Source organism: Takifugu rubripes, chromosome 16 (assembly GCF_901000725.2).
Source record: "Takifugu rubripes chromosome 16, fTakRub1.2, whole genome shotgun sequence".
NCBI lineage: Eukaryota > Metazoa > Chordata > Actinopteri > Tetraodontiformes > Tetraodontidae > Takifugu > Takifugu rubripes.
The window spans coordinates 7,992,262-8,269,925 of NC_042300.1; the positions used below are offsets into that span (position 1 = coordinate 7,992,262).

At 44.9% G+C, this 277,664-nt stretch overlaps 20 protein-coding genes, 5 long non-coding RNA genes and 1 other non-coding gene across 47 annotated transcripts; 16 read left to right on the forward strand and 10 right to left on the reverse strand.

The window, feature by feature from the left end:
* Nucleotides 1-667: 667 nt before the first annotated feature.
* On the forward strand, nucleotides 668-6,859 carry mtmr9 (myotubularin related protein 9). Its single transcript, XM_003971660.3, has 11 exons — nucleotides 668-770; nucleotides 1,111-1,313; nucleotides 1,737-1,845; nucleotides 1,963-2,088; nucleotides 2,173-2,346; nucleotides 2,415-2,632; nucleotides 2,789-2,950; nucleotides 3,042-3,183; nucleotides 3,376-3,596; nucleotides 4,225-4,376; nucleotides 5,658-6,859. The coding sequence occupies exons 2-11, from the start codon at nucleotides 1,132-1,134 to the stop codon at nucleotides 5,819-5,821; spliced, it is 1,650 nt and encodes a 549-aa protein (XP_003971709.2). The 5' UTR covers nucleotides 668-770; nucleotides 1,111-1,131; the 3' UTR covers nucleotides 5,822-6,859.
* Nucleotides 6,860-8,507: 1,648 nt separating this feature from the next.
* tdh (L-threonine dehydrogenase) lies at nucleotides 8,508-12,546 on the forward strand. Of its 2 annotated transcripts, none has more exons than XM_003971661.3 (9): nucleotides 8,508-8,662; nucleotides 9,809-10,003; nucleotides 10,142-10,184; nucleotides 10,305-10,375; nucleotides 10,553-10,702; nucleotides 10,795-10,967; nucleotides 11,045-11,135; nucleotides 11,246-11,515; nucleotides 11,636-12,546. In XM_003971661.3, exons 2-9 carry the CDS (start codon nucleotides 9,817-9,819, stop codon nucleotides 11,773-11,775), a joined length of 1,125 nt encoding a protein of 374 aa, XP_003971710.1. In that variant the 5' UTR covers nucleotides 8,508-8,662; nucleotides 9,809-9,816; the 3' UTR covers nucleotides 11,776-12,546. The 2 variants fall into 2 exon arrangements, with proteins under 2 accessions (XP_003971710.1, XP_011610330.1); XM_011612028.2 differs by lacking the exon at nucleotides 8,508-8,662 and adding an exon at nucleotides 9,113-9,436.
* Nucleotides 12,547-15,540: 2,994 nt separating this feature from the next.
* pinx1 (PIN2 (TERF1) interacting telomerase inhibitor 1) lies at nucleotides 15,541-28,468 on the forward strand. The gene is made up of 7 exons (XM_011612030.2): nucleotides 15,541-15,618; nucleotides 16,076-16,185; nucleotides 16,277-16,369; nucleotides 16,538-16,619; nucleotides 16,971-17,060; nucleotides 20,280-20,362; nucleotides 27,498-28,468. The coding sequence occupies exons 1-7, from the start codon at nucleotides 15,600-15,602 to the stop codon at nucleotides 28,065-28,067; spliced, it is 1,047 nt and encodes a 348-aa protein (XP_011610332.1). The 5' UTR covers nucleotides 15,541-15,599; the 3' UTR covers nucleotides 28,068-28,468.
* Nucleotides 28,469-29,694: 1,226 nt separating this feature from the next.
* sox7 (SRY-box transcription factor 7) lies at nucleotides 29,695-32,738 on the forward strand. The gene is made up of 2 exons (XM_003971662.3): nucleotides 29,695-30,161; nucleotides 30,923-32,738. The coding sequence occupies exons 1-2, from the start codon at nucleotides 29,930-29,932 to the stop codon at nucleotides 31,921-31,923; spliced, it is 1,233 nt and encodes a 410-aa protein (XP_003971711.2). The 5' UTR covers nucleotides 29,695-29,929; the 3' UTR covers nucleotides 31,924-32,738.
* A 2,704-nt stretch (nucleotides 32,739-35,442) lies between these two features.
* Nucleotides 35,443-38,434, reverse strand: LOC115253096 (uncharacterized). The gene is made up of 3 exons (XR_003891401.1): nucleotides 38,336-38,434; nucleotides 37,371-37,789; nucleotides 35,443-36,618 (listed from the first exon to the last, which is right to left on the reverse strand). It is a non-coding gene; the product is annotated as an uncharacterized lncRNA (long non-coding RNA).
* On the forward strand, nucleotides 37,376-37,458 carry trnal-cag (transfer RNA leucine (anticodon CAG)). The gene has a single exon. It is a non-coding gene; the product is annotated as a tRNA-Leu (tRNA).
* Nucleotides 38,435-42,457: 4,023 nt separating the features above from the next.
* Nucleotides 42,458-55,399, forward strand: rp1l1b (rp1 like 1b). Its single transcript, XM_029850010.1, has 4 exons — nucleotides 42,458-42,940; nucleotides 44,219-44,407; nucleotides 44,460-52,587; nucleotides 52,669-55,399. The coding sequence occupies exons 1-4, from the start codon at nucleotides 42,458-42,460 to the stop codon at nucleotides 55,326-55,328; spliced, it is 11,460 nt and encodes a 3,819-aa protein (XP_029705870.1). The 3' UTR covers nucleotides 55,329-55,399.
* Nucleotides 55,400-59,402: 4,003 nt separating this feature from the next.
* blk (BLK proto-oncogene, Src family tyrosine kinase) lies at nucleotides 59,403-64,932 on the forward strand. 5 transcript variants are annotated; one of them, XM_011612031.2, is made up of 13 exons: nucleotides 59,403-59,770; nucleotides 60,424-60,674; nucleotides 60,756-60,780; nucleotides 60,937-61,027; nucleotides 61,098-61,196; nucleotides 61,276-61,379; nucleotides 61,451-61,600; nucleotides 62,004-62,156; nucleotides 62,231-62,410; nucleotides 62,928-63,004; nucleotides 63,438-63,588; nucleotides 63,833-63,964; nucleotides 64,045-64,932. In XM_011612031.2, the coding sequence occupies exons 2-13, from the start codon at nucleotides 60,600-60,602 to the stop codon at nucleotides 64,245-64,247; spliced, it is 1,440 nt and encodes a 479-aa protein (XP_011610333.2). In that variant the 5' UTR covers nucleotides 59,403-59,770; nucleotides 60,424-60,599; the 3' UTR covers nucleotides 64,248-64,932. The 5 variants fall into 5 exon arrangements, with proteins under 5 accessions (XP_011610333.2, XP_011610335.2, XP_029705781.1 ...); XM_011612033.2 differs by having other exon boundaries at nucleotides 60,454-60,674; XM_029849921.1 differs by having other exon boundaries at nucleotides 60,457-60,674.
* Nucleotides 64,933-69,416: 4,484 nt separating this feature from the next.
* Nucleotides 69,417-80,653, forward strand: fndc4a (fibronectin type III domain containing 4a). Of its 2 annotated transcripts, none has more exons than XM_011612034.2 (6): nucleotides 69,417-69,922; nucleotides 73,845-73,960; nucleotides 74,876-75,080; nucleotides 78,322-78,411; nucleotides 79,256-79,392; nucleotides 79,917-80,653. In XM_011612034.2, exons 1-6 carry the CDS (start codon nucleotides 69,847-69,849, stop codon nucleotides 79,956-79,958), a joined length of 666 nt encoding a protein of 221 aa, XP_011610336.1. In that variant the 5' UTR covers nucleotides 69,417-69,846; the 3' UTR covers nucleotides 79,959-80,653. The 2 variants fall into 2 exon arrangements, with proteins under 2 accessions (XP_011610336.1, XP_029705855.1); XM_029849995.1 differs by lacking the exon at nucleotides 69,417-69,922 and adding an exon at nucleotides 70,033-70,976.
* Nucleotides 80,654-82,488: 1,835 nt separating this feature from the next.
* LOC101064786 (low density lipoprotein receptor adapter protein 1) lies at nucleotides 82,489-100,054 on the reverse strand. 3 transcript variants are annotated; one of them, XR_965164.2, is made up of 11 exons: nucleotides 99,625-100,054; nucleotides 90,876-91,018; nucleotides 89,958-90,070; nucleotides 87,283-87,397; nucleotides 86,894-86,966; nucleotides 86,619-86,705; nucleotides 86,049-86,176; nucleotides 85,469-85,503; nucleotides 84,156-84,226; nucleotides 83,788-83,816; nucleotides 82,489-83,496 (listed from the first exon to the last, which is right to left on the reverse strand). XR_965164.2 is itself a non-coding variant. In XM_011612036.2 (11 exons), the coding sequence occupies exons 1-10, from the start codon at nucleotides 99,707-99,709 to the stop codon at nucleotides 83,701-83,703; spliced, it is 831 nt and encodes a 276-aa protein (XP_011610338.1). In that variant the 5' UTR covers nucleotides 99,710-100,054; the 3' UTR covers nucleotides 82,489-83,496; nucleotides 83,682-83,700. The 3 variants fall into 3 exon arrangements, 2 of the variants coding, with proteins under 2 accessions (XP_011610338.1, XP_011610337.1); XM_011612036.2 differs by lacking the exon at nucleotides 84,156-84,226 and adding an exon at nucleotides 83,682-83,723; XM_011612035.2 differs by lacking the exon at nucleotides 84,156-84,226 and having other exon boundaries at nucleotides 99,625-100,053.
* Nucleotides 100,055-100,548: 494 nt separating this feature from the next.
* LOC101065005 (E3 ubiquitin-protein ligase RNF19A) lies at nucleotides 100,549-110,945 on the reverse strand. Of its 2 annotated transcripts, none has more exons than XM_029849831.1 (10): nucleotides 110,702-110,945; nucleotides 107,596-108,172; nucleotides 106,695-107,182; nucleotides 104,647-104,852; nucleotides 104,395-104,542; nucleotides 104,159-104,321; nucleotides 103,961-104,075; nucleotides 102,757-102,888; nucleotides 102,214-102,463; nucleotides 100,549-102,071 (listed from the first exon to the last, which is right to left on the reverse strand). In XM_029849831.1, the coding sequence occupies exons 2-10, from the start codon at nucleotides 107,746-107,748 to the stop codon at nucleotides 101,837-101,839; spliced, it is 1,890 nt and encodes a 629-aa protein (XP_029705691.1). In that variant the 5' UTR covers nucleotides 107,749-108,172; nucleotides 110,702-110,945; the 3' UTR covers nucleotides 100,549-101,836. The 2 variants fall into 2 exon arrangements, with proteins under 2 accessions (XP_029705691.1, XP_011610411.2); XM_011612109.2 differs by having other exon boundaries at nucleotides 102,214-102,484; nucleotides 110,702-110,944.
* Nucleotides 110,946-111,657: 712 nt separating this feature from the next.
* On the forward strand, nucleotides 111,658-118,413 carry znf513a (zinc finger protein 513a). Of its 2 annotated transcripts, none has more exons than XM_011612037.2 (5): nucleotides 111,658-111,893; nucleotides 112,669-112,807; nucleotides 113,619-113,744; nucleotides 114,947-115,711; nucleotides 115,790-118,413. In XM_011612037.2, the coding sequence occupies exons 2-5, from the start codon at nucleotides 112,768-112,770 to the stop codon at nucleotides 116,746-116,748; spliced, it is 1,890 nt and encodes a 629-aa protein (XP_011610339.1). In that variant the 5' UTR covers nucleotides 111,658-111,893; nucleotides 112,669-112,767; the 3' UTR covers nucleotides 116,749-118,413. The 2 variants fall into 2 exon arrangements, with proteins under 2 accessions (XP_011610339.1, XP_011610340.1); XM_011612038.2 differs by having other exon boundaries at nucleotides 114,950-115,711.
* Nucleotides 118,414-118,663: 250 nt separating this feature from the next.
* On the reverse strand, nucleotides 118,664-133,348 carry snx17 (sorting nexin 17). Its single transcript, XM_003971663.3, has 15 exons — nucleotides 132,583-133,348; nucleotides 130,450-130,524; nucleotides 128,686-128,803; nucleotides 127,593-127,657; nucleotides 126,418-126,528; nucleotides 125,619-125,709; nucleotides 124,532-124,619; nucleotides 123,139-123,208; nucleotides 122,921-123,013; nucleotides 122,590-122,793; nucleotides 121,153-121,281; nucleotides 120,997-121,074; nucleotides 120,812-120,886; nucleotides 120,636-120,677; nucleotides 118,664-120,565 (listed from the first exon to the last, which is right to left on the reverse strand). Exons 1-15 carry the CDS (start codon nucleotides 132,640-132,642, stop codon nucleotides 120,446-120,448), a joined length of 1,419 nt encoding a protein of 472 aa, XP_003971712.1. The 5' UTR covers nucleotides 132,643-133,348; the 3' UTR covers nucleotides 118,664-120,445.
* Nucleotides 133,349-133,699: 351 nt separating this feature from the next.
* atraid (all-trans retinoic acid-induced differentiation factor) lies at nucleotides 133,700-137,040 on the forward strand. The gene is made up of 7 exons (XM_011612040.2): nucleotides 133,700-134,100; nucleotides 134,220-134,353; nucleotides 135,692-135,760; nucleotides 135,874-135,945; nucleotides 136,033-136,154; nucleotides 136,230-136,330; nucleotides 136,412-137,040. The coding sequence occupies exons 1-7, from the start codon at nucleotides 133,927-133,929 to the stop codon at nucleotides 136,514-136,516; spliced, it is 777 nt and encodes a 258-aa protein (XP_011610342.1). The 5' UTR covers nucleotides 133,700-133,926; the 3' UTR covers nucleotides 136,517-137,040.
* Nucleotides 137,041-137,315: 275 nt separating this feature from the next.
* eif2b4 (eukaryotic translation initiation factor 2B, subunit 4 delta) lies at nucleotides 137,316-140,733 on the reverse strand. Its single transcript, XM_011612041.2, has 13 exons — nucleotides 140,614-140,733; nucleotides 140,169-140,206; nucleotides 139,909-140,083; nucleotides 139,623-139,832; nucleotides 139,457-139,539; nucleotides 139,039-139,130; nucleotides 138,845-138,959; nucleotides 138,678-138,754; nucleotides 138,483-138,585; nucleotides 138,248-138,375; nucleotides 137,931-138,108; nucleotides 137,669-137,849; nucleotides 137,316-137,590 (listed from the first exon to the last, which is right to left on the reverse strand). The coding sequence occupies exons 1-13, from the start codon at nucleotides 140,633-140,635 to the stop codon at nucleotides 137,391-137,393; spliced, it is 1,602 nt and encodes a 533-aa protein (XP_011610343.1). The 5' UTR covers nucleotides 140,636-140,733; the 3' UTR covers nucleotides 137,316-137,390.
* A 1,012-nt stretch (nucleotides 140,734-141,745) lies between these two features.
* On the reverse strand, nucleotides 141,746-143,589 carry LOC115252966 (uncharacterized). Its single transcript, XR_003891263.1, has 2 exons — nucleotides 143,014-143,589; nucleotides 141,746-142,127 (listed from the first exon to the last, which is right to left on the reverse strand). It is a non-coding gene; the product is annotated as an uncharacterized lncRNA (long non-coding RNA).
* A 754-nt stretch (nucleotides 143,590-144,343) lies between these two features.
* Nucleotides 144,344-148,934, reverse strand: LOC105417557 (uncharacterized). Of its 2 annotated transcripts, none has more exons than XR_965165.2 (3): nucleotides 148,899-148,934; nucleotides 147,683-147,786; nucleotides 144,344-147,002 (listed from the first exon to the last, which is right to left on the reverse strand). It is a non-coding gene; the product is annotated as an uncharacterized lncRNA (long non-coding RNA). The 2 variants fall into 2 exon arrangements; XR_003891218.1 differs by lacking the exon at nucleotides 148,899-148,934 and adding an exon at nucleotides 148,752-148,874.
* nme6 (NME/NM23 nucleoside diphosphate kinase 6) lies at nucleotides 148,376-150,356 on the forward strand. 2 transcript variants are annotated; one of them, XM_003971698.3, is made up of 6 exons: nucleotides 148,376-148,626; nucleotides 148,852-148,947; nucleotides 149,102-149,204; nucleotides 149,291-149,330; nucleotides 149,439-149,599; nucleotides 149,997-150,356. In XM_003971698.3, exons 1-6 carry the CDS (start codon nucleotides 148,612-148,614, stop codon nucleotides 150,146-150,148), a joined length of 567 nt encoding a protein of 188 aa, XP_003971747.3. In that variant the 5' UTR covers nucleotides 148,376-148,611; the 3' UTR covers nucleotides 150,149-150,356. The 2 variants fall into 2 exon arrangements, with proteins under 2 accessions (XP_003971747.3, XP_011610344.2); XM_011612042.2 differs by having other exon boundaries at nucleotides 148,377-148,626; nucleotides 148,849-148,947.
* A 123-nt stretch (nucleotides 150,357-150,479) lies between these two features.
* Nucleotides 150,480-187,828, reverse strand: baalcb (BAALC binder of MAP3K1 and KLF4 b). The gene is made up of 5 exons (XM_003971699.3): nucleotides 187,726-187,828; nucleotides 158,086-158,281; nucleotides 152,295-152,524; nucleotides 151,419-151,612; nucleotides 150,480-151,080 (listed from the first exon to the last, which is right to left on the reverse strand). Exons 2-5 carry the CDS (start codon nucleotides 158,091-158,093, stop codon nucleotides 150,895-150,897), a joined length of 618 nt encoding a protein of 205 aa, XP_003971748.2. The 5' UTR covers nucleotides 158,094-158,281; nucleotides 187,726-187,828; the 3' UTR covers nucleotides 150,480-150,894.
* On the forward strand, nucleotides 185,551-188,857 carry LOC115252929 (uncharacterized). 2 transcript variants are annotated; one of them, XM_029849351.1, is made up of 3 exons: nucleotides 185,551-185,748; nucleotides 187,748-188,271; nucleotides 188,366-188,857. In XM_029849351.1, the coding sequence occupies exons 2-3, from the start codon at nucleotides 187,754-187,756 to the stop codon at nucleotides 188,502-188,504; spliced, it is 657 nt and encodes a 218-aa protein (XP_029705211.1). In that variant the 5' UTR covers nucleotides 185,551-185,748; nucleotides 187,748-187,753; the 3' UTR covers nucleotides 188,505-188,857. The 2 variants fall into 2 exon arrangements, with proteins under 2 accessions (XP_029705211.1, XP_029705212.1); XM_029849352.1 differs by lacking the exon at nucleotides 185,551-185,748 and having other exon boundaries at nucleotides 187,728-188,271.
* Nucleotides 188,858-190,434: 1,577 nt separating this feature from the next.
* On the forward strand, nucleotides 190,435-196,207 carry chrna2b (cholinergic receptor, nicotinic, alpha 2b (neuronal)). 3 transcript variants are annotated; one of them, XM_011612046.2, is made up of 6 exons: nucleotides 190,435-190,614; nucleotides 193,021-193,172; nucleotides 193,522-193,566; nucleotides 193,651-193,760; nucleotides 194,702-195,854; nucleotides 196,076-196,207. In XM_011612046.2, exons 1-6 carry the CDS (start codon nucleotides 190,548-190,550, stop codon nucleotides 196,199-196,201), a joined length of 1,653 nt encoding a protein of 550 aa, XP_011610348.2. In that variant the 5' UTR covers nucleotides 190,435-190,547; the 3' UTR covers nucleotides 196,202-196,207. The 3 variants fall into 3 exon arrangements, with proteins under 3 accessions (XP_011610348.2, XP_029705209.1, XP_029705210.1); XM_029849350.1 differs by lacking the exon at nucleotides 190,435-190,614 and adding an exon at nucleotides 190,641-191,677; XM_029849349.1 differs by having other exon boundaries at nucleotides 193,522-193,760.
* Nucleotides 196,208-196,770: 563 nt separating this feature from the next.
* Nucleotides 196,771-207,891, reverse strand: ptk2bb (protein tyrosine kinase 2 beta, b). Of its 3 annotated transcripts, none has more exons than XM_011612043.2 (31): nucleotides 207,776-207,891; nucleotides 204,876-205,105; nucleotides 204,620-204,798; nucleotides 204,169-204,256; nucleotides 204,009-204,088; nucleotides 203,791-203,853; nucleotides 203,648-203,702; nucleotides 203,432-203,572; nucleotides 203,290-203,364; nucleotides 202,680-202,781; nucleotides 202,487-202,604; nucleotides 202,380-202,419; nucleotides 202,259-202,293; nucleotides 202,109-202,153; nucleotides 201,924-202,018; nucleotides 201,761-201,842; nucleotides 201,586-201,686; nucleotides 201,385-201,500; nucleotides 200,965-201,065; nucleotides 200,771-200,860; nucleotides 200,338-200,542; nucleotides 200,105-200,213; nucleotides 199,970-200,029; nucleotides 199,737-199,856; nucleotides 199,504-199,656; nucleotides 199,228-199,263; nucleotides 198,994-199,018; nucleotides 198,832-198,866; nucleotides 198,538-198,672; nucleotides 198,378-198,458; nucleotides 196,771-197,958 (listed from the first exon to the last, which is right to left on the reverse strand). In XM_011612043.2, the coding sequence occupies exons 2-31, from the start codon at nucleotides 205,065-205,067 to the stop codon at nucleotides 197,743-197,745; spliced, it is 2,973 nt and encodes a 990-aa protein (XP_011610345.1). In that variant the 5' UTR covers nucleotides 205,068-205,105; nucleotides 207,776-207,891; the 3' UTR covers nucleotides 196,771-197,742. The 3 variants fall into 3 exon arrangements, with proteins under 3 accessions (XP_011610345.1, XP_011610346.1, XP_011610347.1); XM_011612044.2 differs by having other exon boundaries at nucleotides 207,712-207,881; XM_011612045.2 differs by lacking the exon at nucleotides 207,776-207,891 and adding an exon at nucleotides 205,630-207,691.
* A 50,921-nt stretch (nucleotides 207,892-258,812) lies between these two features.
* Nucleotides 258,813-271,576, reverse strand: LOC105417558 (androglobin-like). The gene is made up of 36 exons (XM_011612050.2): nucleotides 271,524-271,576; nucleotides 270,222-270,321; nucleotides 270,007-270,099; nucleotides 269,623-269,694; nucleotides 269,194-269,370; nucleotides 268,882-269,021; nucleotides 268,521-268,607; nucleotides 268,267-268,427; nucleotides 267,734-267,810; nucleotides 267,372-267,546; nucleotides 267,007-267,085; nucleotides 266,830-266,889; nucleotides 266,549-266,684; nucleotides 266,176-266,221; nucleotides 265,511-265,622; nucleotides 265,331-265,394; nucleotides 265,153-265,254; nucleotides 264,818-264,926; nucleotides 264,542-264,683; nucleotides 264,180-264,294; nucleotides 263,921-264,079; nucleotides 263,596-263,734; nucleotides 263,271-263,387; nucleotides 263,023-263,116; nucleotides 262,247-262,378; nucleotides 261,978-262,116; nucleotides 261,698-261,885; nucleotides 261,433-261,599; nucleotides 261,114-261,271; nucleotides 260,794-260,905; nucleotides 260,302-260,435; nucleotides 260,013-260,171; nucleotides 259,838-259,928; nucleotides 259,684-259,753; nucleotides 259,399-259,606; nucleotides 258,813-259,296 (listed from the first exon to the last, which is right to left on the reverse strand). The coding sequence occupies exons 1-36, from the start codon at nucleotides 271,538-271,540 to the stop codon at nucleotides 259,150-259,152; spliced, it is 4,278 nt and encodes a 1,425-aa protein (XP_011610352.2). The 5' UTR covers nucleotides 271,541-271,576; the 3' UTR covers nucleotides 258,813-259,149.
* Nucleotides 261,133-263,712, forward strand: LOC105417559 (uncharacterized). Of its 4 annotated transcripts, none has more exons than XR_003891298.1 (8): nucleotides 261,133-261,273; nucleotides 261,428-261,548; nucleotides 261,758-261,913; nucleotides 262,466-262,559; nucleotides 262,699-262,967; nucleotides 263,056-263,156; nucleotides 263,329-263,413; nucleotides 263,572-263,712. It is a non-coding gene; the product is annotated as an uncharacterized lncRNA (long non-coding RNA). The 4 variants fall into 4 exon arrangements; XR_965166.2 differs by having other exon boundaries at nucleotides 262,842-262,967; XR_003891296.1 differs by having other exon boundaries at nucleotides 262,466-262,967.
* On the forward strand, nucleotides 264,548-267,860 carry LOC105417560 (uncharacterized). Its single transcript, XR_003891299.1, has 3 exons — nucleotides 264,548-264,902; nucleotides 267,396-267,593; nucleotides 267,753-267,860. It is a non-coding gene; the product is annotated as an uncharacterized lncRNA (long non-coding RNA).
* On the forward strand, nucleotides 271,003-275,496 carry zc3h14 (zinc finger CCCH-type containing 14). 2 transcript variants are annotated; one of them, XM_011612052.2, is made up of 17 exons: nucleotides 271,003-271,156; nucleotides 271,431-271,473; nucleotides 271,550-271,664; nucleotides 271,748-271,788; nucleotides 271,928-272,099; nucleotides 272,205-272,523; nucleotides 272,664-272,827; nucleotides 273,006-273,106; nucleotides 273,187-273,339; nucleotides 273,455-273,532; nucleotides 273,880-274,030; nucleotides 274,180-274,385; nucleotides 274,507-274,642; nucleotides 274,727-274,866; nucleotides 274,964-275,046; nucleotides 275,146-275,252; nucleotides 275,328-275,496. In XM_011612052.2, exons 1-17 carry the CDS (start codon nucleotides 271,121-271,123, stop codon nucleotides 275,329-275,331), a joined length of 2,049 nt encoding a protein of 682 aa, XP_011610354.2. In that variant the 5' UTR covers nucleotides 271,003-271,120; the 3' UTR covers nucleotides 275,332-275,496. The 2 variants fall into 2 exon arrangements, with proteins under 2 accessions (XP_011610354.2, XP_011610355.2); XM_011612053.2 differs by having other exon boundaries at nucleotides 272,667-272,827.
* The last annotated feature ends 2,168 nt before the right edge of the window (nucleotides 275,497-277,664 follow it).

Here is a 277,664-nt window from a genome sequence, read left to right on the forward strand (position 1 = left end):
TCAAATTGTTCAACCAACAAAGACAAGGTCCTTAATTTGCATACTTATGTGTTCTAACACTCCTTTTATTAGTTTTCCGTTGTTATATTTATGTTACATTAGTTTTTGGCAGAAAATATATTCCTCATTTAAAAATAAGTAGAGAAGAGTTTTTACCGCTTAAGAACAGTAATTTTCCTTGTAATTTATTTTTGCTTATTGCTGCAACGGGTGTGATGAAATATGAGACACATTACTGCAACTTTGTGATGTGTTTGAAGTTTCCTTTAGTACCGGGGCATAAATGCTTTTTGAAATGCGCTCCTTCCTTCCCTTAATGTACTGTATTCAGGTTATGCCGTCACTTTGGATAAGTCGTTTCCTCTAGAGTCACATGATTGTCGCCTGATTACCTCTCCAGGATGTTGATCATTGTATTAAAATCAATTTACGATCATCTGTGTTTGATAATGAGCTCAGTCGGAGTCATCAAAAATTTAATCTTTATCATAACTGATAAAAAAAAGAATAATAAACAACATAATAATAAACAAGCTAACATTTTAAAACAGAACACATGACAGGCTCATTGCGTGTTAAAATTGGCAAAAAAATGAAGAAAATGCGACAAAAAGACAAAGCAAGCGACATGTGCACTCAAAACAGAAACAATGCAATGGGATCGGTGTCGAACACATGGAACTAATCTTCAAGCGGCAGTTGTTTGTAGTCGGTAGGATTTGAATGAAGGAACAAGTCTCGCCCAGGATTAAACGACATCGTTTAAACAGGTAACTTATACTAAAGATTATACTAATATAAAGGGAAATCCATCCATTTATGTATTGCATCATTGTTTGAAGTAATAATCCTTTGCATGCGTATAGAAGTGTCACGTATGCGATTCAGCGAATTAAGCAAAAAATCTATTTTGGTAGCCGCGTAGCTAACTTACAAAAACCCTTTAGCTATCGGATTCTTGTGGATGTTATTAGTTTGGTGTTGATTTGCATAACAGAAAACAATATTTCTGCTTTTAAATCATGTACTGGTCTGTCGGAGCAGTAATATCCTCGTCTTTTGTGTCGCCCATATGTTTTGTATCTAATCTCTCATTGCTGCTTGTCATAGTTACTTATTTTAGGTCGGATAATGGAGTTTGCGGAGTTGATAAAGACACCCAGAGTGGACGGAGTCGTCCTACATCGACCTTTCATGCCAACGGTGGAAGGAACTCTGTGTCTGACTGGTCATCATCTGATTCTCTCCTCCAGACAAGACAACATAGAGGAACTATGGTTGCTCCACTCAAACATTGATTCTATCGAGAAAAGGTGACAAAACGTTGAACAGTTTTTATCTGCATTAGGTTCATTTACTTTGCTCCTATTGTCACTGAAGGAATTTATATTAATTAGTTCCACTGTGCAGTGGTTTTACCTGTATAACCACTGTATAAGAGACACAAAGCAGAAATGTTTTAATTTACCGGTAATTATTATTTAATCTTTTCTAAACATTTCTTTAAATTATTTCTCTATGATAAGGGGTTTGAAGAGATTATAGTGATTACTGAAAGCATTACCACAGGGAACATTACAACATGACTTCTGAAATGTTGATGTGCAGTTGTCAAAATAGAATAATATTCTCAATTCATGTGAACATCCTCATATTCCTGGGAGCCAGTAGTTTCAACCCCTAGAGTGTTTCTCATCTGTTTTCCCATTCTTTAATGTCTGCCTCTCTTGTTTCAGATTTGTTGGTTCTCTTGGGAGTATCATAGTCAAATGCAAAGACCTGAGAGTGATCCAACTTGACATCCCTGGCATGGAGGAGTGTCTCAACATTGCCAGCTCCATTGAGGTTAATTTTTACTCTTCACATTTCCTACATGGATTTGTTTAACAGCACATTATATGTGCCATTAAGTGGAGTCACATTAAGCCTGATGTTATTAACACTATGCTGTTTATCTGTAAGGCTCTGTCTACACTTGATTCACTCTCCCTGATGTACCCATTCTTTTACCGGCCCATGTTTGAAGTCATAGAGGATGGCTGGAAACTATTTCTTCCAGAGGAGGCCTTTAAAGACCTGGAGTCTATGGTGTGGAGACAACTTATGTTTGAATCTTACTATTCTTCTGCCATGTGTCCCAGATGTTTACCCTTTCAGTATTGTGTTCATCAGACAGATGAGTGGAGACTGAGTGATGTCAATAAGGACTTCAGTGTGTGCCCATCATACCCCTCACTTGTGGCGGTGCCCAAAAATATCGATGATGAAGCGCTGAGGAAAATGGCTACCTTCCGTCAGGGTGGCCGTTTCCCTGTACTGAGTTACTACCACAGGAAGAACGGCATGGTCAGCACAAAAAAATGTAGCTTGGCCTATTATTTCTTCTTTCTTTTAATCAAGGTTTTGGTTTTCAGGTGATGATGCGAGCTGGGCAGCCCCTGACAGGTACCAACGGGAGGCGATGCAAGGAAGATGAGAAACTGATCAATGCCACCCTGCGGCCAGGCAAGCGTGGTTACATCATCGACACGCGCGCCATCAATGTGGCCCAGCAGGCCAAAGCTCGAGGTGGAGGCTTTGAGTCTGAGGCTAACTACCCTCAGTGGAGGAGGATCCATAAAGCAATTGAGAGGTGTGTAACCATTGAGGCTGAACGCTTTGCTTTGCACTTTTGTCCCCAGAGAGTTCAAATCACAATGTGATGCTGTTGTTGTGTTTGCTGTTTCAGCTCCACACATTGTTCCTAAAATCATTTTCAAAAAAATTGGAATCACTGGTCTCTTTCCAGGTCTAATGTCCTCCAGGAGAGTCTGATCAAGCTTGTGGAGGCGTGTAATGACCAGTCGCACAACATGGACCGCTGGTTGAGCAAGCTGGAGGCCTCAAGCTGGCAGAGTCATGTCAAGGAGATCCTGACCACCGCCTGCCTCGCTGCCCAGTGTATCGACAGGTCAGGAAGGAAATGTGCCCATCAGTCCTGTAGACACATGAAATAGTGTAGAAAAGAAGCCGGTGTGAAGAACGGGTTTATGTTGTTTTAGGGAGGGGGCGTCGGTTCTTGTTCATGGCACAGAAGGGACGGACTCGACACTGCAAGTGACCTCCCTGGCACAGATCATCCTGGATCCATCCCGTAGAACCATCAGAGGCTTTCAGAGCCTGGTGGAACGAGAGTGGCTTCAGGTGAGCTAACTGTGATCCAAATGTTTTTCATTTAAAAAATAAAAGCATTTGTATCCTTTTAATCACACATTTAAATCACACATGAAGCTAGATCGCAGCGGCCATCATTGATTTCCATCTAGTGTCCAACAGCGGTTAATGTCACAATGATTTTTTGCATTTTGGCTCATGACCAACCGGTTGCTGTCCCAGGCGGGTCATCCATTCCAGCAGCGCTGCGCCCAGTCAGCCTACTCCAACAGCAAGCCTCGCCAAGAGGCACCGGTTTTCCTTCTCTTCCTGGACTGTGTGTGGCAGATCCTTCGCCAGTTCCCGTGCTCCTTTGAGTTCAATGAGAGCTTCCTGCTGCTGCTCTTCGAGCACACCTACGCTTCTCAGTTTGGGACCTTTTTAGGGAATTACACAGCTGAGAGGTAAAACAGGACATCTGTTCACTCAAGCAGATTAGCTTTATTATCACTTATTTTGTAGTGTATTTTCTTTAATGTAGGATTAATTAAAGATGGTCTCAAGTCCTTTCACACTCTGTAATCCTGATTTTTATAGGATTCTATCCAAAAAGCTGCTTGCAGGAGCACATTTTGATTTGGATTAAAAGAAGCATCTCTAGATTAACATCATTCATAAAGATGGTTGGAGATCGGAGGCCCTTGGGTTCTCATTTCCCTCCTTCTTAATGAAGTCAAAGCTTTTCCAGTGAATTTTCCCAACATTTGTGAGCTCATTAGATGCAGGGACCCTCCTGATCTGTGCTGCATTTTTAAACAGACAGATGTGGAATCACCTCTGATCTGATTCTCTGGAGATCCGCTCATGTGTTGTGTATGTGAAGCTTTAATCTCCCATTCCCAACATGGGTGTTAAAAGTTTTATGCAGCTTTTTCGTTACACTTTTGAGCTTCAGGCTACTAAGAAGCTTTACTTGAGACTAGATTAATTAAGACTCCCCAAAGTCACTTCTAAAGTTTTAAAATATTCTCTGCAACATTTATTTGACCCTGCAGCAGCAGCTCCCGACTGACCCGCTCATATTTCCCACAGAGTCAAAGTGTCTCTGCCTGAGAAGACCGTGTCCCTGTGGTCGTGGGTAAATCGACCCCAAGAACTGCAGCGTCTGACAAACCCGCTTTACGAGGCCAACGGTCTTGTGATCTGGCCCTCTGTGGCCCCTCAGAGTCTACTCTTGTGGGAAGGTAAGTTAGTCCCTGACAAGTCAACAAAGTTTGACTATAGAATCAGCCATTAGTCTGTATAGTGACGTGAATTTTATTTGATTTATTCCACAACGTCACCAGAAGGGGGCGCCTTTAATCTTGGTCGTGTGGTGAGAAACCACACGAAATAAATATACATTCATATGTGCTCCCCGTTTTGGTTTGCATGCAAATATTACATGACAACCTACCACGTATGTCAAAATTGACGACAACAAGCTGGTTATAGGCTTCACAGATAACTTTTTCACATGGACCCTGGGATGTTTCACTGCTTCGGCCTGATTTTTAAACAAAGACTATTTGCCCGGAGTGACCTTCCGTTGGTGTAGGAAGTCATTAAATGAATTTTATGGTTGAGCAATTTTTTGGCTTGTTGCATTGAAAGGCACTTCAAAACTGGTAATTAGCGGTGGAGAAAATCAGTAGTGAAGGATGATGACGTGTGATAGTAATGCCTCTAACTGCTCAGTGTCTGTACGGTGATATACAATATATGTGGGGTATTTCATCACACGAGCGGTCATAGGGTTCACACGAGGCCCCCTTTCCCCTTTCCTAAGGCCAACAGATATGCACCCTTTTTCCATATGAATGAGAACTGCTGAACCACCTGTAATATGACACAGGCATCCTGCAGACCCTTTTAGAATAGCGCTCTCCCCATATCCATACATTTTTTTTAAAGGGAATATACAGAATCGGCAGTTTCTAAATGTACAAGACTAGAATCGGTTTTCAGACATTTATTCTCCAATTAATGTGGGATAAAAAGGTGACTTGTATTCCACATACACTGCTGCCAACTGAAAGGTACTGGTATTTTAATAGTTTTGTTTGTTTTTCCGCGTCTGGTTGTGCTACAGTCAAGGTCATTAAAGGTGAACTCTTATAATTGGATTAGAGGAGTAACGGCACCTCAGTGTTTATAATTCGGGTCTTACAGTGTATCTGTGTGAATTCTGGGTCAATAGTTCTCTGTACACACACACAATCACCGTAAAATGCCACTCTTCTGTTTTTATTCAGCCTCTAGAGTTATTCTTTATGCTCTGACGGTTGATAATGTGTCCCATAAGCTGTGACAGAATGTTCTGATTCATTCTGTTGTTTCTTAAGTCTGTTTTTATGATAAGTAACAACTGTACAGAGAGCCTGAGGAAATTGTTTCATGTGGTTTTACAGCCAGGTTATGGTTAGACATTAATTAAGGCAAAGGCTATTGTAAATGACTGATCTGAATTGATCTTTTCTCTGCAGGAGTGTTTCTTCGCTGGAACCGTTCCTCCCAGTGCCTGGATGAGGCCTACGATGAAATGGTTCACATCATTGAATACAACAAGGAGCTGCAAAACAAAGTCAACAGCCTGCGCAGGCAGCTGGCCCAGCTGGAGACCCAAGATCCTCTGCTGCAGAGCCCGTAGTATCCTGGGAGGGAAAGGATTTGGGTTTTTTTTTAATTATTGTTTTATAATCCGAATGTGAGCAATCATTATTTTGTGTTTGGTTAAAAATTGTACAGGAAAACGAGATAAACGTCATCATGGACGACGAGAAAGGTGCCTGAAAACCCTGAAAACTTTTTTTTTTTTTCTGTTTAGTTCCAGGCCTTATCTCCTCTAAACCAAGTAGGAATTCAGAAACACCTTTTCTTTTTCAAAGCACTACTAAACTTTTCAGGACCTCACTTTTTTTTATCTTATCTAAGCACATATCTTTTTCCAGTCATCTCTCAAAATGAGGGAGTCCCTTTGATTAGTCAATTTCACCTTTGCCATTTTTCCTCGTGCCCATGAGTCTGAAAAATAACCATTAAGTAACAATTGATACATTCCAAACACACACACACACATGCACACACAGTGATCTCCACACTTGTACCCATATGTGCGGCTGTAGCAGCACTGCAGAGTAACTATGGCAACATATAGGGACCTTTGCTGTACAGTGTGATGGTGTAATAAGCGTGGGCAGGGTCAGCCCTGTTTAATATACACCAGACCAAAAATATCCTCCAATAAGTGTGGGATCCATGCATGTCAAGTGCGAGAGAACTGTTCTCAAGTTCTTTCTGGGACCCATTTTGAAGGAAGAAGTCAATCTTCGAACCAGAATAACCACATTGCTGATGCGTCTCTTAGGAATGTCCGATATTGTTGTGCAACCGCAGGCAGTCATCGACCCAACACCCGTAGTTTGGTCTTTAAAGAGCACGTTTGCAGCAGCTTCAACCCGTTTCTTCCTCACACATCAGGTCCGCTTTTGGCGCCGGACTCACATTTGGGGGTTTGACTGGAGCTGCACAGGCAACATCCGAGACATCTAGTTGTACGGTCTGCTGCGTTCTGACAGAAATGAACTCTGTATCTGGAGAAGGGGTGTCAGGAGACACCACTGTGGAAAGGGCAGAGAGTTGAGGAGAGGATGGGTCAGAACATTTAAAGTTCTGCAATCAGCTCGTCTGCAACTTGTCAGAACTAAAGAAAGGAAGCAGAATGGCAGCTCTGTCAGAGAACTACTGAGAGCTTCATGTTGCACTTTATATTCTACAGCCGTGGAGACTCGACCCTAAACCCATTGTTCAGTTTTCACCAAGAGGAGCCGTTTTCTCTGCTGGTCTCCAGTTTAGGCCTCCACTCTGAACTGCTTTATAAAGGGAACCACTTTAAATATGCACTATTTTCTTTTGCCATTACCGTCCATTGTTTGTGATTGCATGGCTGAACCACCAAGCTCAGTAATAGCAACGTGTTGGTGGTGATGCTGATAAAAATGTTTAGGAGATTATTAAAATGCCTCAGTTATCAGCGCTGTAAATAAGAAATGCTTTTGTCTGTTGTTGTACATGCCAGCTTTGTGCGATGCCTTATTAAAAAAAATGTTTATCACTCCAAATGTTTAAAATGTTCTCAAGCCATTAAAGATCGCAGCTGAAAAGATGCCATTTTGCCATTTTTTAAAACAGTTTTAATGATATGACGTGCTCTCATTAGATTAGCTGACAATCAATCCTAATCTCAACAAGTCATTGATTATTGATGATTCTGTTGTGTTTAATGAACAGTCAGATTTGTTGGTGCTGCTAAGAAGCTCTGAGAAGCTCATCCCTCCTCTGGTGGATGAGGACTTCGCTCCCCCAACACCTTGTTCCTGTAGGCTTTTGTCCCTGGACCAGTAAACAGTGACCCCCCCCCCACCCAGAACATGCTGGCATCCCTGCTGGTGTGAGGATCATTTGACCAGGGGAATAAATAGCTGCTTCATGTGATGACAGGGCAGCGTGTCAGCTGATCAACACCCCACCTCCGATTTCACCCAACTGTGCATCCTAAAGGAAACGCTGATAACTAAAGGTGGTGTTTAGTTATGGTCAGATGTGCCAGATTAAAGATTGACTTGTTCCCTTGTGCAGCTGATGCCAGTCCCGGGGGGTGTGTACCTGTGGACCACTCACACTCGGACAAACTTTGGTACCTCCCAACAGAAGACGTCATCAGCACCTTCCCCCTCTAATACAAACAGTTTTCTGACCTTCAGCTTGACGTCACACCTTTCTTTCGAACAACATGCGTACTGTGACGCTCAGAATTTAAGCGCCTTTTACATCACGTTAATTCGATGCTCAGCTCTCGTAATGAACCGGCGTCTTGTTCTTACAGTGAGCCATGTGTCCCGAAGCATCTTCAGAAACAGTAACGAGTACCCAGAGAGAGTTTTCAGTGTCACAGACAGAGGAAAAAACTGGATGACAAAGTGTCCTCCACGAACAATCATCCACAGATGGTTGTGAGGCGTTCAGGGTCACTTTGCGTGACCTCAGTATATGCAAACAGATATAAGACACGTTTTTCTAAGGAAGGATTATAAAAGGCGTAAACATAAACCACGCCTCCTGCGTACGTGTTTTTATTCCCTAAAACCACCGTGAAATTGCGGCCTCCAGAGAGACGCGCAGATTGGATTTGCAGCCACGCCGCTCGGTGGGTGTCGATGACGCGACCGGTGGGTGTATCCTGAGGTAGCAGACCGCTCCTCCAGCGCTCCACCAATCCGAGAGAAAGCCGGCATTTCCCCCCCCCCCCCCCCCCCCCCCCCCCCCCCCCCCCGGTGCCGGGTGGCAGCGCTTTAAGAGGCAGCTGATGCAACACTGAACGGAGATAACGCAGACGTCACGTCCCTTCACCGACCTCAGAAGATACAGAAGCAGAACAGAAGAATCTTGAAGCAACTCCGGCTATTTCATTGTTATCCCCAGCGATCGAACGGTGAGTGGCTTCTCTTCATCCTGTAGAGTCACGCAATAAATCGTTGAATGATCTATTACTTTCATCTCCATTATTTGATATGGTCGACCACGTGTTAGGCCGTTAATCTATTGATAAACACAGCCACATTACGTCGAGATCCTGTCAATGTGAAAGCCAAAGCAGCTAAAATCTCCTATTGGTTGCCGGCGTGTCGGGTTTCCCAGCATCACGGTGGCGCGCTGCGCCCGGGCCGGAACCAATGCCGCGTCCGCATCCCTAATGACCCGTTTTCATTCGCCAGGCTGCTTTGACCCTCCCTGACACCGCCCCTGTCTATGTGGCACATTAAACACAGCTCCACTGCCCCATTGTAGTGTCCCAGGACCTCTAGGGGGGGATGGGGGTGACAACGAGAATGGGGAAGTGCAACAGTTTTATAAAGTAATAAAACTTGATCAATTGAATTGTTACTTTTTACGCGCTAAATGCCTCTTAGTCTAGTCTTAATATGTCAGGTTTGCACAACTCAACATAAACATAAAAACTCATTTGTTTTTAAGTTTTGTGGGTTTTTAAAACTGAGGAATACAAGATGGTTAAACTGCAAGGTCCCCGAATTTTCGAAGTTTCTAAAAATATTTCCAAATCCTCTTCACTAACCTGAACTTGGCAGTGTTTTTGTCTGCTCACGCACGCCCTCTCTCCCTGATTGGCTCTCGCCAAAGGCAGGGCCGTATAAAACTCTTTAGATACTCTATTTCTTCCTCTTTTAGAAGCTCGCTGCAGCCTTCGGTAAGTCCGTTTCCAAATGGGAAAAATGTAAAATGTAGAAACTCTCAAAATATGTTGTTTTGAAAGGCTAATTTTATTATTTCATTTTTTGGAACAATGTTTAATTGGAGTCTTCATTAAATGTGTGGGTTGCGCGTCTCCGGAAAATTTCCGTTGGAGATGTTTATCTCGATGCCCAAAGCTTTAGAATAGGGACTAAAAAGCATTTTCGAGAAACTGTGACATTTCAGAGGAATTTAAAAAGGGCGAAAATATAAGATCTGCGTTTAAAGATGTTTACAACCCCGAAATAAATTGTTTGTTTTTTCTATTTTTCGCGTCGGTTGTAGAATCCCAGCTGGCTAGTTCTTAAGCCTTTTTCCTTATCCCCAGACGCCAACATGCCCGTCATCAGAACCCTCAGCAAGGTGGCCAAGCAGGCCCTGCTCAGCACTCCGGCGTACGGCTGCCAGCCCCTCACTGTGGCTGCGCGCAACATCAGCTTCTCCCCCCGGCAGGTCACATCTGATGCCAGCTTCCACTCGGCGTCCTTCTCTGACACTGACCACCCCAGGGTGCTCATTACAGGTACTTTTTTTTTTTCTTGTCAAACGGGAAATAGTTCTGACCTTTAATCATGTAGGTGTGCCAGTTTGTTTCCAGAACTGGTTTTAGTATAAAACAAAGTGTTAACAGCTAAATTTGTCTTCTGTCCCTGTAATTCAGGCGGCCTTGGACAGCTCGGGGTTGGACTGGCTAAACTCTTGAGGTGAGAGTTTTAATCGGCTTTGTGCGACCAGTCAGAGCGCAGCTTGTTGCTTGGGATGCATGCGTGGAAGCATGTGTGCCACATATAGTGTTGTATAATGTTGGGTTTCCTGTTTCACAGAAAGAGGTTTGGCAAGTACAACGTCATCCTGTCTGACATCCGTAAACCCCCGAGCAATGTTTTCCACAGCGGTAGGTCACGTGTGCTGCTCTGGGAGGGAAAATGTATGGTGTGTTTTTTAAATGGTATATTGGAAATGAAAGATTAAAAGGTGACATTTTCTAGAGGAAAAAAGAAAGTTGAAATCCTTAAATTTTAAGCAACTTTTGCTTCAATCATTATAACAGAGCCCTCTCTCCCTCTGTTAGGACCTTTCATATACGCAGACATCCTAGACTACAAGAACCTGCGAGAGATCGTGGTGAATAACCGCATCACCTGGCTGGTCCACTACAGCGCCCTCCTCAGTGCCATTGGAGAAGCCAACGTGTCTCTGGCGCGCGCGGTTAACATCACCGGTCCGTCCAATAGCCATTTCCTTTTGGGTCGAAAGATGCTGCCCAACCGAGGAAGCAAAAGTTGTAGTGTGGCCTCCTGTCTCTGCCTACAGGGCTTCACAACATCCTGGACATCGCGGCCGAGCACGGTCTGCGTCTGTTCGTCCCCAGCACCATCGGCGCGTTCGGGCCCACCTCTCCCAGGAACCCCACTCCAGATGTGTGCGTGCAGAGACCTCGCACCATCTACGGCGTCTCCAAAGTCCACGCTGAGCTAATGGGCGAGGTTAGATCTAAGGCCGTCTCTGATGTTGTCACCATATTAAAGCTGATTAAATAATCCAACCGGATGGTTCTTCACAGTATTACCACCACCGCTATGGTCTGGACTTTCGCTGTCTCCGCTACCCCGGTATCATCTCCGCTGACTCAAATCCTGGAGGCGGAACCACAGGTGAGAACTAACCAGTGGGGAGAACCGGATCATCTAGTTTTAAATTATTGATCACAAACACAAGGTGCTCTTTGCTCAGAATTGTTTGCATTTTGGTTACCTGCCACCAGACTATGCGGTCCAAATCTTCCACGATGCGTTCAAGTCTGGCAAATTTGAATGCAACTTGAAACCCGACACACGGCTGCCCATGATGTACATTGACGACTGCCTGCGCGCCACGCTGGAGGTGATGGAGGCGCCGGCGGACACTCTGAGCATGAGGACCTACAATATCAACGCCATGAGCTTCACCCCTGAGGAACTGGCCCAGGAGCTCCAGAAACAGATGCCCGAGCTTGAGGTCACCTACGACGTTGACCTGGTGCGACAGGCTATTGGTACGTTGCCATGGATGGAAGCTGTAGTGTCGTCAGCAGCAGTGCCTGTTTAAATAACAAATATTTGCAACAGAATTTGGACAACGCAGATCTGTCGCTGATTAACTTCTTCTTTTGCAGCTGACAGTTGGCCAATGAATTTCGATGACTCCAATGCGAGGAAGGACTGGAGCTGGAAGCACGACTACGACCTGCCAGAGCTGGTCCAGACAATGCTCAACTACTTTAGCACAGACGCCTGCCTGGCTCGCGCTAACTGAGACGGCTGCCGTCTTTGAGTGTTCTTTGTACATAGTGTAAAGAGAGACCAAAGAGAATAGAGAAACATGGCTTGGGTGTAGTCACTGTCTCGCTTCTCCCACCTGGCACAAAGCTGCTGAGTCATCAGATTGCAGAGGTCAGTTGGGGCCAGACAATCCAGCTTGGTTGTAACTCTCCCAGTATTGGTTCATTCCTGTCCTCCGGGGTCGGTCAAGAGCAGTCTGCAGTGGAAGGTGGTGGCGGGTTCAGCAGGGTGGCCAGTGAAATGTTGCGAGGATGGCAAACAGACAGCATGCATGTTGACCTACTGCATTTAAAGTATGCAGCCTTCTTCTGAAGACTAAAGAACAAGTCCCTGCATTTTGCATTTTCTAGGGTTTTTCACTTTTGGGTGATGGTTCTTTTTCCTGTTTGGCTTCGAGGAACTATCAAAATTCACATTTCAGGTTTTGAAAGTCATCAAAACTTCTTCTAGTTGAGCCTCGTAACCTGATACGATGCAGAGAGATGATTTCCCTGCTTATTCCCTGGAACATTATTTATTCTGTCTTGGTTCTTAAGGTCATTGAGGCAAATCAATGTTAAAAGTTAAGTTCTAAATATTTCTGTCCAAGTTTGTTTTTCCATCAACACCCCCGCTTCTTGTTTTTCATCCACACTCTGATTTCATTGTTCTACTTTTTTTCTGGAACAAATAGGGTGCTATATGAATGTACAAGCAAGTTCTTTTAGAATCAACAAACTTGGCAATAAACTTTCTCCTCTCCGATCCTCTGTGTGATGTCATTTCCTCACATTACAGTAAAAAACTAAATTTCAACCCGACTCACGGATTGAAAAGTGAAACAGTTTATTTTGGCTCCTGTTGCAGTTGAAGAATCTGCCAAAAATCTGGGTGCAAGTTGTACTCAAACTATAACATTTGGTCGATAATGATTGGACGGAGATAAGATTTTGCTGAAATTCAATTTTGAAAGGGTCACTTAAGATATGACACCATCCCAGGGTCACAGGATTTTTGTGGATTATATATGCATCAGTTAGAAGAATGATATCTTGAATGATCAAGCCTTGCCTCTAGTTTGCTGGAATCTTCAGCCGTTAGTTTACATTCCTGTTGGTGGGACATGCTGCAGACGTCTGAAAGTGGTCATACCATTATATTTCCCCACTCTTTCTGCTTTTGGCATTTGTAGAAATTCCCTTTTATCAGGGTAAATTAAGAGACAGATACCCACGGTATCCCACCTTTATATTTAGCAGCACCTGCAGGCCCTCTCGCTCAACGGAATCCTCTCCCTAAAAAAGGAAAATATCTTCTCAGCACAGCCGTAAAGTCACTGACTCAGAGCCACTCTATTTTCTTCAGCTGAGGGTCATGAACTGAAACTTTTGATTGATAGAATCATCCTTTTCTCTGCGTCAGTAATAGCAGCTGCGCCAGAGGTCCTTGGCCAGTCTTGTTTTCTACCTGTGCAGGAGCCCAGCGAAGGGTTCCGGCTCTCTGACCTCATCAGCTCTCATCGCCAAGGGCGTTCTCTGTATATTACAATTTTTCTCAATACAAATAAGGAACAAGCTGTTAAACTACCATCGATGTTCTGCAAGTCCTCAAATTTATTTGTAACAAATTACAACATCAATACCAAGTGACAAAAGATAAAAAGGAACCAGACGTGCACATCAGCACCTAACTTCATATTAAGTAGATTTGTAGAATGGCTCTTGACATTTGCATGGGGTTTGTAAAGATGCAGATATAATAACAATCTCTCTCTGGGCGTGACACTTATTAAACGGGGACAAATATTTCTCAGCCATCATGAAGCATGTGGGAACAAGCACGGCGTCATATTTCTGTTGGCTCAATATATAAAATATGGCCGATCTGGAACACCATCAAAGAACCATGTGATAAGGCGGTGACTTTTCTCTCCCTTGTTCTCTCAGAAAAACCTTATGTAATCCATCTGAGTGGGCGGGCACGCACTCCCCCCGACCAATCCCAGGGCTCCACCATCGCCGGGGCCCCTGTGTTTTTGTCAGTCAACGTGGAATATAAGGGTCTGCTCAGCAGAATGTGAAGGGCAAGGAGATGTAAAGAGGGGTGTGGAGGGGGGTCGATGCTGGGCAGTGGGCCAGAATCTCTCCGTGTCACAGCTGTTATTATGTAAGGACACACGTTGTCATGGTAACACAGCCCTAGACCCTGCCACCGCTGTCACGCCAGTCTCAGGGGAAATCCGAGGGTCTTCGGTCACATTTTAGAGATTTTCAATTCTTTTCTTTCTTTTTTTCATTTGTTAAAGCTCTAAATCTTCAAAGGCCCCAGTAACACGAAAGTGCAAAAACCAGTAATGACCCATCGGCAACCATCCTGAACTCCATGACCCATTCAACCTGCACCATCAGTTGTAAATGATGTTCTGACCTTTATATTAGCTAGCTCACACAATAATTGAGTAATCCCTCTCAGGCTGTTTCTTTCCATATTCTGCAAATAATTGGAGAGAAGAGAAACAGTATTTCAGTTTATCTATCTATCTATCTATCTATCTATCTATCTATCTATCTATCTATCTATCTATCTATCTATCTATCTATCTATCTATCTATCTATCTATCTATCTATCTATCTATCTATCTATCTATCTATCTATCTATCTAAAGCAAGACTGTGTTGAGCATGAAGGCACAATTCCTAATTTTTTATAAAACTTTATTGTTATATTTATCATGTGTGGGACACAATAGCATCTCATTTTAGAACAGAGAGATGCTTTAGAAAAGAAGATAATTAATTTTTTTGTCCAATCTAAATAAAACTAAACTATGATTTAGTGCTCGGTTGACCACGTAATTTTGTATTTTGATGTATGATCAACCACTTTAGATTTGCTCTTTTGTAATAATTCACATGGGAAAAAACAGTGTTGCATAAACTTGGGACATGGCTCAGAGGGGGGAACAGTTTCTAATTTAAAAAAAAAAAGTTGATTTGGCTGATCAATGATCCAGCTGTCTTATCCAATAACTCTTCCCAGAACAAGTTGTTTTATCCAATCAAGATCAACCTTATATATAAAGATTTTAAAAGAAAGAAAAGAAGACATTAAGATCTACTGTAGTTTCTATATTTTAGCTCTAAATCATGCTTCGCTGTCTGCTTGTGTGTGTGTGTGTGTGTGTGTGTGGGGGTGTGTGTGTGTGTGTGTGTGTGTGTGTGTTTATACCGAAGCAGGCGTTTGATGATTTCCTTGGGAGGATCACAGATGCTCATCAGGAAATATCTATATTTCAAAATAATTGATTTAGCTGGGGAAAGCTGACGCACACATAATTTATCTTGACCTAGTCACATGTGTTGTTGCGAGAACACTTATGCAACACATTCAGTTTGATGGAAAAACTTGTTTGAGCAGCTGATAAGTTGCCAATGTTTTTGAATGGAACGGAAAAATGTCAGTATTTAATTCTGGCATATTTTACAAGTAGTGTGACGGCTTGGCAACTGAATAATATGTTCTTTCCTTTTACATATAAGACACGGACATATTTATTTTGGATTAAGTGATTTGAGGTTTCTGCAAGCTTAACTTGTATTCCGATGACGCCCCCTATTGACAGACGAAACACGTTGAAGTTATTGTTAAATTATTTATATGAATTACCTACATAGTGAAATATTAATACAAACAATATAAGTGTGCCTTTATTTTGGTTTAATTAAAAGCAGTTTTGCAACCACATTACCTTTTAATTTCGTCAGGCATTTTCTAAGACAGCTACACAGGTTTACCTCAAGCTGTGTGAGGACCCCAGGATGTCCATGCTCGCTGAGCGTATGTACCTTTCTGCCACAATTTTAAAGAATATATACGTTTCTTTTGAAGTACAAGAAGAGTTCTTTATTTGTTTGGGGTTATGACTAACACTCTCACCGACAGTTGATATATTTCTTTTCAAAACATTAATCTTAAGTCTTTTTTAAACGATCGGCAACTTAGCGTTAGCAGTCTGTTAGCACACGTGTACCGACTCCAATCACTTCTCAACTTTGCCCCTTTAACTGTGGTAAACTGTTTTCTGCTTTGAATCCAGCTTTTACGTAGGTTTTCGTGTATTAAAGACAAGGTCTGAGGGATTTGTGGGTTATGTCCGCGTAGATGTAACGTCCCATTTAAAGCCTCTTGACGTTGTCAGTGACATAATATTCAGATCTAGTAATTGAGATGTGTGCATTATAGATGGGTTTCATTTGATAGCAGGTAAATAATGAAAGTGCTGTTCTTTATCCAGCCAGGAGGAAAGTGAAGTGGTCTGTTGACCCAAGGAACAGCACTTGGAGTAACGATGACTCCAAATTTGGTCAAAAGATGCTGGAGCGAATGGGCTGGTCCAAAGGAAAGGTGAGTGCTCAGAACCCTGAAATGTTCGAGGGAATACAGGCCTTTTCTATAAGTGTGTGTCCGTTAAACAAACGTGTGTGTGCGTGTGCAGGGCCTGGGCAGAAGTGAGCAAGGCTCCACCGACCACATCAAGGTAAAGCTGAAAAATGACAGCTATGGTCTGGGAGCCAATGTCAGCTATGAGGTGAGGTCACTGAACACTTCTGTATCTAGAGGTCAAATATTTTAGTTAATCTAATTGAATATCTAATTGAATATCTAATTGATATTATCTTATGGCTCCAAGAAATGTAAAAGAAAATTGTAAAATGGGTTTATTGCCTTTTAATGTTATTGGTTGCTGTTTTCGCAGGACAACTGGATCACCCACCAAGATGATTTTAATGAACTTCTTGCTCAGTTGAACAACCATCATGGGCAAAATAAAAGCAGCGGTTTGTATATTTATTATAACTGTAACAGATTGGTACTGTTCTATACTGTCAGTATCATTGAAATCATTCTGATTTTCTTCTGACGCAAGGTACTTTTATGTGATTCTCAGAGTATTTGTTGATTTTTAAAGTAATATTAATCGAGGTCTGTACCGGTCACCTCATTTATACCGTTGTCAGCAGGGAGACCTGAATGAATTGTTCAGTTCCATGGCCGTTAGAGGGCGCTGCGGTGCAACATTTCTTAGAGATCAGCTGACCTGTCATTATATCTGTAGTTAAGACCTTAAGTCACAATTAACTATTTTTACTATTTTTTTTTAATGTTATTTGCGTATATTTTTGCAACAGAGCCCCTACCAGAGGAGGAAAAAGGCTTCAGCTTGGAAGAGAAATCAAAAATGTCCAGAAAGAGGGTCCATTACACAAAATTCACGAAAGGTGGGTTTTTAGTGTTTGCAACAGACTAGAGGGACAGCAACACACAGATAATGCATTTTTTAAAAATATATCTTCATCAGAATTTATGAAAGTATATCAAATATCTGATCAGATGCCACCTGAGCTTTGCACAGTTCACAGATGCAGATCACGGATGCTGATCACAGCTTGGCCTGAGCTTTGTCAGTTGGCCTGGTCAGCTCTGGAGAGGTTATAAATAACTCCCCCTCCTACTTTCATTACTCCTTTACACGTCAGGAAGTCGAACTTGCAGGTCAAGGCCGGTACGCTGATAGTCAAGAGTGGGAAGTTAGCGATCAGGACTGGCCAGCGTGTGTTACTGCTAAATTATTGTTAATGAAACGGCATCATACAATATGTATTGAAAGCGTCAATGAATATAGTGCCTTTTAAAATGCATAAAGGAGTTTATGCCATCTCTACATATGCTAAAGCAGTTAATAGAGGTGTTTTTGTTCTGTTAATTATGCGTGATCACATCAGCATACATAGGAAAACAGAATGTGTCACTTTTGTCTCACCTGGAAGAGCCTTTTATATTTTACGTCATTCAATAGCAACTTCCTGTTTCCTGTTTGGGGCATCTGGCATGTGCATTTACTGCCCCCACTCCCCAGAAACAACACCTCCCAGGCCCGGTGTGACCCATTAGATGACCCTGTCAGATACCCCTGGTTTTCCCCCCTGCACTTCTTCTCTCTGTTGTTGGGATCTTAATTTGGAAAAAAGAAAAAGGGTGAAAAGGAAATGTCGAAAACAACAAGTGACTGATGAACGAGCTGCTCGTGAGTAAGGAGTTGGTGGTGACCCAAATCTCCAGGATGTTGGTTAACGGCACCTTGTCTGACTCACGCGGTTATTAATCTATTTGCTCAGGTTCATTAACACCTCCAGGTGTGCCTGAGAATATAAAATAAGCTGTTAACAGTTATTTTCTTTATGTGACTCCAGCTACACTATGACAGTGTTTTTATTTGTTCAATTGAAACGGGAAGGGGGGGTTAAAGCGTACAGGTGCACATGTTGACAGATGGGACTTCAACCTTTAGCCAGTTGCACTTTTCCACAGAATTTTCAAATTTAACTGTCTTTGGCAACACGAAACCAAGTAAAGCAAAGAGGCCGTGACTGTTGCTGGTTGAGCAGCCAGAGCTTTATCTGTTTGATGGATTTTAACCTCTAGCAGACTGATGCAGAGACTTAAAAGGGATAGATATGAACACATCTAAATGCTGACTGCCGATTGTCTTGGTTAATCCCTGGTCTGTCAGTTGACGTTTTTTTTGTGTCCAGCTTTGTGTCTAAATTGGCATTGGCAACCTAACTGTTACCTTGCAAACCGTATCAACTGCCACACCTGTTTGCCTACTCCCACCCACTGCTGCTGTTCCAGCGCAACTCCCTGCGAATCCGTTGCCAAGATAAGGCTTGGTAATAGTTTTAGCGTCGCTAAGCTTGTTACAAGGAAGGTTGGACAAGTGAGGTGTCGCCCCACAGGTTCAGGGAGTTCACTGGTCATCTGCAAACACGCAAAAGATCAATATTTAAATTAAATAATTCAAATGAAAGATGGATCTTGGAAGATGTATAAAGTAGTCTTTGGTTCAGAGAAGTTGTTTCTCTCAGTGGTTTATTGTGAAATGATTAATTGCTCTTCTTATTAAATGTTTAGACACATTCTTGTTGCCACTGCAGTATCTGACCCCCCCCCCCCCCCCCCGAAAGTGCTGGGGATTGATGGTCTTTGTTTGTGGGTAAAGGCATCAAAATCTTCCCTGTGTACATCCACAGGCCTGCAGCATAAACCGGTAACACACTTTTAATTGCCGCCTCCATCTATCACCTGTCACCACAGCAACTGTGGTTGATGCAGAACTTAACTGTAGCTATCCATCTACTGCTGTGTGTTCCTAGCTTAAGGGCACTATGTGGCTCATAAACACACACCTACTTCCTGCTTAACACTGGTGATATTTCACTTCATACAACTAGACTCTTAAGTCTCAGCTTTCATTTAGCAGTTTGCTGATTGGTCAAATATACCGGTTTTACTGTGATTTGTTGGTCTGGTTCAAGGAATTATCAGTGCTGACAGTGTTTAGCTGTTTAGTTGGAAACCAGCAATAATTTCCTATGTGTGTTAGCTCCCATGATTCACCCTGCTTGATGGCACCTTTTGAACATGTATGGGAGATGTATGCTTATGCCACCCACCTTTTTGTTTAATGTATTTATTTTTTTAAACAACGCCGCTGTTTGCACTTTCCCCTGAGGGCCTGAGAATTTTCACAGTAACTTCCTCATCCAAACAGGCCAAAGGTCACAATGGGCATAATTTTTATTTTTTAGCCGAGTTCAGGAGGTGACAAACACTATCGCCCCCCGCCACACTGCGATTTATTTAGCTTTGAGAATTCTCTCTGGCCCCTACTACTTACACTAACATGTGCACTTTCAAAGCCAAGAGTAAAGGAGATAGAGGTTTAAAAGCAATAAATAACCAAATGTTATCAGAGCCCCGCTCAAGGAAGAGGATGCAGCTGTACGAACAGGACCCGGGCTTGAGACAGACGGCTGTGTGCTTCAGGAGTCTTTGAGGCCCAACTTGAAAATGGGAAATTAGAGGTGTGGCATGGTAGACCTTACTGCAAGTTTATTTTTCTTTGCTGTTTTATCTCTGGAGCAAGAAGCAAACCATGCAAACATCTCTCTACATTCGAGAGAACACCTTGTACCGTTCAAACCCCAAATAAACCTTATTATTTATTTGTATTTTTATGAAACCAATATTTACCTGGCAGCATCAGTTTGGCTTGGATATCAGTGTTTGGTTGAACTGAATATATAGATTTTTTACACTGGTTTGATTTTGATGCTCCAGAAAAAAGATTTGAAGTGTCGCTCAAAAATTCAGGCCAGTTAGCCGCAGGAAGGAATCAACCCCCTCTGGTCTGCGTTCTCGTTGTCTCGCTTCTGCTGTTTGTGCAGCCCGGTCCATGTACAGTCATGGTTTCTCAGGCATTGACTCAGACTTTATAAGGAAACGTCATTCATTGCTGGAAAAAAGGCTTCATAAGACATAATCTAGCTTTAACAAAGCTTAGCTCGTGTGTGACGCGATAAATCACGACACAGCTGTCGTTTTTTTCTACAATTAGAAAATGATTGTGAAATTCTTCCCTTTCTTCCCTCATTTAGGAAAAGATCTGTCCTCCCGCACTGAAACAGACCTTAACTGTATCTTTGGGCGAAGAACCAAACCTGTGAAAGAGGAAGAACAGGTGAGAAACTATTTGCTTTGATATATTCTGTTTATTTGTGCCGGGTGAACTGGCGCTTATTTCAGGTTTGGGTAATTCATGCTGGTTTTCCTACTGTTTTGACATGGTTTTTTCAGTTGGTACTTGGATTACCTGACACTCGGCTAACTGGTGGACGTTGTGACTGTTGCACTAATTTGCATAAGGCAAATGTGAAAACTTGACAGGCTTAAACGTACCGTCAAGTTAATTATGTGGCAAATGCTATAAAGCTCCACTACGGCAGGTGGATCGGTGAGTTCTGTCTCTAATTATGACCACCATGCTAATATCTCATCAGTCTCTGCAGTGTCATGTGACCTTTGGGGATCCTGAGCAGCCTCTGGCCCCAGATTATCCATGTCACAGTGAGCAGCTTTAACACAGCCAGCGGGCCAACTGATGACAGCACCATCACCTAAATCCAGTTAAAGGATTTGCTTTCGTGCCCTGTACTCTCTTTGGACTTCTTCTCCTCTTCATTTCTGTCTTGGAGCGCTTGGGTCCGCTAGTTAAAACGCCAGCAGGCGTTATTAAAGGCAAACCAAAATTGCGGTGAGTTGAGCAGAAACATGAAATGGTGATGGTTGCAGAAAAGTGAACCCGTAGCTTGTGGCGTTAGCTGGATGCTTCAGATGTCACTTTGCTGTATGTCACTTGTCTATGACTTTAAGGGTCAGGCAGGCTCCATAAGCTCTTGGACTTATTAAAAACAGACCCTGAGTCATTAAATCAACCAGCATAGCATATTTTTTAAATTGACAGGGGATGTTGTACTACTTATTAAAAAAAAAAAAAAAAAAATCAAAACCTTATTCACATCGTTTCTTAAATGATGTCATAAAACTACTTTTGCTGGCCCCACAGTAACAGAAGGACAATAACAAATATTGCTTTTGGAATCTGAGACACAGAAAACCCTCTTGTTGGCTTCCTCATTTTATCTTGAGCGTGTAGCTTGAAGAAATTGGCGCCCTGCAATCCATAAATTGCAGGAGAAAAAAAACCTTTATTCTCTTGCACATATGGAGCCGTAACGTCACAATGGCTGCTGCTCCCCAGCTGATTAACGCTGGAAATGCAAGGAAAAACACCATCATTTTCCTCCTAATCGTCGAGTTATAGGTTGTATTTTCAGCCAGGCGGGACCCCATTGACCATCCTGAACACTGAATACAATTACAATGACTTCCCACGAGGCCAAGCAGCGTCTGAGGCCCCTGTAGCAGTGGAGACCCTACTGGTCTCCTTGCCAGCGACCCCAATGCAACCTGACCTTTGTTTACAGCACAAAATACCACAGAATTCTGCATCCTGACGATGGTCCGGCTCCCCTCGCTCTCACTCCCGCTCGTGAATCTTCCAGCACTTCTCCCACCACCCAGCGCTCTCTCCAGCCTCCCTCTTCCACCAGCACCGCACTGCTGGGGTTTTCCTTCCTCCCACAGCGATGTGCTTCCTGCTGGGCTCTTATCGCTGCTTGCAACACTGTCCGATACTCCCGCGTCCGCACATGCGTGCGCACACACGCACACACACTCGGCTGTCCCACATGCTTCTGGTCTTCAAAGGCAGAGCTGCATGTGATGAAAAGCCCGTATGAGCTCATGAGAAAAATGATTAACGTGTCTGAACCGCATGTGTGGCCTGAGGTTAGTGGGACATGTTTAATTAACTTTGTCTCTAGTGTTATAAAGATTAAATATGTAGTTTGGTATGTTCAACACTACATGAAATGGTATATCTGCAACTCTAATAAACCCTACACCTAATATAATGGGAATAAGAATACAATCTAATGTCCAGGCCATGCTGAGGCTTTTAACTGCGAGTTCAACACACTCACCTGTTAAATACAAACCATTATATTCAATGGAACAAATGTTTGAGCGCCATTTTAGCCGCAGCCACACGCTCTTAAACCGCCCCTGATCAGTGAGGGTTATCGGGTTGTGTAGGAGCACCTGCCCATCTCCACACCCCCCGTGTTATCCATCACCCGTCCCACGCCTGTGTGCTCCCCTCGTCTCCTGCCTCCTCTCCTGCCTTCTCTTGTTCCCCCTCAACACAATTACTCACAGCATGACAAACGACAGGCTCCCTCTGCAGAGATATCAAAAAAGCACCGGCCACTTCTAAATGAAGGCCCTTTGGCAGCCCTGTGCTCCCGCGCTTATCGGCGGGCGAGCAGTGCCCCTGGCCGTCTCGTGTGTCCCCCCTCCCTCCACCAGCGTGCCCTTCTCAAGGGGTTTAGTTAGGGGAGCCACATGGAGGGGCGGCCCAGCTTGATTTATCTCCCTTGCCCCTCCGCCCGGCCACTCAGGCAGGCCGAAAGAGCCGACGAGGCTCCAGCGGGCCCCGACTGGAAACCCCGGCATTAGCTGAAATAAACCATCCTGCCGCCCAGTGAAAAATGTCCTCTGATTGGCTAATTAATCAGTCAAAGGGGAGCGACACGGCTTGCGACTTGAGGGACCCAAGCGGGCGACTGCAGCGGGCCCGCTGATAAATAGACTCCCCGCCGATTCATACATCAACAAAAGTTAGTCATTTTTTAAAGCTGCGAGCTCGGATGAAAGGTGGGAACAAGCCACACTTTTATTCTCCCTTCGCGGTGTGGCTTTTATTTAAAATGACAAAGTTGCATTTAAAAAAAACAAAAAAAAACCCAATGATTTATTCCAAACATGATTGATTATATACTTAATATTTAGCTTAATGTTTTTGGAGCAAGTTAAAAGGTCGGGCAAAAAGGGCAATAATTTTATTATTAGGACATCGAAATCCTCATTCATTTAAACTGCACTCCCTAATCCATCAGGAAGAAAAATGGCCGAGCGTAGTGCGGTACAAGGCTTGTTTTGACGTCTGCACCCTCCAGTCAGATGCTTGGTATGGTGCACCGTGCTCTCCGGTCAGCCTGACCCCCGCGGCCTCTCCCACTCCCACACTTGCTCAGGCACAAAGAACCGAGCATCAAACCTCCTCGGGTGGCACCTGTTGCCACCGATTCCTGCCCACGCGCGCTGCACATGAAGGATCACATGTCAGCAAGGGCTCCCCCGGTAGTTGAAGAATATGGGACACGGGCGGGGCAGGTTGGGGGGCTTGTGTGGGGCAGAAATGTCAGCGGAGTGAGGACGGGGGGGAGGAGGTGTTTGCAGTGGAACCGTGAGGCGAGTTTGAAATAAGTTATTTATTTAAGTTTTTACTTCTTTTTCTGTTATTTTATTGCTCTTTATTTTTCTATTAAAGTTTTTGTTTAATGTTTGGGGTGGGGGGGTGGAGGGGGGCACTTCTGATCGCCCTGGTTGTCTTTAACCAAGCAACAATGGTGTGGCCCGCCGAGCCCTTTGTGGTGGCGAGGAGTTGTTATCCATTCTCAGATAACAGCTAATTGCCCGAAGCAAAGCCTTCCTCTGAGTGTCTGTTGACAGAAGCCCCCTCCCATCAAGACACGGACGTACCACCTCCTCCACCGGACAAGTGGGCCGCTCTCCCCTGGCAATGCCAGTTGTCTAACTGGTGCAGGACACAAAAGGAGGCGCCTATCGCTTAGTTACAGGCCTGAACTAGAACAGGAGAGCGGGATAATTAGCTAACCACCCAAAGATTTCCAGTCCGCCGTGCTGTTTACCACCCCAGCCTGTTGTTTAATCACCCGCTCTTTAATCTAATAAATCACAGCGGGAGAAATAATTAGCGTATCTTTCGTCTGAAGGGCCGTCCCTGTACCAGGGGGGCTTTGTCGGCAAGCTTTTGCGATGTTAAACAAGCACCGGGCGGTCACGCTGCATGCTTAATGTCTTCATTTGTTATGAGAGAGGTTTGTGGGCAGAGCCCAATTTTTCACGAGTTTTTCAGTTTTTGTGTGTAAACTACACTCAAAGTAACAGAAGCGCCCTCTGAAGAGACGTGTGTGGTATTTAAGTTCTTCTTAGAGCACGTGAATGTCTGATGACAGAGATGGATATCAAATCAATTCAGCACTCTTGTGTTGTTTTAAATTGTTGGTGGTCAACAAAGGGTTTCCCTGTTTACCGGGGAAGAAGTCATCAACCTGTTTGTGTCCACCCACATCAGGCTCATGAAGGATGGCTCGCCGGACCTGCGCGCTCATCAGGGAGAGACACCCGGCTTATCGGGGCCTGATCCATAGACCTCGAGTATCGCCAAATTTATTATTGTGGCAGGACAATGAGGGCACGCTCGTGCAATTACGGGCCCAACCGATATTGGTGGGAAATTATCGCGAAAGGAGCGAGAAATGCAAACAAGCAATTTTTTAGAAGAAGATAATTGGGCAGCTGCAGCTTTGTCAAATGCTAGTTAGCATCTGAGCCAGAATTTAGATTATATGCTTTGGATGATTGGGAAAATGTGACCCTCGGTACAAATAACCTCATGGTCGATGCTCTATAATGTTTGCAAGGACAGTTTTATTTATTGACTGGAATTTGACCCACTTTGATGAAATAAGTGGCAGCTAAGTTTTTAAAGAGTTGAGAACGAGAGTAAATGAGCTTGTCTGCGTGTCGGAGGAGGAAGTTTCACCTTTCCCATCGTCCCTCTGCTGGCTCCATCGACGCTGCTCCTGAATGTGTTGGCCTCAACATTTTGGCACTTTGGCACCCGTCTTCCCCTCAGCCTTCCGTGGGCCGCATTAACAGCTTGAGATAGAACTGAAGTGCCTTGAAGGAGGTGGCCTGTTGAATATCTTCCCACCCTCTCCTTTTCTCTGGGACCCTCTATAGGCCCTCCCTGTGTTCTCTGCCCAGCCCGAGCCCCCGCCAGGGGAGAGAGCGGAGCAGGAAGGGCCCGATATCCAGCCAGGCCGCTCCTCTGCCGAAGGAGCCTTATCTCGGTGCTGCACACGGCGCACTGAGCGCATCCTTTTCCTGGGGTTCTGGAAGAGGAGGAGGGGGAGGAGTAGACATGTTGTATATAGGTGTGTTCCCCAACCTTCCCCTCCTCTGCTGTGTTCTGCTAAGCATGGGATGGCTCCTTTTCATGTTTTAGTCATTCTTCATAAATTAGTGTGACTCTACAAATTGACTCTGGCTACACTTTCAGCTTCAAAAGAACAAAAACCTTTTTAAACCTCATTATTTTCTACAGAATTCACTTTTGATCATCCAAAATGAGCAGAACTTTGAATCAAAAATAAAGTGGCTGAAGCTCCCATGTTTGGAGGAAACGACACACCTAGAGTCAGAAACCAGATCTCAAACATTACTGCAGAGTTGTCTCCTAGTAACAAGTTGCCCTCAACAAAAGTCTCCAGGGTTGCCACTAATGCTGACTGGACGAACAGGCTTATATCTGCACCGTTGTGTGTTCAGCACAGCGCTTTCCCTCCTGTAATGGAGATCCCGAGGCAGCGCGGTTGAAGCGACCCGCCGAGCTGCAGCAGAGATTCTTCTCTCTCAGCCGCTCTCCTCCTCTTTCTCCCCTCACTCTCTTCCTCTCCTGAGAGTAATTTCACAGGCACTTCTAAAGTGGCCCACAGCCATCCTCCCAAATCCCAGTAACATGTTGTTTGGTGTTGTCAGCTCTAAGCTCCATCTCCTCTCCAGAGCAGAGAGGATGCCATTGTACCGGAGCGGCCAGTATGGATTTTTGCCGGAAAGTTTTGTTTAATGACACCTCTCCTGAAAGCTTTTATTCCTCTTGTTAGAAGTTCAGGAGACTTTCTGGATGAGCTCTGATGTGGCGGAGAACTGCCTCTCCGTTGAATGGCCGTCATTTGGCTGTGTTTTCAGGAGTTTCTTCTATCTAAAATAATCCAGCATCTGTCAGAGTATCTCCGATACCTTATTAAACAGCAGCATGTCCTTTAGTATTGGACTGAAATTGATATTAGATCTCTGAATGCTACATAATTTATAGCTTAGGTTAGCAAATCTTCTAACCTGCAGAGAAACCTTTTTTTTTTTTTTTTTTTTTTTTTAACAATTTTAATCAATATATTAGGTTTCTGCACAATAGTAGTTTTCCTTAAGGAAGTATTGATTACAAAGAGCTCCTTACTGGTTTAGCATTAATAGCTTCCACTGAAACCCCCAGTGGCTAATTGAAGGGGTTAATGCAGGCAGAGGTTAGCACAGTCACCTCATGGTGAAGGTTTTTGGTTCTATTCCATATTGTTGTCATCGTGAGGAGTTTGCGTGCTCTCTTCAGGAATGTGTGATTCCCAAAAAGTGCACGCTCGCTTAAATGTAAGCTCTAAATTGTCCCCGAGTGTGTTTGAGAAAGGTGTCTGAGCCCCAGATGGAAGTGTCCCACATAGCTTAAAGCCCAACGCTGACCCGGCGCCACGGACTCATCTCCGATCTTTAAGCTCTGAAAAACACCTCTGAGGTGATACTGAGTTGTATTGTTCAGCGTGATTCTCAGGAGGAGCAGCAGTATTCTTCTGGACCAATCATTATGCATTGAGTGGGCCATTAGGAAAATGAAGACAAATGGGTCACGGGATGAGGTGACAAATTGTTCACGCCGTAGAGGTAAAACGTAGATCGCTTTGCGTCCCACACCTGTGACACCGGCCTATTTGATGACGCCGTCGGTGCTGGGGAGCTAATATGTTTCTGTAAATAGAACAGGTGGAAGCCTGACTTAATTTTTAGACATGTGGTCACATTTACAAACTTCCTTACACAAATGTATCCAAAAGAAGCATCATGAAATTGATCTACATTGTGCTGAGTAATACAAAGGGCTTTACATCATCATGTGAAGTGCATTCACTGCAATAAATGCATGTTTTTTTTAAGAAGCTGCTGCGGTTTTGCCTCTAAAATGTAAAAACCTGAGAAAAAGATGAAGCTAAGGAGCCGAGTGAGCCAGGACACAGCTGGATTTGAGGCAGTGTGTGGTTTTATACGTCGTGTTGTAAGATGACAAATGGAAAATATCTATTTTAAGATGATCCTTTAACACCTATTGTTACATCAACATCCTATTTCGGCCTTTTTTCGCTCACCAAAATCTGTGTCTGCGCGGTGATTGACGATCACTTAAGCTTCAGCGTCCACCATTGTGCTGTTTTCTATTTCTGTTTTGATTCTCCAAATCCTGCAATAAATCCTTTGTGTGTGTGTTTTTTTGTGTGTAGGTGAGCAGCAGCAGCAGTGATTCTCAGGACGAGACGTCCGTCACCAACACGGTGACGAGCAGCCTCAGCATGCAGGAGTACTTTGCACAGAGAATGGCTCGGCTAAAAAAGGGACGCGGGCCGGAGAAATCCAGCATGGCGCCCAAGGAAGCCAGTCCCATCTGCAGCCACAATGAGGAGTCAAAGAAGAAGAAGAAGAAGAGTAAGAAGGCTGTTGAGGAGCCGCAGGAGTTGGAGAGCAGCAGCACCCCCACGGTGACGGAAGAAGACACAAACCAGGAGCCGGATCATCCGAGGAAAAAGAAGAAAAAGAGGAAAATGGCCGAAAACGACGAGAGCAGCATCCTCGCCGCTGATTTGAGACACAACTGTGAGGAGTTGCCACCAACGAAGAAGAAGAAGAAGTCTAAGAAACACAATACGGACAGTCAGCAAATAAACAGACAAGCTGAGCAGCAAACTGTTAAATCTGAGGTCACAGAGGAGGTGGAGGATGTGATGAGAGAGGAGGAGGAGGAGATGAAGACGAAGAAGAAGAAATCCAAAAAGAAGAGGAAAAATCCAGAATGACCAGTCCTTTAATCCTCAACCTTTTTTCTGCTATTATGGATGAAATTAAAGCCGTCTTAGAGGATGAGATGCCTCCAGAACCCTCTTCAGTCAGATCAGATCATCTCACATCTGCAGTGACAGGCTGACGTCCTCACAGACTTTATTGAACAACAAAGTTGGATCATTTGCAAACCCCTTTTACAAAATCTTTAACATCTCCAAAGGTTTTTTCTTGTGTCCTCATAATTCTGATGTTCTCCAGCGAAAATGTTTTTAAATGAACAGAGACTTTTTGTCAAAGACTTAACGTGTGACTAGTCTGATCGGATGTACTGGTAAACTTTGACTCCTCTGTCAACTGTACCAACCACTTTGAAGCTGCGACATCTTTGTTTTAAAATAAATCGGTCATAACGCATGTTTCTCTGTTCCAGGGTGATGTTTTTGTGAACACAAATAAGTCAGAAACAGGTTTAGCCTCATCTGTAAAGTTTGAGGTGTCACTTTCCACATGCAAGTGGGATTTTTCAGGTTGTGACACTTTGGTCTGGACCTGACAGGTGAGCTGAGGAGACGCGTGTCTTGTGTGCTGCCGTGAGTCACAGGACGAGGAAAAAATCCCAGCGGCGTCCTCTACGATATGTACGTGCCTGGGAACACCTCGGAGTGACATCGGTCCTCACACGGTCTGCAAATGTTGTCTGAGCCAGTCGAAACAAGTCATCTGTCTTATTGAGTCCATTAAAGTGATGGACACGAACCCCCTCTTGTCTGCTGCAGCCACATGTCAGAGGGTGAACAGCAGGCCGATGCGGCTCCCACCCACACAACAGAAAAGGCAGGGTATCGGTCACCTCGGACCCCCCCACAGCTTCAAAAGTTTACATGTGGTGACATCTGTGCCTCACGGTCGGCCGTCCGCCCTGGAACCTACCTGCACTGGCAGATGTGACGTGTGCAGCCGCCACAGTCTTCAGGTGTCGTTTCCGGGTCCAGTCAGGTGTTTCGGCAACAGCCATGTCTAAAAAAACGATGAAATCCGTAATTACCAGAATTAAAACGTGCAGTTTCTGGTCAGGGTACTCCCTCTTCTATAAATATTACCGTTCCAGATACCATCTGACCTGTTAGCTGTGTGTGCGCGTGTGCGTGTGTGTGTGTTAGCCGCTCCATGGCTGGTGGCCAAGTATATCCTGTCAACAGGAACTCCTGGATTTGATTCTCAGTGGCCTCTGGCCACAGAGAGAATTAATTTGGTTGTGAAATATGTCTTTTAATTGCACCTATTGGCGTGCATGAGGCTTGTTTGACATGCTGTCCGCGTCGTGACGCACACGTGAAGGACGTTTCTCAGAGAACAGGTTAGTTTAGATGAGTTTTTCATGACATTTAACTTGTCACCTACCGAATGATTTCTTCCCGTAAAGATGGACATTTCCACATCCACAGACGATGGCCACAGACCGGATTGTTTGTTTTGTGCGGTTTAAGTAGTTAGTGGTGATGAAATGCTGTTTTCTCTCTCACCGTCCCCCCCTTTTTTTCCACGGGGCTCAATTTGAAATCAAGGAGGAGCCGTGGGTCCTGCGGCACATCTCCTGGAACCTGCTCCTCAAATATAAAGCACTCCCCCCCGCGCACCAGGAAAGACTGAATCATAACCGCCGAGGAGGAGCCGCCGTCACATGTGGTTTTCCCCTAAAACCAGTGCTGACATCTGACAGCAGCAGATTGTATTCGGGTGGTGTGTGAACGCTGCTGGGTTGTTTTAGGCCGAGTTCGAGTTTGTAGTTGTTGCTCAGCCAAAACCAGACTTTATTCCAGCGTCCGGGACAGCGCGAGTGGAGCGTCTTCAAGTTTGGAGCGGAGTGAGCGCGCAGATGGCAGCCCTCATCAGCGCGTACTCGTCGTGGCCAGAGTCCTTCGAGTGTCCTCCGGGAGACGGGAACGTGCCCGACGGACACGGTCCTCATCGGACACCCGTGGACAAGGCGCCAGAGCCGCGGATCCGGCGGCCCATGAACGCCTTCATGGTGTGGGCCAAAGATGAGCGCAAAAGGCTGGCGGTCCAAAATCCAGACCTGCACAATGCGGAGCTCAGCAAAATGCTGGGTAAGTCATCAAAATGATTATTATTATTATTATTATTATTACGGGCCTCGTTGGTCGAGTTAGAAGTTATTTGTTTCCAACTTTAGAAATCTTACATTACGTACGGAAACTTTGAAAGAAACGTAAAAGAAAACACAATTTACATTTATCAATATCTCTTCTAATTTAGATTTATTACAGCCATGATAATGTGAAGTCGCCAAACTCCAAACTTGGTTCATTTAAAAGAAAATCCAGCGTCGGTGCCAAGTTCTGTAGGCAGAAAAGGCCACTATCGCTCCGGGTTTCAAAGCATTTCGTTTATTTCTTAAAATCTTACCTTTTTTATTTTAGGAATAAAATCCCACTCACAAGAAACCAAATTTGTTAACTCGGCAGGTTTTTATTTTGCAGACATGACTTCAGCAAGTCCCTAAAAAGAATTTACAAAAGAAGAAAAACATTGAGGTTGTGATGAGAATTTAAACCCATTTACTCTTTAAAATTGCCACATCCAATATCCATAATAATACTTTGAATAAAAATGTAATAAACCCATTTTCTTAGACTAATATTTTATTTAATATGAGGACTTTGTTATTTATGTAATTTTATAAAAGAGAAAATAGTATTTTTGTGGGATAAAAATCATATTTTAACATTGTACTTCCAAAAGATTTAAACAGGTTGAAGAGTGTAAAATAACTAAAAAGGTTCATTTCTAGAGACAGAATCTTAAGGTAAACTGTGGGAAAAGTGGCCTCACGTCCGTTGCTTTACAGGGAAGTCCTGGAAGGCCCTGACGCCCCCTCAGAAGAGGCCCTATGTGGAGGAAGCGGAACGGCTGCGGGTGAAGCACATGCAGGACTACCCCAACTACAAGTACCGACCCCGCCGGAAGAAGCAGCTGAAACGCATCTGCAAGCGTGTGGACCCCGGATTCCTCCTGGGCGGACTGGCCCCGGACCAGAACGCCCTCCCTGACCAGCGGAGCCTGTGTCACCCCCTAGACAAAGACGAGGGCTGCCTCTCTGGCGTGGGCGGCAGGATTTCCAGCGCCAGCCCCGTCCTCCCCAGCGTGCGAAGCTTCCGAGACCCGGCTGGTTCCAACAGCAGCTTTGACACGTACCCCTACGGCCTGCCCACACCCCCCGAGATGTCCCCCTTAGACGCCATGGATCATGAACACGTACCGCCCTCTTACTACTCAACGTCTGCTAACTCGTCCGTCTCCTGCTCCTCCTCGGCCTCGTGTCCAGACGACATCCACCACCAGAATCACACACACATGGGGAGCCCGCCGCCGCCCTACCACACCGAATACGCCCAGACCCAACTCCACTGCGGGGGTCATATAGGTCACATCCCCCACATGCCCCAATCGAGTGGTGGCGGACTGATCTCTGGGCCGTACTACGGCAGCTCTGCTTTCCCGCAGATCCACCACGGGCTCCACCACGGCCACCTGGGCCAGTTGTCCCCTCCTCCAGAGACACAGGCTCACCTGGAGACCCTGGACCAGCTGAGCCAGGCCGAGCTCCTGGGCGAGGTGGACCGCAATGAGTTCGACCAGTACCTGAACTCCACCGGGACTGGATACCACCCCGAACAGGGTGGTAGCATGTCGGTCACGGGCCACATCCAGGTGACGTCTGCCGCCGCCGCCGCCGCCGCCACGGCGACTTCGGCTGCCGCGTGTCCCAGCAGCACCACAGAAACCAGCCTAATTTCAGTTCTCGCGGACGCAACCGCCGCCTACTACAACAACTACGGCATCTCGTAAGCTTCAGGCCCAGAGACCACGTGGTCTCGGGAAAACTCATTTGTAATTTCACATCTCGTAGCATTGTGAGCAGCTTCCTCGCGCCATGTTTAAAAAACCCGAACTGAACACTGAGCAACATGATTGTCTGAGGCCGCGGAGAGAACAAAGAGCAACCCGGAGGACGGTGATGTGGGGGAGATGGACATCTCAGGGACGCTGACGCAGAACAGTACGCCTCCTCCGGTTGTCTACGCCAGGAGAACAATCGTAAAAAGACTTATCGTCCAATTGTAAATCTCGCCACGGCTGGCGCTGCAGCATGTACAGATATTCTTTGAAGCTAATTTAAGTCCTTTGATGTTTTGCATTTTAAAAAAAACAACACTGTAATGCTATTATCAATGCTTTCCATTTGAATGTTTGTACTTCATGTTCTCACTCTCACCAGTTTGGGAGTCTTACCTCAGTAGCTGTAACTCCATGAGGTTTTAGTTGGACATTTCTTATGCAATTCAACAACAAAAAAAAGAGTATCATGAAGGACGACAGTAAGCCGTTTATATTTCCTCTTACGTACTTAATAATATATGATCATAACCTCTAGGATGAAGAAGAATAATGGTAAATGTATGCTGATTTAGGTTTGTGGACGACAATAATTTAAAAATAAAGGTCACTTTTTATATAAAGGCAGACTTTTTCCCACCCAAAGACTTTTCTTTTTGCAGCAGGTTTTGGGGGACGATTGAACAGAGCAGCATCACTGCTGGTATAGATGCAGATGGCCTGAATATTACAATCAAAGTCCTGAATAAAATCAATTAAAGAATTTAGGAATCGGCCATTTTTCTTTTGCCGGCTCTTCTCCTCCGTCACATCACCCCTCTGCATCCCCTCACTTTCACTTCATCCCGGTTCAGAGGCTTAGTGTAAAACAGGCGCCGCTGTCTCCGCCCGCCTCCATCTTCCCTCTCCTTTGTTTTCCCTCGCTCTTATTCTGGGTGCCATTCTTCGGCGCCCCTTCCACCCCCACCCACCCCCCCCACCCCCGTTCTATCTTGCTGAGGCAGACCTTTTTTCATAATCTGGGCAAAAATAAATAAAAAAATAAATCCCAGGGCCTCGACGGCTCTTTTACCCCCTCCTTGTCCCGCCCCTCCCCCCCAGCCGCCTTCACCCGCTCCTGTTTTCTTGAAATTTTCTTTTTCGATAAAAGGAATTCGGGTTTTTTTTTTTTTCAAATCCTGGAGTCTGGCTGGCCTTCCTGCATTTTTTTTGGGAATGCTTGAGTCGTGCTTCTTGTAAAGAGGATGTGGCGGAGGAGCGGTGTTTCCTGACTGATAAGGGAAAAGCTTCTCTGCGTCAGGATGTTTGGGCCTGGCTGGGCCCTGCATTAAAGAGCCAGAGAGAGGGGAGGGAGCCCGCTGTTCAGAGCGCAGGAGGAAGCAGCGCCGCGCTGATTAGCATCTCACTTACGTGCCGTTTACTCACTTTGTTCAGGGATGCTTTGTCAACCTGGCTTGTTGTACGTTGACCACAGAACCGTCCACGACATCCACGCACCAGCATGTGTCATATTCAAGAGCGACTGCCCAAAAATGACCCTCCTCTGTACCCGTATTCCACCCGGTTTGTGTCCTTGTGACACACCTTGGCGCTGCGGATGTGATTAACCTGACCCGGATGGCAACATTCATCAAGTCCTGCTGTTTCTGCTGCCAGCGTAGTCCCTGTCTCTGCGAGGTTAGATCATTACCCTCCGGATCAGAAACCCTGCGGAGGGGCCGTATTTTGGACGGGCGGTGCCCCAGGTAGTCTTTGGTCAGGGTCGACTCAGGGAGCTGCTGCACACTCCCTGGGTAAAGACACCCTGGAGTGTGTCCACAATCACATCCACGACCTCAGGGAAGGACACCAGCAAGGACAAGGCATCCACACACATCTACCTATACATCAACACTAGATTTCTAATATTCCAATTGTTTCATGTCATAAGTGAGACAGGCGCCCTCTTTTTTATGTTGTGCACTGGCACGAGGCTGCTAATTCATGTCCAAATGTGCAAAAATGGTTGAAATCTTATGATTTCACCGTGGAATCACTTCATATCAATCACTGCTGAATTAGCAGCTAATCACTGTCACATCGCCCACCAATGAAAACCTCTGCGTCAGCAGCAGGTTTGAGAGACAACCCTGCACCCTTCATAGGAACACAGGCAGCATCGGTCTCTTAATTTGACTTAACTCCCATTTCCCCCCCTTTAGAAGATTTACAATATTTTAAATATTCGAGTATGGCCTGAACAAACAAAAGAGCCCCCTCTTGTTATCTCTCTCTGATTGCTGACTGGCTCGGTTCCAGTTTCAGGTCAAGCCGGTGGAATGAGTCGGTCAGGTAGTCTGTTATGTTTCCTATTTCCTCCTCTGTCGTCATGTCACTTCCCTGCGCAAACAAACAACTCGGCGTTCTCCCTCAACCGTCCGCTGTCAAGGTAACAGCGGGAGGCTCGTGCACAGCTGCGTAAAGTATTATCCATCTGCTGAGATGGAGGCTCTAAATGTTCCTCAGGAGGTGACAAGGAGGCCGACAGTCTGGACAGTCCCGCATCAGTGGCGGCGGATGTGCGTCCAATCGGTGCCCTCCAATGGAAGGATGCGGCGTGTTACGGTTCTATACGTTCCTGCATATTTTCAGATGGGTGCATCAAAATTCTTATGCGATTCAGGGAGATTAATCAACTCTATCCTGTTTACACTTGCAAAGGAAAAACAGCGAAACCAATTACAACATCCTCGCGCCGGTCAACGCAGTGAACTTCACACCCAATGAGACGACTGCGTTTGACGGATAAAGACGCACCGAATGTTGTGGGAGTGTGCTTTCAGTTGGAGTGTGTTACAGCAGCATAATAACCTGTTTACAATTTGTACTTGGCCCTAAATATGGCCAAAGGAGGGAAAAGAAGGGAACACACACACACACACACACACACACACACACACACACACACACACACACATACTTGGACACGCAGACGTCTCAGAGCAAGGGATTATGGGTGCAGCTATTCTTCATCTCATTGTGGCTCAACAACAGGCAGAGTGTGGGGTGGCAAGCAGGCGTGTACGTTGCAGGACGAAGAATGGACCAGATCCGTCGAGGGACAGGTGCCATGTGGCAGAGGATGTGCGGGGACACAGATGGGGACCCCTGGAAAAAACTTAGGGGACTGAGCGTGCAGCCAAGGGCCTCCCACCCGTACCTGCGCTGTGAATGCTGCAGCTGAAGAGGATCCGGCACCTGTTCTGAGCAGATATAGACGAGCAGCAGAATCACAGAGGGAGACCAGCACATGGCTGCCAACCCGGGAGGGAGAAGGCTAGCTTTCCATTTAGCCATAAACGCGGTGCCATTACCACATCGGTGCAGGGTTTTACTGCAGAATAAGTGTGGGAAGGAACACGAAATGAGAGCACCCCCCCCCACCCACCCCCCCTCAAAAAAAAAAAATTATATTTCATCGTACAACAAAGATGATACTTAACACAGAGATGCCACAAAAAGTTTCCACGGCCGTCCTATTTCCACGAAGTGCTCTGTGTGTTTCTTTAGCAACGTAGCTAGCACCATAAGGCTGCAGCCTTGTTTTTGAACGCTGCAGAGTCTCCCTCGGGTGGTGTAACTCTTCACCTCAATGTGGAGGAGGATGTTCCTATTGTGCTTCCTAATTGCACCCTGGTTGTTCCATTTCAGAGATAGAACACATCTATCCTTGAATACTTTGTCTAATTTGGCTGTTGTGGAAGGAAAATTAGATAAATAAATTAGATAAATAAAGCCGTCGTTTTGATTCCTAACAGCAGATATGTTTACCTCCAAAGTCTTTGTTATGATCACGACCACTGCCTTTGAAAGATCTGCATGTCTTTAATCTCAGCTGGCCGGGCCCACATACCAGTGCGGCCTGGGCCCCTCCATCCTGCACCAGCGGAGTTTACTCAGCACGCATCCTGAACAGCAGACGCGCTAATGATTCAGATGAGTGATGCTATAAGTTCAGTGGTGTGAGCGAGTCCCTTTTAACAGCTCCCGAGGAGGATAGACAAAGCAAAGTGCGCTCTGCCCGATGACAGCGCGGCCAGAGTCAAATATATCAAATATATACAAGTGTCTTTGCTGAGATATACTGATACAGTACTCATATATCAGTCATTGATGTGCGGCCTCAGTAACACCCAAATATACCTTTAATCAGGATGATGACCATCCTTTTTAATTAAAAAAAAGTAGTGTAATCTAACTCTTCAAGGTATCTTTGGCAAGGTAAAAAAGAAAATGTCAAAATCAGACAAAGCTCAATTCCACAACATCATGATAATTCATCATGTACCAGATAAGCGTAAAACCCACTCAAATGACGCCAGGGTGCTGATTACTCACACAACAGGAACAAAATACCTCATCTACCATCTCTTGTGAAAAAGTACGTCAGCCATGACACATAGCATTTCCGCCACCTTGATGTGGACTGTTTACTTCAGGACTTCTGGGTAAGAGCTTGACCTTGGCAGAGGGCCACTCTGGCATCATTTCCACACTCGCTCCCATTCCTCTGGCCTCACGTTATGGGCGTAATAATCGGGATGTTGTTGATGTCTGTGCTTGAAGGAATCCCTTCCTGCTGGATGCTCGGCCCCATTTCCTTAAAGACTCAACATCAAAAATGAGAAGTATGGAAATGAGTCACGCAGCAGCTCCCCAGAGTTCAGAACCTCAACTAAAGTACCATGTCGACAGGTTCAAAACAGGATATGAGATAGAACAGGTCTGTGTTTGCTTCAGATGGCAGAATACTTAACTGAAAGCAATGATAAGCTATAGAAGCTGTTAGTGTCACGTATCCATCCCTCCTCACAAGCTAGGCTCACACTGGGGCCTCAATTTTAAAACTTCTATATTAGTATACATATTAAATTTACGTTATTTTTTTAAAAAGAGGTAAATACCTCCCAACAACATTTGGTGTTGAATATTAAACATCAAATAACAATTGATAACTCTTCATTTTATTATTAGCTGTACCCACCCCCACCACCAGATGGCGGTTCAATGCCCATCGGCTCCCATAGATACGACACAAATTTACTTGTATCCGATCTTCTCTTGGATTTTCGCGTGTTATATTATTTTCTTTAGGGCCCCCCCCCCCCTGTATGTATATGAGGGCATCCGTTTAATTCTTCAAATGAAGATAAAAAACATTTTTATTTGGCTGTTGGCAAGATCAGTGGGCAGGTAAAATGTAGCATATTAGGACTGGGTCTATTGTAAATCAATTTCATATTAAACATTCGTTCTGGGACAACACTTCTCTTTCATATCTATATATAGAGAACATATATATATAAAGAGAGAGAATGTTTGGAATATAGATATGAGCAAGATATGTAAAACGGTACTACCAGCTGTCAGGATGGCCGAGCGGTCTAAGGCGCTGCGTTCAGGTCGCAGTCTCCTCTGGAGGCGTGGGTTCGAATCCCACTTCTGACATTAATCTTTTCAGCTTTTCATCCTTATTGCTTGTCACACCGGGACCACATTCTTCTTATTGACTGTTGCTTGTAAATATGGGTTATTTTATAGATAATAATTTACATTATATCACATTTATTCTACCTAGAAATTATAAATAATTGGAATTAAAATAGGGCCCTTTTTTTTTTTTTTTACCAGCTACATACCTTTTTATACAAATCAAACCTTTTTTTGTTGGGGGCTGGGCTGTTGCCCTCACCTGCAGGCCAGACCCCAGTGCTGGGCAAACGAAGGGGGACATCCACTCTGCGTCTCCCATCGCCTTGGGTGGCTTCTTTTCTGCTGCCTTTGATGACATAAATACACAGACATTATTTAAATGCATGCCACCAAAATAAACGTATGAGCAGACATTAGACATTTGCATGTGAGTGTGTGAACGTTTGACGCTCAGATCAGCAGCACATGAGTATCACACTCTACTTTATATCATAATTTATACATACTATAATGTTACTGAACCATTACTGCAAATAAAGTAACGAAACTACAGCGTTGTCAGTAAAGTAAGTGTGAAATAGACTTCCAGCCCCCCCTCCCCCATCAAAATGTCGCTCCACTGTAGTAGCAGCAGTGGGGGTGGGGGAGTACAGGCCACAACGTGTAATAAAGGAGTTATTACTCCACACCGCTAATATGTCACAAGCGCACACTTTAGCCGATGACTCTACTGTAGTTTTGCAAAAACCGGTCGAAGTATTAGCAACTAGCGGCTATCGAAAACTCGCGAAACACGAACACATAACACGACAACATGACACAATCGAAAACAACGCTAGTTCTCCCGAATGATATATAATCGGCCATTTCGTATGTGTCGCTAAACACTCACCATGTCAATATTGTTTATTTGCCGCTTTCTATTAAGAGATGAATAAACAGCGGTTGTGCGCAATTTAAGCTAATGAGCAGCTGTTGCACGCGATTTAATGAGCGAAAAAAAACGAAGAGGCGGGATCAACCTGCCGGTTGTCAAAAAATTGAGCGCTGTGATTGGTCAGTGAGGGGAATTTAGATGAAGGAGGAAGAATCCACCAATCATATTGAGGTCTGGAATTCAGAGCTGCGGTGATTGGCTGATCTGGTCTAAAAGCTCCAAAAATCTTGCCGCGTTCAGGTCGCAGTCTCCCCTGGAGGCGTGGGTTCGAATCCCACTTCTGACATTAATCTTTTCAGCTTTTCATCCTTAGTGCTTGTCACACCAGAACCACATTCTTCTTATTGACTGTTTTCAGCTTTAAATTCTTATTTAATTGACTATTGCTTGTAAATATGGGTTATTTTATAGAGCCGACCATCACTATTTTGCACTGTACACTTTGGCTCATTACTGGCTGTGGCCATTATGTATCTACCATATGTTTATATGGGCTCTTAACGGTGACCTCATCATCTGTACTTGGATAGATATTTTTTTGTTGTTTTTGAACCCAGCTCTTGAATTTTTCAAATCTTCAGTCAGTATTTTGATATCGAACATACTAATGAAGGTAATATATTGTATTGTATTGTAAATAAAATAAATAAAATAAAGATTGATATTGATATTAAGAAACATTACAAAATTATTAAGAATAACTCTGCTGCTTTTTTTTCTCACAGTACAGAATGTTATAATACATATAATAAAATGACACCACCTTGTCATTGTAATAATAGGAGAGCGCACTGACGCCATTGACTTTGCATGACAAGCACACTGTATTCAATGTTTAAATCCACACTGTATAGGCCTGGATAACCCGTCAAAAACACACCATTTAGCTAAGGTCTCGTTTGGGATTGTGCACAAAACTTAACATAATAGTAAACGTTGGTTACTGACTACTGAGAGATTTTAAACGACATTATAATGTTTTCATTCATTCCAATTGACAACAGCTTCGTCTCTGTTTCTCTGAGTTAAAAATAAGGGGACAAATTAGATGAAATAGGAAGAGCAGATAAATGAAACCTGTTGAGTCTTGGGGACTCGAGCTGAGTGAGAGTGACAAATAAATATGGAACAGACAAAACCTTGTATATTGTTTCATGTTTTAAATTGATTTAACTTCTCTAATTTATCTTTTGATTCTATTTTAATCCCTAGTGTATCTGTAAAGTACTATGAATGGCCTTGTCTACAAATGGTGCTATACAAATAAACTTGCATTGCCTTAACCAAACAAGCAGCACGAGTTTAAAGGATCAACACTTAAGACCTGTCTCGACATCAGGAGATTGACACATGTGTGAGGATTAATAAAAAAGTGTGAGGATTAATAAAAAAGAATCGCACTTGTGATTTTAAATATCCTTGCATTTAGTTTTCTTTATCAACGCCAGTTTTTCCTGGGTGTGAAGCACTCACAGAGCAAGAACCCTACTCTGACTCACTATTATTATACACACTAATTATCTCTGATCTTTTAATTGGGTATGTTTCTTCTCAGGTCTCCTCCCGACACTTCTTAATTGCATAATAACCACACAGATTATAGAAACACAACCGTCGACACACAGGGGTTTTCCCTTTATAGGAAAAGTGAAAGGGCAAGATAAGGCCGACACTAGAGTGTCTTCTCAGTGATGAATGTTCGCTGTCAAGACTCAGCAGCGGGTCTAGGGCAGAAAAAAATCAGCCTGCGTCAACTCCAACCCAGTATGACCCATCAAGCTCCTTAAGACTGACAGACAGATGGCTGCCTGAGGGCTTGGCTGAATGTTGTGTGGGCTCTGTGGGAATGGGTGTTTCTCTGATGAAGCACTTGTTGACGCTCACAGGGTGGGATCTAAACATGCAGCCTGTGGGTCTAATAATAATGAATAGGAAAAAAAATGGTTTCTTTACATTTCCAATAATTTCAGTTTTGACCTGTGACGGGTGTTTTAGGGGGTAGGAACAAAATAACGTAGGTTGATTCTCTTATTGTTAACTGCCCTGTTGAGAATATATCGCACCGATATTGCAAAAAGACTCCTACTTTATGCAACATGCTCCTTAGAGAAGAAAACAGGCAGAAAGGGAAAAGGCAAAGGTAGGACATTGTGCCTAGTCATAGACTGTCACTGAGCCATCAGGTACATTCTAAAAGTGTGCTTAACTCCGTTTATGCAATGGTGAAGTCCAAGTCATGTGTCCAAAGCCAATCGGAGAGTGATTAGCAAGGCTTTTCCTTCTATCCTTAGCATCCCATGTATCTGATTAGCAGGTAGCTTCTGCAGAGAAGCTTTTGCTTTGGTTTCCCTGCCTGTAATAGCTCTGCTCCTTCCTGGCTGCACACTGCAGAGTCGGAACTTTAGACCGTTATCTTTGGTTCTTTGTGGCTGATGTAAGTATGCAAACCCACACTGCACTATTAGAGTGGATCTGTTTATCTCCTGTACAGATGTAAATATGTTGGACAGCAACTTAAAGATGCATCATAAAGTAACAGAAGAGGGTCAGCCTGCTTACAGGATGTGACTTTTAATTTGCTGGTTTCAATGTTTTTAGGAGCCAATGGCACCTAAGGGATGAGTGTGCTTCTTTTTTTTTTAGAGAACCAGAGACGCATACGTTTCCTGGTCTTGTTGAGTTTTTGCATTTTGACTTCATGCAGCAGAAACAGTCAAATCTTTCATTTAATAGCAGCTTGAACTTTTACAATTTGAGTGTTTTCCCTTCTTTACATCAAAAAATAACTCTGACAACCCTTTCCAGTAGACTTAGGTGGTATTTATATTCTAGGCATTTACCATTTTTTGTGTTATTGTGTAAAAACGAGCTAAATTTCAGACAAGTACTTGCCTCATCCTTTAAAATGGTGAAACGTGATAGCAAAGTGGTAACATGCACTTTTTTTTTAATCCTGATTTGATAGTTACCAGTATGGTACCAGAAAAAGTTCTTGTCTTAGCTAAAATGCCCTTCTATAAATGTCCACTGTACTTACAAGTCCATAAAGCTTTAATACCAAAACACGGACAACAGCCAAACCGATCTTTAAACACGTCAGTCAGACTTGGCCTATTTTCGAGTCACAGAATTTGACTTTTTATATTTTATTTATTATGCCTCCGAGCGCTGTAACACTTAGCAGGACCACATTGTTCTTATTGAAGATGCTGTAGCTTTTTATAGATAATCCGTGCATTATGGGCTGCAGGAAAGGCTGGCTAAGATAGTCTTTTCTGCAGTGATAATCACTGAGGTAATGTCCACTTCTGCTGTGAGCAGAGACATAAGCTTGTTATTTAAAGTCACTTGCTGGATTTATTTGCGGCTTCATCCTCGTTATCCCTGTCTTCATTTACTTTTTCATCACATCAGCAGTGGGTACATGCAACACATGAAAAAAGATCCCTCTTGAAGACTTGACTTTTTTTTTCTTCTTTTCATAATCTGGGTCTGCTCTTTTTCATGCACATCAGACTGTGCAGGAAAAATAGATTTTGTACCAGGTAAATATTAGCAACATGTGCTTGGATTGAAATTTGAATGCGCCTCTGCAGCGACTGACAAAATGAAGCTTAAAAACAGCAGACTTTTGCATCATTTTAAGGTTTTATAAAAGTACAAGACCTGAGTTTCACATCTGAACCTTGACTAGAATCTTTCCAAAGGTCATATGTTGATTACACTGGTGGTGCTCAATGTGTCTGAGAGGTGTTATTTCTGGACTTAAGTCCTTGAGACAACACATGCATGCTGTGATGCCAGGAATACCACGAATCATTCAAAAGGTGCATGTATAAATACACAGATTAGATAAATTACAGGTAGCAAATTTATTTAAGTTTCCTGTTGCTCTCAATGGTTGATGTTGTTCTTTCCAGTGTGGGATGAGCAGGAGCCATGAAGGATTCTGTTGCGACACCTCAGCAGGGAGCAAACATGACAACCGCCTTTAACTGTTATTGGCGCTGACCTGCCGCCGTCACAGCCCCCCCGAGACCATCCCTCACCCAGGGGACTTGGAGCCCACCATCCACTATGTCTTCGCCAAAACGCGGCTTCCAGTGCTTCAACACAGTCAGTGTGGAAGGTTGCAAGCCTTCTCTCCCATTCAAGCCCCACAGGAGCTGCTTTCCCAGGATCCCCCAACACGGCATCCTGGCCCACCATGAACCTTTGGAGGAGTGTTATCACTGCGCTGAGTACAGACGTGCTCAGGTCCTGGAGGCGCTAGACGCACACACTACGTTGTTGTGTCGTTCCCACCTGCCATGCATCCACCATCACCCCCAACAGTACGTTCTCAGGAGACCCGAGGAGCACCCCGCGGTCTACTCGGGCCAAGGTCACCATCGCAGGAACAACAAGAGGGTGGTTTTGGTGAAGAACAGCGACCCCTCCATCAGGAGGGCCATCTTTTTACACCGTGGGAGTGTGCACAGTTTTGGGCTTTTTTTAGAGGAGATTTCAGAGCTGATGCAGTACCACATCAGGAAGGTGTACTCTCTAGAAGGCCAAAAGGTGAGTTCCTGAGATCTTTATACCTTCCTCGGTGTTTAAATGAACGTTTCATGTGGTCGTTAAAAGCTGCTGTGATTCCTGTGTGAGCAGTGAAAGGGAGGCCTCTAGTGACAGACTCTTTACTTTAACACCAGCTGGTTCATCCAGCAGCCTAACAAACAGGAGCGCAGAGGCACCGCACAGCACGTGAAAGAGGAATAAACAAGCAGATTCTCTCACGTGCACATCCAGATTACGTAGACCTCTCTAAACCCCATTAATCTTGGTCAAATCAGAGCTATTTTTGAGGGAAAGAAAGCGGGTCAGCTTTCAAACTTTTTCCTTGATACTGAAGCGTTCGTAGAAATACAGAGGCAATTAATTCCCTTCAGACGGGCTTTGTGTGAGTGCGGCTGAGGCCATTCTTCTGTCTATAAACTTCAGAGCTGTGTTTGAATCAAAGCTGAACCGGTAAAATCAAGAAAAGTCTTTAGTCAACATGTTTTCGGGGAGTTTAATAGATGTCAGCAGCAAATGGAGTGAGTGTGAAGTATAGAAACCCATTCACGGGAGAAATATGAAAATATGCAGCAGGTTTCTCAGGGTTGTACAGAGAAATATTAAAAACAGGTCAGTCCCCAGAGCTTAGCATTTAGGCTAATCACACAAATGATGAGGATGATGGTGACGACAAAAGATTATTGACGATGATGACAATGACAGTGCTGAAGACAATGACTGTGATGGTGATGAAGACAATGACACTGGTGACGATGTTGATGAGGATGTTGACCATGTGATCATGATAAGGACAATGACGACACTAATAACTACTGTGAAGACGATGCAGTAATTACATCTGGTTTTGTTGAGCACCTGAACGTGTGCGATGTATCTGAAATGTTCTGAAGGTTTCTGGCGCAGAATTAGCTAAACGAGCCTTTTATTTAGTAAAAATGATCAGACTCCTGTCTGCTGTGGCCTCAGCCAGCTTGAAATACTGCTGAGCAATGGGACAACAGTGACTCAGCATTGGAGAGAACAGAAGTTTCACAGAGATCATCCCAGATTAGATTATTAGCTTGTGACGTTTTTTTGAGTGGCCCCTTCTTTTGCAGGGAGAATCAGTAGAGGACTGACACAAGAAGAAACCCAAACAGCACATATTCCTCTGTCAGGATCTAAATATTCATTGTTATTGTTCAATAAATACAAAAAAAATCTCATTAATCCTTTGCGTATTGCCTCATGTTGAATCTCATTTATTAAAGGTAAACACACATTTTTTTTCTGTTTCAGATTGACAACATTCAGGCGCTAGTTCAGTGCCCTGGTGTTCTTGTGTGTGTGGGCCGGGAACCTTCCCACCCATCGATTGTGGAAAACTTTCAGAAATCCTTCAAACTTCCAAAGCTGAATGTGCGCTCCCGCTCTGACGTCTGCACCGACGAACAGGAGGGTAGGAGCAACAATCAATGGCCACAGATGTAAACTGTGAATTATGGTTTTAGGAGTAAACAGATGAATTTACTAATGTTTATTTTATTTTCTCTATTTCTCAATGGTAAACCAAGGACCAATAGAGAACAGTGCCATCAGTCCAGACAAATCCGCCAGGCAGTCGGTGTCGTCCGACAAGGCCTTATCTGACGGGGCAGAGTCTCAGAATAACGCGGATTCTGGTCCAAACACCGGAGATGTCAGACAAGATGACATAGAGAAACGAGTTTGTGTGAACAAAGATGGCAGTTTGTCTATGGAAATGAAGGTGCGCTTCCGGCTACAGAATAAAGAAACATTACATTGGTCAACAAAAGTGAGGAAGACAAGAGACAAGAGCAGTGAATACCTCAGGAGACACAATTTTGCACAAGTTAGTGATATAAACTATTCTGAATCTGAAAACATCTCCGTCGGAGACCATGATGAGGATTATATGGACGGGTGCCACCACAGACACAGGGAGGAACCTCAGTGCCCTCACTGCCAGGAATACGACGTCTGGAAGAAAATCCCAGAAACACACGGGGCCAGTCGTTGCTTTCATACCTCCAGCTCAAGCGCATCTTCCCACACCGTGGTCTCCAGGAAGATGCAGATCGAAAGGCAGACCCTGTCCCGATCAAGCGATGAAAACGCAGAGCAAGTGGTGGAGAGTGAGACCTGTGTGGAGACTGTGGAGTACCGCACTGTCCAGAGTGAAAACTGCTCTCCAAAATCCTCCACCGTGGATAACAATCAGGATCAAGCAGCATCCACACCGAGCTCTCTGCCTGAAGTATTGGCAGACTTCAAGGACCAAAGTGATGAAGCTCCACCAAGCGATGAAGGATCACCAACACAATCAGGCTCTCTGAGTCCCACAGAGGCAGCATCTAATGCTTCAAGCAAGTCCAGAAAGTCCAAGAGATCATACTCTTGTAAATGCAAAGCTTCTAATGAGCAAGAAGGTGATGAAAAGGAAAGAATCGAGGCTGAGGACACCAATATACAGAGAGATCAAACAAGTGCCATGTCTGTTAAATCAAATTCCTCTGGCCAATCACAGAATTCGCAAGAAATGCAGAATGAGGAGTGTGGAGATTCAACGGCGAACAGATCCAGAAGTGCCATGTCAGTTCATTCAGATGCCTCCAATGTTGTCGATGTTACAGAAGAAGAAAGTCAAAATGATGAGGAAACACATGGGAGACCTTTAAGTAGCATATCAGTTCACACCTCTGAATCAAAAAGATCAATGAGGTCAGAAAAGACAGCTGGACCAGAGGAGGATGGCAACGATGGGCGAGCACCAAGTTCCATGTCAAAGGTCTCTGTTAATTCAAAGAGATCCAGAGTCTCAAACAGAGAAAAAGGTGAAGCTGAGCCAAGAACAACCAGTGCCATGTCAGCTGCATCAGAAGGCTACCCAGAAGATAAAACAGAAGAACGTGACACAGCTGCAGATGAAAACACTCAAAACCCATCAGAGGAGAGAGGCCCTAGTGCAATGTCAGCCAAGTCAGATGTTTCTGCGAACTTAAAAGCCTCTAAAGTGTCAGTCGAAGAAGATGCGGAGGATGAATCTGAGAGCGTTCAACAGTCCGTGTCATTATATTCAGAAAATACTGAAGAGCCAGAAGGAACGGAAGAGGGTGGAGAAGGTCAAGAGAGAGCAGCGAGCGTGGTGTCAGCCAAATCCAACTCAGCAACACCTGAGTGTCAAAATGAGGAAATTGACAAAGACACCGAAGAACGCATGCCAAGTCCGATGTCTGACAAATCAGCAAAATCCAACACCTCTGATGTCAAGGATCAACACAAAGAGGAGGAAATGGAGGGCACAGCCACAAGATCGGCAAGTGTTTTGTCCTGCACATCCTCAAATGCTGAGGCGATGGAAGGTGCGGAGAGGTGTCCAAGCAGCAGGTCGGTTAAATCCATCCGGTCCAACTCATCTGTGAGGTCCAGAAAATCAGCAGTGTCTAATCGTTCAATGGCGGTGAGTGGAAATAATGAAGATGAAAGAGTGCCGAGTGCAATGTCGGCTGTGTCCATCAAGTCTGATGTGTCTGCTGGATCTAGACGATCTAAAATGTCAGAACGTCAGAGAGAGGAAATATCTGACCTTTCAGAAAATGAGAACACTAAACAGGAGAAGGAGGAGAGACCACAAAGCACAATATCACAGAAATCAGCAAAGTCTGCAAAATCAACCCGGACAAATGTTTCTGCCAAATCCAGCATGTCTAAGACTGCGGATGTTTTAGATGAAGCTGAGAATGTTCCTTCTCAAAGTTGTGCTGATGGATCGGAAGTCCTCATTAATGAACAAGGGGTCGACACTGACATGCCTGACGAACATGTGGAGAGGCCTCCAAGCAATCTGTCAGCCAGATCAGGAAAATCATCCAAGACAAATGTTTCAAATACATCCAATAGGTCAAAGGTTTCTGTGATCATCATAGAAGATGGTGTTGTTAATGATGGAGTTGTTGAGGAGGAGAGGGGAGAAGCAGAGAGAGCACCAAGTGCTTTGTCAGCTAAATCAGCCAAGTCACATACTTCTAGAAAATCTGTCAAGTCAAATGCATCTCAGGCTTTTCCTGCAAGTCCAGAGAGAGCACAGAGTTCCCTGTCAGATAAGACTGCAATGTCGAGTGTTTCTGTCAAATCTGCTGCGTCAAATGGAATCAAGGATCAAGCTGAGGAGGCTACCTCTGATCACCCGGAACATGTGCAGCGATCTCCGAGTATCCTATCAGTCAGATCAGAAAAATCCATGAAGTCAAATATTTCAGAAAAATCCATAAAGTCAAATATTTCAGCAGTTTCAAAGAAATCAAAAGCTTCTGAAGTTCCACCTTCTGATCAACCTGATGATGCAGGTTCAGAAGAGACACACGAAGAGGAGCAGTTGGACAGCAGTTCAGTAAGCTCCATGTCCATTCATTCCACCAAGTCAGCTTTGTCCGTGAAATCGAGCAGATCGAAACGGTCCATCGATGCTCTGCGGGAAAGCACCCCAAGACTAAAGTCACCGGCTTCTACAGCATCAATGACATCAGACGTCTCAGAGGTTCCTCCAGAGGAAGATGCTGAAGTCCGAGCAACGAGTGTGGTGTCTGCAAAGTCGAGTTCTATTCGCTCCAAAGCTTCAAGATCGTCCAAGACTGCACAACAAAACGCTGAGAATCTAGATGAAAACAGAGCAGCGAGCCGTGTATCAGCCTCCTCAGCTCGGTCTCGTGTTTCTGAGAGATCTGTTAAGACAGATGTCTCAGGCACTAACACCAATGATGAGCCGGTTCACGAGAACCTGACAGTAAGAACATCGAGTGCCCTGTCAGGAAAATCAGCAAAGTCACGCGCTTCAGTAAAAACAGAATCCGTTGTTTCAGAAGTTTGTTCTGATAATAAAAGTGGTGTAGAAGATATCCAAGAACGAGCTCAAAGTGCATTGTCAGCCAGTTCCACACGTACAGCCATGTCAGAAAAATCAAGCAAGTCAAAAATCTCAAATGCTCCAGCAGAAGAAGGTGGGTCAGAGGGTCACTCGGCTACTGAGAGACCAGCGAGTGCAAGGACAGACAGATCTTCAAGGCCTGCTTCCTCAATGCTATCTGAAACCTCCAAAGGTACAATTTCCATAGAAATCACAGCTGAAGAGGAAAAAGAAAGTCGTGTGTCTGAGGATTCAGATAAAACTGGTCCTGGTGAAGAAGACGCTGAAGCAGGAACTGGGAGGGGATCACCGAGCAACGTGTCGCTGTCAGCAAAGTCCGGTATCTCTGTGTCTTCAAGGAACACTGAACTTCCTTTACCAGAGAGCAGTGGAAATGTGCAAAGGTCACCCAGCGCCCTTTCAGTTAAATCTGTCAGGTCTGACAGGTCTGCACGTTCAGTGAAGTCAAAAGCTTCAAAACTCTCTGATAACTCAGAGGGTTTTGGAGATGATGTTGTGGAAAGCAACAATGACACCGTAGGGAGAGCAAAGAGCTCGCTGTCAACCAGTTCCAGGAGGACCAACGTGACATCTGCATCTGCAAAATCAAAGAGATCTCAAGAGACTGATCGAACTCAAAGTGTAATGTCAAATAAATCAGATGGGAAATCAAACCATTCTCAAATCACTGAAATTTCTGCTGAGGGAAATGCAGTAGATGATGAAAGTGAAGGGAGAACCCCGAGCACCGTGTCAACCAAAGCACAGTCCAATTTGTCTCTGAGGTCGACAAAATCAAAAGTTTCACAGCTGACAACGGTCACTCAGCCCGAAGAGCTCGATAGGAGTGTTAAATCAGTGAAAACAAATATTTCGGCAAGATCTTTGAATACCGATGTGTCTGTGGCTAACTATGAAGAAACAAGGGATCGCGCAGATATTTCTATCACCAAAAGCTCATGCACTGGTAGTGATGCAGACACTGAAGTGACATCAGAGAAGGCTACAAGTATCACACCAGCCAAGTCAAATGGATCAGTCCGATCTAAGAAATCAACTGTAAACACAGCTGAAAATACCCATGACATGGGGAGAACTCTCAGTCCATCTGCGGCAAAATCCCCTCGTCAAGAAGGGGTTTCTCCAGCCTTGTCCTCAAAATCCAGGTTGTCCGTGCAATCGAAGACATCAAAAGCATCTAAAGGGACAGAAAAGAAAAGTTCTTTATCTGGTAATTCCAAGGTGAAATCACAAAAATCGAACAAAACTGATATTTTGACAGTGGAACACGTGGAAAATCATGAGGAGGATGCAGAACCAAACCAGAACCAAAAGCCGGTGATTTGTCGTGCAGATTCGGGTGAAACAGATTTGTCACAAACCCTGTCGAGTTCAGACTTTGTAAAAGAAAAAGATGAAGTTCGGTCCACTGAAACAAAACAAGGCTCAGACTTGGGGAGGAAATCTGTTGACAAGAAAAGTGACAGAAGCAGCAAACGCAGGACAGAGGACGTAAACGATGAGGACGTCAATCTGGTCCCGTCGAATTTACCAAACGCATCCCCGACTGAGGTGGTGAACGAATGGCTGAAAACGCTACCGGCAGATGGCGACATGTATGACGTGGAGGGACTACACGAAGCCTGCAACAGAGAGAAAAGTGGCCACACAGCTGGAGAAAAAGGGGAAGAAGAAAATGGCGACACAGCAGCTGAAAACATAACGGACACGGGAGAAGAAGCAACAAAGAACGCAAGTGTCGAAGCAGTGAATCCAGTGGATGTCTGTGCTGAAGAAGATGACGCCACAAAAATATTTAACTCCTCCATTCAGGTGATGAAGGTTCTCTTAAACCCCAAACCTGACAGATGTAACAGTTTACCTGAAGTGTCTCCAGTCTATGGACGTAAGCTGAGCAATTCAGCCAGGGGCCTTCTAGATAGCCTTGTGAAGCTGCAGTTAATCGACAACAACCCCAAAAATGCAGATGAAAAGGATGCAAGATATCAGGAACTCATGAACATCCTTCAGTCTCTCTGGCTCTGCGTTCCAACAGAGAAAGAGCACGTGCTGAGGAAGGAGGTGGATGATGAATGCATCCATACATCCTCATCCGGCGTGGATGTCAACAGCGGCTCGACGGGCTCGGGCAAAAGTAGCGACGGTGTTAATACTGATACATCTCAAACCAACGCAGCTCCAAATATGTTGAAAGACACGCAAGAAGGCTGTGAGAGGAAGGAACAATCAGAGGCACGGTGGGCCTGTGAGAAAGAAACTGAGGTAATATGCGAGCAAAAAGAGGAAGATCAAGCCACAAATGAAACGATCAGAAGCAACGACAGTCCAAGAGAGGATCCCGAGTCGCCGCCTTCTCCAAACCAGAGCTCTGGATGCGACAGTGGTGACCAAAAACCTCCAGAGGATGCTGACACAGTGGACAGTCATTATGAAGGACCTCTGCTCTTTCAAAATGCAGATCCAGCCAAAAAGATTTCCCAAGACCCTGACCCTGTCTGGGTCCTAACCTTGCTAACCAAAATAGAAAAGCAATTCATGAAACATTACATCAATGCGATGAAGGAGTTCAAAGTCCGATGGAATTTAGATGATAACGACCAGCTTGATGGAATGATTCATGAACTTCAAGCCGAAGTCCACAAAAGAATCCAAACAAGTATAGACAGGGAACTGAAGAAAATCCAGGCCCGTGCTGGCCTGCCAAGACCTCCACGGGGAACAATTTCACGTTCTTCGACTTCGCAGACTGAGGAGAGAAGACGTAGACTGAAGATGACACTTAAACAGTCGATGGGTTCCTCAGCCATGCAAAGCGAAGACTCAGCAACATGCACTACATACAGTGACCAGCGCAGTGAAAATGAAGATGAGTTCTGCCCTTGTGAAACATGCATCAAGAAAAAACATGCATCCAGGCCGCCACTCCCTGCAGAGACAATGAATAATGCACATATTCTCATGGACTTTGACCTTAAGGCCATTCTGGCGAGGAAGTCCAAAGACCCCGGCAAAATGCACGAAGTCCATGTCACAGCACACCCTGACGCTGATACTAAAAACCTGGCAGCAACGCTTGTGGAAAATGCCATCGTCAATGCTGTTAAAGAAACAGAAGGGAACAAGTGCACAAGCGAATGTGCAGAGGAAGAAGAAACGATGGTGGAAACCATAAAAGCCGTCACAACTGGAAACGCATTGATGAGTGAGGAAGGCGTATCGATGGCAGGTGATGATGAATGTATGGTAGAAGATGTTCAAGCTGCAGAGAGCGATGAGTTAAATGATGCTGTTGCTGAAGAACCTGCAGAAGAGACGGAGCTAGAAAGAGGGAATTCTGTATCAGGTGAGGAGGAGTTGACAGAGAACATGACTGTCTATGCAACAGAGATAATAGAAGAAGAAGCTACAGATGAGAAGTGTGAAGGAACAGAGGTGACTGATAATGAAGAGATTCCCTCCCCTGCAGCAAGTGACTCTGAAGATGTGAGGTCCCAAATCACAGCTAAAGATCAACAGGAGGATTCTGAAGCCAAAGAAGAAGATGAAAGCACGGGAGGAGAACCCAGCCTCACAGGCACAAGTGACCATGAATGTGACAGAGAAAACAATGTGGTGGAGGAAGCCAGTGATGAGAAGATAACTGCTGGCAGCTTAGATGAACCTGCAGAGGAACAAGTAGCTGCTGAAGACGATGAATCAGAGGAGGAAGGAGCAGCTGGAGAGACAGATGTAGCAGCTTTATCAGAGCACGAGTTGGACAACGATGATGCTGAGGAATCACGGGCAGAAGATGATGAGGAGAAGGAGGCAGCTGATATCTGCACATCTGCAGAGGAAAATGAAGAAAAGGCTGATGTGGCAGCCTCAGAAGAACAAGAACCTGACAAAGAGATGTCTATGGAAGAAGAGATGATTGATGAGAAGGAGGATGCAAGTGAAGAATATGAATCTAGAGAAATTACAGCAGAAGATGATGCTGAAGAAGAAGCGACAGCTGTTGTTTTATCGCATGTATCAGGCAAAGATGAGCGTGAAGAAGCAGAAAGGGATGTAGAGGAGGGACCAGCTGCTGCGAGTGAAGATGAGCTGAATGGTGAAGATGCAGCAGAAGAGGCTGACATGGAATCAGCAAGAAAACAAGAACAGGATGATGAAATATCTGCAGAAGAGACAGTTAATGGAGAAGAAGAACTTGAATCTACAGATGCAGATGGTTCTGCAGATGAGAAAGCTACAGTTGATGAATCAAAGGAACCAGCTGAAGAAGCAACAACTGACAATGAGAAGGCTGCCAAAAAAGATTCTTTCACAAGTGAAGAAGAACAGGCTGCTGAAGGTGAAGGTGCAGCAGAGGAGACAGCTGAAGCAGCTTCATCTGAGCAGGAATCAGCTGAAGACGATGGTGAGGAAGCAGAAAGCGATGATGGTGAGGAGGGGACTGCTGCAGGTAGTGATCAGGCTGCTGCTGCAGCAGAAGATGCACCTGATGATGTTTCATTGGCAGCAGAGGAGGAAAAAGAGGTGGAAGTGAAAAATGATACTGATGCGCTGGAGGATGCCTCAACAAATGAAGAACCTCCTGCAGAGAAGACAGAAGAATCTGAAGAAGAAGAAGCATGTGAAGATCTGACAGTTGTCAAAAAAGATGACTGTTCCCACGAAGATGAAGAGACTGCTGAAGATGAAGGTGCAGCTGAGGCAGCTTCATCTGAGCAAGAATCAGGTGAAGATGATGATGGTGAAGGAGAAAGAGTTGATGAAGATGAGGAGACTGCTGATAATAATGAAGAGGCTGATGTTGCAGAAGATGACTCAAAGGAAAAAGTGTCTTTGTCAGCAGAGGAAGAAGAGGTGGAAAAAGAAGATGGTGCTGATGCACTAGAGGATGAAGAACCTCCTGCAGAGACAGAGGAACCTGGAGCTGAAACAGCTCCTGAGGTTGAGACAGTTGTCAAAAAGGGTGATAGTTTCTGTGAAGATGAAGAGACTGCTGGAGATGAGGGTTCAGCAGAGGAGACAGCTGATGCAGCTTCATCTGAGCAGGAATCAGGTGACGGTGATAATGAGGAAGCAGAAAAACTTGAGGGTGAGGAGGAGACTGCTGCTAGTAGTGAAGAGGCTGATGACGCCACTCCAGAAGATGCATCAGATGAAAATGTGTCTTTGGCTGCAGAAGAAGGAGTGGAAGAAAGAGACGATACTTCACTCGAGGATGCTTCTGCAGAGCAGACAGAGGAACCTGTGGAAGAAAAAACACCTGAGGATGAGACAGTGGACAAGAATGCTGATTCTTTCAGTGAAGATGGAGAAGCTGCTGGTGATGATCCAGCAGAGGAGACGGCTGTGGCACCTTTGTCTGAGCAGGAATCAGGTGATGATGATGGTGGTGAAGCAGAAAAAGTGGATGGTGAGGAGGAGACTTCTGCAGGTGATGAAGAGGCTGGTGATGTTGCAGAAGACGAATGCGATGAAGTGTCGGTGGCAGCAGAGGATGAAGAAGAGATGGAAAAGAAAGACAACACTGAATCAACAGAAGATGCCTCCACAGATGAAGATGCTCATACAGAGGAAACAGAGGAACGTGAAGTAGAAACACTTGAAGATGAGACAGATGAAGCTGAAGATGAAGGTGCAGCAGAGGAGACCGCTGTGGCTGTGGAAGATGCCTCATCCACAAATGAAGATGCGCCTGAGGAGGTGTTGGAGAACTCTCCAGAAGAAGGAACTGAAGATGACATGACTGTCACGGCTGAATCAGGGGGAGGTTCTCCAGCAGGACACTCAGAAGATATATCAGAGCATGAAGATGAGAACGCTGATGGTGATCTGACAGACGAGCCCATCGAAAATGAAGCAGCAGCTGAAGATGAGCTTCATGAAAAAAAGGAGGGTGCTACTGAAAGGGAGGAAGAGCTTGAGGAAGATGGTGCTGAAGCCACCACAACTGAAGAAGAAAATAGAAAAGAGGTCACCACTATAGCAGACGAACAATCTGATGAAGACGAAGCAAGAGAAGTACAGATGAGTAAGGATGTGACCAGTGCAGATGAGTCTGGTGCTGATGTAGCAGAAACTGCACATGAGATGGAAGAAGAAGATGAACTTGATTCTGCCACAGAAGAACATGTGGAGGAGGAGATGGTGAATGATCAAGAGATCGCTGCGACCCATGATGATGATGAGGCAAGAAATGAGGAAGAGACTGGGAGTGAGGCTGCAGAAGAAGCAACAACTGAAGATGAGACTGCTGCTGAAAACGAGTCGGATGTGCCTGGAGATGAAGATGAACCTGCTGGAGAAGATTCTGATTTGCCGGCTGTGACAGAAGAAGAATTGGATGTCGCTGAAGGTGGTGAAGCTGAAACCACAGACAAGGCAACCACAGATGAGGATGAGGAGACTGAAGGTTCAGGGGAAGTGGCTGAAGAAGATGAGGCTGCAGCTGACCATGAATCTGACCAAGAAGAATCTGCTGAGGATCCAGATCAGACGGAACCAGCCGAGGAAGCAGAGAGTGAGGCTGAAGATGAGAACGCATCAGAGGATGACCCTGAGCAGGGAGAGGAGAACGAGGAAGAGCGTATTGATGATGAGGAATGTGTTGAGACGGCTGAAGATGAAGCCGGCACAGCCGCTACCTCAAATGATGAAGAAATCACAGAGGGTGGTGATGATGAGCAAACAAAAGCTGATCTAGAAACTGAAGATGAGGATGAAATGGGCAAAGATTTGGAGGAGGCCAAAGACGAAGAGCAAAAAACTGAAGATGAGGGTGACAGAGCTGATGAAGAAGAGCTGGAAAACAGGGGAACAACTGGAGAGCAATCAGATGAGGATGGCATGGAAAGTGCAGAAGAACCTACAGAAACAGGTAAAGATCCCACAGAGGTGGCAACAACCGAAGATGAGGGTGAAGAAGGTGTAGTGGCAGAAGCAACAGAGTCACAACCTGAGAGCTTCGACTGTGAGTCGGAGACAAATCCTGAGGAGAACCTGAAAAACGGGGCTGAAGAAGGTCAAGATGATGAAGAAACTGAGAAGATCGATGAACCAAGTGACACTGTTGTAGAGCTGAAGACAGGTGAGGAGGAGGAAGATGAAGAAGAAAAGACCCAGGAAGTCAACCAGGAAGAGGAGGATGAACAAAGTGAGGAAGACGAGGACACAGCCACCATTACAGGGGAGGACGAAGCCGATGCACCAGAGGAGAACTGGAACAGAGAGTCGGCCGATGCAGAAGATGAAGAGGAGGATTCAGACGGAGGCGACCAAGATGGCTGTGATGAGGACGGCTTTGTCACAAACAAGGCGGAACCTCGAGAGGCACCTAAAACCCCCCAACTCACTTTGGCCCCGCTTGATCTTCTGAAGAAAGCCAGCGCTGAATCTGAGGACGGCGCGTACGCCGACGCCGAAGATTCCGAAGATGAGACGAAGAGCGACAAAGACACGAACAGGCCTTGAGCAGAAGACGCTCAAAAACATTTCGCGCCGTAGAAACAGCATTTTAAGTGAAGTAAACTGTTCTAGGGTATTCCCCCCCCCCACCCCCCCCCCCCCCCCCCCCCCCCCCCCCCCCACATAATTCAAGCACTTTGTCACAGATTCCTGAAATTATTTGCACGTAGATTCAGGAGAGGAATCTTAAAACTTGAATGTATATAAAACAGATTAGAGGAATTGTCTCATATTTGATGCAACAACCTGAAAACGGCTAATTTCTTCATGCAGACGTGCTCATATGTGCGCTGCATTTAAGGATTTGCGGTTCTTAAATTAAAATGTATATTTTTCTAGTTATTATGATGTTTTCTGGAAAGCCAGAAAATGCCGATAATATTCATTTTGAATGTTTAAAGTTATTTTAGAAATGCACTAAAAAAGAACTGCAAGATCCACATAACCACAGATGCTGCTACAGCCTGAAGCTGTTCATATGTCTAGCAAATATCAAGATATCTAAAAAAAAAAGTATGTACCATGTAAGACAGGCACTGTTTTAGTTCTACAACTATATTCTCTCTGTGTACAGAGACTGTTACCAATGGATGTATGTTTATTGTCTCTGAAATAAAGGGTAACACATGACCTTTCCCAGCATTCCTTTGTATGTTCCTCAAGTTTCTGTTTATAATTGGACACTGTCTTTTGCAAAAATGAAGAAATGCGGGTCTGTTTGTCAAGAGGTGACTTACAACACTGCTAAAAATGTTCAATTTTCAAAATGTTTACCGGTTTAATATAGCAGGCCAAAATGATTTGATTATGCTAACACATTGCTAACACACTAACAGTAGCTTTAGCATCTGCAGATAACATAGAAAATGAAAAATATTTTGACAATAACATGTCAAATGATGGTGGAAATGTGCCATTTAAATTATCAATAACAATAAATACCTAGTGTTCTCCAGCAAATGATAAAAAAAGAGGAGCTTTGAAGGTCCATAAACAGCCACCGGTGTAATCACGTCACCTGCAATGGTACGGTGAACGTGAGCGTCTGTTGAGACTGCATCCGTGGTCCTGCTATGAGCCCCATTAGATGGAGCTGATGGATGTGCCTCTCACAGCCCCCATTTGCGGTCTCCTGTGGTCATGTGACACACATAATTGGTGTCACTCTGATTGACTGTGTAAGAGCGGAGTGAGCGGCAGGCCAATTCTTTTTTCCATGTTATATGAACATGCAGAAGTTCTTCTATGAGACCCCCGTGGTGCTCTGGCAAGCTCACATATGAATCAAGTATTTCAGTGGAGAGTTTTGGGCAAATTTTGTGCATAATTGATTCAGCTTAGCTGTATCATAGAATTGACTGTAAGCTAAAGAACTAATTAAATTTGGAAAGTTCTACTTAAATTTCTTGCTTTATTTTTTTTTTTTTTTTGCACAAACACACAGCTTGTCTAAACTCCAAATGAACTATTTTTATATCAATTACAGGAATGGAAATGCATCCATTTCCCCTCAACCGTCACATATTTGGTGGTTCACAGTTGGCCCGTGATGGATGGATGTTGACTTTTCCAGTTTTCAAATAAACGACAGGCGTCACGGGCGACAGCAGGCAGGCAGCGATCATGGCAGAGGATTTCTGTATCTGCTGTCCATCACTGACATTTTTAGAAACACTCGGAGAAGATGGCGTCCAGATGGAAACAATCCTGGCAACGTGCTGGCGTAAGGATTAACACTGCTGGACACAAACTGGAGGGAGCAACTTACTGTTCTGACTCTGAATCCCTGTTGGTTTAACTGGCTACAATAAGTAGAAACTTGCTCCGGCTGAAGCCCATTTAAGTGCTTTTGCTAAGAAAGATCCATTTTTGAAATTAAATTCCACATATTAAGGCAACCATGTGAGTTTGTTGCACGATGAGGAGACCCTTTCTTTTGACTTTCACGTGAAATCCGGTGATCACATTCTTGTATTGCTGCTGATTACTTTTTATTTCCTTTGATTCAGAGTCGAGTTTTGGCTGACTGAGATTCATTAACGTCGTCTGGAAAAAGCAGCGGAGTTTTGGAGGAAGCACCTGCGCGCTGGCATGGAGTAAACTCTGGAAGAGAGAGCGACATCATCCGGAGCACAATCAGAGGGGGCTTTCCCGCAACTGTGTTTACCTCAGTGTGACTTAGTCTGAGGAGCAGCTGCTGCAGATGTGCTCTGCAGACACAACTGTTTGGTAGTTTAAAAAAAAAAAAAATACTATTAATAAAAAAAGCAACACAAAAGAAAAGAGCTACTGTAAATGATGCACATTGGAATATTTAGATGAAGACTTCTACTTTTGTGGGCTGATGCTGAAGGATCGGTTCCTTGTTGACAGTCACTTTCAGGCAACAGAGGTGTGTGACAGAGGACAGAAAGAGTTCCCACACAGACAGGAAGTCAAAGAGGGGCCTCTAGTGATGTAGAGGGGGGCATCAAAAGTCTTTGTCTGTCTGTCTGTCTGTCTGTCTGTCTGTCTGTCTGTCTGTCTGTCTGTCTGTGTGTGTGTGTGACTGTCTGAATGTGTGATTGTGCCACGTGTGTGTTTGGTTTAAATGCTACATTGTGTGGATGTTTTGTAGATAACCTCCATTTTACGTGGCAGATATCCCTTTTGGCCGTGCACTCACTTGCATTTCCAGTCACTTGCGCTTCACGCTCACAATAATAGTGAGAACCGCGAGCGCCCGTTGGCACAGAGGCGGCCGGGGCCGCGTTAGCTGAAGGAGACCCACGCTCGCTGTCTTTCCCACCGTTGTTCGGGTTATCCTGTGGGCCCACTTAGGGCCTTTCTACAGGCAGGATGCAATGTCTGGGGACCCCAGCAGAGCCGTGCACAAGCATCCGCCAAGGCCCTGGGAAGAAAACAAGGGCCAGTGGAAAACCAGAAGAAGGGAGCATAAAAGAGAATCAGCAGTTAGCAACCAGGACACACTCAGTGACACCATGCACCTGCAGCCTGTGTGTGTGTGTGTGTGTGTGTGTGTGTGTGTGTGTGCGTGTGTGTGTGTGTGTGTGTGTGTGCCGTGAACTGAGATTCCTTCTTCAACACAGCGCAGGTGGTCCAAACAAAAACCTGTGAAGTGTTGCCCAGAGACTAATATCCCCACCTTGTATGTTGCACAAAGCGCCCCATAGGAAACAAACAGTTCCGGTGTTGCAAGATTGATTGTGGCCTGCACTTACAGGTTACCACGTACTGTGAGTGATACCTTCCTCCTCTCTTCGCTTCATTATTTAATAACTCTTGATAGAAGTCTAGTAGGTGCACAAAAGGGTCATTATTTCAGACAGATAAGTCAAGGGCACATTGTACTGTGTTTCCATGACTGAAGAAGAAGTGAAAACCCCCTACAGTGAAGTGTGCGGTGAGAATCGGAAAGACCTGGTTAACAGCATGAGAGAATCACAGTATTGTTAATGTATGATAGATTGACCCTGCATGAGCTTGCCATTTTAATCCCAACCAGCTGATCTGCATTCATACCCTTGTATTCTGTCTCACTGATACAGAGGATCACGCGGTGTCCTGAAGTAAAGCGGAATCATTATGTAGGAGGAAATTTCAGGGGTCATCCAGGAGAGTTGAGGTTAAACTTTGCTTTCAATAAATCAGGCTTATGTGCGCCCTCTAGTGCCCAGATGACGGAACAACAACTGGAAAATGTAAATCATTTAAATAATTAAATCTATTGAAGCGAGACATAGTTATAAAGAATAAATAATTGATGCTTTATCTACATTATATTTTAGCCGTTGAATGTATGCAATTGCTTAACTGCTGTGCAGTTTCGGATCAAATCCATGTCTATCACACCCGTCTATCAGATTAAGAAGTCCTGCAATTCCCAGGTGTTTGTTCCCAGCTGGAAGGTTCCAGTGCAGGTTGACCAGCCAATCTTATGGCGGCTGCATGTAATGGTTTCAGTTTAAAGGCGTCACAGTTGCACATAGATGCCTTGAGCAGAGGAACTGAAAATGACGTCATGGAAACCAAACTGCTTTCTGCTACCATTTGTCTAGTCACCAGCAGTGCCATCACACCTTCACTGTTACAGATGCCAGCTACAGCCATCTTCCTATCAATACGCCAATCATGAAGGCAAATGTTTAAACTTCCACCAGAGTTTAACTGTGAGTTACCCCCTGGTTGCAGTTAACTAAACTGTAATGACAGCAGAAAGTGACAAGACAGAATAGGGGAGTTACTGTACAAATTTAAAAATAAATGCACCAGAAACTAAGTGGTCGCCCCAGGGGAGGCTGTGGTCTCCTGTTAGAGCAGACAACAAGATCACGAAAAGCAGAATGAGAGGGCGAGAGTGACACTGACGGGCAGCTTTCAACAAGGAAACTGAAGACATTTTGTGTTTGGAAGTTCTCTAAGCTCACAAGCTGCTGGACAAGTTCAAGGTATTTATGTGCCACGCTCACAACAGAGGTTCCTACCAGGAAAAGGACACTTAAGGATTTTAAATGTAATAATTTGGTATTTATAGGCTGTGTTCCGAGTCAGGGCTAATTACAATTAATTTTTAAAAACATAAAAAAGAGTGCAGAAGATATAACGTTGTAAACTTTAGTGTTGATTTCTTCTAAATGCTCAGGGCATTTAAGGTTAAAACTGTGGAAATGTGTCAAATTTGTTTATTAGTTTAGGAGGTTTGGGGTCACTACAACATTTCAGGAGCTTTAACGACAAACGATCTGATGGATTTTTAACAGATGGTCTGGGTCTGTCTGAAAATGGGCATGTTCACAGAAAGAAAATCAATAAATTTACTTTAAAATTCACTTTCTAATACAACAGAAAGAGGGGAAATTTAAAGTGTGTCTCATTAAGACGTAAGCGGGAGCTTCTGTAACTAAACGGTAATTTCAAATCAAATTCAGATTCACTTTGGCTTAAAAAGTAAACAGCAAACGAGTGCAAATTTCTTCTTGCTGCATGTTTGTAGTTATTAATAGCGGCGCTTCTATTTAGCCTCCGCGTCAAAAGATAATTTCCACTTCCTCTAATGAAAAGGATCAGGGCAACAGAAGTATCAACTGAATCCGTTTTTCAGCATGAACCCTCAGACTCAGACACCTTCCAGCAGGAGCAGAGGAGTGAAGCAGCGTCACTGAAGCTCCTCTCCTTCATCAGGTAGGAGAAGCACAGCTGGGGTGGTGGAGGTGGTCCATGACGGAGCACCGGGGGGGCTCCAGCTGCTGATTTGAGGGAGAATTCCATGTGTGCAGCATGGGCTGCACCTGCAGTGGCCAGAACAAAGTCAAAGATGACAAAAGGAGGCACAAGGGTCAGGGCAACCACACAGTGAGTGCATCACCTCCAGGATGAAGACAAGAGCCGTTTATAAATGTCTGCCGCTATTTAAAGATCTTTCTGTTCTTTTAGGCGAGGAGCGGCGAGGCCGTGAACGGTAATATCTCTGACAACTGCTTGACTGCCTTCAAATCTTGGTCTATTTCCTCTTTTCTGTTGTTGACGAGATAGCAAAGAAATTAGTAAAAAAAATAAATAAATAGGTGGAATCCGCTAACAAAATGCTTCAATAACTGATGTCCTCTGTGATCAGAGCACGTGTTCGTCGCTTTGCACGACTTCAAGTCGACCAACAGCAGCGATCTCCCCTTCAAAGAGGGGGATAAACTTAAAGTTCTCCAGTCGTAAGTGGACTACACAACTCTTTATTTTACCTATAATTTTTTAGTTTTTAATGGATGACGTGACCCACAGGGATGGCCAATGGTGGGTGGCGAAGTCCCTGGCATCAGGCCTGGAGGGCTTCATACCCTGCAACTATGTGGCCAGAGCAGAAACCATGGAGATGGAGAAGTAAGGAACCGTCATAAACGTGCAGGTTCTGTCAGTCTGGGCCAGCGTGGGTCACGATTGCATCCTCGCGCTCTTGCAGGTGGTTTTTCAATGACATGAGCAGAAAGGAGACCGAGCGTCTGCTTTTGGCACCCGGGAATCAAACCGGCTCTTTTCTGGTTCGAGAGAGCGAGACCTCCCCAGGTGAGGGCCCACGTGCACAGCTGATGACCTCTCCAGAGCTGTGCCTTCTACTGTCTTCTTCTGCTCCGCAGGGTCCTACTCGCTGTCAATCAGGGATTACGAACCCCAGCAGGGAGATGTGGTAAAACACTACAAAATCCGCACCATGGACAAAGGTGGATACTACATCTCCCCCTACAACACCTTCCCCACCCTGCAGAAGCTGGTTACGTACTACACAGGTAAGTCAAAATTAACCACCAAATACCCATCTGCTGGGTGGCAGGATCCTTCCTTGGCGCGAATATTTATTTTATTTATTCTTTGACCATGTGCAGCGACTTTGAATAAATAAAAAGTCAAACCCTGGTCATGTGACACGCGTTTCCTGTCAGAGAATTATACTTTCCATTCCCGTGATCAGACCTCGAGATAAGACATCTGTGATCGCAGCCACATTAGAGAGAAAGCAAATGAAGCAAATATCAGAGCTATTATTTGCACTCTCACACGCACACACACACACCCTCACACCCCCCCCCCCCCCACACACACACACACCCACACACCCACACACACACCCACACCCACACACACACCCACACACACACACTCACACACGATTCTGTGTTTTATTGGGTGCAGGTACAGCAGATGGGTTGTGTCAGCAGCTCTATGCCCCCTGTAAGCCCAAAGCCACCCAGCAGCCATGGGCTCACGACGAGTGGGAGATTCCCAGAGAGACCCTGAAGATGGTGAAGAAACTGGGAGCCGGTCAGTTTGGGGAGGTGTGGATGGGTGAGTAAAGTTCCAGGACGTGGCAGCGGATATTTCGCAGGTCGGTGTTGAAGACCAGGCCGTTTCCGTCACAGGTTACTACAAAAGCACCCAGAAAGTGGCCATCAAGACCCTGAAGGAGGGGACGATGGAGCCCGCCGCCTTCCTGCAGGAGGCCAACCTGATGAAGCAGCTGCAGCACGAGCGGCTGGTGCGTCTGCACGCCGTGGTCACCAAGGAGCCCATCCTCATCGTCACCGAGTTCATGGTCAACGGTGAGGGAACAAAGGCGTCACAGCCTCTGCTCCAAGGGCTAAACTCACTTTCGAGTAAAACTCTGTTGTATAGACAGCAGAAAACCAGCTTATTTTTTAATGTGTCAGTTCTGTTCATTAGTTTTTTAAAGTTACAGAATTGCAGAAGTTAGTGTGTTATGAGTTATTACTCAACAAACACATCATTGTAAAAAGTTGCCAAGAGACTCTCGACTATATTTAAATACATATACATATACATTTATATTATAAAATTACAATTCTATCAGAATATTATACTTTCTTGTTTATGTAAGTCTTTAAAATTGTGCTCCCTTAATGTAACCTTGCCTCTAATTTTATACTTTGTTTACTTTATTAGATTTTATGTAGTATGCGTCATTTCTTCCATATTTTGTAAATCCCATTATTCGGGGAAAATTGAAAACTGTAAATAATAAACAGTTTAAGTGTTTCCAGATGAGTGTTCTCTACAGCCCAAAGCCGTTTCTCACTGTAACGCCTGTTCCTCTCACAGGCAGTCTCCTGGACTTTCTGAAAAGTGATGAAGGAAAGAAACTGAAAGTGAATAAACTGATCGACATGGCAGCGCAGGTGAGGCCCTCTGGACTGGGAGAAAACCCGGAGGAATTTTACAGCAGATTTCAGCGTCGTCGGGAGAAAAAGCAGTTTCATGCAGCTCCAGTGTGTTGAGAGAAAGACTGAGGGCGGCCTCCTCACAGACCTTAAAGCCTGTTTGTACACACGACCGTCAGCAGCGGCGTGGTTTCTGTGACACTGCGGCTGCTTTGCCGGGTTTTTCAGCCTCACCCTGCACCAATAATTAACATCCGGACAGGAAGTGGCGCTATTTTCCATCCTCAGAGCCCCCCAAAGAGAAAAAAAAAAGGAAGAAAAAAAGCATGCTGTCTTCCTGAGGCGCTGGCACATCCTGTTGAACCAATATCAGACTCATCAAGAAAAGCCACAGGAAATATGTGTGATCTCCATTCAGAAATCTCAAAAAATTGCCTCTCCTGTGTGACAGATCGCTGAAGGCATGGCCTACATCGAGGTGAAGAACTACATCCACCGAGACTTACGCGCAGCCAACATCCTCGTCAGTGAGACCCTGCACTGCAAGATAGCGGACTTTGGCCTGGCCAGGATAATCGAGTCAGAGTACACGGCTCAAGAAGGTACCCAGCTAGAGGTGCCAGAGGGCACTGAGGTGGTTTAGACTGTGGAACTGGATTAGAAAAGGAAAAGAGGCTGTAAAGGATGAAGCAGTGTGGAAGTGTGAACATGAGGGACTAAATGACTCACGTAAACTGAAAAAATCTACAGAAAGACCCATCTTTAGTATCTTAAACATAGAGTGGGGGAGAGGGGTATTTAGATATTCAGAGGATTCTTTAAGTAAATGACTTCTTTCTAACACAGGTGCTAAGTTTCCCATCAAGTGGACGGCTCCTGAGGCCATTAATTTTGGAACATTTAGCATCAAATCAGATGTCTGGTCCTTTGGAATCCTCCTGACAGAGATAGTCACTTTTGGAAGAACACCATACCCAGGTAGGAGACGTCAGCTTCATTTTAGTGTGTGCATGAAGTGTTGGTGCATTTTTAATTCTTTCTTTTTTTTTTAACACCAGGAATGACAAACCCAGAGGTCATCAGGAGTCTGGACCGGTCATACCGGATGCCATGCCCGGACAGTTGTCCCGTAGAACTTTATGATGTGATGATGATGTGCTGGAAGCAGAAGGCCGAGGAACGGCCCACTTTTGAGTTCCTGCAGACCACCCTCAATGATTTCTTTATCGCCACAGAGGGACAATATGAGATGCAGCCCTGAGGGAGGCGGAAGAGGCGTCCTGAAGAAAATGTTAAGGGATTACGGGTGCAGACTGAATCATATTTAAATGGACAATTTTCAGGTCACGAACTGAGAGAATGTAAAACATTGACATGTCTTTTACTATTTCTGCCAAAGTGTTGATGGAAATGTTCACGTCATCTATATAACACTTTTTAAGAGAGCATTATCACACCGACGCAGCCCAAGCATCCGACTGTCGTGACTTTATTCGCTTCCCCTTTTGATGCCATCCTGGTTCATAAAGTGTAAGGGCCTAACCCTAACCCCTGACCCTTGACCCTAACCCTCCCTGGGGTTGTCACACAATGATGCATCCATCAAAATGACCCCAAACGTAACATTTGTGTCACGAAGGAATCTGCTGAAAGACCCGTGTGACCAAAAAAAGTCACTTGGAGAGGGAACTCGGCGCCAAAATGGCACCAAAAGGGCTGAGACTGAGAATTTTAGTGCTCCACTAAGAGATGGATCATGGAAATACAGGCACGACTTCCACAGGGGCGACTAGTTGCATGGTACAGGCATGAACATGAGATTACACATGGCATCTGCACTTTTCTGTCATTCAGTCAGCACATTTCAGCTTCCTGAAGAGCATTTTTACTTAAAAAAAAAGATTGTTTTTATAAATAAATGTGGACTTTATTTTCAAAACCTCTCACTTCTGGTGGCTTTCACTTTTCTTCACATGGATTTTGGACTTTAAATCTAGCTCTGTGCTGGGAAGCTTGAGCCACGAGACTCAAATGCGCCAAACAGCCGTGGCATGGAGGAAGTCTTTTTGTAATTACCGTCCCTGACTAAACCTTCCCAGGGGGTTCCTGAGAATGTCTTGAAGATAAGAGAGCCAAATGGCCCCCGGCAGCCAGGGGTTAAACACTGCAGCTTCCTGAATGGACAGGAAACAGGAAGTGCGATTCAGTGTTCCTCAAACACAACACCGTTAGAAACCCCCCTCATAAATTACTAAATGGCTGGTATTCTTTCCTTATCTTTTCTTCTTATGAGTCTGCTTTGTAAACAAAACATGAAATATTGGAAATTCACGTTTTGGATTTTACACAAGTTTAGCATTTATTAGTCCTTCGTTTTTCTAAATGAGATATTTCCCCAAATAGAAAATATTATTTATTAATATTTATTCAGAATGTTGAGGATATAATAGTAGTAATTGTAGTTTATTAATTTATGCCAAAACATGGATTTGGAAAAAAAACTTTATATAATTATAGTCTATTGCTATACTTCTTATGACCAGCAGAGAGCAGTGTTGTATAATTTAGCGTTTTTTCTGAATTTTTAAGTAGATATAAATTAATAATAACCTCCTGAATTATGGATTTATATGCCAAAGCCGTGACCGTGTGCGTGTTTACAGTTTGGGCTCTTTAAAGTTAGTTGATTTTTTTCCAGAGAAGGATGGAACGTCTTATTAAATGTATTTTTCCTCTGACTTCTGACATTTTAAAATCACATTTGGCTTTATTTATAGCTCATCTTGTGAATTTTGAGGAAAAACATTTTGTTGCTTTCATGCTTCTTCCGTATCGTCCTAATAATGACGTGAAGTGACGGCTCCCTGCTGAAGCCAGCACATCATTAGCATCTTTTGAGAATTTGCCGCATCAGTTAAAAAGAGTTCCCATCCCTTCATGATGGTTTCAGTGTCTTGCTCATGAACAGCTGCCTCTCCTGGGCTTAAACATCATCACACTAATAGAATCCATCAATCAGGAAAGTGTCTTGTTAAATGGGGAGTTGCAAAATAAATAAGCAAAGAAAAGACTGCAGCTCCTTTATGAGCTCAAACTTGCCATTGACAGCCAGATGCTGTTGCCATTAGAAACAGGAAGCCTGCGACACATCCAACCTTGCACGTAGGAGCCAAGTTTTTATTCTCCATTTTCTCCACATTGATTCAGAATCCACCTTCGCATTGATGAATCAGTCTTCATCAATTCATTTGTGGTTGACTGTAGAAGCCGAGAGCCAGCGTGAACCCCCACAAACGGTTGGTGGAACTCAGTGATGGCAGCAGTAACTATGGGGAAATTGAGTTACATGTGCACCGGGGCAGTAAAGGACTCTCCAGGATCCTGCAGACCTACGCCATGTGGGCTGGAATATGACCATCCGGTGGTCTAACAGACCTTCTGCCGCCACAGATAAAACACTGACAGGCGCAATGGGCAGATTCATGTTCAGAGTCAGTGGTGACCAGCATGCACCTCTCTGTTGAACTAATTCTTTAATAAAACCATGCACAGCGACATCACTGCTGCAGCCAGGGTTTGTTCAGAGCTCCTCCTCCCCATCAGTATGCAGCTCCGTCCCCCTCGCCATATGATCCCTGCTGTCTCTTCTACAGTTTGTCTGCCAAACGTCCGAGTAAATATTCATATATGTCGCACCGACCTTGAGGCCTGACCTCAGGGCTGCACCTCTGAGGCTCTCGCTGCTGGCAGACCTCCCTCCTACCTGAAGTGGGTCTGTTTCATCCTCGCAAGATCCTGGACAAAAGCTTTTCAAATGCAACAATGACAAAGCAAAACAGGGAGGCAGCGCAGCAGCAGGGGCGAATTAAGTTCAGAATCCAGTAGGGGGTTCTGATTGACCCGCCCCCTTTTAAAAAGGTCCTCGGTAATTTTCACTCCTTAATTTATTCATTAAAAGAAGGTCTTTGGGACACTTTGTGTGTGTGTGTGTGTGTGTGTGTGTGTGTGTGTGTGTGTTTTATCTGAAAGAAGACTTTTAGGTGAGTTGCTGAGGTGTAGATTTTCTTTTTTTGCACTGTAATTGATTTTTCAATGGCTTGAAATGTGCTTATTATAATTGCAAAATCATTCAAGGAACTTTTTGCTCTCTAATGTTGTTAAATGTCTCTGATGTGCAAAGGTAATTCTCACCCTGTTTGACAGCTGAGCAGCTAACGGCATTTTCAGATTGTATTGCTCACTTCTTCCCAGATAAGACGAACACACGCATGATTTGGATCTAGCACAAGTTGCCTGGATACGAGGGGTAAATATGGAGCTTTAACTTGCAGTTCCTTTCTGCCCATGTTCTAAAATGTTGGTGGCTGTGGATGTTTGATGAGAAATGGGCAGATTAAGGCAGGTTGTGGACCACTGAGCTCCTGATTAGTCTGGCAAAAAGGGTCTCTAACATGTCCAGTTTTAGAGAACTGGACTGCGAAAAGACAGTGGAGCTCCTGCATGAAGCATCTTCATATTTTGCTGTAAATTGCTTCTGTCTGGCTGCAGAGACGCCACATTAATTTGGAGAAAAGCAGCAAAAAACATTCCAGCTGCGTCTTCATTCAGTTTGACTCAAAGAGAACAGCGCGATGAAGGATGCTGGGTTTAAACTGGTTCAGCAGGGCTGCAGACAGACTCAGAGTCTGCAGTAAACAGCAGAGCAGCAGAGGCCACTGGTGCAGTCCAGCAATTATGCTGAAAACAAACAAGCCGGTCCAAAATTAGAAGCAATCCTCTGAGCATCGGAGCTTCTGAAAAATTAAAAAGCCATAAGCCAGAGTGCTGCTTGCGGTGTGCATCTTGCTTTCCAAAGTGAACCGTTTATTCAGTTAGAACGATTATTTTTTAGCTTAGCTGGTAAAACGGTGAGAGGAAGTTTCTCAAAGGAAGCTAAGTCTATGTGAGTCCAAAACATTAAATAGAATGAAGTCTATTAATCTCCTGTGTGTGTGTGTGTGTGTGTGTGTGTGTGTGTGTGTGTGTGAGAAAGAGAGAGAGAAAGTGGACGTGTGCCCTCATACCCCGCTCACGCGGTGGTTAACAGCTAATGGATGGATTAAGCTGGATCAGGACTCTGCGTTTAAATCTCCAGTATTGTAAAGGCTGAGTATCAAACACAGCTCTTCATTAGGAGAATTGATGATTTCTACGAGCTGAGGCTGAGGCTTAACGGCCTTTGTTGTGAGGAACAGATGTTTAATGAGCAATATCATCGGTGACAGCCAGGATGAGGTTTGCTCGATGACGCTGAAGGTGGTTATTGTGATTGATGTCATTTAATGTCACGTAAACCACGGTGACCTCTCTGGGACTGCGGCGTAGGCCGGCGGGTGTCGGTAGATCAGCTGGAGTTTCTGATTTAGTCCCATTTTCCAGGGTTTCATTCACGGGTGGGATATTTGTAACCGCTCGTCTCCAGATTCATAATTAGAGGGTGTTTGATAAGTGCTCCCCTCCACGTCTGCCGCAGCACGGCCCCCCTGCTGCAAACGCAGGAGGCGGTGCGCTCATCTTATCAACCTGATTCATCTCCTGGATAAACTGGTGTCTTAAGGGAAGGAAGGGGGTTGGGGGGGATGGGTGAAGCAGAGCCGTCCTGCTGCTGCAGCTATGAGCACAGTAAATCAGAAGGCTACAGGCTAAATAAATGCTTCATGGTTGTCATATATATCATTGCCCCCCACCAACAAATTAGAGGTTCGGTTGCTTTATATGTTTCATTTTTAACTGCATTCACTTGTAATCCTTCATATTGATGACTTCTCTACACTAATTGAAGCACTAGTAGCCTTTAAGGGGAATCTATCATATTTAAAGCTATATTCATATATTTTACAATTATTAGATATAAAATGGAGATTAAGTGCAGTTATATAATAAAACACAAGGCAAACAAGTTTTTTTTTAAAGAAACTACAGCTGCTTGATGGTGGTGGTGATAAAGAGGTGATGTGTGTAACATAGCTCACGCTTTAACGCTAATGTTTCGGGAAAAGAAGACAATAATTGTTTGTGTAATTGTCACTTCACAGTTGTGGTTTAAAGATTATAACTGAGGTCATATGATTGAAGGGCCTGTTGGTTGTAACATTGCTTGCAAGAAAAGTTGTCAGGCACAAACTGTGAGTGTTTAATTCCAAAATGACACGCGGTTAGAGCACGATTATGGGTTATCGATGAACCCCAGCCCCTTTATGGAGGCCCGGGGACACACTCATCCATCTTATTCCACTTTATACACTGTAATTAATGCAGCTCTGTCAGGACTGGATGTGCTGGTATCTCTGGTCCGGGTGGGCGGGAACTTGATATGACCTGCCCCCTCCTCTCAAGACACGTGGGTGATGAATCATGGCAAACCGCACGTGCGCCTGATCTGGGAACCTGTAACCTCCTCTCATTGGCTGTCAGGTGGCTGATGGGCGCTGACACCCCGCTGGTGGCAGGACTGCGGTGCGTGCGTGAATAAACGCGCGTCCGGGCTGGAGGCGCTGACCGCGGTGCTGAACGGCGTCACCCCCTTCCGCTCTCCTGTGAACCCGGGGACGATGGGAAGTCGGCAGCTCTCGGCCGCCTGATTCATCCGCGGGGGGACGTGTGGATTCGAACCCGCGATCGACGGGACGCAGAATGTTTGCGAAGCCCACCTCCGTTACGCACCACGAGTGGATATCTGATCACTGACGATCCCGATCGACCATCTGTGCGTTCACCAGAGGCTTTTTCCGCGTTAACATGCACCTCTGGAATTTAGCTGCCTTCCAAGCGTAGCACGTCCGCGTTTCAGCCCGAGAACAGCGACCAGACCCGGGGGAGACATGGCTCGGCTGCTCGTTGTGGTCAACTCCGTGATCCTGTTGCTTTTTGGCAGCGACATGTTCCTAGTGGGAGCGAGTGAGTATCATCCTCTGTGGCAGCACAAGTTGCGGATTCATGTATTTACATTTGCGTGGGAATATAGACCCATTTTAGAATTATTTGTTCTCCAACTTGCATATTTTATGCGTAATACATGACCCAGTAACAGGTGCAGAAACGTGTCATTTACAGAAACTTTTACCTAAAATATCGGATTTAAATTCAAATCGCAGAGTGACAAAGAGTGTCTACAAATCATCTTCCATATTTGCTCATTTTTTACTGTTTCCACTTGAATCGCCCTTTAATCATGGCACTGCTGATCAACAGTGGCATATGAACCCTCTCACTGCTGCCATGAAGCAGGCGGGAGCTCACCTGTGGATAACATCCATGTGGCAAAATAAATGTTGGATAATGTTCTGCCTCTGTTACACAGGTGAATGCCTGATCCCGTTCTCCTCATCCACCTGTCCTCCTTTGTCAGGTTCTCTCTAAACGAGTCCTTCAGGGCTCTTCGAGCAACAGCGTTTCTGATATCATGCAGAGAAGTAGCTGACACAAATATGACAGATGCAATCATGCACTGTGACAATGCAGGAATTTTCCTCACAGAATTTAAGCTGTTGGATGACGCTGATGGGCAGATTACATTTTTTTGCTCTCGACCGACAGAAACGGATAAACATATAGTTCTGTCTAAATGCTAAAAAATGTGCTTTTACTGGTCCAGACAAGGTCTTGGCTGTATAGCCAGTATATCAAATATGCTGGGAGGAATTTGGCACAATGGGAAATGCGAAAACCCCGCAGCCCCGCAGGTCGGTAGGAAATTAAATAATGGCAGAAAATGTCACCCAGAGAAAGGAGGAGGACAAAAAAAGAGCAGAAATCCACAAATTATGTAGCAGAATTTGTGGTGGCCGAGATAAAAGCAAACTGTTGCCACAACAAAGCACGATTCTGCACGAACGCATTCTAGGTCACGCCAATGCAGCTGTGACAGGAAGGTGTCAGACGGAGAATAGCAAAAGGAACGCCATCGCTGTGCACCTGAGTGGAGACCAGGCTCGCAGCAACAGCCACAAAGGTGCGATTACAAAGAGATGCCGATTCTGTTACGTCTCATTTAAATTCAGATATTGTTCTATAGCATTATTGCACTTTTTAGATGATTAAAGAGTGATAAATATCTTTACTTCAGCAATTAATGGGACATTTTCCCTTTTTTTAATCATTGCTTAAATGATATTTGTGACTCTCTGAGGGAAAATCGACCAGCCACAGGGATTTAAGTGTGAGATCAGTGCCAGAATTCCAACGTGGGCGTCCCCATTCACATCCAGCAAATATGAATTTGTTGTATCTGAGAAAAGGTCCTCTCTTTTTGAGACCTCTGTCAGACCGAGGGCCAAGGTTGCCAGCAGAATTCCTCTAAATTCAGAGTTTCCCTCACCAAGACATTCCAGAGGCTTTACTGTGCAGCACCTACAAGGTGACTCCATCCGGCAGGATTCTAAAGATTATAACAGATATCAAATAAATTGATCCTTCCCACCGGCGCTTCCATTGAACAGCAGGTAAATGCAGAGTCAGAGGGTATTTGGATTCACAGATGAAAGGAGACGGGCTTCGTAAAAGGTCGCTAATGGGAGCAATCTACCTGCAGGACCCCCCCCCCGTGCCACACGTTTAGAGCCCTCGGAGGTGAGGGAAGCGTTTTGTGGGCTGAATGGGCACTCCATCAAACCTCATGGCTCTCTTTGGAAGTTATTAGCTGTGTGAAATGTCAAAGAAAGTAATATCCCATGAGGGAGCGGAGCTTTATTAGCGCTAGCGCAGGATCGCATTACAAACAGCCGCTGAAACTGTACGACTCGGAGGCAGTTGAGACTGAAATGTGATCGATGGGGCAGAATCACTACGTCGATGAACAAAGGAAACCGGTCCTGTACTGTATTAAAGATGTTACATTATACCTTCAACGGAGATGCATGATTGGACGTACTGAACGGCCTCCAGCTCTTGTCTAGTCTTGTCAACAGACAGCATCAGCAACCAGTACGGCGCACTGGTGGGCCATAAATCTGGTTACATTATGCGGTTGTGCTTGGCCAGCACATATAGAGGACACAAAACACCACGCCACAGCCGTAATTTCAAACTGGGCTCCAGTCCACGCATCTTGTCAGGTCCGCTGCCGCCGTCCCGCGCAGATGGGAAGTCGCCGGAGCGCTCTGCCTCGCTCCTGCGCGATGATTCATCCCGACATCCCAAGAGGGTCTCGCCATTCGTCTGCACTGACGGGCGGCGCTCGGCTGCCGCGCCCTTTAGGCCTTCGTAACACCTTGCGTAACAGTTTTCTCGGAACGCGTCGGGCCATTAATATTAAAGCATCCGCAGTGGCTCTTTGAGCGGTGAGCTCATCAAACCGAAAGCGGCGTTGGTGAAATGACTTTTGTTTTAACGCAGTGTGAGTTTTTGTAACTATCGGTGCTGAAATCTCCAGTTTCCTGCTGAATGTAAAACCTGCAGTTGTCGCTTGTGGAATGATTGACCAGCCAAGGTCGACGCGCACGTTCACGTGTGCGTATATGATGGTGATGGCTCGTTACCGCCCTCATCGCTAAATGCCCCTTTTATGATACATCAAGGTTAGTGGCTGCTTTTGTTGCCCACTTGTTGCTCCTCCTTCCTCCAAGGGAGAGCGAGCTTCCGGTGATTCTGAAGGTCGCGAGAAGGACATTCATGCGAGTTTCAGGTGCATCAGTCCCAAAACCTAAAGAACGATTTGTTTGAAGAATTGGTCAGCATCCAGATGTGATGAGGGGTCAATTAGAACGGGGGAAAAAAACATTAGCAACGGCAAAGCACAAGGGCGTGCAAATCATTATGGTAAAGATTTGTGCGGCTAATCGAGGACAAGGACGCTTTGCTACATCTTCCCTCTTAACCTGCTGCATCGTTACAGCAGCCACTTCCATAAAATAAGCTGCTTACCAAAAGGATAAAATTAGCCAGCCTGAACCTCTGAACCTCGTTACAGTGCTGACATTAACAGTAAAGCCCACTTCTGAGGACATTCTCTGACTTTCACCCCAAAAGAGGAGAAAGAGAGGGAGACATCGCCGTGGGTTGTCTTGCGGATGAAATGGGCGAAGGTTCGAGCGGTGAGGGGAGCATAAAAGGAGATGTGAGAATAGCAAACTCTCTGAGAGAACTTTTAATGGTGTCATTTTCTTTTCAGTTTACTGCACTTTTATTTTGGTGGGGGTGAAATACTGCCCTCCTCGGGGTTATTCTGCCTGGGCCGCTCATCTTAATGAGAGCTAAAACAGTCAATTATGACTCTGGTGCAGGACAGAGGACAAATCTATCCGCTTTGCTGTAGTTAAAACTGGGTTTTTTTTGCTGATTATCGGTCAGTTGGAGTCAATTTCGACATGAATTTTGTGGCTTTTTTCAACACACAAAGTCCATTAGAGCCACTAAAACCCAGGGAGTCTCCTGTAGGCTGTCATCTGTCCAGTCAGACTGTGAAAACACCATTAGATCCTCAACTTTTGCTCTCCCAGGCCTCTTTGTGAACCGTGTCCCCGAAGAGAAAAAAGTGACATTAGATGTTGTAAAAGTGACGGGGTGAAGAAAGGTTTCTGCGAGGGACTGGACAGGAAATGGACACTATTCCAGTCAGTTTAACACCCACGGTTGTTGAGAGAGAAAGGAAGTCAGCAGGTTTCTTTTTAATGGGAGTTCAGAACCTGACAATGCTAATATGAAGACTTGAAGTGACCTTGACAGTGACCTTGGGGACAAACATAACAAATAAAACCCCATTAAGTACTTTAAAACAAATAATCCTGGATTTTCTGAAGCTTTTTTACACTGTCAGGAATTTAAAGGTTTCTAGAGACTCGTCAGATTTATCGGACATTTCTTCGTTATGTACGTCCTCCAGACCGACCACCGGCTCCAGTCAACGTGTCCGTCACGCACCTGAGGTCCGACTCTGCTACCGTGTCCTGGGAGGTTCCAGAAGGAGACATTATAATTGGCTTCTCCATCTTACAACAGGTGAGAGCTAAATTTCTGATGTAACACCAGGGGGCTGTTAGCAGGTTTACAGCTCCTGGAAGGGAACATTATCTTATTTTTGTTCCGCTGAGCCTTCATCCCTGGTGGAACCGACACGCCGATTCCCACCAGTAGGTGGAATAATTAAGTGCAGCTGGATTCCATTTTTAGCTCTGTCACAGCTCCTGACAGCCTGGAACATTCCGCGATCCAAAGAGTACACGTTCTTTTTCCCGAAGGAATTGGTAAAATATGACTGAGGTGCAACGGAGGAGCGTTTCAGAGGTCAGCGGACATCTGGCTGTACATCACAAATGTACATCTGCTTCTAAAACCAAGATTCTGTTCAAATAGAGACGTGTTTTTATCCTGGAATGTATTCTTAGCGGCACCTCAAAGCTTCACTTAGCATGCAGAGTCTTTTCTTCCAGCAGAAACCTCAAATTAAACTTGGCACCGTCGGTCTGTCAAGAGAAAACAAGGCAGCTGTGGGAAGGTGGCGAGGCATGCGAAGCTGCCAAACTGCATTTTTCTGAAGGAAAACAAAAATCTGAAGGCTTGAAAGAGAAAAAATGAATTGATGCGAACACTGCTTGCTGCTGTGATTGTGTTTATGGTAAACATCATGCAGAGAGTTATGTCTGCTGTTGAGTACGGTAACATGGCTGCTACCTATGTACTCTCTCTCTAACATGTTTGTTGAACAAATTGAATAGACACAGCTAGCGGCAGCTAACAAATAATCTGTTATGGGTGGTCAGACAGCTGTGGTCCCATCTCACCTGTTGAGATTAATTGGGCTGTATGATTTTTAATGGCTCTTTATTCATTATGTGCAGCTGGTGCGAGACGGCACCTGGACCCCGCAGCGGTGATTTGTTTAGCGTTTAGCGTCATTTTCATCACCTTTCTCAGAGACAAGAGGGACACACGCAACGGTTTATCCGGGAAGTCAACACCACCAGCCGCTCCTGCGTTCTCTGGGAACTGGAGGAGGAGACGGACTACATCATCCAGGTTCAGTCCATCGGCCTCTACGGGGAAAGCCAAGCCAGCAAGAAGGTCCATTTCCGGACCCTCAAGAAGTCTGATCGCTTCCCCTCCAACAGCTCCAACCAAGGTAATTTAATAAACCAAGTCACATGACCCCACCAGCGCTGGTTGGGCACTGAGCAGAGTTTGGCAGACAGGAAGTTCCCTACACCTATCAAACCATTTATTTCAGCTCCTTTCTAATTGGTTATATAAGACATTTTGGGGATGCTGCCACCAGCCTTCTCCCAGAGCCGCAGGCAGGAGCAACCCGTTATAGATGCTTTCATGGCAGTTGCACTGCAGATTTTGTTTTTACCGTATGCTTTTAAGCACTCTTACAGTGAAGGCCGGAGGGACCGAAGGTGCAGGTAACCCTGAGTCTGCCCCCACAGCGAGTCCCTGGGAGGGTTCTGTGTGCTGCTCGGGGTTTTAGCTTCTCCCAGACACCCATTTATTATTGACCGATTCCTCGAGCATGGCTGCAGGCAACCTCGTCTGAATTTGTGCAGCTCTATAAAAGTCTGTGTTAGGCCAATCAGGATTCTGAAACACTCCCTGAAACACTTCACATTCGCTGTCTGGGCTGCTAAAAAAAAACTTAGAGGCCCCATGGTAACGCGCCAGCGTTAGGCCCCATGTTGGTGCAAATGTGTCAAAAAAAGAATGAAGAAGTTCGAGTAAAACCTCCTACTTCTGCGAAGGTGCCCACTCCCTGGTGGCGGGTTACAGTACACAGATGTTTGATTTAAATTCCTAAATCAACCCCGAGAGCCGACAGCTGAGCGCAGAGACTCGATCACTCCAGGGACTAAAATAAATAATCTTTGTCCCCCGATATGCTAACATAGGCAGCAGCATTATGCTAATGGTGCAGACGCTTCACATTAATTCATGAAATTTAAAGACGTTAGCAGCCACGTCTGAACAAAGCGCTGAGCAAGTAAAGTTTGAGGGCCGGTGGCTCCTTTTTCAAGGCTCTTGAAAAGATGCAAGATAAATCAGGACTCGATGGACCGTCCAAGTGGGTCAGAGGAACAGTCCCTCGATGGAGGTTTTGGAAGCGTTGGTGGAAGCCTTGCCAGCTTTCCATAAATCCAGTGCCAACGTGGCTGACTGCCCGTGGCCCTAGTTTCAAAGGCCAATTTTCAAAGGCATATCAGATTGATTTGTTTAATCTTGATAAATCTGTTGCCAGGCTTCAATTTTCATGTTTGTACTTTAATCTTCAATACGAAACAGGCTGAAACGCAGCCCATACATGATGGGATATAGTTTAAAGAGGTCATTCCATTAAAGAGGTGCCATCATGAATACAACAGAGTATTAACAAATATGCTAGTAAAGACTGCAATTAGACCATGTGAATTGGGGGTGAGGTTAACCAGGAACATCTGTTTATATTGACAATTAGAACAATCTCAAACAGCTAACGAAAGCTGTGAAAGAACCTCCGCGGCGTTTCCTCCTGAGCCATCTAAAAGCTCCTACATGCGAGATCCTTTGTGCAGGATCGGGCACTCTGCATTGTTCCCTAAAAGCTCCCTCGCTTTAGTTGGCAACAGCACCACATGGCTCTTTCAGAGGTCCTTTGTCACATTCAGGCAGGTCCTATTGAGAACAAATCGATCCTGGGTCCCCAACAGACGTCCCTACGCAGGACAGGCTTCGCTTCACACAGATCGATACTTTTTTTTTTTGGTCTTAATGTGATTTTCTTCAATAATATGATTAGTGCCTATACCGCTGGACGTATACAGACGAGATTCAAACTCCGTCTGTGCCATTTAAAGCGTTTCCTGGCAGGAACCGTGTGGTCAAATTCAAAGCGGCAGCAGAATTTTAATGACTCCTTAAATCCAGTTAGTGAAAGAAAGCTTTTAATGTGCACGCATGTTTCCTGACCTTCCACAAGTAGTTTTAAAATTCTATCAGTGCCCCATTCGTTTCAGAAATGTCTCCGAGTGCAGGTTTATGATGATAAAGTCGGGCATATGACAGGAAAACGCACCCTACAAAATAAAAGTTACCTGTTGCAAAGCAAAGCTGCTTCACATTAGCAGAATGTTTGAGGATGCCTGTCTGGCGCAGGCGGACTAATGAGGTCGGCGTTCCCCGTGGACACAATTACCGTGAAGTACTTCAGAGGCACGTCAACGCGCCACCGCTGACTCAGCAGAGGTGGCGCGGGAGTGCGTTCAACACTCTGTTCTCCTGCGTACGGCCTGACGAGCCATCAGATTTAATTATAGATTGAGTTGTGATGCAAGAGCTCAGAATGTGTTTTCACACAAAGCTCTTTAAAAATGAGTTTATACAAACAATTAACACTGAAGACTCCAAAACTAAATAATATCTGCAGAATGAGAGATTTTGTATGTGTTTCCCCCCATTCTTTCATCAGCACCACCAAAAAAAATTTAGGTTGCTGATTATGTAACCCTGAAGAAAACTTTGATTTCTTTAGTTTTTGCATTTTTTTCCCCCCCGTAATGAAGCGCAAACTGGAGGGGCACTACAGTCCCTAGCAGAGCGTGAAGCAGCATATTCCATAAAATATGGATGATCCAGCTGCAGGTCATCTGTCGTCTCCCTTCGGCTGCTCTGGCGTGAAACCCTCAGAAATCCTCACCTCAGCTGCTGCAGAAGAGGGAAAATTCGGAAGGTTTGAGGCACTGGTGTCAAAGGAAACTGCATCAGAACCGGCCTTGGAAACAAAGAGAAGATTCCCGTTTTAGCTCATAAACACGATGTCAAGGAGTTTAAAGAGACTGTTGGAGAGGTGATGGACGGATGCTGGGACATCTCTGGCTACACTGGTGGAGGTGGAGCATCTGAGATGAACAAAATACTTCCTGACCTGACCTTTCAGGGGATGTGAGGCGTGGTCCTGCGAGTGTCGAGGCGCCGACCCGACTCCTGACCTGACATTTAAGCCAAACCTGCAATATCGGCTCTACAGCTCAAGAGATGAGGTCGCCGAACCCCCAGATTAGACAGACAGAACCGTTTCTTTTTCCAACCGCCATCATGTAAAGAAAGCTGACTGTCTGCAAAGTGAGGACATCCTCCTGACGTGATCCAAAACAGGCAATTGGGCAGAGTGGTGCTCTGGAAGAGTTCCATCCGTGGTCGTGAAACGATGGTTTGGAGAGTGGAAATGGGCCCATAGTCAATCCAATGAGAGGGGATTAATGATTCAGGATTGATACATGGTGGCCCCGTGCCCGACAGATATTATCTTTAGGACAGTTACCTCCATCCCATCTATACCGATACCCAAGGCTTCTGTAGGGATTTTACAACATCTAATGTCCTGTTTTTCCCAGATGACCCCGCGGTGCAGGGCCTGGACAAGTCCCGACATCTACAGACAGGAGAGATGATCATAATCGTGGTGGTCTTGGTCATGTGGGCAGGTAGGTTTAAACTGTGCTGAAACTGGACAATATCCTATTATGAAAGGGATATTTTAAACAGCTGCCTAATAAGCTCAAATATAACTAGACTTGTCCGGTGCATCAACAGTATTTATGGTCTGCCTTGGTGGTGCAGACTAATGGTGCACATGGAAAAGAGGCCTCACACAGTTAAGCCATCAATATATTGACACACCAATCAATAAGCCACTTATAAACAAGCGTCCTGCGGGACAGAGGTGCTCATTACATGGATGTTACAACCTCACGGGTTCTGGATAGACCCACGTGGATGTAAATCCAGAAACCGCGAACAACTCTGAGCACCTGCCTCCCACAGGAAGCGCCTTTGATGAATCGTGGAGAAATGAGATGTTGCATATCTGAAAGGCTGCCAGGAGCGGGGTGGCCCACCCCCGAGCCCGGAGTGAGATGTTAAATAATACTGATGAGACAAGTGACTCGTGGGCTCCGAAGCGTGGGAGTTAAAAAGTGTAGGTGCAAAAATACAGAGCGCGTTACGTACAAAAGAGTGGCACATCAGTCGGGAAAATTCCATTTGCTACTTATTAGCATCCCAGCCGGCATCGCCGCTCCATCTCTTCATGTCTCCTGAATATTTGATAGTTCTTGCGCATCCAAGCTACATCTGGCAGAGCGCGAAATAGAAGAAAGCCAGAGAGAATATGGGAGTTTTTAGCTTTCGGCTAACAGCGGCCCGCCTGCCCGCCCCTGGGAGCATGCTTCCATTATCCAGCAGGCCCTCTCAGACGGGAGGCGCTGATGTGTGAGCGACAGCTGCCGTCTCCACTGAATACCTATCTTCTCACCTCCCTCCCCGCAGCTGTTATCGCCCTCTTCTGCCGCCAGTATGACATCATCAAGGACAACGACTCCAGCAACAATAAGGAGAAGGCCAAGCCGATGTCTGAGCGGAGCACGCCGGAGCACCACAGCGGAGGCGGCCTCCTGAGGAGCAAGGTGAGGCCAGCAGATGAATATCTCGGGTTAGACCTCCATGGCAGCCACTTTCACCCAACACAGGTTAGGACGTTTTTGGCGAATGAAAAGGGAGGTTCAAGGCTGAGCCGCAGACGCGGCTCCTGAAAGTGCGAACGATTCCATCTCCCAGGGAGTGGAGAGATAACCGCTGTCACCGCTCAATGAAGGGACCAAATCGATAGTCGGGGTTGTCTGCGTTCCAGGAGGTCAAGCTCTTGCTGGAACAGAACATGACAGTGTATTGAGTTCAGGTTTTTAAAGGGCCTGGTGGGAGGACCAGCATGGGCTTTCTGTTCTACCTGTTCACATCTTGATGTCAGAAGTTCATGTGGATTTCGGTAATTGCGTCACAAGTCGGTCAATACTTTAAAAAAATAAGTATGCTGCATTCTGTGCGCTTACCACTAGATGGGGCCAAATGTCCCACGTGAAATTTATGCATTAATGGAAACCTTCCTGCAATTGTTAAGATGTTTGTTTTTAAATCCTTTTTTCTGTTGCAGTATCATCCCTCAGTTCCGTCCATCAACATCATCGAGGTCTGAGAAGCCGACCACATTAAAGACTTTTCTCACCGACGAGAACAAAACGTGTCTGTGGGTCATCATCAGTGGAAGGCCGTGTTATTTTAGACACGCGTGCATGCACGTACGCAGTATTCGTAGGAAAACAACAACCTGTAAAGTACATTAGCTGACATGTTGACCCATGTTGCCAGGTGCTTGGTCTGTTACTGCAATACAGGACACAACGTCTCATCTCTGGGAGGATTGAACCCATGACTTTAAATACAAATCCTTTTTTAAAAAAAAAAAAAATATTAGCATGTCACCACCTTCACCTGCTAGAAGCAAGGCAGCTTAAATCACCCGACATTTGTCCCCAGCAGACCGTATATCTTATATACCCGATCCTCTGATCACACCTGCAGAAAGCAAACATGTCCGCACATTTCTAACTTAAATATTTTATAACTGCTGAATTGAAATGACATTTTATGAGCATTTTTCATATTTCACACACCTGCGTCCATTCACCAAGTGCATGCCTGTCATCTGCTTGTAGTCTAGCATTTGATGTGTGTTCTAGGTCAGACCCGCAGAGCTGGCGAACATGGTTGCAGTACTGTGAAAGCGTTTACTTCTATATTAGCTGCTTTTAGAAGAGGAGAGCTAACTTTTTGTCAGTAGAGCCTGTATATTTCTTGAAAGTGTAAAATAAACCTTCTACTGAAAAGTCTCATCCCGAGTTCGATTTACTCTGGTCCCCACTTTAGTCCGTCTTTATTCTTCATTCCGGGAGGTCAGACTTGCATCCATCAGTGGGAAATACTGTAGCAGATCCCACATTCCCTCTCTGCTCCTCCTCCCCTGCCCCCCCCCCCCAACCCCCCCACAGCCAAGCAGCAGACAGGACGATCAGCTGCAGTGATTCACAGAACAAATTCAATAAGTCGTTTCATCTGCTCTTTGAACCACAATGTTCCAAATCAAAAAGAAGGTAATTAGATAGAAGTATCTGCCTTAATACTCAAGCTGATTGCAGGGAATAATAACTATTATTATAGCTCCCTTGTACGTCCCATCACTGAGTTATGGGCTGTTGTTCTAAGCTTTGGCTTGAAGTTCTGCATATTTCTGACCCTGTGTGCATCCATAAATACAGATTTATAAACATTGGCTGCGCGCAGGGGACTGCTTTCATTACTGCAGCCCTGTGTCTCGTAGCTCCATATGCAGCGATATTCTTTACATTATACATTTATATGAGCGATGGAGCAGAAATAGAACAGCTGACATTCAAATGAGGGTCCCAGAGGTGCCTATCCCGCTCCTGCTGCACATGCAATCATCTGACTGTGCTCACAAAGATGCTGTGAATGGCAGCGTGAGACAGGAGGTGGCTACATGTAAATGACTCAGTTCTCACCAGATTAGACCCTCCACGGGCCCAGCACCAAATGATGCAACCATTAGCCACGCCACATTAAACCATCAGGGCACCAACGCCTCATCTGTGGGCAATTAGCCAGTTCAGAATCGCACCAAATTACGCATTGGCTATTAATTAGACAGTTAAGGATGTCTACTGATCCTATGTCTGAGTGGAACAATGTAAAGAGTCTCTTTGTTGGGAGGGCTGAGGTGTACACTTCTAATCCTGCATTACTAAATGTGTCCGAGTGTGAAAACGTTCTCCTCGCATTCTGCTAAAAGAAGAAGTTTTCTTCAGTGCCACGATGTGTAGAAAGTCTTTTATTGAGCACAGGTAGAAAACCATAACAGTCTTCCAAATGACATACAGGTATCAGGTATTTCACACACAAGCGACTGTTATCCTCCCGTCACCGCGCTGGTTGCATAGATAGAAAAGAAGCACCTTCATCCAAAGCAAAGCAAGGATTGTGTAAACAAACTGGTCTGTTTGGGGAAGAGACACTGATCCGACAAGAGACTCTGGGTGGTTCCTGGCCTCCAACCCCTGCAGGCTGATTTGTATTCCACACACTCTGGACTCATATTGGCACCTCATACCTGCCCCCCCTTCCCAAGCTGGAAACATTTCAGAGCAGCATCTAGATCCACACCAGCTTCTCGATCAGCCTGTCGCAGAAGCGGTTTAGAGACCGACTATAAGAATTTTGAAGCCGAAGGAAAAGGAAACAGGGGGAAAGGAGGCAGTAAAGGGTTGTAGGCCCGTCTGTGAGGATGCTGCTGACCTTCAGAGATGCCGACGGAAGCACGCTGGATGGTTATTCATCATGTCCAGACAGCAGGGTAAATACACCGGAGTTGCAGCTTCAGCCTGAAACGTGCAATTAAGCTTTCTGATAGACCTCCCAATTATTCTGCAGCGGGTGTCATGACAACAGAGACCGCCCCTCCCCCCTCACACACACCGTCTCTCTGACTTAACGCCGTTTAAATCCAGACGCAGTTTCAGCTCGGACCAGATCAGACGGAGTCGCACGACGTCCACCGTGAGGATCAAAGGAACAAATGTGTCCGAAATCATCAGAGCAAAGCATCAAAGCTCCAGGGAAACAGACAATAAGAGTGATTTAAAAACGAGCCCTGACTCCATCAGTCCCAGAATATTTAATAATTATTCAGTATGTAATAAAAAGTCCACTGCAGCAAAGCTGGAAAAATACAGCTTTTGTAAATCTTTGCCATAAAATCACAATATACAGAAGACTGTGTCATCAGTTTAATGCAGGCTAAAACAGAGCCTAAAAAATACTAATATTGTGAGACAGTGATGGAATTATTGCATTACCCTGTTTGCTTTTGCATCGTTGTTCTGTTCGTGTGTGGAAAAGATTATATAAGTTGACAAATGAGAAGGTCTTACTTTTATTATTGAGCTTCTTAAGACGTCAGCAGTGTGTATCTGTTCCATGGACAGTTTAACAGCCAAAATAAGCAACATTTCTGTGATTCTGCATGAAAAACTGTTTTTCCTCTCTTCTTTCGAGTCATTTCAACACATTTATGACTCCAAATCAGTCATTTCTTGAAAGAAACTCTTTTTCTGACACAATCTGTGATCTGCACCACTTCGCTGATCTGATAGCAGCTCAAAGTGACAAGATCGGGCGATCATAAATGTCCACATGCACAGAGAGACAGCATCCTCTTGCAAACACTGTTGCCATCTTGTTTAATTAAAGTGGGTAAAAAAGTGTTTTTAAAACACACAGAACTGGTTCTTCTTGTTCTTCAGCACTGGCTTGGATTTCTGAATATAAGTGACAGCTTGTGTGTGTTTTCATGTACATGCTATATAGTGAAGACACTGGCAAAGTGAGGACATTTTTGGTGGGTGGGGCTTGTTGTGATGGTTAGGTGTGTCATGTGTGAGACCTCACAAAGATAGAAGTAAAGGTGTGTGTTTACTGGCTGGCAGGCAGCCGGAGATTCTTCGACGGTCTAATATCAGACTGTTCATTCTGCAAAGGTGTTTTCTGCTCATCATTTAGTTTGTGTGTTACTGGGACACGCTGGTCCGAGTGGAGACGGGCGCTCCTCCAGACTCACAGCTGCATGGCCAGAGACGGTTTGGGAGCGGGACTCGGCCAGTCTGACAGAGACAGACAGAACCAGACTCTTCAAAGTTCTGATTAAGAGGATTTCATGCAGAGAGTTAACACGAGGACATGCAGAGGACATCTGAACGTCACAGTATAGCGGGACTCTTTCATCCAGTTTCTATTAGAAATGAACTGAATCAACGGACAATCTACGTATGGTCAGCTGGACATGCACCTGAATGAGAAAACGTCCCTCAATATGCGTCCCATGATGCACCTGTGGACAGGCGCTTTTCTCAATGAAAGGAGATGAGGTGTGACTGGACGGTGATGTCACTTACCCGTGTCCATCTCTTCTGCTTCCATGTTGCTGCGTACCAGTGGGAAGACAGAAGGACAGAGGACAGGATGAGTGAGTGTCTCCGGAACAAAGGTTAAGACGAGCTTAAGTCCCAGAGCGACTTCCAGCTCTCAGCAGAGTCTATCCAACACAGGACTGACTCACCAGGTTGGGATGGGCTTTAATTAATCAAGCGTCTCGGTATAATACTGACAGTTGCATAACAGTCATTTCAGCTCTAAAGTCAAATAATTTAATTAAACCCGGTTCAACTCCAGCTGACGCGTCCACAGCGACGCGCTGCCATTCAAACTCCGGCATTTCACCGGTTTTGAGCCGAGCAGATACTGAAACACTCATGTCTTGCACCTGCAGCAGCTGGCTCCTTCATCCGTCTCGGTTCTCCCACTTAATGATGTCTCTGTCTGGCCTTTTTATCCCTTCAGAGTTAAGCAGAATCATCAGAAGGCTCTTGTTACTCTGGGTGACGTCAGTATTTGGATTGCAATCAGAAGAATAACCCGTGGGGATCTGGATGAAACAAGTGTCTGACTCTCCTGGGACCATGTTTGTCTTTCACCGCAGCACAAAACACCCTGAGTGGATTTACGGGTTCTATTTTGAACATGTGACGTGTGTTTTCTGCTGCTGTGGCTTTACATTAATGCACCGTCATGGCCGAGCCTGACACACTTCCTGACCCCTTCAAAGGCCATCTCCAACCACGTTTCCTCTAGTTTCAATGCTTCCCCCCCATTTGTGGAGTCAGTATTTCCTCCCTCCTGCCACCTCTCTGATCCTTCCTCCCCTCAGCTCGCCTGGGCAGTTTACACATCAGCAGCCTCTGATTCAAAGCTCTGCCTCTCATACGGCCTCGCCATTAAATCAAAGAGTGTCATGCTCAAGCACCACAAACACATCTATAAGCTGCTGGCAATGAGCTAATGAGCTGCACTGCTCTTTGAAAGAATTATTGAGCTCTGCTAGGTGCACACACATGTATCAATGGCTCATATTGGACACTAAAAAGTCTCAGAGCGCTCTTATTTGGCCACTATTGCTGGGAGTTCATTGGGAATTGAGGGGAGTTCTGAAGATATTTGAGTTCCAGGATGATGTGGATGGTTTTAGAGCCAAAAGTATTTACTTCCTTGTTTCATTACTTCATTTTCAGGAGTCTAACAGCTAAAACATTCCAACAGTGGTGCTGAGAATCTCACATCCAGGACTGAAGATGTACTTTTTAAAGCATAAACGCTCCCTTTTTTTCTCCCCACCTGTCTTTAAACCTTCCCAGTGGAGGACCCGAGGGCCTGACCCAGACTCGAGGTTTCTGATGGAAAAACAACGCAGCTTTTGGGAAAACCACAGTAATCAGAAAGAACAGGGGGCTTGTTTGTTGCTAAGCTGTAACTGAGACAAAAAAAAAAGACAACAGCGCATCCTTGATGTCTCATCTGAGTGTGGAAATGTTCATAGAAATGTGGGTCTGTATGGTAACTGACAGCTGACAATCGCCCCTGGTACATCTGTCAATCTAAACAACCTTTGATCATTGTTTCCTCACCGGAACTGACATTAACAGCACAGTTTTTGGTCTGGAAGGTAACCCAAGGAGCCTCATCTCCTCCCGTAAATTATAAAAATCCCCCGAGTTCAGCAGACAGTCATGAAAAGGTTACCTTGAGAATGCTTCATCCAGTCCATCGTCCACATCCTGTCAGGAAACAAACCATATCAATCAATATGTGCATGATGTACTCCTGGGCCTCTTATCTCAAACCGCTGTCTGTTATTGATTGTGTTTCTCCAGGGAGAGAGAAGTGATGCAGAAATTCAAACACAGCTCACTGCACAATACTCACTAGGTGCTCAGTGTTCTGGTTAGACAATGATTTGATCATTGAAAACTAGATTATTTAAATAATTCATATCGTTTTCTTCATTTCTTGCACAATTATTCCTCTAATAAGCAACGTCAAAGTCAATTTATGATGAATTGGATGGATTCTCATGCGAGAGAAAGACCAGTCTGAGGCGAAATATAGTAGTGACGCAGTGCCCCCTAGTGTTCGGAGGGCGCGACTGCACAACAGCGGCATCTACAGTAATTTAGAATATAAAAGGTTACATCAGAAATGACAAAAAACAAAACAAAAAAAAACTAAAATAAATTATTTACAAAAAAAGAATAGTTATATTATATTATACAGTTATATTAAATAACACCAAACCCTGGCAGAAGCAGAGATTGCGACCTACCCATGAGTCGTGTTTAATTGGACGCCTTCGAGTAGGATTACTGCGCGGGGAGGGCAAGCCCAGCGAAGCAGAGAAGAAGGGCCTCCGGAGCTTTTCCTCCACCCCAGCAGGCTTGAGTGGCTCTGGTTCTAACAGAGAGACCGAGAAATAAACATTGGAATCAAGGGACAGAGACGCAGACGTGGAGGACTCAGGCAAGTGTCCCGGAAGGCAGAAAATCACTATGAAATTGTCTCAGACTCCTGCAGCAAAAGTGAAAACTTTCTAACAGTTTGACATTTGACTCTCTGTCCTAATGCCAGCTTCACTGGAGGGAGAGAATAGTTTAATTGCGAGAAGCTACAGACTCCAGATGATTTAATTTGTTCGCCGACCCTCGGCTCACCCTTTAGAGAGTGCATAACATTTAGACAGAAATTTACAGAAATGTCATGGTATTTGGAAAGTACTTAAATTGCACCATTTTCTGAATTTAATGAGGGCCCGTACAGCGAGATATTCGGGCCTGCGTAACGATGACAGCTAATTTAGTCTCAAAGAGGTCGGTGTTTTATCATCCGGTGACCTCACCTGCTGGGATGCACTGCCTTTCTGTTGCTTCCGTCTGCCTGTCCCTCGCAGCACAAGAGCAACATGACCTGGCCTTCTTGCTCTTGTCTGCAGATACGAGCAAAATAATGACAGAAAAACTGAATGTTAACATTCGCAAGTAAGACCTTCAGGTTCTGACAGGCTGATAGACAAACACAGCATTTATATCCTGAAGAAGAGCGGTACTTTTAGAGGCCCGGTTTTGGCATGTAGATTACCTTCAGTTCTTTCTAGAATAATAACAACAGACTCACCTTCCTGAGCAATCTCCCAAAGATCGAGTGCCACTTTAAATGCCTGTGCAACGGTTAGTGTCACAGCCTGAGCCTGGACATAAATTAGAAGGAAGAAAAATGAGAACACCTTTGTGGCCAAAGCAAAAATATCCTTTTCACATCCAATATATATAAAACACACACTGCATCCTTATTGACTGTTTTACTGGAAGCTAGACTTGATGACAGCCCCCTTTACCTGTTATAACTTCATTTCTCAAAATCTGTTTCAATTGTAATGACAATTTTCGGCCACAAGATGGAGCCATATGCGCATCAACGGCCGAATCCCTTAAAATTAATGGCGTTTTTTTTTTTGTCCAGATGCAAACATTTAGAATTAAGACAAATCAGCGCTGAACACGTACAATCTTCTTCTTTTGGCAGAGGAAAGCGTGACACTCCAGGGTCTCGTTGAACTGGCTCTGAGAGACGTATGCGAAGACCTTATCCTGAGTTTTATCAGCGGTGCAGTATGAAATTCTGAAAAGGAAAATGCAGGAAATTAATTTCCCCCCCCCAAATATCAGCAATTTCAGAAGGAGCCAACCAATGACATGACTGTCTAGTGGCGAACATCATTTTTAATCAGAAGGACTCGGATTCAGAACAAAGCAGAGCATGAAGAGTGCATTAGCTGCAGGCCTGCACTCCTATATAAAACCGTACATCAAAGTAAACTCCAGCATACGCATCAGTTTAGGAAACGATTGAGTTTTTCCCACTTTTGCAGATGTAAATGCAGCAGCAGAATGAGGCCAGTGTTTGTACTGATGGAAGTCCCACAGCTGGCAATGACGGAGCTGAGCAGCAGGGAGGCATAGCATCACAAAAACCACCAACAAAGCTAATACAAGACAAGTTTACAAGTTTAATGGCTCCATACTTGTTTCAGCCGCAACCCAAGTCTGTCGATTACTAAAATCAAACAGACAATGAACAGATGTTGCATAAATCTGTATCACTTCACTTTAATCAGGAGATAACAATGGTTGTGAAGTGCTCCTTTACAAAGTGCACATTCTGTATTTAGGCATCTTCTTCTTCTTCTTCTTTTATGTCTTTTTTTACACCGAAGGAGAAGAAAACAATAAAAAAAAAAAAATATGTGTCCGTCTTGTCGGTAGCAACTGTTGTGATATTTGAAGTTAATATATGTAAAATTATGGGTGTTTAAACACCAAACATCAAATCACCAGGCTGCTGATTTCTGTCTCCGGTTATTTGCTGGCTTGATAAGCTGTAACATGACCCACATTGCAAAGCCCAGGACACCCAGCTCTGCAACCCCCAACTCTAACTTATATTTAGGCCCTAATTGCACAAAAAAAGGGAATCACACTGCACAGATGACCTATTTTCCTAATAAATAAATAAATAAATAAATAAATGAATTCAAATGCTTCAAATGTATCTTGTAATTTGCATTTCTTGCAACTTTCTCCTGAATGAGTGACGCTGACCAACATGGAAACGGATGAAATTTAGCTTCATTAGCAGCGCCGCCCGTGTTTCCGTAAGCCTGAAAAAACAACAACAACAACAACACCACCACAGGATAATTGACGGCATCACAGGCTTCCAAAGCTGAAGCAACAGAGGCTGAACTGTCAGCGGCATCATATCTGTGAGGGGGCTCAAGGGGGGCTGAAGCCTTTGATCAGAGCAGCACCGGTGAGGCAGCCAGAGAATACCAATGCAAATATTTAAATATTCACAGCAGCAACCCTAACGTTGACACATCAAAAGCCTGGCTTCCTCACATGCACGCCAGCTCCACACGTGAACAATCATTCGAACCGGTAAACAACTTTTTGTGTGTCTGTGTCTGTGTGTGTGTGTGTGTGTGTGTGGGGGGGGGGGGGGATACAGCCGAACAAAAATGGTCAAACAATGAGTGGAGGCTCAAAGAATGGCGGCGGCGGCGGCGCGTGCGCTTTTGTGGACGCCGGCTGCGGCTTCGGCTGATTGACATGCTGCTGCTGCTGTCTGAAAGCTCCCGTCAGAACGAGAAGCCGTCAGCCCGTCCTGCCAGACGCACTCAGCCGTCACCATTAATCAAAGCATTTGTTTACTCGGCTTTCTGCATGATTGCACGGTTTGGTTCTAAAAAATAGTCGTTGGAATGAGGAATTCTGCTGTAAAAATGGAACCGGATTCGCTCTGCAGGAGCAGAAATGCGTTGCCGCTGGAAACAGAGGCTGCTTCTGGCTGCGGTTGGGCAGCTGTGAGATGGGGCAAGAACCTCTCTGCTCTGACCCACCACCCGCAAATAATCCGCTTTCCTTATCTGCTTTGATGCACAGACTAAAGATTATTTGAGAAAACTGATTTTCTGCTAAATTTAGTTGCACAAAGACCCAAATAGAAGCATAAAACAGATCTCTGCCACATCTACAGACACGTTTGATCCCTTCTCCACGTTCTGTTGTTTCTGTTCCAGGCCAATGAATGGATCAAGTGCAGCTCTAACAAGACACAATAAAGGAGGCGGAGGAAAGAAAGAGGCAATTGGGAGGTGGGGGTGGGGGTCTTATAAGGAGCACATATAAATCCCCAGTCTGAGCTCCGCAGGTGGTCCTGATCTCCGCTGGATCTTGACTGAAGCGTAAGGCTCGGGCCGGAGGATCGACTCTCAAAGCGGGCCAATTAGTCACGGCCTTCTCTGCCACCAGAGCCTTCATTATGATAATACCAGCAGAAATGGAAATTTCTGTCCAGGCGCTTCCGTAGGAGAAAAGAGAGGAGGGGGGACCGACTCCCCCTGACCTGTGGTAGACGGCCCAGATCAAATGGGGATGCAGAGCCGCGTGGCTCAGACTCGGAAGACTCAGAAGACAGTTTAAGTCCACAAAGGAAGCTGAAGAAATGGACAGAAGCACCACTGACCTACATGCTGGGTATCAGTTTCTTCAGGGATTAAATTAAGCCCCAGCTTTGTTTTTCAGACTAAACAAAGATTATGAACCATCAAAGCTGATTTGATGTCTAAAAATCTGGCCCAGGCCTTCGCACGAACCCCTGGGTTCTGTGTCTTATTTACCTGTATACGGAGACGTCTTCTATGAGGTCGGCGGTCTCCGCGTCTGTGATGATGATGCCTTTCGGCGACACGGTCAGCGTCACTTTGCGGAACTTCTTGGCGCCGGCTCTGGCCTGCGGGCGTCAAACACAAGAGCACATGTGCACATTTGAAAAAAGAAATCAGAGCGGTGCAGACAGAGTGCTCCTGTCACTGTGAGGAAAAAAAATAAATCGGAGGTGATCCGGTCCAGATTGGACACCAAAAATTCAGAAACGTGTCGCAGATGCGGAGAGAAACTCAGCAGCGTGAATAAAACCTCCCAGAAAATATCAGAACCTGACAGGAAGCAACAAGGAGAGAAGCAATAATGCGCCCAGCAGCGCTAATGGAGGTGGCGCGGACAACATGGCCGCAGTGCTGACCAGGCGCTCGGCTGACCATGACTTTGACCTCCACGACATCCAAGTAGCCGCCAAATGGCTCCCCTCTGCTTTCGCACCCAAAGTCAGCGTAAGAATCGTTCAAGGTGGGAATCGGAAAAGAACTGTCATTACGTCGGTGTTTTAGGAGGCGAAGTTCAGGGAAAAGAAGCCGAGGGCGGCACGCATCGGTTTTTGGCTGAAAATAGGACTTTGGAAGGACAAGTGGAGCGATGCCGCGGCGCGCTATCGGTGCCCAAATGCCCTGGAGACGGTGACAACAACCGCAATCTGTTTAAACCCTGATCACTTACGAAGAACTGGCATTATAAACGGAGGGGAACGTGCACTGTGGCAGCTCATCCATGTAGGACGTGCTAACGAGCGGGCGCTCTCGTCCCATGTTACTCATGTCAAGCCATGAGGCGAAAAGTCCCCCATCTGTCGGCCGCAGATATGCCAACTTCAGGCATCTCTCTCATATCACTCCCATTTCGAGGGTGTATGAATCACTCACCATGGCAACGATTCTGCGAATGGCCGCCGACGCCATGTCCTCTCCTTTGGGCTGTCCCACTAGGGTCATACCGAGGTATTTGACATTGAAGACCATCCCCTCCAGCAGGGTCTCCTTGGTGTCCGTCCAGTTCTCTGGAAGCTCTGGTGGGACGAAAACATAAGAATCAGCAAATTGTGACAAAGGAAATTATTTTTAAAAAGTCAGCGCATCTGGCAGCACTGGCGCGCCCCTGCTGGCTGTCAACCGCCACTGCAGCCACGTCTGACGCGTTCGCGTTTCTGGGTTCATAGCCACATTTGTTCCACCTGATCTTTGCTAACTTATCTTTCATCATCATTGTTCAATAAAATCTGAATGCAGCTTTTAGCAGAGTTCTAATCCTGCATACAAAAAGGCACATTTACATCAGCAGACGCGGTGACAACTGGTAGCAACCCTACAGCCATCTGATAGCGGACTGTCAACAATAAAGGGAGCAGCTCAAGAGAAGAGTCCCGCCTGCAGCTACAACATAAAAACTGATACACAGCCGAGTGATTCTGGACTGTTAATGTCCTTATTTCAACACCGAACTGCGTTTCTTCAGTTACAGGATACAAACCCAGGTGATGGGGGTGTGAGTGTTTGCACACGAGGATCCTGCAGCGAGACACACACACACACTCTCTCTCTCTCTATTGGACCATGCCGGTGCCAACTCCTCTAACAGGCTAAGCCATCTGCCGCTCTCAGGCCCCCGTGCAGCTGTGAAGGCGAACAGCAGAGAACGCCGTCCTCGTCCAACAACTCTGAATTATTAACTAATCTTCAATCGCTCTGTGGGGGCAGCGCGAAAACCACAGAGTGTGTTTGGGTCTTCTAAAACGCTACAGGGGGAACAGTCTGTTGCTTTTAAGAGAAGCATCGACCGCCTCATATTAAGTGTGAGGTGGAGGTTGCGGGTTTATGTGCGTTACAGTGAATCTAATGACCCACGGAGGTTTTACAAATAACCTAAATGTCGCACCATTCCGGGACTAATTGGATGCAATGAGCCTCGATCGACCTCTACAATTCAGAGGTGTAGTTTAAATCAATTCACTGTGTTTTTTGTGTTAAGTCAATTAAACTCTGCAGTAAAAACAGGAAGAAACATTGAGGAGGACCAGGCTGATCTGGTCCTACTCAAGTCACTATAACTGTTATCAACAGATTTCAGATCCTGGGACTCTCATGTTTAAATCATTAAAATATGACAGTGCTGCTACAGCCGGAGATGTTGCTCCTTCACCAGGCCACACGCGTACATTATTAACAGCTTGATGTTGATGCTGGGGGGTTTTCCACTATCAAATCCCTATAAAAGATGAGTAGTTAAATAATTAACAAATCCCGCGTGAGTCGGGGATGGACATGATTGACAGGAACAAGCACACTGTCGCTAATTTGGATGATGGCAACAGTGGGGAGAGTGAAACTGGCGTCCATCACTGGTGGTCGTGTGTCAGGATGATCCGATTTAGAAAAGCACAAAACAGGATTAGGGAGCATGAGGGCAACACTTGCACCCCGTCTGGAGAGGCAGCGATCCTGGTCTATTATGGTCTGGTGGGACCAGGATCGCCTGGCAGCGATCACCAGCGAGCTCTTTAACCACGCACAGCTCCACGGTCACGGCACCTACAACATTCCTCATTATAGATGCTGTCACAGACCAAACACCACAGAGTAAGAACATAAACGCCAGTCAGGACACCCTCCCTCATCCTCCCCGTGCACCTCGACACGGTCGCCGTTTAATTCTCTTTTAGTCGTCACAGCACTAAATCTGGGGCATCACCTTGAGAGGGAAAAATATAGGCCGCACATTCAGGGAAGATGGTGGGTTGATACGGGGTGTGTGTGTGTGTGTGTGCGCGTGTGTGTGTGTACAAGACGGGGGAGTTGTAACTGTTTCCTGGCTCTGGTTTGAGGGCGGCAGGGAGACCAAATCAACTCCTATTTCAAGCCATCACTCTTCTCCTCATGTCCTCTGGCTCAGTTTTGACAAATTCAATTAAGCCCCCCCATCTGGGTATTTGTGAGAGGCTGGCTTATTAGCCTGATCCAACATGCAGGAGCATGGGGGGGGGCGGGTGCTGGGCTGGGGATGGGTGGGGGTGGTACCTGCAAATTGCATTACTGAGCACGTTGGCGAGGCATCAAAAGAAAGTATGCAAATGATCTAAAAACAAGCAAGCAACTGAAGAGGCGGGTGGGCTCATGAAACTCCCACCTGTGTCACAGAATATGCGGCAAAAAGGAGGAATTATATTAATATACAGCACAAGATAGTTTTCAAGTTGATAGATTTAATTTCTCAGCATTTTTTCTCCAAAATGGTCTAATAAAACAGCAAAATGGGATCCGAACCTTTAAAAAAGAGGAAGAGATTAATCAGTCAGGATTTGAAGGGCTACAAATGGTCCCCGAATGATTCGGTGCTAGTCTGGGTTTAATTTCCCCCTCTGCAACAAACCCCTCCTTAAGCGCTTTTACTCCAACATCCATATCTGCTCTTCATCTAACAAGGATACGTGTTATCTGCTCCACGCACATCCCAGAACACAGCCGAGACAATGGGGGGCCATTCAAGATGGACCGTTTAATCTCCCCACATGAACAGGGAGACGAGAGGGTATTTAGAGGGGTGTGTGTGTGTGTGTGTGTGTGTGTGTGTGTGTGTGTGTGTGTGTGTGTGTGTGTGTGTGTGTGTGTGTGTGTGTGTGTCCAGCCCCGCCGTTAAAAATCCATAACATAAGCTTTTACAAAAGAAGCTCATCTTCCGTCTAAACCACAAAGCCTCCTCAGGTCCGGCACCTCCCAGAGGAGGTCGGCGGCGCCAGTGCCAGATTTTCACTGGGATTTTCACCGTCGCTGCCCTGAACGTTGTGTTTCACTGACATCATGAAAGGAGATGAAAGGACGTATGGAACATTTAGACTAATATAAAGGGTTTCAACGTGTCTCGGGGTCGTTGTTGCTTTAAAAAAGCTCAACCCGAAGAAATATATTAAAAATGTGGCTACAAGCTCCAGCAGTGCACAGAGCAGAACTGGTTAATAAGAGTGGAGCAGAAATCCCCAGAATACTGGATGTTCTCCTGATTCAAGGTCATTGATTTTGCAGGAGTAACTTGCCAACATCTGCATCCGCTCACATCAGTGCTGTGTTTATTCATTTAAAGGTCGTTAGAGGCTTCTAACAGATTGATTTGGTTTTTGTGGCCATTGTGAAATCCAAGACCGAATATTTTAAAATTTATTTTCAAAATCCCAGAACTACCAGATACCCAATGACAGCTGTCAAATCATCCTTCAGCAGCTCATTTATCACCTTCACCACGGCGGACGCTGGTTGTTTACTCCGTTTACAGTCTCACAGACGATTTGTAAAAGAGAAAACGTCACGCCATGATAACAATATTAACAAGGCAGACAGGAATCCTCTCCTGGAGGGTATTTATTCATGAAGTGCAATCGCTTGGCACCGTGGAAGGATCGTTTTCATTAGCAATTCAAACAGGGCGTGATTTTTTCTTTGCTGATACAGATCTTTTTTTCTCCCCCCTGGCAAATGCGACGTCTTCATCAACTAAAAATAGCTCCCACGACAGAGTTCTATTCATAAAACAATGGCTTCATTTTCAATATTTCAACTTTTTTTTTTTTTTTTTTTTAATTCGAGGCTGAGAAAGATGAATCGTTTGAAATGGTTTGCTTTACAAGAACAAAGACCCTTTTGAGAGCTGAAGGTGTCCCACAGGGCCTGGATCTCACGACCAGGGCTCGCAGGGTCCCCCTATACCAGCTTGGTCCTGATTGAGGTTTCTTCCTGTTAAAAGGCAGTTTTTCCTGCTGTGGTTGCTTTCTCATGGGTCAGACTCAGACTCACACCATCTTGAATGTAACAGATGCTGTGGAAAGAGAGTTGAATTGGTTAGAATCGGGACCAATTCACTTGCAACTGGACGCGACCCGGTGGTGCAAGGACAACAATGAAGGCTGAACTTAGCAATGATGATTAAAAACACAACATGTCCGGTCCCGAGAGGCTAACGTTAGCATTTACCCAACGTTTGGCTCCCTGGGGTCCCGCGTTCCCACTGGTAACTGGGCTGCTATGAATACAACGAACAGTCCACAGTTCACTTGCAGAGCCATGAAAAGGCTCTGCTGGTTTCTGTGGCTCGTTTATCACACTTCAGAGCGATGCTGCACTGGCATACAAGAGTTTTCCATTTTTACCTGCAGTAGAAAAGTTATTTTTAGGTGATACTTTCTGTGCTCAGAGGACGACGATGCTTCTGAAACGGTGAAGAGGGGCAAAAATTGGAGAGAACACTTGAGCTGACGCTTCAACGGAGGAGGAGGTTTGGTTACATACGCACGCGCATATTAGTGCATCTATTTTTGTGAGGACTCTCAGACATGATGCATCACTAAACCGTAACCAAAGACCTCACCCTCAAAGTGCCCTTTGAAGATAAAATGTCTTCAGTTCGCAGCAAATACAAAAGCACCACACACAGAATGTGTGTGTGCATGTGTGTGTGTGTGTGTGTGTGTGTGTGGAGCTGCATGCTGCAGCAGCTCGAACAGGCTAATCTCTCAACACAAGCTCTCTCACCTTACCTGCGTTACATAATTCACTTTACTCCAGGACAGGAATCCTTGCTGGTGCTAAAAATACCGAGCGCATGGCAGCAGAGGTGATGCCGAGTGATACACCTGATGTCTGAGTGTACAAGTCATCGCATCAATTATTGCTAAACTTTACAACATCACGCTGAACAATGCGGGGCGACCGATTTAGCGCACGGCGAGCTAACTCATACAGGATGTATGACGCGCCTGCCTGTGAACTCAAGAGAGGAAAATGGAAATTGAACCTGGGTCTGCGGAGACCCAAGTATTCCTGCACAAGTGTGTTCAGCTAAAGGTCATCGCTGGTAACATTAATGAAATACAGGCCTGGGCGGCTTTAATAAAAGTCAGGGAACACACTCGGACCATACCACACACACACACACACACACACACACACACAGACACACAGACACACACACACACACACACACACACACACACCAGTCCCAAAGGTCTGAGGAATCAATACAGAGTATGAAGAATAGACCGAAGCTCCAGAATCAATATTCGTGGAGTGCAGAAAATAAACTGCAATGGCACAAAAACACACTTTTATTTAAAGCGATGTGGTTCGGGTCGCGGATGCATCACTGAAACGGAGCCGTCACAGCCCTGAACGCAACACAAGCTCCCAGAAGTTTCACTTACAGGATCCTTCTCCAGAAGAGAAAAATGAATTTTTCTTCACTTCCTCCGTCACCTGCTGCTCAACGCGGCTTCAGATTACTCATAAATCACAAGCAAGAATTAAAGAGAAGCTCTCCGACACCCTGGGGATTCCTAGAGGCATTAAAACCAAACTGCCAGTGGGAATAAAAGACCGGAGAGCTCTCTCAGCCCTGACTGAGCCAGGACCAACGACAGAAATAGAATTAGATTTGATTCAATTTAAAAGAGTCCAAACAAGATGACAGCAGTAGATTTTGAACAGACGCTTGGGAGCTTTCTCTGCTTCGTGGGAGAGCGTCACATGGTGCGTTTAGACGCTCACCCCCGCGTTAAGGTGCAGCAGCTGCTGAATGAACCCTTTAGCCCGGCTGCTTTCCTGAAAACGTGATGCGCGAAGACTCATTAGCGACACATCTGATGCGTTGATCAGCCGAGGAGAGCGCAAATGCTGCAGCCTCGAGGTGGGAAACCTGATCATCCAAACCCTTGTTTTTAGTGAAAACTTCACATTCTGTGACCTTTGAGAGGCTTCCTTCGTATATCAGAATCACCGGCTCATATTTCACCACAGTGACGCCCCGGGGCTCCACTGTAATAACGCGCTGATGCCGGGGTACTTCTGCCCTTCCCTGGATCATTATCCTGTATGTTCTAACCATAGCCTCCTCCTCCTCCTCCTTCTCCTTCTCCGCCGTCGGTCCCCGACTCCCGGGTTCTCGTGCGGGAGCGAGCCTCTGACGGATAATTGCTCCTTCGGGGTCAGAGCTAACCTAACGCCACGGCCTCCCGCGTGTCACTCAAGCTGAGCCGAGCTGACGGGTTGTATTCGCTGACAGTTCAGTTTAATGGCTCAGGCTATTCTGCAGCCCGCCCAACCTCGGCATGAACCCGTACAGCCCCCCCCCCCCCCCCCCCCCCCCCCCCGCCAGGTCACATGGGCGCAGGACTCCATCCCAGCAGTCGCTGGTTGAGCGGCAGGAACGCACAATGGACCGATCGGGACGCACAGGAGAAACAGCTTGGGCACGGAAGCCTTGCTCGCCTCAGTGCCCCCCAGCGTCAGCGCTCTAATTTGATGCAGACTGAACTGCGCCCGCGTCCTTGGAACCAAGGTCGCGTCTTCCCAGACGTGGAAAAGGTCCGCGCCTCCTCTCGGTGACGAGATCTGAGGGGACGGCTCGTACTCCCGGCGCACGCCGCGTCCTTGCCTGGGCCGCCGTCGGCTTTGACCTCGACAGATGACGGCGTAGCGGCGGCGGGGACATGCGCCACGTGTCAGGTTTCCGCTGGCGGAAGAAGCGACGGCTGGTGGCACGCGTGTCCAGAAATAGAGTCTTTTTAGCTGGAACAAACCCTGCATCTTTACCGAGTACGTTCGGTCATCACGGGACCATCGGAAGTGTTCGGATCTCGAGGGAGCCGACTCACAGCGGGAGCGTGATGGCGGCGACGGAGACTTTTCAGCTTTCCTCTCAGGCGAAAGTCTCTGACTGCTCAGGCACTAAATAACTCGCAGTGGGTGCACGAGGGCCACTCAAACCTCAAATGTCACCGCATATTAGCGAGCAGCACTCTTCTTTGGTGGCGTTCAGAAGCATTTTAAAACAAGCTTTAAATACAGAGTGGGAATAGCAGCAGGCATGGTGATGTCATCGTTTCTTCCATGCTGCTTTATCTCCATGGGGACTCCGTGCCGCTCTCTTTGGCTTCGTTCATTAGATGGTTTAGCACAATTGACGAGCGATCACGGATGAGTGCAAGTTAAAAGACAGTAAAAGGAGATTCTACAGTTAGAATCTCTGTGTTTTGCTAAGCTGCTGCAGCCTTAGCTGCAGGTGTCTTCTCACTGCGTCAGGTGAGGCAGGTGAGTGACTCTGCTCAGGTATTGTTACCAGTTCTATCCCAGTCAGCCATCTGAAGACACAAGCACCAAATCTGTTATCCGTAAATGCTGGAGCATCTGTCTGAAGAACACAAGCATTCCCAAGAGCCAAGCATTAGCACTCAGCACGGTTACTAGCTCCATGGTGATGATCATACTGAGGATTTTACTAATTTCCCATCTTTTATTCACATGATAATCAGGCAGATCTAATTATTAACATTTTTTCAGCTGCAGGCAGATTTCAGAATCATTATTCATCCCTCATTTTTGCTGCTTAACTAACACCTCGGTTGTGTGGCCATGCCAACAAGCTGCAATGTTGCCTGATTTGCATTCCAACAGCAAGTGCGGACACGTCGCCTCATGCGGGCGTACAGACGCCATCCTTCTTCCAAGCTGCCCGCTGAGAGGCTTGAGGACATGCGCAGGACATGCGCAGCCACAACAGTGGCAGTTGAAACTGTGGCAGTGGAAGCAGTGGCAATCGAAACTGCCACTCTTGTGGCTGTATTTTTTAACCACCTCCTCTTTACATTTTCCTCTCCTGCTGACGCTAATTTGAGCAAACGTCTTTAACATGGAGATTGGATGGCTGGCGCGGCCTGCTTTAATCATGGTATGGAGATCATAAAGAACACGGTGATGTTAACAAGATGGGGAGAAAATCACAACAACTATCAAAGGGTTGTTGCAGCACAGTCTGACACAGAAAAACACTCCAGAAACTCACTGCAAGCCAAACCTTTAAATCCCACATAACCAAAACACTCAATTATGCATGAAGAAGAAGCGAAACACGCGTCTGCGGGTGTAAAATGAATCGCTGGGTTAATGGCAGCTGACAGGGTCAACAGATTATTACACGTTGGCGTCAAGGCGGAAAGAAGTTGACAGAAGAAAGTGCTTCCAGCCTGACGCCCACCTCTCACATGCACACACTGGGTATCTGCATGTTTACCTTTACATAATAAACATAGCCTTGGGTAAAACCTAAAAAAAATGGCAGTAGTTTTCTTTGTACAGTTATTTGTTGTTAAAAACAAAATAAACTAAAAAGCAGGGATCAGGATCCTTAATGAGAGGCTGAATGTCAACACAATTATTTCTGTTAAAACTGCAACTTTACTTCATTACTCATGACATTTCCTACTAATCTGCTGATTAATTATCATTTACGTTTTGAAAACATGTTGCTAAAAGCCGTAGTTTAAGTCGTTTAAAGAAAAAAAGAAAACTAGCCTGATTTAAAAATAAAGGTGGTTAAAGTATGATTAACTCCAGCTAGTTTGGTTAACAGAGAAGCTGGTAAAGCGTGATGATCCCAGACATGCTGGGGGATAAAATGTGCACGTTTTTGCAGCTTCAGCTCGGCTACACAAAAGAAAAGATGTTGGCTCCACCTGGAGCTCCACACATTCGCCTTGTTAGCTCCAAATCCTTAAAACACTGAATCAAAATGAAAGGTTGTTTTTTTGTTTGTTTGTTTGTTTGTTTGTTTCTTAAAGACAGACAGCGTCTCACTCACTTTCGTGTTTGGAAGTCCCCCATGTGTGCCGCGGAACTCCGGGGCTCTTGATGATCGCTCTGCCGGCGGATTTGAGGGCATCCATCCCCGAGGTGTGTCCGCTCTCCGGGCAGGTGGATTCCCCGGATCTCCGGCTCCGCGGGGAGCGTCAACACGGCGAGGCGAGGGCTGGACAGCGGCTGCGCCGGAGTGGGGAGAGCAGAACGCGGGGAGATGCGGATAAGTTGAGCTGCGAGTGCGTGGATGTCAGCGGCTCCACAGAGGGAAGCGGCTGGAACACCTACCGCGCCGCTCCGGACTTAAGGGCGTGTCCGGACAACCTGCAGGGGGGAGCGGAGCTCTGCAGGGAGCTGACGGCGCCACCTTAAACAGGTCTCCGCTCCATGAATGCTGCACCAAGAGGCTGCCGTGGACTGTTTAACTCCGAAAGCGCTGGAATCAAAGACTAACATGTAGTAAATTAACAAAGCTGGCGTTTCTCCTTTTAAGCCTCTAATTGCACATTCATTAATGCGCATTCTGTGGTACTTTAGATGTCATTATAGTATTGCAGCAAGCTGCAACATTGTAAGAATTCACTTTTATGCATTTTTGTGTCTGCTACTGTGTGATTTTTTTTCATCTAAAACGTCTTTTATTTGTTCGTACTGATTTGGCTCCCTCTAACGTCGAATAATAGGTACTACAACATTACTGTTTTAATGGGTTTGTTCACAGTGTGCAGGATCACTGCCATCAGCAACAAATATTATATATATATCTTTTTTTTAAATTTATTTAAAAGAACCTATCAAGAACCATGCAAATGGTTTTTGCATGGTTGTAAACTGAGGTCAAATCTTTTTTTTAAAAAACTGCACGTGCAATTCCATTAACAGGCAACAAGCTTCCATTTGAAGATGACAAAATGAATTGTGACAGATATCAGGCGCTCATCATCAGCGTGTCCTTCATGGTGAAATCTTTATTCTTCTCTCCGCAGCCCAGCACAGGGTATCACCTCATATCTGAGGTCATCTCTCACAGGTATTTCACACTCAGGAAAATAAGCACAGCATGGCCCTCACATAGAACCCTTATAAATGATCTAGAGGGGTTATTTATCTGAGGTGGCATGCTGCTGCTGCTGCTGTTGTAACTTTAGCGCTCTGCGATTTCTTCAGAGGGTCTTTATATTTAATGCTCACAGCAGCGCACACTACAGACACTAATACTTTACTATATTTATGCATGTGTGTGTACCTGCTTTTCTCGCAGCTCCTTATAAATGAGGAACTGGAGAAAATGTCTGCAGTGTTGCTGCTGTGTTTTCGAATGCTGTGCAGAAGTATTTGCATGTAGCTCGTGAAAGACTGAAAGCGGCGCTTGAAATGAAGCAGAAGGGCCATTTGGCCCCTCATTGCTTTGTGGAAGACAGCAGATTTTCAACAGGAACAGTTGTAAATGGTGTTATTTGGAGGCCCTCTGTTGGATTCAATCAATAGCGTGATGTCACAGAGCGTTTAGAACAGTCTGCAGCAGCTCTCAGAGGCTAATGGTAGCCGTAAGATGACAGTGACGCCTGCATTGTCTGGCTGGAGTTAGCAAATTCAGATGGACCCACCTTTGGAAGGTAAAAATATAAATCATAAATTGTTTTTAAAAAAAAACAAAACAATGGTTGCGGTGTGACTCCAAGATGCAACCTCAGAGCTGGAGGCTAAAGATGTGACTTTTCAGATGAAGGAAAATGTAATTGTTTGGTCAAATCCCTATTTTTTGATTCCTGGCTGTTGTCTTGTCCTGAGGAATATTTGATACCTGGACACACAACATAGACATGAGGAAGTGGGGACATGGAAAAAAAACTGAGTAGAAGTGATGGGAGAAGCCTCAGAAGGTGGATTTATCACATCAGGACTGCTTCAGAAAGGAAAACTTGTGTTTGCATTTTTATGTCATCTGGTTGTTATCGGTCTGTTTCTAACCCTTCTTAATCTGTAGTAACAGCCTCATGCAGTTTGGCTCACACCCACCCACACCCACACCCACACACACACACACACACACTTTCCCTCTAAGCCCTCTTCTACCGTAGAGGCTGGAGCTACAAGGCAGCTGGTGGGAGGGCCCCTCTCAGAAGCAGGAAGTGGCCTTGGAAAACAGGTTTCGGGTCTGTTCAGTTTCCATGACACCTGACGATACATGAGTGCAAAGACTGCGTTCAAGGGCTTCAAACATCGTCTACATCAAAGACAGGGTAAACAGTTCCATCTGCCTCTGCTTCCCCTCCCGCTCGCTCCTCTTCCTGTTCTGAGGCACACAGGTGGTCTTGGGACTGGGCCTTGGAGCGTCCCAGGGACTCCACCGACAGGCTCCTGCTCGACAGGATGCTACTTAAACTGGACTGACGGCCACATCTGGGATGGGTCTCGATTTCCACTCGGACCTCGATATTTGTTCCTTCCCTGTGGTGGTGAAAAAAGAAGAACCCCAAATTTGTATACTAACATCCAACATGATCCTAAGCTCCTAAACCAAAACAAAATGTTTTTTTTTTTTTCTCGATGTAGTGAGAAATCCGGCAATAAGAAGCGGAGCAGCATTTACTTGAGCGGCAGCGGCTGCGTGTCCTCGAGCTTGCTGTCAGGCACAACAACAGTCGTGCAGCCTGACTGGTCGTCCAGCTGAGTGAGCTCATGCTCCTTTGACGCTTGGTCGAAGACCTCGTAGCTGTCCTGATCTAGGGGTGTGCTGGAGGCGATCGGGAGGCCCACCTCCTGCACACTGACCCTGACTTCATGCAGGCTGGTGTCGCCGAGGGACGGGTTGTTGTTCTGACCTGTCCAGTGGTCACTGACTACATGAGAGAATAGAAGATCTATAAGAGAAGTTAAAGCTTCATCAGATTGGGCTGCCCTTTGTAGCAAAGATACAAATGCAAAAGAACTTAATATTTGAACGCAGTTATAGTGAAACTTTTCCACTCTAATATTTCAGAATAAATAATGTAACAGCCTGTCATTCGACTTGCTGGCTTTCAGACCTATTAAAATCATAGGGATCCAAAAATGGGCCAAAGCAAGCTCCAACGCCTCCTGGTGGTCAACCGAAGTGTAGCAACAAGAAATCGAGCTCTGTTTTTCTACTCACAGTTGGCTAAATCCTCTAGTTGTATTTTATGCGTTTCAGGGGGTTCTGTTTGCGGTCGACACCAACCATTCCTGCAGAGCGACATGGGGACGACCCCGTACACATATGTCAGCATGAGAGGCACACCTACACCTGCAGGGAGAGAAGAAATAGCGAGCGAGCTTTCAATGATATGCGGCATGATATTGTAAGAGTTTCTGACAGGATTTCTGGTGACACATTATTTTACCCCACGTAAGTTGTGGTTTTAATTTTAAAGAGATTCTGGCATAATATGTACCAATACCCACATTGTACACTGGTGTGAGCCAATCCTGTTCTACAGTAGTCACTGAGCTTCTGAAACAATATTCATCATACCTTCTGATCCATATTAATGCGATTTTAGCCGCTCCAAATACTTATTCATATTCCTGAAACATGTGACGCAACCCAATATAATCATTATTAGAAATTGATTTTTTTTTGTAAAATATTGTTTCAATATTTCATAGTCACGTTGTATCAAAACGACCTGAAATGTATAGTTGCAAAATGGCAGCTAGATTTTAATTTACACTTGAGCTAACTCTACAAATCTTAATGAGCAGAACTGTGTTGTTTGATTATGAAACCAGTCACTGAGGCAGCTGAGCGCCCACCGAACAAAGAGGCATCGTTACCACGGCGGGAATGCTGGCAAACTATTGAAATAGCAACAGGGTGAAATTAGGACGAGAAAAAAAAGAGTGGTCAGGAAAAAAAAACACAGTAAATTTTCATTTTTTTAAAAAAAAAGGATGAAACAACACAAAAAATGTGACTTGTGAATGTCAGAATTAAAATGGGATGTTTTTAGTGAGAGAGAAAGACAGTAAAAGATGAAAGAAAGGGGAATGACAATTAAGGATAAGGACATGCTACAAACAAGGGGGTGCCTTCAGGGGTAGAATGTGTGTGTGGGCGTGTGTGTGCACGAAGTGCGCTGTAACACTGCAGAGGGAGACTGAGAGGCTGCTCAGCCTAAGCCACAAATGCTGCTGCAGGACCTAAGTGTGTTGTAATGACATATTGTCGTGCTTTTCCTGAAATAGAATTTCAAAATAAAATGAATCCTCTACATTCACTGTGCATCTCACCACATGTGCACAGACTCTAAAAATCAAATGAAAATGTACTACGTTATCCTCATTGATACATCATCCGGGTTGTTCTGGCTCCTTACCCACAGTGACAGCGGCTATGACCGGCGACACGAACACTGACATCATCACCCCGCTGGCCACAGTCAAGTAGTGCTTACTTCCTGAGATATTGTTTTTCTTACAGCGACCATGGACCTGCAGGGAGAACAGACACTCCTAGAGACACCCCGCTAAGAGCATCACTGCGTGCAACTTGGACTTTGCTGGCTCTCTGCTACCTTCCGGCCCATGTAGATTGGTATCCCCACAATGATTACCGGGATGGCAAGGCCCGCTATGAGGGAGATGACCACCGGCGCTCCGAGCAACATGCCCACCTGCCACAGAACCTTGCGGGTTTGCGACCATGGCTTCTTGCCCCAGAAGGTACATCCTGAGGGACTGAGACGCACGACAGCCAGTTAGCTTTGCGCTGCAATAGGAAGACCTGCCGCATCATTTTAGCCCGCGATACCTGAGGTAGTGCACGTCGGTGATCTCCTGCATGCACAGCCAGCAGAACTGACAGGCACACACAGTGCAGTTCATGCGGTTGCAGCTGCCGTCGTTGGTCTTCATGATGTAGGCCCCGCAGCGGGGGCACGGTTTGATCTCCTCTGCATCTTCAGCAACAGAGTCGGCGTGTGATCATTGACCACGTGTTTGCTCAGCAGACCAGAAACTAAAAAAACTCTCTTCATTCTGCTACAAAAAGAGAGACACAAACCTCCACCGGGTTCTTCATTGAAGACATACAGCGCGGAGGAGTCGTTGCCGCTCGACGTGTGGCGCGCCCGCTGGCGCCGGGCCTGGTCGCACGTCTGATTGGGGTGCCACAGTTGCCGACAGTGATAGCAGAACTCTGTGTCACAGCCCTCGCGGCCACAGCTCAGCTTGGGACACTCGGCGCAGCCGTAAGCGATCACAGCGTAGCTGGGGAGCAGAGACACGGCAGAACGAAGCCTCTTCATTAATTAGTGGTGCAGCTACTGCTGTTGTTTGAGTGTGTGTGTTTGTGCGTGTGAGTGTGAGTGTGAGTGTGTCAATCACAGTGCAAACAGATACATGGGCAGCCTTCAGTGGGACTGGTTTCTGGAGTTCAACACCAGAGCCACAATAATCCCCTTCTTAGATACTGAGCCGTTACGATAACAAGGAGGAGCCGAGGTGCCTGTGGGCCTCATCACGGGACATTAGCATACATTTCAACATTAAAGGGATCATTTAGATGAAAGATAACAAGTTGAAGTAACTGTGAGGGATTTGAGACCCAGTCATTTTGCTTCAGAACAATAAAGGACTGGAGTCATTGGTTGTTATACGGCAGCGTAGGAAGCCTTTTAAATAATGGAGTCATAAATAATGACTTCACATGAACGCATGGATCCCTAAAGGAATATTAATGCGGCAGAAAATGGAATGGTAATGTAATCTCAATGGAAATATTGTAACAAATATGGAAATATGAGGGCAGTACCAGTGAAGTGGCCGGCACAGACTCCTCATACAGTTTCTGAGTATTAAATAGCCCATTCTTTCTCACTTGAAACACGGATTCAGAGGCACATCTGTAGAAAATTGGAACGAAATGTACACGAGTGAGTAAACACCTGACATAATCTGAAGCTAAGATTAACTAAGACCTACAGGAATGTGTGGAAGTTCTGAACAACCTGGAATGGTTTGAGCCTGTCTAAATGAACCTCGACTCCTCTTTTAGTAATACCCAAGCAGAACATTGCAGGTTTGCAGTAGATAAACCAGAACCCCCCCGTTTCATTGTGCCATAATTGAATTCACAAGAGCATCGGGGAGATTGGCGTATTGATTTTTCTTGTTCCACTCGATCACACCAGCACACAAAGCACTGACAGGCAGTCCTGCGCTGAGCCCTGCATCATACATGCAAATGTTCAGCACACACACACACACACACACACATGCCCTGTGTGCACATCCCACTGCCCACCCGAAGTGGGATTTAAGTCGGAACATTTACGGTGCACTCCGAGGTTGCTCCGGCTTTAACGGTGCAGAGATTCCCTCCATTCAGCCCCAGGTTGGCGCCACAGTTGGCTGTGCAGGATCATTTGAATGCAAATGCAGCAGCCTTAGAGAACATGTCAGTCTCACTGAAGCGCTCGCTGTCTGTCACATCGGCTCTCACTACGTCATTAATGCTGAAAACAGAAAAGCTGCCATATTGAAATGCTAAATTAGGAGCCGTCATTTTTTATGGTAATAACAGTTGCTGCTGTGTAAATAGATGTTATTTCATTGATGGCACCTCACTAATTCATTCTTCTGCTATTCTTGTTGCTAGTTAGCCTGTCTTAAAAACATTGTGAAGGTGTTACAATATCATTTTTATAACAATGTATGTTTTTGCTGCATTATTGAAGCTGTGTTACTACATGCAATTAATGACGTAAATATGATAAGAATATTATCTGAGTTTTACGGCTAAATGGAGAAAATCTGCTGCACCACAGCAAAAGGAAGTGGGCAGAGTTAATGGCAACATATGTCAGGTTTAGTCTAGAAAGTTTTGAGCAAGAGATCAAACATTTAAAAATCCTGGCCTATAAGGTCCTTAAAGGTCAAGTTGCATCATCTCTGCTGACAACAGGATCAGCTAACCTTTAGCCATCCACTTAGCTATGTTTCTATAGGCCAAAGCCTCGCCTCCTCTCCTCTCCTCTCCTCTCCTCTCCTCTCCTCTCCTCTCCTCTCCTCTCCTCTCCTCTCCTCTCCTCTCCTCTCCTCTCCTCTCACCTGCAGTCAGGCGCTGGACACCAACGGGTGTCTGGGTCAGCCGCCAGGAAACGCCGTAGCTGGTACTCCTCAAATCGCTCCAGCAGAGCCCGGTCATCCAGGATGGCGTGGATGTCCAGTGGCGCCAGCGTCTCGGGGCACTGTGGGCACGCAATGCCCACCCTGCTCTCCGATATCTCGATGCGCAGATACTGGCGGAGGCAGTCAGAGCACGTCCGGTGGGAGCAGGAGGTGAGACGGGGGAAGTGGCACCGCGGCTGACTGAGGAGACACAGAGGGCACTCCTCCAGGTGCTCGTCCAGGAGCTGCTCCTGGCTGCAGGAGGTGAGGGACAGGACGCCGGTGGAGCCACTGCTGACGCCACCGGCGCACTCTGCTGCGCCCTCGCTTGCGTGCGCCTCAGCAGGCGCCGGAGCGCCTCCTCCTTCTCCTTTTTCTCCAGCAGAAGCTCTGGATTCTGCAGCCCCTTCGGCTGTGAGGTTCAAGCCCTGTGGATCAATACAGAGAACTTCATTCATATATTTCCAGAAGGAAACCCTAAAAGGAGAGCTAATGTCTGTGCAGGTGACAACCTTCTTCCACTGGTGCCCTTGGTTTCTTAGCAATGTAATTTATAAAGTGCCAGTTAATTAAATAAACAATATAATGGATTTGGGCAATAACAGAGCAGCAGCGAGAGGAAGTGAGGATAATTTAATACCCCCAAAGTTAATAATCTACAGCTTCTCTGCGTCTCAATATGTGAAACACTTTTGTAGGCAACTGCGTCTCTCTAAATAACAACCTGGTTTATTGGACTTGCTAAAGCCAGATTAATTAAAGTGAGTGATGTATAAACGGTACATTTTCAGACATTAACTGAAGCTCAAACAGGGAGACAAAGTTGGGCAGTCACTCTCACCTGCTCTGGGTGTTCGCTCGGCGTGAGCGTGATGGCCACTTCCTCTTTGGGCCGGGCTTCCACGGGCCTCTCGGGCCTCGGCTCCGATTTGGGCTTCCTGCTGAAGAAGTTGAGGAAGCTCAGCGGCCCCGTTTGCTGCTTGGGCCTCTTCATGGTCAAAGACTGGTGTGGGAGCAGCAGCCGAGGATGGCCGGCCAACGACCATGAGCAGGATGCGGCAAGTGTGCGGTCTGTGAGTGTAACAGAGAGCACCTTTGTGTGTGTGTGTGTGTGTGTGTGTGTATGGGGGAAGACCACTGCGAGCTCTCACAGGTCTTGAAGCTGACTGGCTGCTCTGCCGTAGGTGGGAGGAAGAGCAGGAGTGATGGAGAGGTAGACGAGGAGGAGGAGGAGGTAATCCCTGCCCGAGGGAAGCATCGCTAATTTGGAGCCTTCCCGAGGTCTGCTCACGTGATTGGCTTTGTTGCTCTTCGGTCTTCTTCACCTCCTCCTCTTCCTCCTCTGGTGCAGGCCCAAGCTAGTCCTGAGCTAACCAGCTGCCCTTCATCGCTGCAGTTGCCTCCTCTTTGCCACAAACCTGGAATAAGATGGTTATTTTTTTCAGAATAAATGAATAAATTCTTAATAAGATGTTATTTCAGCTGTCAAGGCACTGAAAAGGATTATTCAGTTTCTGTTCTTTTTATTTTTATTCCAATTTTGAATATTAATCCTGTCCTGTTTTATTCCCCCTTTACTGAGGCAGGGAAACCTCCCGCTGAACTGCGATTTATAAAATGCTGACCACGTTAGCATTCTACTTGAAAGAGGTGTGGGACGGAGCACTTCAGTGGGTATTTAAGATCCCTCTAAGACTCAGACGGCGAGAACATTAATGTCACAGGCCTGAGACTCGGCTGGCGGACGGATGAGGGAGAGCTGTATTCAGCCTGATAGAAAAGACAGAGTGGGGGTGTAGAGGGTGGCATGTGGGGGGGGGGTAAGAGGCAGTGACAGACAGCACAGACTACTGTCTCCGTTAGACTGCAGCAAGTTTTCATAATCAGGCCCAGGAGGCAACAAGAGCAGGAGGGGATTCATCCAAATGTCCTTTTCTCACAGAAACTCGTCATAGCTGAGCCCAGGACGGACGGACGGACGGACTGACCGACTGACCAACCGGCAGACACACACACAGACACACACACACACAGACACACACACACACGCACGCACACACACACACACACTTGGCACCATTCTTGTTTATATTTGTTCCCTAAATATGTGTCTAAAAATCTTTCCTTTTTTGCATTATTTTGCAGTTGAGTGTTTGCTGTGTTTCAGCAGCAAAGCCAAACTGCCCCTGTTGTTGCTGCCGTGTTTGATGAGGATTTAGGGGCTCGGACTTGGACTTCTTTCAAATCCATGATGCACTCCAGCTTTGGCCCCTCATTTTAAATCGGGCTAATATGACGCTGCTACTTGTTAGCAGGATTCTGACTTTGAATAGATTATATAAATTACAGAAAGGCAGCATAAAAGAGGTGAAGAAGAGAGAGAGAAAGAAGGAGTCGCGAGGGCTCGAGGGACAACAGAACAACAGTAATAACATGCAGGATGGACACAGATGCTGAGTACATCTTTACTTTACAGCTTAATAGTTTTCTCTCTGAATGCGTGCAAGTGTGTGTGTGTGTGCATGCACGCATGTGTGTAGAATACATTAAAATGCTCCTGAGGCTAAAGATACACTTAAACGTTTGACCTCCCCTCTCCCCACGCTGACTCCTTATTCCAGAGAATGAACAATCGGCTAACACAAGAATTCACGTCCTTTAGGAGGATTATAGAAAATGAAAGCACAGACTCAGACAAAATATGTCCCGCCATGAAAAGGCCTTAATCACTTAACAGTTTATTTCTCCCCTTAGTGGAAAATTGAAGACAAACGTGAGATCTGAAGAGCCAAAGCATGTTTGCAAAGGCTTCAGCGGAGAGATAAACTGCCACAAAACGGAGTAGGGGCAAAAAAAATCAATGGATTCTGACTAGAGAGGAATAACTCATCATCCCTGCAGGAGAGAATGTGACCACTTCCATGTCAAAACCCAGATTTACCACCTGAATTAAATATGAAAAATCAGGAAAAAGGAAGATTTACAGTGCCTCCCCGTAAAATAAAATAGAGCAGCAGAAAAAACTTAAATGCTTAGTCATTTTGTAAAGGAGTCTGAACTACAACACGGCTCTGCTCCAACCCAACAAAATCCAGCCAGGGAATGAAGGAGATGCAGACGTGCAAATACCCCATGTTTGTTTTCACGTTTATTAATAATCTGCTTAGAAAAGTGAAATAAATCTAATGATGTCACTACTGTAACATGTGAGCATTAAAGGATATGGAATCCATATGCTTGGATATGTTTCCTTAACTGTATTATAAATATTTATTGACATGTTTTAATAAGCTGTTGCTCAGCGATCACTGACCAGAGGTCTGTTTAAGCAGTCGACCTGAGAGGAGGGAAACCTGATGATGCTCACTGGAAACGAGCCCACATCAGCAATGCGGGTTTCAGAGGCATGAGAGTGACCTCAGCCTGGCAACACACACATGCGCGCGCACTCACACTCACAGTGGCATCCCTCACTAAAGTCTGTTTCTGCATCATGTGCTGCCCAGCAGCCTCAGGCTGCCAGTGATGGTAACGACCAAACCAGTTTAAATCAAGATATATTTGATTTACTTACATCAGAAGATAGCCTTTATATCAGCTTACAACTAAATATCAAAACTATGATGCGGGGTCTGCAGAACACCCCAAATACTAAAGAACATGCTGAGAAGTATTATTAGCTCAAGATGTGATGCGTAACCTCCTAATTTATTGGAAGAGTTATTCAGTATTTCCACTGAAATCTTTCCCAGAGGTCTGTCAGGGGCATCATGATGCTGTTACAGGGAGTGGCTGTTACAGGGAGAACAGGCTACGTATTCGCATTTGCGTCCACTTTCAGGCATCCCGCACAAACAGGACAGAGGAAAAACATGAGAGATAAAGTCGCGTTGGAACGTCTGCAGATAAAACACCCCATAATTTCTATTACGTAAACGGTCTCTTACCTCCGTGCACGGCGCCTTCTCTGTGCAGCGTAGAATCAACAACTGGCTCCTCCCCTTGAGGACCAAACGGGAGCGCAGAAATCACGCACTGCAACACACACACACATGCACCGCCTCTTCCTCTTTACTGCTGCATGGAAGAGATATCTGTGCGTGTGCGTGTGAGGGTTTTCGTCGCAGGAGAAGATCCACGCTGCTGAGGAGACGCAGCAGCTGGACCGATGGGCGCTCCGGGGGGGAGGCACGCTGCAGTGACAGGAGCCAATAGGATGACGCAGAATCACAGAATCTCCCCCTTGGAAACGCGCAATTCCATAAGGGTTTTTTATCATGTTTCCATTGTCAAATATACACACAGCCCTGGAGCAATTAATGTAATTGGTATTACATTATATCGAAACACCAATCTAGATCTATCAACCATCATTTCTACTGTATGTGTATCAAATGTTGAGCACGTTTGTGGTAACGATATTTAAAGGATAAATAAAATCCCAATTGATGATTTAATTTATATTTCAATTGTGTACATTTGAAAAACATGGTTTTTTTAAAAACAACAAAGTTATTTTTGCACGTTTAATCTATCTTTTAGCTCCGAAAAGAAAGCGGAAATTGATTTCGGAAGCGGAAATACCAACTTGACATAACGGAAGTAAGATGTATACAATGGAATAAAAGTGACAGCCCACCAGTAACAGCACTTCCGGTAGTCATCTCTTAGACTTCAAAATAAACAACTGCGTACGTTCAATGGAGAAGCAAGCGAGGTAAAATTACCAATCGCAGTGATTTATTTATAAATATCATTCTTGAATGAAGAGACAAAATTTTAGTGCTGAATAGTATCAGGAAAGTAAAGCATAAATTTCAAAATATAAAATTGGATCAATAGACGTCATCTTTTCCTGCTTCAACGACTTTGATCGCGTACAGGTTTGTAAGTTGTTTTATTTTGAAGGACATTAGCCGGACGTAACTTTGTTGTTTGCTGTGGATGGATGAAAGGCGAATCTAAAAATCAATTAAGTTATGAAAAATACCATTAATTGCCTTTCTTTGTCGCCGCAGCTCATGAAGAAATGGCGGATCTCCAGACGCTGCACATCTGAGGGAGAATCCTCTGCGTCTGATGGCGTGTTTACAGACAATAACAGCAGCCTCAATCGACAGGAATATTTTGATTTTCTAGGTAAGTTAGCTTGGTAGCTACGCCGCTAAATTAGTTGTACATTGTCGTGTTTAGTTACCGTTTAGGTTTTTTGACGTCTTGAGTATAAGGACTCGTTTTATGTAGGTATCTCTAGCGCCGATCGGCCAAATATTGCTTGAATGCCCCTTTATACAGTAACAACACGTTAGCTAGCCGTATGCTATCCGAGGGGATGGTTCCTTTTAACCTGCTCGCTGATTTACTTGACTGCTCTGTTTTGAAAGCAGTCGCGGTGCAAGGTCATTGCCTTTAGCCTGTCTGCTAAATTAGCTTTTAAATTGTGAAGTAACATTGTTTTCCCGTTTATTTTTCAGTGTGTATGTACCTGGCTGTAGCTGTATGTCGCTAACGATGAAAGACAATGCACAAATTCCGTTTCTGCATTGATGACAGGTTATTTGTAAGGGTGGGGTGTGTAATTGTATTTTAATTGTTGTAGCACCCTCTGGGAAGAGTTGTCCTTCCATCCTACATCAGGGGGTATATTAATGCACACTTTAATATGTTGTGCAGTCACTGGAACGCAAATAACTACCCTGAACATAGATTATGCAAATGATATAAACGCTTTGTTGGTGGATGTGTTTTGTAGTTATAGTCAGAAATATAATCTATTAGGAATATAATTAATCAAATGCCTAAACCTTTCAATAACTTCAACTTTACTTGCACTTGTCAAAATGGTGTTTTGTGTTGCAGGGTTTCGTGAAGGGATTTCTTTTTAATTGTTGAAACTGACTGCATGTGTCTACAGGAATCCTAAAGCGTTTCTCTCAAAACGATAACGATGAGCTGATGGTTGTTGAAGTCTTGAAGAAGACGCTGCAAAAATCAGAGAGGGGTCAACTGGAAGATGCCAAGAAAAAAACAGCAGAATCCACAGCCAGTCAAGTGTACGTACAGACGGATCTGTTCGGTGTTGGAGAGCCGGGTTGTTATTGAGCTTTGCTAGAAATTCAGTCTTCAGTTACTTTTACTTTCTTCAATTGCGTCCGTGTGTGCGTTTGGCCCGGTCCTTTATAGTGTGTGTCCTGATTCTCGACTCACATCTGGACACCAGATGTTGCTGTTTTAGCACCGCAACAATTTCGCCATCAATCATGCTGAACTGCAGAATGTCGTTTTGTTAAATTCCTAGATCCTTTCCCAGTGTTTTTCTGTTCTGCGCACTCATCTAATGAAGCTTACAAAGAGTTGCTTTATTTAATTGCCTCGTCCACATGCCTGGCAGCATTTATCGCTGTTTTTCCTTTGATCAGTAGTTCACCTGCCTAAAGACAAAACCTAAAGCATTTGTAATCAATAGTTTCAGTAGATCATATTATGGACAACACTGGCGTCCTGGCAAATACAGTCATTTATCATTGTCTCTGATCCTTTTTAATGTAAAATATTGTTGTTTTAATATTGTTTCAGTCAAATATATATATATATATGTATATATATCTCTTCTTATGATCATGAGATATTCTTTGAATTGGAGTAGATCTCACATGGCCAGTAGGTGGTGTGTTGATGCCAGAAGGAGGCTGCTCAGCTAAATGCTTTTTAATTGGCCTGGCAGTAGATGGTGTATCATTAGCTTTTGCTGTGTGTCTGCCAGAATCTAGAGTGTTTTTCTTGAACACTCCCAGTTTTCCTGAATATTGATTAAAGATCCCCTCACTATGGCTTTTCTATTTTTGCCCTTTTCTCTGGCGACAGTGGATTCTGAAGATGGTGTAGCAGTCGAAGCTCCTCACACTCTCAACTTAGACACTGAGTTTCTACTGGGACACGACCTCGAGTTTGATCACGACGGCAAAATCCTAAACCTGGACAAGTTCTCTGGTGTGTAATCAAGGTTTTTTTGTTAATGCGCTAATATTTGACTCCTGTTAACAGCCTTTGAGACAGCAGACAACTGAGCAGATAAATATCTGAGCGGTGTCGCATCAGCAGTATTTAGGAGTTTACTTGATCTATTCTTTTATTCTCAAAGGTAAATCCATGTTACATTCATGTTATCTCGGCTCACAGTGACATGGTCCTACATTTTTACCAGGGAATACAGGCATGGCTGTGCTTTCAGCTGGTTTCCCAGTTGTGAACTGTTGCCCCTGTGTGACGAATAGAGAAATGGAGGCAGCAGCTTATATTTCTCTGCAAGTGGAGAAAAATGCTCAGATACCATTATTATATAATGGTCATAAAAATAGGTCCATTACCATCAAGGACACTATTGCAGACAGGCATTTATTTATCATCATCATCATCATCATCATCATCATCATCTACTACCTCTGCTCCCTTTGCCCCACTGCCATTATCATTTCTCCCCCTCATCATCATCATCATCATCATCATCATCATCATCATCATCATCATCATCATCATCTACCATCATTATCATCAACAAAAGCAGCAGCAGCAGCTTTACCATTATAGTCATCATCATCATCATCATCATCATCATCATTAGACTCTGTAATCATCCAGGAGGGGGTTTGGAGGGGCAGTATAAAAGGGCAGTCTGCTCTCTCGCCCCCTTCACATCCTGCCTTGCCGTCAGTGGAAGGAGGAGGTTTTCTGAGTAGCGGTGAAGCTGATGAGTGCTGCAAAGCCTTGATCCTTTTTAGTCTTTGAAAACGCTCGTCTGGGGAAAAGGAGAGCTTAAATATCAGGAGTGCCGTGAGTACGACTGGACCGACGCTTGGTTCTTTTTCTGCCTGTCTTTGTTCTGTGTCCGGGGCTGTAGCAGTAGAGAAGCTTTTGTTTTTACTTCACGGTTAAAACTCATCCAGGTTGACCTCTTAGATATTATGCAGCGGTAGAGCTGCTCAGAACCAGCTGTTGTGGGTCATTTATCAATGTTGACATTAATTTACAACAGTTGTTTGAGGTTCTTGTTAATTATCTGACAATACTGTGGCTCGTTTATGTACCAGTTTGAATCTAGTAGTTCTAGATCGAGAATTTAATTCTGAATTCAATGAGGGAGAATGTACAGCTGTCGGTCTTGGTGGTAAAAGGTTTCTCTCTGTCTTTCTCAGAAGTAGCTGCTGAAATCGGTTTCTCCGTGTATCCTCTGGGTGATGAGGAGAACCCCGTCTACAACCAGATCAGCATGGAAAGCGAAACGTGCAGCTCACACAGCACCACTGACGACGGGAGAGAGGATGAGGGCAGGACGGCCCCGTCTGAACCGGGCTTCCCTTCCTACCTGTCCTGCAGGGGCTGCGGACAGCTCCGAGACGGACCTCTGGGACCTGGCATAGACCTCGTGGGGCCGTACTGTCTCCGGTGCTGCAAAGCCTCGAGGGAATCCAAGTCCACAGACTTCTGTTCATCGTTTGCGGGCATCAGCGGGATCCGCGCGGGCTCCCACTTGCAGCTCGAGGCCATGGCGAATGGAATCGACGACAAATCTCTGACGGCTGAGGACAAACTGGCCAAGCAGCACTCGTGTCACCTGTGCGGCTTCTCCTCGCGCTACGCCAACCACGTGAAGCGTCACATGAAGACGCACAACGGCGAGAAGCCTTATCACTGCCCCCTGTGCACTTACGCCTCAGCCCAGCTGGTGAATCTGCAGCGGCACCTGCGGATTCACACCGGCGAGAAACCGTACAAATGCGACAGCTGCACTTTTGCCTGCAGTTCCCTCGGCAACCTGAAGAGGCACCAGCGCATGCACGTGCAGACTCCTGGGATGGGTCAGGACACAGCAGGACCACCGACATTGGGGCAAATTAGCCAGAAGAGGCAAGTGAGTGGGCAGAGGTCCAACGAGGAAATGTCTGGTGTTTCGCCCAAAGGTGGGATCCATCTTCTGTCCTGTGTGTCTTCTGTTTCTATTGTAGCTTCCAGAATCTAACTCCTGTTCTCCTCTTCAGGGGTGGTTTCAGAAGTTGCACAGGCAACTTCAAACCTGAGTTTGGAGGCCCCGAACAGCGACTACCTATCAGCCTTTGACAGCCTAAAGGGAGCGTCGCCGCCACCCATACCTGCGTCTAACCCCGCCCCCGGGCATCAGCCTGGGCCTCTGCATGAAACCGCAGGTGGAAGCAGCAACAGGGCGACCAGAGGGGCCGCGGCAGATGGCCCCACCCTCCCATCCTCGCTCTTCCCTTTCACCTGTCGGCTGTGCGGCGTTGTCCTCGAGGACGAGGACGGGACGTCCGCGCAGATCTGCGCCAAGTGCACGCTGGAAATGCTGACGAAGGACACGTCGTCGTCCCCCAACAGTCCGGGTGAGCGCAGCGACAAAGTGTACACCTGCGCCGCCTGCCCTTTCCTCACTCATTACCCCAACCACCTGGCGCGTCACATGAAAACCCACAGCGGCGAGAAACCCTACAAGTGCCCACAGTGCGACTACGCCTCGGCGCACTTCGACAACCTGAAGCGGCACCACCGAGTGCACACGGGCGAGAAGCCGTACAAGTGCCATCTGTGCGATTACGCGTGCGGCAACCTGGCCAACCTGAAGCGGCACCAGCGCGTGCACTCGGGCGCCAAGCCTTTCCAGTGCGCGGTGTGCAGCTACAGCTGCAACCAGAGCATGAACCTGAAGCGCCACATGCTGCGGCACACGGGGGAGAAGCCGTACAAGTGTCGGGAGTGCGGCTACACCACGGGCCACTGGGACAATTACAAGAGACATCAGAAGAAACACGGCCTGGCCACCGACGGGTGGGTGAAGGTTCCCATGACCGGCAACGATGAGGAGGACGAGGAGGAAAAGGGGATGGTGGGAGGAGCTCAGACGCACAGGAAAGAGGCGGAGGTGGATATGCAGTACGTGTTCCAGAGCGGGCGCTCAGAAAGTACGCTCAAACTGCTGCAAACCTGAGATTAACACAATATCTAACAGCAAATCTAAGCTACCAGCAACTTGTTCCTGTCGTTCCTTGGAGTCTTTACAATGTTCTTGCGTGTTTTTGTCTTTGAGTGTGTCGTCTGTTATTGAAGGCTGCTAATTGTTCATTTGAGTCCCGCAGAAGGTGTTCTGGACGCTTTGGTCGTTTTTCTCTGAATCTGTCAAACAACGGAACTTCTAAAGTTCTGAAGTCTCCCTCTGCACATTGAACCACAATACATTCACCTTAAGGCCGAAATCACCAAATACCCCTCCGTGTGTTCGCCTCCTGGGGCGGAGCTGTGCTGCGGAGCTGATTTGCAGTTGTTTTGATAAGGGATCCTTATTTTTAGCGTTTCATTTTCATCTCTTGCACCACGAAGAATGTGAATGTTGCTGATTTCTCTCTTCCCGCCATGACTTTAAGACTTCCACTACGCAGCCATAATATTATAACCCCTGAGAGGTGACGGGATGTTGGGTGGTTCTAATGTTATGGCTGAGCTCCACAGTGCAGCTCTTAGACCTCTGACCCTCTACTTCACGTCAGGCTCAGGCTCTGGTAACGGCATGCCTTCAGATGAATTTACTAATGTATGTGCTACTTGTAAATGGCTATTTGAGAGCACCTGGAAGCATTATTTATGTCGTGTCGGAAAAGCTACGATATCTTTTATTGTGTAATGTCTTTTGCCATGTTTCCAGCGCATTCAACACTAAACGACATGCACGAGCAGTGCGTTTCGCTCAGTTTCCTGGTGTAAAATCAAGCACAACTCCACACAGTGGCCGGATAAAAACTGTTGGTCGACGTGGTTCGCGGATTTAAAAACGGCAGGTTTGTGCGAGTTTGGTCGTTTCTGGCGTTGGAAGAATAAACCTGCCGTTTTAGCGGATGACTTCACCCTCTTACGTCCACTGTGAACTTGTCATGTTTTTACTTGATGATGATGCAGTGAGCATGCGAGTGTGATGGTGATTTTATTTTTCTAATGTGGATGTAACACAGCTAGTGTATACTCTAATGTATAGTTGTTGGCTTTTTTTTTTAATGTGATGTAATTTAGCAGCTACGGGGAGAAATCACTGTTTACTGATGACTAAAATATGCAAGCGAGATTATTTTTGTTTTCCAAGGTTGCCAATGAGCTGCGAGTGCCGACTCATGATTTCACACATCCTCAAGTGTCATGTTTGTGTCTTTATGCAGTGTCTCATAAATGCCTTAACTGAGGATTTCTGAAATAAACGCTAAATTTGTTCCGGTCCGTGTTTCAAGACAGATGGGATGGTTTTGTTTTTTGTTTAAAAACCCTCAGTTTTGGCTTGAAAGGAGAAACCTCTTCTGACTCAGCTGATTTTTAAATACTCGCTGGTTGAAAAGCCTAATAGTGCACGTCAGAATTCAGGAACTAACAATGGTGTTATTGTTTGTGTTCCTATTGAGAGTATGTAGGGCATAAAATGACCTCCATAGCTAACGGTGCATTAGCTTCACTTGTAGTTTACTGACATAGTTCCATCTATCAGTTATATGAAAATATAGAAAATCTAAGTTTTTGTATATAGATGAAGACAATTACATGTTAAAACATTAAAATGATCAACTTCGTAGCTCCTCAAGTGGAATTACATATTCTCTACTGTTGACAGAAGTGTTTTATTATTCTATAATAAAATCAAACCTTGTCTCGATGGCACTCTTAGATGTTTATCGTCCAACAAGGTTCAGTCCTGAGTCCACTGTTTACCAAGCACAGTGTGGATGATCCCCGTATTTATCGTCAACTTTTTAGATCTGCAGCTCGTTCTAAATACAGGTAAAAATGAGTTTCCACCTGGGCGTTGGAAGACCTTGAGCAGTTGCTGTACTATAGTAACAAATGAATAATAACATGATTACAAACTCTGGAATCAATGTTGGAGTTTATTGGAACACCGTGACAGATTTTATTCACCTTGCTGCTAAAAAAAAACGGATTTCACAGAATGAATCAGGTCAATACAATCATGATAAAAGACACTTTCCCATTAAAATGACACTTTTGCAATTTGGCACCTACGGTTAAGTTCCATGTGTCTAAAATGAACCATGGGGGGGGGGGGGGGGGGGGGGGGCGGGGGGTGGTATCAGTCCACAACAAGATCAAGCAGAATCACCAGAAACACTGAGAACATTTATGTGTACAGTTCAGGCTACCAGAGAGAGTAAAGCTCTTAAAAACCGCTGGCATCGATTTACATTTAGAGACTTTGAAATCAAAACACACCGACAGTGACGAACAAAAGGGATATGTTTGTTTTAGCACTTTCTCTCTCTGAACTCTGCCAACAGCAGCGGTTTTGATCACGTCTGAACTAAATCCGCTGAGATGATCGGAACGCTGTACCTACAACACAAGGCCTCAGACGAGGAAGAAATCATGTAAACACTCCCCATTTTACCCCATAATTTCCCCTAAACATCATGTAAACAATGATAAATGTTAGTCCATTTAAACTTTGTTCTATACATCTTAGATTACATTTGATCTACATGATTACAGTGATATTGATGATAAAGATATGTAAATGTTCAGAATGTTTGTTTGTTTTTGTATTTTTACACGTAGATAATATAAAAAAGTGACAATGTAATAATTTGTATGTTTATTTTGTGCAAAATGCTTTAGTAAACTATAATTTGGCATTTATGAGAAAAAAATTGGCTTAAACAAAAAAAAAAAAAAAAAAGACTTACGGAGCTCGGCGCCGATAAAAAGAAAACATTTAAGGTCATGCTTCCACTCCAACATTCACCTCCACCTGTAATACTGTGCAAAATGATGGATTCAGCAAGAGCAAGCAGCTCGGACGAATCCACCGCCAGTCAAGTTCTGCAAGATTCTAGGTCACACCGGCTGGCGCCGACCGGCGTCTGGATCAGCAACATCAACCCACCAGGCTGAAAAGGAAACATTAAGGCATCACAATGTCTGCTAAGGCAGCATGATGACTGGGATTAAAAGAGGAAAAAGACGCGCTGGTATCTTGGCTCGACTCGTATGACACGCCGACGACCCCAATAATATAAAAAACTTGAGATTTTGGTATCAATGTGTTTCAAGGTGGTTTTGAGATTTCCCTGGAGCCATCGGAGAACTATATCCATGTCCAGTTTATGCTCTTATCACTAGTGCCAGGTCAGGTAGGAGGGCTCACCTGCAGCCACCGCCCGAAACGCAACTTACACAACAGATTCGCTTACTTTAACTCCAGGAATGCAACTGAATTAGAAAACATCTTAAAGAAACCGCCATGAAACATGCAAGAACAAGAAAAGAATCTGCGCTAGTTGATTTTTAGAAGCTTAATGAAGGTCAGCTACACACTAGCTAATAGAAGATGAGATCACACCCGTGACTTCAGAGGAATGTCTATAAAACCTCATATGAGTGTTCAATTCAACCACAACCTATTGGGGCAAATGGGGCCCAAAACTGTCCACGACTATGTAGCCGCCCTTACTACACATTAAAATGGGCTTTAAAAGAGTACAGAGATTAAATAAGAGCTTAAGGCAGCGATTTCTCCAGGAAGAAGCTACAATCTTGCAGAATCAGAAGCCACTGCGTCGTCCTGTCCCATCGCCTCGGCTCAGCTGAGCTGGTTCGGTTGTTTTTTGTCGCCACGAGTCACAGACAGTCGCCCTTTACAGGTCGTCGTCCCCGATTCCCTCGAAAGCGTAGTTGCCGTGAAAATCGTTCCCACTGATGTCGTTGGCAGAGTTGGAGGCGCTGATCCCCAGGAGAGACATGGAGCTCAGCTTGGTCTGGATGGAACAGACAGATTACTCAATCCTGATTTCCAGGAGCAGCATTTCCAGGAGCACAAAAACATACCGAGAGTTTGACGATTTGTTCACGGTTGGTGTTGGGAGAGTCCTGCAACCACAGACAGTAGTCAAATTAACCCAGATTATACAGTCTGGCTGCAGCATTAAACCACGTAAAAGCTAGAAGGAAAGGGATTGGTCATTTGGAGGTAAACTTTTCAAGGGCGCACTTCCATTTCTCACCAGTAGAGGGGGGGATTTCACAGCTTGCTGACCGTCTGCTCGGTAGATGGAGCCGTTGTGTCGCTTCCTCAGCATCTGTTTAACGATGGAAGAGGAAAACAGGGAGAAATAATTAGCTGTAGGACAAAAGTCAAATATTTAAACCACAACAATTAATGATGTTACAAATAAAAATAATAGGAGACCTTTTTAATGCTGCCGCCTGATTTCTTCACCATTAGCTCATCCACCATTGACTGAAGGCAGATGCTCATCATGATAGCCTGAAATCACATCAGACATCAGTCTAACCTGGAATTCTCAACCTATTTCTCCCCCCCCCCCCGATGTTGCCTTCTTACCTGTTGACTGGTGATGGTGACCCACTGAAGACGGTCTTTGCTCATCAGATACTCGAAAGCCAGCTCCAGTTTGACCTCACATTTGGATGAGCTGCAGGTGTTGGTGGTGCCGTTGGCTAAGGGGACTTGCTGGTGGGGGTCAAAGAGAAAAGCAGAACACTGAGTGTTTAGTCTTGCTGAAGATTTCAGATTCACAAGTGAAATGTATTAAGCAGAGCCTCCCCCCCACCCCCCCACCCTCCGTCGGCTACAGCATTAGCAATGACAGGCAGCCAAATCTGGAGACAAATACCATCGAGGGACTGATCTTTCAGTCCAATCTGAAATGCTTTCAGAGAATACGTGAGGTTCAGTCCAGCCCTCTGGAGATGAGCCCTCATTCCTCTTTAATGGAACCAAGAGTATTTCCTCTGGGCCAGAAACGAGCTGCAGCTCCGACGCCAGGCACACAATGAGGCAACAAAGAAGGCATGCACTCAAAAGCAAAACACACACGTAGTGCGCACTAACTGTTCTTCCTGCTACAACTGGAGATTTGAGATGGGGATGGGGGCTGCTGCACTGCACCAAACGAGAGGTTGGCTTTAGTTTGGTGGAGAGAAAAGAGCTCATTAGAAGGACTGACCTGAGAATTAACCACCCTGCTGGACGCTCTATAATCAAGGCAGCCAAGATGCATTTTAATTTCAGATGTGGTCATGTGACCGTCTCTATGTGCAAATGAACACTGGGAGCATCAGATGCTGCTGTGATGCAGATAATTAGTGTGCCGCTGCAATGCCAGTAGACCTTTAACTGTCAAACAGGTTTTTCCTCATCTAATTAGTTATTTCTGCTTATTCTGGCACATAAGTACGGTAGAGGTTTTCAGGCTCTAGAAATAAAATTAGATTCTTTTTTTCAATTGCGTTATGATGCAGCCACATTAAATGAGTTACTGCTGAAAATGTAATAGTTCAAAAAGGACCCAATTATGTTTTTGTCCCTCAAAGACAGACGTTCTATTGACTGATTAGCATCACGCTGAAAGTGTCAACAGGAGGCTCATGCATAAAACATATGACCCAATCATTCTTGGACCGTTGCTGCCTACAGAATTTTGTGGATGCCTCCTGATTGCCTGCAACAGACATTTTCCAGTCCAGGGAAAGCCCGCCGCTTGATGTGTGAGGCTGCTGGATCGATACAGCTCTGTCTGCTAACTGGATTGATGGCGATGCATGGTGTGGTCAGCACTTTCGGGCAAAACGGCGGTCTAAAGACATTCGTTAGCGCCGTGGTGGGAGAATAACGGTAGACAGGCAGAGCAACGGCGTTTGTTGGGTTAAAAGGCTCTGGGCTAATGCTGCCGCAGCTCTGATAGCATGGGGTGATCCCAGTGTAATTATTTCGGAGCATGCTTGAAGGTGAACTCGCTCATCTGCTTCACACACTTACAGACGACGTGACTCGCCAACACCTCATGCGGGTGACCTTGAAGCTCCCCTCCTTCATCTGCTCGTTGGGCAACTTGACGTGGAAGTTGAGCTCGTTGTTGCCGGCGCTGACGATCACCTGGCAACCCTTCTCAGGGAAGTCGGTGATGCAGGGGTCAAACTTGATGTAGCCGTAGTATTTCAGAGTCTGGCCAAGATGGATGAACTGTGACGAAAGACGAGAACATTTTGTTGAAAGAAAAGGTGCATCAGCCCTTTATCAACTGCCTCAAAGGCTATTATCTGCTCTGCACTGCACAGACAGAACTATCTAAAGAGATGCCCCTGCTGACTTCTTTCTTGGAGCCTTTCTCCTGCAGGGATTTCAGCTGCCTGTGCTGGTCTTTGTTGACGAGTATCCAGCCCCGCTCAATGTCTGACACCGTCTGATGAGGCAGAGAGCAAAGGTTCATCTTCACGCACGTACAAAGACAATCAAGCAGGTTTCTACTTTTCCTCTTACAGGTAGAGATTCATTTGAGTTTTATTCCAAATGTCTGCGAACTCTTACCTGAGCATACAGCAAACTCAGGCCCACTCTGTTGTCCATGACATCGCCGTCGTACGCCGTGTCCCAGTAGCTGTAAAAAAAGCAAACGTAACTCCTATATCCCAGTGTTAAGTACTAGTTTTTGCCCTCTTCCTAAAATCTTAGCTTTATTTTTTTCCTGCACATACAAAAAGATTGAATCTGAAGATGTGTGTGTGTGAGAGAGAGAAGCAGACAGAGAGGTGGGTGTTTTACATTAGTGTCATTTTTTTAATTATTGTTTTTTTTAATTAAAAGGAAAACATCGTTGGAAACACTGAAACCTCCAGCAACTATCACGACCGCTCCAGCTCCAGACACCAAAAAATGTCAGCATTGCTGCCACTTCACTGTCTCATTTCCCGTTTGCTTCAACTTTTATCCAAAAGCAGCTCGTGGATCCATTCTGACCTGATCCTTTCTGCAGATCTCATATACTGGGGGTCTGCCCCCCCCCCACCACCATGTATTCCTTCACTCCACAGTGAAACTAGGTCAGGAGAACTGAGACTTTCCTTCAGGCAGAAATAAAGTAAACATCCTGTGTACCTCAAGTTAGCATGAGGCGGGGTGACGCAAGAGCACACACGGGGAAACAGAAAAATGTGTCGTTACCGAAAGAAGCAGTCACCAACTGAGGCTGAACTTGCATCAGTGTTTTCTCTGAGCAGCCCACCCAGGGTGGCTGGTTTTATATTTTCGGGACCTGCAGCCCTTAATGGCACAGGCTCAGCTCCCTGCACATGGACACTCTGTTCCCCTTCATTAAAGAAGCTACAGTCAAACAGAAGTAACCTCAATGTTGAGAATCCATCAGGAAGTTTATTTTTCACAAGCTGTCAGGTCAACTCCACCTGAAGCCGTCTTGTACAACATTTAATGCAGGAAGTGCACAACTCCCTTTAAAAACCACTAACAGAAACTCCAGCTGAGCTCGACCTTGACTCCTGTCACCTAAAAAACCCTAACTTGGAACACAGCCGTCTTCTCTAAGGTGCCCTTTAGGCTTCATGGTTCGGTGCGTACCTTCCAACCACATCATTAAAACCACCAACATGTGGTGCCAGTGTTCCTAAAATTTAATTCCCACTTGCAACAATGTGGCCCTGTCAAACCGTTGATTTCCTTGGCGCGACTCTATCATAACTATGGTCACTGGACAAAATTGGCAGATGAATGAGTTCACTGTTGCCTGCATAAGGCTAACTGCTACATCAAAATCCAAATAAATAACCCTTGTGTTTCTCCAGGATGTGAAACAAGAAAGCATGAATAGTCAGACTGATAATACAGTTATGATCAGATATGACAAAAAGCATTGTAGGTGGGATGAGGAAAAAAAAAAAAAGCAAATTTGTGAGCAGTTGGTGAGTACCTTTTCCGTAGGACTATGTGAAAGTCAGAGCTCTGCAAGCTGCTGATGGATACATAAGGCAGCTCAAACTCCTGCAGCTTCCGCACGACTGAGAGAGAGAGAGAGAGAGAGAGAGAGAGACATAGAGAAAAAGGGAGAGAGGGGAAGATAGAGGGGGAAGGGGGGAGAGTGAGAGTCACGGTGACAGGGAGAGGGAAGAATGAGAGATGAAAACAGACAGACAGAAACAGAAGAGACAGGGAGAGGGGGAGAAGGAGGGGAGGAAGACAAAGAGAGAGAGAGAAGAGAGAGAGAGAGAGGGGAGAGAGAAGAGTAAGTAACCAGCACAGATCCAAGGACATTCGACTAATGTTGGTGACAACAACAATGGGAGTCCCTCCATCTGGACTGGTCCCAGCCGGCTAAAACTGTGTATGAATGTGTGTGTGTGTGTGTGTGTGTATGTGCGCACAATGAATAGTGAAAGAGAATGGTGTCCTCGAATGTGTGTGTTGTTATTATTCTGCAGCTGGGTCACTGCACCATTTCCCACAGAGAGTGAGAGAAATCTCTGGTGTTTGCTGAGGCCACTGCTGCTTATCAGCCATCAATAAGAGCTTAAAACCCTGGAAATCTGACAGAACACCATCAGCTCACCGCAAAATACTGTATATACAAATGAGTTAATACAAAGAGGACAGAAACATCTTATACAGGGTCTTTTATACTTTTAAATACTTCACAAAATCCCCTGAAGTGAATGTAAGCAACGTACATCCACCTGAGAAACTGAATTATTCTATCCCATATTAATACTCCCACTGATGCTGTTTGATCCCTGTCCCACTGAACCAGACGCTGTCTGGTGGTTGATCCATATTTTAAGAAGCATTTTTCTCTGCAGCACAATGGGCTGATTCACAATACCATGTAGATTTTCTGGGATATGAACGCACCAAAAACAGCCTCTAATAATGGGGTCTGTTTTAAAGCATTTGTCTCAAAAAACTCTGATAAAAGATGATTGTTTTTAACATTTTCTAAAGATGTAATTGACTGCTAGCACTGAAAATGAAATATGAGATGTTTCCACGGTGATGAGACTCACATGTTACGCCTCCGTCCACAGATTCACGGATGAGGAACAGACTGAAGTAGCCGATGAGGTCCTCTGGAAGGTCCAGGTTTGTTGCAACAGCCTGCACAAAAACACATTATCTGATCACAATTGTGATCTCTTTTAGTCCGCCCTTGTATTTTAGTCAAGGATTCCCAAGGTCGAGGAGGCGTGAACCATACACGGATGAAAAAATTTAGCCTAAAACTCCTGCTTTATTGCAATTCCGCAATCAGGAGACACTCATCCGTCGAACAGGATGAACGAGAATGGTGAAGGACCCAAAGCACAAAAACATCACTGCTTCCTTGTGAAAAAGGATTAATATTTGTTTGCCGCTTGTCAGACTAAAGCACACTCTCTCTGAAACACTTAAACACTGATTTACTGCAGAGAAAAAGCCTCTCGACTCTTCTTACATACGAGCATGGCTGCAGTGCCCTTTATTATTTTAGGCTAAATTTGTTGCCGTGCCGTCTGTTGGTTTGTGCTTTGATTAGACTGCAGGAATTTTAACAACCTGCTTTAATCTAAGTTGGAGGGAAACGGGTTTATATAAACAGATTTAACTTCATTTAATACCCAGTGGTGCCCTTTAAAACACGACCGCTCACAGGAGTCCACATCAATAGTGCTGAACTGACATAAAAACAACCTAAAGACGCCTGCCTGAGTCAATCAGGCCTAAATAATAAAACATCCAGCTGTAAACGTGTTTATATCACATCTATAAACCTACAGGTCGTCTGCGATTCTGTAGTTGCAGAAAAACATGTTTGTGCGCTCTTACGTCGAGGACGTCCTCGGTCTGATCTGAGGTCAAGATGTTGACGCTGATCTTCTGACCGTTGGAGAGGCAGATGTCGAGGGCGACGTCTTCTGTGGGAATCTGCTGCGTCTCCTGTGGGAAGGACACGGGGACAACACATAACAATCGTGGCTCTGTGCCCTGTTTTCATTTCTGTGGATCAACAATGAAATTGCAATAAAAACACGCAGAGCAGGGAGGAGGAGGAAGGGTTCTTTTCTCAGGGGCAAAACCTACTTTCACACAGGAGCAGCACTTACTGGGGACCTGAGGCACAGTCGACAGAGAAAGAATTTTCTTTATCTTGTTACCGGTTTTGAGAACTTTGATTTGGTACAAATTCAGGGACATTAAATCATCCTCAAGTCCTGTTTTGACTAGATGGCTATTAAAAATGACTCAGAGATTCAAGCTCATACAAGTCCTCTGCAAAATAACACGTCACTCTTAATCATTCAGCAAAAGCGATCACATTTGAAATTACTGAGAAAAAGAAAAGCAGACGCTCCAACATGAATGTTTTCTTTGATTTCTCTGCTTATGAAAACTAGCAGTCATGATGATGTTTAGCCATTTGCTATTTGTTGCCGTTGTAGATGAATAGAGGAAATATGTCCCATAATAGTATAAAACTATTGGTTTTAGCAGGAAAAACAAGAGAATCATTTGAGTTGCCAGCCTACATGTCCCACATGGTGAACTGTGCACAGACGTATCACATCCTGGTTATTTTTTGCCATCTTGGACATTGTTGAATCATTCTTGTTCTAATAAAGATCAATATAAAGCTGAAGGACCACAGTATTCAGTGAGTGTCTCTTCCTGCTTCTGTTCATTTCAAAAGAAAGAGCTGCAAAATCAAAGCTACAGCTATACAGTATTTCTATGAATAATCTCTGTGGGGATCTCCAAGATCACCCTCAACCTCTACAGGTGAACATGAGAGGACGATGGAAGGCGGTAACCCGTGGGAACACAAAGAGGAACAAACACAAAGACCCTCGCAGTAAGGCTCTGACAGCATCAAATCTGGGGTACGAATCACACGATTCTCGATGTTTCCTCAGCCCTGCGTGTCTTTCAGGATGACACCTGCGTGATGAATACATCCACACCTCCACAAGCTTGTAGGTTCCTTGGATAACTGAATTACTAACCTGCTGTGCCTTCCGCAAAAAGCTGTTGAACATCTCACTGGATCCCAGCAAAGGATCCTGGCGTACTGTAAAAAAAATAAAATAGGTTAAATCCAGCAGTCAAACCAGTATCATGAGTAAAATGTGCCAACAACATGGCTGTTCCAGCTTCTTCCCACTGTTGTAACCGTTCAGGGTGACTGACTTCTGTGTTTCAAGATATCTGTCAAGGCAGATTCATTTAACATAAACCAACCCACATACTTCACGAAGAATTCTCAGTGAGCTGTGAGCTATGACAAAACACCTGAGCTGCAGTTTATCCCCCAGGTCAAGAAAATCAACAGGAAGAAAACCTCCAGTTCTGCCTGTTTTTTAGGTTCTCAGTGACATGAGTGACATGAGTGACATGAACATGAGTGAGTGAGTGAGTGAGTGAGTGAGTGAGTGAGTGAGTGAGTGAGTGAGTGAGTGAGTGAGTGAGTGAGTGAGTGAGTGAGTGAGTGAGTGAGTGAGAGCGCTCGTGTCCTTTCACGAGTCCGCCCCGTCGACAGGCTGTCCAAGACTTCATATTACGCGACAGAACAGTCTGTGATTGCAGAAGTCCGTTTTCCATAACTATGCAGAAAGCCATGATGTAACCGGGTAAACTTGTGGCCAAGAACACCCTGTGTGTTTATGCTCGCCGACTATGAGCAAATACACACTCAAACAACGCTCTCTTGTTCTGCTGTAGCTGCCGGTGCTCCGGAGGATTAAAACAAACCCTCAGCACTGCTGCCAGTAACGCCTAATCGTGTCTTTGTGTGGAGAGTTGAGCATCAACCTCGGTTAAATTCAAATCGATACATTTTAAAGTTGCTTTCATCAAAATGATCAGTTATTTTAAGAAAATGCTATTTTATATGGCCCTACACTGATTGTTGTGGACGGTAACCTTTCCGGAACACCGTGGGAGCCCCGCATTTAAAGACAACATAAACCGTCAGTGAGGAGAACTCAAAACCTGACAAAAGCAACCGCAAGTGTAGCTGGGAATGCGATTCAGACATAACTGAGGTCAAAACGCAAACGGTGTTGACTGAAAAAGGCCGGTTCCACATGAAAAACATACCAGCCTGCATGTATTTCTCCAGCTGTTCCCGTCTCTGTTCCACCTCAGCAGGAGTCAATGTGAAGATCTTCTTCGGAGGGAATGCAGGCACCACGTTGCTGCCATATTCCTTCTTTATCTGTTGATAGGAAACACACGTAAAGGTCAGGCTGCAGCACAGACGGGCCAAACTTGTCATATATCTTATTCTGGCTCTGCTAAATCAAAGATAACAGAAAATAAAAAATAAAAAAATCGACTTTTATCACATTTCCGTAGGTAAAAACAAGTCGTCTCCCTTCTAACAGCTAAAGCCTTTCAGCACAGAGGAGCATTGGCTGAAATTAAAGAGTTGTGGGTTCATTTTTCTGAGAGGTACATTCATGAGATGAATCACAGGTTTATTTCAAGCACAGTTCTAATGGTTAGCCAGTGTACTTTCCACTCTTAACACACACGCTAGCACATCTGGAGCCCTCGACGGTCTAACCGTAACAAGTTTACTTGGTCTTCCAGTTTCTTGACTCATCTTTCCATTTTTTTTTTTGAGGTCAACTAGCTTTGAATCCACTGTACCCAGAAATACATGGAATTGTGGTCACATGATGTCACCGTGGGCCAAACTCATTCCATTTCACCCCGTTGGTTACTGCGTCCTGCTTCACATCATTCAGCCGATACATATCCCCTAATGTGGCTAAACAGCAAGCCTGACTTCCATCTTCATCATGGGGGTGACGCCAATGAGACAGCTTGAAGCTTCAGGGAAAAGCAAAGGCTGATCCAGGAGCAGCTGTGTGGCACATTTACTCCCATGCCCAAATCACATATGGCAGCATGAAGATAGGCTGCTTAAATTACCAGAACTGATGTCACCTCAACACATGCTCGTTTGGTATTTTCAGCCCATGGCAGTCAGATCTGGTGACTCATACGAATGAGTTCTTATAGTTTGTTTTTTTTATTGTTTTCACTGTCAATTTAAACCAACGCTTAAATGAGAAAACACCTTATGAGCTAATAACCGAGAGCAATTTGTGCCTCTGTGATAACTGGAGTGCTTTGGGGTCAATGACTGCAGCATGCTCAGCCCTACGGAGTTTATCTCTTATTGAGGCTTCCGTGTGCTCGACTTGTACACTGTTGCCTGGCAACAGCAACTGTCAGAGAGGAAATCACACACGTGAAGACAGAGGTAGCAAAGTTTAAGCCTTGCTGCTTCTTTAACAATATGTTGATACATGGGACTGGACAGTTTACTGCACATGGAGGTAGATTAGACACTATAACGAAGAAAAGAACCTAACTCTAAAACTGTAGCACTTTCCCAAGTAAAAGCTCCTTTTAATTACACCATTGGAGGAAAATGACATCCGTGTCACTTAATTACAGTCCTGACATCTAGCTAAGCTTCACTGAGGCAGACTGAAAAAGTCCTCAGACTGAGCAACGCGCAGGCAACATTTCATCCTCAGATTAAGTTCTTTTCTCCAGCAGGTGAAGTGAAAGAAAAGCCAAGAACATTCTTTCCGCGTCACCCTCCCCCTCCCAAATCCTCCACAGCGCTGGATATTTACATGCAAATGCTTGAACTATTTGAGGACAAAAAGCTGAGCGCACGAATCCGCCGTGATTGAGAACCTCGGGAGGCTGGCACATCGGCTGCGTTGCGCGTAGATGAAGAAAGGTCGTGCTGGCTGAATGTCCTGGCATTTAAGCAGCTTTGGGCGCCGTGCGTGTGTGTGTGTTTCTGCTCCAGAGCTCCATCAGCGTTTGAAGACTAACCTGTTCATGGAGGCTGAGAAGCTGACTGTATCGTACCCGACAGTGCAGCACGCCGTTGACGTGGATGTTGTAGGCCTGCAACAGAAAGTGGAAATCAACACTGCGGCACTGCCAGTGAGCCAGTATAAACAAAGTAAAGCAACAGCTCCGGTACCAGAACACGGCTTTTATGACTTCTATGTGTCTTTGTATGTGTTATCGGTAAAGACAGAATGTGCTGCATGGGTTCCAATGCAACTTTCCTTTCCGCAGAAGGTGGAATTTTCAATTATTTCCCTGAGCCTTCCTCTCAGAGGAGGCATTACTCCTCATTTCTCTGCAGAAGGCGCAGCAGGCTGGCTGGTGTCAGCCAAACACACACCGACAGATGTCAGTGAGGAGTGATAAAAGTTAAACAGATCATGTGCTTGTTTCATGCCAGCAAAGTGGACTTTCTGGAGAAAAGGGAAGAAAAGGAACTGAAGTGAAAGATGTACATCCTTCCAGTCATTAAACAGGAAGGAAGCATGAGTCTGAAAGACTCGGGTCTGGCAGATAACACCTAAATTACCATCTTCTGTGAGCTAAAGAATTCTTTCCGGCTGATTGGATTGACAGTAGCTCCAAAATCTCTTTTCAAAAACTAAAAAAAGAACACAACAAAAACCGTCAATTTAGCCGGTCAGGACATTCAGCAAAGTGTGATTTCAAATACAGATTGATTTTTTTCCTCGCACGGGATTGCACCACATGAAAAAGAAAACTGCAGCTCTTGTTTTTTTTTTGTTTTGTTTTTTTAAAGATTATGCAAACTCTGCAAATTACATGACCCTCCTAGTTCCAAGGTACATATAGCCAATCACTGAGCATTACGATCAAGCACAGCCACTTCCTGCGGGACAGTAACAGGAAGGTCGCCGTGACAGTCACAGGACTGCCAGCTGAGAGGTGGAAAAGTTTAAAAGTTTCCACTGGAGCAGACAGAGAGACAGAGTTCCGGCAGGTGAAAAAGAGCCAGAGAAGTCAGCATCCTATTGATTTTCAGCAGAGAGCGCATGGCCATCTGTGAGAAGGGGAATTTAACTACAAGACAAAGAGAACTGTGTGTTTCAGGCAGCAGCAATGCGGAGCACAATGACATCTCCACATGATGAAAAAAAACACCGTTTTTTTGGTCATTTTCTAAGCAAACGGTGTCACTTATTTACTCAGAAGTGCCAGAGCAATGTGACGTGAAAAACATGTGAACTGCACAGGACATAAAAGTCTGGGATAAATACAAGACCAAGCATGTTCTCCATAATCCCATCACATTTACAACCATCTAAGTTTATTTGTTGTCCTCTTTGCTTATATTGTGCAATAACTATACAGACATAAGCATAAAGCCACATGGTTCCCTAGCAACCGTCTATGTTCACCATTAGGTCTATTTCACATGTGTTTTCAGACACTTTTTGACCAGCGTTGTTGAATGATTCATCAAGAACCCAGAGGGAAGGAGAAAACAGCTAATTGGTGTTGACAGTGAAATATCGTAAACACAACTGTCTCCCACACTGACTAAAAATGGTGGCTGTGATTTTTTTTTTTTTTTTTTTTTTACAGCCACATGTAGTGACTTTCCCAAATGTGCCATGTCAACACAAAATACCGTATTTTTTTTTTAGACGTAACCACGAAGGGAAATAAGCAAGATGGAGCTGAGATGTACAGTAATGGCAAAGTCTAGTTCTATTTTCTATGCTAAACTAAACAACAAGGTGATACCTTGGTGGCAAATGTGAGAAGGAATTTAGGGGCGAAGTGAAACCTCTAAAACAAAAGGAACTCTGTTGCACCTGAGGTGGGTGCAAGCTCTCTTGGTGGCAATGACAAGGTGGTGCCAAATATAATGTAAATCTGGTTTTCAACCTAAATTCAGCCCATGTGGTGGAAGATAAATCTGTACAACAACTAGCACCTATCTAGCCTGCATCCCCACGAAAAGCAGCATGATAAGGAAGAAAGTGTGAAGTAGAGTTGCTGAGTACCGTGCAAAAAGGTCTCTGGCAGCATTTAGTTGCTGGTACCATCATATCAAACAATAAACTCATAAACCCCTGCAGCACCGAACATTAACCCGACTCACTCAGGTTAGGTCACCGTACTCACCACATAGGTTGATCCGTTTTCCCCCGAGCAAACCTCCGTTTCGGGTATGGAGAAATGCATTTTAGCTGGCCACAGCCCAACAACGTTCACTATGGAGCAGAAGGCACCGGTTCCTCCTTTATTTGGAAAAAAAAAAAAGTCCCCGGTGACAGTCGGGTTGACCAAGACAGGAGGCGGCTCAAGAACGGGTTACCCGCTGGTTGGCACGTCCGAGAGGAGCTGTGGCAGCCTGGAGCGAACTACTGACGACTTTTATACCTAGCTAACAACTCATGTACAATCTAGCGTCCCCGTAAAACTTCTCCCACGTCAGTGTCAAACTTTTCTCACTGCCGTCCCCGCAGCAGCCATGTTGCAAGTGTTAAGTAATTACTCATTCACTATTGGTGTCAAAATGTATTTTATGCCCACTTTAAAAGAAAAACCCTGCAGCTCGCCACCGTTTACTGTTACATTAGCGTCTCAAGCAATCCGGTTAGCCATATTAATGATCGTAACCGCATTAAGTTTGCGGGTTAAAGATGCAGTTTGTCCCTGCAAAAACAGCAGCGCAGAGGTCTTAGCAAACCTTTCGAAATTTCAGCAGAGACAGCTGCATTAATTATTTTGTTTGGGTATTTCCCCTCCTCTCGCTTACGTTTGATTAAGAAGAATACAGACGACGACTGAGGAAGACCTTGATAAAATATGACTTTAAAAAAAAATTGGGAGAAATTCTAAGGTCCAAAACCTGTCTTGTGTTCTGCGCGTCTGATAATCCTAAAAGAAGCATTGCAACAACCCATCTGGACTATACCATATCGTTTTACAGCCGGGGGTGGAGCATTATTCGGGAATGTAATAAAGATAATTTTTACCATCAATTCCGGGACTTTCTTAAAGCATTATAATATATACATAAAATATATAAATGGGAATACTCTCTAAATCATATTATATTACTAAATATGCCTCATAAAATAATCTGACATAAAATACCCACTTTATTTGGTACACCCCAGAGTGACAGTGACTGCGCAGTCAAAATTTATTAGAAACAGAAAGAAAGAAATGCGTCTACAATTTACAATCGAGGTGACAGTTTATGTTTATGTGCACAATCTATTTTTGCTTATGGCATTAGTAACACGGAAACTTTTGAAGGGGAGGTGACGAAAATAATAGCCCTTTCCTATCGTCACGACCTAAAGTTTACTAAAAGCTATAAATGAATCAAAAACCCCATCTTTTAGTCTCATAGAAAACAAGGCAGACAGGTTTGTTCTTATCCTCCTGTGATTTTTAAAAATCTTCTATACGACACACATTATACTGCATAAATGTTCTAAATTGCATGTGTGCGCAATGTCAGCGCAACCACACTTGTCTTGTCGCGCTGGTTTCCGGTCACGTGTCTGCAGCGCAGACGACGGGTTCGGGGAAAAAATGAAAGCTGGGGGCAGCCGGCTGCCAGCTGCAGTGTTTGTTTTTATCTGTAATTTATCTTTTGTCCCAAGGCATCAGTCCACTGACATTCAGGTGAGAGTTAGATTTGTCATTGTCATTTGGCTGATTCGTATCCACACACATTCCCGTTTTGAGGTATGCTGTATTGGAGTGTTGGGATATTGTTTTTTGCAACCATTTCCTAATCACAGATATGTGGACGCTGCAGCGGGACACTTTTAAACAGCACCCGAGTGGGTCAGTTTTGCCTCTCCTCTTTTGGTCGGATTGACGGACGTTGCTGCTTCAAAAATGACAATACAAGCGACCCTCAACGCATCACAGGGTAGGATTTATTTTATTATTATTATTTTTATTTTTACCTTCACCAAGGAGGTTATGACAGCCAGCATTTGTTTGTTAGCAAAACAACGCAACTTTTAAGTAAATTTTCAAGAAGTATTGTTCCAAGAAACTATTACATTTTGGTGATATCCCAGAGTCCGGAGGACCTTTTATCTTTAAAAGCTTTGATCTTTTGGGCCACATTCCAGTGATAGCGTTATAATACACATTTGCAGGGAGAACAGAGGTCACCAATGTTGCGCCAGCATAAAAACAAATTCCCAATTGTATAGAATTCTTAACACAGGTGAAACTTTCACACCCTTTCAAGGACGTAGAACACAGATCAGTTGTAAAACTTATTTTAATAGATTCTCACCATGTCAGTGTGCAGGTTTAACAAACTGCATCAAAATGTGAACTCTAGGTTGTCCAACTATGAGCTGTCACTCATTTTTTGATCTCAGAACTGGGTTTAAGAGTTAGTTCAATCAACATCAAAGTTATTCTGAGTTAAGCTCATGCATGAGAATCTAAATCTGTCTGGAATGAGCTTCTGGACCAATGTGACGTTCCTGTGTCACTGTTGCTATGCGAATGCAGCTCTCTCAACCTACAGAACGCAGCGTTACTGTTGCTAAGATACGCCGGCGACGCTACTCAAAAGGAAAAGCAGAAGGGTTGAAATGATGGGAAAATAAACAGCAATGGCAGGTTAAACCTGAGAGATAATTCCTCCAAAGCCCACTGCACTCCTGCCAAGGACACATCTCCGTTAGCCAGGAGGAGTGATTGAGGTTTCACAGCCCGGGTGAGCAGACAACCACAGTGCAACCAGAGGCTTCAGAGGCGTCAGGGAGGACTTTCACAGTTTGCTGTCTGCCAGGTATCTCCAGAGGCTGATATGGTGTCTGGTAATGATTATACTGATTCTATTACTCTCAAATCTGCCTCACAGATAGGTTCACAGTGGCAGGGAAGTAATCTGTGACCTATGTTTAATCACATGTTTCCCACTCTTAAACTGGGGTTGCCAGTTAAAGATAAAGTTAATTAAATTTAAGGTTTACTCTAACAGCAATGTAGTAAAAAAAATGTAACGGTTTTATTTAGAGCTATAATAAAACATTAATTATACCTTATATACTATTCTCCTTCAACATCAACTGGCTGTGAGATACAGACACCCCAGGCACCACTGCCTTCAGTCTGCAGGCTTCAACATCTCTGGGTTAACTAACATTTCACTAAACCTGCTTTCTGAAATGGCTCCCTGGTCTCTAATGCTGGCGCACACACTGATGTTTAGTGATCTATTATTTTCTGTTTTTCCCCACAGGTTGGATCTGTCCAATTGTTCCCTAACTCACATCAAAGATCTCCCAGGAGCACCATCACTATTCATACTGTATGATACATATTCCTTTTAAAGATTGTCTGGAACAACATGCAGACAGTTGAAAAACAGTTTTTGCTGTTGACCAGTGCATGTAGTGTACGTGAAAGTCTTTGTCTTTGCAGCGACCTCTCCCATAACCCAATGGTCAACATTAGTGATGCAACATTTCAAGGATTTCTTGATTTAAATTATATGTACGTATGTTTTAACAAAATTTTAAAAATGCTAAAAAGCAACTTATCATGCAGGCGTTCACTTACAGACTTTTTGCATGTTTCAAGGATTTTGCCACCAGATGTATCATGTCCAGGAGGCAATGCTTCATGGGAAAAGGTAGATCTGGAAGAGGGGAACCGTGTTTGCAGAGGCCAGATGGATGTGTGCAACCAGACAGGACAACTGTGTAAGTTCCCCACCGAGTTGCTCAAGATGACGCCCGACATGTTGTTGATCTCTATAAAAACCTGATGGTCCACAGCCTTCTCCTGTCCCGAGAACTCTCTGTGTGCTCCCTACGGCCCCGGCTTCTTCGAATGCAGCTGCACCGATGACCACCACGGGTACAAGTGTCTCCGGGAGGTCAGTCCTGCTAACGGCGCTCTCCGAATCCAAGATGGCGCATGAGTAATGATTTTAAACTTGTATGTCCACCCACCGCAGGGCCAGTTCCCCATCTTTCAGGTGTTTGGGCCCCTTGGAGCCTTTACAGCTGCGATCTCTTTCCTGCTGTGGTTCACCCAGAGGCGTCACGTCAAACGAGGCTGAACAGAGAAACGTCCCCGTGTTTGTGTTACACTGCCTTTTTAACTTTTTTTTTTAAATTTATTGCCCAATTTCCAAGCAAGTTGTTACTTTTTTTACTTGCAAACTGACATTTTAAAGACGGGGTCCTTCACTGACTTAGTTGCTTTTTACCTGACGCGCACTGAACGTGTGCTGTACATATTCTTAAAGATATATTTCGATGGGGTTTGTAGCATTTAATGAAATGTTTACTTCAGGAACACATAAAAGCCAAGACTGTCATGCGACTTGTTAAATGCATTATTAGCCGTGCTCCGGGCTTTCACGCACTTTAACGCAACCGCGATGGAAATCTTTAACTGACTTTTGCTGTCCAGGTTTGTGCACGATTAGACACAGATCGACACTTCAACCTCTGGTATCTTCTGGGAAATTCAAAAGCAGAATATGATTACCGCCTCTGGTAACGTGGAAAATGTCTGCCAATCGACGGAAACCTGAGGTTCCGTCCCAAAACGATTTAAATAAAACACAGTTAAACTTTTTTTTGGTGGTTTTGTTTGAGTTATTATATCCAAGTTGTAAATATTGAGTGCTGGAGTGTCCCAATATTTAAAAAATAATATTTATAATATTAATATATATATATATAATATATAATAAATAATATTTAAAAACATGATCAATTCTCCTGTTTAGCACTTGAGATTTCCTCCTTCACAGGATCAAATTTTGTTAGGTAGAAATGTTTGCAGAGAGCATCAACTTAAGATAATTAATCCTGAAATATGTAAAAGACATGGATTCTGGTTAAAAAGTGTTTGCCATTTTCAGATATACATTTATTGCATGCTAAAAGCATGGTATTCTGCATGGTGTCCAAAGTCGCTCCACCTCACTGGTCCACATTTTTCACTCGCAGCACCACAGGCACCGACGTGCACGGGATCATTCCCAGCTCCGTGATGACTATGTCTACTAAATCCGGCGGCGTGACGTCGTACACCAGGTTCAGTAGGCCCAGAGACGGCACTTCCTGCCAGTGCTCGAGCTGCCTCTTCCCTGCTCGAGTCACGATGAGGTCATCGGGGTCATCTGAAAAGGACGGATAAAAATAAATTTCTCACGTCTTTGGCTCAAACTGCCACAAGCCTCTGGTCATCTTCTTCATACCCAGTTCGTTTGACACAAAGGAATCCGTCTGCACCCTCTCGCAGAACTTGTAGGTCTCGCAACACACCAGCACGGGTACGTTAAAGGCTTTTGAAACCAGAGCAATCTGAGATGTCCCCACACGAGACATCACGTAACCATTGGCCAGCAGCGCATGGGCACCCAGGAAAACCTTTGACACCTACGAGGTCCAAGATGGAGGTGAGAAACGTTGAAACATCAAAAGAAAAAAGAACATGGGGCAACATAAACAAGCTTTGACCTCCGGAAGGATGTAAGAGACAGCTGAGATAAGGACATAGGTGCAGCTGATGCCTCTTTGGACAAGACGTCTCAAGGCCTCCCGACCCTCCAGGCGGGGCCTGCTGTCCACCACAATGACACGGAATTTCCTGCCCTTCTCAAAGGCCTCGTGTAGGATGTGGTTGACCAGTGACGAGCTGGGGGAAAAAAGGGTGGTGATTGAAGGATGTTAGTGAGGAAGGCGGAAGGAGAGATGCTATCGGGAAGTGTTTAGTGACAGGAAGTTGCCGATTAGACTGGGGATTTTTCAAACAAGGTCGGCTATAAATATCTTACCATCCGTAGACTAAGATGACATCTCCATCACTGATCTTTTCAATGGAAAACTTGGCAATAGCTTTAGCAGCGAGGATGATCTTCTCATTGATATAGGACTCGATGCATTCCAGCAGGTTGCTTTTTGCCTAAATAAACAAACTCTACTTATTGAATGTACATTATGACTGCTGTGCTGCTGAATGTCAGCGACAAAATAAGATGTAAATTATCAGGAAAACTGAGGGGAAATCACCTCTTCTTCTTTGCAATTGCTGGAAATATGTGAGATCTCTTTCTTAATGTATTTGATGGCATTACCCATGCTGGCTGACAGGGGGCGACATTGATTTAAAAAACTACAACAAAACACAAGGAAGGGGTTATTACTGTAGAACACTTTAATGATTACTCAATGATTGAAATGTTTTGGGTTTGTTTGTTTTTTTACCTGATGTAAGGTTTTAACCTGTTCACCAAATCTCTCGAAAGCTCTTCATTTGGTGGTGTGGTATAATCCCTTATTACCTGTGGGGGGGAAAGTAAACACTGCAACCTCTAATACGGTGCTGCTGACTGATGATAAATGTTCCTGGACAGATTGTCAATGATCCATACCTGTTTGAAGGCATGCAGCAGGGCAACAGAACGAGCGTTGGAGCCTGCTACGATTCCCTGGGAATACTGGAGTCCCAGTCGAACGATAGCAGGATGAATAACTGTGGAAGGAATGCTGCAGCAGCCCAAAAAAGTCAATAAATGAATGCACATTATCTACGCTGAATTATTATTATTCTTTTGGCTTGTTTTACCTGATTTTCTGTGTCAGGGGAGATTTGCGACTGTACTGGTGGAGATGCGAAAAAAGACTGACTTTGTAACCATAATCGGAGCGGAGAGGGATCTGAAATACAGCAGAGGAAAAAGAGATGAAGCACATACAGTTAAGATCCAGACGTTGAGACGCTCACAGGTATACAGACACCATCCTGCACAGCAAGCGGTAGGCACGGGAAACAAAAGTTCAAACATCAATGGCACACATCTAAAAAGGTCAAACCTTTGTAGCAGCATTGTAATCTGGTGTCTGGAAGAAATGTTTGGTATAATCACATTATTATGTGCGATTGAAAGATCAGTTTGAATGTGGGTGATTCATACCTCTGTGTCATGTAAATACAAGCATTTATAAATCTTTTGTTTTTAGAGATGGCACACGTAGTAACCCACCTGCTTCTTTTCATATTTCTTGGCTTGTTTTCTTAAAACCTCTGGGTTGTCAGCCTGGATATGTTCTGGAAGTCTCTTCACCACTAAAAGTGAAAAATGGGATTTTTCTTCCAGCACAAATGATTTTTTTTTTCTTTTTTTGCAGACGTGGGGAATGATGCAGTACCTGGCTGCAGCTCATTTGGCTGCACTTTGGCTTTGGCCGTGGCAACCTGCTGGCCCGCTTCTCCCTTCTTGCCCTGTTTGGACGCCCGCTCAGCCTCTTGCCGAGCTCGTCTCTCTGCTTTCAACTCAGCTTTGCTCTTAGCTGGCTTATCTGCCGGGACAGCACTTTCGGAGGCAGGCACAGGAACTGAAGCAGGCACTGCTGAAGTGGCTGAGACAGGGAGAGACCCTACTAATGCACCAATAACAGCGGTAGTGAAGAACGTGGAATTACTCTCTTTAAATACCTTTCTGAGCTGTGTTTTGTGCAGAAGGCTGGGGAGCTGGAGGAGATGGAGCAACAGACTTTTCTTTCTCACCAGATTGTGATGTCTTGTCCTCCTTCTTGTCTTTGCCTTTCTTCTGTTTCTTCTCTTTCCTTAAGCGCTGCTTCTCCTCTTTTGTCAACTCTTTCCCCTCTTTCTGCACGACAACAGCACAGCGAACACATTACAGTCTGGTCCAAAAAAGGTCCCAGACGAGATCTTGACAAGTTTTGAACACGAACCTTTACTCGTTCGATGCCATCGTTCCCGTGAGAGCCCTCTGCAAAAACCACCAGTGCATTCATATTTAATCACACCGATAACCAAGGTCGGTCTCACATTATGTCTCTGAACATCCCAGACAGCACCAAGGAGTCGACACAAACCTCCCTTTCAGTGACAGCTGATATATCATCAAATTCTCGTCGTTCATAAACTTAAAAAATGATGCAACGTCGTGTTAATGCCTGACGTTAACATTGTGACAGGCGCGATGGTCCCGTTGACATGCTAACATTAGCAGCAGTGCCATATTTCCAAAAGAATTTTGTCAGAACCCAAAAGCACACACAAACGCGAAATCCAAATGATAAAAAAGATGGTTCAATCTTAAGTGGGCATACGAAAACGTATCAAAATATGTGGGGACGGCAACGAATTGCAGCTTTAAAACTCTTCTAAACTCACCTGTCTCCCCGGTGTCGTCCATGTTTACGACGCCGCCTTCTTCTTCCTCTGCTGCTGGACAAACAACAATCCTGGAACAGGTGTGCTGCCCCCTGGAGGACGAATGTTGATCTGCTCTCGTTCACAAGGACACATTTGACAAATTATTCCAAGTTTAACAGCTATTGGAGGGTTTAAAAGCATTTATTTCTGTGTTCTACGCCATACAACGTGCTTTGTTATAGTTTTGTGAGACATATCGTTTTTTCAGTTCAGATTCAGATTCAGATTCAGGTCCTTTATTGTCCCACACGGGGAAATTTACAGTGCAACAACAGCAAGAGCACGCACAGAAAAATAAGATAAAATCGAATAGAATAGAATTTGGAATATACAAAGAGGATATATATTTACAATAATCCAGGTAAATGGATACTCGGCCCCTGTATACCTGTACATAGTACAGAGGGTGAATACAATATACATATCAGAATATATATTATTCAGATTGTGCTAGCGGGCATTATGTTTATTGTGCAGTCTGACAGCAGCCGACAGGAAAGATCTGCGATACCTCTCCTTCACACAGCGAGGGTGGAGCAGCCGCTCACTGAAGGAGCTGCCCAGTGCTGTCAGGGTGTCCTGTAGTGGGTGGGACGTGTTGTTCAACATGGATGACAGCTTAGCCATCATCCTCCCGTTTCCCACCACCTCCACCAAGTCCAGGGGACATCCCAGGACAGAGCTTATTCTTGTGTAAGAAATTGATAATTTATTTTAAGCTTCACTTTTTAAAATAATTGAATTTTGTTCTCTTTTATTAATATGAATTTGCCAGCATGAAATCGGATTGTTAATGTGCCAGGGTTGTGTGGGATTCTTTTATTTTATTTTAAATGTAACACTACAGAAAAGGATTTGGTTCCCTCTGGTAATATTCCTGGATTAATTTATTGCAAATGTATTTTAGTTGCAGATGGTTTTGTCACAATTTGCACATCTGGCAAAAACAAAAGTGTTTATTTTGTAACTTTGAAACGTCATATTCAAAATCAGAATTTCAACACAATTAAAGCATAATTACAGCTGTGTCGACATCTGTTTTGCAACAAAAACGAGTTTTAAATGGTAAAAAACTGACAGTAAGACAAGGTGCATGGTGTCATCAGCCTTTTATTACCATACATGTGTTAAAAAGGAAACAAGACACTGAAGAAAATAAAACCAAAACCTGAAAACCTGTTACTGTCGACAGACCACACATCACAATGCCACTGTGCCTTTGCTTCCATGCCGCTGTGTGCCAATGCAGTAGCTGGTTGAAGGGGACCAAACCTCACAGAAACACCTGACTTGGTTCCGTTTGACCAGCCACAGCAAGGCGTGCTGCTTCAGCTGCAGGAGCCAGAGAGAGCGGGAGGGAGGGAAGGAAGGTTAGCGGGGGTGAGGACACAGGAAAAAGGAAGGAAACGACAAAGATGACAGATAAAGACGGCGGTCATCATCTGTAAGGCTGGCGCATCCTCCTCAGACTGCTGGAACACAGAGAGAAAATCATCTTTAATTTTCAAATAAACATCCACGTTGCCCCCCCCCCCCTCAATTTCATTCCAGCTCCAGCCAACAGCGTTGACCCTTCACCCCCCGGTGACAGCTCCACACCACCCCTCTTTTCCTTTTTGGACGGTCCTGTGGTTGCTATAACGGGTGACAGCTGTGCTCCGTCAATCCCCCTCCACCATCAGCCGTTGGGGCAGGGCGGCCAGTTTTCAAGGAGTCCCGGAGACCCCATTGGCGCTTCCCTGGGATCTGACGGCACACGTGCCTTTCACCTGTCGTCCTCGCACAATCACACATGCGCTAACAACCCCCCGCCCGAACCACCACCACACAGGTCCATTTCTGACGAAAGAATCAGAAACGTCTTCTCTTGGGGTCGGCGCTTGTGTCCTCTTTGTAACCACACACTTCCTTACATTCCATAAGTGGTGTATTAATATGGGGATATAAGGAAGCATGTCCTCACAAGGGGCAACAACTGGATTCACAGGAGGCGTAGCAACCCCCCCCCCCCCCTACACACACACACAGTCACACCAACATGTAGGAGCATGAACAAATGTGGCTTCACGCTGGGTAGCTGTGACGGTGCGCGACTGCATGGCTGACTCTAAAACCTTATAATCACAGTCGATAGAGGGGCTTTTAAAGGGTGATTTCAGAGCGCTGCTGCTAAATAGCCCAGCAGCTGTTTGCCAGGTCACGCCAATTTTGTTATGCTTAATTCCCCTCATCTTAAATAACTCAGGAGGGTGAAAATGGGGCTTCCAGTGGCTAAAGGTCACGCTATGTCCTCTGTCTACCATCATGACTCATTCTGACCCTTGACAATAAACACAGTTAAATCAATTTCTGACTCACCTCTCTGGGCCCGCTGCGCCTCCTCTGAACGGTTCTGCTGTTGTGCTGACCTCGGGGAGGTCAGCGGGCTCCATCTCCTACACTGAATCTGACCACTGCTACATCAACCATCTCCCAGCCAAATGGCCTTCAGAGTTCCTTACCATTCTGTCAATGACTGACGTTATTTCCTCTATCGCGCCTCTGCCCCCCCCCCCCTCACCTGTGTGAGGCGTCGGCCTTGGCAACTTTGTGCCGCGTCTATCGTAAAAACCCAGCAACAACTGGTCTGACCAGGAGTTTCAAAGAGCACAAAATTTGAAGGCTGAGAGCAAATGAACTCTAGCAGACGTTGCTGTGCAGAAATACAGAAAAAGAAAAGATCTCATCTCAACTTTCTCCTGAACTGCCCTTGTTGCCCCCACAGAGGCTCTGACTACCCTTCAGCCTCTCCAGAACCGCCTCTGCTCTCCCGCCATCAACCATCTTCCTCCGTTTCTGGCCGGTGGATTGTGGCAGGCCTTGCAGATCGGCCCTTTTCTATCCCGCCAGGAGCGCCCCCCTCCAAAGAGGCCTCCCACCTGTTGGTGTCCTTTAGAAGCCCGGGCCTCTCCTGCGCCTCCTGTCCGGCCCAATCAGAGCCCTGACAGGGGGGAGCCAGCCTGTGAAATCACACCTCTCAGCTGTTCACACTGGGCTCGAGACACCCTACACCCCTGCCTCTCCTCTGCTCGGCCCCCACCCAGTGTATTTTACGCCGAATGTCAATGGCTTCTTTTTGGAGGAAAAAAAAAATGGGAGAAAAACGGAGAAGCAACTGGATGCATGTTTTATTGGGTTCAGCGGAGCAGTCAGAACAGCAGTCGGAGCAGGCCACCAGCCACAGCTGAAGCCAAGGTTGAGTTTCATCCCCGTTAGCCTCCCGCGCTTCCCTGGGATCACTGACGCCGTAGGAAAAAGTGACGTCCGCTGGTGTCTGAGTAACCACTCACCTCCACCAAAAGCCATTTTTATTACCCCCAACAACAAGGTTGTAGGAAGTTTATTTGAAGACCCTTTGGGGGGTTTTGTGCATCTTTGTTTTTCTAGCATAGCTCCAAAACCTCATAAGACACAGGCATGCACATGGGAATCTTCATCTCTGATCTCTGTTATTTATTTTATCAGACAACTGTGCAACATTATTCTATTATATTCATCTATTCTAAGCAATAGAGTGTTTTATTTATTATTCATTCCCTGGAAGAGCAAAAAAAGGATTTTACTTTCTGAATTGTAGATGAGATCGGATTTTATATGAGCAATGTCCTTATAACATCATGAAGAAATTTAAGACCAATTCACTGGAATTTCTATCGTTGGAATTTTAATATGATTTCATTTTACAAAGCCCATTGTACAAAGAAATTAAAGGCAGAACCAGCCCGAATGCATCTATTAAAGTAGATTTTCAACACTCTTGTGTGGTTTTCTGGACTCCTCAGAGCTCCAAGGGCGGTCTCCGCTACTTGTTTTTCATCTTCCAAGTCATCATAAAGTACTTCTGGGTCCTTATATGACAGTGCTGAAGCCTCTGTGTGGCCGCTGAGCGCCCATCAGGGAGTGCGAGGGGTTCATTTTCCTCTGCTGCAAGCACAAGCTGCTCCACTAAGGTCAGCACCTGTGTTCTAAAATCAGCGCTCAGGCTGGGTGTGATAGGAACCTGGGCCTCATTCACAGAAAGCTCCAGCTCAGAGAGGGGGGCTTATATTGAAACCCAATAGTCTCGCTATTTTCAAGGCACTCGCCGTCCACAAATAGATACCCCAACACATCTTTGTATCTCCCGGTTTGTTTGGTCGTTTTTTTTTACTCTCTCCACCACAGGATGTTGTCTAATTTCCACAGTTGTTCAATATTTCCCATGGCCCCCAGCCAGGGTGTATCACAAATGCAACATTTCCACTAATGTCAGCTATGCGCCAAGGCCTAGCCAAATATATCTGGGGGCTCGGAATATCAGATATCTTTTGTTGTCGAGCGAATCGCTGGCCGCTCCGACCGGACACAATGGTTAAAATACAAATGGTGATGCTGTGTTGCTCCTGACAGATGCTTGCTGTCATATACGGCTGAGGATTTGCCAACAAACCAGCTTTCAACAAATCATCCGCCTTTCTGTCATCTTCAACGCGTCGTGCAGAAGATCTGCTCGCACCCCATCGCTGTCATTCCCTGGACAGCTAAAGCTCCTGGGAACCTTTTGATAACCATCACTCTATGGGAGCATTGGGGGGGGGGGGGGGGGGTGACAGTGAGGTGAAATGTAGGAGAATACAGTGCATGGGCTGCACAGCTTTGCTGCGCTTTTTGCAATTTGGGTCAGAAGGGTTATTTTTAACCCCTGCTGGCACCCCGGGCCCCCCGTCCGCTAATCACTTTGTTCCCCTCAGTCATACCCATCTACCCCCGTTGCCAACGTCCTGCTGCTTCAACAGAGGTCACAACACGCTTTTCTTGGCAGGAGGGAGTCACCCCCCCCCCCCCAGGACAGCAGCATGTAGAGTTCAGCTTGAGCGTCCCCAGAATAGTATCTTCAAGAGTGGACAGCGTGGATTTCTATAGGTATAAATAAACCAGCAGCTGACACCAGGAGGGGACAACCTTGCAGATCCACTCCCTGTTCTTCAGAGGAGACTTAAAATCTTTAAACATCTGCGGTGACGGGATGTCTCCTGGCAGAAAAATAACTATTTGAGAGTTACAGATTGTTGTTGGGTTGAATAAATGAAAAACTCGCACTGAAAAGTGATGTTTTAGTCATTTTCTGGCCCAAAAGTGGATTAATAGCCTGATTTTTCTTGGTTGCATAAAGGGCTACTTCATGTACTAGAATATTATTTAATTAAATCATCTGAAGATTTGCCAAACATCATTTTAAGATCTGATTTTTAACATACTTTAGGAATGATTGCTTTCACACATTTTGTCCAAATTGAATTCTATAATTGATACATAGCTTTTAAATAGTTTCTGTCTCTGACAAGTGACCAACATCTAAGTGGACCAGCCCATCCTGCTATACATCCGGGCCCTGTTGCTGACTCATTGTGGGTTCTGACATTAATGCTGCGCTCTGGACTTCTCTAGCCACAGCAGTTGCGAGCGCTGAGGTTGACACAGCTGTTGCAGAGGGGCCAGGTCCCGTGTGGTGTAGCATTGAGCAGCAGAGGTCAACGGGTCGTCGGCATTTAGACTGAAGCAGCCAACAGGTGATTGAGAGGTGAGGGCGACCCACTTCCCCGGACTCCCAGGAGGTGCCGAAGGCTTGACGCAGGGGAAAACCTGTATTCTGACGTGGCTGTGCAGCTTTTAATAATGAATTATCTCTAATTAGCTTGTTCTGTCATTGTCTCGCAGTAGAACTTCAACGTCCCTCCGATTGTCCTGTCTGCTGCTGAGGTCCCAGGAGGTGTCGTGACAGGAAATGCAGCCCTGACTTTTCTCACCAGTCAAACAATTAGGACATAAAAGAGCTCGTAGGTGTCGTCTGCCCCCTCTCCTCAGCAGCCAGTCCTACGTTTGCAGTAATGATCGGCTTTATGACAACAACGTGCAATTATAAGATATAAATGGCGACTTGATGAGCTCTGTCTCTGTGCTCCATAGCCACAGAAAAGGTCCAGGTAGCAGAAGAACAAGGTCCTTGTTCTTGCTGCTACATGTGACATATTTTCACCATGATCCCTTGCTGGTAGCGGGCGTGTGGACACGAGGTGCCTGCAGGGGTCGTCAATCAGCTGCCCGACTCCCCACCAAAAGGGAGCGACAACTGCAGGGGTGGCAGCAGGAACAACAGCAGCAGCAGCGACGGCGGCGGCGGCAGCAGCAAAACTCCAGCGATGCCGAGATGAAAGAGTGATGGGGGTTTATGGCGGCTGCAGGGGGGGTGGGATCAGCTGAATCAGCCAGCTGAGGATGGTCGGAGGAGTCAGCGGTGACTAAACGCTGCTCTCTGTTCACTCCGTCACCTGTTGAGAAGAAAAAAGTCTCTGAGGGATGGCAGACCGAGTCAAGATCAACCATGCAAGACCTTCATTATTTGGGTCTCAGTTGTCTCTGTGACAACCGCGTGGGTTCTGACTTATTTCAGTGACCTTGAACTTGATCTGGTGGCTGGGCTAAACACTGAGTTCAAATTTCCCCATGATTGGGCATGTGATTAGTCTCTCCCCCTAAATGATGATTAAGCATCTTTTCAGGGCACTTAAGATGTGGGCTCATTGAAAACAGCTTAGAACTTTACTTGGGTAGTCGTCAGCAGGAGGGTCCTGATCAAGGTTTCCTCCTGTTAAAAAGGGGTCTTTTGAAACTGAGCTTGCTTGGGGGTGGGGGTGGGGGTGGGCTCTACACCTTCAATCTGTGACTCACTACCTTTTTAAATGACAGGAAGTGACCCTTACTTAAAAAACAATGTCTCTCTCTGTCTCTCTCACATGCACGCACGCACACACACTGTTGAAATGGTTTTTAAATCTCTAAGGCATAAAAGATTTCTTTTCATCATTTCTGTTGAAAGTTTAAATAAAAAAATACTTTTATCAGTCCCAAAGAGGGCAATCACCATGTTACAACTCAAACAACACATGCGATCATTGAGGGAGAGCTGTCAGAGTGAATAAAGTGCCCTGGATAGCCGGTGATTCTGTACCTTGCTCAAGGGCATCTCCGCACTGCTCTGGAAATGTCCCACTGCCTCAGGCCCACAAGTTTTTGATCCACAACTGGGACTTTAACCAGAAACTCTCCAGTTCCCTGAATTTCAATGAGGAAATTGCAATCTATTATTTAATGGAAAATAGAAAATGAAATAGACAGTATGTACACAGACATTGAAAATTTTCTTCAATTCAACCCCTCACCCACCAACAGCCTCCCCTCTTCCTTCTCTGCACCCCCTTCATGGTAACAGCTGTGGCACCAACCCAAGTCACATGACATGGGCAGGTGGGAGAAACCTATGTGGGACATCCATTCCCTCTTTCTTCCCCTCTTTTCGGCCTATCTGAATGTCAAACCCCTTTACACACATACTACTTTTACGGGTGTGGCCGGGTGCATTGCTGGAATGTGCTCCGTGTTTGTAACTCATACTGTGTGTCTGATCCCCTGCATTGATGAAATTCCATAGACAGAAATTTCTCCCTCCTCCAATCCCTCCTAGTAGCTCTCTGACAATTGAAAATACCCACCCGATATAAATCCAGCATAACCGCACATATTATCTTTGAAATATTGATACCAAAATATATGTAGCTCAGATCAAGGAATATATTTTAAAAATGTCACGCGAGCTCGAATTTGTAGTTAATCTCATACGCTTTTGTAACAGGAACCTTAGTGCCGATTATGTTTCTAGGGGACATTATTTATCAGCGAACGGGGCAAACGAGCCATTAAACGCGTAAATTACCTTATTATGTGGGCATTGATATATTTTTTAACATACCGGTCACATTACCGCAACGTTTGCTTCTATAAACAGTGAAGATTTAAAAATACATTTTGAAAAAAACATTTTATTTTCGCGACAACATGGCGGCACCCAGCGTTGGTCTCTCTTTCAACTGATTACTGAAAATGTTCACAACTAAGGTTAGTAAACGTGAGGAACGCTGGTAATTTCTCAAGATATTAAGCTCATATAAATAATGAAGGTACCAGATAATTACACTGCATTGATATGTTTTGAAGTGCTTTAAAACAACCAGCTAACTTACCATTCCGATTGATTGCATGACACACATACACACACACATATATATACAGTATATATATTATATATATATAAATTAAAGCTTAAAACATGTATTTCAGTAGAAAAGGCTGCTGACAGCTCGCAGCATGGCCAAAGTGCTGCAGCTCACCCTGGCGGTCATCAAACCAGATGCTGTTGCTCATCCGCTGATGTTGGAGGTGCGCTCACGTCTTCATGTTAATATATCAGTATTTTGGGGATTCTTATTTACTGTCTTTAAGGCTAAACTACCGGTAGATTTATTCATCAAGTGAACCGAATTCAAAAGTGTTAAGACTTGACCAAAAGTCATATTTTCTTTGCTTTTTCAAGGCTCTTCATCAGAGAATCCTGGACAACAGCTTTGTGATCGTCAGGTGCAAAGATCTGGTCTGGAGGCGACAGGACTCTGAGAGGTTTTATGCTGAACATTCAGGTCTGGTTTAATGTTTTCAGTAATGTATGCACACAAATTAATCAATTTACATCTTAAAATATCTGCACTTTTTTGGTGGCTCTCAGGGCGCTTCTTCTACCAGAGACTTGTTGAATTCATGTCGAGGTGAGCCACTTTTTGGAGGATTTTGAGTCAGCGGTTTCCATGTTTATCACAGCAGCCCATCAGCCTCTCTGGAAGCTCTCATGATTTCTGTTGCTGTTCCTGCCACAGTGGGCCTATGCGAGCTTACGTTTTAGCCCGAGAGGACGCGATACGTCACTGGAGAGACCTGATGGGGCCCACCAAAGTGTTCCGAGCACGCCACACCTCCCCCGCCTCCATCAGGGCTCAGTTTGGACTCACAGACACAAGAAACACGACACATGGCTCAGGTAGGAGCCCCTTGTGTGTTCTTATCTCAACAAAAATCATTATCACAGTACGGTCTCAGCTTATCAGTGCAGTGAAGGAAAAACCGAGGGAGGGAGAAGATCGCAGATCAAAAATAATTGTGGCGTGTTTTTTTTCTTTCAATCGAGGCACACTTAATAAAATATAGTTTTAAAATACTAAATGATCACTGAGCAGAAGTGGTTGGATTATAAAAAAAAATCTAAATGGCTCACAATGCAGCTTTAAAGCCTGGCATTTCAACAGTGTGAGCCCCAGCAAAAGTGTTTCCATATGCATACGCGATCTATACGCACCCATCTCCTCTGAATCCTGCATGAGCACTAAAGCTCCTCCTATATGACCTGTTACATCCACTCCATCCTTTGTTCTCATCAGATTCAGTCGAGTCGGCTGAGAGAGAAATCCGTTTCTTCTTCCCGGAGTTCTACGTGGAGGATTGGATGAAGAAGGAGGAGCCGTTATTCCGAGCCGGACAAATTCAATATGACCTCCAAAAACTCACCCACACGCTCGCACCACACAGCTGACCTCAGATCTGCTGTTTCAGTTTCGATGGCTGAGGACTGTTGGCTCAAATCCACAGGAAAGATGCTCCATGCCATGTTTGATATAGCTTTATTATGTGTCCATTGTCAGTGTGCCATTAATACTGATTTTAATGAGATAGGCAACATGTGCACACAATTAAAATAAGAGCGTTGTTTGGTTACTAATAAATACGGGTAAAAAATGTGAGGGGAGGCTTCGTACCAAAATTAGAAAATGACCCATATTTTCTATTATGTTCTTGTCTTTGTTGGCCTAAAGTGGAACATAATCGCACTTGTTTGGTCCTTGCAGATGTTTAAACTCACTGGACCCACCATCAGGATACAATGACCCTTTAACACTATTGTACAAAAATACACAACATTTACAGACATTTTGACACATTTATTCACACCCACCCACCCCGGTTTCACTGTTGAGTAAAATCATCAAAATCTCCCTAAAGGCTGCAGAAAAAAATGCTATTCAGCAGCAACTGTGTCTTTATTATTCTAAGAGAGTTTCCCGATGAATATTCAGAGGATAACTAGAAGTTAAGTTAAAACCAGTACTCGGCACATTTGATCACTCGGCACATTTTCCTTGTGTAAAATGTTGGGGTATTTTAACGGTACAGTGTGGCGCGTTAAAGTCGAGGTGGTCCAGTTTAAAGAAGCTGCGGTCCCTCCCTGGTCTTTAACCAGCGCCATCATCCACATCATCGCAACGCTTAAACTCTTTGGCTTCATCCACTGTCACCTGCACCCAGGTTTTTCTGCGTGGTCACCTGTTTCCGGGTCTCCGCGGGCTTCATGACCTCGTAGGTGGTGAGAGACTTTTTCACCTTCTTATTCTTGTCCACCAGGTGGATGCTTTGGGTCACCGTGATGGTCACCTGCTTGCTGGACATCTGAGTGTCCTGCCATTTGGTCTGATCAGGAAGGATTAAACAGGTTAAATTACAGGTTGTGGCACTAGGATCTTTTCTCATGAGACAAGAATAGGAGTAACGAAAAGATGAATCAGGAGCTGCAACAAATGAGCACATGAAAGGTGTGGAAATGATTCATTCTGACGGGAGGAGGGGTCATTCCACTAATAAAACCAGCCAGTAGGGGGTGATGACGCTACTCCTGTGGAGCTCTTATTCATTACTACACATTAGGATTTAATGCAGCAGATGAAGATAATGGAATGTTTATCAGCCTTCCACAATGAATGAATACAAAAGACTTGGATTTTTTTTTTTTTTAAATATGCAGATCTTACGATCTCTTGAGTGTGGAGAACACTCGTGCGCTGCACTCTGGTGCCTGATGTCGCTTCCTCTTTGGCTGGAGAGTCGGTGATGGCAGGAGGATCGCTGGACTTCGCTTCATTCAGACTGACTTCAGACAAGGCCGAACAAACCTTCAGGTACGCCTGAGCAGGAAGTGGAAGGCTGTCCTCGAAGAAATCTGGAACTGGAAGGTGGTGGGAAAACATCACACAAGTTGGTACCCAGAACACGTTCCTGGGTCTAAAATCCCATTAGAGAGAATCAGAAAGTGGTGAAGACAGGCAGAGCTCTGAATCATGATTGTCGGAGGAAATGGTGTCTGGTTTGAACCACAAGGGTCTGTAAGACGTGCACACACCCCAGTGATGTCGAAGAAAAGAAATTGTTTCTTACGGCTGCAGCAGGACAGCTGTTATTATAGGATCTGAACCTGTTTCAGAGCCCTTTCATGGGGACAAAAACAGCTCTGCCGTGTTTTTACCCTTCACAAGAGAGCATCAAGGATGCCCGGCCCACAATCATTAGCAGCACTATCTGTTGCCATGAGAGCAAATCCAGCTGGAGTAAAACCGTGTTTTGATGCAGCCTGATTCTGCTCATTCACCAATTCACATCCCGCTGACCTCGAGAGGAAATGTGCTGAGAATCAAGTGCAAAAAGTGGATCAACACATCTGAGTCATCTGTTTCAGTGCTGCATTTACTGACTGCACATCAAAGGTTTCTGGAGAGTCACTCACTCTACTCATGTAGAAAATGGTGTGTGTGTGTGTGTGTGTGTGTGTGTGTGTGTGTGTGTGTGTGTGTGTGTGTGTGTGTGTGTTGGGTGGCGCTTAATAAGATGCATTAAATCCTCATCATTTCTACCAGGGCTGGCTGATTTCTCAGAGGTGAAGCCGGCCTCGGAGTTCTCAGAAGGGATGCTCTGAATGGACGACAGGGGGAGGTCGGTGTCCGTGCTGGTCAGCCAGGTCGACTCCGTTTCCTTTGTCCAGCTCTCCAAGTATCGAGGTTCCAGAGCATCGGTCCTGCTCCCCCCACAGCCCATCGCTCTGCATCGGAGTGCCTTCTCTTCCCGGCTGGGTCGCTTTCCCACCCTGCCAGAAAGCGACGGAATAAATGAAGCGGATTTCATTTTCATAAACGAATTATTAAACCCATGTGCCGCTTTAAACTTATATCACATCCGCAATAACGCGAATGGAACTTACAGAACAGAAGGTGAACCCAGCAGCGATTCCTCAAAGAATACGTCCGTTCATCCTGTTTCTATAGCAGCATCTTCTGATAATCAGGTGACTTGATGTTTGGCTGATCGATCAGCCAAACATCAAGACGTTCAAGGAAGTTTGACAGCTCTGAAGCTGCGGGGGAAATGCAGGAAAACTGACCAGAATAGCAGCAGAGTAGAAGAGACGTTAAAAGGACGTCTTGAGCATCCTTGTGTGAGCAGCACAGGCCGATCATCGAGCAGCGAAACCGATGAAATCAACAAAAAACGCACCGAGGCGCACGACGCGAATGGCGTCCGGTTAATTCGGCTAACGCAGCAGAATGAAGCAGAGACGGAAATGCTTCACAGCTGTAGACGGGGGCTCCAGTATGCTTTTGTCTCCCTGGAGATTCCCCGACATCTGTCCCTCAGACAGGGGACCTGCGACTGGCGCGTTCGCAGCGTCCGCTCTGCGCGGGGCGAAGACCGTGGAAATGATCCGCCACACGGGCTTTTTGAAGCGCATGAGCACGATCAACTTTGCCAGAGTTTCAAAAGAGTTCCCTTTAAAACACAATAAATTCGTCTGGAACAATCGCGAGAGGTTTTTTTTAGTTTGTTTTGGGATTGAAAAACACCGTCAAAATGCTTCAAACTATCTTCGTTAAAAGCCACAGATGCATTGATATAATAAAAGATCTATAGGGTGAAAATATTCCTCTGACTCTCGGATTGTTCGCAATGTAACTATTGCTGAAAGGTTCTTAGGAATACGTAAAGGACACATTTGATTGTATGGTAGGAAGACGCAAATCAAATGATCTTCCACAAGGGGGCAGTCACGGGCAACTAAACCAGAGCACAGTATAAAGCTCTTAAATGCCAAACTATTGTCAGAAAGATGCATTTAAGTGTTAGTAAATGAAGCTAAACCCATTCGTACGTTAGCACAATCAGAAAATCACATGTTGATTGGTGGAAAAAATAGGAAAAGAGAGAGATTCACGCAGAGTTTGCAAAATCTGGCTGCAAAGAAGCTTCATATCACAGCTCTCTGCTCTGGATGTTATCATAGAAACAGTCAATTAAAGAGTAACAGATTATCCCAACGCATCAGCCGCCAATATTGTAGAAACTCATCTCAGGTGTGGTAATGGCCTCTCTGAGTGCCGACACAGGATCACGCCGCCTATTTTGTAATCCGGATTTGAAGTGATGGAGCGGCCGAGGTCTGATTTATGGTCGGTCAACACCAGTGACAGCATCCTCACGGTCCGAGCGTTATCAAAGTCCATTTGTCAGCCGTACGAGACAGCTGGTGATGGAGACTGACGGGGAAGACAGAAGAGCGCGTTGGTTCCTGAACCATTAACAGGTCAACCCCCAGGACGCCTCCATCGGTTATCATACAGATACGCAGCTGTCTGCGGCACCCCTGCGCCCCCGACCCCTGCACCAGCCTGTGAATTCTGAGGCACTCAGGGATTAAAAAAAAATAAAATTGAATGGAAGCTTTCCTCTTTCAATCCATATTCTCACATGGTTTTATGTTGGCCTGAAAGCATCACAGCTGCACAAACTCCCTCCTCCCGTTCCTCCGTCCCGTCTTCCTCCTGGTCAATATGAGGCTGGACAGCTATGATTTGTATGTCCTGTGCTTCATCACGCGGGGCTGCTGGTCAATAGGCCCGTCTTCTCATTACAGCCTCGATTAATGTGGCGTGCTGCCAAACAGTGCAGGTGAATCATGGGAGGATGATGGTCAGCTTGGGCTGCAAACATGGATCATATCATACATTTGCTCCGCATCAGGTTAAAGCACGTCACAGCTCTTAACAGCTGGAGCCTCGGCGAACAGTTTACCTTCGTTGGTCCTTAAAATGTCTTTTGTGAGCCAGGGACTAATATGAGAGGGACATTTTGATTTTATTTGGGAAAGGTACAGCCTACATCTTAGCAGTTTGCTTATCAAACAGCACCTAAGGACAGGAAGTATTAACAGCTATTTGCCCCCAATCACTTTTCGAAAATCTTTTTTGACTCAATAAAGTTTACATTAAATACAAACTCCATTCTGAAGTTGACATAAAGCTCAAAAATGTACATGTAGATGCTGTTTAAAGTGTCCAGGATTCTCATAAGTCATTAAAAAGGTCTGGCTCATTCTTTATGGTGGGAATGTCAGTAGCTCAACTAGAAAAAACCTACAAAAAAAAACAAAAACTCATTCCTCAAACATTCTGACCTGGATAAGGAGATCCTGGCTTTTTGACAGGCATGTTTGCAGTTATTTTGCAGCTAACTGAAACCTCATGTTGCTGAAAACTGTTTTATTGTGCTGTGGAGATGTTTCTTTTACATTCAAGTGTAGTTCTCCTTTTTAAACAGGAAGCTCATGCTCTTTAAAAGTACAGTATGCTCCCTATTGCGTGTTTCCTCCCAGCCAGCCTCAGCCTGTCAGCAGCTCAGGGCTAATAGTGGATAGTACGGTAATATGACCTCCCCGAGGATTTGTGAAGTTTTGTGGGAGGGAACTGAAACTCTTCTGCAAATTCTGTCTGGCGAGTGGGTGAAAGGGCCGATGTGCAGCAGCAGCAGAGCAGCCAAATTCAAACCTCTGGCGGGATTATGCATGATGACAAGCAGCAGGGGAAACGTCATTACTGCAGAATGCGTCGCTGGGGCCTGGACATTTTACCTCCCATCATAAAGAATGGGGCTTTGAATTGTCAAATTTGTTCCTTTTGAAATGAAAAAAAGCTTCACAAGAAGATACTTGAATATGATGTTTACTTGTTTAGGTTCCATTAGTAAATTGTAGCGCCTCCTTGCAGCAGGGCAATAAGCATCTTATCCAGATTAAGTTGAGGCCAGAGGTCAGAGTTCAGGGGCATCAATCACATCTCTGCCTTTTGTTCAACCAGAGACGTTTCTCCTCTCCTTGCAATGGCCGAACTGTGCCAGAAAGCTTCCAAGAACTTGTTCTGTTACCATCCATCACAGCCTGAGCTATGACAACTTTTCATTAGTGCAAAGTGCTGCAGAGCGGAGGCACTAAAAACTGCCCAAAGCAAGGAAATGGGGCAAACACAACAGTGGACAAAAGTGGCAATCAGGTGTGTTTCCTCTGCTCTGCTGGAGCTGCAATAGCACAGGAATGTGCTGAAAAGACTGAAGTTTGCACAGTTCTCTTCCATATTTATGCTAAGCCCTATTCTATTGTTATTATTATTGTTGTTGTTGATGAGATAGTCATGTTTTCTCCATTTTTCTGAAATAACTTTAAAATTTATATATTTATATATATTTCATTGCTCACATATATTATTTAAAGATTTAATATCTTTTAAACAAAGGCAAATGTGATCTTACGTTTTAAAAAATGATGGATTTTACAGTGTAAATAATGGGTGACAGTTATCGCCCAACTGTAGCAGATTCCCCCTGACAGCAGCAGATTTAGAATAAAGTTCATCAGTATTCTGCTGAAAATATACCAGGAAGACAAGAGAACATATGCAGCAAATCTGACAACAGATTACAGGAGAGCAGAAGTCAGCAGACGGTTGACTAAATAATCCAAATCTCTGAACATGGACTGGAATTGAGTCCAATCCAGGATGAATGAATGTTGGGAGGACGAGGTGTAAATCTGCCAGAGAGCCCCACAGTCAGCCTGATGAGGGAGGACGTCGAGACACCTGAAACTGCTGGGGAGGGATGAAACTGGAGAACTCTACACTTTCATTTTCCACAAATGAACAATGTTGTTAAGAATCGTGATTTGTCAACAGAGAACTAGTCCCACAATGAGCTTTCTTTCAGTGGTGCCACTCAGGTGTCTGCAGCTATAAATGCTAATTAGCTGGAGAGAGGCGGGGCAGGGTGGGCGGCGGGGGTGTGGCCTTGAATAGCTTGCGCCCAGGGTATGGTAGTCGTAGCTCAGCTGATTTTGTCAACCTCCCCTTATGATCAAATAAGGGGAGGTTTTTAGACAGGCCTGCCTGAGCGTTCACATTACCAAAGGTGGAGAATATTCTCCACTGGATGGTTTAGGTCTATCACCATATCACCATTAAAAACACTTATAAAATGAAAATTTCATGCCATGGGACCTTTAATAAACATGACTGGACTGACAGAAGGGGCTGAAATACTGTAGATGCCTACCCAGTCCTCTGATATTCCCTCTTTGAATTCAGGCCTTTGTTCATATTAGCCAGCTAAACACACAACTCTAATCCCGTCAAAAGGCGAGGAATATTCCTGAAAGGGCATTAGTGAGGCTTCTGCAGCGGGAGACTGAGGCATTAGTATTCATGGAATTTTTCTGGACAGACATACAAACATCAAACTACGAGCTGCCAAAAAGAGTCAGAGATTTTGGAAATGGGGCTACAAAAGGGAGGTTTGACAGAAGGCAGGGTGAATGATTGCATCCACGTATAATTAGCACTGGTAGCAGACAGAAACTACTTTCAGAACCGAGGAAATAACCTGAAAAAACTGAGATTTGGGAGTAGTGATCGTTACAACTAAGAGTTAAGAAGTCACATGATCACATGATGAGTGGAAAAGTTTTTGGGGAGCATGAAATATGAATAATGTCTGGAATAATATTGGAATTAACTGTATTTGGAATAAAAAGCTTGAAAGTGGAAGCAAAATTTGGACACGACGCATGAAATCCTACTGTGTTCTGAAGATAAGGATTAATTCTTCAGTTATGATTATTTTCAGAGGTGTTTTGGAACATGCGTGACAGTCGGAAAGCTTATTTTTTTAACACCGGCTGAGCCTGCTGTCATCAGAAGCTAATGAGCCAATGAGATAACGTGGATAATCTGTCGCTCTGCTCAGTTCGAGGGATATTAATTTTCCCCTCAGGGGAGCAGTGACACATTTACAGAGTCAATAAGATCAGTCAAAGCACTAATTCAGATTAACTCCTCCTTTTCTTGCAACATTTTTTTTCCCAGGATTAAAGTATAATATGGAGCCGCTGAGCCGGTGGAGAGTTCAGCTGAGCTTTTGTATAAAGTCATCTTACAACGCTATTTGTTTTATTTATTGCCACAATTTGCTGGGTTTCAGACACAATCTCGTAAAGGATATTTCCAGCTTTCACTCTGGAAATAACGGTGCCGAACAGCTTCCCATTCTCACTAAATCATTACTTACAAGAACGAAAACAGACAAATCAATAAAAGGCAACAGGCGTTGCACCAGATGGGCAACAATTTAAACTGAACATCATTAAAACAAGCTCTAAACGCAATGGTGCCAATTGTCATGCTACATTTTACTCCATTTGGCTTTAACAGTCCTAAATTCCTCTTAGCATTATACAAGATAATGTAGTAAAAAAGGAGGAGAAAGAATCAATCAGTTAATCAATCATTAACAAGGCATGTAAAGTACTCCAGATCAGAGGTGTGTCATCACCGTGTCATCAGCTGTGGGATATTTTTGCAGATGCTGCCACTCGTTCACGCCTCCCTCTCCGCAGTAGTTTGCCCCCATTTCACACATCATTTAAATGTCAGTGACAGCTTTGCGGGTAATAACGGGCTCTGACGGCGATGGGGGAACTTCACCATAAGTGGGGAACCTAATCATTATTTTGTCGTAGCTTCATCATCTGTGCACAGAATCATAAAGCATACTGAGGAATTAGAAAGTGACATGTTTGACATTTTTACATTAACATTTTAGTCACTTTTGTTCAATGGGAGACGCAATCAAGTCACCATTCAACTGAGACCAATGTGAATAAAATACTACCTTAAGTCCTAAACTACCTGGGACCAGTCAGGATAGAAGGAGAGAGGAGGTGAGAGGAGACAGGAGGAGAAAGATAAGTGCCGTTACAAGAGCAGGTGTTCTCAGAAGAGCTTTGTCTTCAGGAAGGCAGAGAGGGTTGTCCCTGTTCTGAGAGAGTGGAGCTCTGTCAGAAGAGGCGTTCAGGACAATGTGAAGCAGCTTCACCACAAGCAGTGATGCATGTGTTACAAGAGCACTGCAGTAGTACGTGGTAGCAGGAGATCGCCCGGCTTGGGTGGTATGCTGGGTTAGGAAGGGCCTCATTTTTCTAATTCTAAATGAAGCAAAGCAGCACAACTGGGAGACCGAGGCTACATGATCACAAGAGTCCAGTTCATCATCAATCGGGACTCCAAGATTTCAAGCAGGAGATAAATGTTGTGATGAATGTTTAGTTGGCTGGGAATAAACTTCCTCCCGCAGATATACAGTATCCAGCCATAGCTAAGCATGGAGGGTGAGGGGAGTTATTATTTTACTGCAAACTGCCAAATAGAGGGGGTCACAAAGATGATGGTTTGCTGCTCTTTCATGCCTGGGGCTCCACAAGAATGCCCCAGATCCATTTTGCATAACATTTTTCAACTAACAGCCAGTTAATCCTTAAATCCAGGTGGTTTTTGCTCTTTCTCACATTTCTGTAGCATGTGCAGCATGAGAGGATGCACAAGGTTATTTATGTAATTCCCTCCAGCCAAATCACAAATGCCTCTTTTCACTTTTTGGACTAACTGCACATTGAGGCTAATGAACGCTATTCATGAATCTAAAATCAAGCAACCTTAACCAGAACTCCGTTGACTCTTTTTGAGTCACCTAATATATAGCTGTCCACCAGGACGTCTGATGTTACCTCCCATCAGTCACGGTGGAGATAATGTGGAGATAATTCAAATAAACGAAGCCTGAAGCGGCACGAGAGCGCTGAGCAGGAGAATTTGAGGCGCAGGAACAGAGCAGGGACCTTGCAGCCTGGCTGAGTTATTAGTTGAGTCAGTAACGCAGATGTTGTTGTTGACCCGATACTCTTTCAGCCCTAATTAGATGCAACTGCAATCTGTAGCTCTGATCACAGACACAGTTAGGAGCATTCACCATCCTTTCAAGGCTTTTATGATGAGGACGGATTAGCTGGATTCAAGCTGAAGCTCACCGATACTTAAAAATGATTGATGCATGATGAAGGTTCCAATTGTCTTGTGAGGTCGCAACCTTCTCTTTTTAAGTTAACCGAGAGGAGGAGGAGGAAGAGTGATGGTCTACAAAAGACAGGCGATCTGTCAAGGATGAGGACGTGATTAGTGGGCATGTGAAGCACCGGGGGAAGGAACAGCTTGGACGACCTTCGGGTCTAACGTACCAAACTCAGCTGTCCATCATACACGGCTTCTATTACCATGGTAACACTCCAGTGAAGGGTCACATCGGTGTCTCAAGGTCTCCTGCTGCTTTATACAAAAGTCACAGCCATAGAGAGGGAGGATCCTTAATGTAAAGGTGGGAAATGTCCTGCTTATATCAGAACTCATTTCTGATAAAGTGGTCATGTTTGGTAAATTGCATTTTCCTGCCTGAGCGCACAGAGACGGAGGAGTCCTCAGCCCAGATTTCTCAGACCACTTGGAGGCAGAGTAGAATGAAAATCAGCACAAACATCAAAATGACTGCAGAACAAATGCTTCATTTGAGTAAAAAGCCTAATAAAAAAAACATCAAAAGACAGGTGCAGAGCCTGGAAGCAATGGACCTTTTAAAACAAAGAACCCACGAATGAATTAACCGCCCGTAGATGAAAACAATGAAATTATCTCCATTCAACCACAGGAAGATGACTGTTATTTTACTTGCCATGCCCAAATGTCAGCTCCTGACCTTTATATCAAAGCAACATGGCAACCAAATCCTTTACACGTTATTAGCACAGGTTTATGGTGATGCTCTGGTTCCCAACTGCCAGCCGTTGATCTTTAAATCCGTTAAAGCGTCCACATATTTCACATTCCAATTACATTCCACCGTCAAAGAGAGACATGGAAATAAAGACCTGTTTTCATTCAGGGGATGAAGGGGCCGAATCAATGGATTAAATTCATTATTATTTTAGAGAATCTTTCATTTTCAAGCTGCAAACTAATTATCTTGTTATTTTGCTAATTAAGTAGAATTATATGGTTAGTGGGAATATTTACCCAGAAGCTAACCCCAAAATAGACATTTTCTAAAAGATGGGATGAGAAAAACAGTGTTGGATAAATTAATCTGCTATGATCAGCTCACTTGAGCTCATTCTCAGGCCTCTTAGATCTATAAATTATCTAACAAGACACTTAATTTGGCATTTGTGCATGAAAATGTAAAAATATTGATGTCCCCTTGTATCAGCTTAAAACACCAGAGTATTTCCTGTGTTGTCTCTCATCCTCTCTATCAATAGTTCCCTTTAATCAGTATGCAGCACATGGAGCCTAAACAGATTACACAAGAGCTCTGCTTCATTAGAGCTCATTCTCCTCACCAGGGACTGGAACTTTTTAAAGTTATTCGTGTGAATCTGAATTTACGAAGGGGAAATGCTGCCTCTTTACTCAAACTCTCTTGTGGGAGATTCTCTTTTCCACTCAGATGGAGCGATTAACCGGTCCAGAGCATCTGGACCGATGTGGCAAAGGCGGGGCGCCGACTTGAGTGTGATTGGAAATGCAAATGCATCCAATCCTGCTGGATTGAGTCGTAAACACTAATCTGTCCGAGTTCATCGCATATGTCATTACAAGTGGAAAAACCCGGATTCCTAATTACTTAAATTGGTAAAAGACAAGTGTTGCAGCAGAAAAGTTAGATATTTTTTATATATTATTAGGAAGTCTAAACTGATGCAACAGTGTGAAAGTCACATTTTACTAGTTTTAACATTAAAGTTTCAACATTTTCGCGCACTGTAATTATTTCATACAAAGGCCCATCAGAAAGGTCCCATGATACATGTGGGAGGGCAGGGACACATAAAATGAGAGGAGAAAGAAAAGCTGTGACACAAGTTTGTCTATTAACTGCTCAGACCTCTGCCTGTGAAATACTGAGCAGCAGAGCCTCAGTTATCTAAATGAAACACTATAAGAAGGTTAGAGGGTAAATGTTCCTTTTGTGATCTGGTAGCCCACAACTGTGACATAAAGCTTTCACTTTAGCAGCTTCACCGCCACACAGAGACAAAATTAGACTTCAGTGATGTATGTATGCGTCATCGTGTACTTACAGGTCTTTACCACAAGCCTGGTTATAATGTAGGGACTTTAACTGACAGCAGACTCCATATAGATAAGGTAACATATAGAGCAGTCTCCACAGGCACCTTGACATTTTTCTGACACAACAGCATTTCAGCCCCCAAACCTCCAGCTAATTTGCATTGACTGGAGACAGATATTGCAATCGACAAACATCATCTCATCACATTGGCAGAGCCTTACTTACACCTAGTTACAGAACTATAAAGCAGGAGCGAAATATTAACCGAGAGGAGCAGATTTGGGACATGGCTGGGAGGAAGTTAAAGCGTGCTAATTTCTCCAGAGTGTAATAAATGTTTTATTTCACTGTGAAGATCAGCAGATAGCGTCTGATGTCAGAGGCGCGCTCCTCTCATGGTTTAATGAGGCTGCTTTAGATGACTGTGAAGATAATTCCTCCGCACACCTAACTGCTATTGATTCTAATAGGGGTGAATTATCCCAGATATGTATTTTTAGACTGAATCATGCACATTCAAATGTTCTGAGGTGGGTTTGATGTGGGCTTATATGTGGCCATATAAACATCTTGTGCCTGGTGAAACCTTGTTTCCAATTCCAAGTTTTGTGTGTTTGGTTAAAATGCTCACGACCCAAAGGGACAGATTTTTAAAGCAAAACTCTTGCATTTCCTGCTCTAATTTTAGCTTTTTTTAGTAGCAGCACAGCTGGATCAATAGAAATTATCCCTTCATCTTTGCTCTTGAGATCTTTAACTTGATAAGTGTCTCAACTTCATCTAACTCAATCTTATGGAGCTGTGCCCCGTCAGTCATCAGGCAGTTCTGCAACAGGACAGTTTCATCTAAAAAATTTACACTTTATCTGAGTACACTACAGGTTGAGTGACCTACGCTCACAAGCGTGTTTCAAGATATCCTTTGAGAAAAGGGTTTGTGGAATGTCATTCCTTTAAAACTCCTACTACAAAATTCTGAAATAAAAACAAGACTTCTATCTTTTGGAGGGTGTATAGGGCAAAAGATCTTTGTTATTTGTTCAATCTGTACCTTGGTTCAGAACACAACAAACCAGCGAAAGCAAAAACTCATGCTCCAACGCCTGCAGTTACACTTGGTCCTACCAGACAAACAAATCTCTTCACGACTCCTGCAGCCATACGGATAAGTTACAACATTTTATTACAAACTCACCAGTCCTTTTTATTAATTTCTATTTAAAACTGTATAAATTGTGGACGGAAATGTAAGACAGCGGCAGGTTCCAGGAGAAAGAGAGAGGCAAAAGACTTTAAAAGGCATGCGGAGAGCTACGAGTCAGTGAAAGGATGGACTTTCAAGCAATACGAAGGAATTATTAGTGAGTGTAGCTGGGAGGTCAGTTCATCTTCTGTGAGCTGTGAGAGGAATAGTCTGGTCTGGGCAGGACAGAAGCCAGTTCCCTTGATATTAGCTGGACATGAGACAAGGCTAGAAAATGGATAACCAGGATGGTTAGTGGGAGAGCTGCTCTCCTGACAGGACGTCTCACACTGCAATGCAACAAACGTGTAGGTAAAGGTGAACAGAAGCGTCCCGGCACATAAGCCCACGATTCCCCTGAGTGGTGCAGATCAGCACGGCCTGGAGCCATGGCTTGCATTCCATCGGCAGGTCATGCAGGACAGATGGGGACAGTTTCGGCTTCATATACAAGGTCACGCCAGGCAACTAGGTATCTGGGCAATCATCTGATGTGTGGTGGCATTTTTACAAAAACGGAGAGAGTTCAGTGTCGGCTCATTATGTGGTGGGCTTCATAATGCCTCGACACGTGGGCTGTAGGCTAGACTAAAACATGAAACTTTGGGCTTTTGGAAAATCTGCAAAAATGGATAAAGCATTGCACCTCCTTTGGTTTAAATACGATAGAGGTGATTTTAATGGACACCTCAGATCACTTGCTTTTTAAGCCTGCACTGAAACCACCTTAGGCTGCATAATGTCAGCTCCTCAGGCTGAAGTCAAGAGTGGCAGCTTTCAGCAATGAGCAAAAGTGCTGCAGAAACCAGCTTTCACCTCTCGGTGCCAAGATGTGCAGCCATATTTGTTTCCTGATGGCACTTCTGAAAATCAAGAGGCATTTCAGGACGGTTAACTCAGACAACAGAGATTCAGAAAGCAAGCGATGGACAGTGCTGACTGCAGGGACCAGCCACTGTATCTAATAAAGCATCAGTTACCCAAATGAACTGTTTTAGTCAACAGACTGAAGCTAAACGAAAAAAGTCATTACTATACATTTATAAAGACGAGGCATTCTTGCTCAGATTTTACTATCATGTGGCCACAGCTGTTTTTTTCCTCCCATTTATATTTAGTATTACACAACTCTATCCCGGTATCTTTATCTCCCTGCTCTATTTTGTGCTTATCTCCCAAAGCAATCCATGATTACCTGATCTTTGCCACACATGATTGTCAAATAAATGATTTCCCAGTGCTGCATGCGGCTTGACATTTATAGACTTGGCGCAAAGCATTTAGCTGAAAAAGACACACGCTTGCGATGTAATTCACCGATGGAGATCTCGGCTGAAATCGTTTCCCTGCAGCAGGAAAATCAATATAGGACAAGTTCATTTTCCTCATTTTGAAATGCCATGTGTCAAACAGTCTTAGCATCGCTCCACGTCATCTGAGGTGATAGGCTGTTCCCTTCTACAACAGTTGCAGTCCGGACTGTGGGGACCTTAAAATAATGATTGATGTAGGAGCTTTACATTCTTTACATTTAAATGTCTAGTTGAAGACATAACACACTAAAGGCGAGCATGAGGAAATGTTAATATTGAGATGCTCTTTTGCCTCTCGAATGCTTGAAAAAGGTGAGTGATTGCTTCATCCCCACTTCAGTGTTTCATAGAAAATGTGTCTGAATATTTGAATCTGCTCTCCAAAACCCTGCAGAGGAGGATGGGGGGGTCAACTCACTGGGTAACTATCTCACAAGGTTCTATAAAAAACACGGTTCATCAGCCTGTGAACCTCTTATACATTTTCCATGTGACCCACTTAGCGTGCCGATCTGAGTGGAGCTGCCGGTTTGTGTAGTTCATTTAACCTGCGTGGGGTGGAGGAGCCGGGGGAGTTGTGCCCAGGGCAGAACAAGATGGGGTCCAATTTAAAAGATAGATCTACAAAGGAAGGGTGTGATTACACCGGTAACAATATAATCCGGTACACCTATGGTGATTTATGCTTCTCTTTAAGATATTATACAGTTGTTACGTGTTAAATTATATGTCACAGATCGACAGACGGAGGGATGGATGGACTCTTTTATTCTTATGTGGAATGCTTCAGGTGTTGTGCATCAGACAGGACATATTACCTGCAGCGACAGTGTTAGAGCCACATCCAGATTGAAGCTGCCGATAGAGGAAGGAGAAAAGAGAGAGAGCTGCAGCTTCAGTAGACTGTATCTCACTCTGTCCCTGCCTGACATGTCCTGTACATACTGCGTTTGCTATCTTGTGTATGGAGACGCAGCATGAAATATGACACCTTGAAGAGTAAGATGCCACTTTATCCTAATTGTCCTAATTCAACCTTTTCATACTATTTTCATGATAGCGCACGTAATTATTATCCGTTTTTGTGTGCCTAGCATTGTTATTTCTTGAGATAAAAATCAATACCTACCCAACATATTGGATTATTTTTGATTCATTTTTGAATTATTAATCTTACTTGATTAAAATATACTCTGGAGCCTAATTTAAAGATGAATTATTTACAATGAATCCACCAGCTTCATACACCAGAGATAATAGGTCTATCTCAGTGTTTACCTCACATTTAGAGTAGATGGGGCCATTTGATATTTTAAAATAGCTTAAAGAGAAAGGGAGTGGGATTAAGGGGTTTTAAAGGCGGTATTGCAGCTGTTACAGAAGGCATTTTCCAGGCTTTAAACTCGTTCTTACAGTAGGTTCCTTAAAGAGAGTGGAGAGACGTTTCCTTTGTATCTTTCTTGAACAAGAGTGAAGATCCAACCTCTCACATGCATCAAATCCACCTCAAGTGCGCAGCAGCAGCTTTTCCCTGCCAAATAAATGCAGGATGTGAGGCAGGAACATGACTGCTGCAGGTGCATCTGTCAGTGAACTGACAGACAACCGAGACTGTAGGTGAAGTGAAGAAGACAAGATAAGTTATATCAGCAAGTGAAAAATGACTGAAACGCCTCAGGTGACTGACTGAGCTTCAACATAATTACAATCGGACCTTGAGAATTGAAAAGAAAATGGTACATTATCTCTTTTTTTGGAATGAAATTGAGTATATAGTGGAAAGAGAAAGAGGGCAGTATGGGAGGAATTTTGTATATTGTTGCGCCACACAAAGGGCATCAAAATACAACCACTTGCACATTAGTCCGTGCTTCTCTCCGTTTGTCCAAACACCAAGATTGCTTCTCCTCTCACAGGTGTAACAGCCTGCTGTTACCTGAGCTAGTGGTGTTCTTTTTACTGTGATTCATCCATGCATACCTGGCCTCCCACCACCCTGCCGACCTTCACCATGACATGCCCCCAGGTTCAAGCTCTGGCTGCCACCTTTGAGTCCTGCTCCACCTGAACTCAGCCCCTGCTCCGCCTTTTCTCTAATCTTTATATAACCCTTGTGTGTCTGTGTCTATTTTGGTGCCTCAGATTATCACAAACTGGATCCGTCTAAGGATAAATTTAAAAAAGATGCGCAAACATTAAACAATTATTAAAGGTGACCAAATACAACCAATCAGAAAACATTAGAATGACGCTGTTAAAAACAAATAAAGCGGCCACTCAATAATACAGCAGGTCAGGCGTCAGCCTTTGTAAACAGATCCATGCCTGTATATTTATTCTGCCTTTGTCCCCTTCAAGGACAGAACTTTTAATGAGAATTTAAACAATGCATTGTTTGAGTGTTGAGACAACTACCTCTCCAATACATGCTGTTTTTTCTTGCCAGTGGACTGCAACAGTGAGGGGTCAGACAGGTCAGGGAGACGTGAACAACTACAGTCTCATCACGTTGGGAGTAGAGCTTTTCTTTCAGCAGATCCAATCTCTTTATGTAGGGAGGGGTGTGGAAACTATAAATACAATTCTTTTGTAACCACGCAATCACTCAAAAATAATTAATATCGCTCTTGTTTCAAATAAAGAAAATAAAACCATCCATGAAAGACAATATTCCTTTAATCAGACCTACAATGTTAACGAATTAATAAAAGAATCTTTGAATTGAAGCTTTGGTTTAAAAAAAAAAAATTGATCCTACTATCACAATTGGATCCAGCTCCAAAGTATCAACAGCAACGTGTTATTGCCACTTTATCGCCACAATCCCCACCGTAGGGAGGCTTCTCACAAAGCCTTAACTCTCAGGAGCAGATGGGGTTTATTTCTGAGAAAAAGAATGACATCTAATTCCCCTGGAATACCCAGTAGGGGCAAAGTAAAGCTGCTTTGAAAGGGCACGACACTAAAGAGCCTCTGTGATAAACACGCTCAGGCTTATTTTTCTGGTTTTGATCTATTGGTCACGGTGGATCTCAATGAGCGATTGTTCAATACTTGACTGATGAAACAATTTCCCTCCTGATATTGTGGCTGGAGTGAAACTTTATAGACTTTGTGCATTAATGCAAATAAAATATACTGTATATGCAGGCTAAAAGTTGTGTTTTATGAATTTAAGGTCATGTCTGGCATTTGATGCAGCCAGCCGAGCTGCAGATGAAAGAGAAAATGCTGGAAAACCTGACTAAATTCAACTGATTACTGTCCTGATTGGATTGTTATTAGCCAAACTTCCTCATTAATACTCTCAACATCACTATATATAAATCCTGCTGTAAGTCTTTAACTTCAAAGTGTGCTGCCCTGAGAGACTTCTGTGGCAGGAAGTCTGCTTCAGTCAGCGATGTCTGACTCCTTCGGTCGGATGCTAAGTTCTGGGCAATGTTAGCTGAACATCAAAGGAAGTTTACTAAAATTTTTATTCAACGTTCAACTTGCTGTAAAAGCAAAAATCGCTTAACCGTGACAATTATGCATACTTTGGGGAAATGAATATTGTGGTAGGAGTTATAAGAGTTTTAGTCAATTATCACTAGGGAATTTACTGATTTTTCAGGGGTTGCCTAACATCAGTTTATGTAAAATAAACACAAAAAGAAGATAAAAGTCCACTCTAAAAAGCCTCAGATCTGGTGTTAATGCCAGATATGTTGAATTTTTAACAATTTTAAGCTCATTAATGTGCAAGTAGGAGACACAAATGAAACACATCAAGAGAAAATGTAAAGATAATTCCCTTGAACATATTTTATATTCACACTGAACAGTGTTTTTGGTTTTAGATTATTTGAAACTACAGATGATTGATTTTTTTGTGTGCAGGTGCTGTTACTCCAGGACATGATCAAAGTGAGGCTTGAAATGGACCACATTGAAATTGTCTGTTGCAGATTTGTAGCGTGATGAAACAAAGGGAAAGTAGAAAGAAATGAAAATGTACTCCTTTATGAGTTTCCCTTTGCATGTTCCACAGTATTATGAGTGAAGGATAAAAGAAGAGCTTCTAAGATACTGATGTTACTCAACCCCCCCCCCCCCCCCCCCCCCCCCCCCCCCCATCCTCCTGAGTTCATACAAGTATAAAAACTAGACTTTCAATAAAGGATAAATGTTGCCATTTTTCCCTTAAGCCTTCAGTCCAAGCCTCACTTTGGTTCGGTGTGCCCATATGGATTTTTCTGAAAATCAACATACTTCCCAGATGGTAATTATACCACTACACTGGCTGCTCGCTGATACAAATCAGTGGCACGTTTAAATTAACATCTGGCTCCACTACTAGGTTGGAGTAACAGAAGACGTGCTCTCATCCTGTTCTGCTTGATCATCTGAAAGGAGAGTTCACTTCAGATGCAATGGTTGCATTGGAGAAGTTCAAAGATGTTCAAAAAGATCCTCGGTGGCTCATTGTGAGATGCAATGAAAAGACAGAATTGTGCAGGAGTCTGGAGCAGAGCTGGATATGGATGGGATTAAGGTGACAGCGGTGAGTTGTGGTGCAGGACTGATGGGGAGGTCAAGGTGGAGGTGAGATAGCCTTGAGAGCTGAACCTGCCCCCTTTTCTTGTTGGCTGTAGTGATTGACAGACTGAGAAATGAGGTCAGGCAGTAATCTTCATGGACTCCAACATTTGCAGATGACACTGTGATGTGCAGGAAGCAGAAAACCTTCAGAAGAGAAGCACTTTGGAAAGAAGTGGAAGGACAGAGTGGAAAAGCTACTTGGAGTACCATGTCAATGATTTAGAGCAGTGACAAGTGTGGATAAAACCCACGCGGCGTGTCTCCACAGGTGAGAATCTCCGTCAGCAACTGTGAGTCACATTGGCTGCCATGAAACAGTGACCTCATTCAACGCACCATCACCGCAGACAGTGGGGCCACCGGAACCTGTACACAATCAGGCTTGAAGAGACAACACATTAATTAGATCCCCGAGGAGGTAGGTCCTTCAATCAGCCTAAGGTTTGGTCATCAAGCACTGGGACTGATCATGCAAACGAGCATAATTGCTGTCGGGGGAACCAACTGGTTGCTGTGCTCAGTCCACCTATAGACTTATGCTGAATAACTCAACAAGGAGTGATTGTTCTGAGATACATCATGATAAAGCCTGAGGAGAACGAGCTGCTTCATTCATTGAACACTTTATGTTCAACTAAAAACTGACTATGAAGAACTGGAACTAGCTAACGGCATCAACTCCTCTGACCCAGTTTCACCAAATAGCTGCAAATGAGTGAATGGATGATTGCTCTGCTTGAAGCCAATCCTTTTGGCACGCTGTGACAGCTCTACGGGACCGGTGGCTCAGCTGTGCAATAAAAACACAAAATATAATTAATCTCTTGTCATTGTACCTGTATCACGCAATATCGGAAGCGATCACCTCTAATATACACACAATCTATCAAGCAGCGAGAGGCTGAGCTGTGTTTAACCATGCAAAGGCTCTTTGAACAAAATGTCACCGATAAAACAACAAGGAAGCATTGTTGTGGAACTGTCAGGCACAAAGATCAAACAAATCTACCTGTAATCCAGAGACATTGTTGTTCATTGTTGAGTTTTAATTTGGATATTCTTTCAATATTATTACAACTCTGTTTTTTCCCGCACAGATGGGCTTCTTTTCCGGTGAACTCAAGTCCTAACTCTTTGTGTCTCAGCTGCTCTCAGACCAGTCAATGACGCACCAGCCGCTCAGTCTGTCAGGACACCAGTCAAGCTTTCACCCAGTTGAAATCAAAAACCATGACTGTCAAAGCTCTTTGGTGCACTTAGTCAGACAGAACATCGCAGCACCGGCCCCACTCTCGCTTTCGGATAAAAAGGATTTTATGGGAATGACATGTCATAAACGTTCATACCCAGATAACAAATACCGGGGCTGATATGTGCTGTGTGTGCATGCTCGGCAGTGAGTGGAAGTGCGTAGAATAAGTAGTGAAATACGGCAGAATTAATTACTTAAACTCATGAATGGGACTGTTTATGTTCTCCATTAATATTTTCAGCTCAGCTTCGGTTTAACAGTAAAAACTACATAACCCACCGGGCGGCAATTTACAGTAATTGAATTCAGGTCATTAAAAGCCAAAAATGTCATTAACAAAGATGATAAAGGATAATTTGTCAAATCGTACAGGGAATGGTTAGTCACTATTTAGTAAGAGCTATTTATTAACAGTAATATTTGAAGTGTGAATAAAAAGAATTAATTTTCCTTTAAGATTGCAGCATTATTATTAAACCAAGGTTTACATTTATTATGGAAGCCATTTTCTTTTGCAAGCATAAATTCAGGTATTTCCTGTCAGCTGTACCTCAATGTACTTTCTACAGTTTTGGGATCTTCCTGCCATCGTGGAAGAAAATCAGGAGATAGATATAACTTCTTCTTTTTGGTCAAATGCCATTACTGACCTTCATCTACGTATAGGTTTACAACATTCATTAAGTAGCATAGAGATCAATAAATAGATTACTTTGGAAACACTGAGCTGAATGACTGAATGACATGTTCCAAGGTCAAACTGTTTTTACAAAAAAGGGAGCCCCAGTAATATATAGGGGAAAACACTGGATATTTACTCCTCTGAACTTATACTTTAGATAAGATTCTATCTTCTTACTCTGTTTCAGTATAAAACAGAAGCTTATGACACTGGACAGAGTGCGAGAAAAGGTGGGAAAGTCTGGGCCTCGGAAAAGGAGAGAAAATAGAGAAACACAATTTAATTCCAATCTGTCATCCAATCAGGAGCCTCCACTACTGCTGCCCCAGTCTCATTTGCCAGCTGCCAAATCAATCCAAGCACAGCCGCAGCATTCAGACACGGACAAACGGGTTGTCACTTGGAATATGTTTATTTATTCGCAGAGTCCGCTGAAACATGAAGACGGCTGCCTTAAATTGATTCTCTGTAAGGGAACGAACTGTCAAGGGAAAGCGTTGTGGCTGCCTGCCCTTTCCCTGCTACTCCTGAATGCATCCTGATATGGAAATATTTCAATGCTCACAGGGATTAAACAGGGTTTTTTGTCCGGCCTGGCAAATGCTGGATTATTATGCTGATTCTGATCAGGGCACACTGAAATGTTTAACTTGCTGAAAGCTACAATTTTATAAAACAGAAGTGTACCAATAATTATCCCAACAATGTGTTTGAGAATCAATATCAGCCTGTAATCACGGAGGTGTATGATTTGTTGATTTGCTGAAAACCAAATTTACGATCTTACAGAAAGCAGCTGGAGAGTCCAAAAACAACCTCGATACGAAGGTTCCGTGGGCCTTTCAGGAGTCACCTGCCCCCAGCAGGCATTACCATGGCGCCCAGCTTTTTAAATAAATCATAAGACTTGTTTTACATTAACGTATAATGTAATTTTAGTGTCTAAAGTTCCTCTGCAGACAGAGCTCTGATATGAATATTTCATGCTGTTGTATTTTGAGATAAACTGTCAGTCCAAAGGTTTTAGAGTCAGTAAATGTCGGTGTTTGTTCATCTACATGACTGGTCTCTTCTGTTACCGCTTCTGTTTTATTCCACACGCTGTTCATGGGCGACTTCTGAAAGGCTGAGGTCGTAACGATGAAGAACCCCCAGAGGGCATTTCATCTGTAACACACATGTCTCAGTGTGGGGCACTGCTGCGGCCTCTCTGAAATCCTTGTTGTTCACTTCCACAACTGTGCTGGATGGCTTATGTCCATTAAACAGCCACTCTTCATCATCCTGTCAGTGCTGTGCATGTAGGTATTGAACAGCTTTCAGCAGGGATAAATGAGAGGTTGTTTCCCTGCTGATTTACAGTATCATTATACACACCTAACGAAAAATGTGCCTCAATAAACAAGAGAAATAAGAATTTACCCTATCCTTTACATAGGTACCTAACCTTCAGTGTTATTCAGAATCTTTAAAAAGCCAACTCTTAATCATCAAAAAAGGGAAACTATTAAGGGAAAATTAAAGAAATGTCAAACTCATATTCGCATGTACACATTTTACAGTCATGCATTTTTTTAACATTTGTCAGCCATTCATCATCTATATTGCTGTGATAAAGTGGCTCTCAGTTAATAAAAAAATGAGAATACATAATAAATGTCAGTTTTAGCCCATTCAAAGGCCTTAATCAACAGTAACTATTCAGTAATCTTTTATAAAAATTAAAAAATGCTGAGTTCTAATTGGGACATGTAAATTCTGAGGTTCTTAACAATTCGCGAGTGTGAATCATGTAATGCTGCTATCCTGACTTGGCATCCTCAGACTTCAGAAATGATTACTAAATCAGTGAGTCAGCACAGTGGCTCTTTCATGTCAACAATCTCCCACTTTCCCTCTGTATGTGTGTGTGCGAGTGTGTTGAAAAGAATGCACCCCCAAGGAGAGAGGAAGAAACATTAAATCAATAGGAGCTATTGATGCAGAGCCTTGACAAATGCCTGCCATTTTTATTCAGCTCCGCTAAGTCTGTTAAGGAGTTACTGCTGGTACACACACTGATGACACTCAATAATCACTGATTGGAAGCAACAAAGGATGCTGATAAATTTAGACCAAAACAAGAGGAGCTTAAATGTGACAGTCAAAAGTCAAATGCAGCCTCAAATGACTCCACAAGGCAAAACTATATATGCAACATGCACAAAACCCATTTTTTTACTGCAGAGAATGTCAAAATGTGGTGTGTATATATGTAAACATGTGATACAGGGCTTTAATTGCAGTCACAAGCTAAATATACAAATATGGACTGTCTTATAAGTTTGCTTTTTATTGTTTTAGCCAAGATAGTTATTGCTGACGAACACAATATCTTCTCACTGACATTTTTTAGTGGACTATTTATCTAAAACCTCAGATAAATCACTGAAGGGTTTTAACGGAACGCTTCATACAATCTAAAGATCTATGAGCTTCAAGCTAACAGATGATGATGGTTGCCGGGTTGTAATTTATCATTGTAAATGTTCTTTAACATGCAGGTCACATCAGTTTAATTTAAAATAAATCCAATTTTTCATTCCTGGACCTTACTTATTTTATCTGTTGCTCTATTTTCTTTTAACTCTGCACAGCCGATCCCAGCTGCCATCAGGGTCATAACCATTTCTGACACCTCTCTAAACGGCACTGACAGTTAGACCTGAGGTTATAGCCTGTGGCAGGAAAATTAAACATTGGAAGGTGGGTCTGGAAAGTGAAATCACGTCTGATGCCTGACCTTGGGGCTAAGCAGCACTTTTGTGGACGTGTCACAAAGGCATTACTAAGGTGATGGGTTGTTTGTGTGGGGGCCGTGATGTGAAGTCAGGTCGTGACACTTTGTTTTCAATCTGTAACATGTTAGGGATTTTCTTCCCCGGAGGGGGGGGGGGGGGGGGGGGGGGGGGGGGGGGGGGGGGGGGGGGGGGGGGTTAAAGCTAATCAGAACTTTATACTATTTTTATTCTCTCATGCCTTATGATTGCATTTTCCTAACTTTCTTCTGTCAGCACGAATCGCATTTGTAAATCCTTTTGTCAAGTTGTAAATACACCATTGTCTGTATTAAATCACATATAAGGTGATGCTCCTGAAAAGGCCTGGAGGACCAAAACGAATCCTATAATTAACACTAACAAACCCACACATGAGTATAAGTATAGTCATGGAGATTTCTTCAGCATTAAGAGGGTGACAGTGGGCTTAGCAGCGGTCTAAACTTAACAGTCCCTACAGGTGCACTGACAACGCAAAGACCCAGAAAAACAAGTTCTCTAAAACCTACAAATTAAAAGGATATTTTCTACCCTTTGGATGACATAAAAGTCACAGCTGTATTCACCTTCAGCCATGTCTGCACATTTGTCTCTGATAGTGACACCCAGTAAGGGAACACACTCATTGATTGACCTGTAATATACGACTTCCCTGGAAAAGGCATTGATTACAGTCTCAGCAGAACCGTGGGTGTGGGGATAATCTATGTGATCATCAACATATTAATTATGCTTAAGCCATCGGGCCTGTTTGGACACTAAGTCAGGGCTACATATTGTTCACACAGCTGTGTCAGGAGTGATGACAATTCAGTCTAAAATGTGAGATCAGGAAGAATTCTGCCGTTTTCGATAAGAAATGTCCTATTTTTATTTATGGTTGTTTTATTTATTGTTGTTGACCTGACCTCATTACGCAGGTTTATTTAGTCTTTCTTCCTGCTACCAATTTCTGGGTGAGACATTAAAAGTTGTGGCTTGACTCTACTCTTCCAAATAGCTTTGACAGCACTACAAAAATTTATGCAATTGCAGCACCGTCAAATAAACGTCGTGAGTTTTGTTTGGCCAGGCTGAGTGGCTGAAGTATGCAGGCACTAAATTTCCCTTTGGTGAACTCTCTTCTCCTTGTCAGCATTGCAAATGAAATGACAGCTAAGCATCTCGTATACCTGCAGCAGAGCGCAAACAGCAGCAGATTTTTAAAACAGCCTATCAGCCTACAGTTGGAACGGAGCGTTGCTATGACGCCAGTCCAGCGGACTCATGCTGCCTAGATGGAGCATGGCTGCAGCTCTACACAGCCATTTTAAAAAGCCGCAATTACCTTTAATTGCGATCGCATCTGTCTGCATGTCGAAAGGGATGCAGAGGAAGAACCGAGTACCTGGAGACTGAAGGTTTTTCCAATTTAACAGCGGCCTGGGCCTCAAAATGAACCTGACAGAGATTACCAGGAGTTTGGATGAATTATTCAGATCAAAAGTAATCCTGGCCCCAGGTGTTGAGGAAAGGTGAAATGCACATCAATCATGTGCCTGCCCTGATGAGAAATGCTCTTAGGCTCATACCCAAGATGTTGGAGATAGCTGTTGGTGTTTATGGCAAGTAGCCTCGTACAAAATGAGCGGAGGCGGGAGCGAGGAATAATTGACATGTCACACATGAGATAGGACCTCATACGCCTTCTTCCATTAAGAGATTTATGGTTCTGTGATTCACAGACATATATTGGACAGTTATCATGCTACTACTTTAGATTTTTAGTGCAGAGAACAAGAAAGATTATTTGGCATTGGTCTGAGAGAGAATATTGCCCTGGAAAAATTGAAGGTAAAAGGTGTTTCACAGGGATGTAATTAGACAAACTGAACAGCATCAGGCTGAAGTGCCTTGAGATAACAGAAATACAGTGATTTAAATGAAAATCCTGCCCATTTTAGGACACCCTTCTGTCCATTTAAGAGGAATGAATGATTGTCAATCACTTCCACCCTCTTTAGTGCAAATGAAAGTGACAACAGGCACCATGAAAAGGAAAAAGGTAACAATTTGGATTTGGCCACACTTGAGCCTTCCTGATTGATCCCTCTAGTTTGGTGCTCTGCCAGTGTCCTTGTCACTATGGTAGCATGAGTAACACCTGCCGTCCATAATGCTGCAGCTTAAAACAATTTTGATATTTTTCTACAAAGCAAGTTTAAATTTCATAACGCAGCTGACAATGCGACATTTATTGGTTCCAAATACATTTATTTTATGGTCTGTAATTTATTCATGGTGGTGGTGATACTAAAGAAAACACATTAAATGGATATTTTTCTCATGTTTTCCTCCTCCAAAATGCCTATTATTTACATATGGAAATCCACCTCGCTAATGAGAAACAATGTGCGCTGCTCTCCATCTCCACGGCCAGAGGCCACATTCAAATTGTGTGAGATTGTAAAAACATAAAAGAAACAATCCCATTTTTTCCACAACATTACATCCTTACCACTGACACGCGTGTCAATCTTGTCCCCTCTATTATCTGTAGCCACATCCACATCTGTAGTTTTAATTGGCTGTTCTCATTTAACACAACAATCTGCAGCACAAGACTCTGCGGTGAACATATTCTCCTGATTTCTTGCGCTTCAGACACTGATAAGGTTGCTGCTGAGGGGCTCCACCACAAACTTGATTTATGCAACTACTCTGCTGCCTCGGTGTCCGAAACAGAAAAGTGGATTTTAATGGTGGCAACCCTAAATCAGTGAAATGGTACCACACCCAGAGCTAGAAACTCATAAAAGGAGCACAAAGGCAAAGAAAAAAAAACCTTTTTAACAGGAAGAACCCTTGAGCAGGACTAAGCTCTTATAAAGGGTGAGCCATCTGTTTGAGTTCAGGAAAGAGGGAGGGGAAGAGATGAGGAAGAGAAAAGCAAACAAATTAATACACATCAAACTGTCAGTCAGAGGAACCTGAGCTCCAATATAAGAGTGAATAAAAACCCCTTCTTCTAATTACTTATCCATCAACACACGGTCATTGGAGATGTGGTGACAGTTGGACCAATGTGTTGTTCCACTACAGTGAAGTAATACAAAGTGGCATCTTCGCTCACAGGGCACAGGAGAAATGTGAAATCACCTGTACCACCTGGCCACGGTCTCTGCCATGCTCACTTTCAAGATAATGAGTTTCTGCAGGCAGGCTCATTGAAAAGTGCTCCACTTCACACACTGCACAGCTGAAGCATTTCAGAAGCAGGAATAATTGAGAATGTGCTTATTGAGACCAGGTACTGTAACAGAAAATGTGCATTTTACTCCACTGCAGGAGTTGAAAGTTGTCTTTATGAACAAGGCTACTTAAAAGAAATAGGTCAGACTGATTTCTGTAAAATATAGCATTCACTTAATTAGGATCTATTGTAGTACTATCCTTTCATCCGTCCTCTTTTCAATTACATTAAATTAAAGTCATATTATATTCGCTTCACTGTCCTATACAGGTCTCAGCGGGTTTTTTTTAATGGAAGTGGCTGGTTACATGATATTGCATTATCAAAGAAATGTCTCATTGAGCAGCACAGATATTTGGGAATTATTTCCTGCAGAACTTTGAATTTCCAGCTTTATATCAGTTCTGTATGGGTGTACAGTATAGTGGAGCTGTCAGAATATATCCTGGTAGCTGATTAGGACTGACAAAGATGAAGGTTCCCAGGAACTTATAAAAAACAAGTCTTCTGTGTTTAAATAGGGGTGAAATGAGTGTATGCAGAGCAATGTGTAAATGTGCTACATCACTGTCCTCCTTAAACACTACAGTTTTCTCAATGCAGATATAACCTGAGCGCTAGAGGCCTGCTTTTTAAGTAAATTTGTAAGACACAGGCAGAAAACACTTCTGCCATTTTTAAACTGACTCAAGGACTCTTCTGAGGATATTCCTCGAATCTGTAGCGTGTTGAGAAACCCAACATGAAGTTTATCAAAACTGTCATCCATGAGCAAGACTTAAGGACTTAAAGCGCTATTAGTCATGGCCCCCTGTTTCTCCTCCTGCATCCTTCACCCTGTCAGTGCTTTCCATCACAGTAATCTAAGCCTAATTATGTCCTAACAGGTCCATTTGTCACACCACAGGAGCATGAAGACCTGTGTTAGACCGTGATCAATCTGTTTCAGAATAATAATAGTTGTGATTTCTTTGTGATCTTAATGTTTTAGTGCTTTCACAGAATTAATTCTAATCTTTTTTGCTAAACTTAGAACTTTACCTCAGGGTAATGATACACTATGAAAGTGTGTTTATAATCAATACAAGGGTATCTGATCAGTGTTAAACGAGAGCAGCATTAATTGCTGGACTCCATATTTTCGTCTGTGTGTAAAAGCATATAAATTGCGTAGAGCCTGTATGTTATGACCATGGTTATTGTACAACGTGATTGCATGTGGCAGCAAAGATTTCCTGTATCTGTCCCTTTGACAGCAATGCTGAAGCAGCCTGTGAGGAAAGGTAATCTGCCATCTGTCTGCTGTGTGATGGAGAGGCTGCTGATCATTGTCCATGATGGATAAGAGTTTATTCAGCCTTCTCCTCACCAACACATTCTCAAACGACTGCAGCCTGAGACCAGATACAGAGCCAACCTTTTTGATGATTGTATCAAGACTTTTAGTGACTCTGGTGCCGCTGTCTCAAAACACAACAGTAAAGAAAACGTCAGTGGTGTAGAAGGGAAAGAGGAAGGGAGAAAACATAGTTCCCTGTGGAGCTCCTGTGACACCGAACACCACTTTAGACGGGACGCTGCCCATACTGGGCCACGAATGACAACGTGGTGCAGTGGTTTGGTCCTGATTGGCTGATTGTTCTACTCTCTTTGCCAGAGTTAATGAGTCTGATAGTTTACAATTCATTCATATATTAAAGGGCTATCATAAATCTGTGTTTTATGGTGTCATTAGCATTTAAAGTGGGGGTTACAAGTCTGACAAGAGTACAGCTCTGCAGCAACGTTATGATAAAACCTTAATTAAAATAAGGTGTAAAACTGGTGTCAGATGGGAAGCATAAAATGCATGTGTAGCACACAATAAATCATTTGGGACTAAACTGAATTTTAACTCTAAGGAAACTATTATCTCTTCAGTTTCACTTATGTGATGAGATTGGATTAAGTAAAGGAATTACAGACTGTTCCCAGAATGCTTCTTATTAAGTGTGATATAATATCTTAACTGAGCATCAGACCTCTAAAACAAAAATCAAACAATGAATTTTCTTTCAATAAAACTTCAAAATCCAGCTAAACAATTTTGTAAAAGCCGAGAGATTATAATTTTTTGTTATAGTCTGTACAAAGTTCTGCAGACTTTGGAAACCTGGGAAATTCTACCGAGATTACATTTCGCAAATTAAATTTGCTGTGCCTTTTTACCTTTCGGGAGCCTGCCAGTATCCGCACTCCCAGTAATGAGTCTAATAGAGAACTGGAGCCTCAGGAACAGAACAGCCAGCCTGAGCCATTAGAGGATATGAACTTGGTGAATGCAAACAGAATATAAGAGCTAAACTGATACTTACTGACTCATACCAAAAGACAGATTTCCGCTAAATTATATTCACCTTGAGGATTAAAACTGTCAGTATTGTTATTACACAAGAAAGCATCTGTGTTGAACCACAATAGGAGCTAAATCATACCTGTCTGCAGGCAGAACTCCATATAAAGAGATGGTCAACTGCATTTGACCCTGACTAATGCTGTGTCATGAGCTTGTTCTATAACTAAGCACAGTAATACGAGAGGCGCGAGACAGCAATGTTCTGAACTGAGCCCTTGAATGAGAACAGCATACATGCAGCTCTGATCTGTTGACTACACAGTTAGCAGAATACTTCGCTGTATCGCTGGCGTGAACAAAAGATGTGAGAGACAAAACACCGAGACCTTGACTGCGAAACGCACATTACAAAGAGTATGAATTCGACTAACAAAGGAGAAAAGCAATCTAAAAAAAGAGAGAGCTGGAACTTAAAAAGGCTTTCAGAGACATTGTGATTCATGCTGCGCTGCGTCTGGTGTCAGTAGCGTCACAAAGCTGCAGTGTGCAAGCAGCCTGAACTCAGCAGCCTAAATACGGTATGTTACAGAATGTAGCGGTGCCATGGCCACATCGGGCGTGACAATGCCCCTCCCCCATCCATTAATGAATTCTCTTTTACAGCTAACATCTGTGCAGTGAGGTCAACGGCAACATCTTTCAATGCAGAACCATGAAGTGAAGTTCACCTCCTCTGTGTGTGCAAATATGAGCTGTACTTCAACAAAACAAAGAAAACAAGATTCCAACGCAGGAAAGACCTCGGCAGGCAGCAGCAGTGTTGGGGGCAGCTTACTCAAGTATTTGAATATGGCAAAATAACCAAAGTATTTACAGACCCAATGTGTTTCTGTCAAAAGCACAACAAAGACTACACACTGCTTCACCCATGACTGAATATGCTGTGTTTAACTAGGCTTTGTTTCATGCAAATATGAGTAAAAGTATTCCATCTGAGTGTGATGGAGAAAAGGACTGTACGGTTAATTTACAAAAAACAGGCGTCTCATCGTGTGAAATGGCAGGTCTTTGGGATGCGGATCATCACAGTCAGTGCTTCAACACAGACACACAAACCTCAATAAAGCGTAAGACTCATACTGTAATGCTCCACTGGGATCCTCAAATAAATAAAAAATGCAATAGTGACAATTTCAATATGAACAGTAGCACAAGCTTATTTGTTTATTCAGAAATTGGGCTCTGATATAAGGGATCTGAATCCAGCAATATATATGCTAATTAATTTTTCACCAAAAAGAAGGAGAAAGGCTTCGATTACCTTCAGAAAAAAAAACATTTTTATTAAACTTCGATGTAATCATAGTGCAAATTTATCCAGTGTCATATTTATGAAATACAGATTTGTTATTATTTGTAGAGATATTATAAGATATATGTTATTTGTATTTGTGTAAGAGAAAGAGAGCGCTAGAGAGAGAGAGAGAGAGTGTGTAAAATGAGAATAAAGAAAGTGTGCAGTCAGTGTGGTTCCCAGTAACAGCAGTAAAAATCTCAGACATCACTACAATAAGCTGATGGGCTTCATCGTTATAGAGCCAGACACGTAGAACCATCTGCCCCACAGATCTCCACTGACTTACATCTGTCATGTCTTTCTAAAAGTCATTGTGAACTTCAAGTGGGAACACATTTTTCCCTGGAAATATAATTATTCTCCACACAACTGTCCACTGAATTTGGATGGAATCTGTTGAAATCCCTCTGCTAAGGCCGGCTGACAGGCCTTGACTGCACAGATATCTTTATTTAGCTCCGCTGTGACGTGAATGTTAATGACAGGCAGAAGAACAGAGTGCCTGTTCAGAAATCAATGTTAAAAAAGCAGCTGTTTGTGATTATTTATGTCCACTTCTTTCAATCAAGCAGAGTTATGGGAAGTTGACATTTCCTCCTACACCTCTGAAGCCAAAACTTATCAGCTACAGAGATTTAAAAAAAAGAATTCTGACTATTTTTACTCATAAAATATGAGCAGAGCTGGGAAACCATCTGGAATGCCAGTGTTCAATTTGACAAACAAGACTGGGTGGAGATTTGTGACCTTAACCCGCGCTGTGCTTTTGCTGCCACCTCGTATTGATTAAGCCTCCTCGCATGGACATGGACCCAGCTGTGCTTCTTGATTCTCTCTTTCCTTTTCTGACCTCCTTGGCTGTCCTAGGGGAGCCACAGTTTCTCAGCTGACCAGAAACCCATGTCAGGATTTATTCTAATCTATATTGATCTTTTCAAAAATTCTCCTAGATCAGTCCTTTCCACCACAGGGATTTAAAGTTGGCAAAACTCAGATTGAGCGATTGATCTGGATCCTATCTATGTCAAATAGTTGATTCAATTACATGTATAATTAGATTCACCACAATAAAATGTGGTACCTATTTCTCAAGATTGTAAAAGGACTGCACTGAATTACAAATACTAATATTTCAAGCGGATTTGAGGATTCCTACCTGGAATCAAAGTATGGATCTTCAAATTCCTTTTATTCACTGTGAAAGATTAAACATAGTTATGCCAATATCAATCAGCTGAAATTATAATCACACAATTGCAGCCCATGAATCTCCTGCTTCGATGTACATGGCGTAACAGCATGAGTGCTGTTCCACTTACTTCCATACAAGTGCCTCAGGTCTCTTATCCTTTATTATCTTCATAGAAATTAAGATTATGAAAGAAGAGAAAGAATGAAATAAAGAAATATTAGAAAATCTACAACCAGGAATAGACTTAAGGAATAAAGCTGCTAAAAGGGAAATAAGCAGGGATGAGAAGAGACATATAAACATTTAGCTGATGAACTAGTTAAAAATAAATAGACTGGGCCAATGTTGCTTTCTGTTTTTCCTTTTCATTTGAATATGTCAAGAGTAATTATCTCTTTACTGCCAAGGAACCAGTGGTACCATCGATACGTCGGACAGCATAAACCTGATGGAAACTTGGGTGCGTATGAAGTGAAACAAAAACCTCATCCATTATACACATTGTACATTTCTTTAAAATAAGCATGAAAATTTGGTTCAGTTGAACCGCTGCAAGGCTTTGAAAATCAATAAGCAAAAACAAAGGCCATAAAACTGTAGACGAGTTTCTGACACACATGGACTGAAATTAACTACTGCGACATCTGACACCTCATTTACTTTAAACCTTGAAAGTCTGCACTTCTAAAGCAACAACACGTCTGTTTGATAAATCGATAGAAGGCGCAGAGCAACATGAGCGAGGAGTCAACAGTGCATTATCTCAATTTAAATTTAATGATCAGTGAACAGTGCTGAGGAAGATGTCCAACTTTTTAATGATAATGCAACTGAACAATAAAGTTGACGACTTTACAAGAGCCATCTCAGGATTGTTATAAATAAATATAAACTAATATAATAATAAATGTAAAACAGTATATAATTGCTACATGTACATACAGTATATGTTGTACATTCCTTGTGTACACTGTGATAAATGATAATAATATTGGATGTGGATGTGGCATCCTGATAGTAATAGGGTGGACCATCACAATCAATTCCATTATGGAATAATCGATTCTGTCTCCATGGTCTCCAGGAACAGGAAGCAGCAAAAATGGGTGATTATGTCTGTTTAATTACATTTAGTTGAGTCTTCTAACCAGTAATCTTGTATCCATTTAAGGATATTTAATTGGATTGTATCTAGATTTTAAAAAGTTTCAGACAGACATAGTACAGTTGTATTAGTGTCAGTGTGACTGATCAATATCATCAGGTTAAACCTACCACCTTGGTAGGTTTAAATAACAAATAGGTCGTGGTTTAAATAACAGTGTTGACTTAAAAGCCTTTCGAGTTGCAGTGTGCACTTTGCTGACTGGCTGATGACACTTTTACCGTCCTTGTGATGTGTGGGCCTGTGAGCTGGGAGGAGATTAAAAGGCACCAGTTTCTCAGAGGCAGCAGAGATCAATCATGGCTCATTTTGGTACTTTATGTGAGCATAGCCCTAGCCAGCATTGAGAGAGAGAAAATATTTGGTTTCACAACTGTTCCAATGCAAATATAAAGCTGAAAAACACACACCACATGTTTGCATTCTTCGGCAGGCAAAAGACAGTTGATTCATGGATCCGATCCTGGAAAGAATTTACGATGCCAAGAGGGCATGGCAACCATTTCAGAACAAACACCGATCCCACACCAAAACACCTGAGAAGATTGAGGATGGAAAGCAAAGGTATAACTAAATATTGGGAGTTTTAAGAGCAACATTTCTTTAACCAGAAAGTCTCGGACTGCTCAGCTGCCTCATACAACATTTCAACTTTATTAACGCCCTTTGTTGGTAAATGCTATTTGAGGTCAGGCCATGGGTCAAGAAATTTGTCACTGTAACAGATTATTGACAGGCAGCGCCCCTGAATTTCACAGAACGTATCCAGTCATAGAGTTATTAATTGCAGTTTGACACGTGACGGAGTTTAAAAAAAGAGAGAATGTTATCTTAAACCCCTGGCTGTTACTCCCAGAACTCCCTAATCTGTGCCGTAAAATGGAGCATGGATACACTGGCATGCCAATTCTGCAGAATAATTGAAGCATCCAGAACTGTGATGCACTCCCAGAGTGGATTAGGAGAGTTTATCAGCACCAACACGCTGTGGTGCTCATTGTCTGCATACTGCTGTGAAGAAGTGGCTGCATAGAGCACTAAGTCCTTGGTTTTGGTCACCAACAGCCCTTGGGGTGCACTTGGTGTTAGTCAATTAGAATATAGTGAAAGACTTTCTTGGTCAGTGTTTTTCATGGTATATTACTGATTCTCTACACTCCATCAAAATTGGTGGGTGAATTCTTTTGGTGCTCTTAATTTGAATTTGAATTAATTTCAAGCAATTATGACACGGGAGCTGCTGACACAGAAGTGGAAGGAGCAAACGAGCTACACGCAGAATCTTAACCCCTAATATTACAAATCTGCATCTCATTAATGATAAAAAAAGAAAAAGTTGCTCTTTGATCAGAATGGATTTAAAAAAAGAAACCCCAGTGCTTTAGCATACGTAATTAATTACATAATAAAACTCCAAATACATAACCTCAGTAAAGTCAACCTCTAAATAGGGAAATTATAGAAGCGCCGCAAAACCACCTCAGCCAGACAACTCACATTTTAATCTCCCAACAAACATTCCACCAAACCACTAATGAGGTTCGGGAACACACACAGTTGTGCACAACATGCAATCAGACAAGTTGTGTTGTTAGGAACACAAGACTGTCCACCATAACAAGGCCGATAGATCAAAAACAGTGGATATTGTGCACGCACACACGCACACAGAGACACACACGCGCACGCACGCACACACACACACACACACACACACACACCATTACCGGCACACTGGATAAACCACTTGCTAAAAGCTTATGATGAGGCTTTTAAATGACAACCTGCCAGTGCCCTGAGCAAAGCCCTCTGCCCCCACCCCCCAACAAACACCACCACAAATATGCACTCTGACACCCACAGATCGACCCATATACCCACAGGGAAAAACATTTGTATACAGCTATAACTACAGCAGAAGAATAAATATATGTGAGTAAATATTCTTCGCACAAATATCCTTCAAACCATAACAGACAGTATATTGATGTGCATCTGTCTCAGGATCCCATTTAAAAGAACACTCTTGTCATTTTAAATCTAGATTTAAAAGTAATATTTGGATGAGCAGCCAGTAAAACATTTTTTCTAGCCACATAATTGTGAACTTCATGAAAAATTCATGATGTGTCAAGGATTTCGTGGCCAGTTTGGTAACATGGTTTACATCGAGAATGGAAAAAACAGTCCCCGTATGCCGCCTTAACCTTAAGGGCTATAAACAGCACTCCTGATGTATGTGTACATTAGGCTGATGAGTTCATATCATTGTGACGCTTGATAGAGACCATCTGGTTGGTTCTGAGGTACAGAAAGTAATGCTCCTGGCAAAGAAAAACATTACGTTGACAAAGACTGGCACTTTAGATCAACAGGAAGTCGATGTGATGACAGTAGTGACGTCAAATGCTTGCATAATCAATAACTCTTGCATATCGCAAATACTTGTCTTATTCCCCGTAAACTCACAAGCGCATACCTCAGAGTTGCGTTCAGAATAAACAGGAAATGTAGTGCATGTGAAACCCGGAATACCACCAGAGCCCACAGATGTGAAGTAGATTACTCCCCCTTTTGCCAGCCCCTCTTTCCACTGCAAAGAAAGAAATCATTGAGTTTCTGCCTTTTCTAAATACATTCCCCTCCCCTCCAAGCAGCAGACAGGGGAACACAGACAACCAGACATCCAGCCAAACCATAATTGTGTGTTCGTGTGTCTGCATTTTTTTTATCCTCCCTGTGACATGAAGAAGTAAAGCAAGTAGTGAGAATTAGTTCTCAGTGCCTCTTTAGTCCTGAGACATTGAGCCTCAATTTACTTGTCTGAACAAGTGGAGGTAGCAGTAAAAATCGCTGGAAGTGGTAAGTCTGGATTCAGGGTTTATACAGAAAAACCTTTCTTTTAAAGGGCAGTGAGGACCGCGTTTCTATTTAGGTTCATTGTACCGGTACATGTTTATGCCTGTATAGATATGTGTCCATATGGCTTTAACTCTAACTGTAAGCATGCAAGTCCTCATATTTTCTATATTGTCTTATAAAAGGAAGCAGAAGCATGAGCGTTGTGACACCTGTCAAACACACATACACAGATACTTTAGCTGTAGATGCTCTAAAGCCTTATTCTAACACCTCTACATGCTATAATAATAATAATAACGTTTCATTATTAATAACACATATTTTCAACGTTTATATATAACGCTTGTCTTTCCCTCCTGCTGCAGACAGCAGAGGTTCTAAAAATTTAAGTCAAAAATAGTGGACTGTAAAAGTCACTTCACACTGACAGATCCCTCACAGTAAAAGTCACTGCAGCCACAGAAAATCTGAAGACAAACACTCTTTTAACTGAGGCTCCAGACGTCAGCACAGACATTTTCCAAAGACAAAGGCAACTGCTCCTGCCAATCCTTGACAACAGACGCACCCTGAGCCTGTTAGCAGCTCTCTGAGACGCTGAGTTAATGTCAGTGAGTGTCCTTTGACTTATAACTTTCATACTGCTGCAGCTGTTGACGAAGACAGAGACAAAGTTATATTTCAAGATGAATTACGTCTCCATTTGGCTGCGATCTACCAGTAGGCTGAAGCTTTTTTCACTTTATGGCAAGGTTCTGATTTATTAAAGTCTAAACACAAGCAGTCTAAACACAAGTGAAAGTTTTAAAGATGCTGTGCTGCTACTCTCGGTTTAAACATTTCCATTATTCACCCTCACAAAAACATAGGTTCGGCAATAGAAACATATGAAAATGATGTATATTTCTTTAAATGCTATTTAATAAGTAAAGTAAATTAGTTACTCTAACACAGTCCAAAGCTTTTACAGACTGGAATTGAAGATTTAGGTTACAACTGCTGAGGTCACCACCGAAAATAAACACTAAGTGGGGAATGAAGGAAGTAGGAAGACAGCATCTGGGAGTATTATGGAAAACAAGTTTATGTTCACCGTGTCCGTTTCTGCAAAGAGACTGAGACTCAGAGTACTAGCTGGACCTGGTCTCCTACTGCTGCCTCTTAACCACAACCTTCTACACAAGCGTCGACTGGCAAAGCCGTCTCTACAGGCACGGCAATCCAGACTAATCTCAAACACTGTTCCCCAATGGTGGAAGGACCTGCAGAGCTCTCTCAGAACAGGGGCAAACCTCTCTGCCTTTAAAAAGCTCTTGAAGACAAAGCTCTTCTGAGAACACCTGCTCTAGTAACAGCATCTTTCTCCTCCTGTCTCACATCACCTCCTCTCTCCTTCTCACTTGTTTGTGTCCCTCTTTACTATCTTTCCATTGCTCTGCACTGTTAGTTGGTAGTTGTGCTGGTACCAGGCAGTTTAGGACTTAAGGTAGTTTTTTTAGTATTTCCATGACAAAGGAGTTAAAGTGGGATTTCAGATTAGAAAAATTAAAATAATTTCAAAGTCACAGTAAAACAAAACAAAAATGACCATCTCACAACAAAAAGAGCTCTGCCAAAGGCTTCACCTCAACAGCATAGTTTAGACATTTATGATGCTGGACTAATACTGTTATTATTATGCCTAACAAATAATCAGTTTATGTTGAGTGACATCTGCTTAATCCATACCATAGGGTAATGCAGTGAAAAAGACAGAGGTAGAGACAGAGCTGTTCTCTCATACATTCTTTATAAATGACTCAACTGTATCATTGCATTTCAGATTTAACACAGGGTTATTCATGCCAGCTTGACCTTGTCAGTGTGATGTCACTTACCATTGTAACGTTTTTGGTCATGATAAGGAAAACAGGGTAAAAATCTTCCTTTTGAGTTTATAAATGAATCTGAAAATTTTCAGGTCTTTGGTTCACTCACCTCTCCCTCTCTCTGATTCCAGATTAAAATGTGCTTGATGGCCTTCATCTTGGCCTGGGTATCCATGGCAACCCCAATGCTCTGTCAAACTGAAGAGTGGGGCTCAGGCTCGGACGTGTTCTCTGTAATGACCAACAACTACACAATACAGGTCGTGGGTGACGAGCCTCAGAAGACGAGCAACAGCCACGAATGGTTCACCTCAGCAGATTTCTCCTCATCATCTTCACCAAGGCTGCAGGCTGAGCATCAGCTGGACAGATGTTCAGTCCACTTCAGCACTTCATCTCGAAGACTGAAGGCAGACAACGAGCAGCTGGCTTATATGCACACTGTGCAGCATGGAAACAAGGCTGTGATGGACAACTTACTGCAGTTTGTTGGGGCAGAGCTGGGAGATGAGCGGTACGAGGATGTGATCAAGGAAAATATTATCCGCATCCAAGAGGACCAGAAGACCTGCCATGAGGTGGTCAAGAAAGCTGAGGACGACATGCAAGAGCAGTTGGAGGGAGAAGCTGTGGCCATGCTCACGGGGATGAAGAAGTGAGTTCAATCCATCATTCCACAGTTTACCTTGTTAATCATTTACTGTCTCACCCTTTGCTGCTTTTCACTGGTCCGTTTGTCCTCCGAGCAGAATCAGGGAAGAGTCCAAAGCTTTTGAAGACATGCTTCATGCAACGATTGGCATCGCTGACCGACTGGAGATCTCTTCCAAAGTTCTGCAATCTGCTTTCACCAAACAGCTGAAAGACATCGCAAAAATCCATCGCTAAGCTGCTGCATTTCACTACACCCGATTGAGCACCTTACAACACGTTATCACTCTGATAGAACAAATATTTTTCAGACTGATAAACAAATGGCCAATCATGGAAGTGCTACATCAGCTGATTACAAAGCCAAATCTCTGTCAATGTCATGACTGTGACTTTTTACAGCTCCACCGTGAGGTCCAGAGGACAACAACACACAAACAAATTTATCTTACAATAGTTGTTCAACAAAGTGCATTTCTCATCACCTATTAATATATACATACTTACCTATATCTTCATCTTTTTTAGACCTAATGTGCAGAACATGTATTAAAATGTTACATGGATAAATGGAAAACAACACTCAGAGAGAGAAGAGATCTATCAAGAAGTTCATTTCCCACCATATGGTGATTGACATCCATAGTACGGTATATAATGTATATGAGCAGTAGCAGCACAAGGTCAAAGGTCAAACTCCATCCGAATTCCGCAACATCACCAACATTTAATCAGGTATTCCACTGACCATTCTCAACCTTTCCTGAAAAGTTTATTAAAATCCACTCATAACTGAGTAATTTAGCTAATAATCAAATAAACTCCAGCTGCCACTTAACCTCCTCCGTGGATGGAAATATCAGCTGTCTAATATCAAGCATTACCACTAATGAGCAGCTCTCAGTCACAGAAACAACACAGATCCCGTGTGGCTTTGGAGAGTGAACGGTGTGCCAGTGCAAGAATTTGAATGAGCACAGCAAAAAAATAATTATGGGTTGGAATAAAACGGGGACCCTTCAAATAATTTTTAACCTCATAACCACAATTTGTTGGTTTTTTCTATCCAAGAATCATTTGTGGATATTCAGTGAGGTCAGATGTGGCAACAGTAAGTAGGTAGGTTCAGGTCAAGCTTGGTATTTACTTAAAACCAGGTTTGCTTAGTGAGCCAAAATAATGATTCTCCTAGTTTTCTCCAGAAGACGCTTCGCATTAGCCCTGTTCAGGGTGAGAACAGGGCCAAGGTCAGATGGCTGATGTATACTAATGAAGAATCCAGCAAGAGGATGGAGAAAACTACTACAAGGAGCTGTGTTTACATTGATAGCATCGTAAAAATGCAGCAATCTAATATTTTATATAGGAATTCCAATGATTGGGAATAAATAATACGAGTGAAGAGGGGAAGGTGCATAATGTCTGCCTTTTAACCACTAAAACGAATGGGCCCAAAAATAATTTACATCCCGATTGCCCTATAGAATCTTTTAAAGGCGATGTTTAGTTTTGCATTTGTCAGCATCTTTGCACAGCGGCAAGAACACTATGTATATTAATTCACGGAGTCTTCCCTATAGCTGTTTAAGATATAAACAGTATGGACATAGAGGTTTATTAAACTGTACATGCCACATATTTACAATGTATTTTTATAAGAAATAATGATAGTAAATAAATGAGTCAATGGTTATTCTATCCTATCCTGTGTGTGTGTGTGTGTGTGAGAGAGAGAGAGACATAGAGAGAGAGAGCGTGTGTGAGAGAGTGAAAGAGAAAAAGAGGAGGGACTCTCACAGGTACCAGGAGGTTCCCAGACATGCCTTGTCCTCTGACAGTGAATGATGCACATTTGGGGACCCACAAGTACTTTTAGAAAATACATTTTCTTCTTTTGAGGCGAGTTAATGCGTCCTCGGTGTGTTATGAGGGCATCACTGTGACCTGCAGGACAGCGCTGTATCCTGATTCAGCAACGGGTGACGGATCGCTCGCCGGCCGGCTGCTCGAATAACTCAAGCCTGGTCGTGGATGAAGCAGGGGCGGGCGAAACATACCGACAGTGAGGGTGTGCGTGGAGCTGTTCGGCCAGGCTGTCGCCGTGGTCTCCCCCAGCGCGCCGTCTCAGCAGTGGACAACTTGTCCTGCCATGCTTCCCGGGTGCGAAGATGACAGATTTGGCTCACAGAACTCGCTTTCAGCAAGACGCCGTTTGGAAAGTATACGGAACCGCCTCCGTACTCACCGATGAAGTTGGATTTTTTTCCGTAAAAGTTCAAAATGAGACGCAACCACCTGTTCGGTTCCATGTTGGCTGTTCTTTGCTGGCTGTTCTCGTCGCAGACAGGTACGCACTTTTTTAAAATGTTTGTCCTAAACTAAATACCTTTATCCCACACAAACCAAAATACCGCCTTTACTTCTATATTTAACTATAAAACATTTTTGTTTTTGTATTAAGGGATAAAGATTTGCCTGTATGAAAGTTTAATTCATTAAAACGCCGAGCATAACACCTGCGCATTATATTTCACATCATCTCCCATAATGCAACTCACCTTCTGATAAGTCATCACGTAGCTGGCTGAAGCTACAGTTAATTACTGTCAAATTTGATCGATCTATTTTAAATAGTTTAATATTGAATAATCCAAAACATCAATACAATGGATAGAATGAATGACTAAATAAATGAATTAAGTAACATTCATTTTTCTTGAGTTTCTAGCAATATTTGGTACAGATAAGACGTTTACAAATATAAACACTAAAGAGCATTTTTCAAAACTTTCAAAAGTAACAGTGCAAATATTTTAAACAATCTACATTGCAATCACAATGATTAAACAAATGAAAACAACATCCATATGATGATTTATGGTTCACATTGCAGAATGCCCCTTATTCATTTTACTCCACCAGTGTCACATTGGATGGTGTGTAGCCTTAGTTTAAAGTATGGATTTTTCAGCTAAAAGTGCCTATTAGTAAGGTAACCAGTAATCAGGTAATTAATCATATGCTGACATAGTTCTAATCAGAGAGTTCAGTTTTAATAAGGCTTTCCATTTCAATCAGCTCCCCTGAAAATGTGTTTCTGCGTTGCTATTTTAGCAAACATTACATTTCAACAGCCCAATGTTGCAAAATAGCCTTTGGCGCGAGAAAGCTGCTGACTGGTTCACCCAAACCGGTCAGCCTTTCAAACGCCCCTCGCCAAGGGGCTTGGCCAACAGCCCGACGCCGGCAGCCAGGCATTCTGGATGTTGGAGGTGTCACCTCAGTTCAGATCCTGGCTGGCAGGAGGCTTTGATCAATAGCAGCGCAGAGCCCCTTTCAAGCCTTACATCTGGTCCGTCCCAGATGCACAGACAGATGAGCGTGCACCACCCCGACTGTCAGACGAACAGGTACGAAGTCTCTTGTGCCTCCTTGTTTGCCAAATGAAATTAGATTGTGATGGCAGTGACAGGAGAGACCAAAGTATCCTGGGAAAATTAAATCGGAATTCTAAATGTTTTGTTAGACGCCTACACACGGGATGCGTGTGTAATCCCACACATGTGATCATGTTAGATTGTTCCGTACAAAGGAGATTGGAGTTTTCTTACGCATACATGTATAGTGTTGGTTTGGGTTACTGAGTAAGAGTTGTAGATATGTCGCCTTTCTCTCCAACACAATAAAACAATTTCACACTTCACTTGTGGTGCTCCCACACCAAAAAAGGACACCTGGAAAACTGAAGATCTCTCAGAGAATACATGAATTTGTGACCTGAGAAAAATCTTACAGATGTTCTATTTACAAGAAAAGTCATCTGTTCTTATTAAAATATATATTCTTGTATTGGAGTGAACTCTCTTTAAACCCTTTAAGATAGTTCTTCATTTGCTCATCCTTCGTTTGGGGGATGTTAATACATTTCAGCGGGTTTAACACCACCACAAGTCACCTACGGACACATAATGATGTGGCCTTGGTGAAGCGACCCACGTCCAAGGCTCTCCTTATCTTATCCAGGATGTGTTTAAAAGCACGGAGACTCCGTCCTTAGATATTGGTTTTTGATGTCAGCTTTGGTTTGTTTTGGATCACAACAGTTTTTATAGAAGTATTATGAAATAGAATTTACTTTGCATTTTACGTGAGCTCAAATTCTTGATTTTGTAGCTTGGCTGGTTCAGGAACGTCATCCTGTATCAGGCAGCCAGGGTAGAGTAGCTAAATGAAGATGAAAAAGCTCCAATCTTTCACCCTCTGCTTCACATGTCACTTAATTGTTTTATGCATCAGTTGTGATGCAGTGACAGACAGTTTGACAATAAACACCCCTTGCTGGTGAGAAATTAGCTCACCTCCACTTAACACAAGCAAGTAATGATGTGTGTAATTGACTCTGAACACATTTATAAAGGTGCATGCGATAATCCCCGAGGGAGAGGATTCCTGTCTGTTTCCATGCTGCTGCCGTCCATCCTAAAGAAAAATGATCTAGAGCCCACGTCCCTGCTGCAAATCTAGGCGGCATAGTTGCTGCTTATTATAAAGCTGCATGTACACGATAATCACATTTTTGAGAAGCGGTAAAGGTGTGTGTGTGTGTGGGGGGGGGACGGATACATCATCGCTCTGCTCTTACTGGCCTGGAAGGGTTTTAGCAGGCAGGAAAAGGCTCAGGTGGTTCTTGTGTCTCATATTAGACCTGTCCTTGTGGAAGGTTTGTTAATATTCAAAAGGAGTGTGTCTGCAGTTCTTTGTAGCCAGAAGACCCACTCGCATGCTGAGGATGACCTCTTCAAGAAGCTGTTTGCTGGTTACAACAAGTATTCCAGACCCGTGCCCAACGTCACTGACGTGGTCATCGTCAAGTTCGGACTATCCATCGCACAGCTCATCGATGTGGTAAGAGTTCAACAACAAAATCACACGTGTAAAGACTTTAATAGCAATAGTTAGGCAATAGTTAATCATTTTTGACTTGGCATCTGTGCAGAAGCTGTTCTGTTTTTGGAAGAGCACAACATCACTTCCAGGAGTTTGTTTACATGTACACAACTCTGCAAGTTTCAAGGACATCCTTTGTCGAAGATTTTTACATACGTTAGCAGAAATAAACTAGATTATGCACCCTCTACTCTGCCCTGTCAGGGAAAAAAACCCATCACAGAACATTTTACATCCACTTCCAGAGGCTGCAAAATATATTTAGATGTGACGACTTTGAGTCACTGGAGAATATTTCTGTCTCTAGGATGAGAAGAACCAAATGATGACGACCAATGTGTGGCTGAAACAGGTCTGGAAGCATCGCTTTCCCTATTCCTTTATTTTTAGCAGTGGTTTACAATCAATAACTTCTATAACCTCCCCCTCCCACCAGGAGTGGAATGACTATAAACTTCGCTGGAGGCCATCTGACTACGACAATGTGACGTCTATAAGAGTTCCATCAGAGCTGATATGGGTGCCAGACATCGTCCTCTACAACAAGTAAGAGCAGCAGACACCTAATGTCACAGTAAATAAACAGAATATTTCACTCGGAAGGTTCTAATCTCACTATTATTACCAGTTTGCGAGTATTTTAAAAGCCAGATGCAGTTAATCCTCACAATGGCACAAAAACAATGAAGACTAACATATAGATGACTTTCATTGAAGTGTTTTATATTTCATTGAATTAAATTATTGAAAATACCTCACAATAATTGTTCCAAATTAAGAAAAGCCTCACCTCATTCTAGTCTTTTTCACTTCTGGTATAAGCAGGTAATTGTATCAAGTAGGAGAGAACAGCTCATAGAAATTTAAAATGTTTATTTATAAGTAAGACAATGTAGTTGTAATGTGGTTCTAGTGAAAGATTATTATAAATATTTCGGCACCATGTGTTAAAATGCTGGTCTTTTTGCACTATTTGAGGATGGCGCCCTCTTGTGGATATGATTAACACCATCTTCAGATGAGCTGATTAAATATTAAGTGTTATTGCATTGATATTTTAACAAAAGGAATGCAAACACTTTATTGTTACAATACATATTCTTTGAATTTTAACCATTATACTGAGAATCATCAAATCCCTGTCTTCTCTGGGTATTGTTCAATAGATTAGTACACTTCTTTCTCATTACTCAATCCTCCTTGTGGTTACAAATTAAAACTGATGGGTTTGATAATGAAGTTTAGCTCCATCGAGCTGCCCAATCAGAGTCTCAGAGTGAAATTAGAAAAGGTGTGAAACCGATGAAACGATAAGGACTCCGCAGATGCTACTATCATAATCTTAGCAATTAATAATGAAAAGATTAACAGAGGAGATAATTATGAAGATCTTTAATGCATAGTTTGAAAGAAGAAAGTTTTTAATCGGTTCAGATTGCAGGAATGCGTAACCGTCACTGTCACTCATGTGATCTCTGCTGTTCCAGTGCAGACGGTGAATTTGCCGTCACCCACATGACCAAAGCTCACCTGTTCTACAATGGGAAAATCCTCTGGGTCCCCCCAGCCATCTATAAGAGCTCCTGCAGCATCGATGTCACCTTCTTCCCGTTTGATCAGCAGAACTGCAAGATGAAATTTGGCTCCTGGACGTATGACAAGGCCAAAATTGACTTGGAGCGAATTGAAAACACAGTGGACCTGAACAATTACTGGGAGAGCGGCGAATGGGCCATCATCAACGCTGTGGGAACGTACAACACGAAGAAGTATGACTGCTGCCACGAGATCTACCCCGATATCACCTATTTCTTCATCATCCGAAGGCTTCCCCTGTTTTACACCATCAACCTCATCATCCCGTGTTTGCTGATCTCGTGTCTCACAGTCTTGGTGTTTTATCTGCCGTCAGACTGTGGCGAGAAGATCACCCTGTGTATCTCTGTGCTGCTGTCCCTCACTGTCTTCCTCCTGCTCATCACTGAGATCATACCGTCCACGTCCCTCGTCATCCCGCTCATCGGCGAGTACCTCCTCTTCACCATGATCTTCGTGACGCTCTCCATCGTCATCACCGTCTTTGTGCTCAACGTGCACCATCGCTCTCCCAGTACCCACAAGATGCCCCGCTGGGTCCACTCCGTCTTTCTGGATCTGATCCCGCGCTGGCTGTTCATGCGGAGGCCAGCTCCGGACGGCCGGCGTCGAAGACTCTTGCTGCTCCAGCAGGAAGTGATGGCAGAGAGGAGGCGGGGCCGGCTAACGGGGTACAAATCTGGGAACTACCTCAGCACCTCAGCGAACTGGTTAATGGATGGGGCGCTGTCAGACGAACCCAACAGAAACAGCTACGAGGATTTAGAGCTGGGAATGCTGACCTCTTATTTTTCTTTCCGCCCGCCTTCGCCGAGACCTCTTGGAACTCCTCCGCCGACACAACAGAACAGCCAAAAGAAACAGGATGGGCCTGTGGGGACAAACAAACAGTTGTCAGGAGCCAGAATCACTGCTCAGAGGCTGACCAAAGCTGACAGTACAGTATCAGACTCATCCTTCCTGCTGTCACCCAGCATTATTCGTGCCCTGGAAGGGGTCCACTACATCGCAGACCATCTGAGGGCCGAGGACGCCGACTTCAGCGTAAGTATCTATGAAATACACTTCTTGTTCTTAATTCACTAGAACATATACTAATGTGAACTTATACGAGTCACTTATTGTATTGTATTTTATTTCTTTATGCTGCCATCTGCCAGCATCTGCTTACCGCTAATGGTGTTGAATTTCTTCAGAAATCCAGATTTACCACACATGGCATTTCTATTGAATTTTACCTCTTTTATGCTCCAACTTCTACGCAGGTCAAAGAGGACTGGAAATACGTCGCTATGGTGATTGACCGTATCTTCCTGTGGATGTTCATTATTGTGTGTCTGCTGGGGACCATCGGTCTGTTCCTACCGCCGTGGCTAGCTGGCATGATTTAGTTCTCAAAAAAACACACATTAAGGTTTGAAATTGAAAATGCCGTTGACCGCTTAGTGAGTTGTTTTTTTACCAGCCTCAGTTTTATCCACATGGGATCGTTCTTCCTTGTTTGGCAAAAAAAATAAATTTGAAAATATTTATCAACTGCTCAGCTCTCATATCTGAGGTGACATCAGCAAACGAACACGGCAGGGTTCCGAGCGTGTTCGTTATGGTAGCAGCATGCTAATTTTTGATTGATATAGAACTGTGATTACTTGTCCAAAAGCATGTTATTTGCATCAGTTCGGTAAGTTACCTTAATTATGTTATTGGTTTCCTGTATCTTAAGGAAGTAACACAAGTTTAGTTGTTAAGGTTACTGTTCTGTTATCACGATACTCGTGAGTTAGTAGATGTGGGTAATGAAATGCTAGCTTCCCTAGATTCTCATAATCAGATAATAAAGCTGGTTCCATTCCACTTGAATAATCTGATAACTCCAGAAATTGGATAATAAATTGAGTCTTTATAGTCATGTAAACATGTTTTTTAAAATAGATTTTTTTTTAAAATTTCAGATTCCTTATGATTGGGGTCCAACTTTCTGTCCTCTGTTTATTGAACTTTTTCGACTGAATTTTTACTAATTTCAGATGTAACTTCCGATGTCTATGCAGCCACAATTCAGTTTACTTTTAAAGTCTGATACCATGTAATAAAGTCCCATTAAACCCTTCAGAATTCCTTTCCATGATTCATTTAACCAGTCGTGTGAAAGACCCACAGATTCTCTCTTGACTACAAATTCACCTGTTGTTAATTTGCTCGTGACGCTGGAACAAACATGATGTGAAACAGCGAATAATCCCATTAAACACCAACCAGGGACTGTGCGTTGATGGTCATGTTTATTTCATAGGATATTTTAATGAAAAGTATTTGTATAAGGAAACTGAGACGTTCCAACCAGGCTCTTCTGAAGGAGTAAACATTTACTCATTTATTCCCTTTTCCTTTTTTTTACGTCCATTGTGCCAACACATGCTTTCTATTTACATTTCCAAACTCACTCTCATAAGATTTAAAGGTTTATGAATTCACAGCATCCCATATACAATATCAAATACTGAGGATACAAATTAGTTAGGAAACTGTAACTGAGAAACACCCACTGGTGGTAGGCTGTAGTATAGAGGAATACACTCCTCCCCTCTGACACACGGGGCAAATATAAGACCTCCAGTCTGATTGGTTTTAATGGTATCATTCTAATATTATTTTTACTATTAAAAAAGGATAACATATTAATATTAATTAAGGTTTTAAGTGCACCAGTGATTAGGCCTTTCTAACATTATCCATCGTCAAGCCACTTTTTTAATGCCAACAATTCCTGTATAATAGCTTTTAGCATCATAATAAAATTAACAACACACACTCAATGGGTGTAATTTCTCAAAGACAGTCTTAATTTAAGCTTGAGTTGACCAAAAATGTTTCCAAAGTTTACTTCCTGACCAGTTGTACGGTATGTGAGCTTGTGTAAACTGAGCGTCTGTTACTGCTCCGCTGGTTTGGCTATGTTGGCTCTGACTCTGGCCTGGTCCACAGCGTCCAGCAGGTTTTTGCTGTCCATTGCCAGGGTGTGTGCTGCGGAGAGCATCTGCTTCTTGCACTCCTCCTTCAGAGAGGTGATGGCGTTCTGCTGGGCCAGCCGCATTTTACTGATCAGCTCCGCCATGTCGTTGTTCAGCAGCTTCTCGGTACCCTCGATCTGCAGTGAGGAGACCGATGCTTTAAATCATCTGTGTGAAATTCATGGTGCATAGCGCAGCGTTTGAGCGTTGGAGATTATTAATTTATCGAGTGTGAGATGTGGCGCCCCCGTGGGCAAAACCTGCAAACTGCAGGAGTTGAATCCCTGCTCTTAAACCTGTTCTACCTTCCTAATAGTGAGAAGTCCTTTACAGTGGCAGCCAGGTGAACAATACAAAGAAAGATATAATAGATTATAGTTGTCCAGGGGGACCCGGGTCAGTATTTACATTAATAAGTTACTTATAGTTCAACAATTCATTGTGTAAAATAAGAAAGAGATCAAAAATCACTTCATTAGGGAAAATCTAAAAGTGAGATTTATCATTTCCTCCAATAACAAATCAGAGTTGAGAAATGGATGAGGGATGGTCGTACCTCAGTCCTGACCGACTCGTGTAACATGGGCAGAATTTCATCCACGCTCTGGATCAGGTCCCGTAGCGCCACCCCGACTGACTGCCGAGGAGACCAAAAGGGAATCAGCTGGAAGACTCGGTGGGATCGAAATGTATCTTACAGCAGACCATTTCCCAACCTGAACGAGAGAGATGTACTGCTCCGGCTTCAGATCGACGACGTCGTTCTTAAACTGGACAACAACTTTGACCAGACCCATGACGGAGTTGTAGACGTTGTCATCAGAGCGGTCCAGCTCAGCCGTCGGCGCAGGCTAAAGAAGCAGTTTTAAAGATTACAATCCTCTCTCTGCCAAAAAGCCCCTCAGACCAGGCCAATTTCACTCTTTTGAGCTGCTACCAGGTCTTTTTTCATCTGAAATGATATATGATTTAAATCCTGAGATAATGTAAAGATGAACCGCTGTAATTACCTTGGCGGTGAGCCGCGGTGGCTTCACCGGAGTGGCTGCGGAGCAGACGGAAGACCGGCATGAAGGAGAGAAGGAAGGACAAGAGAGGTGGGGGAAAAGGAAGAGCCAATTAAATATGAATCACAATTAAATTTACTTTTAGGACTTTTTTTACGGGCTTACCACTGTGGGTTGTGGCTTCAGCTCCCTGAAAAGAAGTAAAGATAAACCTTATTTTAATGAAATCATACACGTTCAGATTAAACAGGTAGATTGAGTCTAATTACTTCATGTACATATAATGAGTGGAGGAAAAATCAAAGCTCAGAGGGTTTATGGGTGGGTGTTTAAACAGAAATATTCCTTTAACTGGGCCCTGCGCCCCTGGTGTGTGCTGGTGTTCATGTGGACACCTACCAATGGGCTGACGTTTTCCTCTGATCCCATGGGGTCCTGCAAAAGAACAGGGAGGTTCACTTTATAGAAAACGGACATGGATCCCCTCTTTGGAACTGTTATCAGGGGAGCGTTCAGTCTGAGAACTGCGCGGCATCGAGAGCGATCGGGCGGTTGGAAATGGCTTAAGGACTCCCCGCTGGGCGTAGCTCCCAGGGCTGCGCTGAATGTGGAAGCAGGGGGACACACGGACACACACAAGGGGCTAAGAGTAGTTAAAGTTGCTCGGCTTCCCACCAGAAGTCTCTCCTCCTTCGCCAGCCACTTATTATCCTCCATCATCTGCTCCTTCTGCCTCCGGAGGGTCTCCTGCATCTGCATTCTCTCCCTCTGCCACAGCCGCTGAGCGTCCTCCTTGCTGGTCGCCTCCACTCGGAGAAACTCGCCCTCCTACCGGAGCATAAACACACCAATCTGAGGCGTCAGACGGCATTAAAATAAAGAGGAGCTGACTCCCGCCTCCTTCTTACCCCCACGCTTCGGCGCCGGGGGGACCTGACGGGCAGTGGGAGTACATTCATGGAGTCAAGAGGGGACTGATAACTTGGGCTGGCCAGGTCAGGTGAGCTGGCACATAAGGCCTCATTCAGCTGCGAATACACACACACACACACACACACACACACACACACACACACACAGATCATGTGAAAGTCTGCCCGGTGCCTCTCAGAGGAAACAGTGCTATTTACTTGCCATTTACCTGTATGTGCAGACCGATACTGAGCGTGTTCCCAAATCGGCCCGGCTTCATCCTCGAAGGCTGTGGGCGAGTGTTACAAGATGTTCTGAAACTTGCACAAACGTCAAACGGAAACAGCTAAAATGTTCTTCCCACCTTGGGAGGAGGCTCGCTAAAGTTGAGCTTGGGCTCAAAGAATTTAATGGAGCGCGCTCGGTCCCGCTCTCTCTCCACTTCCTGCTCCTTCTCCATCTTCTGGACATCACTGGGGGGGGGGGGGGGGGAGAAACGATCATCTCAAACAGAATACAATCAAAAACAAAGCCATTACTCATTATATCAGACAACCGTCACTCAGTTTGACCCAGGGAGGATGAGTTCTGTGGTACCTGATCTTGAGCACCAGCTCAGTGAACCTGGGTCTCTCTCCGGGGTCGTAGGCCCAGCAGCGGGTCATGAGCGAGTACAGCGCGGGGGGGCAGGTTTCTGGCTTGGGCAGCCTGATCCCGTGCTCCAGTTGGTTGATAACGTCTCTGTTTTCGAGCCAGAAAAACGGCTGCTGCCCGTAGCTCATTATCTCCCACATGCACACGGCTGTCAGTGACAGTGAAACACATGATGGTAAGAGCGTTTTGGGTTTTATTTATTTTTTGATCATGGGATTTGATAGGAAGCAACTGGATGTGTAGACAAATCAGGGGGGGAGATGATGCCTAGTTCCCCGAGTTCAAAAGAGGATTTATGGAGCAAATTACAGGATTTATGCAGTTTCACATGGGCTGAGATCCATGTGTGCACGTGCACGCGGTTCATATCGCTCACCAAACATCCACACATCGCTGGCGGTGGTGAACCGTCTGAAGTTGATGGACTCTGGAGCCATCCACTTGATCGGCAACCGGGTAACCGACGCTGCAGAGAAATAGCAGATAAAGACGCATCCGGCTGATCTTCTGATCTCCTCTCCAAACGAGTATCTCAAACGCGTCGCGCCGAAGGCCGAGCGCCTCTCGTACCTTTGTAGTATTCTTCATCCTCGATGTATCGGGACAGACCGAAGTCTCCCAGTTTCACGCAATCTGGAGCAGCAACTAATATGTTCCGGACCGCGATGTCTCTGTGACGACAGGGAAAGAACCGCCGATGGGCTGCAGGTGAACATGTCTGTCTCCATGGTAACTTGACATGGATGGCATCCCAACAGGAATGTCTGCATTTTCCTCACAGACAGAAAATAATTTCCTCTTCTTTAAGAACAGGAAACTGCAGGAATAACCGAGTTCAGATGTTGCTAAGCGGCTCGTTTGGATCAAAACCTCCCTCTCTCCTGCAGATCTGCTCTCAACGCCGCTAAATTTCAGTTGAGTGATGCTCGTTTGCAACAGGTTAATTACAGGCGAAGCTGTTTTTAGCTAGGAAAGAGTTCCTCCTCTCACCTGTGCACCATGCTGACTCCTTCCAGGTAGACGAGAGCTTTACAGATCTGCAGGCTGAAGAGCAGCAGGGTCGTATTTGTCAGCGTGCTCTGGTTCTTTACGAGATAGTTCCCCAGCTTCAACAAGGTCACAAATTCACAGATGAGGCCGTTTTAAAAACAGATGATACAGCGTTGCATTAAAATAAAGGCAGTGCCAGACCTCTCCGTACTGGTAGAGCTCCATAACGATCCACACTGGGTTCTCCTCGATGATCCCGATCAGTCGGACGATGTGCTGGTGGTTGAGCTTCTTCATGATAACTGGGAACAGGCCGAGTCAGTCACTGCTTTCAATCCCACCAATGTTCTTGCTACTCTGTTCTGGACCTGAGTACCTGCTTCGCTCATGAATTTCTCCATTACGTCGGGGGAACAGTCTTTACATGTCTTCACAGCCACACTGATGTTCTCGCCACTCTATTTGTTAACAGGAGACCTTCTTTAGTGTCTAATCAGGAGAAGGAGAAACTGTTCCCTCAGCTGAGTAGATGAACTTACGCTCTTATAAACCCCTTCGTGGACTTCGCCGAAAAACCCTGCTCCGAGGATTCGCCCAAGAACGATGTCGCTGCGGCTGATCCCGTACTTTTCGACTAAAGATCCACGTTTAAATGAGTTAAAGCGCAAAAAAGGCTCTCCGAGTTATTAATGCTTAAAGATATAAAGATAAGCGTTCAACAAACCAGATTTTGGCTTTTCATCCAGAATTTCGCAGTAGATATCGGACCCTGAAACAGAAAAAATTGTCAACTTGAAGGCATTTTATTCAGGAATTCTGTATTTTAAGATCTGCGCATACAAATATACACTGTAGAAGGAAACTGTGTGCTCACCCATACTGTGTCTGATCGAGCTTCTGTCACTGCTCCTGCACAGAAATGGTATTTTAAAAAACGTCATTTTTATAGACACTAAACGTCTGCCCTCATTGACATTTCCAGCCTCGACACTCACCCTGAGGGAATCTCAGGAAGGGAACTTCGAGCACTGGCATCTGGGACACAAGTTAGCAGTTTAGCCTAGTTTATTTTGATAGAGAAAACAATCCTGCCCACGCGCACCTTTGTTTGGTCGATAAATGACCGTCTCGTCTGTGTCGCGCTCCAGTCGGCAGTACCCGTCGATGAGGTCCATCATGTTCTCTGCCACCGAGACAGCGGGTACGTTGATCGAGAGGCGCTGCAGGGTCGGAAAGAAAGGGATGAGGCAAACCCACAGTGTAGAAAACTGGCCCGATGGGGCTGCTACGCGTACCTGTCTGGCCCCCTCAACGTCCAGGTGAACGAGAGCTTTGCCGTCGCTCTGAGGCCAGCATTGAACTTTCTTGATCTGTTTGAAGTCAGCTAGAAAAACAGGCTGTGGTAGAAAAAATAGAGACAAAATAGAAAATAAAAATATCTGTATATCGCCAGGCTAAATAATGGTAAAAATTGATTTATAACAATAGTTTTAAACGCTAAAATGTAGCTGGAGGCTTTCCCCCTACAAGTCAGATGAAAAGACACCCAAATATTAACATTCAAGACTGGACCTAGCACATTAGCATAGGTTAGCATAAAGTTTTAAACTGGAATATAGAGCTCATCTTCAATGCAAAAGCTAAACTCATAATTTTAACTACTTTGTGTGTTTAGTCTATTTTGGAGGCATCTAGACTAACTGTTTGTTTTCAATCTTTATTATGCTAAAATTCAGCTCTCTTCTACATTTTAGCTAAATTTGCCACATAACTGCATCTCTGGTCATCTATCTCATCAGTCTGGGCATATTTTTAAATTAATCTACTTACTCCATAAACCAAAATTCTGCTAGGGAGGTTAATTAGCACAAGAACTTTTTCAACTTTTATCTTTAACATGCTCACTGCTGAATTCTTCTGCGTGCGTTGGCGAATTCCCCTCCCGCCGATGACCAGCTCCACCGCCAGGCTCCAACCTTGCTGTAGACAGGAGAGTGATCAGAAAACGGTCCGTGAGGCTCACGGAGGTGACGAGGTCACTACTCACCACCAGCTCACAGCGGAAGACCTCTTCGTCGTAGCTGACGAAGTCGTTGAGGGTCTCAAAGAACTTGACCATGCACTCGTCCTCCTTCAGTGTGGCGTACTGCTGAAACGTCTGCTGGATCAGCTTCCGCAGCTGCTTGGACTGGGCCACATTAGAGAGACGCGTCAGCGACTGACAAACATTCAACGCTCTTCCAAACCGTAAAAATGGTTTTACCTTCATGCTGTTTATCAGCTGTTGAGGAAAGAAGAGGTCCAGACCCACTTCTTTTCTTCATTCAGTCAAGAAAATACAGTATGTTTAGAATAACTGAGACCGCCCGTTGCCACAATATTATTGTAAATAAAAAGATTTTTTACTCTAGCAGCTCAAAGTTGGACTTTTTCTCAAGTCCTTTGGCGTTCATGTCCTTATAGAACCTCCTGCACAAGGAAACCAGGTCAGATAGTTGAAATAAATCCAAGGCCAACACACATTCTGATGAATGAGCATTAGTTTAAACCCTTAATTCAGCACAAGTGAAGACAAACTGTTTCACAAGTGTGAGTGAAGGAATGTGAGGCATGTGGTGACTCACCTGATCTCCAAACAGCCCAGCTGCAGAGCCATCCCATCGCTGACCTTACACGCGTGAGACTGCATGTAATCGCTGCGAACCTATCAGGAAGCAAAGCACTGATGTCTAAGCAGGCCTTGGAAACCTCCGAGGAGATGCTGGTACTGGTGGCGCTGGTTACCTGCTGGTAGAAATAAAGTAACGTCGATCTGTCGTCGCTGAATTTTTCCAGGAAATTGACGGGGACGTATCTGATGCGAAGATCGTACCTGCGTTCGGACGAGGAAACAAAATTATTTTGCTCGTTTTTACTCAGAATTAAGGTCATTTTTGTGCCCCGGAGTCCTGTGCGCTGATTGGCCAACTGAATGGGGACCAATAAAAGTCTAATCTTATCAAAGTCGAGCTTTTATGGTGTTTGGCACTCCCCTCTGGTAACGTCCCAGTTGCCAAAGACAACCTGAGCAGCTGTAACCTCCCCAGTGTGTTGACACCTCGTTATATTCATTACAAAATGAGCTTTTAGGAAAAAAATATCACCAGGTCTGCAGGATAAAACCCCCACAGATGCTAACTCTGATGTCTGTTTTTGACCTTTAACCCTCAACCTGGTTATTCTGGAGCTCCTGTACCTCCACTCAGCCTCCACATGGTGGCTCTCGTAACGCTGTTCCACCTCCTCCACCGTCAGGTCTGGATGCAGCCAGTGAAGCTCATCAGACTTCAGGTGCTTCAGGAGGAGACCGTAGCATCCAACGTGCTTGATGTCTGGTCCCAGTCGACCGCAGTTGAGGATCGAGCGGATGATGGCCTTCAGGAGACAGAACCGAACCCTGTTATTAAACACCGAAAGGGACGCGTGACGGGTTTCTACGTGCTCGGTCTCACCCTAACTTGCCAGGAGCTGTCACATTTCACCAGTTTGAAGTTTTTGCCCAGGCTGTTGTTGGTGCTGAAGCAGACTTTGAGGATCTTGACGGCCTCGCTGTCTACAGTGAAGTGTGACTCCGGGGTGGCCTCACTTTGTCTTGGACTGGGAACCTTCCAGGACAAGGTGTCACCAGACATCACCTCATACATGGTCAAGGTTGGGTCGGCACCATCATACCCGCGTCATTCTTTGAAAAGACAGAGAAAGAGCAGCTGTAATCGACGTCTCTGCACCCAAACGCGGTGGTTCCGTTGTCGTTCCACTGCAGTCAAGCAGAGAAATCCCGCAGACACACACATCACATAAATCTGTTCCCGACCCTGCGGATAACAGAGGGATGACTTCTCGACCCGCACGAGGAGTTCTGAGCAGTTACGCAACATAAGCTGATACGTTCTTGGCTGCTGGGATCTGAGCCCCAAAAGAGTCCAACTCATCAGCCTCTAAAGGGATAATCTGATGCCCTGAGTCACATTTTTAGTCTCATGTCGCCAAACTTTGAGGAGGAAATATCTCCGCTACGTTTGCTTCATTTCAAATGATGAACCGACATCAACGAACCACCGATTAACCCACGTATCCACTCCTCACGAGAGTCTTCAGCCCTGTCAGTCAAAACACGCCGACTCAGCAGAGCAAGTTCCAACTGCATACTTAAGGAAGCAACTTTCACAGCATGTCTGGCTGATAAGAGAGAGATCCGGCCGTTACCCTCCTCAGGCCAGCGTCCATGGGGAAGACGTTTCTGAGCGCTTGCTGGTAAATGAAGCTCCACGCTGTCAGGACGCTGAGCTGGACTAGTGCCTCTCCTATCGAGCGGTGTTGTGTTTTTGTTAGCCTGAGGCCACGAATTCCCCAGCAGGGCTGTGTGTGTGTGTGTGTGTGTGCGTGTGTGTGTGTGTGTGTGTGTGTGTGTGTGTGTGTGGAAAGAGGACTGAAGAGGCCAGCATGTCCTCCCATCACCTGGGTGTGGGAGGCCTGTCATGACTGGATTGATGAGGTGAAGTTTGAGATCTTGAAGGGAAAAACAGATTTCAGCACGCGGGAGATTGAATCCACACTTACATCGTAAATCAGCAGGAAACGCTGAGATAATCCCGAGGAATACGCACGTTGCTGATTGCTAAACCGGCTGAGAAATGACAGGGGGGGGCGCGGGCGCACGCAGAGCCGTGTGTTGAACATAAACAGTTAAAGAAGGTCTGGCGCGGCCGACCAACGACACGGTAAACAGACGGATTTGCGGCGCAGCTCTGGGCGTGTTTTCCTCTGTCACAGTTTGATCCCAGTGACCTCCAGTCTGTTAAGTGCCGACGGGCGCCTGGGACACAGTTTAACACTTTAACACTCGAAGAAATGCCCACACGGGCCCATTGGTGTGAGCCGTGGAGAGAACAGAGTGGACAGATGGAAGTCGAGTTTGTTGCCTGTTTTGATTTTTTTTAGTTCGGTGTTTGAAGCGAATGAATTGGGGAGTGGTGTCAGCGCGTTGCTAGGCAGTAATGGTGTTTCAACACACCATAAGTCAATGATTTACATTACAATTCAGAGATAAATGCCACTGCATGCGAGTACGATTTAGGTTTTCCGGTAATCCCGGCGCTGTTGCATGGTAATACGGAGCTAGAGTCCTTAAAGAACACGCATCAAGACGCGGTTAGCTGGGCTTTTCTGCCTTTCACAACAGGGCAAGTCTCACCAAGCAGCCCCCCCAGGAATGAGTGAGTGTGTCAGATATGCCGGAGACTTCACAAAAAAAGAAAGTCACAACCTGGCAGAGAAGCATCCACACCTCAAATATCCCAAATTTCTGAGTGGAAATGCATCCATGATGGCGTCGGCTCTCTTCAGCTTTAACTGGTCGGATCATTGGCAGTTAAATGGCAGTGAGTTGAAGCGGAGATTCGCCTTGAGGGGTGGGGGTGGGGGGTCATTGTTGCGTAATCTGGGTGATTTCTGAGTGGGTGAAACTGTATGTGCATCTTCTGCTCAGGATCTTCCACAGAGGACTGGAGAACTGAGGCAGCCTTTTCCAAGTGGAATGTGTCATAACACGCAGTCCCGATGCTCTTCATACCTGAGTTGTTTTGCATAATCCAAATATGTCTGATACTGTAGAGTAAATGTGCTAAATAACGCGCTTATGTATGAATTTCGGTGCCGCTGACAACCTGGTTGCCTTTGTTGGAGTAAAGGACGAGTCTGAAAGGCTAAAGATGTGGTTTGTTTGCTCCTAAAGGGAGTTAAACTGTGCCTGTAAGAGGGCAACGTTGAACTTTTAACCACACGGGTCTCGATTGTGGTCAAACACGAGTCACCAACGAAGCTCAGCAGTTCCAGCCTTTGTTAAAGCTCACTAAAATCGTCTTCTCGTTCGTCACCTCAGGAAAGAACCCTGTTCCCATTTGCCCCTCCTGGTGCTGTCATGTGAGTGTCTCCCTGCCTCTGCTGTCAGCACAGGCAGCCGCTCAGTCGGTGTTGCATAGAGGGTCTGCATATTGCGACGTCATGACCCCAGGCGCTGGAATGTGGCTGGCTGCCTCTTCACCTGCACAGACTTGCTTTGATAACGAAAAACACTTCTCTCTTTCTCGGAAAGAAAATGGCTGTTGGTAACTCATCGCCAGCCCTTTACCTTTGAAAATACTACAGCTACCAAAAAGAAAGTAGCTGATTACAAATAAAACCCCAGGTTTGTCTGCAGACTTTAAAGTGTTATATAAGCCCAGGTGTGCCTGTTTGTAACCTCTACAGATGTGAGGCCTGTTGTGATTTCTGTGTGAAAGGACTCACCTGAGCAGACGCTGGAAACACCTGAGCTGAAATAAAGATGAACAAGCGCGGACACTGGTCTCACCTGGTTGTGACTGAATCACACGAGAATAAAAATCCTGATAGAAAGTGTCAATCCTGACGGGAAAGAGCAGGCCTGGCAGTCGGTCTCTGTCTGTCTCTGTAGTGGAGCAGGAAGACACTCCCTCTCTCACCTCTGCAATCCTGCAGGAAGGTTGGCAAACTTCCTTATTTCTTCGGCACACTCGGGCGCAGAGTGATCGTGACTTGAATTCACATTAGTTACTTTATTATGTTTTTTCAAAAGTAACTTTCAGCGTAGATCATTTGAACCTACGTGAAGTATTGAGGCTCTTGTTTTTACGGTATTTTCAAATATCTTTAAAATAAATTGCTTTGCATTTACACGATGTGACCAGCAGGTGGCAGAAGACCATAACAAAATATACCTCATCCGAGTTTAATGGGTTTACTGGAGTTCACTCAATCAACAGAAAAATACTTTTAAAAACACCACAATAAAGATATAGTAGTATAAATGCCAGCAATAGTAGTAGTTTTAGTAATAGTAGCAGTGAGTATAAGCTGACATCAAGATCCTGCCCATTTTCAACAAAAATGCTGCACCTGTTCATATGAACTCAGTTAAACTTTATCCAATGAACAGAATAAGCTAATAAGTTATTAAGTAAAAAAAACAAACAAATAAACATTGGTACTACCGATGGTGAATGTGTTAGGTGTAAGTTTACACTGATCATGCCCAACTCAGCAACAGAAAAAGGAAATTTTGCATGAATCAATAAACCGTGTGCACGAGAGAAATGTTTGTGTTTACACCAGTAAATAACACTAGTGGTTAAATATGACACCCTCAAATTAAATATAAAAGGGCTTTATCAGCCAAACACAGTTTGGTTTTCTTTAAGCTTGGAGAGAAACAGCAGCAGAAATCCATCATTGACCTGAGAGATCCAACAAACGATGGCGTGAATCAGAGGAAGCAGAATACTAAATAAGTGCGCTGATCTTATATTCAGTCTGTCCTCTCTCCTCAGCCAGAGGGGGTTTAGAATATCTGTGCAGAGCAGTGGCAGCTCTATGTGAGTTCAAGTCTGGGTCAGGACCAGACCAAACCAAACAGACCCCTCTGCCCAGCGAGGCACAGCAACATTGTGGGCAAGAATCCACGACTGGGATACTCGGGCCCTCAGGGGTCAATTTAAAATCCTGAACTCATTTTAAACACCCTGTAAACAATTCTTGTTGGATCAATATCATTTTTATCTAAATGTAGATGATAAAATACAAAATCCAATTAAAATGCACACTAAGTAGTTCTCTTCCTGTGCAGTTCCGCCTCTGACCACTAGGGGCTCCATGACATCTGATCTTAAAGTGTCCTAAATATGGAGCCGTGTGCCGTGTTTACAGTATCCAGAACATTAAGGTGGTTGACTACCAAAAGGGCAAATATTATTTTTAACCTCTCCTGAGACTTTGCTCCAGCTTTTTTGTGGCTGCTGTTTTATGAGGGACGAAGTGTTTTTACAGCTCTGATGACTCCCCACTCCTGTGCAAGCATCCCACCCTAACGACCAAAGTCCCCGCTCTGAGAGCTTACTGTGCAAATGGTTGGTATGGCATGCTTTGATCCTATAAGCCCTCCCACCCCCCACCCCCGTGTCCTCATAGAAATCTGTCTGTTTAATAATGTCTAGAATATTTATCTTCCCGCTGATGGTCATTAAGTCCACATTCTTCCAGCGTGACCTCTGAGGTCAGAGACATCACATCTCTGAGTAATGTTTAGCCACGACTTCTCCCTCTTTCACTGTTTGTTCACCTCGTGACTTGCTGGTGGTTTGGGCGGGGGGGCACCTGCAAGACAAAGAGATCGGACAGAGACAGAGCGCCGCAGGAGATACAGGGAGGTGTTTGCTCTGGGCAGCAGGTGTGTCAGTTTCTGGTGTTTATACAGGGGCCTGGCCGCTGGGCTCCATACAGGCTCAGCAGGGGTCCGCAGCGCTCACTGAGGTGTGAAGTGGCCCGGGCCAGGAGCAGATAATAAACCTGGCCTGCTTTACAATGGGAGCAGCAGGGGCCCCGCATTGAAAGTCAGCAAACAAGCTTAAAACGCTCAGGAATATCCCGCTTTAAACAGAAAGCTGCTGTTCCAAATGATATACAATTAAAGACAGAGTAAAAGGTCAAAGGTTTGGTTAAAAAGCTCCTAAAGCCCTGAAGATCAGCAGGTCATCACAGACAGGTTAGACTGGTCAGAAGCAGAAGAAAAGGCTGTGACTCACACAGACAAAAGCTGAGGGGCCGTTATGTTTAAAGGGGGTCTTTTTAGTGTCATTGGCTCCTTCCTGTGAAGTGATTAGAGCCACTAAGGGTTTAATAAATCATTTATAACACCATAATATCAGTTATACATGAAAACATTATATAATATCAGGTGTTTTTTTTAGATGAATCATGTCTTTTGATCATAAGACACACTGACCATCCCAAAAAAATGGAAGAATATGAAGAGCCCCATTAGTTGATGCTACAGTTATGACAGAGATGCGAGGAGGCGTTAAAAAGAAATGGCTCCATGTCACAGTTGGACATTTCCCGTCTCGAGAGGCAGCAGATTAGAACCAAAAACAACAGCAATACTCCTGCGATTGTTAATGCCCGGGGACATTTGTGGGACAACAACCAGCCACGCCTATAATGGATGCCGGAATTGGTTTTTCCTGGTGGGGTAACTTTAAATATCCTGTCGCCGCCCAGTTCAGCTCTTTCTTTTACTTTCCAAGAGTTTTCCCTCTTAATGGAGGAGCAGGAACACCTACAGGTGAAACTGCTGCATCGTTACGGCGCCCAGATGAGTCGCCACGTTTACCTGTCACCCCCCCCCCTCCGGTCCCCTCTGACACGTCTAAATGGGGGAATGTTCGGGGAGTGCCGGGACACAGCGAGGGCACGGCCGGCATGCGTCGCCGGCTTTAACAAGCGTCAGCTGCAGAGGTCGTAGCAGAGTGTAATAACACGACAGAGGTCGACCTCACAGAGGGGTCAGACGATGAAGGCCTGATGGCAACAGCAGAGAAAGTCAGTGTTATTACCCTGTTGTTACACAACACTGGCAGCTTAAGAAACAAATAATGCCTCCGAGCAGTAACAAGCGCCGCTTAATAGAGCAGAACTTGAACTCGAAGCTCTATTCCTTAGACTTTCAATCAGAAAGTGCAACATTGTGGGTTTTTTTCCCCTGATTTTTTTTCTTTTTTTTTATTATTGACATGTGAAAAGTGTTTGTTTTTATTCCACGAAAGACTGAGTGTAATTGTGTCTCCATTAGCTGAACAGCCTGTCAGGATCGCTGGAGTGGGATGTCGCTCGCTATCGTCTGAAAGGCGTGAAAGACGAGGCGCAGACAAACATCCACTCATGCTTCCCTTGAAAACGCCGTGCTGCACACCCTCACTCATGCCTGTGCGCGCGCACGCACACGCACACACAGTGGGGGAGGGGCGACAACAGGATGATGTCATCTCTGTAGACAGCTAAGCTGAGGCTTGAGATAATGGTGACATTTCGGGGAAGGTGATGTCATTCTTCCACCGCCGTTGCCTCCCCCACCCCTTGCCTTTCCCCCCACCCCCCACCCCCTCATCAGTGCATCAGTGCACAGTGCAGGTGGCTGGCCGGCCTCTTTCAAACACAGCATGGAAGAATTAGCGTTTGAATAGCCACCGCGCAGGCAGGCGCAGTGAACTAACACCCCCCCCCCCCCCCCCCCCCGCTGTACTGTATGGTGTGTGGGTGTCTTGTGTTCCGATGTGGGTGTGATGTGGGTGTGGGTGTGCGCGCATTCGGATCAGACTGTGCTTTCTGGGTTTTTTTGTTTTTTTCTCCATGCACTTGGAGCGCGTTTCATAAGGATTCTGTCGCAACGCAGCCCGCGGTTGTGTTGCAGCATGCACGTCTGCACGCGTGCATGGAGATTTCTGCCTACTGAGACCAATCAGGCGCAGGGCTGCCGCGCTGCAGGGCTGGATGTCACTTGCTGAGCTCCTCATTCTACCAATCTGCTCGTTTAAGAGTTGCCTGACTTCACACGAGCCCTGTTTTGCGCTGCTTTGTGCGTTAAAGTCGGCGGTTAAAGCTTAGAGTTCTTCTCCAGCTTAAATCCTTCTGCAGGATGTGGATTTGAAACAAGCACAAAGGCGTTTAAAAAAACAGACAAACAGTGTGTTGTTATTGTTTTTGTTTAGTTTTGTTTAGTTAGAGAAGGTTTGCTCTCCGGAAAGTTTTAATCCAGCATTTGCTGTTTTTCTTTTTCTTTTTCTTTTTTTTATGCATATTGTGGAGATTTTTTGTTTAACCTACTTCAGTGCAGTGGGCTGATTGCCACAGATAGTGATGCTCTGGAGCCCAAAGGCTGCTGCACCTCTGGACTCAGGCTGCTCACCGGCAGTATTTTTATCCCTGAAAACTCACCGCTGGTGTGCTGCTCTTTCACTCTTGCCAAGTTTTGCCTTTCTTCCCCTGTCGAGAGGACTCAGAGCTGCGTGTGTGAGCCGTAAACAAGTTCCCACCCCCCACCCACACGCACGCACACACCAATGCACGTGCACACACACGCCGGCTGTATCTGGGCAAAAAGAGCTTTCTGAAACCATAAGCATCTGTCTCATCATATGATCTCTTTTCATGTGTCACACACTCGAATCACGGGGCGCAGAAGGCTTCCCTTTCACACCTTAGAGGAAGTCGGACAGAAACCAGAGCACATGTTACTGTAGAAAGAACAACTGCCCGTAAATGCACGTGCATGCGTGCGGATGTGTGTGTGTCCTTTGTATTGGCTACATATTGAGTACCGATATACTCGTTTTACTAGCAAAGAGAGGACATTTTTGCTTAGTGGGTCTATTTTTGCTTGTCCTCACAACTTCACAGGTCTGTTTGCAAGACATGGTTTTAAGGTAGATGTAACAACTGGTTTAAGGTTAAAGTCAGGGTTAGGGGTAGTGGGTTAGTCGGAGGAGTTAGGGTTAGATAGGGAGCTGGGTAATGTATTGCGTCTATGAAGTATAGAAATACGAGAATGTGTGTGTGTGTGTGTGTGTGTGTGTGTGTAGAATAGGAAGATGGGCAGCACCAACAAGGCAGCATGGCAGATAAAAAGCATGGAGAAGTATCACATGGCACATTGTTGTTCACTCTCTCTGGAAAAATGTGCGCATCTATTTGAAATCCTGTCATCACACTGTGCCTAAGTGGAATTATTTTTATGATATAAAACACATGCGTTGCGTAACGGTAGAATTTCATTCGAATGAATGCACATTGGAGCAAACCTGAGAAATGCCAGAGATTGTTTTGACGCTCCTGCTGTAATGAGAGATTAAAACGATCCCATTTGACCTGGTTTGAAGATTCTCCCTGCAGGAGGAGGAGCTGCACCTGTACATTCTGACAGATTAAAGAACCTGACTGAATGATGACATGCTGTGTTTACGTGCTGCAAGCTCCCAATCATTAAAATTCAACGAAAACAACACCAGAAATGTACAAAAACAGAAAGAATATTTGCTGCAAATGTGTGTTAAAACTCTTCAGATTTTCCATCTGCAGCTTTTAAACATAATAAGAGTAATTCCATCCATGCGTCTCCACAGGCACCGTTTTTTTAGACCCCGAAAGGCACAATTTCAGCTGACGTGCACCATTTTTAGCGTGACTGCTATGGCTAATGTATTAAAATGGTGCTGGTGACTCACTGGAGCTGGCATCAATTATTGAAATCTTAATATATATGACATGGGGCGGGGACATATGGCGGTGAGCTCATTCGTAGGTTGCACATATTTTACGGGGCTCTCACAGAAAACTCCAGCTCAGGGAGGAAATGAGAGGTGATGTCTCATTCTCCAATGTACCAAAACAAGCGACACGTGCATGAATGAGTGAATGAATGACGCTCCTGTTTGGTAAAGATGTTGGCAGATGGCAGAAATGTTCATCTGTGACCCACTGGCAAAGGTGATCGGCGGGTCCCCCAGGAAGCCGCGCTGCCAGGCTGATGGACTCATTAGACATGCACTGTTGTCAGTACACGAGCAGGTCTGTTGTGGATCACCCCAGGGCTGTTTGGGACATGCTTCCTACACAGATAACCGCGGAGCTAATTACGATGCGGAGATGAGCTGAGGCACCTGAAGTGTCGGTGAGCTAGTTCCGCTCCCAGGAGCCTAAACCCCCATTTCAAAAATTGTCACAAATTAACTAAACTACAAATCCAACATTACATTATACCTAATTGCCAGGCTGTCCTTCTCATCCAAAAGTCTTGTACTCTCTGACCTTGGATTTTAAAAAAAAGTACCTGATATTCCCGGGGCAGATTTCCCTGACAGCACACCTCAGGAATGCTGATGCCACTGGACGCTCCCAGTCTGGGCCATCTGGGCCGGGGGTGTTCCCACTGACCCCCCCGATGCGTGCGTGTAGATGATGTTTATGAACTGCAGGTGGCTCCTGTGGGGTCCCAGGGGTCCCAGAGGGTGACCACAGTAGAGCTGCTTAGGGGATGACATCATTTAATCCTGGAGCCTCACCAGGGGAGCAGAGGCTGTGTGCATGTGTGTGTGTGTGTGTGTGTGTGTGTGTGTGTGTGTGTGTGTGTGTGTGTGGGAGGTGATCTTGATGTCATTGTTTGCCACGCCATAGCCCCGTCCTCCCACCCATAAGCTGCTTGGAGCTATTTCTGTCATCTTACATGTCCCTGCTTTGATTTTCTGTGAAAACACTCACTTCCCCATTTAAGGTGGGGCGAGAACTTCAAACACACACACAAAAAAAACCCAGTTTGCCGAGCAGGAAGGATTTTCTGAAAAAAATATTTGTGGATGTGGATGGGCATCTTTCACGCCCAGATGAGGTTGACTTTCGGGAATGTTGCTGCCCTGAAAGAACCCTCAAGGTCTAAAAATAAGAAGCTACCTCTGAGAATAATCCCCCGGCGGTCATTAGAGATTCAACGAAAATAAAACGTCAGTTAAGAGCAAAGACAACAGAGTCAATGAAGTAAAAACTTGTTTGGTCTGTCCACTTTTTTGTGCACGCTAAGCAAAGATTTGTGGGCTAATCCCTAGGGTCAAAGGTCATGTGCATGTTGGCAATCTATGTGACCTGAGGGTTTCTAATCCGCATCAGTATTTAAAGAGCGCTTGTTGCTTACATGTGCAGGATCCCGTTCAGGGATTTTCCTGATTAGGCCATTACTATAGCCATAAACCAAAAGTATTAACATTTACTTCTCTGGGACATCTGGTGACATCTGGACCCAAAGCTGGATTTCCACCCCCCCTCACAGTGGCAACTTGTGATGGCGAAACTTCCTGTAAATGGCGCTGTGATTAAGTGATTGTCATCCGTTGCTAAGCCCTTTTTGTGCGTTCTTTTCTTTGGCGCTACCCTCGTTGTGCTACATGACGCGGCGGTGATGCTGGCGGGGAGGGGTGGGGCACTTGTTTGTTCAGAGCCGACAAACAATGGATACAAAAATCATTCATCGAGCCGTGAAGTAGCAACCCGACGCTGGTGACACTTTTAAGTGCTCGCCGTGAGACGCATCGCTATTCTGTTTGATGTGTCTAATGGTTGCGTACGAGACAATCGGCTGTTATTTCTGTGACGCGCATAAAATCCAAACCATGGATGCCGCCTGTCGGAGCTGTGCTTCTTTACGTTACGCGCTGAGACACACTGGGCTGCTCAGGCTCTTCGGGGGTCAATGCGCCAAAGACATTCTGCTGTTCTAAACTGAAAGATGACGTAAACCCGCCTGACCTTCACCTGGTTGCTGTAGCGCACAGGTTTACTGTGGGATTATTACAGCAAGACGCTCCTCATGCCGTTGCACCTGCGTCTGCACTCTCGGCCCCGCGTTGCTGAGAGAGCGGAGACAGTCTGGCTGACAGTTGTCTCTCTTCAAAGCCGCTTTAATCGCACGTCAATGCCTGCTTCCCCTGGGACGAGGAGCCTGGTTGTGGCTTCTGGCTACAGACGACCAGCCGGCTGCCGCTCGGATCCGCTCTGCCATAACCTTCCTCTCTATCAAGCGCAGGCAGGAACATTTTTGCCTTTGTGAACTCTCAATCTCCGGCATGGCTGTCACAACCGCCGCCTGTGTATGTCAGTCGATGATCGTTTTATCTGCACAGAAGCGCCCTGAGCGGAAAACAGTGTCTCCAGCCATTACTGCCACAGAGGCGTCTATCTGGCATATTCTTCCTATTAGAAATCTCTCACAATTAAACACATCTGCCGTGGAATCACCTCCATCAATATTTGATGCCGTGGCTTGACAGGCCTTGAACACTGCTCATTAAGTCATCATATCTGATGCTCGGGCTTTGAACACAAGTGGCATCAGCTCTTGATTTGACGTTGATCTTCAGTCCTTATTCAAGCGTACGCCACCACTTTGTGCCTGTGCGGCATTTGTCTTGAAGAAATGAAGAAAGTCTCGACCTATGACAAGCCCTTCAAGCTTCACCGCTCAATATTCTACCAGTTTGTGGTTTGCTTGCTTGCTTTACTTGCTTGGTTATTCGTTGATCCAGGAAGCAATACTCATCTGGCAAAATAGGTTATGCAAAACCAGACACGGAAAATCTAGTCTTTCCTGTGCTTGTTTATAGAGTTAAGGGCAGAAGTCCAATTATCAAGTGCCACTGAGCTATAAGAGTAGCTTGATTTATCAGGGCATGTAAAGGTCATCAATGTATGTTGACTTTCTTGCTATTTATTCTACAAGATGTTAGAGTTCCAGGTCTTGATGCACCTCCTGAATCAAAACAGACATGTTTGGCCAGGACGCCATCTTTTTCTCTTCTCTGCTCTACTGCAGTTATTTCTTGCAGTTAAGTTTAAGCCACCTCGTCTTGAGTATTTGGGCAGAGAGGACATTGGGAGTGTAACTTTTAACATGATGTTGTTGGCTTTGTCATTATGAGCATGCTGACAAGCAAAATGATGTAGCTCCAAGTCCTGCTGTGCCAAAGTTAACCCCCGCAGAGCCTGCAAAATGGCTACAGACCTGGACACGGAAGTCCTACTAGCTGCAGAACTGGTGCGAGTACCACAGGTGGGGTTTTTCAGACATTCTCTGCATTGAGGGAAAAAAGCAAAGAAAAAGCGCTGGCATGCTGAATCATTTGCCCGTGTGATATATACAGTGCTGACAAAGAGCTGCGTAACGCTCAGTCACCTCCAATGCAAAGCCCCTGGGAAAAGAGGAAGAAAGCCACTATAAAGACAGTAAAATTAATTTGCAGCTCAGTCATGCAGCTTCCTGCTCCCATCCCTAAATGAGCCAGAAAATAGAATTTCAAGAGCATAGCATTCCTCTGTGGTAACTGGATCATTTCTAAACACCGAATGACAAATTTGGGCAAAGCCTCTGCTGAGGGGAACCAAATTTCATTCGGTGTATTGTAAGATTTTAGGTGTGAAACTCAGTGGGCGTTAGTTAAAATGCTTTCACCGCCACACTCGGCGAGCCTCTGGATGATTAAGACAGGCTTAAAATCACCAAACAACAAGCCCAGGACTGACTTGTTTACAGTATATCTTCCCCTTCCTGTCCCTGGTATTCTCCAACTCTTTATTGACAGGAAGACAGCGGAAATCAGGGCTCACGTCGCGCGTCTGTGCGCCTTCCTTTAATGTGGAGGGCCCCCGCCACTCACAATACGGGCAAAGTCTGTCCTCAGATCTTCAGAGGCTGCTGCAGATCAGAGGGCGGCTGTCACACCTCCAGGCTTCAGCCCCACACAGGAGATCCTTCAGAGTGGCTGACCCCCCAGAGACACAGCGGGGCTGCCCACGAAGCCGCTCAAGTGCAAAGCGATGTCGCAGCCAAAGGAAGCAGCTGCTGCTCTGGGTTGATTTATCTGCTTATCGTGGAGGAGATGCTGTGGAATTCATCAAGTCAAGACAATGAATCCTCAAAACTTTGAGGATCTGACGTGAAATTTGAAAAATCAACCAATTTGTTACAAAAAGAAGCAATGCTGGCACATTTAAAGCCAAACACAAAGGGCCTCCTCCCATATAATTGAGTATATTAATCCCTTCCCTGGCATTTCCTGCTAAATTTGCACAATAACGGCACGTCCTGTCCAATAAAAACCTAAAGGAAGTGTCACTGCTTATAGCTGGAGAGGATTTTGCTGTCTGCTCACAGAGCTCTCCAAGAACCGTTTTTCTATGCAAACTGTCAGTCGTCTCCAGCGGCGCTGATGCTGACCGCCCTGTTCGTGGATACAATACCTTCATCCTTCATTCTTTGTAATTATTCTGCCTGGTACGCTGTTATATCCAATTAGCCTCATGCTCATGCAGACGCTGGAGGATCCTACGTACCGCTGACCCCCCTCAGAAAACTAAAGATATGTAAATGTGCTCGGAGGGATGACGTAATCCGCAACTTCGCCCTCAAAATTGTGACACATGTTGGGTTTTGAGAAGTGACGCGGTGGCGCTGAATGAAGGAAACGGGGCATAGAAAGGAATCATTGGTTGCTCCGGGTTATTTGAAAAGACCCTTAAGGGTTGCTTAGGGTGAGGTCATCTGAAATTAACGAGGCATCTCCATACCGAGACCCCGGCCTATGAGAGGTCTGAAAAGGCTCCTCCCACATAGGAAATTATTGCTGACCCCTTTCCCGGCGAAGTCTGCAGAACCTCAGCGTGCTGACAGTTCATGTTTAAGATTCCAAGATTAGTCAGTTTGTAGTACAACTATTGAAATCCTCACACAGTCGATAAAAGCTTGAAAGTAACATTTAAAAAGAAGAAATGTCCCTCTGAGGAATCCTTGTGTGGCGACAGTTACACTTATTGTGATCTTTATTCCGCACCTCCTCAGGCTAGCGTGGACCTTGGGGAGTCCTAATAGTAATTCAGTTGGGGAACAAAGTCGGCTTCTATCGTATATAACAGAGCCTTCATAGTAAATAAGTCAAGTGCGTACAGTACAGGCGCACATGAACAGACACACAGTATGATGAGGGCTGACAATACGGGCTTGTTTTTACTGTGGGGGTCTGTTAACACTGTTTATTGGTCACACAGCTGATACCTTTAATGTCTGCTTGTTCAACGTAAAGCTATTTAGCTTAGCATAGCAAAGAGATCAACAGTGTATGAAGTGAGTTGGGCTGGCCTGTTTTTCCGTTTCACGGTTATTTGCGTTGGCAAGTTCAGAACCAAATAAGTTTTACTTCGAGGAAAAGTTATTTGGTTCTATGGCGTTATCAAATCTATGCTGTAGTTTTTCCCCCCTTGCACCAATGCTGGTAGTTAGTTACAGTGGTGGTTTTGTTTGCTCTGACCTTCACGTCGAATGCAGAGAATGGAAATGGTAAATATTGACAGAACAGCTCCTTTTCTGTAGTTTGAAAAGAGGCGCGACAGCGGCAGGGTTCTTTTAGAACAATGGATCGTGTTAGCACATTATCAATTATTAATGCCGCTATTGTGCTTACTGTTACTCTCGCTGTCGTGGCAGATTTTATTAGCTAGGTGCACTGAATAAATGGTGTGATGAGCGATTGTATGTCCCAACCAACCCTCTCATCTAACACCAAAACAACCTTGTCCGTTGTCGTTTGAGTCATGCATACTTCTGCCATTGTGTCACGCCGCGGGTGACATTCAAACGGCCCATCTTACCAAAGAAAAAACACTTTCAGTTAGCTGGAGCCTTTAAAAGACCTTGAAAATAACCATTCACTCCAAATCGGACTGCAAAATGAAACATTCGGTGCCAAATAAACGACACATAGAGGTATTTATTGTTGAAAGGGAAATAAATTCTGTAAAATAGATCCATGCTCCAACCATGGTAAATTAATTTGCTAGGGAGCTAAGAGCAATTTCTATGTTGGATGCTAATGTTGTTTTTACTAATCATAGCAGTATAATGTTCCTGCCTGGGTGAATTTTTGCCTGCAGTTGTGTTAAATTAGGCAGTATGCGTGGCATGTTCGATTCACAGAATCATTCGAGTCCTCCTCTCCCCTAACTCATTAACTATTCAATGCGAACTCCTGATCCTGCGGGGTATTGACAATAATTCCCCACGCTGCTGGAGCAAGCAGTTTGGAATGTTTAAAAAAATATATTGTTTTTGGAAAGCTCGACCGAGGCTGGTCTACGGCAAAAGTTTTTCAAAACAAACTGAGGATTTGGCTAATTTGTGTCTCGCGACTCGCCCGGAGAACAGCCCCTTCAAACGCTGCATTATTAAGCGAAAGGCTAATTGCGCCTTTCGCTGGCCGGTGTCCAAGCGTGCAATAACAAGCTCATCGACGGTGACAACTGGAGGAGCGCGAGTTGCTTAACACATTGTTGATTACAAGCTTTAATCCCGCATAACGAGGTGGACTTGTTACTAGGATCTTGTTGTCCTCCTGCCTGTCTAAACCAATCCCGTCTCAGCAGCAGCGGTCTTTAGCTTGACCTTGGGCGGTGGATTTCCTCTCGGGCAGGGTGGCCACTCTGAAAGTTAAATGCACCGGCTGCGGGTGGAGGAAACGGCACCTAGTGCTGAGGCAGGCAAGGCAGGGGAAATGTATGAATGACTGCAGAGAACAGAGCATCAGACCAACCAGCACAGAGGGGAAAATCTGAGAACCAATCACGACAAGCTTCTCTTTTCTCCCTGCAGCGTTTCCCTGACTTCTTCTCCTGACTGTTACCAGGTCACTGTGCCTGCCCGCGCCTCGGAATAATCTGTTTCATTGGGTCAGTGTGCCTCTCACAACGCGCCTGACTGGCTGGTTGGGCATACGCGGTTGCTAGGTAGCTCAGCCAATCGTGGCGAGGCGGAAGTTTCCCCCTGGTTTCTAGGCAGGTTTCACGTGCTGTAGATGTTTTGGCGGGAGAGTGAGCGAGTGGGAGGAGGAGGGGTGGCTGCAGGGTGAAGTGGAGCATGTGATTATGATCGTGTGTGTGTGTGTGTGGGCGTGCGTGTTTGTGAGCGCACGTTGGTTTTGCCCTGCCTCTTGCTTTCTGATGCAACATCGAACTTTGTCTCCTGGGCTACTAGGGGACCTTGTTATGTTTTTTTTCCCTTCCTGTCCTCACAGGAAACGAGAACCAATTGCTGTGCTGTTGCCATCGGAGTGGGGAGGTTTGTTTTCCTTCTACTTTCATCCGTGGTACCTCCCCATCCACAGTTACCGTAGAAACAAGAGCAACTCCAACTCTATTTCCATCTACGTCTCCTTCCTTCAATGATTTAACGTCGCTTTCTTTTTTTACTCCACCGCGCAGCACCTACCTACCAACACTTCAGCAACCAATGGAGTGTTGGGAACATGGTGTGACATCTCTGAAGAGGAGCTGTATAAAAGCAGAGATGAGGAAGAGCACATTCGCAGGCTCTGGTACGGTGCAGCCGAACTTTTGAGCCCTGCCAGGACTGGAAACATGTCACCATCGCGAGCTAACAAGATTAACCGTCCCGGTTTGGTGGAGGAGCGGCGTCTCACCCCACCCTTCAAAACAAACTCAAGCCTATCTTTATGTTATCTCCACCCCCCACCCCCCACACCCTGAATCCCCCACTAACGGGGGGAAGCATCACATCTGACAGGGGCTTCCCAAAATCCCATTATTGGTACTTGAGTGGGCAGGAGAATTAAAGCTGAGACCAGTGAGCGGACAAACCACTGCGCACCCACTTCTGCTCTGTTGTAGCTCAAATTTGAAAGTCATTTCTGAGAGCTGATTAATAAAACAAAGATTTTAATGGCCATGTGGATGCTGTAACACAAAACATCAACCCTCAGATTTAATATAGATCTTCAAAACGTGTGAATTAGGAGACATGGAAATAACTAATCTGATTTAGGCTTATTTAGGTGCTAAATTACTCTTACATGTGTGTAATTGGACAAACAAACACCCCGTTTTGCCAACCAAGTGGTTGTTTTTGGTATTGCGATTAAAAATCCCCACACTGATGAGGTATTTGTTTTCCCTCCCCTCACCGGGTGGTAGTCGGAGCAATTTGGAGGGACAACTCAACGATTTATGCCAAAAAGACAACTTTGAAATGCTAAAACTTTACATTAAAATAGTTTTTTCCTTCACAGTTTTGTAGAAATAGCGAAACCAAGATGTTGTCTTTGGAGTGCCTTTGTGGCGCCTCTTTTTAGTTAAATATTGTTGTTTTTCTAAATTTGCTACAACAGAGTTCAGCTCGATTAGACTCAAATCACTTAAATTGCCTCCAAATAAATGTCCAGCCAATAATTCTGATTATGATTCTGCCTTAAAAATGATTGAGAGCAATGTGGTTTCATTGCTAAACGCTGATTATTGCCGCCTTTAAATGTGTATTATCCGTTTTTAAAAATGTCCTGAGCTGCTTTGATCACCGCCACCTTCAGTTGAGGAGTCCGACCTGAGTCCCACTTTATGGCCAAAGCATCATTGTCGTGAGGCACCTGTGCGGTGGTTACGTACGGCGCTGCACCCGTGCACGCAGGAACAGCTGTGAATTGGATTGTGCATGCAGCACAGATGTCAACAGGCTGCCAATCTGCTTGGCAAATGGTTTGTTTACCACCAGCTCGCCGCCACCGCCGCCGCTGTTGCTGCTCAGTATTCATTATGTTCATTTTCTTCAACTTGCCATCACAGCTGGAAACACACCAAGACAGGTTCTTCCATTCAACGACTCACCCAAGACCCAGACGACATAGACTACATTTAATTTGCGGCATTAAAGCAGCGGCGGTGTCAGAATACACCTAATCAGAAGGAAGCCGTCCCCCTGAGGTGGTTCTAGGCTTCAATTGTGTTACCTTTGGATGAACTCGGGGAGGCCTGAATTCATTGGCTGAGCCTCGGCTATACCTGCGGTTACAATCAAGACATGTTGACAGGACAGGCAAGAGGGGGAGGAGGAGGAGGGGGGTGACAGAGGTTTCCAGTCGCCTGTGAAAACTCGCCGCCTCTCTCGTACCATTTTACCATCAATTTATATGACAAAGGGCATCCTAAAACAGGCGAGCGAGTGGATAATTAAACGGAAAGCGAAGCAAAACCCTGAAATTGTGACAGGAAAGTGCTCGAAGAGCATCACAAACACCGGTGGAGCTGCGTGGATGAGGGGCGGATTGAAGATGGAAGACAAAGCGTCCAGACGTCAGGCACCATTACGGAAAACGGCACAAAGCAAATTGCGTCCTTATGCAGAGAACTTTGAAAATGTTTGAACATCCGGAGCCCAATCGCCTCCGCTGGCAGCAGGCAGTCAGAAATAACTCGTCGCGGATAATTTTTGACTGCCTCGCTGGGGAAAACGGCTCAAATAAAAATGGGCCGGGACACATTGTTTGCCACTACAGCTGACACATTAGAGGTGCCGGAGGTATCAGTTTGGATGACAAGTTCTGAGTTCAGCGCCGACACAAAGGCTGTTTTCCCTCTTCAAAGGGGGTTGATGCTGCGGGCTTGAACGTTAAAGGCAGCAAACGACATAAAACGGCGGATGAGATATTGCACAACGCGTGACGTTTTGTGTTCCTGGATCCCGCGCGCTGACAGTTCGCCGCCAGTTTGAAACCCAAATAGGTTTCATTTGGGCTTTCAAAAACACTTTCCATAAACGTTTTCTTTTTTTCTTACCAAAACACACACTTTTGTGGGAAAATGGATGGTATTCCTCAGAGTTTGGGCAGAAAAAACGAACAATTCAGGACGTGTCTGAGTGGCGCTGCATCTATGCACAAAGCTAGCGTTTGTTTGGGCGCTCCGTGGCAGGAGGGGGATGCCGTTATAGAGTCACGGAAATCTTCCCTCTTTTAGGAAACTTATTCTGAAATACTGAATGCATCACGGCAGAGGAGCAGACCAGAAGCAGCTGGTGCGGTCAGCGCTGAGGCGCATGGCACGCACGGGGCGCAGAAGATCCAGAAATCCAGACCAGTGTGTAAATTTGATGCTCGGTGATTGTCGTGCAAAACAAAAACAACCACTGGCTGCCTGCTTCCAATTTTTGGGTGGGGTCCCCCTCCCTTTCGCTGCTGTTGGAGCAGGAGGGGGAGGTTGGTGTAGATGGGGGTGGGTGGGTGGGTGGGAGCTGCCGAGCTTAAACCCGGGCAGAGCAGGGGTTGTTTTTCTGGAATGACAGTAAACGGAGTGTGATGATTTTTGTGCGCTAGCTGCTCTTCACACACCAGCAGCTGGAGGATCACAAAGCGGGACAGTGTGGCAGCAGCATCATCTGCAGACTGACCCTCACGACCCACATCTGCTCATGTCCAAACACCGTGTCCTGGGAAACGTCTGACTCACGCAAGGATCAACCAGGCTCTCCCTTTTGCCTGGTCGTGCGACCTCCTCCCTCGTTGCTAAATAAAGCTTGATTTCACCTTTTTCTTCCTCAGCAGAGTGACTGACAGCGCTGGCATGTCACCAAACCGCAGTGGGGGGTCACCGGCCACCGGCCATGGCTGCTGTTTACTTCACTGTCGCTGCACATCCATCAGATGGGGTTATCAACCCGGGAGCCCCCGGGCATAAGCTGAAAACGACTCTGGACTGCTCTGTTTGATGAGCCACCAGACCAGGATGCTAAGCTAGCCAAGCATCTGTAATAGTTTAATTATCATGAGCACCGCTATAAAACCCCTCATAATACCGAACATTGCAATGCAACATACGTGCGGCTGTGTGGATCTGTTGTCTTTAACAACAGTCCTCTTCCTCACACCAACCCCCCCAGTAATTGGGTGGATACAATCTTTCTATCTTGCTGCAGCTCCCAATCAGCTGAGCTGAGTGCTGAAAGCAGTCACATGTCTTATCTGGGTTCCTATGTTTTCTTTTTTTTCTTTTCTTACCCTCCACGTGTCAAGATACAGGAAGCGGGACCATAACAAAGCCTGCGATTGGTCCGCAGCGTGTCACCAGCTTATGCTGGAGAAGGGCTAATCTCTTAAAGGGCCAGCGCTTATTATCGTTTTTATGGGCATCCAAACAACTCTGCGTTTGTAATTTTGTTGATTCGAATTTCTCGTATGACGCCAAATTTAACATTTCCGAATTCTGCATCAAACTGATCGCAATTATTCCCCCAAAACGCGCAAGGAGATCATGCACATATCATGCACGTTGAAAACAAAAAGCAGCCGACTTAGTGTGTGTGTGTTTGTTTGTTTTTTACTTAATCAGACGGTGTAAAAATGCAAGATTTTTCTCCCCCCACCGCCATCTGCAGAAATGGCTCTTAAACATTTCATACATTTCAACCCAAGCCTGCGCTGCTGACTGTTCCTTTGACGCCGAACCAGAGGGGGTGGGTCCCAGACCGTTGTGACCGTGGTTAGGAAAAAAAAACACGTCCACCCTCCCTCATAAGCGCTCACAAGTCAGCAAACATCCACGACGGTTGTAATGCAAAGAGGGATACGAGCCGCACCAGCGCAGCCAGTGGGACAGAAGCAAGGAAACGGCAAGTTGTCAAGATACCACCGGTCACGACGGAAAACGCGTTCGCTGGCGGTGAGTGAAGCCGTGTTTTGGGAAGTAAAAGCGGAGGCGTCTTCAGGCGCGTTCCGCGGGAGTTTGTCAACAAATGTGCCGGGCATGCCCGGGCAGGGACGCGCTGTAGCGGACCGGAGCGCACGGCGGCGCACGGAGGACTGGGGCCAGGCGTTGATGTTTGTCAAAATGGGGATTTTCTCCCGTTCTCCCCGGCAGGTGAAGTGGGAAAATAGCCACTTGCGAGTTGTCGAGTCCCGGTTTGGTAGTAAGACGCTGCCGGGTTTGGATTTTAATGTTGTTGGAGATGATCGTGGCGCGCTGGCACTGTTTTCATAATAAAACAGGCAGCGTGTTTTGTGTTATTTTTGGTTTCGGGCTTTATTACCAAGCTTCGAAGGGTTGAGAAGGTGTGAAGGGAGGTTGCGGTAGCCACATTAATAGTGTCTTAAATGTGGTTAAAACGTTGATTCCAGTCGAAGTTGAGTTTTTTTTTTTTAAAGTCGAATTTTAAAGTCTCTTTATTTTATATATCTTTGGCGTCGTCTGTTTCTTCGTCACATGGGCATATTTGCCCCTTGTTTTTTTTAATTTCCGCGGCGATGAGCGCACCGCTGCCCGGGGCATCGCGCTCTTCATGCGGGTAAAGATGCCCAACATCGCCGCTGATCCTCCGAGAGCCCCTCGCCCAACCCTGCGACTGTTTTCTACGTGGTTGCAAGTGCGCGACTGTTGTTTTCAGGCACTTCGTCTCCCTCCTTTGCGCGGGGGTTTTTAAGTGTCTGGAGGACAGCGAGGCGCTGCGCTCACCTTGCGTGCGTAACCTCCCCATCCCGCAGCGGGCGCGGTGCACAGATTGTGCAGCAGAGGGAGCCACACTCTCCTGCAGCTCCGAGTCTCTGACCTGGGCTGTGGTGGCTGCCAGGCCTCTCCGGTGCCCCAGGCAGCGTGAATGAGTGTGTTTTGTCTCCCTCTTTGTCTCCCTGTCTGTGTTTTCTAACGTGTCTGACACCGTGGTTATCTCCACAGACCTCTGATGTCTGTCACTAGACACTCAAGACGGGGCTTTGGCTGTCTCTGAAACCCAAGTCCACTTGAGTCAAAGTGGGGTAGTTAATTTTCATCCATTCCAATGTTGCGTGCATTGGCGTGCACGCTCTAATTTCCCTCCCAGCAATGGAGGCTTTTGATTTAGCCTTGTTTACATTGAAAGACGGTCCAACTCTAAGACATAATCATTGCACCAATAAAACACCCTGATGAATCATGCAATGTTTTTCCACATGTAGCCTGTTCCTCGACTCCACATGATATGACATCATGTAAAGAGATCCGCGACTGGGGCCGCTCCACTCGTTAAACACAATACCAGTATATCCAGTTTCGCCTCGTGCATTTGCCAGTCAGCCCGACTTGTTTGTCTCCACCAACCCAAGAAATGGTTAAGATGGGCAACAAAAAAAAGGACAAAACAGTAGTTCAGATGGTGGCAGGGGGCCAAGGAGGAAGCAGGCGTGAGTGTTTGTGTTCAGCAGGCACCGTTGAGGATGGAGCGAAACTCGTTATCTCCCTCATGAAAAGGCGGCTGCACGCAGCACATGACAGTCTAGCCAGAAGTTTGGTTTCACTGAGGTTTCACTGACACACCGGCTGTTCTGAGCGTGTGCGCGCACGCGTGTGTGTGTATTAATAGCATAGGCAAGCAGCTATCTAGTGATTCTGCTGCTGCTGGAGAGGCTGAACAATGAGCACAAGTCTTACTGTTGAAGAGGGGGAACTAATCTCCTGACTGCACTCTGCAGCACACTGTTGCAGATTAAGGTAGTTGTCGGGGATAGGAGGCCTTTTCTTGGCGCCCGCGCATAATTTGGCATGTTTTCAGGACAAGCTTGGCTAGATTTCCCCCAGCAAGGTGGCAAATTTGGTGAAGAATTTTTTAACCATCTACTGGATGCCTGTACAAAAGGGGGCTCCAATTGACTTATCTGCTCATTAAATTACCATAAAAGATAATAACCTTAGATAGAGAAGGCCTCTCGAAGCTTAATGACCTGTCTTTCTATCCAGATAGAGCCCGGTGGGGGCATATCTGGCTCTATCTGGGGCATCTTAACCTGTTTGTTTTCACGATGACGTCACAAGCCAATGCACAGTATCGTTCGATTCCCTCTTAAACAGACGGAAGAAGATGGTTTTCTGTCCGCAGGAGGCAAAGTTTCCACTCAGAGACAGATGCTGGTTCACAGTTTTTATTTAATCATAACAAAAATCACACCCAAATGATCTCTGAACCATGTGATCAATCGGATATGAGTCATCCCAGGCAGTGCGTGTCATATTTACACTGCCAAAACGCACTTTCTACACTTGTCCTGTGTTTGTCAGCTCAGCCTGTTTGAAAGTGCTGTCCTCCCCCCCCCCCAGGGACTTTGCCGCTGAAGCGTCGGATGGATGATGAGGAGGAGGACATGTCACGGCCTATCTCGCAGCTTTGGGGAACTCCCTTTCGGGACATCAAATACGAAGACCGGGCCACACAGATGGCTGGACAGGCCCTCGCCGTCGGGCCGACATCACAGAGCCACAACAGCATCAGCACCAGCAGGCCGTCCTGCGCCCTGCACTGGCAGCCTCGCGTACCCTTTCAAGGTGAGGAGGAATGGAACGTCTCATCGTTCGGTTGGGTTTAATCGCACCTTAACACAATTAGTCGCTCTTTTATCTGCTGAAATGCTAATTGGGAACCATCCTCAAAGACAGGAGTGATTAAAACTGTCAGTCTGATTTGAGCGTCAGATCGGATCAGCGACTGGTGTTTTCATTCTTCTTGCTCTTTTATACAAACTTCTGTTCTTTTTTTCCTTCTAGTTAACCAACTTTTCTTCTAACGGGGCTTCCCTGTTTGAGTCCCTTTAATCTGCCTGCTGAGAGCTCAGCCAGTTCTCATTTTGTATCAAGATTCCTCTATAAAAAACCCTCAATCGGCACCACAATCCTCGTACCCGAGTCCCCTCAGATTTAATTGAAATGTTGATATCCAGGTTCTAATCAGATTAGTGTGACATCACTCAAGTTGCATTCAGTAGCAGTCAAAGAATGTTGTTGATATACGGACCCGTTAACGGTGTGTGAGGCCCGCATTGTTCTGGCTTTAAAGTCATTAATCCAGAAAACGTCACTGTGAGGCAGCACGCTGAAGCGTTCCGCACACACCGCGCCATAAAACTGTTGTTTTCCCAGCGTGTAGCATGACAACAGGAGCACACGCAGAAAGCAGAGTAAACTCAAGTGGCACAGAAAGATTGCGGTTCACTGTTGGCTCAATAAACTCTAGGAGTCTTGCAAGTCACTGCCCCCACCCCCACCCCCACCCCCCCCACACACACACACACTCCCGACTTGTAGCTGGAGTGGTAGTTCTTCGTCTACCTGAGCTGATAACATCCCCGTATGTGTTTCAGAAAGCGGCACAGCAGCACATGTGCTGTAGACGCAGCTGAGCTTAACGCTGTCGAGGGGTTTTCTTTAATGAGCGAGTATCAGTTAGCATCCCGCTCTGACGGCGGCGTTGTGTTTTGGGGAGATAAGGGATGAGGGTTTTAATAAACGTGATGTTGTCTTCCTTGCAGGGAACGCCGGATTACGGCCGCATTTCCCCGCTCAGTTTGAGCACATGGAGGACCGGGGAGAGATTGATCAGGAGGAAGGGGAGGAGGAGGCGGAGGAGGAGGGGGGCAGAGGGCAAGAGGATGACAGGTTGGCGGAGGGGCCGGCAGAGCAGGCAGGGATGAGCGTGGAGGTGCAAATTGGTCGTAAGCTTCGGGAGATCGGAGACAAGTTTCAGCAGGACCACGTGGAAATGGTAGGTTTCACTCCCACACATCGAACAGACTCCTCAAGAAAAACACAACAGCTTTCTCAAAACAAATGTACTTCTACTCCCTCCATGAAGACAGTCAGCTGGACTGGAAATAAACCAACGTCATGTTTGGATAGAATAGTCCCAACCACTAAAACAGTCAGATAAATGTTTTCTCACAGGTTAGCACTTGTTTTCCACTAGCAGCAGGAACTGTTGATCTAGTTTAAGATATTGGAAAAGTAGAGGTCGGGGGGGGGGGGGGGTCAAATGTATTCTCCATTTACTGAGTGTGAGTGAGTTTAAAGCCCTTTGAAAAGGGCGTCTGTCGGGGTGTGGGGCCACAGGTTGTATCAGCTAAGCTAGGTCACACTAGCAGCCATGGCTCCTTTCCCTGGAAGTGGAAAAATGTCTCACTGAAACCGTACACACGCCTCGAAGCGTGGAGCAGTCTGGGACTGAGACACCTCCAGTGATGATGGGGCAAACGTGGTGGCTCACACACACACACACACACACATACACACACACACACACACACACACACAAAGCCCCTGAGGGAACAGTCGCACATGCCTCTCTCCGGCAAACAAACAGAAACAGCGCGGCCATTTTTCATGTCACGCACACAGATTGTGTGTGTGTGTGTGTGCCTGTGTGTAAGAGAGGCAGTGTGTCTCTTTTGCTGCAGTTTCTGGTCGGACCGAGAGTTCACTTTAGTTAATAAGTTACAAATACACAGGAGTGGTTTTACACACGAGCGGGTTGTTGTGGGTAGAAAAGTGGAGAAATTCGAAAAGGAAGAAAGTGACACAAGTTCTGACAAAGAGTGGAGGAGCGAGTGAGATGACAGTCAGGAACAGGAGTGAGACGCGCGTCTGTGTCTGGGTAGACTTGGCCGCCTGTTTATACACCCGTCTAAAAATAGAGCCTGACTCACGGCTACCCACAATACCGCTGTTGTCCCGCTGACTGCCTCAGCGCGTCTGTGCGTTCGTGTTTTGGACCACGTGTGCAACTCTGACAAGCAAATTAGAGCAAACACTTTTTTTTTTTTTTTTGGCTGCTTTTTTAAAAATTCCAGCTTCCCACACTGGAGTCGAGTTTGATTCCAAGCGCCGTTGCGCTGTGAGGGAAACTGCTGATCTCTCTCCGCCAGTCCGCGTTCTCCTCGTTGTCTCTGTGGCAACTGCCAGAACTTACCACCTTCTTCAAGGAGAAGTTCGGCTGCACGTGTGTGTGTGTGTGTGTGTCTTTTCAATTCAAGCTTGTCACCCTGTGGTTCCTTCCATCCCATTAGATATACACTAAATAAATAAAACTCCTTTTTTGGGAACCTTTATTGAAAGCTTAATCTCCTCTGAAGGTTCTGGCTGTCACAGTTTGATGTACTTCTCATGTTAACGTCGCATATTTTTTGGTTGGAATAAGTGAACTATCAACTTCGAGCGCTAAAGGCTTAATGTGGATCAAAGAAGTGTTTTAAAACTTGGTTGCACTGAATCAAAATACGATTTAATTGCAACTATAATGACATTTCTGATTAAAAGTTTCTGGCACCAGCTCATATCTGGGGGCTCCGGAGGAGCCGTCCCTGCATTTTAAATGTGTTGGAAGGATGAGAGTTAAATAAGCTCAGCAGTGTGGAATTAAGGCAATTAAAGGCAATTAGAGTTACACTTAACGGCGTCTGTTCTGTTCAATCGGAATGTGCGTTCAAATAGGCTTCAAATAGCCCGTAGCAGACTGATTACCAGGCTGGTAGGGAGACGGGGAGAGAGGGAGCGATCGGGGCGAGGGACGGTAAGAAGAATGCTTACGCAACGGCCTGCAACAGCGGCGCCGAGGGCAGAAACCGTGCAGGATCGGGGGGGGGGGGGGGCGCTTCTTCAGCCGTCTGTAGTCCACGCGAGCTCCACGGGACAGAGGCGAGCGGAGGCAGCTCGGCGGGAGGGGCGGTCTGCGGTCCCTCATCCGGGTTTGCGGTGGTGATTCGGGGGCCGTGATGAAACTGGGCTGAAAACGTTCCTCTTTGAGGTTCCCGAGAACAGCGTCTGTAACCTGGGGGAGGAGCCAGACAGAAGAGCGAGGGCGTCAAAACGCCTCCTAACCTCTCCTCTTCTGCTCGTTTTCATTTTTTAATCAACTTTTCCCCGTTCACACTCTCTATGGCAGTAACACCAGAACAGGTCACATCCCCGTACAACAAGATCCAGCCGGAACACCGCATTGTGTTCCGGACACGGACACAGCCGGTCTCCCTGGTCGTGGGCTCGGCTCTGAGCTTCACCACAGCTCGCCATCGAACCTGATAATCAGGGAGGGCTTCGGAACGCCGACACGGGCCGTGACTGACGCGGATCTCTCTGTCTGTTGTCTTCCTGCAGGTCCTCAGGCACCACAGACAGAACCTGCCGGCCTGGATGCGCCTCACCGTGGCCCTCTTTGACTTCCTCTTTCCGAGAGAGGCCCTGTTCCCTCAGCCGAGGGGAGAGCAGAGGTGAAGGGACTCCCCGCCGCTCCCTGCCCCCCCACAACCCCAGGCCCACCCCCAGGGGAGCGGACTTTAAGAGATGGCACTGTATGATGGAACACGGGTTTGGACTTTTTGTTTATTTTGGAATGAATAAGAAGACGGGATGAAGAACACAGTGGTCACCGCTGGACGGAGACCCGCGAATCGTTTTGTTCCGTTTGAGTTTTTTTTTTTTTTCCTTTCCTTTTCAAGAAGGAGCCATTGCGTTTGAAAGAGATATTTTCAAAAATATTTGTAAGATCGCCTATTTTGTACAGTAAAATCGCTTTTTATTTGCTCTTTCAAGCCTTGAAGGACCTCCATCAGTCCAGGGAATGCCTTATTCTCTCCCGCCACACTTTGACGTTTGCAAGTGGAAAAGCAAACAACAAAATCGCAGAGATAAAGAGATTAATATTTAACCATTAGGCCGCTTTTCTGCCGACAAACGGTGGACGCGAACATTTCCGCGCTGGAGTTACTGAGTCAGAACCTCGAGGACTTGAGGCGAAGGTCTAATTTTAGGTGAAAACCACAGTTATACTTATTTTCTAATGTCCCACACTGGCGAGGTTGAAAAGGGCCGTCCGGGCGGCGTCACACGCCGTCCAGGGACGCTGCCGTCACCCCGTGACACTCACGATCGGGCCCCGTCTCCAGTTACACCCCACTGTGTGAATCGTACATACTTGAATGGTGATTGCACTTTCAGCTGCCCATCATACGTATGTAGGGGTGAGGGCTTACTGTTTTCTAAAACCTGCAGTACTTTTAAAGCCAAACAAGCACAAAAAAAAAGTCTTTTTGTGAGATTTTTTTGTGAGATCAGGGAATCTGGAGAACAATCACAGCGCTGAAAGCCTTCGGGCAGACGTCCCGGCCGCTCCGCGGCGCCTCGGAAGCGTCTGGACTCTGGCCGGATCGACAATCGCCACTTTCGCCCTCTTGCTGCGTTGCGGGTCGGACGCCGACAGCGCCAGCAGATTTCAGGGCTGAGCAATACTCCAGCCGGTGGAAGGACGGGAAGGAGCGAGGCGCTTGGGGGAGCCGTCGCGTCTGCGGTCAAATCGCCATGGGACCGCGTCCCAGAACACGGCCGTGTTCACCGTTTGGGTCACAGAGATGCATTTTTATTTGATTTCACTCCCGTTCAGATGTAAATTTAAATCAGCACTGATTCAATCCGCTTTTCCTCCAGACTGCCGGTGGTACCTTGTTGTAAAAACAGCTTCTGTACAGTTAAAAGATGTTTTTACTAATCACACTGACACGTTTTGCTACAGCACCAACTGCTACGTTAGCATTTTTTCTTCTTTTTTTTTTGCGATGACGCAGCCACTGTTTGTTAACGTTGAGGTTCACGGACAAACGTGTCTTTACGGACTCTAAACGAGATGTTAAATTCACTTCATACGATGTATTTTTTCAGTCTGTTGTGGATTCCTGATACGAGACTTTGAAGACACTGATGGGTTTTATTCTCCTCCCTTTTTTTTTTGGCGTTCTCTTCGGGGAATAGATAATGAGCATGCTAACTGCCTGTTGCCCCCGAGCTCGGAGGCTAGCCTTTGAAGGATGCAGTAGGTGGCGGTGCCCAATTTCCCATTTCCCTCGCGTTTTCCCCCAGATATCGACGCAGCTGTGTGTTACAGTTAGGAGTCCCCCCCCCCACCCCCACCCCCCACCCCCCTGTAATGAAGAAGCTTAAACAAGTTTGTTTCCTGCAAACACTGAACGCTGAGCCAGACAGATGTGACACTCTTTAGTCCAAAGCTTTGCCCCCCCCCATCCACCCATGCCCCCCCCCTATTCCCTGTTACCGCTACGAACATGTATGTTTGTTTTCTTTTGAGTAATTTATTCTAATTTATTGTGTATATTTGCTCGGAGCTACTGTATAGATGCTGTCTCAGTGTGTGCAGTTCTTCTCTTCTCAGTGTCGGCTTGCATCCAGTCGTGTTTGTCGCCTTTACGTGCACGGAGGTTGGACTGAAGCCGCGTGCCTCGTGCATTTTCGCACGAATCGGTGTGAGCCTGCAGACGAACTCCAGACAATCATGCTAGCATAATGTGCCTTGTGAGCGAGAGACGTCGCCGCGCCATCACCGGCGCGTGGCGCAGCGACCCAAAGCCATCGCTCACGCTCCCGCTGCCGATCTCTCCACAGACAAAACACACACACACACACACACACACACACACACACACACGGTCCCGTTCAGCCCCTCACAACAGTCCACGAGGCACAGGCCCAACCTTTGCACGAGCGGCAAACGCCACCGCGCGAGCCCCTCTCAGAAACCACTGTCTGCATACGCTGTGCACTGTAAAAAAATCCGTCTACCTGTACGCTGTGCTGTGCGCCTCTCGCTCTCTCTTTCTACTCCTGTGCTGAACTTCCCCTCCTGATGTTTTTTTAAGATCTGTAATATGCTGGATCGGCCCGGCTCGTCCGGGCCTTCGTGCTTAATTACCTGAAATCTAGCAGGGCTGCGAGTTTACGCTTGAAAGAGGAATGAGCCGCCATGGTGCCCAGTATTATTTCTGTGTGAGGTGTTGACATCTACTGTTGAAACCAACCCCCCCCCCCCCCCCCCCCCCCCCCCCACCCTTTTTTTTTTTAAAGTTAGTTCGACCTTCAGTGTCTTTAATATCAAATTTATACAATCTGTTGATGAATATTAACATCTTTCCTGTCAAGTGCTGTGAATTGGTGTTTTTTTAAACTATTTGACATGAATTTGACAGATATGGTTGCTATCTTTATACATTTTTTTAGCAAAAACAATTTCCATATCTTTTTGTAAGAAGCCACAGCAGTTACGAGAAGAAATCTTTTTTTTTTTTAAATAATTTGTATTTCTTTGCTTTTCTATGATACTCGTACTCAACGCTGTCGCGTATTTGAATTTTGGATCTTGCCAAGTCTGCTGTGTCACTCTCAGTTCAAGGGCTTCTCTCAATATGTGTAAATTGAGTAAAAATGCATGTCCGACATTCCTGAGGAAAAAAAAAAATCTGTATCTTAAAGGTTTGAATGTAATTTAATGGAGTGAAAACTACAATATCTCTTTTGATACACCATCTGAACAGTGAAACTGATTTCGGACCCCCCGCGGGGGGAGTCTGCATCGTCTTCGCGTTGCTTTCTTTACGTTCAGAGTGGTCTCAAGGATTCACGCGCGGTTGGAAGTGAGACCCAGGCCAGATGTAGCATTTCTTTTTGTTTGTTTTGTGTTTCGTTAAAACCTTGGCTGTGTCATCGTTGGGACTGCTCTGCGTGCGCTGACGGCGTGGGACACGCGAGCGATGGAGAGAACAGAGAACTGGGGACGTTTGTTCTTTTTCTAGTGCAATATGCTGTATATAAGAGCTTGGCTCTCCAAATCTTACCATTTCTCTTAATTTCTGTTGTTGTTAAATGGGTACATTGCTGGTTTTTTTCCATTAAATCTTTATGAACAACTAAAACGTCTTGTGATTTTTTGTTTCTGCTTTTTAAAGATCAAAACATCCCACATCATTTCAGTGTTCTAATTACCTCCTTATTTGTAGCTACAACTTTACCAGAACGCAGCTCGAGCTCCATATATTTATTTTTTAAATTTAATTGATGTTTCTGCTCTATTTACTAATGATGCAATTAATCCACCCATGTGGTGAAATCACTTCAGGCTGACAGAAACATGTTAAAAGTCTTACTCTGAGGCAGCTCTGTTGATGTCGATATTATCGATTTGCTAGATGTGAGAGAATTAAACAGACCCTCCGCTGCTAAAAATTCACTTCTCGTTTTAATTGTGCGTTGAGGGAGATACAGAAAGTTATTTCTTCATTTCAATCGAATCATCACGATGAGAGCAAAGTAAAGAGTTCTTACTCTGAGTTCTGACAGTAACCAGGGTGCAACTGGAGCAGAGAAGCAGGAAAAGCAGAAAAGTTCTGTTTGTGTAAGCTACATGCTCACTTTGGTGTAAAACAGGCAAGAAATAAAGCAAATGTGACAAATTTGCTAAGGCTTTTCTTTGTTTTAATCAGAAACCTGGCGAATTATAATTTCATCTTGGGGACATTTCCATTTCCAAGTGATAAAAGACAGGAAAAGTCAAAATTTGGATCTAAATGGTCAAAAGAAAACATTGGAACAGCTTAAGTTGCCCTAAGCTCGAGGATTTGATTTGACATTTGCAGAGGGAACCAGAAGAGGTGAGAGTTCAGCAACAGAAAGGCCCCCACCTGTGTTTGTCACCGTGCTGACCCGTGTCAGGTTTTCACATTTCAGATCAAAGTGAGACATCACTGTGGACCTCTGAGCTCTGATGCGGCTCGACTTCCTGCTGCAAACGTCCACCCCCAAAACTTCTGAGCGTTCTTTGAAACAGAAGAAAAACCAGCGTGAGCGCATTCAGGTATATTAGATAATGGAGTTACTGATAGAAGGCTTCTGAATCGGGGGGGGCAGGACCCACAGAACAGCTCTGAGCGTTGGCACAAATCACATGGAGCTGTTTTGATAAGTCACATGTGTCACCTTGCAAACTTCTCCAAAGACTCTCACGAACAAAGGGCCCATTTAACAAACCCTGGAGGCAAAATTGGAGCTCAGCACGTCATTTTTTTTTAAGCGCCCTCTCCCCTGTGGGCTAAAGGTGCAGCCTCCCATAAACTGGGATTCAGTCTTCTTTACTGGGTTTCTCTTCCTCAGGTGGCTGTTTAGTTAGCAGCACCGCGGAAGGCGTTCTGTGCGGTCCTTGCATGAATCTTAAACACGCTGCAGGGCAAACATTCAAAACGCTACATTATGATTGTTTTGAGGGCACAGGCGTCAGCAGGGCACACCTCGCTCTGCCTGACATGGCGTGAGAGGTGCGCAGTCACGCGAAAAAGGCTAAAACCTGTTGCCAAACAACAGCAACACAAATGCAACGGTGGCTGGAATATTACAAGCACTTCAATAATAGATTCAGGGCACATTTGGATGTTTCCCAGTCACTTTTTTATTTGGCCGTAGCGAAGCCTGAACATCACCCCACAATTCTGTGCTAACGTGTCCAGTTTTGACCACAAAACAGAAAACCTCTGTGTTCCTTTAAACTCCCACCAGCCGATGCAGACGCTCGCCCCCTCGGGACCCCTGGCAAATACAGACAAGTATATAAGCATGTGTGTGTGTGCACGTGTGTGTGTGTCTTCAGGGAGAAAGAAAAACACACAGGGGTGGACGTGGGGGGAGGAGGGACGAGGATCTGCCTGGCTCAGCATTTTTTTTTTCACACACAGCCCTCACAAAGGCCCCTCTGTTCTGGCAGCCAGTAAGTCGGGGAGACGCCCTCATGATAGCCTGCTGCCTATCTCACGGGTCACGCCTCAACCTTCGCAGCGGCGGAGACGCTCCGGTGCGCCGGGCCTTTATGGCAGCGCTGTAAATTAACCACGTCTGTGTCCCAACGAGCCCCAACGCTACAGCGCCGCCAACAAGGAGAGATCCGTGTTTGCTTTGGGGATTTTCTCAGTAATGTAACGTCTGCATGTGACAGTCGGGTCACATGGCGGTTTTAAGATCCTGTTGCTAATCTGCGGGTTTGGTGTCCATTTTTTTTGGGGGGGGGGCGAACAGTCACAGCAGATACATCTGATTTGCACATCATGCAGAGTGGTGACACTTTAATTATCACCTAATAAAAACCATCAGTGTCTCACTTTCACTGTCAAACGCGGGTTGTCTTCTCGCGGGGCGGTCGTGTCAACACCTGCAGAGCAGCGCTGTGTAGCGTCAAGTTGGCGTTTGCCAGCAAAAGCACCACACGTTATTCTAAAAAAAGAAAAAAGCCGTATGTGTCTATAAGACCAAATCAGTGCGGCTGCATCCTCTGAGGAAATCAACTTCCTGTCCACAGAGGACAGTTCCTACCAGTCTGAAAGGGCACACGGGTCAGGTGTTGCACTTTACTGGGGTATTGTGCGCGAATCAAAAACACACGGGTGCAGCTGCAGCTTTGGAACGCCACTTCTTTTCACGTGAAAAACCAAAAAGCAATCACATTTGTAGCATGCTGGCTCGCCAGTGGGAGGGTCCAGCCCAAAGGGGAACGTTAAGTTAAAGTCAAACTCTGGATGAATCTTTTGTGGTGATGTGAGACTTTTAATGGCAGATTTGTTGAGATTCAGTCAGATTTGAATCTATTAGACATATTTTATTATCGTATTTATATGTGAGGTTTGTTGATGTCATCATTTTTAACTGTATATTGCAGACATCCACTGCAGGGTTATGACCTAATGGCAAACTGAATGACTTTTGGCCTACATCTTCATCTGCTTTCTGTTTTAAATCTAGATTATTAGCTTTGAGATGCCAATAAATATGACAGCTGTGAGAAACCTTTGGTCCGAACGCACCCGACTGGACAGAAATGTATCGCAAACCCAAAAAAGCAAGAAACAAGCTGCCAATTAAAGAAAACAGAAACGGGAGCGTCATTAAAGTGGAACAAACAAAGAAAGAGAGCAAACACTAAAAACATAGAAAACACAGCGGGTCAGGTTTCACCCTCCTAAGAGCAGCTTTAGCAAACTGATGGCAGGTCAGTTACCTGGCTCCACTCAGACTGAGAGCACACACACACACACACACACACACACACACACGCACACACACACACACACACACACACACACACACACACAAGCAGAGCCACCAAATAAGGGTGGGGAGCGCTCTATCCAACCTCTTGGGTAATAAAAGTTAAATACAGCCTCCGAGTCGAGACTTCCCCCCAGGGAACGAGCGTTGACTATTGTCTCTCATCTCGGGGCTGTATGGTGGTGCTGGTGGTGGTGGTTTGTGTGTGTGTGTGGGGTGGGGGGGGTTAAACCACTCAGATGATAAGTGGGCATTTATAAGGTGGAGACTGAGGTCTAATTTGAGACAGATGAGAGGTAAAAGGCTGCAACGTTCGGCTAAATGTCCAGGAAGCTGAAATAAACCACCCTCACCCATCTTCGTCTTCTTTTAACTGCATTTATAATGCAGTGTGTCGAGATGACACACACTTTCATTCAGTCCTCCTGTGTTGTCCGGGCCGCCTGTTGTTAAAGCTGCGGCTTCTTTTTCTTTTGTTTATGACAGCCTGCCCGTTGAGGATGAGGATTCAACTGTGTTCCTGTTTTGTTGACTCAGCAAACAACTGCGAAGAACCCCTTGGAGAAACCCGAGTCGGTGGCAGTATCGGTTTACACATGTCACACAACCATTTCGTGACAGAATGCACTGCCTGTCAGGCGCCCCGGCGACATGTAAACAGTTATGTAAGTACAGCGCGTAACAATATCTCCTGGATCACACACATGATGTACTGCTTTGTGAGAGACAGGAAGTAATGGCGCGCGCTTGCAGCCGTGAATCATGTGCAGGTAGTGAAAACATGTGGACAGAGAAGATCTTTGTAGAAGAAGATCCAAGCAACATGGGAGAGGCTGAAATAGATGAGTCACTGCAGGATAATGTGATGTAAATCCAGATTAGCATGCTAAATGCTAGTAGTGCTAGCATGATTAGCCCCAATCCTGATGTCATCGGGTTCATCCTCGCCGGGTTGTTCCCGAACATCTGCCAACTCGGAGACGTGGAGCAGTTGAAGGAAGGAAAACAAAAGGAATTATGTACAAATTGCCGAGACAACAAGAAATTGGCAGGCTATTTACTTTTCACGCTGCGCAGGATTGGTGCTGTCACGCCACTGTTCGTTAAACACACTTCACTCGTGTGAAACTTATTTTTTTTAGAACCAAACCGCAACTCCTGGAGGCCACATCTTTCTGTATGACGAGAGCAGGTTTACGGTATTTAGCGAACAGCGAAAGCAGCCGTTATGTCTTCCTTTAATAAAGGTTTCGACAGTATTTTCATTTTGGTCAGTCTGAGTATAATTTTCCTCGAGTCCTGGAAAACATCAGCTCTCTTCGTTAACTGTGTTCACTGGAAACTTTGAAGATCTGTTCAGACTCCTGCTTTAATGCAATAAACTTGTTACTTCTTATTTACTTAGTTCCTGAAGCATCGTAGTGGAATTTAATAACAGCTGATGAGAGAGTCAAGCCCCTTCCTGACGAACGCCGTATTTTTGACCTTTAACGCAACACGACACATCAACCCTCTGAAATTCGTGTGTGTCTCAAACATGTAGAACTATATTACGACCCAGCCTCTGGCCTGTTTCCACGACCAATTTATGGAGTAATCAGATTATTCAAGTGATGTCATTAACAAAATAAGTGTTTATTTTTCAGACAACAGCAGCAGAACAACATTTCTGTTAGCGCTGGTAGTCTTGCGCATGAAACGGATCACATGTTGCAATTGTTATCAGATCTTTGGTGTAAACGGGCCCCTGATTAGAACCTTTTATTGTACCAAAAACTGACAAAGGAGATAAAGCTCAAGTGGCGGAAAAGAAGCAGTGTGGAAATGAAGCGAGGCTGGTGTGCGTTCAAGACTGCTAATTTTTAAGAAATCAGCAGTAACTTTGACTCAATCAGGTACGTTTTTACAGTGCATGGCGTGGGTTTTTAAGTAGCTGAATACTGAAAACCTAAACCTGAGCGAAGGTGAGTGAGGTCAGAGAATGTCCTCCCTCCTTCAGAGGCCGAGCCGCTCTGCAGCTGGACGTCCAGGGCAGAGACGCATTGTTTGCGTGTTAACATGGTCAATCCCACCGAGGTAAAAATAGTCCCCGGCTTTATTCTCTCACAGCAGAGCCAGCCGCGGCTCGGCCAAAAACAATATTTGGACATGGCAGCAGATGTCCCCAAAAGGGCCCGGGAGGACAGGTCTGCTAGGGGAACTCTTGGCATGGCTGGACTCTCACGAGACGAGAGACGTTGGTTTCTGAGGACACAGGAGAGGGAACAGAAATGCATCGTTAAAGGCTCTGATTTACAGATGCTTTAAATGAAACGTGCTTCGCAGGAGTCACGACGGCCACCGATTCTTTCCCTCTTTTTTGGCTTCTGTGATTGTGAGTGTGATATCGCTGCACCGAAGTGGAAAATTACAGGAAATAAACGCTGATGATCGCAATTTAAAACAAATATTCTAATCAGCGTCAGAATCCTTAAGCAAACAACTCCTTTGCTTCCTCATACTTCCTTTAAAGTCGTAAATTGCTACAGACAGGACCTCTGAGTGTTGCCGGGGACGGTGATGTGCAGGTTGGTGGGAGAAGCAGAATTTAATGACTGAACGATCTTGAGGAAACGGTGGTTTTGCATGTGAGACTGTGAGTTTACGATAAATACAACCACGGAGCGAAAAACACACACGCAGAGAGCGGCGAGATTTACGACCGCAGTAGCTGATGAAACCGTCTGGCAATGACTAAAGGACTGAAACTGGAGCTGATGAGCAGAAATCTGAAGACGCAAGAAGACGTAGAGAGACAACTTTCAGACAGTTCTGAGGTTTATGCAGGTCTCGGAGCGGCCTTTGCATTATTGAGAGCGCTCTTTTCTTATCTCTTTCCTTTTGACTTTCAGCACAGATGTGTTTTCTGTTGTAAGGCAACGCGGTTGCTTCAAGTGAGAAAGGCTGAGAGCGAGCTGGCAGGTCTTATCCTTGAAGCCTTTTACCCATAAAAATGTTGTCAATTTTCTGTTCCAGCAAACTGCAATAAAGCGACCGAAGTTCAATTTAATTAAACGGAATTCAACCTTTTTACCTCCAGTCTGCTGGCAATAGAGCAACAGTAGCAAGCAACTTTAGCGGGCAACAGTAGGGGGCAACGGCAGCGGGCAACAGTGGCAAGACAACAACCAGGATTCCTGGGACAGGAAGACAGAGACAGTCTCCTGTAGCAGCCTGAAGATGACATCTTTTCCCTCTTTGTGTTTTTGATCATTTTGTTGGTCACCGTAACTATTAATTTTCCTGGTTTTAATTCCAGCACATGGAGGCTTTAGGACAGGACAGCTGATGTCCAGGATGAGTCCCTACGGACTCACGTGTCTTTGTGCGTGTGTCAGGTCTTTTATCAGGACTTTAGACACTTTCACCCTAAGAGCTGCTGCCATTTTACATCTCAATCAGCAGCACCGGGGAGGGAGAGTAACTTACACCATCTCCAGGGATGGCCAGACATTGGCCCTCACATCGGATCTGCCCCCCCCCCCCCCCCCCCCCCCCCCCCCTTCCTGACCCGGGTAACAAACTGTGACCCAGACTTGGCTTCTCTTCTTGGTCAGGACTCAGATCAACGCGTTAGGAGACACGACTGTATTCATCTGAAAAACAAGCCTTAAAAGCAGAAAAAATGACAAACATTTTTTTCTTGTGCAACCAGCGGCACCAGAAACCTCCCGACGTGGATCATGACGTCCAAAATCCTGACTTACGTACGCATTGTGCAACTTCTCGACTGTAAAAAAGTCCGAGGTAGCTACAGTCGCTCCCACTAGTTAGGCTTAATTACAGGGCTCCAGCAGAGGTTCTAAGAATGTGGTTCTAGCAGGGTACCATCAGGACAAAAGGAGGGAGAGGAGGGAAGGAAACGGGAGATGGAGTGGCTCATTGTCACCGCGGCTGGCGATTGTTTACACTCCTCTGCAGCCTCGCTGTTCTTTTTCATCTTTATCAAGCGCCTGCTGAAAGGCCACTTGTCTATCAGAGGAAAAAGGCCGTCTGGCTGCTGCCAGGCGAAGGTGAGGAAGGAAACGATGACAGGGTGGGCATGTGCCTGACTTCCTCAGGCCTTTCTCTGTCAGAAGGCTTTTACAAAAGAGGTCTGCAGCTCGAGACACAGGTGGACGAAGGCAGCGAGGTTGCGGAAGGACTGGGAATTAAAGGAGAAGATGCTATCGGAGGCCTGCCTGACCTCTGAGGGGGATCATAAATTCACAGAACTGACCCTGACTTCAGATTTAAAACAGTTATTGACTAAAATACTCCCCGCTGAAGCATTAAATTCCCAATCTAGTAACAGCCTTCCTCTGCTTCCACGGCAACGGGCTTTGTAATAAAAATATTGCATCATTCAGAGAGGAAAGGTCTTTTTATTGCTCTTTCTGTCAGAGTCTAAGTTCACCAAATAAATTCACTGTAGGGAACCGTTATGACAACCTTTTAACACCCTCACGTTCACAATGGTATTGTTTAGCCGTGTTAGCTTATTTTGTTAGCATGCTTTACAGTTTTTATAGTTTACGGTTTCTTTACATTTCTGTATTTGATGACAGTTCTTGGCACAATTTATTTTTCTCCACGTTTATTTTAAATATAAATTAAGTTTTGCTTAGGCCATTTGAGAGTGTGTTTTTGTCTTCTTTTACTCTTCAATAATGTCAGTACTATGTATTATCTAATAAGACATATGTGAGTGTTAATTATGTGCGGGAACTCATCTGGTTAGTTTAAGTTCATTATTGCTGCAAAACCATATGAGCACGTTCTTTGCCGTGCACACGACCTCGGTGCGACACCCATCTGTCAGACGACCTCTGGACCATCTCAGAGGTTGCTGCTTTAGACTGTTTTTAGTGTTTAAGATGTTCCTGCAGAAGATCACTCTGCTGGGAATACATCCTTCATATGAACTCAACAAACTGGTCACTGTAGGCTGCCAGATGCATTCACGCTGGGCCGACCGCTGGCCCTGACGCTGACAGTCGGCACATCATGCACTCTGTTATTTGTCTGTGTGTATTTTCCCCCCAGAGGAAACACTAGTTTGGCCTGTCTCCAGAGAAAACAACAGCTGGACTCTCTGGAAATGCAGTCTGCAGCTCTGTACAAGCTGCAGCTCTGGATCTGCTCAGTAAGCAGAACCCTGGGGTCCAGGGTCTAGAGCAGGGGTGCTCACATTTTTTCAGCATGCGAGCTACTTACAAAACGACCAAGTCAAAGTGATCGTGTCGCTCTCACGAGTACCATCTATGATATCTATCACTCTCCCACAGCGTCATGGTAACATCATATTTGCCACAGGTGGCTTTTGATATCTTCAAATCTTGGTATTAACTATTTAAGTCAGGAGTGTCCAAACCCAGTCCTTGAAGGACAGAATCCAATCAGGTTTTCTGTCCTACCAGGCAAAAAATGCCTGTATGCAACTGGGTTTGGATTTAGAACTTGGATGATTACATTAAAAAGACACAGATCTGAGAAACAGGCTGACTGCAGAAGTGATTATTTCTCACTCTTTCTGTTTTATTTCAGCTTGGCTGCAGACACCAACCAGGCAGAACCAGGGGGAAAAAAATCTCATAAATTAAACCTTAAAACCAGCAGGAGAGAGGAGGCGAAAAAGCCAAAAGAAATGTACAAATATACATTTTGCTCCTCCCCAAAACCGGCAGAAGCACGCAACGTCTCAGACAATGACGGAGCAGGTAAGCTCCAGCTGCAGGGCCGGCAGAGGAGCGGGGGCGCTTGCCCTGAAAGTGACGAGTCATGCAGACGGGTTTGTCCACTTTGGCGCCGTTTCGGCTTTCATGCAGGGGATCGCTCGCTTAACTCAGTGGTGTTGCAGGGAAACTCTGGCTCTTCACTCACCGAGGGAAGGCCAAAAGGGGAGCTGGCAGTCAAGAGTAATGACATCCAGCTGCTGCTGCACACACACACACACACACAAACACACACACAGAAACAGAGAGAGAGAGAGTATGTACAGAGTACAAACTGTGTAAATGTATCCGTTGTTTGCTGCTCTTTTCTGTCGGCGGGTGGAAATGTTTGCTGGTTTCTTGCCGTGTTTTTGTGGTTGCCAACTAAAACACCCTGAGCAAGAGGTGCAAAACCTAACGTAACACCTACACCAGTTCTGCGTAGGTTTGTCTGCATCCAACACGTGGTCACAAGACAAAAGCGTGAGGGCTGATGATGATAAGAAACCGGTTTCTTAAACTGCGCTTCAACACTCGTGCACGGGGGACTTTCCAGCCTCTTATCTGTCACATGGAGCGATGACGTCACTCTGAGCGGACAATATGGAGATGGCTTTGCTGTTTACAATCCAGGATGGGGTTGGCAAGGTCGCACTGATGGTAGACAAACAGTGTTATCAGCGCAGATTTACCCTGGATACAGAGTTGTTTGATGGCATTTTAGAGTCATTATATCATCGCCATCATTCCGGCACTTTAAGAGTAAATTGAATTGACCGCCGTGGCCACTCTTCAGCCAACAGTTTCAGGGGCCAGATTATTTTAAATTGCGCCATTTGAATACTGCCCCGTTCTTGAGAGTACAGCCTGTTAATTTCTAAGTACATTGCACACAACAGGAGCACTTAACACCCATTTCAGCTTTTAGTGGGACTATAAGGACAAAGCCTCAGAGGCTTGGACTGCACAGACTTCAGGGAAAAACTGCAGGGCCAGAGATAAGCTCCATAAATCATGGTGGTGTGTACACACCCCTCTCACTGAGAGGACCCGTGTTTATACAAAGCGCGGCCTGCGTGCATACAGATTCCTGCAAATGTGGGCATTCACAGGGGTTTTATGAGATGTTGTGAGAAGTGTTCCACCTCGCTACAATCAATCCCAGAAGGATCTTTGACTAGTGTAGACTCATAATCTTTTATTTGTCCTCAGTGAAGCCCTGGAAATATTTAACAAGCCTATCAACAGCTCCTTTATCTCAGATCTTCACATGTAACTGTGAGGGAACAGCATGAAAGGCGTCTGTGGCACAGCCTGAAATGTAAGTCCACCTGTGGCACAGACTGTAAATTCACCTATTCCAGCATAAAACTCGGCGTCTCATATATCGTAAAAATTGCCAGAATTTACACTCAATAGCTTTGTAATATTCCCAAAACTTAAAAAAGAAGTCACTGTAAAAGTGAAGCTATGTTGCTGCTTTTTTGACACACACAAATCAGCGCGGTGAGAATCTTAATCCTCAGTCCACCTCTTGGAATATTTACCCATGCGTGCTGGTTCCATCATGGCAGGCGTGGATGTGCATCCGTGCGAGAGAAACCAAAGCAAACCTCAGCCAAGGTCACGACTGGAACAGCTGCGGCGGCTTTTAACGCCGCAGCATCGCCTCTGCCTCTCATTTGCTGATTCGCTCTCCTCTAACAGGTATTCATCTTCCAGGATTTGGTTTTTCTCAGCGTTCCCTGCGCCAACGTGGCCCTTTAAGTGGCAGAGAGGTGCAAAAAAGCTTTGTGGTTTATGATTTGACTGTCCTTGAGCACGGCTTTCCTGAAGCCTTCTGTTGTTTGGACAGAGCCATTCAGACGCTGTTTCATCATTTGGTTTAGATAACTTGATAATAGATAACGTCTTTATGTACACAGTGAGAAATTATGGGAATCGGGTGGGAGCAGTTGTCAAACTTTCCAGAGTTAAAGTGCTAAATGTTTAACAGTAAACTAATAAGAGTGTCACCAAACTGGGCGCATAAGTCGTGTTTAAAAGGCACTTACAGCCTGACTGAAACGAGAAGTCTGCGGCAGGTTATAATTTCAGTGTCAGCTGAGCGGATCACTTCAGGGTTTGGAAGGACCAGCTGTGTCTCCCGATCCGGGCCAAAAGTCTCAGCTGGGAATTTCTTTTCTCTGTTACAGAGCTGAGAGGAAAACAGAGAGTGGCTGTAACCTGATATCAGCAACGGAGGGAGCGCAGAAAAACAAATCCTTTCAGTGCTGCCAGAGTGTGTTAAAGAGAGATGGATTTGTGTGTGTGTGGGTGGGTGTGTGTGTGTGGGGGGGGGGGGGGGGGGGGGGGGGGAGTGGATGGTTCCACACTTAGACTGGATCAAAACACGTGATAGAGGAATAATTGTTGATTTGTGACGAGGGCAGAACTGTGGTGGTGCCTAAAACCATTAAAATTATTATCCTCTTGTAAGATTCTAGTGCTAAAGTCTAGTTGATCAAACCTTTAAAACTGTAAATCTGTTTTATTTTTATTTATGAGAATATAAATCCCTACATGAATATAAAAGGCTTGGCAATTAAGAAGTTTCTTATTGTTTTGAAGGTTTTCAACTAGAATACAATGAACATTTTAACACCTTACAGAACAAATAGAAATATAATATAAGCTAAGTTCCATCTTGTTATTACTGGTTGCCTTGAAGAATGTCTGAACATAACTTTTGGAAAATGGATGAAGGGTTGGATTTGTCTGGAGAGTCGGACTTGTCATCACCTCTGGTTTCTCTTTTAGTGCCCTTCTGCCCAACCCTTTAACCTCTGACCCCAGTGCCATTAATGCTGCTGGTACGTCTATCATACCACTAGTCAAATGTTATGAATGTTATGTTATAACTACCTTATAACACATTCCCTGATCACAATGCAGGCCGAGCAAGTTGAGCATTCATTCATGCTGCTTGTCAGCTACATTCCAGGGCTGATTTGTAAATATACCCAGAACAACAGAGCTCTGATTCAGCCCTGCCCCTGCAGCCTGCTCAGGTTGCTCCTTTACCCAATTCAATTTGAATAATTTAATCAAATTTGATTTAATATAAGTATTTTTGACTGTTAGCGAAGTTAAGCGTGATGCTTAAGAAGATTGATGTAGAGCCGTTCCAGCAGGAATCTAGAATATCACAGGTTTAAGAACCTTGGGATTTAAATCTGGCGGGTGTATTTGTGGTTCCCTGAATATCGTGAGCCTGTCGAATCAGTGAGGAAATTCAGAGCATCTGCAGCAACCTGATGCTTGAACCCCCCCTAAACCCTTCGACCCATATCCCAAACAAGATGGGATTAAACTGAAAATCCGACATCTGACACATCCTGTAACTCTCACTACGGTTCCAAAATCGCGCCACATTGTCAGCGAGACGGACGAAAGCGCTCTCAACCATCCTTCAGCACCGACACGACTCCCGCTCAACCAAAACAAAGGGATATATCCTGTTTTTCCCGAGCCCACTCCTCCCAGAATAGCGTGGCGTGGCGGGGAGAAGTCGTTATCGCTCTTATCGCAGCCTGTGCTGTAATGGCCTCTGCGACGAGGAAACATCCCTCATTGTTTTCTCGCAGGCTTCCTTTCAGACCTGAGGTTGAAATGGGCCCCAAACTAATGGCATCGCCATCCTTTACTGCCTGTCTCATTAAGACACAGTAGCTCCGTCTCATCAACTCTTACACAATCTCCAACGGCAACCATATCTGACGCGGCAGCAGCTCTTTGATGCCTGCTAGGGTCTTGTAAAAAACAAGTGCACCTGGGTCGGGTCAGCCGTGTCAGGGAGCTATACGTAAATAACGTGGCCAAACATGAACTAACATGCCCCTTGTGCATGTCTTAGGAAGAATCTGATGCATTCGTATGCGCTGCATATTGCTTACACCCGCTCTGGTTTGCGTATCGTAAACACACACACACGAGACGCATTCGCGCTTCAGCTCCGCCCGTATCGGTGTCGCTCCCCAGAGCGTGCCGCTTCTCGTGTCCATGCTCACTGAGAGTCCGGTATGTGAATTTAACAAGAAGCTTTGCGCAGCAGCTGCCGCCGCGCTGGCACACCTTCCTCCGTAAGCAAACCCACGCTCCAGATATCCGCGGCATGCGAGCGGGGGGCCTGGTGCACTTGCGCCGGGGTCAAGGAAAGACCTCGGTGGAGGTCGAGATGTCAGCGCGTCAAATGCGAAAGGTTTAGACCTAAGTCGAGGAGCAGGTTGGAGTGGGGCGTGTTGGGTGGTGGAGTTCTGCCCCACCAGTGTTAACAAATATTCTTGTCTGTGTAGACGTCCCAAATGTATTCGCTTTAAGCTCACGCAGTGGCGCATATGCAGGTACATGAAGTGGAAATACTCCAAATCACAAGTGCGCAGATATCGCTTGGTTTTCAAAAACACTCATCCCTCCGTTTGGGCTCTGGTAGGCCGCTCGCATTGGTGGAAGGGAAAAGGGAAATTTTACATTCCACCCATGAGCACCTAGTCGTGAGCCTCACTTAGCATCCTGGAACTCAGAGGCTGTGTTATTTTTATTTCAATAGCCATGATTGTTTGCTGCGTCTGAATGCCACATGATGTATAGATGGACTCAATAACCCTCAGCCATCCCTGAAGCAGAAAGATCCTCCGATTTTGCGAGAATAGCCACATTCACATTCGTTCTGTCTCACCAGACTATGTTTTCTCCATGTTAAGTCCTGTCATTTCACAGCCCAAATGATCATTGCCGCCTGTGAATGCAAAGGCTGAGATCCATCCCTGCCCGCCGGCAGTCAAGGTCAGCCTGGAGGCGCAGTGCTGGGCCCGAATGCACTGCATAGTGACAGACGTGCACCTGTCCCGTTAACTGTCAGAGGCCAACTGCAGCTGACAGACGAGCGTGGGAAAACTGGTCAGAGCGCGCTGCTCCGTGGTGTTTTGCTCGGCCGTCTCAGCTGAGCGAGGGGGATGATTCCCCGGCTGTGTTTATTTAGGGCCCGCCGGAGCGCTTGACTTGCCAAATGTGCCGCGGTGAAAGTCTTATTCTAATCCCTGGAGATTATTTTAAGAAACGGGCGAATCATTAATGAACGGGCATCAAAATATTTTGCTCATCGCATAAACGCAACCCTCGGTAAAACATTTGCCACATGACTGCCGCTTATTTTGGCGCATTTTATCATCATAAAACATCTAACAGCAGCTGCCTGTGGGCCACCGCATATGTCAGATTAGTTTTTCCACCACTTCTGTGCATTTTGAGGAAGCGGCGTATGTATACACACAAATTGAAGATATTCTTATAAGCACCGTGGGCTTCACCTTCTCCTTTTATGCAGTCCAAACTCACGCACTCCTCCACAGCGACAGGACCCTTGTCCAGAAGACACGTCAAGCTCTTGAACTTTTGGGATTTCGGCCTAGCTGTGACAGAATGACTAGTGAATTTCCCAACTGGGTGCACATCCTAGGCCCTATACGCTCATTAAAGGCAGATCTTCTGCTGTAGAAGGTCAATCGTACGATACAAAGACAATGTGAAAACTCCCTACAGGGTTGCAGTAACTGAAGACCACAGCACCTCACACCTGCCACTTGCATTCACGCCTTTAGCGTTATGAGACAGAACCCTTTGTGATCAAGGAAAATAATCAGTGGGTACAAAACCTAGCCACTGGCCCTGATCTGTCAGGGCGAGCCAATCGGGATTAAGTTGCATGACCATCAACTGAGGGGGAAACTACTTCATTGACAGTTAAGTATTAGTCTGTAAGCCCTGGGAAACAGTTCATGGAAACGGTCTCTGGCATCGCCGTAGGTCCTTCTGATTTGGTTACTAATGTCTATTGACAAAGCACGATGAGTCAACGAGCAGGCGAGAGGAAGCGAGCAGACGCCTTCATCAACACCACCTCCTTCTCTGTATTAGACAGAAACAAGGGTTTAGTCATCAGATCCGAAAGGTTATCTCCCAATGTGATGCCAGCAGAGAAGCCGTGCCACCGAACGAGGGAGTGTTGCTGCTGGCACGGACCGGACAACCCCGATCGACTCCAGGAATAACACGCACTACCGGAGAGAAAAGAGGTCATCTCAGGGTATGTGCACTGTAAATCCATCATGACCGACCGTCTCCTTTCAATGTGGCTTCACTCCTCATAGTTCTTATCCAAACAGAGAGCAGAGACAACACACACACACACACACACAAAACCCTGCTCAACTTTAAATAGCTGTTTTCTTTTTGATACGTGCGATAAGTCTTGCACTTAAGTACTGACAGGGCTCAGGCTGCTTTCCAAACCCTACTTCAGTACCTCATTAACTACCATTATGTAAGTACTCCAACAATGCGTGTTAAACCAGTGTAGATGTTTGTAGCTGTGGCAGGACTGAAGTGAGAAACCTCTAATGTGCATGTATGCAGGGACAAGAGGGTGCGTTTGGTTTTTAATAAACCCATCACTCCTTGCAGGGAACTTTCACATCCGAGCCAACGCCGACTGTAATTCATGCTAAGATGCACGTGCTTGATCAGCACTCCGCTTCTGAGCGCAGGGAGCATGTTTCTCCATCCCTCCGTCACTTCTCTCTCACTCTCTCGGGCTTCTCTCTCAGGAAAACAAAAAAAGAATGCAGCAGCCATAGCGACAGAGAGCAAAGGAAGACCTGGCCCGGGCTGTCACCTTTGCAGCGTCCTGATTGGCCGAGCCCCGCCGCGCGAGCTTTGTTGCCGTGTGGATGGCGAGGCAGACAGATCCGGCGAGCGTTGCTGTGGACGCAGAGCCATCTCAGCAGTCCTGTCAAGGCGGATTTACACCACGGGCTCGGCGCTGCAGCCATGACACATTTGTGGCTGAATGAAAGGAAACCTCAGCGGCTTCTGTTCATTTCAGCGACACCAGCAAGGCTCATTGAGTGTGGACGGGGAGGAAACTACCCAGGAAACCCTTATTTTTCTTCCCAAGACTTCTAATATTACAGTTTATGCCTTTGTGATTACAGATTCAGTGGTAAAGATCAGTGGGCCCATCTACATGATCCCATAACTGAGAAATCAGATCGTCGTAATTATCAGATTTGTACGAACACTTGAGAAATGAGATCCCCCAACATCCCTGGTGTACATGTTTCAGTCCAGTTATTGGATTTCTTTTGTGGTACACGTGGAGTAATGAAAGACTTAAATTTCCAGTCATTTTTAAAAACATCCAGACTTCTTATGGGATTATTGGGAAGAACTCTAGGTGTGTTAATCTGATTGCTCATAATCAGATTTTTTTTTCTCCTTCTTATCTCATCATCTTATCTTATCTTATCCTATCTTATCTTAGAAGGGAAGCAAGAGCACCTGGAGGGAACACATAGAACACCCAGCTGACGTGTTCAAACATCTGTATCCTCTGCAGGGCCACACCCTCAAGAGTGCCAGTCAATCCCAGCATGCACAGTGTCAGTGTCAATCTTGACTTTCTTCTTCAACTGCATGCGTATCTGCTTTCACCGCCACCGTTAGTCATACGAAAGTCTTTGTTTTCCTGCTTTGACACAATGTTGACCGATGTGGTTGAAATACAGTGAGTCACATCAAACAGTCGTTTCCTTAGGGGAAGCAGACGTACAATAACTCCTCTGATTGGCTGGTTCAGACTGAGGTGCCGACGTCCCGACTCCTCTGACGCATTTCTGCAGACCTGTGCTGTTTTTGCAGCTCCTTTCATTTCCATCGGTGCATGAAACAGTAACTATTGACTGTTATTTACTCTAAGTAAATGGGGTTTTTTTTCAAATCTGGACAGAGGCATAGATAAGAGGAGGGAATGTAATGGCGGTGTGGTGAAGTGAGTGATATCACACCATCCTGGCAAACAAAGCCCAGCATGACCCGGACTGAACGCGCTGCTCAAAGTCACTGTTAAATTGCAGTTTGAGTCTTTCCTTTCTAATCTAAAAGGACAACAGCGGCAGCACTCAGAATCATAATCCCCGTAAAACAGGCCAACAAAAGGTGTTTATTCATGTTTACACACTAAGGTTTTTTCAGTATTTTAAAATATGTTTGTGCATTTGCAGGTCTGATTTTACACACAGTTAAACAACATTATTCATGGCCGAGCTGATAAATGCACATTCATTCTGCGTGTGTGTGTGTGTGTGTGTGTGTGTGTGTGTGTGTGTGCGTGCGTGTGTGTGTGTGTGTGTGTGTCCACATGCACGGGCGTGTCGCGCTCAGCTGCAGAGCGCTGAGGCCTGTAATTATCTCCTAATGTGTCAGAGCATTAGGCAGAGCTGTGACCCAGGATGCCTGTCAGATCCCCCCCCAGAAGAGCCTGAGGTGCCCTCAGCCTTCATTCATGCTGAACTTTCAACCCACACTGAGAGTACAAAAGACAATGGCCAGATTCACAACAACACACAAGTTCATATACCCAAACACAATTCCACTTAATGCTAGTGCTGCCATCTATCTATCTATCTATCTGTCTGTCTGTCTGTCTGTCTGTCTGTCTGTCTGTCTGTCTGTCTGTCTGTCTGTCTGTCTATCTATCTATCTATCTATCTATCTATCTATCTATCTATCTATCGTTTATGTTGCAATGTCGCTTCTTGACCTGTGGGGGCAGCAGAACAAGCAGGACATGTGTTTTGCAGCTTCTGGTGTATTTTGGAAATGCTACATTATGGGTATCATACATTTGTTCCCCGAAGCTAAAAGTAATTCTAATAGAGAACAGAGCAGACTAAGTGGAGCAAAGTTAGCTGTAACTGACTCACTGGGGATGATTTGCTGATATTTCGCACAAAGTGAAACAAAGAAAACATGAAGGACGAATCAAGTTGGCCAGAGCATTTCCTCTTCTCCAGTTTCAGTTAAATTTGTTCCTAATTACTGTGATGGACAGAGGAGTTCCCCTCTGAAGTTGTTTAAGACTGATTAGTCTTCTTAAGAATCCAGGGACTGTCCCCGGGGGGGAGAGGGGATTTCTTTTGGAAGACAAGGAAATTAAAGGAGACATCAGGGCCCCCATGTGAGGTTGTAAAAACTGGAAAAGCTGCATTTGCACTAACTCCCAGAACCTAAAGTGTATAAAAAGAATTTTATATGTGATGGAATAACAATGAAGACTAGAGGCCTGAATGTTCCTCTGGACAACATGTTCTGTTGATATACTCTTCAAAACTGGAGATAAAGGAAAGTTTCTTTTCCCCTTCTGCCTATAGTGCTCTGTTCCCCATCATCGGGCACCCATAATCTCCCCGGGCTGTTCCGACCCTCAGAGATACGCCCGCTCTCCCTCCTCCCAGCCGTTAGGTGTAATGTGTCCGACAGCTTTATTCATGCAGTAACACCAGCAGTGAACTTCATACAGAGGTAATTAATCTGGAAACAGAAGGCTACTCCCCATACACAGCACACTCACCCCATAATTACAGCCACAGGCCTGTGGGAGCACCGGGCCAATGGGAGTGATGACAGACTGGCTTAAATGCTTAAAAAAAAAGGACTTCTAGAGTTGTGAGAGCGAGAAAGATGTTCTTCGGGGTTTTAAATTCTTGATTTCGGAGCACTGCGAATAAGTCAGTCATCGCGTGTCTTTGTGGCGGCGCAGGTGTGGGGCTCCTTAAATGAGGCCGCTGACAGATGAGCGTGGAGGACAAGGTCAGAGGTCAAACCCGCAGGCGGCGAGGGCCACACGGCCAGTGCAGAGCACATCTGCGAAATTCTAGATCAGCTTAAACCCACTTGGAACCTCCTTCGTCTGGCGGGAGATGATGTTTACTGTGTTGACTGTCGCCCGCCTCAGTAAGTGAGCATCCTTGCGTCTTCGGGTAAAACCAGGGAAGGGATTTCAACCGCTGCTCCCTCTGGCACGCGCAGGGAAGGCAAATATCGACTCCGCTGTATTATGCAGACTCTTTCCTTTGACTTGTGGTCGGCATGTTTTTTGTTATCACAAGTGTCTAATGGATGCTAGCCGTGTAATACAAACATGTGTATTAATTTAGCCAAATGCATAATTTATAGCATACTTGTGAGTTTATTGCTGAGTGATGTAACCACACAGCTATACACGGCCAGCTTCTTTTTGCAGTGTTTTTAAGCTTTAATGTGTTAGCAGGGAGCCACTCACAGCGAGAAACTTCACACCCACAAGCTGCCAGAACGAATATTTCCTATTGCAGGGAAACGTCCTCCGCGTGGGCGTAAGTGTAAGAGAGTGTTGCGGGTCGGCCCGGTGAAGATAGAACCAATGTTAGATGAAACTAAGAGCCTCTCAGACGACCCATCTGCAGCGTGGAGCTTCAGACGAGAGCCGAGAATAATCAGACCCCATGAATCACCCGCCGCAACCGCTCATTAATGTCTTTAAAAGTAACATATTCATTAATTAATACATTGATTATCATATCTCAGCCTTCATGCAGGAGATTAGTCTTATCAGTGTCGGTGATAAAACAGCTCAGCAGGGTTCCCCATTGTGAGCCGTCCCCATTCTTTGGTCCTCCGGTGAAAAGCATCCTGTTAATAGTCTAATTAAAGCTCCCAGCAGCCACCCAGTTTGAGCCACCAACATAATCAGTGGCCCCTTCTGCAAGATTCATTTTCAGACGGGCACATATTCATCGATCTTCATAAAAGATTAGCGGCTATAATGGCCCGGGTGTGCTCTGATGCAGGAGCAGAAAGGGATTTGTTGAAGAAGAAAAGATGAAAAAAAAATTCTTTCATCTTGAAAGCGACTAGATGATGTCATATTTCCCCAGAATTAAACTTTGTTTAAAGGGCCAGTAGGTGCAATTTTAAGTTGGTTTTTTTTGGCCAAAAACTCAAGGACAAGGACCTCAGTTAACTTAAAAGTGAGATATTAAATATCTGGTGGGTCCTCCTCCTGCTGGTAGAGATCCAACATACAGGAACCCAGGACAGACACTTTTTTTAAAAATAAACTTACATACTGCATGCGTAGTTTTAAAAATAACTGACACATTCGAACTTTCCCATTCATTTGTAACCCCCTTTGGACTAGAAGGTGAAACAATTTCCACAAAGGGCTTTCAAAACTTGCAGTTTATACTCTCGCCACCAGATGCCGCCAAATCTCACATACTGGACATTTCTCGGCATATCTCCAGGTTTGTCCCAGCTGCACTAAAACATTCATTAAACTCCAATAGTATTTGGACTAACAGCAGCACAACAATCAGGGGTTGAATCATCTCACAAACAGCCTCAACATGTCAATTCAAAAGGGAAAACGTCCCCGCCGAAGCCAAACATCTGCGTGTGCAATCAGCAGAGGCTTTTACACGGCTCCGTGAGGCACGCCAAGCTGGGAAGAGGTTTAACAGGTTGCAGATGAATCCGTGTTGAGGAGCTTCAAACCCAACTTGTCACTGTGGACCACAACGTCAACAGACGCTCAAATGTCTGCACCAGTGCTGTTGCACCGGGACCAGGGTGAAGGCAAGAGTGTTTGTTTCCATTTCCAGATGTGTTCAGCCGGGGACTTTAGCACTGTAGTTTGAGAAGGATTTTAGAAATGATCTTGTGCTTATTCTGCATTCATGTTGGAGTACAAAGTTTGATTCACATTTATAGCGCAGCACTACACATTTACAGGCCAGGAGCAAACAATATATCTGACAAGGCACAAGATATAGAAAACTGTGCTTGAGCGAGTGTCTGGTCCCTGCAGCAATTACAAGAATTTCTAAAAAGGTTTATTCAGAGAAAAGATGTGCTTAATAAATTCTCTGACTTTCCCATTGATCTGACACACACACACACACACACACACACACACACACACACACACACACACACACACACACACACACAAATGCTTTTTTTTAAAGTTTATTTGACCTGGAGTGTTGCTACAAGTGAAGGAAAAACCTTTATATCAGAATACAGGGCAGAATCAAAATGAATTAAGGCATTTTTGAAGATGCTGTTGTGAATAAAAAACATCTAGAAAGGTTAAAAGATTCAGCATCTCAAGGATGTTGTAAGCAAAAGCTGGGGGAAAATGCACAAAAGACAGCACCTGCACGGAAGGTATGCTAAGCTACTATGTAGCGCAACATCCTCAAAGGTGGGATTTCTTGCCTTGTTTTCTTTATTAGTTATGGAATTAGCGTATACACTCAGATAATTATTGTTTTGAGCCAAATGTCCTAAACTCAAAGCAAATGCAAATGGATCCTTTGGGAAGACTCTGATTTGCTTGGTGATGCTCGCATTTTTTCCCCAGCTGTGGGATTATTGGGAGCACATCATTTTTCAGAAACAGAAGCAAAAATTCATATTTAAAAAGCTAATGCCTGTCTCTTAAACATATGTATTTCTGTTAGGATGTTGGGTGAAGCATGCTTCTACTGGAAACATGATTTATAAGCTGCATGTGTGCATGCACAGCATCAATGACATATGTTTGATGTTTAAAAATGCCATTCTGAATCCACAACATCGCATAAGTAAGAGTATTTTCTCAATGCCCTCAAGTCCCGAATGTTAGATACAGACTCAAACCCTGGCCTGCGCTTCTCAACAACACAGCCCGAGAACTGAAAGTGTTTCCAGCTGTGCAACCTACTCCGATCCAAAGTCCCTCTGCTGAACCTCTAACAGATTTTGGCAACAGCCAACAGACCGGCCATAAATCTTCGCCCGCTTTTGCTTTTCTGCCCCAAAGTCAGGAGACCTCGCCTTGGTTTAGCTGCTGTGTTACTCGGTGCCTGAGAGAACAGCTCCATCTTGTGGACAAACCCGGTAACTGACACCAGTCGGAAAGTGGAACGGGGGAGTATTTAATAAAAGTATAGAACATCATTTAGCTGTGTCACTCCATCACTGTTTGTGTTAATTATAGCATTTAGCTGAACTTTCTTCAGCTGGGTACATGTCATGTCACGTGTTCCTGGTGTTGCTACAGAGGGTGTTGTCGACGTTGCACTGTTTATATTGATGTTCTATGCTGTCAGCTGGGCGGATTTTAGAGCTTTGATGGTGTAGATGAAGGGTAAGCACATTAACTCCTCCATTAACTGCATCTTAGTTGGCCCAATGTGATCTTGATGAAAATATTTAGCTAAAAATGCCTCCTCTTCGTAGTTTCTATGCCCCCAAAAGTGTTTTAACCCTTCAGCATTTGGGTGCAGTCAAGTGTTTCCTCACTTTCTGCACAGCTGAAGTAAAAAACGCGTAGTTACACACTCGGCTGCACGTGTGACCCACCACACACTCGAGCACCGAGCAGTAATTCCTCTGGAGGTTTGCTCACATCAGTCAGGCGACGTGCTGCAAAGCTAACAAGCTGTCTCGGCCTGACTGGGTTCCACCTGCGGCACCTTCATTCATACAGGTGTCACCTGGGCCGGGGAGGCCCGGATCCGGTTTCTGGACATTGTCAGGACAGGTGCTATGAATTACCCTCCTGTGAGCAGCGTTGTCAACCATTTTTCCTCTGTGATCTTCTACCTTTCCATCCTTTTCTTTTCCCCCTTGCAGGCCTGAAGGCAGGATCGTATCCTGGCGGTAACATGAGAGCGGTGCGCCGCTGTGGTCCGTCTCAGGGGACCACAACTGGGCTCATTAAGGCACTTGAGCTTAAAGAATTCACAGAAGTTTGTCAGCTGAATTGAAAGTGAGGCCTCTTCAGCGTTTCAAGGAAAAGGGAAGTCGGGCCTAAGATCACATGACCCCGTCCTCTGTTCTCCGCATCAGCTCCCAGCTGAGTCCAGGGTGCAGTTTAACGTTTTAATGTTCACCAGACATTAACGGTCTGGCTCTGACTTGTTTGTCAGAACGTGATAAACGGCTTCCTGTTCAAGAGCCTCTGGATGTCAATGGCCAGGATCTTCTGTGAGGGGTTAAAGGCCGCTGATGAAGGCTGATTCATGACAGCCAGTCTGAGACAAAAGAGAGAAGATAGAAATTTAAAGGTCAACGTCCCAGCTGTGCACTTTAAAGCACAGAGAACGCTCTGGCTTAGCAGGGCTGATCTTTTTAGCATCTTTTTATAACAATTACTCTTTTTCAGAGCCTTCCTTCTCACGTAACTCTTTATCCGTGCATCTCGGTGGCCGTTTCTGGATGATGACGCTGCTGCTGCGTTCACTGTAGCACGTTTCTGAGCCACATATCCTGCCACTTTCGTGCTCTTTTTTATGACCGCAAACGCACACTTATGGTTGTTTCCTGTCATCACCGCAGCTGTAATTTGTCTGTAAAGCATTCGTCTGTTGGAGTCAGATTAGGAGATAAGATGCAATGAAGGTCCTCTGCAGCCTTATAACCCCTGAAGGAAATTATATCACCCTCTGTGGCCACTAGCTGTCGTCCTCGTCCAATTTCATTTCTAATTTCTCTCTGATCCTTCAGCTGATCTGACTTCCTGGGGTGTGAACCTTCCTAGATTTGCATCATCAATGCTGAGCTAAGAGGAATGTCCCTCAGTTTATCACATCACTGTTGTATTTGGCAAACACTGTTGCAATTAAACATTCAACACATAGCGACCTTTTTTTCAGGTTCTCCCTGAGGTGATTCGTGACAGCTGCAATATTTCCAGATTTGTCGCCAACCTGTGTTGCTTTGTGCAACGCAGTCCTTGCCTTGCAGAGAATAGCTCTCATTGGCTCCGATCAGCAAGGGTTCCAGTTTATTGATCAGTGGCATTCTAAAAAGTTAGGCTGTATCTAGCATTCCTTGAAGGTCAAGAAGTCAAGAACTGACTGGAAGAGTATAATGTATTGATTCATTATTTATTTCAAGTCTAAGATAACATTGTTCACCTCAAAGCGCTTTACAATCTGCACCGCCATGACACCCTGTGCCCTTAGGGTTGGATCAAGGGTCTGCAGGTATCAAGTCCAGATGTGAGTGATGCAGGGTAATGGCTTTTTACATGTGTGAACAGAGATGGTTACAATACTGTATAGTGGATGAAGGGGGGGTTGTATCCGCCAGGGGGCGCTAAAACCACACAGATCTGAGCAACGTTCTCAGGCAGAAGGACAAGAAGGTCATTGGGTCCAAACTGCCTCTACCAGCTGAAACCAGAATTAGAGCCAGGTCGCTTTCAGCTTTATTTCTTCTTGCCATGTTTCTTCGGCAGCTGGCCAGCAGCAGGTTTTTGTTTCTGGACTTTCTCTGTTGTCCTCGTATCTGTGGCCACTGGACTCCTTCGTTTCAGAGCTTCAGAAAATCTCATCCCCTCCTGTAGCCTGGCTGCCTGAAGAGAAGATGGAGAGACACGGGACAAATTTAGAATCTGATGTTTGACCAGAGGGGGAGGAAGCAGACGGCAGATGCTCCTCACTGTCTCAGCTCGCACCAGCAGTTCTTCGTCCACACCGACCTGCATCTTGGCGTACACGTCCATCTGCAGTCTTGTCATCTCCTTCCTCTTTCGCCGCTGCTTCTTCTGCTGCTCCAGCATGATTTCTCGCACCAGCCGGTAAGTTTGGATCTTCTGTAAGCATTCCCCCTGCCGGACCTCCTCTGCGTTCAACCGCTCGAGGGAGGGAAAATCCTTTCTGGGTCTGCAGACATACAGCATAAGTGAGTGTGAGTGAGATTAAAGGGAGTTTAGAGTGAATGTGAGAGAGCGATGGAGCACCTGATGAAGGGGGTGAGGTCCAGGGGAGGAAAGGAGGATGACAAATCAAACAAACTGTCCGACCTGGAAGCTGTTAAAAATGGAGGGGAATAAATGAGCACCTGAACAGGTTGCAACAATACGCAGCAGGAAGTGTTAACTGAGGTTATAGTACCAGTCTCTGTCTTCTGGTCCACATCCTCTTGACCTTTACGAATAAGTTGCTGTTGGACCTGGTTCAGAAACTTGAAATGACACTGTGAAGCCTAAAGAAGAAATTTTAATCATTAGTGAGGATTGGCTAAGGACATAATGAACATAAACCTTCATGTATTAAACCTCTGGGTTACCTTACTGTAGCGGCCCGGTTCGGCCATTTCCCAGGCCTTTTTCGTAGCTTTAATCTTATCACGTCTCTCCGTGTCTTTGGCCACGTCTATGCTCTCTTCGCTGCTCTGATCGATGACCAAGCGGAGCGTCCAGTGTGGCTTCGTCACATCCAGTTCCTGCTACAATCAAATCGGACCAAAGGTCACTAAACCTCAGAAAATTGGAATTCTAACTATGTTTTGACACAATAACATAAGACTGTGAAGAAAACCTTAAATAATATAAAGGGAGTCATTGTTGCCATCCTACCGGAGCAGCTTTTGCTTCCGTCTTGGGGGGGACAACTGGCTTCCCCTTCTTAGCTTTGACCTTTGTTGAAGCAGCCGCCTTCCCGTCCCGCTTCACTCTGTCAAGGGATGACGACATGTCTTCAGCTTCATTTGCTAAAATGAAAATAAAGAAAATGTTAGAAAAGCCCTTTTTATAAAGCACTCCTGCATGTAATCCCGCATGTGTTGTGCTGCTCCGCGTGCACTGGATGGCGCTGTTACACCAAACACCAGGTAAAACGACCAGCAGGGACAAGGGAGTACGCCTGTAATCTGGACACAGCTGGATTCATTCGGTGTGTGATTAACAGGCTGAGCCCAAACAGTGTCTGCTTGGCCCCTGAAACTGGAGCGGTAGCATTTACTTCTTCTGATTCAAGGTCTGTTTCTTTTCGCAACTGTGGATTCATCAAGCAGGAGAACATCAGGGAAACTTGGGGAGTGTCACTGCCTCAGCTGTGGTTAACTTCACCTCTCATCTCATTCCTCTGTGACTCTCGGAGCTGTTGGACGAATGTCAGCTCGGCTTCGTCCAACTGCCAGCTCTTGTACAGGACTTCAGCTCGGACCACATATTTATGATCCTGGGAAAAACAAACAGAGTCAGCACATGGTGCTCCGAGTTCAGACATGCACGTGCACGAGCGTGGACTCCAAAAGCCTCCAAAACCAAAGGACAAATTAATTCTGCAATGTTGCCACTAGTGCCCCCCAACGAAACAAACTAATCTGATGGTCTGGACTTTACAAACGACCCAACGCATTCGGTAGAGAGGGAGTGTGAGCTGAGACCCGAGGCTCGGTGGGAGGCTGCAGCCGGTCAGACGGGGATGCTGCTGCTCCAAAGGTGACGTCGTCCTGGTGTCCTTGTGTGGAAGCGTCCGACACTTTGACCCCCTCCACCTGGGTGGGAGACGTGTCCTGCTTCTCTCCATCAGTGACCTTCATGTCTGTGAGTAAAAAATGGAAGAGGACATCACATAGACACGGCTCTAGGATCATTTTAAGTGTTTCACATAAACAGAAATAATACAGGGATCCATATTTGAGGGCGTTTAAATAAAGTCGGATATTAAACTATTGAATTATTATTTCTGTGATTACAGCTCACCCTTGTTGGCCAGGAAGAAGAATGCAGGAATTGTCACATGACCCTTCCCTGTTTTGCTGATTACTTCCCTCTCCTGGTCCAGAATGGACAAACGGACCGTTACATCTGGCTTGGAGGTCTGGAACTGAACCGTTGCCAGGACATCTGCTCTCACTTGAACCGAGTTCCTGCAGAAGAGTTTCCGTTAATTAGTGGATTTGCTCCTCTGCTTTGAATAATCAAAGCCTTCCGATTTACAAGCTGTGCTATCCTTCGTCCCTCTCACCGACATACGATGCTCTTCTCATTGGGAATGTAGTGATCCTGCAATTCTTTCGCTGTGAAGGTGCTGAGAGGAGGCTCGTGGGCCAGGATGGGAAGGAGATTCTTTTCACCGATCAAGCGCATTCGCCACTCGGCGCCATCGGGTGGCGTTTGAGGCGAGACTGCCACTGCGACAAAGGTGTAACCCCTCTAAAAAGAGATGGAACCGCTAACATTTGTGAGTGATACTGTAGGTGAGGATGGAAACGCAGCAGGGCCACTGAAATATGTACGTCAGCCACCTTATTTGGCTGATAGATGTTGAACAGCATGTCCAGCTCCTCTACTGTGTCGTTATTTACGATGTATAGCAGAAAGTGAGGACTCGGAGAATAGACCTTTATTGCCAGCGGCATCGCCTTGGGGATCAGGAACACCTCTCTGCACGCACAACAAAGAAATTAACAACACTTGTGGCTAAATAACTGTGCGCAGTTGTTGGAGGATTGGAAATATCCCGATGGCTGGATGTTTACACCATGACGCAGCATGGTGAAGAATATTGTCTAACCTGTAGAGCAGAACCCAGGAGTCAGCCGTGGTTGGAACAGGCACACTGTAATCTGCAAACGTTAGTCTGGACCAGTTGTCCTGTTGACAGCCGTACAAGTTGGCCTTCTTCCCAGAGTGGTCAATAATATACCTGCGTACATTTGGACAGTTAAGAGCACAGAGAGAATGATAGAGAAGACGTGGGTTTGGCTTCGCTATAAACTTTTCTCTCTGCCAGACAACCAGTTGAAACATCGTACTGTCTCTGCTCTGATGGGCTTTTCGCTATATCTGACCCCCAAGACATCAACTGGACCTGATGTTTCTCAAAGGTGAGACAAACACACACTCAGAGACTCGCAACAGCCCATCTCCAGCCTCTGATCACACACACAGTTGCCAGATGCTGTTAGCTGCTTCTAGCATATAAAGAGCAGATGGATCACGATGTGGAGTTATCTCTCCCGCCAGACAAACCCCCCACAGGGAGCAGAATCCTGGCATGGGGTGCAACAGTGAGACTCTTGCATGATGTCGTGTCGACACATCTGTATCTGTAAGGCTGGCTGTTATATCTATCTGCCCCTGTCCTCAAATTATCCATCTGTCCACAGGTGGCAAATGCAGCAGCTGGTAAACTCATCCCACTTACTGTTCAGATGCTGTCTGCTGAACATGATGGAGGGAGCAACGCTAATGTTTAGCATCAGCGAGCTGCTCTGATCCGAGCTTAAAGAAATGTAGGTTGATGGGAGGGAAGTTTCAGAATACTCAGTGGTTATGTTTGTTTGTTACCATAGCAACAGTGCAGCATTCTCTTCTGCACAGGATTCAATCTTGGGCCACATGTCTGAAAGGATCTTTGATGCACTGAGGTTCTCTTTCGTGCCTGAATGACATGAGCAACAAACACAAACCCAGAGGAGAGAGTGAGGGGGAAAAAACACACACAATTCATGTCCAACACATGAAAAAACAGATTTTGTAGCTGACCTTGTTTGAGGGTTGTTTCCAGATCTTTTAAAATGGTTTTAATAGTTTACCTGGTTTGGAGGCGTTAAGGATTCCTGGTGCCAAACGCCCTTTGTCTGTCGCCTGCAGTGTCGTGGCTGCCTTTACCACCGGGTCCGTTGGCTTCCTGTCGCTCCTGCTTTTGCTGACTTTAAAACAACAAAATCACATACCGGTAATTGAATGTTTATTCTAAAACGAACATTATTCTACTATAAAATGAGAATTACTGCATGTTGGCTCTATTTTTTAAGAGTAATGAGACATTTGTAATGACATTTTACCCCACAACAGACAGAGACCCTTGTACTAATGTGTGACCTTGACCTCTAGAAGAGTGAGTCAGGGTGGACTTACAGGCGGGAGGAGGTTCTGTCTGTTCAGTGTACAGGAGTGAAGGGTCGGCTGTGAGGGAACATACAGCAAATCGCTCCTCAGCTGTGAGCTCCCTGCCCAACGCCCCACACACCATATGGTCAACAGCACGGCTAAACACCTACACACACACACACATAAATATCATTTCATTTCTGATTTTAATTGCTACAGGAGAAAACTTAAACAGCCACAACCATGCAAACAAATGATGTTTCTGCACGGTTATGAGCAATGACAGCAGCTATGCTAAACACACTTAAGATCAAGTGTTAAGCGTCTTATTGGATGTCACTGGACCAGTTACCGTGTCATGTTTTCGTAGAGAGGTGCTGCTTTGGGGACAGTGAGACTTCGCCAGCATTCTTCTGGCTGCTATCTGTTCCTGCTCATTGTTGAAAGAAGATACTACTCTGGACAGTGCCCTAAAGATGGACAAGGCCTGATCCATGAAAAGGGCACTTTCCTGTTTGAGACAGTAACAATATAAGAACAACAGTAACAATATAAGAACAACAAACTTCTTTCTGTGAGCTCATTAACTGATATTAAAGAATCGCTACGACCTTGGGGAGGTTGGACACGATGGTTTCTTCATCGGCGAAGGTGAAAGGTGTCATGCTGCACAGATGAAGATGGTAACCCACTGTTGCCTTTGCACAGAAGGACAACATGTGTCGTCTGGAAGAAGAGACAGAAAACTCAGTATCTGACCTGTAGTGGAAGTAACACCACACAGTACATTAGCACCTAATTAAAATAGCGTGTTTTTATATAGATTGGATTTCTACTACAAAGAAACCAGTGCAGTTTTTACCACACTACACTACACTGGAGCCCAAATCCAGCCAGGTTTTCCATCCTAGACATCACTTTCAGGGAGCCTTTTCTGCCTGTTAGGATAGAAAACTGCTATAATTATCCTCACCCCGGGGGTAAGTCAAGCATGGCTGCATTTGAGCAGGTGGTCTTGATGGTGAGAACTGGATACTGCGGCTGCGGGCTCTTCCACGTGCACGGCATGACGACTAGTACCGCAGACCTGCACGCAGCATGCAGCATTTTTGTCTCTAAGGTGCGACGAGAGGTGAGAGAAGGTGGGAAAATATCACAAATATGATGAATTCACACATAAAATACGCTTTTATATCTTGTATGTGTCACATGTGTGTGCAAGTGCACGTGCACAGCTGTAGATTCTTACTATCTCCAGATGCATCGCCCCAGTGACTCAGAGCAGAGAAGCTGATGAGGATCTGGGAAGATTCTACAGTGTCCACACACAAGAAGTGAGTGCCTCTCACTTCTGGGCACTAGGGGAAACACACACACACACACACACACACACATGAAAACAACCTACAACATTGGTCTCTGGGGCTATGTCTGTCTCTCTGACCAGGATACTCGTTTGCATATCTTCTGCTTAATCAACTATTTAGGTGTCCCTGATGTCCTTAAATACACACTGTGCATCATGTTTCTGTACGTGCTCATGAGCAGATCTTAAGAATGTTGTATATGTATGTGTGGACTCACATCTGGGCTGGCTACTGCAGATATGACACAGGGTCCATTTGTGGGAGAGTGTGTTGAGCTGAGAGTGTTGAGGTCCATTGCTGCTTTGGACAAGACCGAGCTCTGCAGACACAGTACAGGGAGAAAGTCACAACAAATTATACGAGGAGTGCGCATGAATTAGTCACCGGTTGTTTACCTTAAAATGAGACAAATGGATCTGGTGTGGGTAGATCCGGGGTTTGTGGAAAACCACCAGTGAACTGGAAGTACAAGATTAAATTTGATAAAAAGGGCTGAGTGATAATAACATCCATTGTGTTGATACACTTGTTTTGAAGTGTAAATATTTGTGTGTTTGTGCTTGTGCTGTTCTTACTGAAAGCATTTAGTAAAGTCATCCAAATCTACCCAGACCTCCTGCAGAGCACATTTGGCAGGAGCTGAAGAGCCCTGTCTCTTAGTTCTCAGGTTTGGGTTTTGAGGCTGATCTGAAAGATTCAGTCACAGTTTGCTCATACGGCCAGATCCCTGACTCTAAATGTCATTATTCACATGGAGCGGGATTATAATTTCAGTTTATGTCTGAATAATAAACGTGTGTTAAGCCCAATGTAAAGAACAAACAGGACAGTCTCTTGCGACTCATGGCAACTTATTCTGGACTTAAATCATTTTCAGTAACAGTGAGCCAAATTTGCCAGCCTCCCACATAATGTGCACACATGCACATCCATATGCCCACTCGCTGACTCCCACCGTCTCAATGCATGTAGTGCAAGACTGAGACACAAACAAGAGATGCTTCAAGCCCAGTGACTTCTCAAAGCAAGAAATCATTTCAGAAGGCTGAGGCGGTTCAGTGTCTCTGCTGCAGCACAGCGGCGGTCTGCTAACTCGGCTGACCAATCCAAGCACGAGCAGAGGAAGGGACAAATGTTTCTCATCATGTTACTTAGTTTCCTGTGTAGATTAAGTTCATTTGCTTATATGAAAACTGAACAGAATAATAATAGAGCCCACTCGACAAAAAAGAGTTGTTACCACTGGAGATGGAACCAGTGAAATTCTCGTTGAACTCTGCAGTCGCCTAGAGGATGAGAGAGAGAAGCAGCAGTGAGTTGCTGATGGACACTGCCAGAAATAGGCCTCCATCTCTAATAATGCCACCCCAGCTGTGGCTCTCCATGAACACCACAAGACAGGAGACGCTGTTAATTGTGACAGTGAGGCCTCTTCCCCTGTTATAATCCCCACCAGTGAACACCAGCTCTGACATCAACTGTCAGACACTGATGAACAGGTACGATGTTCTTCAACCTGTTTTTCTATCCAGTATGAAATCCTAACTTTGGTGGTCTCTGTAGAATTGTGGCAGCATTTAACATCATTGTCCGCGACCTTTGACCTCACGTACGTTTAGGCTGCCTGTTGTTCTTTTTGTGGTGCATTCAGCTCCATCGGGCTCTGTCTCTTCCTCGCAATCAGTCTCCTCTCTCTCAAGGATGGACACCAGAGGAGATCCGTAGGACAGTTTTCTCTGCTTGCCCTCCCTGACACATAAAGACTCTTGTGTTAATTTATACAGACAATTAGCCAGAGCCAGGGGTGTTTCAACTCTATGTCCATTTTAACGCTGCTAAACATCAGAAACACTTATTTCATGGCTTCCCTGTGGGTCGCCATACTATTACTCACAGATCTCTGAGGTCATGGGTGTTAATGCACTTTTTTGGACACCGGGTTTTCGTCTTCACCCTTCACCAGAGAACAGAGTTAAAAACCACATCAAAATAGTTCGCTGCAGTTGAAAAGCAGGCAGCAGCAGGAGCAGGGAGAAGACTCTTAGTCTGACATAATCTCAGGGGTACCCACAGCTCTGGGGTGCTCTTGACACTGGAGAGAAATGAGCTGGCGATCTCGATGAATTGCTCCGGCTTTGATGAAGGAGGCTCTGCACAAATACCGCAGGAGAACTCGTAATTCCTGCCACAATGTCTGAATTCATTTTCATTTCACAAATCTCTCATCTCCGGCACCTGTGCCCTCTGTGCTGCCGATTCCAAATCTTCAGTATGAGCCCTCATTCTAGTCATATTTATTTATGACATTCACCTACACTCAATCAAGTATTATGCTTTTCCATTTGTTTGATATCCTCCCCTCCATACATCTCCATCTTCCTCCTCCACTACATTTTGTTCCTGACTATTTTTCCCATCATATTTTCTCATGCGCACCTTGTGGTTCGTCCATGATCACAGTGCTTTTTGGCATGCGGAAGAGTTTCCATCGGGGCACGGGTGGAGATCGAGCCAGCGGTTCCAGCGGACACGCCCGGGTCCTCGTTAGCAGGACGATGTGGCTGCGCAGCAGGGAGAGGCCGTACTGACGTAGAACCTCTGACGACACAGTCTGTGCATGAGCATGAACATTAATTACAGAGATAAACATATGCACATGTTTGTTGAACATCATTTTAGAAGAATAGTTTTCCCAGTAGTTTCTAGGTTAAGAATTGATCCCCAATTGGGGAAAATCTTTGAAGTTAGAGTTCAAGGGTAGAAGAGCCTGGAACATTTAAGAAGCAGTAGAACTTTACCATTTGTCCTGTCCCGCAGGAGCTGCCGTGTGGCTGTGAAGGATAGTAGCTGGCACACACAACAATCCCTGCACTGCCTGGGACACACAAGGACAGGATTGATGAATAAATGCATGCAGAAATAAGAGGTTTCATCAGTTTGACAGACATAACATTTAATTCATACCAACCAATTATAGCTGCTGCTGTATTTAATGTTTAATACATTATAAATTAGGTTCCAGTTGGGCATTTGTCCCTCAAATAAATGTGAATTGGGAGGCTCTTTTGCCCCTAAGGGGTCATATAATTCACTCTACTGCTGCACCTTCTGTTGTTTTATTTATGTTTGGGGATATGTGCAGAGCTGCATGTCCTAATCATTTGATGTTCCACATACAGTAGGTCTGACTCTTCAAACTGTTATTAATAAACTTCAAGTATGTCTTGCCCACAATTTAATGGACAAACGGCTTAACTGAGTAACTTGATTAAATGTGCAAACTGTGAAATCTAGATTTCTGTGTGCCTGTGCACACATGTACACCTCAGACCTTCACTGTTCGCCAGCCCTGGCAGTGGCCTCTTATTAAGCCTGGATTCTCTCCCTGTTGCTGAATTTGCAGGCTTCATGCCTGACGAACTCTCATCTGGATGTTTAAATTCAGGGATGCTGCCTTGTAAGAAATCCCAGGTTTTCTTCACATGTAAAGACCTGAGTGGAGTTTTAAAAAGGCTGTTACTGTCATTTTCGAACATTTGATGATGCACTCAAACTGCTCCAAATACCATTATTAGTCAGCCTTACTTTAGAGTACTGACATGTGGAATCCAGCCAGTCAGCATTTGGGTAAATGTGAGCTCACCCATCTCTCCAGACAACTCTAGTATGACACTATGCACGCGCACACACACACACACACACACATTGGGACACTAATGAGATTGATGAAGCGAAACAAAAATATAAATATATCAGCGCAACAGATCATTTAAGTACCACTGCTGCTGTGAGTGAGGTAGAGTACAGGTTTGCCTTCTGTTTCATATGTTGATATCTGAAATGTGTGTTTGAAAGTGTCGGGTCCAGTTTAGGATAAGCTGGAGTGTGTTTTTAGTTTCCTAACACTGAGGGTGAAATGTTTGCGTCGGAGTGTACGGAAACTCACTTTGTGTTGGCCACTTTAACGAGAGCCTTGGCCAGCAGCATCGGCCAAAGCTCCGACTGAGAGGTGGAGGCAGGGAGGAGAAGATGGTTCTCTTCATCGAACGGCATGGAATCATCGATGGTTATCTTCCTCCAACAGCCCTGAAGTCAAGTCAAGAGACAGAATGCTGAAAAATTGGCAGCGCTGATCACGTTACTGAATCCAAAGGCTACACATAGATAATGCAGAGCAATGCAGGGAGCAGAACTTAGGAAATAAAGCTTCCTCGGGGCCAGAATTCCCCACAGGTGTATTTGTGTGCACCAAACTCACCATCCAGTAGAGTTTGACCACGTATTTCCCGTAACTGTTGTAAAGCGGCAGATGTCCATTGGTGGCCTTACACAGAGAGTAAATGTGCAGCCAGGGTCTCCAGCCATCTTCTCCTGAAGAGTCGCAGCTGCACACGTTCCAAACAATATAGATCTCGGCGATGATCCACCTCATCAACTTTTTGAAAGGAAAAGCAATCATGAGTCTTGACAACTGAGCACAAATCTTTAAATCCATTCATTACCTTATATATCATTTATTAACTCAACAGGGCATTACGTTAGACAGGACTACGGTAATTCATTTTTGTCATTCAAATGTTGCCCAGTCTGAGTTCTGGTTTATGCTTCCCGAGTGTGCGATCAATTGTATCTAACTTAGAGTCAAAGGAACCTTTAATAGGAAAAAAAAAATTAAGAATAAACTAACCTCACTGCGAAGCAGATGATCATTGGCAGTGATGAGGTCAAACGTTGAGTAATTGTTGACAACTGAAGGATCCTAAAATAAGACACAGCTTTGTTTATAGTCCGTACAGATTATTGAATTTAACCTGGAAATTTATCACCCTCACATTAAACACACATTTATCAGGACTTTGGCATAGTGCCAATGTAGCTTTTACCTTTCCCCTTAATTGTATCGTCATAATACTCCCAAGACTCTGCGGGGGGTTCACTACCCGCTACGAGACCCAACTATGTCTTAATCTATGCCAACTCAAATTTAAACCATTCTTGTCAATGTACTGTAATGGAAATGCCACTGAAAGAGCGCTGCCTTCTCTGAGCCCCTTAGAAGCTGCAGATGTACCTTGTTGATAATAAAGTCTGTAGGACGCTTCCACGAGTGCACTCTCAGCGATGCAGGAAGAGAAATTTCCCCCTCGGGATCTTCAAATTGTGGCTACAGGCAAAGGCAGAATATAATTTACCTGATCTAAAATAGATTTGAAGGTTGACGTATATGATATGTTGCTGATCGTAATGGTCTATTTGCGTTGAGGTCATTTTATAAAGCAGATTTACATCGTTGTTCCTGTTGCTCTTTCCATCTTCAGCTCCTTTACTTGAGTCCCATTTCTCCTTGCTGATCTCTGCATCATTCCATTCAGGCCAAATAGTTAATCTGGATTCAAAATATCAGGCAAGTTTACATAATGTCATATAAAACATCGAAAAATAAATTATTAAAAATGAATAATCTTGATGACATTTTCTGGGTAGTTTGAAATAATGGCGTGCAAATTAGTGTGTGCTAAATAAAACAGAGTAAACATTCAGTCCTGATATAAAAATAATGCACATAATGTCTAGCTGCAGCAGACAATTGTCAAGCCTACTCTGTCTGATGATTGGGTGAAGAGCCTTTATTGGACTCCTTTTTCTTTGATTGTGACTTAGACATATTGGTTGGATAAATTTTCAAGATACTGCTCCCCCAAAAAACCAAAGTAGCTCATGGAGTTGTGTGTTTTTTTTCTTGTTTGTCTTTACCACTGTCCTATTAAGGCTTACAATTTACTATGCTTTCAAGGCCAGGGAACTTAAAAGGACGACGGTTTGAAGTTTCCTGTCCTTTTAGGTCTATTGCTTTTCAAACTGAATTGGTTTTAATGTCATGATTATGTTACCTTCGCTAACTGTGACGTTATTTAACTGGTCAAAAATAGTTTTAGTCTGTCACGTGCAACAAGTAGGTTTTGGAAGGTGTTCATACGTGCATTTTGCACGTATAACTTGCCGCAGCCAAAAATGACGAAACTAAAATAAATCTCGATTTCTTTCTGCTCTGTGCATTCGGCTTAGTTCGGCCATCATCGGCTGTCTTCGTTAACCACGTGTTCTACGTTGTCGTCGTCTGTTAGCAGCTAGCTAAACGCACTGTCGCCCCTTTCATAACCTTTTATTTGTATATAACCGCAAATATGGAGATTGGGACGGAGATAAGCAAAAACATAAGGGTAAGTATCATTACGATTTATGCAAGAAAATTTATTTACATTAAATAGCCGTACATATTGACTTAATGTGGCCGATTTAGCGGACTTTCCTCGGCTAACGTTAGCTCCCCAGCGCAGATTGATATGCAGCCTGAACAGTTGCTTGTTTTTTATTTACAAGGAATAAACACTCACAATGAAGGTGGTCTAAGGGCGATTTAGTTGCAATTATTGGACATCTGCAATTTGTTTAATAGTATCTACGTAATAAATTATGTTTTTTTGTCTGTTTCAGGCCGCTATTAAGGGCAAGCTTCAAGAGCTGGGCGCCTATATTGGTGAGAATAACAGGCACATGTCTCGTTAATGTTTGAAGCTTAGGTTTAACCTGGTTGTTGACTTCATTGGTTTTAGACGAAGAACTGCCAGACTATATTATGGTGATGGTAGCAAACAAGAAAAACGCTGCACAGATGGCCGATGACCTTTCTCTTTTTCTTGGAACCAACACGGCTAAATTTACAACCTGGTACGGTCAACACAATGCACGTATCCTCTGGGGTTCCAAGCCAAAAAAAAACCTCTCTTTTCACTGTTTTTATTCAATTCTAGGCTGCAGGGTGTTCTTGAGAAGTTGAGAACTGTTGCTGTTGGTAAGTCACAATCTTTTATACATTCTGGGCTATCAGATTTTTGGCCAATGAAATGTTAACCTTTTACTCTTTGATATTTTAACTTGATATTTAGGTTCTCAGGCCACCTACATTTGTTCCTTAACTTGTCTTTTTGCAGAACCTGAATCCTTCAAAGATCAGCTCCAGTCTGACACAAATGCTGCAGCTGGAAAAGGTCGATTGTCTGTCAGTGAAGAGAGCAGAGCATACGAGTCAAAGAGACTGACGGTGTCCAGCTCACACTTGGACAGGACTGAAGCGCGCATATCGAGCTCTGCCCATGAAAGCAGGTGCCAACTATTAATTCATATATGTAGTTCCATTATTTCTAACTATTTCTGTGTTATTCTGAAATATTCTTAAGTCTCATAACAACACCATTTGTTTCTCAACAGGAGAGGAGCCGTTGACAAGAGTTCCTCTCGACTTACATCTGCTGTTAAGCCCCTCATGGAGGCTCTATCCTCAGAAGCTGTTATTGATATAAAACCAGAGATAGATGATGACCTCATCACTGAGGAGCTTGTAGAAACAAGCACCAACCGTGGTCGGGCACGCGGGTCTTCCAGTAGACCCACAGCTGAAATCTACAGACCAGGCCACAGTAAATACACCTCAGTAAGCTCTGCAGACGCGCCTCGATCCACGGAGGGGCCCTCTCACTTCAGGCATCAGGAAAGCAGAAGCAGAGGTTTCAGAACCGGGTCTAGTAAGGTACGCTTTGACAACTGAGAAACTAAGAAACAAATACACTAAAATAGAGTTGCTATGTTTTCTTAATAGTGTAGCTGCCGATAATGTTATCATACAGGTGTTAATGATCGATAGCACTATGTTGTGTGGTCTTTGCACAGCAGGAGGAGTTATCACGGAAACGTAAGGCTCCCATGGCGAGTTCAGTGGTGCGCGTAAGCAGAACTTTAGACGAGGACAGCGATGACTTGGATGAAGATGATTCCACCTATGGAGGAAGAGGAGTGTCCAGCAGAGTGTCCCTACCCTCCAAACCAGAACGCAAGTCAGTGTTGAGTCCTTCGGTGGTAGACAGAGTTGCTAATCCACTATGGAATCTGGGCTAGTTTGATAGCTAGAATTTATTTGTAGTGGGTGTCGTGTCACTCTTTAATGTCAACCTTTCTTTATATTTTCATGCAACTGAGTCTTCACTGGACCTTGACAAGTTTTTCTTGTGTCAGACCTACTCTCCCTCCAGCAAAACAAGCCAACAGGAATCTGATTCTCAAGGCCATCTCCGAAGCTCAGGACTCCATCACGAAAACAACATCCTTTTCTACAAGTATTCATGTTTCTCTGGTGGTTTGAAGGATCATTTCCGCTGCCATCTGCCTTTCTTATTGACCTTTCCTTCTCCTTCAGTACCACAGAGACAGATGGTCCCTGTGGCTCCCCGCACTCGCCCCGCACACAGAGATGAGATGACTGCGGCCATCCAGCTGGTCCAGGAGCACCTCCACAGCCTGGCTCCCCAGGCCTACACTCCTGCCGCACTACCTCAGACTAGAGACCCTGGTATGTGCAGAGAAAATAGAACAAATATTAAGAGAATCACATTGCTAATAATACCCGTTATTCAGATACAAGGATACTATTTCTTTGTTGTCTGACATTTGCTTTACCATTCTAGCTCCGTCACGGTTGTTAGAATCACGTCTGCAGTTGGAAGCTGCAGAGAGCAGCGATGGAGGTGAACAGAGTGATTATGGTGGGTTAATTTTCCATTGTTTTATATGCTTCATCCGAGAATGTGCAGTTCATTTTGTCAGTTCAAGTGTTACATCACGTCAGACAACAGAAATTCCAAGATGTTGGATCACTGGTGATCACAGCGCACGGTCTCTCATTTTTGCACAGTCATGGCTGCCAGATAAATGTCAGACACTGTTAAGTTAAAGCAAACTACAGCTGTGTTGGCCTTCAAATCTAATAAACGGGACATTTTTCTGTTTGCAAATTTTGAATAATAGAAATCCAGCATGTTTAGAGGTTATGAATACTATGAGTGTTGCATGGGGATGAATTCTATATGTTTATATTTGGGTTGATCTTTAGGTGTCGATGGTGTCGGCGTTAAGCCAAAGACAGATGATACCCGTTCCTTCATTATGAGTCGACCACAACTGCAGATGTCTCCTCCCACAACTGAAGGCCTTCAGGCCAAAGAGGACGTTAACTCTGCTGTTCCACGCACTGTCCAGTCAAGGTACACACACCAAACGTGTTAGCTGTTCCACTCACCTCGGGTAGAAATGTGTTTGCAACACTGACGATGCTAAATTTAGGTTTGTCGTGTGGGCCTATTAAAAAAAATCTGATCTTTTGTGATGTTTTTTTTTTTTTGCTTCGTACTAGTAAGGAAACGGTGAACTCTGCCAGCCCCAAGTTCATAGTCACATTAGATGGAGTGCCCACCCAGCTGGGGAATCTTTCGGACTGTGAGATGGATTTGGATGATGTCAGACCACACATGAAGGTCACAGATGTGGCCCTCCACATGAAGAGAGAGCCCAAAGTTGGCATCCGTCACAGACTGCTGGGAGGTGCCACCTCACCAGAAGGTGTGGAGAGAAGAGTCGTGTTGTTTTGGAATTGCCTGTCACCTTTCTGTAGTTCTAACCAGAAATGCACGTTCTTTTTAATGTAACATTTGTGGTTTTTTTTGTCGTGTCCTTTATCCAGATGAAATGATGGAAGCCGGGGTAATGGATGATGGCGTCCCCTTAAAAAAACAGAAAGTGCTGGAGAGATGCAAGTTCTGGCCTGTCTGTAAAAGCGGAGACGAGTGTTTGTACCACCACCCAACAATGCAGTGCAAGTGAGAATTTAATTTCTCCTTACAACCATTTGTTCACACTACATCAGCCAATATGAAAATTAATGTTTTTTCCTTTCCCTAAAGGACCTTTCCCAACTGTAAATTTGGGGACAAATGCCTTTTTGTCCATCCAAATTGTAAATTTGATGCCCGGTGCTCCAAACCAGATTGTCCCTTCACTCACGCCGGTCGCAGAATCTCAGCTGCTGCTCTCCCCAGGCCAGGTATCCCCTCACACCCTTGTGGGTTCAGCACAAGATGCACAGACCACTCACTGCATGCACCAACGCATCTCTCTAACCACAATCCTCGTGTCCACAGCGGCGCAGCCAGCCAAGGTTGCAAACGTGTGTCGCTTCTTCCCAGAATGCAAGAATGTTGACTGTCAGTTTTATCACCCAAAGGTAAGAAATAAGAAATAGATTTGATTGTGTGATGATAACAATTGGTTTATAAGCCGCTTGATTTCATTTTGTATTAAATGTGCTGACTTGTGTGAACAGCCTTGTCGCTTTGCGGGGATGTGCAAACGAGCCAGTTGCACCTTTTACCACCCGACCACGTCTTTGCCTCCGCGACATGCTCTGAAGTGGATGAAATCACAGAGCAGGTGAACAAATATTTGATTGAAACAACATGTCAGTATCGTGGCTGATTACATTAAATGCACGCGCTCTCTTTTCAGCTAATAAAGATGTCTGGATCGACACGTGAAGCTTTGGAATGTGATCATGTGTTTTATTCTCACCCCTGTTTTGTTTTATCATATCATTTATAATTTTTTTTTAAGAGAGGTGTTTTGTAATAGGGTCAGAAGTTTGCAAATTAAAATATTTCAATGGCCTGTGCCTAAATGTCCTCTGTGTTGTTCTTTATGATTAAAGATATATTTCATATTGTCTATTCAGTGTGTTGTTATTGCAAACCAGGAGCCCCAACTTTTAGCTTGATAGTGAAGTAAATGGTAAGTGGTAAATTTGAACATTTACTGAAACCACAAGCTGGTCTTGGGGTCGGGCACTGGCCCAAGAACCCTGAGCTCTGGACAACATTGTTTCTGATTTAGCAGGAGTTTGGGGAGAAAAGGTCTTTGAGTTTGATGGGAAACTAAAACCAAGGCTAATTATTGTGACTGATGTTGATTGTGAATGTAAGCATGAGCCTAACTGCGATAAAGGCATGAGTTACGATAACTAAGGACGTTTTCTTCGGGTTTATCAATATGGCTGCATTCTCACTCCCTGCCGCTAGGCGCTGCTACCGCGCAGCGTGATGACGTAGGTTTATTTCAAGTCAAAAGCACTGTGAGCTCGTGCTGATGTCGCCGGGTACGGTGGCGCGTGCCTGTAATCCAAGCTACTGGGAGGCTGAGGCTGGCGGATCGCTTGAGCTCAGGAGTTCTGGGCTTCAGCGGACTATGTCGATCGGGTGTCCGCACTAAGTTCGGTATCGATATGGTGCTCCTGGGGGAGCCCGGGATCACCAGGTCGCCTAAGGAGGGGTGCACCGGCCCAGGTCGGAAACGAAGCAGGTCAAAGCCCCCGTGCCGCTCAGTAGTGGGATCGCGCCCGTGAATAGACGCTGTAGTTCAGCCTGAGTAACACAGCGGGACTCAGTCTTTTTGTACTCATTATAACAACACATTTACACGACTACATCAAATCTTTATGTGCATCAATAGCTTGAGCCACGTCCCTTTATCATTTTGTAAGTGAAAACCCCTCATAAGCTTGCCCATCTGCTTGCTCTACACTGCCTCCTCCTGGAGGATTTCTGCAACTACATCAACCACAACGTTGCCTTTCCGGAAGGCTTGCAGGAATGAAAAACACAAATTGACGGCATTAAGGAGCTTCCTGTTCCCTTTTTAAAACCTCCGGTTGATTTATATTCTCTATAACCTATGGACAAAAATAATCGTGGCTAATAACTAACTTCATAAAGTATTTGTTGGCATTCTACCTCTTTGATGTAACTTTTCAAGAACATTCGATAGACTTAAACCAATCTCTGTCCAAAGATTCAACACAAACGTAAAAAGTAAACAATCTTTGTTTCTGATCAACTACCTTAAGTAATTAAACTATTACCCAGATTGTTTATTTAAAACTACAGTTGTAGTTCCATTATCTACCGGCGGTGTTTGATGACGTCAGACAGAGCGGAGAAACTCTAAAGCACTGTGAGCTCGTGCTGAAGTCGCCGGGTACGGTGGCGCGTGCCTGTAATCCAAGCTACTGGGAGGCTGAGGCTGGCGGATCGCTTGAGCTCAGGAGTTCTGGGCTTCAGCGGACTATGTCGATCGGGTGTCCGTACTAAGTTCGGTATCGATATGGTGCTCCTGGGGGAGCCCGGGATCACCAGGTCGCCTAAGGAGGGGTGCCCCGGCCCAGGTCGGAAACGAAGCAGGTCAAAGCCCCCGTGCCGCTCAGTAGTGGGATCGCGCCCGTGAATAGACGCTGTAGTTCAACCTGAGTAACACAGCGGGTCTCAGTCTTTTGTGTATATACTCACCATGACAACAACATCACACCTTTATATCAAAATAGTGTTACTAAGCACATAAATGTGCTGGTATGTTTACTGTACAGCTCCCCCTCCCGGAGGTTTCCCGCAACTACAACAATTACACTCGCTAATTCCCGGCATGACCTACAGAGGGCGCTGAACACTATCAAACGTACTTTTTTCATTTATATATTACCACTGATCATTGGGTACTAATTTCAGAGAGGAGGGTGGATAAATAATGGCAGCAGGGTATATAAAAAAAGGGACTGTACTAGTGACAGCTGTGCACCGCCCCCACATGGACGACTACCACAATTACAAGACATTCACGCTGCATGAGCCAAAGAAGAATTGTTTGAAACTTCTTATTGTCCTGTTATGTTATCTGCAATAACGGCTCAATCATAAATCCTTTGTATTTCAATGAGTGTCACAAAACTTGTAATCAGAAATGCTTCGAATCCCCTTGTAGCAAAATTAGCAGGAAAAATAGACACAGAACTCCACTAAG

Excerpts from the sequence above, each read along its gene's own strand:
- mtmr9 (XM_003971660.3), top strand. The coding sequence starts at position 1,132 with ATGGAGTTTGCGGAGTTGATAAAGACACCCAGAGTGGACGGAGTCGTC. Across the intron at positions 2,347-2,414 it reads ACCACAGGAAGAACGGCATG|GTGATGATGCGAGCTGGGCA; the intron begins GTCAGCACAAAA and ends TTTGGTTTTCAG. Across the intron at positions 2,633-2,788 it reads ATCCATAAAGCAATTGAGAG|GTCTAATGTCCTCCAGGAGA; the intron begins GTGTGTAACCAT and ends GTCTCTTTCCAG.
- tdh (XM_003971661.3), top strand. The coding sequence starts at position 9,817 with ATGCCCGTCATCAGAACCCTCAGCAAGGTGGCCAAGCAGGCCCTGCTC. Across the intron at positions 11,136-11,245 it reads TCCTGGAGGCGGAACCACAG|ACTATGCGGTCCAAATCTTC; the intron begins GTGAGAACTAAC and ends ACCTGCCACCAG. Across the intron at positions 11,516-11,635 it reads CCTGGTGCGACAGGCTATTG|CTGACAGTTGGCCAATGAAT; the intron begins GTACGTTGCCAT and ends CTTCTTTTGCAG.
- pinx1 (XM_011612030.2), top strand. Across the intron at positions 16,370-16,537 it reads GAGCCAATGTCAGCTATGAG|GACAACTGGATCACCCACCA; the intron begins GTGAGGTCACTG and ends CTGTTTTCGCAG. Across the intron at positions 20,363-27,497 it reads CTGTGAAAGAGGAAGAACAG|GTGAGCAGCAGCAGCAGTGA; the intron begins GTGAGAAACTAT and ends TTTTGTGTGTAG.
- sox7 (XM_003971662.3), top strand. The coding sequence starts at position 29,930 with ATGGCAGCCCTCATCAGCGCGTACTCGTCGTGGCCAGAGTCCTTCGAG. Across the intron at positions 30,162-30,922 it reads GGAGCTCAGCAAAATGCTGG|GGAAGTCCTGGAAGGCCCTG; the intron begins GTAAGTCATCAA and ends GTTGCTTTACAG.
- rp1l1b (XM_029850010.1), top strand. The coding sequence starts at position 42,458 with ATGTCTTCGCCAAAACGCGGCTTCCAGTGCTTCAACACAGTCAGTGTG. Across the intron at positions 42,941-44,218 it reads ACTCTCTAGAAGGCCAAAAG|ATTGACAACATTCAGGCGCT; the intron begins GTGAGTTCCTGA and ends TTTCTGTTTCAG. Across the intron at positions 52,588-52,668 it reads TTCATCTGAGCAAGAATCAG|AAGATGACTCAAAGGAAAAA; the intron begins GTGAAGATGATG and ends CTGATGTTGCAG.
- blk (XM_011612031.2), top strand. The coding sequence starts at position 60,600 with ATGGGCTGCACCTGCAGTGGCCAGAACAAAGTCAAAGATGACAAAAGG. Across the intron at positions 60,781-60,936 it reads GAGCGGCGAGGCCGTGAACG|AGCACGTGTTCGTCGCTTTG; the intron begins GTAATATCTCTG and ends CTCTGTGATCAG. Across the intron at positions 63,005-63,437 it reads TGATCGACATGGCAGCGCAG|ATCGCTGAAGGCATGGCCTA; the intron begins GTGAGGCCCTCT and ends CCTGTGTGACAG.
- fndc4a (XM_029849995.1), top strand. The coding sequence starts at position 70,727 with ATGGCAGAAAATGTCACCCAGAGAAAGGAGGAGGACAAAAAAAGAGCA. Across the intron at positions 75,081-78,321 it reads CTCCAACAGCTCCAACCAAG|ATGACCCCGCGGTGCAGGGC; the intron begins GTAATTTAATAA and ends TGTTTTTCCCAG. Across the intron at positions 79,393-79,916 it reads GCGGCCTCCTGAGGAGCAAG|TATCATCCCTCAGTTCCGTC; the intron begins GTGAGGCCAGCA and ends TTTCTGTTGCAG.
- LOC101064786 (XM_011612035.2), bottom strand. The coding sequence starts at position 99,709 with ATGGATGCCCTCAAATCCGCCGGCAGAGCGATCATCAAGAGCCCCGGA. Across the intron at positions 86,177-86,618 it reads AAGGCAGTGCATCCCAGCAG|AACCAGAGCCACTCAAGCCT; the intron begins GTGAGGTCACCG and ends TCTCTCTGTTAG. Across the intron at positions 83,497-83,787 it reads AGCAGAAGAGATGGACACGG|ACTGGCCGAGTCCCGCTCCC; the intron begins GTAAGTGACATC and ends TGTCTCTGTCAG.
- LOC101065005 (XM_011612109.2), bottom strand. The coding sequence starts at position 107,748 with ATGAAGAGGCCCAAGCAGCAAACGGGGCCGCTGAGCTTCCTCAACTTC. Across the intron at positions 104,322-104,394 it reads ACCGACGTGCACTACCTCAG|TCCCTCAGGATGTACCTTCT; the intron begins GTATCGCGGGCT and ends CGTGCGTCTCAG. Across the intron at positions 102,889-103,960 it reads CATAGCCGCTGTCACTGTGG|GTGTAGGTGTGCCTCTCATG; the intron begins GTAAGGAGCCAG and ends CTCTCCCTGCAG.
- znf513a (XM_011612037.2), top strand. The coding sequence starts at position 112,768 with ATGCCAAGAAAAAAACAGCAGAATCCACAGCCAGTCAAGT. Across the intron at positions 112,808-113,618 it reads GAATCCACAGCCAGTCAAGT|TGGATTCTGAAGATGGTGTA; the intron begins GTACGTACAGAC and ends CTCTGGCGACAG. Across the intron at positions 115,712-115,789 it reads GTCTGGTGTTTCGCCCAAAG|GGGTGGTTTCAGAAGTTGCA; the intron begins GTGGGATCCATC and ends TCTCCTCTTCAG.
- snx17 (XM_003971663.3), bottom strand. The coding sequence starts at position 132,642 with ATGCATTTCTCCATACCCGAAACGGAGGTTTGCTCGGGGGAAAACGGA. Across the intron at positions 120,887-120,996 it reads CAGGCGGCAGCATTAAAAAG|ATGCTGAGGAAGCGACACAA; the intron begins GTCTCCTATTAT and ends ATCGTTAAACAG. Across the intron at positions 120,566-120,635 it reads AACAAATCGTCAAACTCTCG|ACCAAGCTGAGCTCCATGTC; the intron begins GTATGTTTTTGT and ends TGTTCCATCCAG.
- atraid (XM_011612040.2), top strand. The coding sequence starts at position 133,927 with ATGTCAGCGCAACCACACTTGTCTTGTCGCGCTGGTTTCCGGTCACGT. Across the intron at positions 135,946-136,032 it reads TTTCTTGATTTAAATTATAT|GATTTTGCCACCAGATGTAT; the intron begins GTACGTATGTTT and ends GCATGTTTCAAG. Across the intron at positions 136,331-136,411 it reads GGTACAAGTGTCTCCGGGAG|GGCCAGTTCCCCATCTTTCA; the intron begins GTCAGTCCTGCT and ends CACCCACCGCAG.
- eif2b4 (XM_011612041.2), bottom strand. The coding sequence starts at position 140,635 with ATGGACGACACCGGGGAGACAG. Across the intron at positions 138,586-138,677 it reads AGGTTAAAACCTTACATCAG|TTTTTTAAATCAATGTCGCC; the intron begins GTAAAAAAACAA and ends GTTTTGTTGTAG. Across the intron at positions 138,109-138,247 it reads GTCATCTTAGTCTACGGATG|CTCGTCACTGGTCAACCACA; the intron begins GTAAGATATTTA and ends TTTTTCCCCCAG.
- nme6 (XM_003971698.3), top strand. Across the intron at positions 148,948-149,101 it reads CTCATCCGCTGATGTTGGAG|GCTCTTCATCAGAGAATCCT; the intron begins GTGCGCTCACGT and ends TGCTTTTTCAAG. Across the intron at positions 149,600-149,996 it reads AAACACGACACATGGCTCAG|ATTCAGTCGAGTCGGCTGAG; the intron begins GTAGGAGCCCCT and ends TGTTCTCATCAG.
- baalcb (XM_003971699.3), bottom strand. Across the intron at positions 151,613-152,294 it reads TGAGAAATCAGCCAGCCCTG|TTCCAGATTTCTTCGAGGAC; the intron begins GTAGAAATGATG and ends ACCACCTTCCAG. Across the intron at positions 151,081-151,418 it reads TTCTCCACACTCAAGAGATC|ACCAAATGGCAGGACACTCA; the intron begins GTAAGATCTGCA and ends CTTCCTGATCAG.
- LOC115252929 (XM_029849351.1), top strand. The coding sequence starts at position 187,754 with ATGTGCTTGATGGCCTTCATCTTGGCCTGGGTATCCATGGCAACCCCA. Across the intron at positions 188,272-188,365 it reads ATGCTCACGGGGATGAAGAA|AATCAGGGAAGAGTCCAAAG; the intron begins GTGAGTTCAATC and ends TCCTCCGAGCAG.
- chrna2b (XM_029849349.1), top strand. The coding sequence starts at position 190,548 with ATGAGACGCAACCACCTGTTCGGTTCCATGTTGGCTGTTCTTTGCTGG. Across the intron at positions 193,761-194,701 it reads GACATCGTCCTCTACAACAA|TGCAGACGGTGAATTTGCCG; the intron begins GTAAGAGCAGCA and ends CTGCTGTTCCAG. Across the intron at positions 195,855-196,075 it reads CCGAGGACGCCGACTTCAGC|GTCAAAGAGGACTGGAAATA; the intron begins GTAAGTATCTAT and ends ACTTCTACGCAG.
- ptk2bb (XM_011612043.2), bottom strand. The coding sequence starts at position 205,067 with ATGTATGAGGTGATGTCTGGTGACACCTTGTCCTGGAAGGTTCCCAGT. Across the intron at positions 202,782-203,289 it reads GCACGCAGAAGAATTCAGCA|CCTGTTTTTCTAGCTGACTT; the intron begins GTGAGCATGTTA and ends TTTCTACCACAG. Across the intron at positions 201,687-201,760 it reads GAAATTCATGAGCGAAGCAG|TTATCATGAAGAAGCTCAAC; the intron begins GTACTCAGGTCC and ends GCCTGTTCCCAG.
- zc3h14 (XM_011612052.2), top strand. The coding sequence starts at position 271,121 with ATGGAGATTGGGACGGAGATAAGCAAAAACATAAGG. Across the intron at positions 273,340-273,454 it reads ACCTCAGACTAGAGACCCTG|CTCCGTCACGGTTGTTAGAA; the intron begins GTATGTGCAGAG and ends TTACCATTCTAG. Across the intron at positions 274,643-274,726 it reads CACCCAACAATGCAGTGCAA|GACCTTTCCCAACTGTAAAT; the intron begins GTGAGAATTTAA and ends CTTTCCCTAAAG.
- LOC105417558 (XM_011612050.2), bottom strand. Across the intron at positions 269,371-269,622 it reads ATCATCTGCTTCGCAGTGAG|TTGATGAGGTGGATCATCGC; the intron begins GTTAGTTTATTC and ends CCTTTCAAAAAG. Across the intron at positions 268,608-268,881 it reads GTTAAAGTGGCCAACACAAA|TGTCATACTAGAGTTGTCTG; the intron begins GTGAGTTTCCGT and ends GCGCGTGCATAG.